Source organism: Zalophus californianus, chromosome 4 (genome assembly GCF_009762305.2).
Source record: "Zalophus californianus isolate mZalCal1 chromosome 4, mZalCal1.pri.v2, whole genome shotgun sequence".
Taxonomy (NCBI): domain Eukaryota; kingdom Metazoa; phylum Chordata; class Mammalia; order Carnivora; family Otariidae; genus Zalophus; species Zalophus californianus.
Genome location: NC_045598.1, coordinates 74,238,479 through 74,475,036, shown reverse-complemented (window position 1 = coordinate 74,475,036; position 236,558 = coordinate 74,238,479). Strand labels below are relative to the sequence as shown.

The 236,558-nt window shown below is 36.4% G+C and overlaps 3 protein-coding genes and 1 pseudogene across 3 annotated transcripts; 1 reads left to right on the top strand and 3 right to left on the bottom strand.

Moving 5' to 3' along the window:
• Positions 1 to 27,757: 27,757 nt before the first annotated feature.
• On the bottom strand, positions 27,758 to 165,542 carry PKN2 (protein kinase N2). The gene is made up of 22 exons (XM_027608178.2): positions 165,388 to 165,542; positions 118,507 to 118,807; positions 101,346 to 101,500; positions 93,258 to 93,375; positions 92,785 to 92,930; positions 92,483 to 92,696; positions 72,278 to 72,463; positions 71,036 to 71,145; positions 54,261 to 54,404; positions 53,864 to 53,939; positions 53,107 to 53,281; positions 52,748 to 52,874; positions 52,132 to 52,262; positions 51,972 to 52,047; positions 51,802 to 51,893; positions 45,405 to 45,581; positions 41,312 to 41,374; positions 40,048 to 40,124; positions 34,476 to 34,618; positions 30,667 to 30,774; positions 30,379 to 30,459; positions 27,758 to 30,293 (listed from the first exon to the last, which is right to left on the bottom strand). The coding sequence occupies exons 1-22, from the start codon at positions 165,433 to 165,435 to the stop codon at positions 30,090 to 30,092; spliced, it is 2,952 nt and encodes a 983-aa protein (XP_027463979.1). The 5' UTR covers positions 165,436 to 165,542; the 3' UTR covers positions 27,758 to 30,089.
• On the top strand, positions 147,596 to 147,784 carry LOC113930747 (small nuclear ribonucleoprotein G-like). The gene has a single exon (XM_035727144.1). It carries the CDS (start codon positions 147,596 to 147,598, stop codon positions 147,782 to 147,784), a length of 189 nt encoding a protein of 62 aa, XP_035583037.1.
• Positions 165,543 to 194,569: 29,027 nt separating the features above from the next.
• Positions 194,570 to 195,005, bottom strand: LOC113909811 (60S ribosomal protein L12-like). The gene is made up of 2 exons (XM_035726987.1): positions 194,896 to 195,005; positions 194,570 to 194,807 (listed from the first exon to the last, which is right to left on the bottom strand). The coding sequence occupies exons 1-2, from the start codon at positions 195,003 to 195,005 to the stop codon at positions 194,570 to 194,572; spliced, it is 348 nt and encodes a 115-aa protein (XP_035582880.1).
• A 14,153-nt stretch (positions 195,006 to 209,158) lies between these two features.
• On the bottom strand, positions 209,159 to 234,166 carry LOC113908620 (annotated as a pseudogene).
• Between the last annotated feature and the right edge of the window lie 2,392 nt (positions 234,167 to 236,558).

Here is a 236,558-nt window from a genome sequence, read left to right as displayed (position 1 = left end):
AACAGGTTGGCAGGGATTCGGAGAAAGGGGAACCCTCCTACACTGTTGGTGGGAATGCAAGCTGGTGCAACCACTCTGGAAAACAGTATGGAGGTTCCTCACAAAGTTGAAAATAGAGCTACCCGACAACCCAGCAATTGCACTACTGGGTATTTACCCCAAAGTTACAAATGTAGTGATCCGAAGGGGTACGTGCACCCCAATGTTTATAGCAGCAATGTCCACAATAGCCAAACTGTGGAAAGAGCCAAGATGTCCATCAACAGACGAATGGATAAAGAAGATGTGGTGTATATATATATATACAATGGAATACTACGCAACCATCAAAAAAACCTGAAATCTTGCCATTTGCAATGACGTGGATAGGACTGGAGGGTGTTATGCTGAGCGAAATAAGTCAATCAGAGAAAGACATGTATCATATGATCTCACTGATAGGAGGAATTCTTAATCTCAGGAAACAAACTGAGGGTTGCTGAGTGGTGGGGGGTGGGACGGATGGGGTGGCTGGGTGATGGACATTGGGTAGGGTATGTGCTATGGTGAGCGCTGTGAATTGTGTAAGACTGATGAATCACAGACCTGTAGCTCTGAAACAATACATTATATGTTAAAAAAAAAAATGGAAGGGAAAAATGAAGGGGGGAAATCGGAGGGGGAGACGAACTATGAGAGACTATGGACTCTGAGAAACAAACTGAGGGTGCTAGAGGGGAGGGGGTGGGGGGAGGAGTTAACCTGGTGGTGTGTATTAAAGAGGGCACGTACTGAATGGAGCACAGGGTGTTATATGCAAATAATCATGGAATACTACATCAAAAACTAATGATGTATGGTTATTAACAATAAAATAAAATTAAAATACAGTTGCAGTCCAGGTATAGTAGTAAGATTTGTTTAGTATTTTCATTTTCCTGCTTACACAAATGTATTCAATAACTAGAAAAATGGAGATAAGCATAAAGGGGGATAAAAACCCTAGCCCTTGCCACTTAGGTTGTCACCATTCTGGTTTATTTATTTTTTTCCTATCATTCTATACATTTTTTTTTAAGAATATAAACTTTTTTTCTATTAACATATAATATATTATTTGTTTCAGGGGTATAGGTCTGTGATTCATCAGTCTTACACAACAGCACTCACCACAACACTTACCCTCCCCAATGTCCATCACCCAGCCTCCCCATCCCCCCACCCCCCCTTCAGCAACACTCAGTTTGTTTCCTGAGATTATGAGTCTCTTACGGTTTGTCTCCCTCTTTGGTTTCATCTTGTTTCATTTTTTCCTCTCTTCCCCTATGATCCTCTGCCTTGTTTCTTAAATTCCACATATCAGTGAGATCATATAAAAAGCTTCCAGGAGAAACAGAAACTAAAAAAATTTGTGATCACCAAACCAGCCCTACAAGAAATATTGAAAAGGGTCCTCTAAAGCAAAGAGAGAGCCCAAAAATAACATAGACCAGAAAGGAACAGAGACAATATACAGTTAACAGTCACCTTACAGGCAATACAGTGGCACTAAATTCCTATCTTTCAATAGTTAAATCCTGAATGTAAATGGGCTAAATGCCCCAGTCAACAGACCCAGGGTATCAGATTGGATAAAAAAGCAAGACCCTTCGATATGCTGTCTGCAAGAGACTCAGTTTCGACCCAAAGACACCTGATTTAAAGTGAGGGGGTGGAAATCCATTTACCATGCTAATGGACATCCGAAGAAAGCTGGGGTGGCAATCCTGTATTAGACAAATTAGATTTTAAACCACAGACTAGTAAGAGTTGAGGAAGGACATATATCATACTTAAAGTTCTGTCCAACAAGAAGATCTAACAATTGTAAATATTTATGCCCCTAACATGGAAGCAGCCAATTATATAAGCCAATTAATAACAAAAGCAAAGAAACACATCAATAACAATACAGTAATAGTGGGGGACTTTAACACCCCTCTCACTGAGATGGACAGATCACCTAAGCAGAAGATCAGCAAGGAAATAAGGACTTTGAATGACACACTGGACCAGATAGACTTCACAGACATATTCAGAACATTCCATCCCAAAGCAACGGAATACACATTCCTCTCTAGTGCCCATGGAACATTCTCCAGAATTGATCACATCCTAGGTCACAAATCAGGTCTCCACCAGTAGCAAAAGACTGGGATCATTCCCTGCATATTTTCAGACCACAATGCTTTGAAACTAGAACTCAACCACAAGAGGAAAGTCGGAAAGAACTCAAATACATGGAGGCTAAAGAGCATCCTACTAAAGAATGAATGGGTCAACCAGGAAATTAAAGAAGAATTAAAAAATTCATGGAAACCAATGAAAATGAAAAGACAACTGTTCAAAATCTTTGGGATGCAGCAAAGGCAGTCCTGAGAGGGAATCACATAGCACTGTGGTCTATACATTTAAAAAACTTGGATCAGCAGAACTGATTTTAAAAGATTAATCTAGGGGCAGAAGGTATGTTTGGGGAATGGAGTCTACATTCTGGTAAGTATCTCTTAAATAAAATTCTAGTTTTTAAAAATTCTCCCTGTGTCACACATGCTTTAATTGGTTTAACTCCATTTCGGATATTGACGGAAAAATGCCAAGTCAAAAGGTAAAGTAGTAGCTCTCTTCCCCCCCGCCGCCGCCCCCAGCGCCGGCCTCTGAGTATGGATGTTCTCGATGCAGATAGGTGTGTTTGGAATCCATGTATTGTTAGTGACCCTTTGGGGGAGTCATTTAATCTGACGACTGGAACATTTTCACTTAGGGAAGGGGGACAATCCCCAGCAATTCCACATTTTGGCCTCTGCCCCGCCTAGTATTCTCCACCTCAACGGGACCTATTCCTTATTTGTCCATCTGCTTCAAGGCTGTTACAAATAGAGGTTTATCACTGGCTGATCCACTCATGTTGTGGATTGTTCGAGTGCAACGACTTGATCTTCGTATGGTAAAATTGCTAACACTTAGAAATTAAATCATGGCCAGGTCTTTCTAACCAGTGAAAGGGATCTGACATATTCTAAACCAGTGATTGTACATGGTTTTACTTATCTTTTGAGGTGTGGAAAATCTCCCCGTACACCGGGGGACACCCACCTTGTTGAGAGCTGATCACACTAAGAAATCGAAGCCAACTTCTGGGTGGGCCTACATTTTAGCAAATTAGGAATATTAGAAACACAAGGCAATTTCTGTGAAGATAAAATGGGTCCGACCTTTTCATGCTAGCACCTTGAAACAGTTGAAATCTTAGTTAATGTGGTCCCTTCCATCCCGGTATTTAAAACGAAGACTCTCTGGAAGCCACTTTAATCGTCAATCTCTGCTATCACTACAAGTTCAAGGATTTAATCCATGTAAGTTTCATGGAATCCGAGTTCAAACACTCTGGTCCAATTTCCCCATTTTATAGATTAGAGAAGCCTGGAGAAACCAGAAGACCTGTCCAAGTTTCCTTAGCAGGAGACATAGGACTAACTCCGGACTCTTGGTTACACAATTCAGTGCTGTTTGCTATTAAACTATGCTGCTGAGGCTTATTTTCCAGGAGTCTGCCTCAGGGCTGACTTTAGTTGTAGCTTTCAAATACAATTCTGTTCAGTTACTAAATCAACAAAATCATTCAATGCAATACCCGTATCTGGCTTTTGGGGGAAAGCTCTTCAGAGTGAGTTTCTGAATTATTTTTATATCAGCTCAGGTGACAAGGAGTTAATAGCTAGAAACTGCTCTGTAGCTCTTCCTCTGAACTAAATGCTTCCTAAACTAGATGCCTCTTGATAGTAAGCCCTTGTGTTCAAACCAACAAATGCACTTTACCCATGGTTGTCTTTGGTTTCTGAGCTAATTTTCTATCACAGGTGCAAGATTTACTTTAATTATCAAGATGAACAGCTGAGGGGGTCAGCCTATTACCCATCTGGTCCTAATCCAGCCAGGAGGCCTCTCTGTGCCCCATGCCAATATTTCCAATTGTCAATGGCCCTGACTTTTCCTGTTGCTGGAGTTTTAATCTCATCTGCCAATTGTGGGGCTACCAACAGATTCCCTGGCCCCCTAAACACCTCCTCACTCTCCCCCTCCCAGATATTTCCGCAGACACACTCCTTTCATCAGGATCTCAAAATTGCAAGGTGTCACCACACAAGAGCCATTCCAGGCCACAGAGGCGCAGCAGGCCTCGCAAACATAAACCTCCATTCCTCATGCCCACTGGCCTCTCTCTAGCTGGGGGGACTTCTAACTGCCATCTCGGGAGGCTGAAACTCACACAGAGTGAAAGAGGAAGAGGGAAAAGGTGACCACAGAGCTTTGCTTTTCCCCTGCACAGTATCTTCTGTGCCCTCTTCTGTGAACACTTCTCATGCCCTCTCTGTGAACTGCAACAGCCTGTGGCTGGCACAGCCGTTATTGGAAATGATAAATGCTTTCAGACATCTGAGAAAGAAGGAAGATCACTGGTATGCGAGATACTTAACAAGAGCAGGAGAAAAGGTAGCAGTGACGGTATGTTGAATTTAAGATTCTGCCAAGAAATATTTTGTTTTAAATCGATATAGGTGACAAAACCACAAAAGAACCGGGTCTGATGCTCCTAAAGGTGTTGGAAAGGCTAGTTTGTTCTACATTGTTCCAAAAGACAGGTCTAGGACGGGAGAGTTACATGAAACTCCCAGATGAAGACATGTCAGTCGTGTTGAATACTTCACTGAAGGTACTTAAGCAGAGACTTGGTTGCTCTGTCAGAGGTTTCTCTGGAATGTTCTTACTCCTTCTGTGGTTCCTTCTAGCTCTATGGCTATGAGACACGAGAAAGCCAAATGAAGGACCCAGAACTTTCAACCCCCTCCCACACTGCTGCGGCCAACAAATCTTACCTGCTATGCAATCAGCCCCTCTCACTGTTCTAATTTATTAACGTGAGGGTGATCTTCACATGCTGGAGCCACTTCTGAGGTGTCCCATAGAAGCCCCAGACCTCCATGGTTTGATGTCCATGCTATTAGAGGACCATTAAAATGCCTTTTAAAAATGTTACTAAAAAAAATAATAAAACCATTACTGAATACCCACTATCTCTAATATGCAGATAGAAGACAGTAATCATAGACTCAAAGTCGCAGCCAAAATGTGGTGGTGGGCCTAAAGCCCAGGTCCCTGTTGTGCCCAAACTGGGCCTCCACCCTGCTTCTGCTCTGCTTATCTTATGTGTTGAAGTAACACTGAAGATTACGCTTGAAAGGGAAGGTTAAAAATGAATGAGCAACTCTAACTCCTTCATTGAACAGATGAGAACATTGGGGTGAAATGTTCACCTATCACTAGTGAGGTAAAATCACACGTCCAAGGTCACACTACTAGGAGGTAGCAAAATGATGGCTCGTCCCAGGCCTCTTGCCACCTCCATGTGCTGATTTTCAAAATGCTTCTCAGTCTTAAATGACAGCATGTGTGTGGAAGTTCCCTAGATGAGGAAGGATGAAGCTTGAACAAGCGGTGATTCTTGGGGGCTTGTCAGAGGGACACCCTTGTTGGGCTGGAGCCCAGCTGCAGATCACATCAACTACGGTTCTTAGGTTGGATCTCAATCGCTCCTGACTGTGGGGTATTATTCTAAATGTCTTTGTAGAGAGCCAAGCAGACCATTTATTGTCTGGAGGTACAAGATTCAAGTGGTGGACAAAGCTGTTGTGCACGGATCCAATGAGACATGCAAGACAAAGATGAGGGTGGAGCCCATGGGCCTCAGAGAGGAGGAAACCCTCGTTCCACGTGTGTGGAAAGAGCAGGGCACAAAGGGGAAAAAAAAAAGCCTTTTTTACTTGGAAAAGGCTTTTGGAGGCTAAGTGGAAATCCCATTGGTGGGGAGATATGCCTGGGATGTGGCTGGTACACAGTCCTTATGGGCCACATGTAGTCGGTCCCAGTTCTTTGTCTCGGCCCCCAAATGGTGCTTGTTCATCCACTTTTCTCTCTCCTAACGACCACAGCCTATGTTAGGCCTTTATCACCTCCCACAATTGCTGAGGCGGCTCCCACCCGGCGCTCCTGCCTTCATTCTGGCCCCCTCTGATCCATTCTCTACGTGGCAAATCTAATCACACCTCTGCCAGCCGAAGACGCTTCAGTGGCTCTGAGGCAGAGACCGTTTATCAGGAAGCTAATGAAACTTGAGGTGCACGGGCACAGGCCTCTTTCAAGGTTCTGAACTTAACTTTTGTAGCCATAAATACAAATCAGGGATTTCTTAAAGAGGGCCCCAGAAGTGTATACACTCTGGCCCCACAAAACTTAGATCTGCTCTTGCAATAAATCATCCTTTCGGTGTGGTGTGTACAAGTCCTGGGCATAGGATCTTTTCATTCCTCATCTGTACTTGCCTATTCCACTGCAGTTTATTCATACACTCCAGCTACAGTCAAGTTTCATCTCCTCAGAAGTGCCATGCTCAGGCGCCTGGGCGGCTCAGTCAGTTAAGCATCTGCCCTCGGCTCAGGTCATGATCCCAGGGTCCTGGGATCGAGCCCCTCATTGGACTCCCTGCTCAGCAGGAGGTCTGCTTCTCCCTCTGCCCCTCCCCCCCTGCTTGTGATCTCTCTCTCTCTCTCTCAAATAAATAAATAAAATCTTAAAAAAAAAAAAAAGAAGTGCCATGTTCTTTCATCTGTGGGCAATCTCAAATATATCTCCCTCACTTAGAACACTTCCTGGCCCCCTCTTCCCTTAGCTCACTACTACCCAGGTATCAGGCTATGTCCCAAGACCTATGGGAAGTCCTCATTGACTCCCCAGTCTGGATTTCTGAGGTACTCCTAGAACATCTCGACCTCCCCCTAGAGGAGGCTTGATCACACTATACTGTCATTGCCGAGTGACTTATATGTACCCCTACTAGATTGTATGCTCTATGGAGGCAGTGACATTGTCTTTCTAGTTGGTACTAATACCTGGTGACCAGTAATAGGGGATCAATAAATATTTTTTGAATAAATAAACATCAGACCTTCACTTCTAATGCTGGTCATGCAACATATAATTAGGCTGAATACTCCCCATTTGGACAAAGGAGCAATTTTCTTTTTTTATACTTTTGATAGCATAAAACTTAGCTGTGAAGAAAGTTCTTTGAATCTTAAGTTTTCCTTTAAAATTGGCTGTTCACAGAAATAGAACAAACAATGCTAAAATTTGTTTGGAACCACAAAAGATTGAAACTGAAGCAATCTTGAGAAAGAACAAAGTTGAAGGCATCACACTCCCCGATTTCAAGCTGTATTACAAAGCTACAGTAATCAAAACAGTATGGTTTTGGCATAAAAACAGACACAAAGATCAATGGAACAGAATAGAGAGCCCAGAAATAAATGCATGGGTATATGTCAATTTATGACAAAGGAGCCAAGAATATACAATGGGGAAAGGATAGTTTCTTCAGTAAATGGTGTTGGGAAAACTGGACAGTCACAGGCAAAAATGAAACTAGACCACTGTCTTACATCATACACAAAAATTAACTCAACATGGATTATAAAAACTTGAATGTAAGACCTGAAACCATAAAGCCCCTAAAAAGAAAACATAGATGGTGAGCTCCTTGACATTGGTCTGGGCAATGATTTTTTTGGATTTGACACCAAAAGCAAAGGCAACGAAAGCAAAAATAAACAAGTGGAGATTACACCAAACTACAAGCTCTGAATAGCAAAGGAAACTCATCAACAAAAAGGCAACCTACTAAACAGGAGAAAATTTTTGCAAACTATATATCTGATAAGGCATTAATATCTAAAACATATAACAAACTCAAACAACTCAATTAAAAAACGGGCAGAGGACCCGAATAGACATTTTTTCTAAAGAAGACAAACAGATGGCCACCAGATACGTGAAAAAAATGCTCAACATCATTCATCATCAGGGAGATGCAAATCAAAACCACAATGACATATCACCTTACGTCAATTAGAATGGTAACTGTGGAAAAGACGAATAACAAGTGTTGGCAAAGATGTGGAGAAAAGGGAGGCTTCGTGCACTATTGGTGGGAATACAAACTGGTGCAGCCACTCTGGAAAACAGTATGGAGGTTCTTCAAAAAATTAAAAATGGGATTACCATATAATCCAGCAATTCCACTTCTGGATATTTATCTGAAGAAAACAAAAATATGAACTCGAAAAGATATCTGCACTCCATGGTTATTTCAGCACTATTTATAATAGCCAATATATGGAAACAACTTCGGTGTCCATCAATGGATGAATGGATAAAGAAAAAAATATGTACAATGGAATATACACACATACATAATGGAATATTATTCAGCCATATTATTTGCCATTTGTGATAACAGGGATGGGCATTGAGGGCATTGTGCTAAGTGAAATTTAAGTCCGAGAAAGACAAATGCTGTATGATCTCAATTATATGTGGAATCTGAACAAAACCAAACAAAACACCAAGATAGGACAGATTGGTGGTTGCAGAGGTGGAGGTGTATGGGTAGGTGAAATGGGTGAAAGGGGTCAAAAGGTACAACCTTCCAGTTGTAAAATAAGTAAGTCATGGGGATGTCATGCACAGCATGGTGACTACAGTAATACTACTGTATTGCATATTTTAAAGTTGCTAAGACAAGTATATCTTAAAAGTTCTTATCACAAGAAAAAAGTTTTTGTAGTTAAGTATGGTGACAGATGTTAATCAGACTTAGTGTGGTGATCATTTTGCAATATATACAATTGCTGAATCATCATATTGTACATGTGAAACAAATATAACAGAAGTCATATGTCAGTGATACCTCAATAAAAAAAGAAAGAAAATTCACTGAATATAATAAAAAGAGTTGGTTTGTTTGGGGGGGATTATAAATTTATGACTAAAACTTTATTCATTTATAGATCAAATAGTAAAGCACTAAACTGTTTAGGTTTCTTTTCCCACTCTATGCAAGTGTCTAGAAGAGAGTAAGTAGGCTTTAGTTAAAAAGAGAAAGTTTGGGGTGCCTGGCTGGCTCAGTCAGAAGAACATGTGACTCTTGAAACCCGGGTTGTGAGTTTGAGCCCCATGTTGGGCATAGAGATTACTTAAACTAACTAACCAGCTAACTAACTAACTAAAAAGAGAGAGAGAGAAAGTTCAAACTCTTACTATAAAGATGGCTTTTTCAGAAGAAAAAATGAGCTGGTTTGGAAAAAACCCACCTTGTATCATGTGAGTGATCTGAAATAAAGATGGAATGGATTCTTTTCTTTTGATTGCCTGTAGCTTAAAGCTGAAGAGAGTGGAATTCTGAAAGAAAAACAAGTTGGGTCAGGGGGATGGGGGAAATAAAGGCAACTTTTAGGATGATTTAAGTAAGTCTAAATCAATTTGTAGAATACAGTGTAATTATTAAAACATGTAAATTTAATCACTGAGAAAATATTTCAGATAACATTCCAAAAAGAAAATTTATAGCCCAAATGAAGGGTTTATAAGTTAATGAAGAACCAGCATGTTAGAAGAATAAACATCAGACTGAGGGAAGAACCTCTCACTAAATCTCCCAGAGCCAAATTTTCTCATTTCTAAGATGGAGTTGAACTAGATAATAGTAATCACTAATAGTTTATGTCAACTAGTATGGATTGGCTTGTCCAACATTCAACCTCCTTCTAGAATGCTTTCTTGAACAGGAGGCTAGAAGCAAAAAATACACCCCTCCAAAAAAGAAAAAAAATCCCCAAATACCAGATTTCTTTGAAGCTAAAATTTTAGATATAAGTTCTTACCAATCAGATGCACCCACATGATACTTGAGTTCAAAAAGGAGTCCAGTGGGGGAGAACACATGGCATCCATTCTGTTCATGTATATTGTGTAGCAAAAGCAGCTGCCAGATTCTTCAAGCAACTGCTGCCATGTTGTGGCATGAGCAGCAAGTCCTTGGCCCAGCCCTGGGGCAGTGGCTGTTCTTCCTAGTTCAGTCTGGAGTCAGCTTCCTCGGTCTTCCCAGTGATTCTCTCAGCAACTTAATAGCTGGAACTAAATCCTTCCTGGAGGGAGTTCTGTTTTCTGCAAGTCCTAGGAGGTAGGGGGGCCAAGGCCGTTCAAGAGCATTACTGTCATGGAAGTTCCAGCATAGCTCACTGAGCAAGAACTGTCACGACTTGCATCTTACAGATGAGAAAACTGAGGTGCATGATGACCTGCCCAGGACCTACACTCTGATTCATCACTCTCTATGCCTCCCCAGCTAGATGATTCCAATGAGTGGTTTCAAATCTGAAGTTCTGACTCGAATCGTCTGGATCCTGGGATGGAATGGTGATATAAAATTATGAATCAATGACTGGAGGAAATTTCAGGCCCTAACATTCCCAGAAACAATCCCAGATTACTTCAGACATGGGACAGCTTACACATGATACCAGCAGGCAGTGGCCTTGGGGACCATGAGTTTTTCTTTTCAGAGGCTGTGTGGCACATAGGCCAGCAGCGTAGTGCAGGTTCTTGGTGGCTCTTTATGTCTGGAGTAGGAGGTGGACAAATGAGTTTGTGTGGTCACTGTAGGCAATCATTTAAAAGCAAAAGGCAGACGTCTTCCTTTCCCATGAAGGATTCATCTTTTTAGTACCAATAAGCTCTTGGACCAGTGTGTTCACAAATGAACAAAGAGAGAGGATATAGATGTTAATCTTTTTTGTTTTTTAGAAAGGAAAAATAAGGGAGCTCTAGTAGTTGACAGCCTGGAAGTTTACACTTAATTGTAGTTTTATAATTGTTCCTTGTTTTTTTTTCCCAAACAAAAATATTTATTGAACAATCAGATCCTCTTGAGTACGTGTCATGTTTGCCAGGTGTGGGGGTTCACTTATGGAAAATTTTTCCTTCTGATTTCCTTTATTCCATTCATTCACTTACTCATTAAGTATGGCGAGCATAAGAGCATGGGTCTTGCTAGCAGACAGGGTTTGAGTCTTGGCTCTCCCAACTGAATGTGTGCTTCGCACAAGTTAACTCTCTCAAGACTCTGCTTCCTTATTTCAAATATGAGAATACTTACAGTGCTTCTTCATGGGATTGCTATGAAGATCCAGTATGATCACACAGAATACTTCATTTTAAAAATGAAGGTTCCTACTTAATGAAGGATATTACTGTTTATTAAACACCTACCGTGTCAGCCACAGTTCTGTGCACTTGGCATCTAAGATGAATAAATGTGTCTGGAGAAAAGAGGTATATAAATGAATAGATGCAATGGGGCGCTTGGGTGGCTCAGTTGGGTAAGTGTCTGACTCTTGATTTCGGCTCAGGTCATGGTCTCAGGGTCACGAGATGGAGCCCTGAGTTGGGCTCTGTGCTCAGCATGAAGTCTGCTTGAGATTCTCTCTTGCCCTCTGCCACTCCCCCCAACTCATGCATACTCTCTAAATAAATAAATAAATAAATAAAATCCTTAAAAAATAAAGAAACGTAAAAAAGTATGAAGAGTCTTTGCAGGTTATGGTGGGGGTGAACAAATGAGGATTTGATTAATTCTATTTGGGGCAAGACTGATCAGAAAAAGATCAATGTTTTCCTTTAGCGAAATCTGGAAGATGATTAGCACCTAAGGTCATTGGATGTAGTTCTATCTCTGGGATGAGAGAAGATGGACATTATGAACCCTGGAGGCCCAGACTGCATGGATCCTTTGGGAGTTACAGACATGTTGGCAACACTCTTCACTGGCTTCCTATCCACATGTGAACACATTGCAATCACTTCTGTGTCCTAATCTCCTTGCCCTTCATAGCCAAACTTCTTAAAAGATTCCCTCCCATCCTCACCATAAAACATTGCTGGCTTATTTCAACCCTGGACACATCAGTAGAACTACTCTCATCATGGTCTTGATAATATCCATATTACTAAAGCAGGTGGAAATGTCTTAGATCTCATCTTAACTGATTAATATTTGATATTATTGTCCATTTTCTCTTTGAGACATTCTTTCCCTTGGCTTCTATGAGAGCACTTTATACTTTTCATTGCCTTCCTACCTCTGGCTACTACTTTTAAGTCCCTATGGAATGTTCCTCTTCTACTCATCCCTTTTGTCCTGGGTTGGCCCTTTTATCTACACAACCTTGGATGATCTCATCTACTCTTGTGACTTTAGCTACTATCCAATGACCCTCACATCTCCAGCCCAATTCCCTTCCTGTACTCTAGACTTAGACATCTCAGCATGGATAATTATGAAACTCATTACAGAATACATATATATTCTGTTTTTAATTTATCTAAGGTGTTAGTAGTTAACTAGGCTAGAAGTAACTTCCAGTTTTAAGACAGTCATGCCCACTGTAATTCAAACTGCTCTTTTCTTCACAGGCATCATTTCAAAGGTCTCCAAGATGGAGTATCATCCTCAAACAACAACTTTTAAAAGGTCATGATCGAATATTCTTATTTTAGGGATAAGGATAACATATAACATTTTTCACCTTAAATAACCAAAGCAACATTAAATAATTCCAAAATATACACTTTACGATAACATCAAACAAACTCAAACACCTTCACTAAAATAAGAGATGCCTGATAAATATCCCTCAATCCGCCCTTAACTTACTTGGATTTTTCTCAGGTCAGGCTTTTTTCATTATCATAATTTAAGATAGCAAGCAGTATATGACAACTAAATGCTGTATAAAATGATTCTATTTTAGTTGATTTGAAATTACCTCCTTTTTCAGTTCCACATTTAACTCATTCGTTCAGCAAATACTATACACTAACCAATAGTATCTGGAAGTATTTTGCATGCTGGGGGTATAGTGTTGAACAAGGCAAGGCCTGTGTTCTCATTCTAGAAGGAGAAACAAATACATAAATAAATAAGAAAAAAAATTGATTATAAGTACAAAGAACTAAAATATGATAGTGACTGAATATATAGTTACTTTTAAATAGGTCATAGGAAAAGGACTCTTTGAGATGTTTTTAAAAACTTTTTATTGTGAAAATTTTCAAACATATTCAAAACAGAGAGAATATTGTAATATTCCTCCACTACCTATCACCTAGCTTAGTCAATTAGTAACATTATGCAATTCTTATTTTATCTACTCTCTTGCCTTTTTTTTTCCCAAAAGTATTTTAAAACAAATTCCAGAAATCTTACCATTTCATCCATAAAGAGTTCAGTATCTACTGATAGGAAATTTCAAAAAAACCATATAACCTTGAGGTGCCTGGCTGGTTCAGTCAGTGGGACATGTGATTCTTGATCTCTGGGTTCATGCTGGGGGTAGAGTTTACTTAAACAAACAACACCCCAAAACCCCACATAGCCACAGTTATCATACCCAACTAAACTATCATGTGATATGTAGTCTCATGGCTCCTCATTTGGTCTCAAAATTGTAATTTTTTTTTCCAAATTAGGTTCATACATTGTTGCTAAGATTCATATTTCAACAGGAGTTGCAAAAAGACAATTTCCTAAACCTGAATTTGTTTCTTCATTTATTAGCTATGACTCTTCTATACAAAAAAAAGAACTCTCCCTGTGTCAATTATTTGGTTACCCTGAAATATAGAACGGTACAGGAAAAACGGATGCTTGATTCTTTTGATACATTTTCAGAGTATCAATTTTGATACATTTTCAATTATCAATCTGAAGAGGTGACATTTAAGCTGAAATCTAAATATCAAAATATAGCTATGCAAGAATTAGGAGAAATAGCATTTCAGGAACAGAGAACAGTTAGGGAAAAGGCCCTAAGGTAGGAAAGATCTTAGCAGGTTTACAGCCTAAAAAGGAAGTCATTTTGGCAGGAGGGGAGTGAAAGGGCCAGAGTTAAATGAGGTAAGATTGAGACTTAGTTTGGATCACATCATGCCTTTACAGCCAGGGTAAAGGGTTGACATTTTATAATGAAAGAGGTGAGAAATCAGTGGAGGGTTTGCATTTTTTAAAAGAGAACTCTGCTTTATGGGGCAGTAGACTATAGGTAGACAAAGTGAAAGGTGAGAGGCCAGATGCTAAGAGGCCTAGGGGCAAGATGGTAACAGCTGGAACTAGAGTGATAATAGAGCAAAAGTGGGAAGGGGGCGTCAACACTCTGCATTAGCCATCTAATCTGTCTCCAGGCCATCCATGTGTAAATGTGGAAAAGTCACATAGGCAACTGGATATATGTCCCTAAATTTCCTGGAAGACTTGGGACTAGAAATATGATTTCTGAGTTAGTGACGTATGAATTGTATTTCATGATTGACAAAGAAAGGGAAGGGGCTGAGAACAGAGCCCTGGGGTACATGAGCATCTAAAAACAAGAAGAATGTACAGTGGTTATGCAGAGATTGCACAGATACTGCACCTAGTATGTCCTTCCTCCTTAGAAAGTAATAGAACACATGCATATACTATGTACCAGCTAAAAATCATGTGTCATTCTTGCAGCTAATTTTAGGCCAAAGGAACGGGAGTGCAAGTGATGTAAGCGACTTCTGAGTCATCCCAGTAAGGGAAAAGGGTGTGCTCTCCTTCCTTTTCCCTCCTTCTACTGACTGGAATGGAAATATGCTGTGAGCCATCTTGGACCATGCAGGCTAGGGCACCTAGAAAGGACAGAGCAATAAACTAAAAAGAGTCTTAGTCACAAGGATTACCTTGTGGTAAGTGCAGCCACACTAACCTCTCCTTTACTTGAGTCATTGCTCTTTTCTGTCTCTTGTTACACAAAGTAGCAGAACCTATATTCTAATTCAGAGTCCAATCATTTTGTGAGCCGATAAATATCTCTGAACCTACAAAACTGAGGACCACACTGTGAACCTCTGGTAACTTCATAATATGCCAATGCTCACGGTACTGAATGATTTAATTTTCTACTCATCCTAATTAGACTGTGACAAACTCAAGGGAGTAGTCAGGCAATAGAATCAGTGTGTAAAGAAAGAGCAGGTACCAAGGAGGCACAAGGGTCCCTTAGAAATCAGATTGTAATTTATTTACTTTATCTTAAAGAGCCCTGGATTTGAGGAGTCCAGGATTGTGGATGAGAAATAAAGCCACACCTCTCTTTTATAGTATTTGGACTGCTGGAAATCCAAAGCACAAGGAGGCAAATACTGCAACTCAGCATAATGCTATAAATGTAAAAAACACTGAACAGGATTCCACTGAGAATCTAAAATGTGAATCTGTACAGTAGGACAAGTAAATTTGTGTGTGTGATGATTTCTGCATAAACAGCTAAAAAGAAAACAGAGATTAGAAATTGTGACGACAATCATGTGAAGACTGGATTTTTTTTTTAGGACCACTGGTCTATTCACCTTATTCTCATTGGCATGAAGGCATTTAAACTTTCATATATTTTCAAATAAAATACAGTGATCTCTTTGGTAATCAAGTTTTTCTAGGCAAGCAAAAAATATTGCTTTCCAAGTATGAAATTGAATCACCAAGCCCACTCTTGAAAATGAGAGTCTTTAGTGGCAGGAAAGAGATGTAAATATGAAATGAGGGTAAGTTGGGGAAGAATCCTGTGATGCTCCATTTAAATCAGCATGAACTCATGATTTTTAAAAAGGTTTAATTTCCTAGTTCTAACCAACTGTAAAGGTCTAGAAGTCATGATTTCACAACAACAATCAGAGTTTAGCTTCTAAATATCCTTTCTCCACTAAAAAGAAAAAAAAAAAGGCTAATGTGAGGTTTGCAGGGACCATAGTGTGTCTAGAACATCTTACAGTGCAAGAAATTAAGGAGGTATTCAAAGACCAATGGGATCAGATTTTGAGACAATTTAAGAATCCATCAAAAAAATAATAGTAGTAATGGGTTATAATACAAAGAATTTTAAAAAAATCCATTCATCACAGTAATACTAAAAAAAAAAAAAAGTAGGGGGCAGAGAAGGAAGGAGGAAAAAAGAAAGTGCATCAAAACACAACAAAAAACAAAAGGAAGAAAGGCAGTTGATGAATGTAGAAGGAAAACTGGAGTTGGAAAATTCTTTTGCAACTTCCAATGTAATAATTTATTCAGATGAGGCTAATTAATTGAAAGTATAAAACCACTGGAAGTTTGTTGGGAAATAGAATATTTAAATGATCTCAAGTATTATCTCAGATTGCCTGTTAGTTACAAAGGCAAAACAAATCTTTACAAATAAAGATCCGGTGATCAACACCTTAACCAAGTGATCAAACTTAGATCAATGACAGTGTACAAAATTTGAGATTACAGATCTCCTAATGTGATGCAATAAGAAGTATGTAATATCACTCACAATATTCCTGGGGAGGGGGGAGGTTAACTTTATCTTCATCATATTTTGGGTGGGGGTGGGGAGAGTTGACTATTGACTGGTCTAAATTTAAAGTCAACTAAAACAAAAGGTTTGTAGTGTAATAGAGAAAGCACTTGGGCAAGTAAGGGGTTCTAGTTCTGGCTCTGCCACTTAGCAGCTGTGTGAGCTATGGCAGCTTATTTCATTCTACCAGTTTCATAGGGGTGGTTCTGAGGATTAAATGAGATCATATATGGGAGACTACTTAAATTATAAAATGTTACTATTATACTTCTAAAAGGAGAAAAATTTGGTCATGTCACAAGCAGACAATGGTGTCAGGTCAGAGAGACCTGATTAATACAGGATGATGAATGCATGAGTAAAGTAGACCTGAGCAGAAAGGGGAAAAACAGGCAAGATCTAAAAAGTAGGAACACTTAAACTGCCCTAGAAAGCCTGGTGCCAAGGAGGTGATCTTGATATTTTGGACTTCTGGTTTTCTGCTTGTGTATGTTCATGATTAGGAAATACAGAATGTTGACTGTCTGAAGGGAGAAGGGATATTTTACAAATTACTCCACAAAATTAGTATTACCTTAAAAATACCAAGCAGATATTTAATTTACACAAATGTGACTATACCTACTTGGTATGCATATGCACACAAGAGAGATAACTTAAATTTTATAACTAATTTTGCTTAAGTCTATTCTATCATCTATCTATCTATCTATCTATCTATCTATCTATCTATCTATCTATCTATCTATCTATCTATCAATCTATCATCTATATTATTCTGTTAATGAGTCTATCTTTCAGAGTGAGCATAAAAGACAAGTTTACGGTCCCTTGGCTGGTCTCAATTTTGCATGCCTTTCACAGTGTGTACCTCTCACCGTGCTAAGTGATTCTAGTACTTAAAGTTTTGAGATATATCTATATATCAATAAACATATGCACACACACATTTTTTGGGGAAGGGGAATGTACAACACAGTTCCTAAATACAAGCCCATCACTTAAACCTATGCTCAACTTAAAAAACAGCAATGTGTTCCAATGCTGGAGGACAGATTGACTCATTTGACACAGAGACAGTATTTGTCTCCCATGTATAAAGAAATAGGGCTACAATAACATCAGCAAGCAATCAAAATTAGAATGAGAAAAACATCAGGCAAGAAATAAAAAGGCATTCAAATTGGAAAGGAATAAGTAAAATTGTTATTTGCAGATAATAGGATCTTATATAAAGAAAATGCTGAAGACTCAACCAAAAAACTGTTGGAACTAATCGATGAATTCAGTAACGTTGCAGGACATAAAATCAACATACAGAAATCAGTTGCATTTCTTATACATTAATAATGAAAGATCTGAAATAAAGAAAAACATCCTATTCATAATAGCACCAAGAACAGTAAAATATTTAGGAACAAATTTAACAAAGGAAGTGAAAGATCTTTGCAATGAAAACTTCAAGACTTTGATGAAAGAAATTGAGGAAGACATATACAAATGGAAAGATATCCTGTGTTCATGGATTGAAAGAATTATTGATGTTAAAATATCTCTATTACCTAAAGTCATCTATAGATTCAATGCAGTCCCTATCAATTTCCAATGGCATATTTCACAGGAATAGAAATAACAATCTTGGGGCGTCTAGTTGGGTCAGTTGGTAGAGCATATGACTCTTGATCTCAGGGTCATGAATTCAAGCCCCACACTGGGTGTCGAGCCTATGTTAAAAAAAAAGAAAAGAAAAGAAAAGAAAAAGAAATAACAATCCTAAAATTTGTATGGAACCACACAAGACCCCAAAGAGCCAAAGTAATCTTGAGAGAGAACAAAACCAGAGGTGTCACACTTCCTGATCTCAAACTGTAGTTGACCCTTGAACCATGCAGGGTTAGGAGTGCTGACCCCTGTGCTGTCACATATCCACACATAATTTTTGACTTCCCCAAAACTTAACTACTAATAACTTACTGTTGCCTGGAAGCCTTGCTGATAACATAAATCATTGATTAACATATATTTTGTATGTTGTGTATATTCTTACAATAGAGAAAAGAAAATGTTAAGAAAATCATAAAATACATTCATAGTACTGTTCTGCTTATTGAAAAAAATCTGCATATTAAGTGGACCCACACAGTTCAAATCGGTGTCGTTCAAGGGTCAACTGTATACTACTACAAACCTGTAGTCATTAAAATAGTATGGTACTAGCATGAAAAGCAAACAAACACCACAAAGACTAATGGAACAGAATGGAGAGTTCAGAAATAAACCTCTCTCTGCACTTGTGGTCAACTAATATTTGACAAGGAAGCCAAGAACACTCAATAGGGAGAGCCTCTTCAATAAACGGTATTAAGAAAACCAGACAACCACATGCAGAAAAGTGAAATTGGACCCTTATCCTACACCACTCATAAAAATTGACTCAAAATGGATTAAAGACTAAAAACATAATATCTGATACTGCAAAACTTTTAGAAGAAAATGTAGGGAAGAAGCTCCTTGACATTGGTCTCTGGGCAATTATTTTTTAGATATGACACCAAAGCACAAGCAACAAAAGCAAAAATCAACAAGTGGGCCTATGTCAAACTAAAGTTTCTGTGCAGCAAAAGAAATAAAAAGGTAACCTACATAATGAGAGGAAATATTTGCAAACCATATATTAGATATATGGTATTAGATTTATATCTAATATATACATTAGATATATTTATATATAAACCATGTTTTAGATATTCAATTAAAAATGGGCAGAGTAACCAAATAGACATTTTCCTAAAGACAAACATGGCCAACAGACATGTGAAAAGATGCTCAACATCACTAACCAGGGAAATGCATATCAAAACCACAATGAGATATCCCTCACACCTAGAATGGCTATCATCAAGACAAGAGATAACAAATGTTGGCAAGGATGTGGAGAAAAGGGAGTCCTTGTGCACTGTTGGTGGGGATGGAAATTGGCTCAGCCATTATGGGAGTGTGGAAGTTTCTCAAAAAATTAAAAATAGAGGGCGCCTGGGTGGCTCAGATGGTTAAGCGTCTGCCTTCGGCTCAGCTCATGATGCCAGGGTCCTGGGATTGAGTCCCACATCGGGCTCCCTGCTCCTTGGGAGCCTGCTTCTCCCTCTGCTTCTCTCTCTCTCTCTCCCTCTGTCTCTCATGAATAAATAAATAAAATCTTTAAAAAAAAAAGTTAGCTGGAGAAAATAAAACTTTAAAAAAAAATTAAAAATAGAAATACCATATGATCTAACAATCCCATTCCTGGGTACTATTGAAAAGAAAAACATAGGCCCCAAATGGAGATGCTTAATGCTAGGCCATGTCATCGAACTGGAGCTTAATACTGACCCTAATTGCAGTTGCAAACTCCTTCAGAAATACAGTCTTAATCACACAGTAAGGAATTTTCTGGTCAGCACCAATAAGCTGATCTGTCACAGGGGCCCTCTCCATCTCCCAAAAGATGAGGTAATCCACTGAATAAGATCTGACTGTCCCCAAAGGAAGGGGACCTCACACAAAATAATCCTTTTTTTTCTGTTTAGGACTTTCTTGCCCTGTCTTTAAAAACCTCTCCTTTTCTGTAGCCCTTTGTTGCTCCCCTCTACTTGAGAGAATGCTGCCTGATTCATGAATTGATAAAGCCAATTAGATTGTCACTTAAGTTTATGTCCAATGGAAATGAAAACAGGATATCAAAGAGATATATGCACCCCTTCTTTATTGCAACATTACTCACAATGGTCAAGATACGAAAATAATCTTAAATGTCCATCAATGGATGAATGAAGTTGTAGCGTGTATGTATATCTACATATATACAGTGGAGTATTAGCCACAAGAAAGAAGGAAATCCTGCCATTTGGAACAACACAGATGGCCCTTAAAGGCATTTGTTAAGTGTGAGGTATTTGCTAGTGCTACAGTGGTAATCATATTGCAATATATAAATATCAAAATACTGTACATTTTAAACTTAACACGATGTTATGTCAATTATATCTCAGCAAAAATAAATTTTAAAAAGGAAAAATGTCAAGCCATGGCATCAAATGATCCAGTATCCCATAATGTGATGAGCTAATAAAAAATATATTAAATTTGTGGTTGGAAGACACAAACAGCAAATGTCTGCCTATATTGGTTACACATTGTGAGAAAATGAACTTTTCAAACTTCCTACATTCTGTTAAGAAGCCAGTCAAAATTGGCTGTAATTTTATGAGTAAATTAAATAATTTTCAAGGAAAATTATGATTAAATGCAATTCTTGCTTTAATTTTTAAGTTGATTGCATAAGATTAAACTTTAGCTATAAGCAGATTCATATATTGTGAACTACTTCAAATGCTGCTGAATGAAGTGTTACTGTATATTTCTTTTGGCACTGACTGCTTCACAAAACAAGAAACGTTTTTGGAGTTTACAATTACTAAAAACATTAGTATATTAGTTTGATTATTCCCTTTATGACTTTAACTCTCTTGCTGACTTTAGCAAGAATAATATGTGACCATTTATGTACTTTTCAATCAGATCACATATAGTGGCTAGATAATAAGGAAAGTTTTGTCTATTTCCTGGACTTTTCCTTACTATGTGAATAGCTTTGCCTCCTTATGACTTAATAATCAGCATGCTGAAATCCACATTCTTGTCATTTTTATTAGTTTAGCAAGCAAAAGCTGCTACAAGAAAACAATTTCCACATAAACATAATTGTGAAACTGTGCTTGGATTGTAGATACTGATATCAAAGTGATTTTTTAAAAAAATCTAATCTTTTTAAAATTCATTGAGACTTGTTTTATACCCAGATCAGAAGCATCAGAAGTACCTGGGAACTTATTAGAAATGCAAATTTGCAGCCCCAACTCCAGACCTACTGAATCAGAAACTAGGCGCTGAGGCCCATGTACAAGTCCTTCAAGTGGTTCCAGTATGTGCTGAAGTTTGAGAACCACCAGACTAAAGAACTTTAGTACTGGTTCACTTCACGGTAGTGAGACGAGTTAGCATGGCTGTTTGGATGCAGAGATGGATTGAACAGAGGCTGGATGGGGGGTTTAACAGGTTTGTACAAAGAAGCAAGGAGCAGCAGGGAGCTGAGGATATTTGTGAGTGATTATGATGGATATGGTAATTTAAGCTGGAAAAGGAGAAAAGTGAAGACTCAAGGGGGTTGAGGGGTATATTACTTGTTAACATATTGAAGACTGACCAAGATGAAGACCTAAAATACTAACAACTTCTACCTACCACTGTATTCCACCACTACCATATTCTGCTGCCTCCCCACCAGATAATCACTATCTTAATTTTTGACATTCCCTTGCTTAAAAACAAAACACGTTTTATCATCTTTATGTTTGATTTGGCTTAGTGTTTAACTTTTAAAAATATCATGATGCACATAGTCTCCTCTTCTTTTTAGCTTCTTTCATAGTTTGTTTCATATTATTCTCTATAGCTGCTTAATTTTCATTGCTCTATATTTTGTGGTTTAAACATATACCATGTATATTATAAAATATAAAACAGAGGCGCCTGGGTGGCTCAGTCATTGGGCGTCTGCCTTTGGCTCAGGTCATGATCCCAGAGTCCTGGGATCGAGCCCCACATCGGGCTCCCTGCTCAGTGGGAAGCCTGCTTCTCCCTCTCCCACTCCCCCTGCTTGTGTTCCCTCTCTTGCTGTGTCTCTGTCAAATAAATAAATCTTTAAAAAAAATATATAAAACATTTTATTAAACCATCCTCTTCCATTAATGAGCATTTGGGTTGTTTCCAGTTTTTGGTATTACAAACAGTGCTATTAACATTCTTGTTCATGACTCTTGCACATATGTATAAAGAATTCCTTTAGGATATAGTACTTAGGTGGAATGCTAGATACCAAAGTATGTAAATGCCCAACTTTACAAGATAATACCAAATTGTTTTTCCCAAGTGGCTGTATTTCTTTATACTGCTTACAGCAATATATATGGAATCTCATTGTTCCACTCCATCTCTACCGCTTGTCAGAATTTAAAATTTTTGCCAATTGAATGTGTGCAAATTATGTCTTGTAGTTTCTGATTACTGTTTAGTAATGTTTACTGTCCATGTGAAATGTCTGTTCATATCTTTTGAACGTTTCTATTATTTTCCTTCTTGAGCTTTAGGAATTTTTAATATATTAGCTATCATTTTTTTTCTCTGTTACGTGCGATGTTAATAATCTTTCACTTTGTGCCTTGTCTTTTCACTTTATGGTGTCTTTTGGTAAAAATAAGTTCCTAATTTTATGATAAATTCACCAATTTTTCTTACATTTTTGTGCTCTTCTCCTATGTATTCTTAATGTCGTTTTAATTTCAACATTTGTTTTAATTCATTTGAAATATTTACACTGTATATATTCTTAATGTTGTAAAGTTTTACTTTTGACATTTGTTTTAATTCATTTGAAATATTTACATTGTATGTATTCTAAATGTAAAGTTTTACTTTTGACATTCGTTTTAATTCATTTGAAATATTTACATATGGTATGACAAAGAAACTCAATTTCTTTTTCCCTTTCCACATGGATGGACAATTTTCCTACTTCTATTCAGGAAGCATTTTTTTTCCCTCCACTTACGTTGTTTCTTTTATATATCAAAATTTCAGATATGTGTGAGTCTGTTCTTGACTCTACTGTTCGATCTGTAATATGCTACCAATACTTCAGTAATTGCTACACCTTTATAACTCTTAATATCTGGTGGGGCACATCCCCTATCCTCTTTGTTCTTCAGAAATTTAACTATCCTTTACTTTTGGCTTTTCTATATAAATTTTAGAATAAGTTTATGAAGTTCCACAAAAATTTGTTGGGATTCTAACTGGAGTTGCACTGAACCTGCAGAGCATTTTGAGAACTGACATCACAAGATAGGATTTGTCTATATTTACTTGTCTTCTTTAATGTCTCCCAGTGAAGAATTTTTTACATGTCTTGCACATCTTTTGTTAGATTTATTTCTATGTAATTTAGTTTTGTTGCTGTTGTAAAAGTCATTGTCTTAAAAATATTATGTATTCCAATTGCTTGATGATGGTGTATACACATCACTGGCTTCTGTATTTTCATCTTATAACAAGTATCTTGGGTAAACTGATTGTCAGTAAATTGTAGTCTTCTTGAGTTTTCCAGGTAGACAATCATCATCTCCAAGTAACCATTTTGTTTTCTTCTTTTAATCCCTATATTTCTGAGAGTAGCATAGTTCAGTGTTGAAAAGTAATAGTAATGACAGGCATTTTAGTCCTATTCCCCAATTTTAAAGGGGATACTTTCAATGTTTCCTCATATGGGATGATAGTATTGATTTTAGTTTTGTTGTTTTAATATAGATACCATTTATCAGTTTAAGAATCCCCCAACCCCCTTTAAAAGCAGAAATGATTAAAAGATTAGCTTTTTCTAAATCTATTACTTTTTCTCCTTTAATCTGTTAATATGGCATATGACAATTGCAGATTTCCTAATATCAAGCCAACCTTGCATTATGAGCATAAGCCCATTTTATACTGTCATTTTTATACATCACTGAATCTGATTTGATAGTATTTTGTTTTACCAGTATTCTTAAGTGAAATTTGCCAGTAACATATACTCTCCTTGTATATTTTGTTTTTTAGCTTATAGAGACTTCACAGAATGAGTTAGGAACTATAACTTTTCCCCATTATCTCAAGAACTTTCTATATGCTTGAACTTCTTCCTTGAAAGTCTGGAAGAATTCACTTGTAAAACAATCTGGATCCAGTGTACTCTGTGCGGACTTTTAATTTCTGCTTTTATTTCTTTAAGTGATGAGATTATTCACTCTTTAACTTCTTCCTAGATTAGTATTTTTATATTTTTCAGATTATCTCTATTTTTTCATATTTATTTGCATAGATAGTATTTTTTACTTACAAAAATCTTTGCTTGTATATTTTAATTATAATAGCATTTATACCTCTCATTTTTCATATTTTCAAGCTATGTGTATTTTGTTAGAATTTTCAAGGAATAAGCTTTTGGCTTGTTTCTATTATACTGCTTTTTCTGTTTACTTTCAGTTTTTCTGTTCTTTTTCTGACTTCTTAAGCTGAGCAATCTGATAAATTTTTAACCTTCCTTTTACTAAAAAAGCATTTAGTTTACAAAGTTCCCTGCAAGAACCATTTTTGCTGCTTTTAATGATGACCATTGTTTCTTTCTCTGAGCCACTAAAGGGTATTTTAACATTTTTTCCCAATCTATTAAAATCTATTTGTTCTAATCAGTTAGAAAACATAATTGGTATTACTATACTTTGTAACTTTCTATGATTTGTCTTATGGCTCAGTTTTTACAAATGTTCCATGTATTCTTGAAAAGACTGTGGAATCTCTTAATTGCCAGATGCAGAATTCTATAAATATCCATTGGATCAAGCTGTTTTGTTCAAACATTATCTTTCCTCTTTAAAAAGTCTATTGTCCAATAACGCAAGTGAAACCTTCCAACCGGATGGGTATATTTTAAGTATTTTTTAGTAACTCTATCAATTTCTGCTTTAGTCTGCATTTAGGGACTATTTTATTAAATACATATACATGCTTAGAATTAGTATATCTTTTTGGTGAGTCGACTATTTTATCATTATGTAGAAACACTCTACTCTTGGTGATATTTTTTCATGATGGGTCTAAAATTGGTTTTGATATGAAGTAGAGCTATCATAGCTTTAACTTGGTATGTTTTCACTGTGTATTTTTCCTCATACTTTTACTTTCAGCTTCTCTATATACTTATATTTTAGATGTATCTTTTTGTCAATGTTATCAAGCTAGGTTTTCTTTTTAAAATTGATTACCTTACTTTTAACTAGTGAGTTTGTTCCATTTACATTTATTGTGATTATTGGTATATGTGAATTTATTTCTACTATTTTATCTCTTGGTTTGAAATTTATATGCACTATATTCTTTTCATGAATATCCCAGACATTTCATGATGTACATTTAACTAAAGTTAATACCTTGACAACCCAACAATACAACAGAATACTTCAGCTCTGATTTTCCCTATCTCAACTGTCTTACTACTGTTGTCTGGAATTTGTTGACTTAAAGCAAACAAGTCATCTGTTCAATTGAGTTGTTTATTTTAATTTACCTAAGTGTTTACCATTTTCTCACAGCCTTTTCGGGTCTTAGATCATCATTCTGGGATCACTTTCCTTCTTGAAGCACTTCCTTTACAGTAGGACCCTCAAGAGTAAACCCTCCTTTAAAAAATATTTTCATTTGCTCTTAAACTAATTTCACTTTCTACACAACTCCAAGCTGACATTTTGTTTTCCAATGCTCTGAAGAGAATATTCTACTACTTTCACTGTTAATATTGAGAAGTCAGCTTTTAGGTCTTTCTTTTATAGACAAGTTAGTCCTTTCTCTCTAGGTAGTTTCAAGAGGTTGTCTTGGTGGTCTACAGTTTCACTACAATGGTTCTATGCATACATTTATTTATATTTATCCTTTACAGAGAATATTCTGGTTCCTGGATATTTTTTAATCTCTGGTGAATTTGCAGCCCATTATCTCTGCAAATACTGTCTCTCTTCCATTCTGTCTTCTCAGGTCTCAACTCCATTTTCCTTATCTCTTAACCTTCTTTTCATATTTTCCATCTCCTTATCTTATCTATTTGGGATTAATTTTTCAGATATATTGTTCAGTTCTTCAGTTCTCTCTTCACTGTCTCATCTGCTGTTAACCAACACTGTTTCAAATTTGATCAATTACATTTTTCATTATTGGATTTAAAAATGTTAATTTCCTTAAAATTTCACTTTACTTGTTTATCCTGGTAGTTTTAGGTATATAAACATTTTATACATAGCTATTTTATATTTTGTATCTGAGAATTCATATATTTGCAATTTTTTGAAGGGGATGTCTAAATTTGCTACTTTGTTAGTGCTCATTCAAGTTAGTTTGCTGTCTCTCATGTGTTTGGTGATCTTCAGCAGTGTATTACTTGATCTTAATTTGTGGAAGTCCTATGTTCCCATTCTGGAGAAGCTTTCTTCAAAAAGCATTTGATTTTACTGGTAGAAAAACAGTGACTTGCAAACTGAAACTTGAGCTCCTCTCAAGGACTTTAACAGAAAACGTTAAATTCTACTGCTATTGCAAGGTTTGTTATTCTTATTAATGGTGTTGCTATAGTAAATCCATCCTTGGCAAACTCACTTCTTCTGAATGCCTTCATTTTCAAAGCTAGTTCCTTGCCATTCTGGCTCTTACCCTCTTCTCCAACTTCCTACTTCTCTGGCCTACTCTGTGGACTCAGCTTCCAAACCCAACTTCTGAGTGCTCATTTTTGTGATTGAGCATTTAATTCTTAGGTGCTAAAGCCCCAGCTTATCCAGATTCATGCTCAAGTGTGTCTGTTTTGGGGTGAGGGACTGCCACACACCACTCTTACCTTTAATGAGACCAGCAGTGCCTCAAATTATGTGTCTTATTGGAGGTCTTAGGAACTTAGTCATGATACTAGAAGTGGAAATAATGCAAGATTTCTGACACTTACAAGTTATTTAAAAACTTACCTCTATTTATACATGTATATATTTATAGATGTATGTTTATAAATACAGATATTTATATACATATAAGGCCAGTATCTCAGAGATACATTAGATTTCAAAAGATAACTGGAAGGTAAACAAGATTTCTAATTAAGATTATGATCCATGAATTGGTATTTGTTCCTTTGGGTTTCTCATACTCACCCTCAGTTGCTTTGGGAAGATCAACAATACCTGTAAAAATTCTGTTAAGATTTGAATCTATAATGCAGCTTTCACCTAGTCAACATATAATGACAATTTCCACTGTGACCTCAGTTTGTGTTATAGGGATAGCATGGATCATTTTATATTCCTAAAATATTCCATTTGCAATATTTGAATAAGATGACTATACAATGACTAGCATTCTGTTTTTGGAAAGGTCAGGTCCTAAAATAAAGTTAACCTCAAACAAGAGAATGCTACACATATTACTGGTGCTTGCATTTTAATGCACACTGTTTTTCATTTATTAAGACTTTGATTTTTTTTCATCTTTATATCCTCAGTATATAGCACACAGAAGGCATCCTATTAATATCCACTGAATAAAAGATGCCATTGATATTACTGAGGTAGAATGCAAACCTTTCCCATTACTTCCAGTGAAGTGGACAATTTGCTCTGAATCAGATTTTGCCCTACCAGGACAAAAAGCACTTGCAAGAAAGCTAAGCAAAGTTAGTCTTTGAGATCTTGAATATAGTAGAGCTAATACATATTTTGACCAACAGGAAGCTTCCAAAGGGAAATAATACTTAAAACCAAAGTTACAAATTATAATCTATTTAAACTTTAATTTGTGCATTTGTGGTAACTTATGACTGCAAAACACTTTTTTCTTAGAATGACATAAAGGCACATTTCATTTGAATGCATAGTGTACCATTCTAAAATATACTAATAATCTCCTTACAAAGTGCTTGAGCAGTCACTTACACATACAGTAATAGCAAAATATATTTACACTCTATAGAGTTTAAAATTTTAAAATCTAAAATATATATATATATTTAAAACTACAGAAAATATTAGTGCTTTCTTCAGCTTAATTGTGTGATATACCCTGCCCTCTAATTTTTTTTAGTGATTGACTTCAATTAAAAAAAAATTTCTGTACACTGTGTAGTTACAAAATGCTATGTCAGTTTTTAATGCTAAAAGCCTATTTTAGACATTGCTTTCTATGCATATTTGAGAACCAGAAATGGTGAGCAGACTGTACCTCAAAAGTATTTAGTGTTTTTTTCATGTTAATACTGTGTAAATTAAAGCCAGACAATTAAGCTAAGATCCTCTACTGTCCTTTAACAAGGAAGTTAACTGGCATTTTAAAATAACTTTAGAACATATTGCTCCCTGTTTCTATAAGATTTTTTCCCCAAAGAATCCTGGGTAATAATTAATTTGGAAGGAAATATGAATTATCTCTGAACAATTTTAATTGTCCTCAGAGTACACAAAAACATGTCAACACACCCTAGCATGGCTGAAATATTTATAAACTTTCTATAAATCAATGTGCTTTTATGTTTCTCATAGAATTTAAATTTGAACAATTTTTAAGACATGAGATCATTGTGATTAAATGGTTAATTCAGTACGGTTAACAACTTGCTATTCCTGAGATATGATGACCCTAACATGCTCATCACAGAATCAAGGATGTTATTATTGAATTAAGGAAAAACAGTGAAGTCATAGACTAGGAGGAAAAGAATGCAAAAACTAACAACAACAACAAAAAAACCAAAAAACTCCAGGCAAGTGGAAGAGTCATGGCTTGCCAAAAGACTTTCCTATAAGAGCATTAAAAAAGCCACAAATGGATCCTCTGGAAAGTTGTAAAAAGCATTTGATCAAATTATTTTTGAGACTTTTGAGGTACAGCTTTAGTGTTATCATAGTTTTTATAAAATATAGACTGTTTTATCAAAAATATTTATACATTCTGTTACAATATATTGCTTTTGCCCTCAGTAACTGCCAATATAAAATCTGGATCCAGTGGCCTAGAATGTACAAATGCACTTAACGTAAATGCTGGAGTTTGAGGTGTCTGCTTGGCCACTGTACAAAAGTGATGAAGTGGTGAAATTAAATAATAAACCTACAACACAGAATACATTACAACTTGCACATATACATGTTCACAGCATGTATACAATGATAATCCCTATGTTTTAACAGATATAGTTCCCTTCTACAGTAGACACAAGAACAAGATGAACTGGGTTGATAAATGTACAATGAATATCAAAAAAGGAGTAATTAGTTCACTGATTTTGGAAGAAGGTATGATTGAACGTATCAAGTGTCTAGACTTTGGGAATGCATACAGGTAATACAGTATCTTGGTTCAGGCTAATAAGAAGTCCTCATTCTTAAAATTTTAAGTAAATGCTGATGTTTAGTTGTTCTTGTTTGTTTCAGCATGGTTTAATAAACAAAAACCTGTTTGGCAAGTAGCTCTGCTGGAAAGCTATGAGGCTTGTTACATGGTTGGTAAAGATAAGGTGATAAAAATTTTCTCCTAATAAATATAGAAAATTTATAAAACAAGATATCAATTCGTTTTTTTTAAAAGCCAAGAAATGTGCACAAACCACATTTTTTTGATATTACAGTAATTTCAGTAAAAAAAAATAAGAGCATTTGCCTTATTCAAACAGAATTACTATGTGTAAATAGTAATAGCATCCCAAGCCCTTTTGTTCTTTTTGTAAAATAATAGCTAAAAATGAAGTGAAATGATTAATCTTCCTTCCACTTAAGGCATAGCTAGGGACTGTGGAAGAGTGGTTTTTTTTTTTCCTTTTTTTAAAAAATAGACTACTGATCCAAAAGTATTCATTTGTGATAGGTTTTCATGGCCGATGTTCACTCCACTTAAACTCCATGAAACTGTTTCCAGTGCTCAGATTTACATTGAAAATACATTAAGAAGCCACTTTCAAGAAGGTTTTAGAATAGTACTTTTAAAGAAATCTTCATGTGTTTAAACAAAAAACTCAGAAGCTACTGGTGGCACAGAGAGCAAATGAAGGGTTGCTATTGTTAAGAGGTCTTCTTGTGAGTCAGTTTGCTTGGTTTCACAGTGTCTAGGAACTTAACACCAATCAGCAATGTAGTCAAAATCTCTGAACATTTCTTGCTCCTCTTCTGAAAGTATCCTTGGTTCTCGAGGTGGAGTCAGAATAGGTGCTTCTGAGGTAAATTCATCATCAAAATTGCTAACATCTTCTCGTCCTCTAATGGTAGGTACAAATGGCGGCTTGACTTTTTTGTCCATGAGAGCACTCCAATCAATTAGCTGGATTACAAAATATAAAATGACCAGTTTAGTTTCCTACACCTAATTGCTAGTTTCACAAAAAATTTTAAACTTTCACACTTACCCGGAAAAATGGGTGCTTTTTTACATCCTCTGCATCTTTCTCACCAGCTCCAAGGCGCCGCTCAGGATTTCTTCTTAATAGCTAACACAACATAAAATATAAAAGTTAAAATAAAACCAGTGACTTCACTGATAAAGGTTCTCATAACCTGCAAAGATTTAGATGTTCTTTTGGTATGTGTTTGTCTAAACCATGCAACATCTATGAAGTGAAAAACAACTTCTAAAATCCTGAGAAATGTCCTTCAATGTAAGAAATTTAAGTAGTATATAAATCATTAATTCTTACCCTTCTCATAATTGATATGGCTTCTGTAGATAAGAACCTTGGATACCTTACTTCATCATTTACAATACTGTCAAAAACCTCCTCTTCATCATCACCAGGAAAGGGAGACTAGAAGAAATATCTTCGAGTAAGTCAAAATGAATTTCAGTACTGTAAAATCTTATCACCTATCCAAAGTACAACCAAGAACCAGGTAGTGAAGAAAACAAACCAAACTACCAAAAGACCAAAAAAACAAGGACTACAAGAAGCCACAAAAGATACACAATAAAACTATTACCCAGATGATACACCATATACTCTCATTGAAATCTTCTTCAACTTTATTTCCCAGACCTCAATAACAAATTTGGTTATATTATATAACATCATTTTTAATTTAATTTAATTCCATTCCATTTTATTTTATTCATTATTCATTTATCTGGCCGGAAAGTCAATATTTTGAGTGCCTACTAGATACTGAAAAATATTTAGATAATCGACATGTTCCTCAAGAAGCTCAATCTTGTGGAAAGACAGAAGGAAATGGGTAAATATGGTAATAAGTGTAGCCAGAGCAGCACAGAGTTTGTGGGAATACATCTGACATAGATGTGCTTTGAATTTCAGGCAAGAGAAAATTAATCAGCAAAATACAATGAGAGATCTGCAGGTATAATGACTAAGAAGCAGCTGCCAACAAAATTAAACTCAAAAGCAAACATTTCTAGGCATTTTTAATTTAAGCTCTATATACAACCAGTCTTAGGGCATTTCAGTAGCAGAGTATTAAAATTGTTGTTCATAATGATACTAATAAAAAAAGTAGTGAAATTACATCCAGTGTAACAATTTGATGCACAAAGGGATAAACTCAACCATGTTGAAATGTGGCTATGAAATAAGACTTATTATCTCACAATTTGAGATGACTTAGATTTGACTGCTTGCTTCCTGTAAAGTTATTAATGAATAACTGCCAGTGAGAAAGCAGTACTAATGGAAAAAGAAGGATCTTTGACCTGAGGAATATATGAAAATGAATTTAGAACCCAACTTCCTAAAGCTGAGCTGCCAATCTTATTGCTCATATCTAAGGAAATTTCAAACTTTTCAGTTATCAAAACCTTAGTTTGGAGGCGCCTGGGTGGCTCAGTCATTAAGCGTCTGCCTTCGGCTCAAGTCATGATCCCAGAGTTCCGGGATCAAGTTCCATGTCAGGCTCCCTGCTCAGCAGGAAGCCTGCTTCTCCCTCTCCCACTCCCCCTGCTTGTGTTCCTGCTCTCCTTATCTCTCTCTGTCAAATAAATAAATAAAATCTTAAAAAAAAAAAAAAACCTTAGTTTATTGGCTCACTCAAAATAGATAAATCAAATAGATAAATGAAATATATACTATGTGGGATAATATAATTTCTTTCTGGGATTGAGACAGCAGCAAATGAGAGGAAAATTCTATTTCACAAGGATTCTCAATCAGAATTTTAAGTGGTAATCCAAAGCACTTTTGTCTATTTGATGAGTCAATTTTGAATTTAAAAAATGTCACTCTACAAATCCCTGAATAGCGAAGATATACCCACATATTCATTAAGATGTTAAAGTTCTTTGTTTCTGCTAACAGAACTAAAAATAGAATGCTAACAAATGTGTCTAAAGTAGATATAAAAAGAATTCAATGGTCTTTTCAGATGTCAAGAGTCCAACTCCAGTATCTAAGTTTACTTTAAATTTCTCTGATACTTTCATTATCATTTGGCACTAGGAAAGGGGACCTAGTACCTAGTTAATTTATTCCTGGAGTCTTTCCAGTCCTCAAAACCCATACTAACACAAATACAAATCTCAAAAACAAATTTGAAAGTGCATGATATACCCAGTGAGTTTTCAATTATTTGCAATAATAGAGAAATTAAACATAAACTTTAGCCAAACCTCATTTTATCACAGTTAAAAGTTACTGCTAAAATTTTACCAATGCTATAAAATTATAAAGTATATTGATGTTTTAAGTTTAGTTCTTTTCCCAACTATCATGCATAAGGTGCTAAAGAGAAAGGATAATGCAATAAAAAATTGTGAAGGAAGAGCTGGATCTCTTGTCTTTTATATCCTAGTAATTAGGAGGTTAATCAATTAGAAGCTCTTTTAAAAAATACAGAACAAGAGCTTCCTCATTTGTTCAATGCCAAATTTTCCAGTCACTTTAGGATAAGAGGAGGTAGAACTGACTGGCTCTTAATTCTGTAGTATTCTGTAATAAATTCATACTTTTGCCCGTCAGCTCTAATATGGGGAATACATTTTAAGCAAGCATGTAATTTTTGGTAACGTAACTACATCTCATACAAAAATGAATGCAACATTTAAAGAATCAAAGCAACAAAAATGTTAAAAAGAAAAAAAAAGTGGGGGGGAGTTCAAGTATGCCAGAGCTTATGGAAACAATTATTATGGGTACTTCTGGCATTCTTAGAAAGCAAACACCACTGTGGATTAGGGATAAAATATACCTTTCCATCCTAAAACACTGTGTAACAGCTTTTCGAGATAGAGGTCAAAATTTTCAGATCTGGATCACTGGTCTTAAGAACAGAAATAAGTTTGGGTGGATGCCATACCCTAAGGTAGCAAAACATAATGGTTTAGAGAGGTTGTGAAGCCACAGAGCCAGAGTTAAAAATCCCAGCTCCACCACATGAGAGCTCTGTGACTTTAAGCATGTTAGCCTCTTTGTGTCTCCATTTATATACCTTAAAATAGGCATAAGACTAGTATTGAGCTCATTAAAGGTTGCTGAAAAACTAAATGAGCTAGTATCTATAAAGCCAATAAGACAGTACCTAGCACATGGTAAACATTTTAATTAGCGATTTCTTTTCCTCCTTTTCTAAGTGTCCACTCCAACTTGACATACCAAAGGGGCTGTCTTTTGGAAAGACTAAAATCCTTTGTTTGGAACAAGTGTCATTAAATGACAATACAGAGTAAAACTTTAGAAATTTCTGACATTCAATAATTTGGTCAATCATTTATTCAGCTACTAATTTATTCACACCTAGAATGTACAAGAAGATTGTTGGTGCTGGGAAAACTGCAAAGTAATGAACCAAGCTTTTTTTTTCTTTTTGCATCCCAAGATCACCAAGCCCCTCTAAGCGGTTTTCAATTACTTGTCTAAATATTTACCCTTTCCCAATTCCACTCTAATTTATCATTTCCAATAATTTATAACAAAATAGATTAACCAATTATTGTTGCTTTATTTATTAGATATAACTCACCATTTCCTAAGTGGTAACAATTTCTATGTAAAATGAAGCTATCCCCAGAAATTAATTTTTTTCAGCTAGAGAGAGCAAGGGAGTGCATGCACACACAAGTTGGGAGTGGGGGTGGGGAGGGGGAGAATCTTAAGCTGACTCCACACTGAGCGTGGAGCCGGATGCAGAACTCGATCTCATGACCCTAAGATCATGACCTAAGCTGAAACCAAGAGTCAAACACTTAACTGACTGAGCCACCCAGGCGCCCCCCAGAAATTTAAGTTAATCTGAAGAAAAGAGGAGGGGGAAAAATGTTAATCTTTTAATTCTACGATACCCTTTCTGAAGGTAATATTTATTTTGACCAATGTATAGCTGACTTTTTGTTATAGATATAGAGTACAAGACAGTAGAATCATAGGCAATTATTAATATATTATAAATATGTATAAAACTTAAGTCCCACTTATGCAGGAGACATATTAAGTCATTTATAAATGACATCTTTTGATCTTTCAATCATCTTTCCTCATTTCTCTTTCATCTATTTTATAGTGCTTACCTCACCAACGAGCATTTCATATATAAGAACTCCAAGTCCCCACCAATCTACAGCCCTTGTATAGGATGTTTCTGTTAATACTTCTGGGGCAAGAAATTCAGGAGTGCCACAAAATGTGCTTGTTCTATCTCCATATCCCATTCCTGAAAAGGTAAAATTTAAGTGTTTGTTAGCAAAGAAAAAATCTAGGTGATAGATAAAACATTAGACGATATCCTTAGGAAGCAAAATTAAAATTCCACATTTGTATATGGTGACCAAACCTAAGATATACCAGACTTCTAAAGAAAATGTTAAGGACTAGTATAGAGAAAACTGTGCAATAGTAACTCTATTTAATTAATGTGTAAAGATAAATAAAATTTTTATACTTCATTTTATTTACTTATTTTCTCTTTCTTGTCATTACAAGTGATGCTAAGAAGTTACAACAAAAAACTGATTCTGAGCTTCAATTTCTATCATCTTCCAAAATCAATCTTTCAAATATTTTATTTGGTTCATTACAAAAATAATATTAAGTATAGTATAGAAAATACCAAAAAGCAAACCCTTGGATAATCCAGAGTTAGCCACCAAAACAATCTTGAAAAAGAAAAACAAAACTGGAGGTATCACAAGTCTAGATTTTAAGTTATACTACAAGGCTATAGTAATCAAAACATTATGGTACTGGCACAAAAACAGACACATAGATCTATGGAACAGGACAGAAAGCCCCAGAAATAAACCCACAATTATATGGTCAATTAATCTTCAACAAAAGAGGCAAGAATATGCAATGGGAAAAAGAAAGTCTCTTCAACAAATAGTGCTGGGAAAACTAGACAGCTACATGCAAAAGAATGAAACTGGACTACTTTCTTATACCATACAAAAAATAAACTCAAAATGGATTAAAGACCTAAATATGAGACCTGAAACCATAAAAATCCTAGAAAAGAGCACAGGCAGTAACTTCTCTGATATTGGCCATAGCAATATCTTTCTAAATAGGTCTCCTGAGACAAGGGAAATAAAAGCAAAAGTAAACTATTGGGACTACATTAAAATAAAAACTTCTACACAGTGAAGAAACAATCAACTAAATGTAAGGACAATGGGAGAAGATAATCTGCAAATGGCATATGTGATAAAGGATTAGCATCCAAAATATATAAGTATCCCAAATATATATATAAATATATATATTTATATATATAAATATATATAAAGAACTGATACAACTCAACACCCCAAAAAACAAATAATCCACTGAAAAAATGGGCAGAAGACATGAATAGACAGTTCTCCAAAGAAGATATACAGATGACCAACAGACACATGAAAAGATGTTCAACATCACTCATCATCAGGAAAATGCAAATCGAAACCACAATGAGAAATCACACCAGTCTGAATGGTTAAAACCAAAAACACAAGAAACAAATGTTGGTGAGGATGTGAAGAGAAAGGAGCCCTTGTGTTACTGCTGGTGGGAATGCAAACTGGTGCAGCCACTGTGGAAAACAGTATGGAAGTTCCTCCATAATGGAGGTTCCTCAAAAATTTACCCACTACTGGGTATTTACCCAAAGAATACAAAAACACTTAGCACTTAACACTCACACAATTTGAAAGGATATATGCACCCCTATGTTTATTTAAAATAGCCAAAATATGGAAGTAGCCCAAGTGCCCATTGATAGATGAGTGGATAAAGAACATGTGGTGTGTATATATATACACAATGCAATATTTAGCCATAAAAAGGAATGAAATCCTCCCAAAGAAGATATGGTATATATATATATATATACACACACACACATACACACACACACACACACACACAGGAATATTATTCAGCTATAAAAAGGAATGAAATCTTGCCATTTGGAACAATACAGATGGAGCTAGAGAGTATAATGCTAAGTGAAATAAGTCAAAGAAAGACAAATACCATATCATTTCACTCATGTGGAATTTAAGAAACAAACAAAGGAAAAAAACAGACAAATCAAGAAACAGACTCTTCACTATAGAGAACAAACTGATGGTTACCAGAGGGGAGGTGGGTTGGGGGATGGGTGAAATAGGAGATTAAGGAGTACGCTTATCATGATGAACACTGAGTAATGTACAGAATGGTTGATTCTATTATACTGTACATCTGAAACGAATGTAACATCATATATTAACTATATTGGAATCGAAATAAAAAAACAGTAAAATACAAAAGTTAACTAAATGTGTCATAGAGATACGGTATTAATCTTTTAGTTAACTAGTTCTCAAATTTATGTTCCTCATAATTTTATTTTTCATAATTCAGTAATATATTTCAAATATACATTGTACATATTGAAGATAATGTCTCAATATATTCTAAAGTGTTAAAAAGCTCCTTACAAAGCATATTAAGAATGAATTTGAAAGAAAAATTCTCAATTCTAAATTTTAAAAGGTATAATGACTGAAACTCTCAAACGAATTTGTGAGTCTAGGAACCAAGACATGAAGAGCATAATTAAATACATTAGCACATAAAGGTGGAGAAATTTTGTTTTTGCAAAATTTCGTCAACGTTGTCACACCAGTTTCTTTTTCTTCAATAAACATTATTTTAAAGAAAGCTGATACAGTATCTATATATTCTACAAAAGCCTTTTATTTTTATTTTTTAAAAAGATTTTATTTATTTATTCGACAGAGAGAGAGAGAGAGACAACGAGAGAGGGAACACAAGCAGGGGGAGTGGGAGAGGGAGAAGCAGGCTTCCCGATGAGCAGGGAGCCCGATGCGGGGCTCGAGCCCATGACCTGAGCTGAAGGCAGATGCTTAATGACTGAGCCACCCAGGCGTCCCTACAAAAGCCTTTTAAATGACTTGGCCAAGATTAAGAAAACTTTAGTTAAGAAAGATAGAAATAGAACTAATGTTTCTTGACCTTTTATGATGCTTTGATCACAACTAGAGTATATTACAAATGCCATACTTTTAGGATAAAACTACTCTAATTTTTTGCTTTCTTTTGTTTATAGTAGTAGTATTATAAAATCTGTGACATTTTAATGTAATATATATGTCAATTACAGTAATTTAGTTATCATATCTAATTCATTCTGATAAATTTTCTTATCCTGGTATTTTTAAAGAAAGGTGAAAATACCCCCAATTAGCTGGGACTTCAATTGGTAAAACTCCAAGGAAGGAGTTAACATCAAGCTCTGGAGTCATAAAAATCTGGGTTTAAACTCCTGCTTTGCCACGTGTTAGCTGTGAGAAGCTTAGAAAAGTTGTCTAACCTCCAAGGCTAGTTTCCTCATCTATGGATTAATACTACTATCTACCTTCACAAGACTGTTACAATTTAAAGGAGATCATGCCTATGAAGCATTTAGTAAAGTGCTTGGCATATAGTAAATGCTCAAAAATTGTTAGCTATTATTATTATAATGTATTACACATTTTTATGATAATGAAGAAAAACATGTTTCCTAAGTCTGGTTATTCAATATATATTTGTACTTGTTAAGTTCTAGGCATCCACGCCAAATGGTACAAACATAAAAATGAAAGATACAGTTCTTGTCTTTAAGGTGCTTACAGGAAACTGGAAGAAAGCAGATATATATTGATACTTTTTTTTTGAGAGAGAGAGAGAGAGTGGGGGAGGGGCAGAGGGAGAAGGAGAAAGAATCTTAAGCAGGCTCCACGCTCAATGCAGAGCCCAACATGAGGCTCGATCTCACACACCTGAGATCATGATCTGAGCCTAAGTCAAGAGTTGGGGATGCTGAATCAACTGAGCCACCCCATATACTGATAATTTTATAATGATATAGTAAGAGCAAGATATTACGGAAACACTGAAGAGGGGCTCCTACAGTTGGCTTGGGAGGTGGGATAAGAGGAGAGGAGCCTCAGGTAACTTTTCTGGGGAGGCAACACCTGAGTTGAGTTTGAAGGATGAGCAAACATTAATTAGCAAATAGAGTTGGGATGGATGATACTGGTGGATGGACATAGACTGTCAACACTTCATTGCTGCTGAAGCAGAAAGTACGAGGCAGAGAGCAGCAAGACAGCTGACTGGAGAGGTAAGACAGGCAGACCAGGAAGGGCACTGTGTACCACATCTTAGCCACTGAAGGGTTTTTTAGCAGGGGTGTACCATGGTCAGATTTGTATTTACATGGGCCCTTTTAGCATTTTGGCAACTACATGGCAGGTAGATTTGAAAGAGAAAAACAATCTAGAGAGGAAAGGTGAAGAGGCTATTAGTTTTGTCAAAACAAGATGATAGTTGGCAGTAGTGGAGGGGAAACGAACAATTTAAGAAATATTAAGAAGGTAGATGTCAGCACAATTTGGTCATTAACTTGATGTGAAAAAGTGAAGAAAACAGAGTCCAGGATAGTAACACATTTTCAAGTTGGGAGATTGAGAAGATTGTGGCACCATCAACTACAAACTAGGTATTTGAAGAAAAGAAACTATTTTTGTTTGTATAGCATTGGAGGTATCTATTGGCCATTCAAAGCTGTTAAGTAGATAGTTGAATATTTATGTTAGGAAAGGAATAGTAGATCTGGGAATCATTAGCATATTGCTTGTAGTTAAAAATAAGCAGTGAAGAGCAATGGGCTAAGGACAAAAGTGTTTACATCAACAGTGTTCAATACAGGGAAGTCCAATAAGAGAAAAAAATATTATCGGATTCAGATTAAGAGGTTGGTGGGTATTGATGGAGATATATTTACAAAGTTCACTCATTCACTCGTCCAACTACTTATATTAATCGGACATTCACAGAATACTTACGATGTGCCAAGCACTGTATTATACATGTGCTATGGAAACAAAGCCGAATAAGAAACAAGAAGCTACCCAGTGTAGAAGGGGGACACAGACAATGTTCATTACAATGCAGTGTATTAAATGTCAAGATGAGAATAACCTATTTACTGTATGTTAGACACTAGGCCACATATCTCCAATTCTCAAAATACTCTTAAACAAGAGGAATTACAGACTCATTGAGGTTCGAAGTAACTCATCCAAAAACATAGCAAATAAGTGGCAAAGCCAGGATTCAAACCTAGGGCTGTCTGGTGCCTACGCCTTCAGTCTTTACACTTTTGCCACCTCGGATTCATATTCCCTTTTATTTATTTATTTTTGAACATATAGAAAGGATTCTGAGCTACATGCGTATTTTCTTCCTATTTAAAAATGTTTTAAGTTTTAAGAAGCTGAGGAGAAGTTATTAGGCCTATGTAATGTACTCTGCACAGTCCCAGCAAAGTAAAAAATTTGGTGCTTAACCAATGTTTTCTCAGAGTAGTGACAGAATTATTAATCATACAAAGAAGATCTTAGGTTTTATATTATGATTTCTGAAAACCTAACCTTATTCATATCCACAGAATTTTTAATAATGTGATAATCAGGTTATGTGAACAGTCTGTAACGTCTTAATAAAGATTAAAGTCAGAAATGCATTTTGCTCTCTATAGACAAACTTGAAACTACCAAGTACAAAGGAATAGTAATCCATTAGAAAAGGAACTTTAAAATATCCAATTACCTTCTTTGCAAAGACCAAAATCAGCAATTTTCACAAAGCCCTCTGTATCTAGCAATAAGTTATCCAATTTCAAATCTCTGTTCAGGATAAAAAAAAAATGCAAAATGAAAAAAAATCAATAAAATCAGATAATGTAGGATAAAAATCATTTCATTTCAATAGGAGCTGTACTTTTTCTTTACTAAAAGTGAGTTTTCCAAGTTATGATTTGAGATTTAAATATTCTATTACAAATGTTCACTCTTCTTTCTTTTGGCAGCTTTATTACTCTACATAATATAGTTTCTAAATAATTTTTGCCCTGTTCTATAGAAAAGAATATATTTTAAAAAGGAATGTTTTATCTACTCAAATATGTATTTTAAAGCATGGAAGGAGTTCAAGTATTTTTAACTCTGGTTCTATTAATTTGTTATTTGTGATAAATCTGACTTGGACTAAGTTTAAAGTTTGCCTACACACCACTCAATAAGAAAAAACTGTCAAGCTCACAGTATAAATAAAGTACTAAGAGTGTAGGTTTAACCTGCTAAGAGAATAATGTAAAATAAGGAGAAAGCTATCTATCCATGCTAACTGATTAAAAATTAAGTTAAAAATATTTTATCCTTTGAGTAAAATCAGACCATGAGAAAACACTTACCCTGGAAATACTGTTAGAAGTTTGAATAAACTGATGCTTTTAGTCTTCTAGTTCTCACTGGCCTTCCTGAATTTGTCTAGTCTAGAGCAATGCTATTCAAAGTGTAGTCCACTGCTTGGCTGCTGGGCTATTAACTATTTTGTTACCGGTCTGAAACTTGATAAGGAGCTTATACTAGTACATTCATCAGCTATGTTACCAGGTAGTGTTTAGTTGAGAGCAACACTTAAGGAAGTAGGGTGATGTTTTATACTCTGGCACAAGCTACTGATTTTATCATGAACAAATTCTGAGTAGTATTGGTCTATCAAAGTTTTCTGCAGTGGATCAGCTGAACATAAAATATGCACCAGAATGAATATTGTTGGTGAATTCTGTTATCATAGGCCAACTCATAATTTGACTATTTTAATTAGGTAACGGGCAGAAGAAGAACAAAGAGTTTCATCATATAATTACTGTGTTAACTATTTCTTTTAAAGAACTGGAGCTTAATATTTTTAGAGGTCACTTATCATTTGAACAAGAAAATTAAAAAGCTGGTTAGACACAAAATATCTTTCTTATTTTTAATTCAAATTCACACCAAAAGCCATTAGAAAGTATCAAAACTTTACTCACCTATAAACAATTTTGTGTTCATGTAAGTACTGCAACCCAAGAACTACACATGCAGCATAGAATCTGTTTGAAGAAATAAATCAGAAGTTTAATAAATTCCACTGCTCTTGAATCCCAGTTTATACTTTTATGCTTCAAAGTAGAATTCTGTAGTTAACTAATTTCACAAATATTTATTTAGTCCTTACTATGTGCCAGACACAGTAAGACATGTGCTAAATATCAGGGGTAAAATTAAAAAGTAAGAAAAATACAATTTCTACAATGGAAGCCATTAACTTTGCCTGCAGGTGGTGTCACTAAAGTCCTTAGAGTACACATCTGATCTGGAGAAATTACAATTTACCTTAAGGGCAGAAGGACCGTGTGAAAGGTATAGAACTCTCATGGGGGAAATACAGGGCATTCATTCCCTTAGAGGGAAAGCAATAGAGGTGAAAAAGGTGTAAATTTGACAACCAGTAACAAGTTTTTGTGGCTAAAGTAAGAATGGGGAAGAAGTGGGAGACAAGACTGAAAACACAGCCCGGGGTCAAGTTGTGAAGGACCCTGAATATCATATTATGGATACTGAAATTTCTTTTTTTAGCAGTAGAGAATCAGGCCATTTAAATCAGAGCAGAATGATCATATTTATGTGAGAAAGATTTTTCGGGAGAGTAGTGTGAAGGCTGGAGTAGAAGTAGGTAGATATCTAGAGGGAAACCAAATAGGTAAGGTTGTTATGGTATGGTAGTACAGATGGAAGACCATGAGAACCTCCCATGTAGGGGCAACACAGAGGAGGAGATGGATTCAAGAGAAACTTTAAAATTAGCACAAGATTTAGTGTCTCCCTAGCAGCAGAGGATGAAGGAGAGGGAAAAACTTAAGATAACTCTCGAGCTTTCCTTCTTAGTGTAGAATGATAGGTAAAGAGAGAAGTAGCCAAAGTTTTGTGGGGAAAATGAGGTTAGCTTTAGACATGTTGAATCTGAATTGCCTTGGGGCAGGTAAAGAAATTGCATAAATGGGTTTGGATCTTAGGAAAACTTGAGCCCAGCTAGAAATATTAACTCTTGAGGAATAGGACCATGTTGGTCTTTTGCAGTGTTTATCCTAAATGTTTAGCACAATGCCTGACACATGGCAGGCTTACTAAATGAGAAGGTAGGTAATAAATGAACTAATTTAAAAAAGCAGATCTGTCTTCAGTGTGGAATAGCTTACAAGGAAAAACTTAGGAGGGTCAGTTCTTAATTGTGCAAGTAATACATTATCTACTTTCTCTGTAACGTACACATAATATCCCTGGGTCCCAAAGCACAGTATTTCATTCATCCATCTATCCATCTCACCCCAATGACACTACCATCTATAGCGATAATTACTCTTGTTAGTTTGGTGAATGTTGTTCAAATTTTTAGAATACACTTCATGCACAGGTAGATAATTTAGCTATGTTTTATGTTTACTTATTTTTACAAAAAATGGGACCATAATTTGGGAGAATTTAAAAATGCAAATATTTAGAAATATTTGGTTACACATTAGATCTTGTATAATTATTTGCTGAAAGTTTAAAGAATTTAGCTGAAGTCCATTAAACAGACGCGATTCTAAAATTGCTTAAGGTAGTTATTTTTATATATTAAGTTTTTAGGAAACTTATTTTAGTGACAAAACATATCAACTATAAAAATATCTTGATTTCTTTTTTCATTTTTTGTAAACAAATTGCCCTAATGATACTCAACAAATAATGGGGATATTGTTTAAAATATATATTTCATTGAAGCTTACTATACTATGTATCAGGTACTATGTGGGATATTTTTACTTTTAACATTAAAAATTTAATATTAAACTTCAAATCAAGCCTTTAAATCTTTTACAGAAACAGAAAATGAAGCTCTCAAAGAGAGTAACTAATTTGTCTAATGGTGCAAAGCTAGGAGACAAATTATTTTTGATGCCACCGTCTTGGTCAGTAACAATTCACTGATCACCTAGTATGTGCCAGCTACACTTCTAGGTATTTCCACTAATACACAGAATAGACACCATCCTCCCTTTTAGTGATGGAAGCAGGTAATAAAAACATAAAAAATAAAGAGATGGTTTCAGGTAGAAATAAAGTGCTATGGAAATAATAAAATAGAAAAAGACTGATCTGATTTGGGCATTAGTAATGTAGTGGTATTTTAGATAGGGTACTCAGGAAAGGATTTCAAAGAAATACCATTTGAGGTGAGATCTATCTAATCTAATGGGGTCTTATCAAAGGGAGGTACTTCAGATTTGAAGTACTACAAGGTAGCATTTTATTCTTGTATTTCATTGGCTTAACAGTTTCATTTGTATATGCCTTGTATTCTCAGCAAAATAAAAGTTCCTTAAGGCAGAACTGGATTTTAAATTTCTTTAAAAAAGGCCAGAGCATAGCAAAACAAAATCAAATTCCTATGTGCAGTTAGCACAGGCTAGGCATAGTCTAGATGCTCTGCTTTTAACCCTTAAATATTCAGGGAAAGCCTTCTACTTTCTGGCTTTTTTCTCCGTTTTGAAAGCATCACTAACCACCAGAACTAACCCCTCTATTTCTTCATCTGAAACTTGAAGGTATGAGAGGACTTCTATTTACTCTATATACTTCTAATTGTCATGATCAGAACCAAATAAAGGAGGGAAAGTGAAAATGCTGCACAAATTTCAGTTGTCAGAATACAGACAGTAAAGGTTTACTACTGGTTTATGATTTTTATGATTTGGGATGTTTTGAAAGTAGGTTGATCAGACCTGATAATTTGGATGTTGCATGTGAGGGAAAAAAAAGGATCAAGAATGACTCCCTCAAAAAAACCCAAAAAACAAAAAACAAAACGATTCCCTCAAATCAAGAAACAGACTCTTAACTATAGAGAACACACTGATGGTTACCAGAGGGCAGGTGGTTGGAAGGATGGGTTAAATAGGTGATGGGGATTAAGGAGAGCACCTTTGATGAGCACCAGGTGATGAGGTGATGCATGGAATTACTGAATCACTATATTGTACACCTGAAGCTAATATAACACTGTATGTTATAATTGCAATTACTAATTGCAATTAAAATAAAGCCTTAAAAAAATGATTCCCTATGTTTTGCCTTGAACTACTCGTGCTGCCATTTATTAAGAAGGGGAAGATTAGAAGAGTAGCAGGCCTGGGAGTGGTGGGTAAGGTTGGGGGGAAATGGGAAAAATCAGGAATTCAGTTTGCAAAGAGAAATACTTATTAGTCATACAAAGGGAAGTCAAGTTGGTGCTCAATGTTATTGGAGTTGGAAGTTTAGGCAAGAAGTCAGGGCTGGAGATATAAAGTTGGTAAACATTGGCATACAGAGTGTGGCTACTCAGAGCACTTTCCGAGGTTCAAATCCTAGCTCCACTACTTGAAAAGCTATAAAACTGGGATAACAGTAGGGAGAAAATATATATACATGTATTTTTAATCTCATGTATTTCCTATTACTTTTATGCATTTGAAAAAGCAAAAACTTACAAAAAGAGAGTGAAAAGTTTGCTTTTTACACCTTTCGATGGAGGCAATATGCATACAAGTTTCTTTTATGTCCTTTCAGAGATATTGTAAGCACATGCAAACAAATATTTAATTTATATTCTTTTAACTTATTACCCTTTAAAATGCAAATATAAATATTTTATACAAATACACGATAGAGACTCCTTTATACTTTCTTTTTTCATTTAACAATATACTTTGAGCATAGTTAGTATTTAAAGCCATGGTTTTAAAAAAATAAAATAAAGCCATGATTCTAGATGGCATTCCCTAGGAAGAAAATAGAAAAAAAAGCAATTTTACTAAAATGAACCTAAACTGTGTATCTAAATTATCAAGTATGATTTAGGGTAATCTATAAATTTTTCAACATGTACAACAGAGTAAAATACATTTATATATGGCAAAAAGGTAAGTAAGGTGAGTTTTCATATTCTTTGCAGAAACTTTCCATTCATGGAAAGAAAAAAAAAGTTCAGAGAGCTTTCTTCCTTCCTAGCAAGAAACCTGTCATGAAGAAAACTCAGAGAAATGTCTAAAGCATACTCACACAGCTCTTGGTTCAGAAAAGACATCAGTATGAATGTGCATCATTAGGTCCCCACCGGCAGCATACTCCATTACAAAGCAAACATGCTCTTTGGTTTGGAAACATGCAAAAAGGTTCACCAAAAAGGGATGTCTTACACTATTCACAGTTTCAAAAATTCTTTTTTCACACATCAGGCTGTAAGAGAAAACATTTAAAAATAAAAAGAGTTCCAGTTGGAAGTAACATTCTCTAAAAAATTACTGAACTCTAAAATAAGCAAAGTTCTTACCTATTATAACTTTAAAACCATAAAATATGTCTTAGTTTTACTTTAAAAAATTTGGTCTATTTGATATATATAACTATAATTGAAATATATCAATGAAAACTAAAATATTAGCATGACATAAAGATCAAAGTTCACATTTATAGTATCAGAGTAGCAACTACAGGGCTAGTGGTCATAGTTAAAGAAATCTTACTTAAGGGTAAACTGTGAACATTTATCAGGAATTGGTGAGAATTTAACAACCTAAAGAATAATTTTTAAAAAAATTTTAAGATTTATTTTATAGAGAGGGAGAGAAAGAGAGCGTGCCTGCGTGGTCGGGGAGGAGCAGAGGGAGAGGGAGAGGAGCAGACTCCCCTCTGAGCAGGGAGCCCATGGGGTTCAATCCCAGGACCCTGAGATCATGACCTGAGCCGAAATCAAGAGTGGGACGCTCAACTGAGCCACCCAAGCACCCCAAGAATAATTTAAAAAATATAAAATTTGTGATGAAGGTAATTTCAAGGACAGTATTTATAATTCATAAGCTATAGTATTCAAATATTTTTTCATATAAAATACGAAGTTGAAAGGTAATGATATGCTGCATAAAACTTTAATTTCGAAGGCTGACTGGAAAATAGACTACACAGAGAATTCTATTAACATGCTTTAAGAAAGTTCCTTGAGAATGATCTAATTTGTAAAAATCTATAGTGATCACAGGTTTTGCCTTTGTAGCAGCTCGTGACTCTTACAAGCTGCTACAAAGAACAGTGGTCAACCTTACAGACTCTGGAACATTAATTTTACCTAAATAGCAAAAAATACCATTCTTTCTTTCCTTGAAAATATTTAGTAATCAACTTGACTTTAAAACTCAAAGTAGAAGAAAACCAGGTCACATATTATTTTTTTTTAAAAGATTTTATTTATTTATTTGAGAGAGAGAGTAGGTGAGCGAGCGAGTGAGCAGGGGGAGCAGAGGGAGAGGGAGAGCGAGAGAATCCCAAACAGACTTTGAGCTGAGTATGGAGACCAACTCGGGGCGGGATCTCATGACCCTCAGACCATGACCTGACCAGAAACCAAGAGTTGGATGTTTAACCAACTGAGCTACCCAGGCGCCCATCAAATATTATTCAACTACAAGTTGGAATTAACATATTGTAAACAACTGATCAAAATAAAGATATTAATATACATTTTATTAACAATTAGATTATGTCTCTAATATAAAATAGGCACTTTATTGACATTAATGTTTGTTTAAAAGCATTAACAATGCCTTTATTTTTAAAATTAAAAGATTGCTTAGATTTTTGTTATTGTTAATTTCAAAATGCCAAAAAATGCTAATGTTAGAGGGAGGTAGATCCATTCTTCTTTCTTTTGGGTCTTTTAAGGAGTTATTTTTTAAAAAGGTAATTTTAAAGATAAAGTATTTATTTGGGTATCCAGACTACATTGCTATGACTCAAAAAAAAATTTAAGTAGAATTTTAAAAACATTTAAGAGCAAGACAAAACCAGAGAGGGAGGGAAACAAACTGTAAGAGAGTCTCAATCATAGGAAACAAACTGAGGGTTGCTGGAGGCAAGGGAGGTCAGGGGATGGGGTAACTGGGTGATATACATTAAGGAGGGCACTTATATAATACTGGGTTTTATTTAAGACTGATCAATCACTGACCTCTACCTCTGAAACCAAGTATACATTATATGTTAATTAACTGCATTTAAATAAATAAAAAAAACCATACCTGTTGTGTAGAAGGAACATGGACTTTTTAATGCTATGTTAATATAGTTGTCTTCTGGATTAACTAAAACATCTGTTCAGTTTTAAATACTGACAGTAAATGCAGCTATTATGGAATAGTGTTTAAACTCCACTTAACAAGGTCATACTCTAGACAAACTCTTACCCTCTCTCTGATTTCACACAATCTGTTTATGATTTTATACGTACTCAGAAATAGAAAGTCCCAGTGTAATTGTTTTAAAACTAGGGTTATGTCTACATATATTTGGCAAGGTTTCTAAGTGTTATTACAAAGTAAGTGATTATCTGAAATAAATTCAAAAGAAGACTTTAAAAAAGCTAATAGCTTTGATTTTCATCACCTCTTAAGTATATGGGAAAATAATGTCCAATTGGGTAAGACTGATTAAGATGGCTTCTAGAACAATGGATTTATGAAATAAATCTAAATTTTGAGTACTGTAGATAAAATATTTAGACAAAAACAAAATGACAAGATGTTTAGGCTCAAGTAGATAACAAACACTGTCTCTTCATTGTCTATATAGTTTATATTTATGGGTGAATTACTAATTTATTATGGGTGAATCACTAATTCTCATGGATGGGTATTAGGTTAGACCTGTGTTGAACATGTAAATGATGTAAAAGATTGAGAATCACTGATCAGAATGCCTCCTAAATGGCTTTAATGCCATTCCCAGGAAGGCTTTGATGAGGACTAGTAATACTGATGAGGAATGGATAGATGTCTCAGACTCTTAGGTAAAGGTGGCAGGTTCTTTATAGACCAAAATTGTCATAATAATCTCAAGCATTTCACAGCACACCAAAAAGCTACTCTGTAAGAGTCTAACTTTTCCCAACCTTACCTAAATTGTATATTCCCCTTAAAAGTTCATGGAACAATCCAACCTTATTCAAAAACTTCAAATTTTATTCATTCTGTCCAGAACATATCCCTCTAATTGTCATTTAACTTCTCTCCATATTCCCAAGCATCTTCCATGTGCCAAAGAATAGCACAAATCCACTCTCTTACAAGGTCTTACCTAAATCCATCCGCATACCATGATGTTCCCCTTTCTTTGAGCTCCTACTGTCTGTACTATTTATTTTAAACTCAAACATATCTAGGCTTTTATTTACATAACTAATGTACTTATATCTTATTTCCCTAAGCGACTAATTCCATCCTAACATTTTTTGTGCACTTCCTTCAGAGTTCAGTACATCAATAGACAGTCTAGAAACTTAAAAACTTGTATAAATAGCTACTTTGGTCAGTGGAAAACAACACTGTAATAAGACTAAGGTCTTAGGGTTGAATCATATTCACACATATTTTATATGTACAGGTTTTTAAATATAAATAAATGTATATTTATTTATACATAAAATAAGCATTTATTTATTTATTTGAGAGAGAGAGAGAGAGAGAGAGAGAGAGAGAGAGAAAACATGACTGGGAGGAGAGGTAGGGGGAGAGGGAAAAGTAGACTCCCTGCTGAGTGTGGAGCCAGATTCTGGACTCAATTACATGACCCTGAGATCATGACCTGAGCCAAATTCAGACACTTAACTGACTGAGCCATCCAGGCGCCCCAGTGTATACTTACAATATCTGATTAGCTGTGCTTTTGTTCTATGACTGCAAAAGTATACTTCCAACCAATATAATTCCAGTAATATTCTGTTGTCTTGAAATATAAACTGGTAAGAAAAGGAAGCTGAATGAGGAGGGACTACAGGGACATAAATTTAACATTCTTACTCAGGACTGGGCATAGATAGGACAGAGAATTTTCTACTAATGGTAGGTGGAGAATGCAATCTTTGTAAATGAATCACATTTGGAGTTCATAATTTTCATTTCAAAAAGACATTGATTTGGAATTTTCTATGATCTGTTAAAAAAAAAAAAAAAAGCAGTTTTCTAAGTAAAATAATAAAATCCAGACTAGAGAAAGAAAACTTAGAAAGGAAAACTGTCACTAAGTATTTTGGAAACATCTATTCAAAAAACAAAAAAAACAAAAAAAACCCCAGTAATATGCAATAACATCAAATTCTATGGATCTATTAAAAGGATGAACTAGGGATATAAAGCAATCTGCTTATTAGTTTGTTTACTATTCAGAATTTCAAGTTATAAATATGTATTACTTTTCAAAATATGTTCATCTAATTTTCTATTCTTTTCTTGCTTTCCTCTAATTGCTCCTTTTTGCTGCCTTCCTCAAATTCCTTCTAACACTGAGTTTTACTTCTCCAGATTTTCTATTTCTGTTTTTGTACGAGTTCTACTGAAGATTATTTTACTTCGTTATTGAATATGTGGATTTATAACTGAAGTTAGTAAGGATCACTCATCAACTTTTCACCAAGACTGGATTAATTTTCAGTAGGGGTAATAGCCTTAGGCTCTGGCTAAAGCTCCATCCTCTAATCTGGACATTCTTCCTTAATAGTAGTATTGTTATTCTGTCTAGATTTAATTAGAAAGTGTTCTTCTATAAAGACTTGGCTCAAAGTAGTAGTAACCAGGTAGCAGGAAGCTATATAAACCACCAAGATTAAGAGAAGTAGTACCAGTTTACTATTATTTTTGGAAAACAATGAATTTACCATTCACAGATCTGGAATAAAGCAAATATTCTTCCATAAAATAAAAATATTTGGCCCTAGTTATTACTGCAGTTATAAAAAGACTGACAGTGTGATTAAAAGTTTGCTTTAACCAACTACTTCAGTAAAATAAAAATACAGTTCTAAACATATCCTATGGTGCACAGAATATTATATTAATATTCAGCAAAATCCTGAGTAGTTTTATATATCAAGAAAGAGTTTATTTTGATGTAATTGAGGGATATGGAAAACAGGTAAAAAATAAATAGGCAAATCCAAAAGGAGTTTTTTTTTTTTTTTTTTTTTACATAAAGGAAAACTTCATTTTCAAGATCTATCCTAATTCTAAGAACTTCCCAGGGTGGCTGGGTGGCACAGTTGGTTGAGTGACCGACTCTTGATTTTAGCCCAAGTCATGATCTCAGGGTTGTGAGACTGAACCCCAAGATGGGCTTCTTGTGGGGCTCAAGGCTCAGAGTGGAGTCTGCTTGAGTTTCTCTCCCTTTGCCCCTCCCCAGCCTGAGTGCACGCACTCTCAATCTCTCAAATAAATAAATAAATCATAAAAAGAAAGAACTTTCCATATCATGGGGAAAAATCATGAAAAGTAGCAATTTGGGGTGTGCGTGTGTGTGTATAGCACTTAATACAATTCGTTAAAGAAAGCATTATCAAAAAATATGTTTTAAAAATTTGTGAGTTAACTGAGGTTCAAAGATGTTCAGTGAATTACCCTGGGGTCAAATCATTAATTAAGAAGGAACAACCAGGAATAGAGAAGCCAGTCTTTTCACTCATAGTCCTGGCTCTTTTCAATATAGGCCTGTCTTCTATTAATATCAACTGATGCTTCCAAGTGGTTTAAAACAAATACTGCTTATACATATCAAATGAAAGTCTCTTTCTGTAATAAATATGCCACTTGTTATACAATAATTTTGTATTTAATCACCCTATTAAGACAGTCTTTTTAAAGCATATTCTCTAACCTAATTATAATATTGTCCCCCGAGTCCGTGCATTTTAAAAATTGGATATAAAGATGTATCCATATCAATTTACATTTATTAAACCCAGACAGGAAAGATGGTCTGGTTAGGGATGCCTGGGTGGCTCAGTTGGTCAAGTGTCTGCCTTTGGCTCAGGTCATGATCCCGAGGTCCTGGGATCGAGGGAGCCTGCTTCTTCCTCTCCCTCTGCCTCCCGCTCCCCCTGCTTGTGTTCTCTCTGTCTCTGTGTGTCAAATAAATAAATAAAAATCTTTAATTTAAAAAAGAAAAAAAAGATGTTCTGGTTATAAAATACCATTTTCAGAAAAATGAAAGAAAAAATAGATACAGGTGCATATTAAAAAGCAGAATATATTAACCACTCAGTTAAGTGCAGATTACCTGTAACTGACATTCTATTACTTCTGTAATATGAAATGGGAAATAGTCTCATCCAACTACAGATGAGTAACAGTTCCTGTTCCATATAAACACTTTACCATCTCCAAGTATAAAAAACTTAACAGACTTAATTTAAACATTTCATCATCTTTCCTTGGTACCCACTAACCAGTGTCATAAGGAGAAGCTGGCTAGAAAGAAAAACAATAATTAATGCCTACCTTATATCAAGTATAGATACATTAGTTTTTTCACATATTATGGAAATGGAAAGTCTTCCTGTTGCAATATATATATCAATTTTCATGATCTTAAGTTAAAACTTCAGAAAAATAAACAATTTCATTAAAAAAAAACTAACCTGTCTACTTCATCTCGGGCCACAATGTCTCCTTTCTTTAAGGCTTTTATAGCAAACATCTCATTTGTGTGTTTATATTCAGCCAAAAGCACCTGAAATGAGATTAAAATAAGTATTTTCTATTTGAGTCATTACTTTTGTACTCATTCCAAGAAAACTTAAAAGATTACCTTTCCAAAATGTCCTCTACCCAAGACAGCACAACATCTGAAGTCTTGTAGATTAAACTGAAACATCGGTTGAGATCTGAAAACAGTATGTCAATTAAAAATAAGGCAAAAGTATGGGTCCAAACATGTAGTAGCAAAGCTGTGTATATATATTCTTTACCTTCTATTCTCAAGTTCTCGAATACCACTGTATCCTAGGCCTGGTTGAGGAGTATCAGGCTCATATTCAGATGGAGATTTCGGAAGTATGCTATTTCTGTCATTCTCAATATCAAAGACAGTTTCTGAATCCTATAAAATATTAAATACTCATTAAATCATAGAAACATTGAGAAAACAACTTATTTGTTAAAGTTTAAAAATGTCAAGAGTCCATATAAATATTAGCAAGAAAAGTAAAATTCAGAAAATGGACATTCTTACAGTTATTAATTCTATTATTACACTTATTTTAAAAATTTGAAAAATGAACACATTATCATCTTCAATGCATATCCAGAAATCATGTTAACCAAGTTAAGATGAAGAGTGTTTGAAGCAATATATCATCTAATAGCAACCATGCTCCTATGCTCCTTTTACCTTCAGCAGCCTATTCCATCTGTACTGGCCCACGAGCTTCCAGAGGTTTTATGTTTACTCACAAGAAACATAACACAGTTCACATAAGCAATTTAAATTAATTGATATGTACATCTCATTCATTATGATGTATGATGCTTTTATCAGTAATTCATTTGGTGAAAAGGAATTATACAAGATTTAAAATGCCTTGCCTGTCCTGGTGTATCCGAATCTCTTAATTTAGCAGATTCATCTATTTCTCCAAGGGAAGAATCACGTGGTGGGGCCGGAGGAGGTTCATGTTCAAGATCAAAGTCCAATTTGGTTACTGTAGAATCACTTATAGAAGATAAAGTAATTCACCAAAAACAGTAATCAAAAGTATATATTTTAAATAGCTTTAAAATTAAAGCAATTTTACTTTTTTATTATTTTAAAGTAAGCAGAACACTAATTTCAAAATACTATTTGGAAAAAACCAGACTTTTACTAGACCCACTGTAAGCAGTATGTATGAATGTTAAAAATAACTATTTCCTAAAAGCGATGCTTAAAAATCGTAGCCACATACCTAACGGGAGGTGCTAGTTCAGGGATGCGTACATCAACCACAGGCACTGTAGCCGGCACAGGAGCTTGAGGGCTGAAGGTGCCAGAATGATTTACTGTAGGAATAGCTCTTCTCACTAGCCTTCCCCAAGTGGCAATATTAATATTCATCTGAGGAGCTCTGAGAAATGTTTTGCCTGTGGATATTGTGAATAAAGAAAACAGAATAAGGAATTTTTTATAGATTACCAAAAGCCATAATTTAAAAATTCATATTCATTGGTTTATAATTTATGAAGAACAAATAAAATCTGTCACTTAAAAAATAGTTCTTAACCATCTGCAAAATAGTGAAAATAGTTTTAAAAATAAATAGGTAGGCACTGTTTGTTTTTTTAAGTCTAGCAATGACATGTGGCTAAGGTTTAAAAAAGAATTCTCTTAAAAAAAAAGAATGAACTTTTAGAGATACTAACTATAATATTTATGGAAGAATCAATATGGTATCTATGTTTGCTTCATATAATCTGAGGTAGTATGTAGATGGGATATAGATGAAACAAAACTGGCCATGAGTTGACTGTTGTTGAGGCTGAGTGATGATACATAGTACTAGTCTCTCTACTTATGGATATGCTTGAAATGTTCCTTAGTTAAAAAGTTAGAAATGAATGAATAAAAGAAAAACAAAAAACAAAGATGGGCATCACTTTTAAATGCAGATCTTCTATGTATAACGATACACCAAAAGACATTATGTTTGATTCCTTAGTAACTACCTTGTTGTTTTGAAAAAATTTTCTTTTGTCTTTGAAGTTTAGGTCTTCTTTCAATAACTGGATTAAAAAAGGTAACCTGCAATGAAGAAAATTCAAGTTGACATGAGTACAGCTTTGGATTTATGGTTCATGAAATTCACTAAACTTCTATGTTTTGAAAACTTAAGAGAATCTTAGATATAATTTAAGCCCAACTCCTTATTTTCTAGGTGAGAAAACAGACCTAGACAGGATAAATGACTTGTCTTAAGGTAATATACCTATGCAGTAGTGGAGTTGAGCGAAGAATTCAAGTTGCCTGTAGTTCAGCCTAATACTCTTTCCACTTCTACATCATGCTGCCTACATACATAATTTCAATTATAGTAATGCACATTTAATAAAATACATTTATTACCTCTGCAAATAAAGTACCCTGTGGTTCCAAATAGAGACACATGCCATGCCGTTGGTTGTCTAAAAAATCTTCTAACCTCAGAAATTTTACAGCACACAGAGATCGCCAATCACGCCAATAAACTGAAATTTCCAGTTCACGTGACTAGGATAATTAAAAAAAAAAACAGAAGACATCATTGGACACACACTTGAATAAAAGATCACAAAAAATATAAAATACAAATACAATAAACAAAGATAACACACACAAAAGTCACACTATTTTAAAGAGTGCTTTGTAATGTTTCTCTATTACATATTATTTTAACAAACTTACATATTTTAACTCCAAGGAAGAAATTTATATGCCACCAGTCTCCAGCTAAGATATTCCTTTTTTACAAATACACAATTGGGAACAACCAATACAGAACAATGACCACAGAAACTCTTCCCCATGTCACAGCTTCAGTCTTGGTATCACTTACTGTGCTATTACTGAAAGACCTCAGTGCTCTTCTCAAAGAACCCATTTCAAACTGTCTTATTTCCTTATCCCAATGTTGAGTCAGGGAAAGGTCTGCAGATAGCATTTATTCTGCACTTACAGTGTGCTACACACTGTAGCACTTTAAAAGTATAGGGTCATTTAATCTTCAAAAGAATACCACCGGTAATAGGACTAGTGATAGCAGGGGCCTGTGCAGGTAGGAAGGGGAAATTCAGAGTAAATTTTATACAAAAAGATGTTCATTTATTATAACCCTTCTCCCCCACAGAAGGCAGCATATTAGCAACAGCCTGAATGTCCAGAAAATAGTATATTATACCATATCCACATGAGAGAATACTCTGTAATCATTAAAAATAATGCTTATGTGGAAAAACATACTTAAGGTTTTAACAATCAATTAGAACACAGTTTATAAAAACGGGGTCAAGCCATAAACTAACCTACATATAGGTTATAATCTACATACATTTTAATTAGAAAGCACCAGACCTCTCCATTACTTTGTTTTTCAGGATTTTCCAGACCATCCACAAAAAGAGCTAAACATTTTCCCCCCTTAGGCTCAACTAAGTAATAAGTTGTTTCTTTCATATAAGAACTTTCGATTTATGAACTTATGCCTATTACATAAGCTTCTAGTATACACAATAACAAATCTTTTCACCTTAAATAATGAGTTGATGAAAACAAAGAGAAAGAACACTTATAAAAAAACAGAACATTAAAAAAAAATGAGTAAAAACACAATGCACCAGAAGGTCTCGTAACTAATCAGAAAAAGATATAAATGGCAGTATGTGAACCCAGGGCCACCTCCTCCTTCTGTCTGAAACACAATTACTATGAGACAGTATCTGTCATGAAAGAGGAAATATGAGTAGAGCATAATTCTTTTAAGATCAGCAAATGGCATTTAAAGTTTAAGTATTCTGGGAAGTTATTTTGGGAAATAAACTAGATGAATTAACTGAACCAGGGATTGGTAATTTACACTACACTATTTCAGACTAGAGGAGAGGTGCACTTTCTCCTGTCTTATTCCACAGTGTCAGGGAGGAAGACCTGTGATGGAACAGGCAGAGAGATGAAAGGGTACAGATGCTGGGGATGGAATTAGTATTTGCTAAAAGTTCTTATACTTTACTTAACACATGGTTAAGATTGTATCTTTCTCTGGACGAGAAGAGGTCCAATCATTTCATCTGTATTTATTCTAGCCACTCTGATAAAATGTACTGACTCATTTCTCTTTCTGCTTTCATTTCATTCCGTGTTTAAACTGAAGTGTGTTAGAAAGATCTTAAGATATGAGATGGACGACTAGCTTTCCTGGAGTTCTACATTGAGATTTTAGGTATAAAGCTCTTCGCATTTTGTGACTTTGCATTGTTCCTTGTGAATATGACTCTCTACAATTTAAGGGGGGAGGGTGACTGTGATCTAGAGCAGATTAAGCTCTTTTATGTCAATACTTAACACTGTTTCATGGAACCCTAAATCTACTTCAATCCCTAACATCCAGTGTGATTTGGACAGGTAAAGCAGGAAAAGAGCACCTAAAAAGGAAAATACCTTTTATATAAAGTGATGTCACTAATGTTAACTGAATTTACACTCTAAGTGTGACTGCTTACTTGCTGGCAATTTTCCAGATGAAGCAGGCCAGTTCTAGAAAGCAAGGACATCTTTCTAGGTAATGTCAAACTCTAAGAGCAATAAATTTCTACATGGAGTAAAATCACTATCAAAATAGCTGAGCAGTATGATCTGAGCTACTCATGGGACAGTATTCTGTCCCAACTTGTGCTTCATTTGGTATTATGAATTTGAACCTAGGATCAAAGAAAAAACTGTGGTAGATCTAAGGCACCTGTATGATTTGTATGAAGTCTCTTTAAGGCCTGAAAGTAAACAGAAAAAGATAAGAGACATTGAATCAGCCATACAAGTAGGATAGGAAGGAGAACAGCCTAAAAAATGTGCTGCAATTAAAAAAACCCAGCATACATCTAGCATAAAAAGAAGCGAAGCATCAGGAAGGCTGAAGTTTCCAAACTGTGAGGAACTCTTAGGGCAATGGACGATATTTTAACTTTACAAAGGAAACACAGTGACACCTGTGGGACACCATAAGAAATACTAGCTCACGGTAAGTTCAGTTTCAACATCAGAATGTACCACACTCCTTTTGATGACATCTTATCTTTGCTAAACTGGATTTTCAACAATTGATTTTTCCACACGAAAAATCAATGTGTAAGAGGAGGTAAGGGTGCTGTGTTCCATCTGATTCCATGCTTTGAGAAATTATATAGTATACAACAGGCAGACTTCATTAGTAAATAACTGGTTACATAAAAATGAAATAAAATTATCTTTTCTCTCAATTTTTCCACTCAAAAAGTACTAGTTTGTTAAGACATAAATACTAAATATTTTTAAGTAACTTTTTAAATGAAATTGTGTATATTTAAAGTGTATATCATGATATTTTGATATATGTATACACTATGAAGATTCCTCCCATCTAGCTAATTAACACATCCATCATTTCACGTATTTCCTATTCTCTCAGTAAATTTCATTTACACTGTTGGCTAACTGAATTTAAATGAAAAAAAATTCAATTACACAGTGTTATTACAGTTACCATATTATACACTGGGTGCTCAGACCTTATTCATTTTATAACTAAAAGTTTTTTTTTTTTTTTAACCAATCTCTCCATATTTTCCCCACCCCCTAGTTCCTGGCAACCACTCCTCTACCTCATTTCTGGGTGTTCGACTTTTTTAATTTTTATTTTTTTAAGATTCCACATATAAATGATACCATGCAGCATTTGTCTTTGTCTGGCTTATTTCAGTTAGCATAATGTCCTCAAGGTCATCCATGTTGTTGCAAATAGCAGGATTTCCTCTTTCTCATGGTTGACTAATGTTCCATATGTATCTCACATCTCCTTTATCCATTCATTTGTTGACAGGTTGTTTCCATAACTTGGCCATTGTGAATAATGCTGCAATGAACATGGAAGTGCAGACAGCTCTTCGATATTATTTTCATTTCTTTTAAATATACACCCAGGGGTGGGACTGACGAATCATATGGTAGTACTATTTTTAATTTTCTGAGAAACTTTCATACTATTTTTTCATAGTGGCTGCACCAATTTACATTCCCATCAACAGTGTACAAAGGTTTCTTTTTCTCCACATCCTTGTCTACACTTGTTACCTCTTGTCTTCTTGATGACAGCCATCTAACAGGTGTGAGGTTATCTCATTATGGTTTTGACTTGCCATTTCCTTGATTAGTGATGCTGAGCTCCTTTTCATGTACCTGTTGACTATGTGAATGTCTTCTTTAGAAAAATGTCTATTCAGTTTCTGTCCATTTTTTAAACAGACTTTTTTGCTATTAGGTTATAAGACCTTTTTATATATTTTGAATGTTAACCCTTTAACAGATCTATGACTTGCAAATACTTTCTCCCATTCTGTAGGATGCTTTTGCATTTTGTTCATGTTTCCTTCGTTGCACAGAAGCTTTTTAGTTAGTATTTCTCAATAAATGAAATTGTTGGATATTTCTTCTGGCCTGGACACACATTGTTTAAAAAAAACAAAACAAAACAAAACCTAGAACACTGAGGATGCTGTGAATCAAGAAAGTTGGCGAGCCTCTAATAGAAGAAATTGAAAGCTAGGCTCCACTGCTGAAAAGGAAAAAAAGGGACAAAAAGCAAAGCATGGAAAATTCAAGAGCCAAGAAAGGCAAGACTTTGTAAACGTACAATATGGCAGATATCGCATTAATTGGTCTTCTATTAATTGGCCTTCCATGGGCTTCTGAAGGCAACACAGACTTGGGAAATACCAGTTAGAGTCCCAGCAGCAAAGAAACTGCACACTCAAAGAGTTTGAATTTATTTTTAAAAAGATTTTATTTATTTATTTTAGAGAGAGAGAGAGAGAGAGAGAGCACGCGCATGAGCAGGGGGAGGGGCAGAGAGGGAGAAGCAGACTCCCCACTGAGCAGGAAGTCCGACGTGGGGCTTGATTCCAGGACCCTGGGATCATGACCTGAGCCAAAGGCAGACGCTTAACCGACTGAGCCACCCAGGTGCCCCAAAGAGTTTGAATTTTAAAAACTGGCTATTTATAGGAGCGCCTGGGTGGTTCAGTCATTAAGTGTCTGCCTTCGGCTCAGGTTATGATCCCGGGGTCCTGGGATCAAGTCCCGCATCGGGCCCCCTGCTCAGCGGGAAGCCTGCTTCTCCCTCTCCCACTCCCCCTGCTTGTGTTCCTGCTCTCGCTATCTCTAAATAAAACCTTTAAAAAAATAAAATAAAAATTGGCTATTTATAGAGGTGTGATTAAGGTTAAAGAACCAACAAGAATGGGAAGCAACTGATTCCAGCAACAGTAGAAATCCATTACCACCCCTAGCCTCAATGGGCAAGAGGCACTAATTACCAGAATCCAATGAGAACGGAACCTTGGAAAAGGGACTGTCCAACAGGAGCTATAGCCACAGTGGAACCAATGCTGTGAAAATAGGCAAGGAGAGAGGGAAACAAACACCTTGACTTCCCTCTTCTCCTGCGCTCATACTTCCTAATGTTTCCCATTTTAAGTCAGAGCCTAGTGGTTCAAGTTCACAGCTATCAGCCTCCAGGGCAAAGCACAGGATAGGGAAGGGGGCCACTGAAATCCACTAGGGCAAATAGAAAACAACTACATCAGGAAACAGTAATATCTCTTTTGAGTTCAGGAGCCCAATAATGGTGATTTTCCAGCTGAACTGAATGTGACTAAAAGAGGGAAACCTTAGATCTTTGGGGAGGATGGGAAATAGAGAAGAGTTAAGACTGAGACAATGGAGAATATGAGGTTGTGATATTTGCTTGAAAAGTCTGCCTCCTATAGATATGGGTGACTCTGCTCTCTTCATAAGAAAGAAGTAAACAATTATGATACAAACTAGTGTTTTAACAGTTTTATATATAAACTGCTTCCCATCTATATCAATTCATATTGTATAAAAAGTTCCAAAGACTCCCTATTTCTCCAAACCCATTATAAACTTTCCTGCCTCTATGTCTTTACATACATAGTTTCTACGTCTAGTCCTGTATCTTATTCCCCAGCCAAAACCTATATTGTCATATGAGATTTCAAACTGCTCTTTCCCTTGTACCAGTCCAAATTTGCTTTTTATCAAGACCAAATTAAATATCCATCTCCCTCACAAGGGCGTTCTTGACTAAATCCAGTCCATATGTCTTTCCCTTGAGTTTTTAGATGTGTATAACTTTTATTGATCTTTCCAGGGACTTGTGTTCTCAAACCTGATGATTCATGTTTGTCATCATTTCTGGAAAATCCTAGGTCATTATTGCTTCAAATATGACCACTGGCCCATTTTCTCCACTCCCTCATTCTGGAACTCCACTTAGTGTGTTAGTCATTTTCATCCTATTCTTTATGTCTCTTAGCTTCTCTTTCATGCTTTTCATCTCTTTGTCCCTTTGTGTTGCACTAGGGCAACTTTTTTAGCTTGATCTTCCATACCACTAAATCCTCTGTTATTTAACCCATCCACTTAAGTTTTCAATCGCAAATGTTGTATTTCTCATTTTTGTTAAGTTTTATTTCATTCTGCTTCCCAGGCAGCTTCAACAATTTACCAAGGTTAATCATGTTTCACTGCCACCAATTATTTTTGAAGTACATCTCAGATGTCTACTATTTCATTTTGCCTAGTCTTTTCATCATTCACTCTTTGCTTATGTTTTCAAATTCCTCTATTACTTATTTAAATAATTTAAACATTTATATTATATTCTACAACGAATAATCCCATTATCTATTGCTGCTTACTGATGGTGGTTGTACCTTATTTTTTTTTAAATTTTTGATGCATGCTCATGTTGGGCAGAACTCTTCCCTAAGCTTCTGAAACACAATTTAATAGTTATTTTGTCTCAAACTGTTTTTTTTTTTTTAAACCTACCAGACTATAGGGTACTTTATGGAAAGAGCATTTCTTGCTGTTTTGTATTTCTCACAGTACTAAATGTAGGCCTTTGCACATTACTTTAAAGATCACAGAGGTAGAAAAAAGCTAAAATGCCGATACTGTGCTATAGGACAATAACAGGTAAGACATAAGGAAATAAGTCAGACTCAGCTGTGTGTGGGGGGGATGGGAATAGTTAAGAAAGAAGATATTTTCAAATTGTATATGACCACACCCCCCACCCCCCGCCCTCAGATTTTAATGTGTGTCATTTTGGGAATCTATTTGGGAATCACTGTACCAGCCAGAGTGTGTCACCTGGGTATGCTGAAGTAGGGGGGAAAAAGAGGAAATTGAAAAAACATGCTTTTTAGTTTTAAAGATATTTTGCATTAAGTTTTTTTCATTCATTCTGTTAATACTCAATGAATACCTATCCTAAGTACTGTGATGGAGATATAGAGAAGCAATATGTATGGTCCTGTTCTCAAATAGTTGAGTTTTCTTGGGGAGAAGAAACGTAAATAAAGGCAATAGAGAGGCATATACAACTGGCACAATGACACAAAAGGGAGAAATGACCAATTTTTCCTAAGGGAATAGTAGTAGGATGATCAGAAAAGGTAAGAATTACTCAAGTTGGGTTTTCAGATATAAATTACAAGATTAAAGGAGGACAAAACACAGTAGTCACAGGGGAAAGAATGTACAAAGTTAAACATGCATAAAGTATATTGTAGGGATAGGAAATAGTTCCATCTTGTCAAAGCCTAGAATGTAAGTAGGAATACTTTGGGAAACACAGGTAAGATCGGCAGAGACAGGTCATGAAGGGCTGTGTATGACTTGCAAAAGTATTTGGGCTTTAACTTGTAAATTATATGCTGCCACTAAAGGATTTAAAATATAGAGGAGTAGAGGTCAGATCAGATTAGGCAATATGGTAATTAAAAACAAGGCCTCTAGAATCAAGATTGCCTGGTACTACATACTTAATTAATTTCTGCAGAACAACAAACAGGTTGAAATCTTAGCTCAACACCACTTACTAGTTTTGTGATCTTGGGCAAGTTACTTACTTACCCTTTTTAAGCCTCAGTTTGCTTATCTGTAAAATATGTATAATAATGGTATCAACCACCTAGAGTTGTATGAAAATTAAGAGTTAAGACAAGCTCAGCACATAGTCAGTATTCAGTAAATGTCAGCTTTTATCATTATTATTGTGATATGGGATTAAGAAAATCTATACTGGAAACAAAGAGACAAATTAGCCCACTATTAAAAAGAACATACTGGTTTCAGGTAAGACTTGGCTTTACTGTCAGATTCCCAGAATCACTGCTTTCTAAGCTGTGTGGGCAAGAAAAGTTATTTAACTTTTGGTACCTCAGTAATCCCCCAAACAGTGATAATAATTATACATGTAAGATTATTGTGATAATTAAATGACACTATATGTAATGTGTGTTGTTCAGGACCTATTACAGCAGAAGTTTCAGTATAATGTATAATGAATGACAGGGAGAGGAAGGAATAGATTTTAAAAACAAATTACTACTTCAAAAATCTTAATTATGAAGAAGCAAAATATTTTTTTTTTAATGGGAGGAATGTGAACATATGCAGAAAGAATCAGAGGTGAGAATAAAGGAGGAGTTAAAAAAATATAGGTGATAGCTGAGGTAACTGGTGGAACAGGGTTTAGGAGATGAGAAAGAATGGAAACTGGGGGACAAGTTGAATTCTTATAGGCTCGTACAGGATAGAGAGAGACCTCTTTCTCTAAAACCAATGAGGAAGATACAGAAATATTTGCAGGTGATGGAGGAATTTGAGGAAGCTGCATCCTAATGATTTTGTTTTTAATTTTATTTTATTATTTTATGTTAATCACTGTACATTATGTCATTAGTTTTTGATATAGTGTTCCATGATTCATTGTTTGCGCATAACACTCAGCATTCCACTTAATACGTGCCCTCTTTAATACCCATCACCGGGCCAACCCATTCCCCCACCCCCCTCCCCTCTAGAACCCTCAGTTTGTTTCTCACAGTCCATAGTCTCTCATGGTTCATCTCCCCCTCCGCTATCCCCCCTTCATTTTTCCCTTCCTACTATCTTCTTCTTCTTCTTCTTTTTTAACATATAATGTATTATTTGTTTCAGAGGTACATCTTAATCTTATCTATAAAACAGAAGCAAAGGGGTGGGGGGGGCGCCTGGGTGGCTCAGTAATTAAGCGTCTGCCTTCGGCTCAGGTCATGATCTCAGGGTCCTGGGATCGGGCCCCGCATCGGGCTCCCTGCTCAGCGGGAGGCCTGCTTCTCCCTCTCCCACCCACTCCCCGCTTGTGTTCCTGCTCTCGCTGTCTCTCTCTCTAATAAATAAATCTTAAAAAAAAAAAAAGATTATTAAAAAAAAGGGGGGTCTGAGGGGGGATAGAAGACTTGAAGAGATAGGTGGAAGAAAAGCTTCTGGCAATGGGATTAAGATCTGAAATACAGGACAACTTTTACAAGCCCAGCTGAGGTTAGAAACTAAAATTTATAGTAATAGGTATGATTAATATTTCAGCAGCATTCAGTAGATTAGAGCAGAAAAGACAGATGGTAGGAATGATTTGCTGTTGGGGGTTTCCATAACAGGTGTTGATATAAAGACAATATTGAAGAATGCTTTATGTGGAGGCATCAGTAAGGACATGGATTGGGGTAACACTAGTTTTAGGGTACACAGAAAAGAAAATGTCATTTGTAAGGGGCTCATAGCCCCTTCCTCAGTCCTTTCCTGAAGAATCAAGGAAATGGAAATAGTTGATCAAATATCAAGATCTGTGGTAATAGAGAAGAGAGCCAGACTGCTAACAATAACAATATGAGCTGTCACTTACTACATAACCATTAATCTTGGTGCTTTATGTAACTATCTCATTTAGAGAAGTAAAAGATATGGTGAAAGTCTGGCATATCAAATTTAAGATTTCAGAACAAGTCATTGCTAAAATGACAAGGAATAAAGGTATACTGTGGCTGAGGTGCTCAAAGAACTCTGAAATAATACTATGTTAAGTAGATTGTTTACATATATAGTTTTGTTCTTTTTTTCCCTTTAATGCCCCATAATGATGCTGAAGTGAAGAACCAGAGTTCTTAAAGAATACTGGAGACTGGTGATCAAGAGATGACAAGGATGGGGGAAAAAAAAGTAGATGATTATATACATAGTTCATTGTCTCAGAGGACTCACAGCCTCAGAGAACATAATGTGTCATTTCAGCAGAAAAGTAAGAAGGTACATATTTTCGTAGTTTCTTTTTCTTTCTTTCTTTCTTTCTTTTTTAAATTAAGTAGGCTCTACACCAAACATGGGGCTTGAATTCATGACCCTGAGATCAAGAGATGCATGCACTACTGACTGAGCCATTCAGGGCCCCTGCAGTTCCATTTTAAGTTAAAAAATAGCATCTCAGATTAAACAATATGGTCAATGTCAGACAGCTCATACATAGAAGAAATTAAAATGTCTTTGTATTCCTATTCTATGGCTTCTTCCCCTAGGAGGACTGAGGGAATTCAAGGAAAATGAGATATTACATAGCTACTATTGTATTTACAATAAACATTAAAAAGGACCAAATTTTACAAGAAAATATAAAAAGGGTAACCTGGTAAGAACAGAAAGAACACAGCACTGATAGGAGACTTCATTAAGAATCCTGGATTACTGGGGTGCCTCGCTGGCTCAGTCGCTGGAGTGACTCTTGATCTTGGGCTTGTGAGTTTGAGCCTCACGTTGGGCATAGATACTACTTAATAAAAAGATTAAAAAAATAAAGAATCCTGGATTATTATGAAAAGTGGAAACACACCCATAAATACAGAGAACAAATGGATGGTTGCCAGAAGGATGGGGCGGACTGAGGGAATGGGCAAAATGGGTGACGGGGAGTGGCAGATACAGGCTTACAGTTATGGAATAAGTCATAGGAAAAAAGGATAAAAGCATAGGGAATATAATCAGTGGTATTATGATAGCTTTGCATAGTGGCGAAGCAGCTATACTTGTGGTGAGTAGAGCAATAACGTACAGATTTGTTGAGTCACTACATTGTACACCTAAAAATAATGTAACACTTTGTCAACTACACTTCAGTAAAAATAAAAATAATAACAAATCCTGGATTATACCTTAGGCTAGTTATTTATAATCCTTAGACCATAATTTCCTTATTAATTTGTAAAATGAGGGGGCTGAATTACATCAGCAATTTTCAAAGCTTGTTTTTCTTAAGTGGCAAATTCCAAATGATATCTTACCCAGAATACCAAACAAAAAGTCTCTGTGTTGCCTCCTAAGACAATTCTACAGAGCCCTGACCTACCAGGAACATAATTTGCGCCTTCTTAGATTATTCTAGGTCTAGATTATTTCCAGAGTATCTCCTAACTCCAAAAAGACCTATGACCTTTGTATCTTGAAAGGATATAAATAGTATAAATAATTAAGTTCCAGAATCCCGTAGGAAAGAAACTTGACATTTGAGGCAAAATGCTAGGCATGAACACGTCAGACAGTTTGAAATAACATTTTCTATAAATATTTCAATAAACATTTTCCATAAATAAATATTCTATAAATATAAGGGATAAAGTAAAAGGGTAAAAGGCACATGAAAAAAGTGAAATGTACTATGTAAACACAAGGAGTTATCATGATAAGGAATGTAGTTTCTGCCAAAGATAAGTTTCTAATCAAATTAGGGACAAGTAACATGCCTACCAGGAACCTAGAAGATCTAGTTGGCCTCAGGGGTGAATAGCTTTACTTGGTCAAGCACTGTTTTCAAACTCTGAAAGGGAGGACTACTCCAAAGCGGGAAGACTATGTGAAGCCATGGAAAAAAAAACAATTTTAGGTGAAGATCACCACCATAAGTAAAGAACAACCAATCAACAGTTATCAGTCTTTGTAGTTTTCTAAGCTTGTAGTATAGGTAATTTTAAATTACTTTCTCTCTTTTAGGTTTCATTGTATTGTTATTTCCTCCTCTGTGTGACTGTTATCTATCTCATTCAAACTACCACAGAGGAAAGAACATCCATTTTTTTTTTTAAAGATTTATCTATCTATTCGAGAGAGCGAGAATGAGAGAGAGAGAGCACATGAGGGCGGGGAGGGTCAGAGGGAGAAGCAAGCTCCTCGCCGAGCAGGGAGCCCGATGCAGGACTCGATCCCGGGACTCCAGGACCACGACCCGAGCCGAAGGCAGTCGCCCAGCCAACTGAGCCACCCAGGCGCCCCAGAACATCCATTTTGAAGAACACTGAGGTCTAGTACCAGCTCTGACATTTATTAATATGTAACTACTCTGGTGCTCAGCTTCCTTAACTATAAAATGATGGTAACTTACTTTTGAGTTCTTTTTTATTTTATTTTATATGTATGTATGTTACTTTACATACATATAATTTAAATATATTTTTTACATACATCTATTTTTTTTACATACATCTATTTTAAATATAAAACTCTATAAATACAATAACCTGGCTGCAAGAGAAAGCTTTTAACCAGCTGTTTTCCCTCTAACAATAATTCTCTGAGTTTCATTTTTTTCTTTTTTTAAGATTTAAGATTAAGATTTTTAAGATCTATTTATTTATTTCAGAGAGAGAGAAAGAGCGCATGTGCACCCATAAGTGAGGGGAGGGGCAGGGAGAGAGGGACTCTCGAGCAGACGCCCCACTGAGCCTGAAGCCTGATGAGATGTGGGGCTCGATCCCACAACCCTGAGATCATGACCTGAGCTGAAATCAGGAGTTGGATGCTTAACCAACTGAACCACCTAGGTGCCCCTCTCTGAGGTTCATTTTGATCATATCACTCATCAAAAATCCTATAATTACTTTAAATAGGCTCTGAAGTGAAAGAAAATGATATTCAACCAATTAATTCCCCATAACCTACTATATACATACTCTTCTATTATACTTAAATTCATAGCCACCCACACATCAAAGCCTAGGGCTAAAGAAAGAATTAATGCCATCGAGTGGCTAAAATGTGCCACACAATGAAAGGGATTTTACATACACTACCTCAGTTTTTCTAACAGTCCTACAAAGATTACAGCTGACCCTTGAACAACGCAAGGGTTAAAGGCACCAACCCTTGTACAGTCAAAAATCTGAGTATAATTTCTGACTCCCCAGTACTTTACTACTACTCTACTGTTGAGTGGAAACCTCGTAACATAAATAGTAAACTTATATGTATTTTGTATGTTATATGTATTATGTACTATATTCTTACAATAAAGTAAGCTACAGAAAACATATTAAGAAAATCTTAAGAGAAAATACATCTATAGTACTTTACTGTACAATATCCACATATTAAGTGGACCCACACAATTCAAACCTATGTTGTTCAAGGGCTAACTGCATATTTTAACCCCATTTTAGAGATGGTGAAACAAATGCCCAGTAGTAAGGTTATATAACTTGTCTACTATCAAAAGCTAGTCAGTACTAGATGGACAATGAACCCAATTTGCCTGGCTTCAAAACCAATGTTACAGCAAATCTAATACATTAAAAATGAATGGAAACTGAAAGAAACATCTTATGGTCATAAATATTTATATGTATTCACACAGTTTAGAAAGAAGCCACAAACGTAACAAGATATGAAAACTGTATCTATCCTATACTAACAACCCCAACTGTTAATTTCTCTCTCTAGCGGGCTTGACTGAATTATACTGGTCTAACTATTTAAACAGCTAATTTATAGCACATAACAATGCTGGTTCTTCTACCCTGAAAGAGAAAGTATCAGAATTGAAAAAAAATCTTAGAAGTGTGACTTTTTTCTCATACAAGAATTCCTTTAAAATCTCTTTTATAAGTTGCTCATTCAACTTTATTGAGAGAGAACTTACTATTTTCTATAGCAGCTCATTTCATTTTTTAACAATTATCTTTTGTACTGAAATAAAATCTGCCATCCATGACTTTTGCTTTGTCCTCAACAGCCACAAAGTATACAGTCAATCCAAGGATGGAACATGCACAACAGCTTGCCACTTGCCACTTCCCCAGGAATTTGGCAAACATTGCTACTTGATCGGTGTAATCTCTGAAAACCAAGACCCATCCAGTAAACCTTAACAATGAGCTCCAGGAAGTTACTACCAATCAATTAGAATAAACACACACAAATTAAAATCTCATTGCTATCCCTACCCTACTTTTTCCCTACATGTTCCTCTTTTTAACTTTAAAGACAGCTATCAAATCTTCGTTAAATTTCTTCTTTAATAGGCTTTTAAAAAATCCCATTTTTCTTCAATTGTCTGATATGTAACAGGATTTTCATCATCTCACCATTCCTGCAATTATTCACTGGATAAGCTCTTATAATGTTTATCTAAGGTATGATCTGATTCAACTCAAAGTTTTTGACTTCTCTTTGGCAAACCTTTCTCCTCCTACCCTTGGGATACTGCTTAAGATTTGGTTGTTAGATCTTTGTTTTCTTTCTTTACAAACTCTTTTCCACTATGTGTTAGTTAAGTCTTTTTATCAGCTTCTAAAGTACATGGTACTTACTTCTATCAGATCATTTACCATAGATAAATCAAAAGACGTCAACTTCCCTATTAAAAGCCCTTCAACTGTCTCCCAATTCTTAACTTACAAAGATCCTAGTGATTCGGCACTACCTACATCTACTTTACCTTGATCTTCTGTCTTACAATTTTTATTCTTCAAACATATCAGGTTCTCTCCTACCTCAGGGGTTGTATATTTTGTCTCCTCTTGCTGGGAATACTCTCTCTGGGTCTTTACAAGTCTGACAACTTTTCTCCCATCAGGTCTCAGGTCAAACGTAGTTTCCTCAAGATACTCCCTAAATTACTTTATCTAAAGTGGCCCCCACCCCCTTATACCACCCTATTTACTTCCTTCACTGTACTTGTAGTTTTTTTTTTTAACTTGGTTACTATTTATTTTCCCTCATTAGAATATAAGGTCCCTAAGTATATGGACTTTGGAGTTTTGATCAATTGTTACTAGGGTCTAGAATGGTGCTTGGCACAGAACAGAAAATCAGTGCCTAAGAGTTCTGTTACAGCAATGAGCATATATTATCTTTGTAAATCGAGAACCTAGTAAAAAGCCTGGTACATATATAAGACATTCAACAAATATTTGTGAAATGAATGGATTGATCTTACCCACTTGGATGGCATTCACTGTGACCTCTTGTCAGATGATCTCCAAATCTGCTTATCCAGCCCTGACTTCTAGTTCCACATCTTTATTTAATTGCTAAGTAACTAGGTATAGAACCCATCCCCTTCCAATAGTTTTTTTCTAATCACTGTGGCACTGTTTTCTTTGCAAATTATAGACAAATTCCTTCTCTTGTACTCAAATCCAACTAGTTACGTATTAATACTGTTTTTTCCTTTATTTCCTGCATATATCTTTTTCTAATCCTACTGCCAAATTTTACTTCAAGCTCTCCTGATATTACAGTTGTAGCACTGGAGTGGCTGCCTGCCAATATGCACACCTCTAGTTCCTCCTCTCTCAAATTCGTTCTTCATACAAATTCCAAGATTAACTTTTCCATTATGTCTCTTCTATCCCATCTCCCATACCAACAAGTATAAACACCTTAGCCCAGCATTCTAAGACCTCAACATCATTTTAAACTGAAATTATCAAAATAAAGGTATATTTGGGAAACGAGGTGGCAGACTCTTAGTTTCAGATGTAATGGTAAAAAATTCTGTAACTAATCAGGTATGGACTGAAGACCATTGAAGTATAAGTTCCCTGAGGAATCCTGAAAGACCTTATTTTTTGTTCATTGTTAATCTACTACCTGGAAGTGCCGGGAATATAGTAGATACCAATGAATATTTGTTGATTAAATGAATGAATAATTTCGTAAAGTTTTTTTTTAAATTTTATTTATTTATTTGACAGAGAAAGACACGAGAGAGGAAACACAAGCAGGGGGAATGGGAGAGGGAGAAGCAGGCTTCCCACTGGGCAGGGAGCCCGATGCGGGGTTCGATCCTGGGATCATGACCTGAGCCAAAGACAGAGGCTTAACAACTGAGCCACCCAAGCACCCCCTAATTTCATAATAATTTTTAATGAATAAATGAATGATCCTAAATGAGAGAATGAATGCCAAGATGAAGGTAGTGTTCTTTGAAAATCAGTCTGGTATTAAGACATGTGGGGATTAGTTAGTAAATTATCTTATTAAAAAAAAAGCCAACATTAATCAAGTTCTTACCACTTGTCTGATTTTTTTTTTATACACCTCACTGAAGTTGGTGGTATTAAAGCTAAGAAAATAGATATACATAAAGGTGAAGAATTTTGCTCAAGTATATACAACAGTTTTTGAACCAAGAAAAGCAGTGATGAGGGCCTGATTAGGATGCTGGCTATGAGGAAAGAAAAAAATAAATTGGAAAAGTATTTTTAAAGTAGAGGTTACTAAAGCAGTAATCACTACCTCACATCATCATTAAACACTATAAATCTGCTTCCACTAATATATGTAATTTAAAAATGACAAATGTATCATCAACCTAAATACTAAATGATAAAAAGCTTGATATCTTTCTTATATTTTAGGCAAAATTGGGGTTAAGTTCTAATATTTTCTTCCCACACTCCAGTAGGTGGATTAGAATCTAAATAATAAAGTTAGCACCATGGACTTGAATCTACTATGGACCAAGTTTACTTCTACTGGATTCTAAGGCTACATATTGCATTCTAGCCATTCACATCATTCATAAAAGCCACTGAAACACGTGGAAGGCTGGGTAAGTGAGCACCTTAGTGCATTTCAAATCCAGCTTTGATACTATAACCTATAAATGGTGGTGAGTCAGAAGACTCACCTTAGTTGTTAGGGAGTGCATTACTAAAATAAATATATTTCAGTATTAGCTCTCACTTGGTTGTCTTTTAGGTTAATACAAATTAGACATTTTCAAATCACTGCACTAGCAAAAGCTACTGCAGCGCTCTGATGTTCACCTCTGTCTTAAGGAAGACTTATATAACTCACCAGATGAGGAATGTCAAAAATACCTAGGTTCTTTTATTGTGTTAAAAATAAAACTTCTCAAGGTCTTCTAAAACAGAAAGTTTACATTCAAAATGAATGATAAATATAATGAAAATTCAAGTAAACTGTTTTCATCTTACCCTGTCCAGTTCCAGTGTAAACTTCTGGTCCCATGACTGATTAGAAATGGGTTTCCAGCTCGTTTGACCAACCACAGTATTATCTAGCTTCAAAACTGCACAGACATCATCTGTAATTACAATTTATAAACTTGCTTAAATATTTTAAAACCTTTAAAACAGAAGTACCACCATTTAATAGCAACAAAAGTCTTATGATCCTCTGAAAGTAAGGTTTCTTTTTCCCTTTTCTTTTCTTTGGCGGGGAGGGTGGGGAGGGGTAGAGGGAGGGGGAGAGAGAATCTTAAGCAGGCTCCACGCCTAGTGCAGAGCCTGAGGTGGGGCTCCATCTCACAACCCTCTCATATCATGACCTGAGGGGAAACCAAGTGTGGGAGGCTTAAGCGACTAAGCCACCCAGGTGCCCCGAATGTAAGGTCTTTCTTAATCCTGAAGCTTTTGAATCTTAAATGGCTACTTTTATACGTACATACATTCCCACTAGATGCTCCCAGCTTATCCTTTGTGTTTGAGAAAAACACAAAGATTAAATGCTATTTTGTATGTGTGTTTGTTTGTATATAAATAGCAATCATCCAGTTTTTCAGCCTCTACACTATTTATAGAGCTTGTTACCTCAGGCAATTTTTATTTTCACACTTTTCCTAAAATCTCTCTATATAGGAAAGCATTGACATATTCACCTCTGTACTCTACAGTAGGTTGAATTATCACAGGCCTTCCCCCACCCCACTCCCACTTACACCTTTATATCATAGTTTATAATTACATTTTATAATGTCTCCAAAGTGCTTCATAAACTTGTTGCATAATACTCTTACCACCTCCACCCACTCCTCCATTTGTTTGCTCACTGAACCACTACTCTTAATAAACATGTTTGGTCCAGTAGTTATCAAAATTTCAAAGTTAGTATAGAAGTGTCACTATACCATTAAAAGAATCAAGATGTAACAAATCTAACAGCCTCTGAACACTTTCAGTTTGGCATAAAGAGTGATACTCAATATTTCATTCTTCCAAAAGAATTAATGCTATATGTCATTCAGTTTTCTATGATAATTTCAATAAATTTGGTTGCATTTGTTTTCCTGACATTACAGCTTTTAATGTTTTAAAATTAAATTATAGAAATCATAACTGTAAAGCTTTTTGTTCAACTTTGGCTCTTCCCATTGCTGTCCCCATTGCTAAGTCCTTTGTACAGACCCTATATGATTTTAAAAAAACTGGTTACTGAACTGGATAAGTCGTCGGTTTTTAGGAGATTTCGACTACTTCCACCTTTACTTTTACTTGTTCTGCTCATGAAAGACGATCTGGTTTCACTTGGACTCCAACCAGGTAGTGCAACCGATGTTGCTTTTGACCGTCCAGGGACTGTCTCTAGAATATCTTGACAGCCCATAAGACGAACTTCCAAAGTACCTGTTAGCATAAACAAATATCAAATAAGAACATAAATTTTTTTAAAGATTTTATTTATTCATTTGAAAGAGAGAGAGAGAGCACAAACAGGGGGAGGGGCAGAGGGAGAAGCAGACATCCCGCTGAGCAGGTAGCCCAATGTGGGCTGGATCCCAGGACCTTGAGATCATGACTGATGCTGAAGGCAGACACTTAACCGACTGAGCCACCCAGGCACCCTAGAACATCAATTCCCAATATAGAACTTTATCTTTGTTATCCATTCAGAAACAGTGGGAAGAAAAAAAAAAGACATGCTAAAATAACAAAATCTCTTCTCCCAGAGGATCTGTGAGGTAACTAATCATCTTTCCTATTTCAATTAGAGAAACCTATTGAAAATTCTTAATTAATACAATTATAAGAAATTTTATGGAAAGAACAGCACCTCCCAAAAACTGTCTGCAGGGCATAAAACAAGTTACATAAACTTCTTGTATGTCTGAATACTCATTTATATCATTTATATAATTAAAGGGAAGAATTACAGAATTATGTCACTAGACCATGTGGAAGGGGAAACATAAAGCCAAATAATATGCCTATTAAAAATAAACATACAGAAATTAGAAACTAGGAAATCTGACTGTGAAAAACAGCTGTGTTTGGTAGTTATACAGTTAATATGGAAAAGGACTTTATAGGGTTTTTTGCATAAATAAACGGGGTTCTGTTCTATTTAAGATGTAAAATAGTATTAACTTTCCATTCTAATAGTTTAGTGAGTCAAATAATTATAGACTGTAATTATCTAAGCATAAAATAATGGCAGTTTCCTTAGGCAAATAAATACCAAAGGTGCTCAAATGACTGTGAAGCCAACTAGAGGTATGGCGTTGTCATCATTTGGGCTAGACTTAGTATATTAGAATTTAAATATGGTGCTACAGTATTAAAATTTTAGATACTGCACAGAGAATAACATTTTAGGAAGAGTATTTCCTGGTCCCATTAAACTTAAATAATTAAAGCTTCACTTTATTTAAAAATTTTAATTATTTAAAGCAACCAAAGGACTTTTAACAAAGTATAAAAGCATGGATTTATCCTCAAATTAAAAAGAAAATTAAACAAAATATATGAAAAAAAAGTGCTAAAGACACTGGATGTCAGGCAATGAAGAACACTGATACTCAAGAGATGGGAAACGAATGAAATGAAACTTAAGACCGCTCGAGTTTACTGCCTTGAATCTATCTAGTATATATATATATATATATACAGTATATATAGTGCAGGGAGGGGGAACTCAGGTGCAGCCAAGAGGACTACCTGAGTTAAGGAGCTAGAACTGAGAGTACTGACACAGAACTGACCAAGGTGGCTAGAATTTAGAGGCAGAATAAAAGAAAACAGCACTCCAGCGGTAGAACTAAGATGTGGGGAGGGCTCCCCTGATCAAGTATTCCGTCTTGCCCCAGGAGTAGAGAATAATTACCCTTAGACTAAATGATGCTCTGGTCTGCATAACAAATCTTAAAAGCAATACTCAGATCAAACTATTTACAGGTAACATAACGGTGAGCTAGAACAAAGCTCAAGACTATTTACAGGAATACAAAAATATCCAGCACCTAAGAAGCTAAAACTCAATGTCTGGCATCTAATCACAGACTACCAGGCACATCTGTTTTCTACTGCTGGATTACCAATTACCACAAATATAGTGGCTTAAAACAACACCTATTTATTATATCACAATTCTGTAGGTCAGAGTCTACGTAGGTTGCCTGCACTGTCTGCTAGAAATCGCACAAGGCTGAAATCATCATGTCTGCCAGGCTGGGCTCTTGTCTGGAAGCTCTCAAGAATCTGCTTCCAAGCTTATTCAAGGTTGTTGGCAGAAGCCAGTTTCTAGTAGACATAGGATTGGGGTCCCTATTTCCTTGCTAGCTGATGGCCAGGGGTTGTTTTCATGTTCTAAAGGCCACCTGAATTCCTCACTACATGGCTGGCCCTCTCTATCTTCAAGCCAGCAATGGCACACAGTATCTTTTTCATGATTCAGCTATTTCTTCCCCATCTGCCACTGGCCAGAGAAAATTCTCTACTTTTAGAGGACTCATGCGATCATATTGGGCCTACCTAGATCATTCCCCTTTACATTAATTCAAAGCCAACTGATTAGTAACCTTAATCACATAGGCAAAGTCCCCTGTGCCATATAACATAATATTATCACTGGAGTGATATCTTATTGTATTCACGGGAGAGGGGTTCCAAGGATCATTCTTTTTTTTTTTTAAAGATTTTATTTTATTTATTTGACAGAAAGAGACAGCAAAAGAGGGAACACAAGCAGGGGGAGTGGAAGAGGGAGAAGCAGGCCTCCCACCGAGCAGGGAGCATGATGCGGGGCTCGATCCCAGGACCCCGGGACCACGAACCAAGCTGAAGGCAGACGCCTAACAACTAAGCCACCCAGGCGCCCCTCCAAGGATCATTCTTAAAATTCTGCCTGTCCTACCAGGCAAGCAGATAAACAGAAAAATAAGACCCATAGTAAGAACAAATAAATACAATAAAAATCAATCCAAAACTAACATAAACGTTAGGATTAGCAGATAAACACATTCACACAATTATAATTACATTCCATCTGTTCAAAAAGTTGAATAGAGACATGGAATAAAAAAGATGCAAAACAAAATTTTAGAGATAAAAACTGCCATGAGATTTAAGGAAAAATACACTCAGATGGGATTGGTGGCAGATTATATATTGCAAAGAAAAGGCCAGTGAACTTGAAGCTATAGCAATGATATAGAAATGATCAAAATTAAGAGACAGAAAGACTTGAGGGGGAAAAAAAGTGCATATATAAACTGTGAGTTTAACTTTAAGTGGCCCCAATATATGTGCAATTAAGTCCCTGATGAAGAGCAGAGAGAATGGGAACAGAAATATATTTGAAAAAATAATGGCTGAAAATTTTCCACATTTGATGAAAACTATAAACCTAGGAAGTATCCAAGAATTTCAAAGAACACCAAGCAAAAGAAAAATAAGTAAATCACATGAAGCATACATAATCTAATTTCTCAAAACAAATAATAAAAAGAAAATATTAAAAGCAGCCAGAGAAAAAGACACATTACAAAGATTAGGATGGCAGTGGATTTCTCACTAGAAACAATGAAAGCAAGACAGAGAAGCAACAACTTTAAAGTACTGAGGAAATGAACAAGCAAATAAACTGTGAACTTAGAATTCCAGACTCACTGAAAATATCTTTCAAAAATGAAGACTTTTCAGATATATAAATGAGTCAAGAATCCATTATCAGTAACTACCATATGATCCAGCCATATCACTCCTACGTATTTACCCAACTGAAATCTACATTTATACAAAAATTGCACAAGGATGTTATTAATAGCTATATTTGAAAAAATACAAATTGGAAACAACTCAAATATCACGGGTGAATGGATAAACAAATTATGGACTATCCACACAACTAAATACTACCAATAGTAGAGAGGAATTATTGATACATGCAACATAGATGAATAAATATCAAAGTAATTATTCAGAGTGAAAAAGGCCAGAAATCCCTCTCCCAAAATAAAACAGTATATACTGTATGATTCCATTTATATAAAATTCTACAAAATACAAACTAATAGCAAGTGACAGAAACAGGTCAGTGATTGCCTGGAGACAGAGGTGGGTAGGAAGAACACGAGAAGAGCAGAAAAGAGGGATTACACAGAGGCACACAAGGACACTTTTAGGAATGACGAATATATTCATTATCTTGATTGTTGTGATGGTTACACAACTGTAAATTTATGACAAAAACCTTGAAGTTATACTCTTCAAGTAAAACTGGAGGTTGATGATGGCGGCACAACTATATACATTTCCTAAAAATCCCAAAACTGTATACTTAAAGTGGGTGAATCCTATGGTATATAAATAATGTCTCAATAAAGTTACTAAAGATGGAGGGGGAAGCTTCAATTTCATGTTTGGTTAGGCTTTGGAAATCTCTAATTGTAAATGTTAAGACAGATTAAATATAAATGACAGCATTTTAATTTTAGTTCAAAAGAAACAACTTATTTTGTTTGTGTGTTTTATTTGCATTTTTGTTGTTAAACTGGCAAATTTAGCTCATTTTCATTGTAAATGCTTAGCTGTAAAAGTCATCCTGGGGAAACTGAAAACATCTGGTCACTACTTCAAACCCTGGTTGCTTATTAAATATTTTAGTAATTTCAATATATTAGGAGATGACAATGCTCAGCACCTGCTTTCACTTAGGAAAAAGAAATCTGAAGGGATTTAAGCTCTTTATTAAGCATCTAGAAGTTTCTTTTATGAAGTGACACAGTTGCTACTGCAAATAACCATATTAGAAATAGCTTAAAATTAATTTTTTACTTTTATAACCCACAATATGAAATTTTTAAAACAAGCAATCCAAGAAGTAAATGTTTGTATTCATAAGCAGCAGCTATGAATTTCATTAGAACAAGTAAATGCTTTTTAATTTTTTTTAACGTTCTGGAAAAACTATTTTATATCCATTTTACTAATTCAGTATTTCATCTTGGTACAACTGAGTAACATTTTTTTTTTAAATTCTGAGGAAATCTTTTTTCCTAAAAACTAGCAAATGTCTCAAAATATGGACCAAAAAATTCAATACCTTAGATCAAAATAGCACTAAATTTGCAAATTTCAATTTATAACCATACAACCACAAAAGAATCAGAGTGTAAATGAGACAAACGACAATTAATAGCATGCAGTGAGAAACTCAGGAGGATAAATGTTCCTACTACGTGTCCATGATAATTCTTCATTGTGTCTAATCCTTTATTAAGGTCAATACTGTTTCTCTTCCTAGTTACTCCATATTTAGTTTAAGGTTCAGCAGGAATTAATTAATTAATTATAAGTTTCAGTAGGAATTTAAAGTAATTTTTGAAAAACCAAAATGTCTTAAGAATTGTAAGATACTTCTTTTTACACTGGCGATTTACATCACTTTGAGTAAGGTTCAGTAAGGCAGTAAGAATAGGAAAAGAGAATAGAAGAGGTTAAAGAATTGGGGAGAGGAGCCAACAAGAATAGAAAAGGAAAAACAAATTCCAGCCATATCAGATGGTTTTTCTAAAATGTGGTTTTATTACTCTTCTAGAAATATTGTTGATTTTTAAATATTTGACAACCATATTTTATCAATGAATCATTCAGAAACTCTCAAATATTATTAATGTGTTCAGCACTGAGCCATACAATGGCAAAACTTAAGTAGTAAGTACAGTTCCTTCCTTATCATCAAATAAACTTTACCAAGTATCTCCTGAATCTATAAAGTGTCCTGTGCTAGGCGCTAGGATTACATGTAGGTAGATGACAAGCTCTTTGTTTTTCACAGGTCTATATTGCAGTTCTGATTTTAAAAAATAGAATAGAATAAGAAGATGGATAATAAGGCAAGGATATTAAACGGAATGTGCATAAACCAGTTTAATTGTGATGGAAGATTCATGGCAGGAGTTATAGAAGATGTGACTGGAAAGATAAACACTTCAATAAATATATAAAACATATTAAATAAAATGGAAGATTTTGACCAACGGTTCCCAAGCTTTCTTGTTTCACGGTACCCTAGTGTCTCAATTTTTTCACTGTGCCCCTAGTCTAAAAGATATACCTAATAGTTCTGTTTCAAAGGACATTGCAACAAATTAGTAACTATTTACAAAAATAATACACATAACTTGAAAGAAAAAGTAATCTTATTTCATATGTAAATAACCATGGAAACTTCCTAATGGGATGTTTGTACCTACTGAGCATACATAGTACAGCTTCTCAAACTCTGGAACTGGATTGGAAACTGCCACCTTCTTTTCTATTCCACACTGATTTTTCACATGGTATTTTATTATCACAGCAATGCAGGCAAACCCAGCTTCGTTAACGTATGACATTACTGAAAGGAATATACCTCTATCTCATGCTGAAACTCTAACTACCTTGAGCTAGTAGTTTGAACGGTGACCCTAAGAAGTGAAATAACACTGTGTTTCCCTCAAAAAGTTAAAATATCTTGTTGTATCCCATGAATTCATTCTGGCATCCCAGGATGCCTCAGATTTAGAAACTCAATTTGGTAACTGCAGGTTTAGACTGATCCTAATAGTGGCAACAACATAGTTTAATCATAAATTTGTCCTTCAAGTTTTAATATATTAGTCTGCCATAATATAAAACTGATCAGGGCGCCTGGGTGGCTCAGTCATTAAGCGTCTGCCTTTGGCTCAGGTCATGATCCCAGGGTCCTGGGATCAAGCCCTGCATCGGACTTCCTGCTCCATGGAGAGCCTGCTTCTCCCTCTCCCACACCCCTTGCTTGTGTTCCCTCTCTCACTGTGTTTCTCTCTGTCAAATAAATAAAATCTTTAAAAAATAAAAAAATAAAACTGATCAAAGATACCTAAAGCTACTAGAATGTGACAGTACGCTATGCAATTCTGAAAAACAGTTTCACATCTTCAAAATATTGAATGATATTATTAAGGAAAAGCCCTTGTTGACATTCACACTGATAACTTAAGGATTTCTAAGGCTGAGAGAAGTCAGTGTAACAAAAATATGTCGCATTCACATAGACATAAAGACCTCTGTAGCTGATGGTCGGAGAAAATAGTGGAGTCTAAAGGTAAAGGCAGTTTCTCCACAGAAACATGGGAAACAAACAAAACAAGCGAAAATTAGCAAAAACTGTGAGAATCAAGTGTATGAGAAATCTACAAAACAGTTAAAGGTTTACTGCAACCAAGCAAATGCTTAATAAAAACAAAGCAATGAGTACTCAATGGGAGAGCTCTGTGACATTATAACTTACCTTAGCCTCATCCTCCCCCTACCCAAATGGCTTGGTGATGGTCTTCAATATAGCAGTCTACAGAGAAAAACTCATCCTCAAGGAAGTATGGTTGCCTGCTTTGACCTAACTGAGGGCTCCCTGAAGGACTAACACAAAGGCATTTTTTGTTGGTTGGTTGGTTGGTTGGTTGGTTGGTTTTTTGCCTAACTAGGAAATCTCTCAGGGCAGAGAAATAGCTAAGTGGAGGGCATTTAACAGCAAATGAACCAGTCACTGCAGCCTGGTGCAAAAGATACCAACTGGGACAAACAATAAGAAATCCCTAAGAGTCCTGGAAGAGAACATAGGGAGTGAGATGTTTTGAGGAATAAGGGCTCTGTAATGCTTCCACTGGGAAATTAGAAGGCAAGGGAGAAACAGAAGACATCCTCAGAAAAGACCCAAGAAAGCCCTATGCTCTCATATCTGGCTGATCTACAAGTTCTGTGTGAGCAAAGGCAGAGTTGTAAAATGCCTGGGTAACCATTGAGGATTTGCCCCAGCACGCCAACACAGAGCCCAGCTGCAAAAGCAGGGCAGTTTTTTTTTTCCTCTTTTTACCTGCATGCATTGTAAGACATGTCTGTCAAAACACTAGCTGACCACTAATTTAATGGAGACTTCTGTGACCATACATGACAATGAATACAATCTTCACAAAATAGCTTATAAAAGCCCCTAAAGAACAAGAAATTCTAGAGAAGGGGAATATCTTTCAGAGTTATACATTATTAATACTCACAATATCCAGTTTTTAATAGAAGATGATGGTGCAAGCCAGAAAATAAAAAGTATGGCTGACTGACAAGAAAGGCAGAAATTAATAGAAACTGAGGAAGCCAAGATACGGGATTTACTAGACAAGGACTTTATATTAACTGTCTTACTTTTGCACTGGATTTATAAGACAAGAACTTTATATCAACTGTCAAAGACCTACCAAAAAAAAAAAAAAAACCAAACACACACAAAAAAAACCACAACCCAAAACAAACAAAAGAAAGGAGTATGGTGTTTTGGCAAATAGAGAGTATTAAGGAAGATAGAGTTAAAAAAGAATCAAATGAAATTCTAGAGCAGAAAAGTACAATACTGAAATTTAAAAAACTTACTAGAGAAGTTTAACAGATTTCAGCAGGCAGAAGAATTGGCAAATATGAAGAAATGTCAATTAAAAGCACCCAGTCATAGGAACAGAGAAGGAGAAAAAAAAAAAGCAAAGAAAAGTGAATAAAATTCTATGTTATTGAAGTGGCTGGGTAATGAGGGACATTGCATGAAGAGATATACTGATAAAAATTATACCTGACTTTTTATGACAGAAAAATAGAAGCCAGAAAAAATCACATTTTTAAAGAGCTGAAAGAAAAATAGATTTCTATATCCACTAATATTCTTAAAACATGAAGCTGAAAAATACAGGAAAAAGGTGAATGAATGGCACTCTAGCACATCTTCATTACAATAAATGCTAAAAGAAATTTTATAGGCCAAAGGGAAATAATAATAGAGAAAATCTCAAGTACAAGAAGAAATGAAGAACAGAAAGAATAAATGGGTCATTAAATACATAGGACAATGTTTGTTTTCTGAAAAAATAAACTCTAAAAAAATGAACGATATCCTTAAAGTTCTTAGCTCTCTAGGCTAAAACAATAATCAAGGATGATGATTTTTAAGGCATATGTAGAAGTAAAATATATTACAACAAGAATACAAAAGGGTAGAGTGGAAGGATTTGAAAATACTTCTTCATAACATTCTTAAACTGATTTGGACATAAGAGAGTACACTGTGATCACAGATTGTAGTAAGTTCAATATGCATACCTGATTCTCTAAAGAAAGCAACACACACACACACAGGCATAACTAAAAAGGCTGTTATGGGAGATGAAATGGAAAAATAGAAGGTTTGTTTCAGGAACAACTACAAAGGCAGGAAAAATGCTATTCAAACAAGACTGCAAAGACGTATCAAAAATAATATTATATTAAAAGGAAAGTTTATAAAGAGCACACGAAAACTTCTGGGGGTTATATCAAAAGTTACCAAACTGTACTCATCAAATGTGTGCAATTTCTGTATATAAAGCTATTTTAAAAAAGGGAGAATATGACAAACAACTTCAATCAGATTTTCAGGGTAGATAAAAAGAATCACCTATATAATGTACATAAAATATGTCACTTTAAATTAAAAACAAATAGGTTGAACACGAAAGGATGGAAAAAATTCTTGCTAGATTACATTGGGCATGAGAAGGATAATGTGGCTCTACTAATATTAGACAAAATAAACTGTATGTCAAAGAGTATTTTCAGAGATAAAATGGAATATTTATAATGATAAAAGAGTAATTGATCAATAAGATATGACAACACTAAAAGGGTATGCTCCTAATTAAAAACAAAACAAAATAGGAGGAGCAGCAAGATGGCAGAGGAGTAGGAGACCTAAATGTCCTCTGGTCCCAGGAATTCAGCTAGATAGGGATCAAACCATTCTGAACATTTAGGAACTCAACAGAACAAAGAAAAGAATAGCACCAACTCTCTGAACAGAAAAGTGACCACTTTCTGGAAGGTAGGATGTTCAGAGAAGTGAATCTGAGGCGATATTCGGGAAGATAGACGGTGGGGGAGGGGGCCTCCATCGCTGCTACCAGCAAGTGATAGAGCTGCGGAGAACAAAATCCTAACTTTTAAGAAGTCGGCTCCGCTGAGGGACATCGCTCCAGTGACTAGGCAGGGGGTGGAACCCTCGCTGGGACAGTGTGTTGTCAGGACCCTCGGGGTCACAGAAAGACCAGGGGTGCCTGAGTACAACAGAGCTCCCCAGTATCGGAGTGGGGAAGCTGGATGCAGAGACGAAGCCAAGGAGCGGACTCTCAGCTTGACGTTGCCATAAACCGTGATCCTTGGCACAGTCGGGCCACTGCTCCTCCAGCAGGGACCCAACAAGCGGCAGATCCGGGGACACTCCCCTCCCTCCCCGGGGAGGAGCGGCGCAGGAGCACACCGCAGGGATCTGCTGGGTTTGGAGATTACACATGGGGTTGGGTGCCAGAGATAGAAACGCTCGGTCACAGGCCAGGTGAGCACGGAGTGCGGCTGGAGACTGGGGAGACGGGAGTGACGGACTGCTTTCCTCTGGGGGCGCACCGAGGAGTGGGGACCCGAGTTCTCGGCTCCTCCAGGACGGAGACTGGGAGACGGCCATTTTCACTCTCGTCCTCCAAAGCTGTATGGAAAGCTTGCAAGGAACAAAAGCTCCCAAGTGCAAACCCAAGCAGATTACTTAGGCCGGACTGGCAAGGGCAGGGCAATCGGCAAAGACATTTGGGAAACACGGCAACAGGCCCCTCCCCCAGAAGATCAGCACGAACAGCCAGCCAAGACCAAGTTTACCGATCAATGAGAATGGCAGAACTCCAGCGCCAGGGGAATACAGCACATAGAATTCATGGCTTTTTTACCATGATTCATTAGTCTTTCAAAGTTAATTTTTTTTAACTTTTTTTTTTGAAAATTTTTTCCCTTTTTCAACCATCTTATCAATCCTTTTTTTAAAAAATCTTTTTTATTTTTCATTTTTAGAGTCATAGTCTATCCCTTCATAGTAGTTACCCTTATTTTTGGTATAAATTTGTATTTCTTTAAAATTGTGGGATACAGTTTCTTCTAATAGACCAAAATATACCCTAAATCTCTAGTATATGGCTTTGTTCTAGTCTCCTGCCTGATCACATTCTCTCCCTTTTTTTAAAATCCTCTTTTTTCTTTTTTCAACCAACTTATCAATTCCTTTTATAAAATCTTTTATAATTTTCATCTTTACAGTCATATTCCATCCCTTCATCGTATTTACCCTTATTTTTGTACATACATAAGTTTTTCTTTCATGAAAATTTTGGGAGGCACTTTTTTCTAACAGACCAAAATACACCCAAAATCTAGTGTGTGGCACTGATCTGTGCACCAGCCTGATCATATTTGATCATATTCTGTTTTTTGTCTGTTTTTAACTTTTCTGTTTCTTTTTTCTTTCTTTCCCTTTCTTTTCCCCTGGTTTCAGGTCTCTTCTGATTTGTTTAGTATAAATTTTTCTGGGGTCGTTGTTACCCTGTTAGCATTTTGTTCTCTCACTCATCTATTCTCCACTGCACAAAATGACAAGATGGAAAAAATCACCTCAAAAAAAAAAAGAACAAGAGGCAATACCAACTGCCAGGGACCTAATCAATATGGACATTAGTAAGATGTTGGAACTAGAGTTCAGAATGATGATTTTAAAGATACTAGCTCGGCTTGAGAAAAGCATGGAAGATATTAGAGAAACCTTTCTGGAGAAAAAAAAAACTAAAATCTAACCAAGTCGAAATCAAAAAAGGCTATTAATGAGGTGCAATCAAAAACGGAGGCTCTAACTGCTAGAATAAATGAGGCAGAAGAGAGAATTAGTGATATAGAAGACCAAATGATGGAAAATAAAGAAGCTGAGAAAAAGAGCTAAACAACTACTGGATCACGAGGGCAGAATACTAGAGATAGGTGATAGCATAAGATGAAACAATATTAAAATAACTGGGATCCCAAAAGAAGAAAGAGACAGAGGGGCAGAAGGTATATTGGAGCAAATTATAGCAGAGAACTTCCCTAATTTGGGGAAGTAAACAGGCATCAAAATCCAGGAGCCACAGAGAACCCCTCTCAAAATCAATAAAAATAGGTCAACACCCTGACATCTAATAGTAAAACTGATGAGTCTCAGAGACACAGAGAAAATCCTGAAAGCAGCTCGGGAGAAGAGATCTGTAACCTACAATGGTAGAAACATTAGATTGGCAACAGACCTATCCACAAAGACCTGGCAGGCCAGAAAAGACTGGCATGATATATTCAGAGCACTAAATGAGAAAAATATGCAGTCAAGAATACTATATCCAGCTAGGCTGTCACTGAAAATGGAAGGAGAGATAAAAAGCTTCCAGGACAAACAAAAACTAAAGGAATTTCCAAACACGAAACCAGCCCTACAAGAAATATTGAAATGGGTCTTCTAAGCAAAGAGAGCCTAAAAGTAACAGAAACCAGAAAGGAACAGAGACAATATAGGGTAACAGTCACCTTACAGGCAATACAGTGGCACTAAATTCATATCTTTCAATAGTTACCCTGAATGTAAATGGGCTAAATGCCCCAATCAAAAGACACAGGGAATCAGATTGGATTAAAAAGCAAGACCCATCGATATGCTGTCTGCAAGAGACTCATTTTAGACCCAAAGACACCTCCAGATTGAAAGTGAGGGGGTGGAAAACCATTTACCATGCTAATGGACACCAAAAGAAAGCTGGGGTGGCAATCCTTATATCAGACAAATTAGATTTTAAACCAAAGACTATAATAAGAGATGAGGAAGGACACTATATCCTACTTAAAGGGTCTATCCAACAAGAAGATCTAACAACTGTAAATATCTATGCCCCCAACACGGGAGCAGGCAATTATATAAGCCAATTAATAACAAAAGCAAAGAAACACATCAATAACAATACAGTAATAGTGGGGGACTTTAACACTGCTCTCACTGAAATGGACAGATCATCTAAGGAAAAGATCAACAAGGAAATAGACTTTAAATGACACACTGGACCAAATGGACTTCACAGATATATTCAGAACATTCCATCCCAAAACAACAGAATACACATTCTTCTCTAGTGACCATGGAACATTCTACAAAATAGATCACATCCTAGGTCACAAATCAGGTCTCCACCGGTACCAAAAGACGGATTGTTCCCTGCATATTTTCGGACCACAATGCTTTGAAACTAGAACTCAACCACAAGAGGAAAGTCGGAAGGAACTCAAATACATGGAGGCTAAAGAGCATCCTACTAAAGAATGAATGGGTTAACCAGGAAATTAAAGAAGAATTAAAAAATTCATGGAAACCAATGAAAATGAAAACACAACTGTTCAAAATGTTTGGGATGCAGCAATGGCAGTCCTAAGAGGAAAGTATATAGCAATACAAGCCTTTCTCAAGAAACAAGAAAGGTCTCAAATATACAACCTAACCCTATACCTAAAGGAGCTGGAGAAAGAACGGCAAATAAAGCCTAAACCCAGCAGAAGAGAAATAATAAAGATCAGAGCAGAGATCAATGAAATAGAAACCAAAAGAACAGTAGAACAAATGAATGAAACCAGGAGCTGGTTCTTTGAAAGAATCAACAAGACTGATAAATCCCTGGCCAGATTATTAAAAAGAAAAGAGAAATGACCCAAATCAACAAAATCATGAATGAAAGAGGAGAGATCACAACCAACACCAAAGAAATACAAACAATTATAAGAACATAGTATGAGAAACTGTATGCCAGCAAATTAGATAATCTGGAAGAAATGGATGCATTCCTAGAGATGTATAAACTACCAAAACTGAACCAGGAAGAAACAGAAAACTTGAACAGACCTATAACCACTAAGGAAATTGAAGCAGTCATCAAAAATCTCCCAATAAATAAAAGCCCAGGGCCAGATGGCTTCCCAGGGGAATTCTACCAAACATTTAAAGAAGAATTAATACCTATTCTTCTGAAACTGTTCCAAAAAACAGAAATGGAAGGAAGACTTCGAAACTCATTATATGAGGCCAGCATTACCTTGATCCTAAAACCAAAGACCCCATCAAAAAGAATTACAGACCGATATCCCTGATGAACATGGATGCAAAAATTCTCACCAAAATACTAGTCAATTGGATCCAACAGTACATTAAAAGGATTATTCACCACGACCAAGTGGGATTTATCCCTGTGCTGCAAGGTTGGTTCAACATCTGCAAATCAATCAATGTGATACAATACATTAATAAAAGAAAGAACAAGAACCATATGATCCTCTCAATAGATGCAGAAAAATCATTTGACAAAGTACAGCATCCTTTCTTGATCAAAACTCTTTAGAGTATAGGGACAGAGGGTACATACCTCAATATCACAAAAGCCATCTATTGAAAAACCCACAGTGAATATCATTCTCAATGGGGAAAAACTGAGAGCTTTCCTCCTAAGGTCAAGAACACAGCTGGGATGTCCACTATCACCACGGCTATTCAATATAGTACTAGAAGTTCTAGCGTCAGCAATCAGACGGCAAAAAGAAGTAAAAGGCATCCGAATCAGCTAAGAAGAAGTCAAACTCTCACTCTTTGCAGATGATATGATACTTTATGTAGAAAACCCAAAAGACTCCACCCCAAAACTGCTAGAACTCATACAGGAATTCAGTAAAGTGGCAGGATATAAAATCAATGCACAGAAATCAGTGGCATTCCTATACACCAACAAGACAGAAGAAAGAGAAATTAAGGAGTCAATCCCATTTATAATTGCACCCAAAACCATAAGATACCTAGGAATAAATCTAACCAAAGAGGCAAAGAATCTGTACTCAGAAAACTATAAAATACGAAAGAAATTGAGGAAGACACAAAGAAATGGAAAAACGTTCCATGCTCATGGATTGGAAGAACAAATATTGTGACGATGTTAATGCTACCTAGAGCAATCTACACATTTAATGCAATCCCTATCAAAATACCATGAAGTTTTTTCAAAGAAATGGAATAATCCTAAAATTTGTAAGGAATCAGAAAAGACCCCAAATAGCCAGAGGAATGTTGAAAAAGAAAAGCAGAGCTGGTGGCATCACAATTCTGGACTTCAAGCTGTATTACAAAGGTGTAATCTTCAAGACAGTATGGTACTGGCACAAAAACAGGCACATAGATCAATGGAACAGAATAGAGAGCCCAGAAATGGACCCTCAACTCTATGGTCAACTACGACAAAGCAGGAAAGAATGTCCAATGGACAAAAGTCTCTTCAACAAATGGTGTTGGGAAAACTGGACAGCCACATGCAGAAGAATGAAACTGGACCATTTCCTTACACCACACACAAAAATAGAATCAAAATGGTTGAAAGACCTAAATGTGAGACAGGAGTCCATCAAAATCCTTGAGCAGAACACAGGCAGCAACCTCTTCGACCTCAGCCTCTGCAACTTCTTCCTAGAAACATCGCCAAAGGCAAGGGAAACAAGGGCAAAGATGAACTACTGGGACTTCATCAAGATAAAAAGCTTTTGCACAGCAAAGGAAAGTCAAGAAAACCAAAAGACAACTGACAGAATGGGAGAAGAAATTTGCAAATGACATATCAGATAAAGGGCTAGTATCCAAAATCTATAAAGAACTTACCAAACTCAACACCCAAAGAACAAATGATCCAATCAAGAAATGGGCAGAAGACATGAACAGATATTTTTCCAAAGGCATCCAAATGGCCAACAGACACATGAAAAAGTGCTCAACATCGCTCAGCATCAGGGAAATCCACATCAAAACCTCAATGAGATACCACCTCACACCAGTCAGAATGGCTAAAATTAACAATCAGGAAACGACAGATGTTGGTGGGGATGTGGATAAAGGGGAACCCTCCTACACTGTTGGTGGGAATGCAAGCTGGTGCAGCCACTCTGGAAAACAGTATGGAGGTTCCTCAAAAAAGCTGAAGATAGAGCTACCATACAACCCAGCAATTGCACTACTGGGTATTTACCACAAAGATACAAATGTAGGGACACGAAGGGGTACGTGCACCCCAATATTTATAGCAGCAATGTCCACAATAGCTAAACTATGGAAAGAGCCAAGATGTCCATCGACAGATGAATGGATAAAGAAGACGTGGTGTATATATACAATAGAATATTATGCAGCCATCAAAAGGAATGAAATCTTGCCATTTGGAATGGCGTGGATAAAACTGGAGGATATCATGATTACGGAAATAAGTCAATCAGAGAAAGACATGTATCATATGACCTCACTGATATGAGGAATTCTTAATCTCAGGAAACAAACTGAGGGTTGCTGGAGTGGTGGGGGGTGGGAGGGACGGGGTGGCTGGGTGATAAGACATTGGGGAGGGTATGTGCTACGGTGAGCACTGTGAATTGTGTAAGAATGTTGCGTCACAGACCTGTACCTCTGAAACAAGTAATACATTATGTTAAAAAAAAATAGAAGAAGAGAGCAGGAAGGGAAAAATGAAGGGGGGGGAAATCGGAGGGGGAGATGAACCATGAGAGACTACGGACTCTGAGAAACAAACTGAGGGTGCTAGAGGGGAGGGGGGTGGGGGGGTGGGTTAGCCTGGTGATGGGTATTAAAGAGGGCACGTACTGCATGGAGCACTGGGTGTTATATGCAAACAATGAATCATGGAACACTACATCAAAAACTAATGATATAATGTATGCTGATTAACATAACAATAATAAAACAAAATAACAAAATAAAAAGCAGGAAGTAAAACAATGAAACTAAAGACTTAATAACCAGTTTGATGCCTGGCTCCATAGCTTTAATTTTTTTTTTTTTAATTTTATTTATTTATTTGAGAGAATGAGAGAGAGAGAAAGAGAGAGAGAGAGAGTTGGGTCAGAGGGAGAAGCAGACTCTCTGCTAAGCAGGGAGCCTGATGTGGGACTCGATCCCGGGACTCCAGGATCATGACCGGAGCCGAAGGCAGTCGCTTAACCAACTGAGCCACCCAGGCGCCCTGGCTTGGTAACTTTAAAGACCCTTATGAGCGGGCACTTGGGTGGCTCAGTTGTTAAGCATCTGCCTTCGGCTCCGGTCATGATCCCAGAGTCCTGGGATCGAGCAAAGCATCGGGCTCCCTGCTCCATGGGAAGCCTGCTTCTCCCTCTGCCCCTCCCCCTGCTTGTGTTCCCTCTCTCGCGGTGTCTCTCTCTGTCAAATAAATAAAAAAAAAAATCTTAAAAAAAAAAAAAAGACCCTTATGAGAAGCTTCTTTTTGAGCTTTAGTAAAGCCAGGCTTTTGGGAGAAATCTTGACAGTTCAAACCAGAGAGATAGGATTCATGTTTGTAGACAGGGCTCATAGGAGTTTGCTGGTGGGAAGACTCTGACTTCTGATGCTTTCCTCACCTCTCCAATTTTTGAAACCCATGGAAGCTGATGCTTGCTTTTGTGTTTACCTCTGTCTCTTGGCCCCCAAAATGTCTGTACACCAATAAACATTTTGTTCTTTTTAAAAAGAAATACTGAACAGAGAAAAAGTGACCTCTGGAATACCATGAGGAATACATACACACACACTATGGAGTTTCAGCAGAGAGGAGAGATAAAGTGGTAGAAAACATATGTGAAGAAATTATGTTTGAAAATGTCCCAAATTTGATGAAATACATGAATCGACACGTTAAGAAGCTCAAAGATTCCAAGTAGAGTAAACTCAAGAAATTATTATTTAAGACATACTATAATCAAACTGAAAAAAACCGAGGACAGAGAAATCTTACAAAACAGCAAGGGAGAAGCAGGTCACCACTTAAAAGGAATCCTCAGGAAGAATAAGAGCTGATTTTTCATCAGAAAGCACAAAGGCCAGGAGGGACTGAAATGACATTTGTAAAGTAATGAAAGAAAAATATGTCAATCAAGAATTCCACATATTGCAAAACTAACCTTCAAAAATAATGAAGAAAATAAAGAGATTCCCAGATAAACAAAAATTAAGGGAGTTTGTCACCAGTAGATCTCCCCAGAAGTGCTAAGTCATTCAGATTGAAAGAACCCTAGACAGTAACTTGAAATTGGAGAAAAAATAACACCAGTAAAACTAACTATACAGGTAAATATAAGAGCCAGTATTACTGTGTTTTTGATTTATAACTTTGTTTTCTTTATGACTTAAAAGGCAGATGCAAAAAACAGTAATTATAATGTAATCTAATGGGCACACACTATATAAAAATGTAATCTGTGACACAACAACAACATAAAGACAGGGAGACGCAGCTATATAGGAGTGGAGTTTTTGTAGGCTATTGATGGTAAAGTGGTAAATACTTTTATAAATTCAAGATATTAATCACCAGGGTAACCACTAAGAACAAAACTAAAAAATATACAGAAAAGGAAACAAGGGAATAAAAAAGGTAAACTAGAAAAATTCAAAGAAAAGAAAGCAGTATCAGAAGAATTCAGGGGGAAAAAAAAGATTAAGACCTGTAGAAAACAAATAGCAAAATGGCAGAAGTAAGCCTTTTTGTTGTATAATAAAGAATTTGGCTGGTTTTGTTCATGGCTCCTAGGAGTGAGCCTTTAAACCGTTGTTATTTCCCCAGTGATAGCAGTGTCTTTGTTATTCATGGTGGGCCCCTCAGACCTCAGATGGGTTTGTACTAACAAAGTGATTCATGGTGGGCCCCTGCACAGTTTCTGGATGGGGGCTAGTTATGCCAGAAAGGCAACCATATGATTAGAGGGCTGGTGCCATATAATATTAGCTTGACCCCCTGACCTTCAGAGAGGGGTGGGGACTAGAGACTGTTTTCAATCAAGTGGATGATTTAACCAGTCACCCCCACATAATAAAGCCACAATAAAAACTGTGGATACTCACAGCTAAAGTGAGATTCCTGGTTGATGACAGAAACTGATATGCTAAGAGGGTGATACATGCAGAGGACTAGGAAGCTTCACATTTGGGACCCCCAGACCTCTCCTTATGTGTCTTTTCTAATTTATGTTTATAATAAATAATAAAACTGTAATTGTAAACATAGAGCTTTCCTGACTTCGAGTTGTTCTATAAAATTACTGAGCCTGAGGTGGTAGTGGGAATCCCTGAATTTGTAGCCAGTTTGTCAAAAGTGTGGATAGTTGGGGAAACTCCAAGTTTACAACTTGTGTTGGAAAGGAGGGCAGTCTTGTGGGGGACTGGGCTATTAACTTATGAAATCTGACCCAACTCTAAGTAATTAGCATCAGAATTGCATCGCCACATAGGTAATTACCTTAAATATACATGGATTACACTGTTAAAGTACAAGGTAGAGACTGGCAGAACTGATTAAAAAAACATGATTATAGGCTATCTAAAAGGACCCATTTTAGATCCAAAGACACAAAGAGATTAAATATGGAAAGGACAGAAAAAGATATTCAGTGCAAATAGTAATAAGGAAAAGAAAGCTGGGATGGCTATACTAATACCAGACAATACAGACTCTTAATCCAAAATTGTTATAGGAGACAAAAGGACCTTACATTTTGATGAGTCAATCCACCAAGAAGACATAAAAAAATTACAAACATATGTGTACTTAACAACAGAGCCTAGAAATACATGAAGCAAACAATTACATAATTAAAAGGAGAAATAGGCACAAAAAAATAATTGGAGATTTCACTACCCACTTCCAATAATGGACCTACTAGAATGGCAATAATAAAAAACAAAACAAGTGCTGGTATGGATGTGTGCTCTTGGGAACATAAAATGAAAAGTCTGACCATTCCTCAAAAATATAAACACAAAATTACCACATGACCTGCTAATTATACTCCTGGATATATACCCAAAATAAGTGAAAACAGATGTTAAAAAAAACAAAACCTGAACACAGATGTTCATAACAACACTATTCACAATAGTCAAAAGGTGGAAATAACCCAAACAACCCAAATATCCATCCATTGATGAATGGATTAAAAAAACAGTATATATCCATACAATGGAATATTATTTACCATAAAAAGGAATGGAATACTGATACATGCTACAAGAACAAAACTCAAGAACGCTAAGTGAAAGAAGCCAGACACAGAGGGCCACAAATTATATAATTCTACTTATAGGAAATATCTAGAACAGACAAATCTACACAGAAAATCAACAGTGGTTGCCAAAGGCTGGGGGAATGGGGAGTGACTACTTAATGAAAATGGGTTTTCCTTTTAGGATGATGAAAATGTTCTGGAACTACATAGTGGTGATGGTTACACAACACTGTAAATAAATACTTCTGAATTGTATATTTTAAAATAGTTAAAATAATAAATTTTATGTTATGTATAACTTTATCACAATGTTTTAAAAATCTGTGCATACTTTCTTATTCGTTTATTAACCCAGGACCAGATATACACACAAAAAAATACACGAAAAATAATTAGGAGATGTATGCAACCTACCTGTTAGTGCTGCTGGTTTGGATAGTGTACTATACTGGTTTTGTGTAGATATCATACTTTGACGTGGACTTAGTGTTGGCGATGCAACAAGTGAAAGCTCCTCAATAATAATACTGCTTTTGGGATGATTCTTGGGAAGTTCATTTAATCTTTGTTCTAATGAATACTTTAAAAGGTCCAACTTCTGACTTGATTCATTAAATCTTGCTTGGGCCTTGAACAGGGAAAAGACAACTGTCATCTAAATAATTACATTCTTTGAATAATGTATTTATTAAGTTAAAATATTTATTTAAAATTACTTCTGAAAGTGCTTTTCTGTCTGTTACTTTTCCTGAGCCAAGTAATTTCATTACATTCTTTGCACCTTCTGCTACTGCAAACTCTATCCTAAAATGATGCCTTAATTCTTCCATCCGAAGTTCAAGAGGACTTATGACAGGTTTTGCTAGAGGGGGGAAAAAAAATGCAATTGAACCATTCATTTATTTGATATTCTCATATGTAGTAATTAAAACTCATGAAAAGAAATGATTTCTTACAACTTAAAAGTTAGTTATTAAGTCAATAAACATTCAAGTAATACTTAATAGATACAATGTTGAAATAAAAAGCCTTCCATTTTAGCAATCAAAACTAAAAGATAAAAACTAAAGATCAAAAAACATAATGCTTCCTCCACCTTAACTTTGAACCATTGCTTCTCTCCTACGTAACATTTATTAAGCACGATGCCCATAATAATAAGAATGACAATTTATCTCTATTCCATCACCATTATCAAAAGCCAATTCATTGGTCTGGACTGCCTGAAGAATCTGCATGCGTATCACTTCTATTTTTGTCTTGCTGTCCTGGAGCAACTGCTGAGCTGTGCCATGGAGTTTCCGATCCTATTAAAATAAGTTTGAAAAGGTAAGCAGATGAAAAGACAAATAAAACATTTTTATAGCTTCTAAGTAACATCAAATGATTATCAGCAAGTGAAAAACAGTTAAAAGAACACTGTAAGTAGATATGCTTATTTTAAATATAAATAGATATACTTGTAGATACATTTATTTTAAAAAGCCACCAAACTGATAGTGCTATAAATGAGAAAAACTCCATAATTTGAGAGAAAGCAAGTGAATTTTATTGTTTTAAAAAACTCCATATTCACATTTGTAATTTTCTCTTTTTCTTTTTCTGCTTTACACAAAATATAAAGAATTTTCCCATACCATGGTCAATAATTCTCATACTCAGAGGCATTGTGACAAGATAGATGCCTCACTTCCTCTCCCAAACTCTTACGGAGTTTCACATATGTAGGCAAATTTTTAAAATAACTAATCCTAGATGGTATCTGTGTTCCTTTAAATCTGATAAAGGAAACAAGAAACAGCATTTGTCAACATTGGTGAGATAATGAGAAAGGTTTCTTGAAATTCTTGAATGTCAAAAAATAAGACCTTTTCAATAAAGCAAGGAAGGAAACTATAGTGAGTAAACTTCTGCTATTTCTTTTAACTTCAAGAAAGGTGAATTAAATGAAATAATGTCACTATCATAGCTTAGTTTAGTTTCAATAACAATGAACGTTACTGACAGAGAGTCACGAAAAACTTACCATTTTTGGAACTGTGGTCGGCTAAATTATGATCCACCCAAAGATGTCCATGTCCTAATCCCAGAACCTTGCAAATGTTACCTTACATGGCAAAGGGGAACTAAGACAGCAGATGGAATTAAGGTTGTTAATCGTCCAACCTTAAAATACAGAGATCATTTCCTGGATTATTCAGGTGGACCCAAAGTAATCACAAGGCTCCTTAAATGTGGAAGGAAGGCAGAAAAGGAGGGCAGAGTAACGTGAGAAGAAATGGACCCATTGCTGTAGACTTCAAAGACTGAGAAGAAGAGGGCCATAAGCCAAGAAATGTGGGCAGCCTCTAGATGCTAGAAAGGGCAAGGAAACAAATTCTCCTCTACATCCTTCAGAAGGGAATGCAGCCCTGCCAATGCCTGATTTCAGCTCACTGAGATCCATGAGACTTCTCAATTACAAAATTGTAAAATAATAAAGTTACATTGTTTTAAGCCACTAAATTTATGTTGATTTATTGCAGCAGCCATAGAAAACTAAAACAGCAATTTCTTCCAAAAATTTCATAGTCAACAAGGAACAGAAGTTAATTACCATCTCCTGCTTAGTTATATCAGTTGTCAAAGTCTAGTAGTCTTCAATCCACAAAAAAAGAAATGATAAAACTATGCATCAAGTTAGGAAACATTTATTCACAAGAAAGGCCAATTTTTGCTTATTATTTAAGCATCTCTACTTTTATCACCAAGGCAGTCAGTACTGATTTGGAAATAAAATAGGATACAATCAACCTATATTTTCTGGAAGAGTTCAAGCCTAGAAACTAAGAAATAAGCATCAGGTGTGCAGCATCATTTCAATAAAAACACACAGTATATTATAACACTGAATAAAGGGGAGGCTGAAGATGTGGGGTGAGAGACAATACTGATATAAGGAAAAAAGAAAGTGAGCTGACATATTTTATGATAAATACCAAACTAGGTTGGTTAATATACAGCAGGAGAAAAAGCAGTTTGCAAATTTATTTTCGTATTTTTCTTCCATTTCTTTCCTGTTCCTAAGATCAGTCAATTTAAGAAAGATCTAGTCAGATTTCATTCTTTATTAAATATTTAGGTTTTACACCAAAGGAGCTGGGCAATAGAGTTACTGTAATTCTCTTAAATATCAATTTACACCATGATGTGTACACACACACACACACACACACACACACACACACACACACACACACACACAGTATTTGTTAATTCTGCTTTACCGTTAAAAATACTTGAGTTTGGTGTTCGGCTATGACTAATTATATATGCTTTTAAGAATATACCTATTCACCTTCCAAATTTAAAATGAAAATACTTTATTTTTACTTTAATTCTTCCTTTCCAGTATTAGGTACATTAGACAAACTGAAGATTTGAAATAGCTTTTCTATTTCTTTGAGACCTCCTCGGAGGAGGAAAAACTTAGTATTCCAAAGCTCCTAATTTAATGGGGCAAATATGTTTTGCAATCAGATAGACTGGGAGCCAAATCTTAACTGTATTTTTAACCTTGGGTTAGTTACCTATCTTCCACAAGCTTTAGGTTTCTTGCAGAAATTATGTAAATGAAGATATCACTCTCTAAAACATGGAGATTTGTAAGCATTAGATAAAACTAAAATCATATTGCCTAGAACTTGATTGGCATTAAAATGTTCTCTTTTAAAAAGTAATAAAAATGATTTTATCTTATTTCAATGAAGTCCTAGTATAAATGTATAAATATTAAGCAAACTATATAATACTATGCTTTTCAATTAAGCTACTCCTTTTATTATTTTATCATCATGTGAGAAGATAGCAGTTCTGTCATTTACTTTTTTGGAAATTCTTAACTATTTCAATTCAACATGCAAAGAAGAGCATTAGTTCATTTTAAAATATCTGCACAGATGTTGAAGTATGATGAAGGCTTTTAAAACTGACAATGGATATTACCTGTCACAGGCAATTTACAGTTACTACATGTCAGTCTTATGCTTTCCAGCATTCAATAAATTTTTATGGTCAGCTTTATACTTCTAGGAAATGCAATGGATTTTTTACTGAACACCTAATATATTCAAAGCAAGAGACAGGTAGGTCTAAAGTATATGAATTGGTTTTGAATTACAGAAATACTGGTTTTTATGTTAAGGCTTTGGAAAGATTTTTATGTATGTTAGGTTGAATCATATGAAAATGCCAATATCTGACTAATTTGGAACTAAAAAGATAGCAATTTCATATGGTTCTATTGGTAATCAGCACTCTACAATGCCTGTACAATGCCTGTTATATTTTGAATGTACAATATTTTTAAATTATAAGTTAAAAAATTTACAATTTTTTCCAATTATATAATATTTTGTTTTATAAAAAGTAATCATTATTGTTTGCAAGTCTAGTGGGACCATTATAACAAACTACATCACACATGGATTTCAGAAATAAATAAACCAATCATTATCTTTATTTTTCCATCACATATTTATGGCTTACTTTACATGTATTAAATGTGGTCACATCCAATGAAAATACAAAGATTAATCAGTTAGGATGCTACCTTTAAAAACCTATAATTTTATTGAAGAGATACAAATAATTATTTTATGTATCAGAATGTTTAAAGTAGCCAAAGAAAATCAAAGCAAGATGGGATCAATTTTAGCTGAGGGAATCCAGAAAGGTTTTATGGGCTGTTAATACAGATGAGATTGGACTATATCAAGACTAGAATATTGAGGACAGTGAGGCTGGGATAGATGGTTAGATATTTTCAAATGAGAAAAAGGTCTGAAAAGACCTGGGTGCATTTAAAGAGGTTAACAAGAACCCCATATTTTAATAAATAGCTTAGTTTTTCATCTGCAAACATCAATGGAAAACATCTCTTCGACATGGCTTATGAAGCCCTCAGATTATTCTGAAAACCAATGGTGCTACTTAGAGCCATGAAATTTACATTCTAATGTTGATAAAGATGATAAAGAAATTGTGTATATTATAATTTCTGGTAGTAGTAATGCAATGAAAGAGATAAGGAGAGATGGGGGGCTGATATTTTACACAGGATAGTAGTAAAGAGCTTGCTGAAGTGACTATAAAGAAGTGAGAGAAAAAGCCGCATGAAAAGTACTTGAGAGAAGAGACATCTAGGCAGAGACACAGTAAATGCAAAGTCTCTGAGGTAAGATTGTGCTTGGTATGTTCAAAAGATAGCAAAAAAGCTGATATAGCTAGAGTGTGATGAGAGAGAATAAAAGTGTTTTAAAGGATGAAATCAGAAGGTAGCCAGGGTAAGTCATGTATGAACTTGCAAAGCCACAATAAGGACTCTGGATTTTGTTCTAAGCATGCCAGAAAGCCAACGGGAGGTTTTGAAACAAGAGTGTGAAAATATCTGACTTGGCTTTTAAAAGGACAACTCTGGCTATGATGTGTTTGGGGTAGTAATTTTGTCATACAGAATCCAATAACCAGAGTCCTGAAGATGATTTTTACCACCAAACTGAACTCATTACCCCTGTCCCTAAATTGCTCTCCATCGTGAATTACCTATCCTTGTGAAGAGCACCACCATTCACCAATATGCCTACACAACAAACCTAAGAATCATCTTTGACTCAGCCTTCTTCCTCTTATCAAGACACCATATATTTATGCTACCTAAATAGCTTGACTCTGCCTTCTTTGCTTTCACTGTGTTACAAGAGGAATGAAGCATGTTTAACCTGGACTCCTACAAAAGCCTACTTAAACTTGCTGCCTATATATCTGACCCTTCTCTAATTAATTCTTCAAGTCTGAGAAAGATGAATGTGAACTTTCTAAACTTTAAATTTGATCACGTATTTACTCTGCTAAAAGTCTTTCAGTAGCTCCACGTATCTCATAAGATAGGATCTTAACTGCTTAATTTTGTCCAAAGTACTTTATAATCTGGTTTGTCTTTCAATTATGCTATACCTCTCACTACAAATCACTCAAAGCTCTACTGGTGGGGAACAGAAAAAAAAAAAAAGTCTTGTTGGAATCACCTGGAAGACTTTTCCCAAAAATAAACGTGCTTTTCTGGAGATTGAGATTTGCTCACCCATGAGGGCATGGCCTTCCACTGAAGATGACTGCAACTGTTAAAAGTGTATTCTACCTACCTCAGATATATTGGATAAGAAATAAATTGAGAGTTTCTGCTACAGTCACACAGAAGCACTTCCATTCCCTATTCAACAGTTCCTTATTCTGTATCTGCTGTGTTTACCCACATCGTCTTCCCTAGAAAGTAATTCCCTTTTAAATGCCAAATCATCCTTCAAATTTCATATTAAGTAATGATTTCTTCTGGCAGTTAAATGATTCTTATCCACTGTTTCTTTTTTTTTTTTTTTTTAAAGATTTTATTTATTTGACAGAGAGATAGAGAGGACAAGCAGGCAGAGTGGCAGGCAGAGGAGAAGCAGGCTTTCCACAGAGCAGGGAGCCTGATGCGGGGTTTGATCCCAGGACCTTGGGATCATGACCTAAGCCAAAGGCAGACGCCCAACTGATTGAGCCACTCAGGCACCCCTCTTATCCACGGTTTCTAAAGTAACTTGAACATATCTCTATTATATATTGTAATTATTTACATATACCTCTTTTTGGATAGTGGAGCTTTTGAAAGTGGGATATTATTTGTTAAGTACCTATTATGTTATAAGGCATTAACTTTATTACATTTATACTTCAGAGCCCATCAAAATTTACTGTTAAGTCCTTAACAAATTAATTAATATTCCACATAACTTCAATTTACAATTTTCCCTAATCTCATAGAGGTACACTTTGACCCAATGAGAGGTTTAAAGATGAGAAATGAAAACAAGACCAAATCTAGACAGAAATAACTAGCAGGTCTACCTCAGAGACTATAGCAGCTGGATCTCTACCTGACCCCTTCTCAAATTAATAAATCCCCTTATTAAAAGTAAAAAGCTACTGGGGTGCCTGGGTGGCACAGTCGGTTGAGCATACGACTCTTGGCTTCGGCTCAGATTGTGATTTCAGAGTTGTGGGACTGAGCCCCGCATTGGGCTCCACGCTAAGCGGAGTCTGTTAAAGTTTCTCTCTCCCTCTGCCCTACCCCCACTCACTCTCTCACTCAAATAAATAAATAAATCTTAAAAAAATAAAAGGCTATTGGAAAATCATCTCTTGTTTTAGTAGGATGCTCACAGTTCTGTTCATTTTGGACCTGTGGTTATCATAAGTTATCTGTTTTACTTTTAATATTTCCATAAACCTATTCAAATTGGGGGTGGAGTAGGGGCAATTATAGACCATTTTGAGAATACAGTGAAACCTATGGCCTTCTCATTCATCCGTCTATCAACATACACATTCACTTTTTCTTTAACTTCAAGGGGTTCATAAACCTCTCAATCTAATCCATTTACTGTATTTAAAAAAATTACTCCAGAGGGTGGTAGCTGGATAAATTTAATTTTTTAAAAGATTTATTTATTTAAGAGAGTGAGCAAGTGAGAGAACGTGCAGAGAGAGAGAGGGAGAGGGAGAGTCCCAAGCAGACCCTGCTCTTAGGACCTGAGCCAAAACCAAGAGTCAGTGGCGCAACCAACTACACCACCCACGTGCTCCCAAATAAATTTAATTTTAAAACACCCAGCATAATATGATGCATTCACAGTTCCAAAACATAGTATTTGCCCTGAAACAAAAAAAGTCCAAAATAACATTTGATAAAAATGAAATATGTTCAAAACTAAGTCAACACTAAAAATAGTAACACAGAAAAAAAGTCTACCACCCCATGAGTGTTCAAAGTTAATAAAATATGCTATTAAATATCATATAAACAATATATCAAGTAAAAACAACTACAGGTCTCTAAAAATAATTTAAAAATTCATTTGAAATATGGCATATAATCTAATTTTCATTATTAAGCTTAAAAAATCTTATTAACATATACACATGTCTCTCTTTTCAGTATCTTCCCAAATTTCTTTGGGTGGGTAGGCAGGGTGCATAGCTCCAAGTTAAAATTCTACCCCTGCCCCCTATTTCAAATTCTTAAATAAAACAAAACAAAATCAAAACACAACCCAATAACTTTTATTCTGATATTAGGGAAAATCTATCAAAATATGAAAGAAACATTAATTTGCAAAGGCAAGATCTTTAAATTAGTTGAGAATACCAAGGTAAATTTTGTATAAGTCCACCTTTCTAAGACTTTTGGGAAATTATAGAACCTTAGATTGGAAAGAACCTTTAAAACAATCTGGTTCAGTGGTTCCCAACATTTTCTCTTCTACATTATACCACAGAACAAGGACACATTCCTATTAGTAACAACTGCTTCCCATAAAATGATTTTCAATTAGGAATTATATGCCCATTCCAGATTCCCCAAGAACCCAAAGCTCTACTCCAAACAATCACTACCACTAGAATGTCCTGTCTTTCCATTTGCTATAGTGATGGAAAACTTACTAGAGTCTAAATTTTTTAAAAATAACCTTTTTGTTTTAGAACAATTTTAGATTCACAGGAAAGTTGCAAATATGGAAAGTTCCTGTCTACCCTTTACTCATATAGCTAAATTTTTTCTTGATTGGTTTTGGTAGGAGTAAGCAATTTAAAAAAAAATGATTTTATTTATATATTTGTCAGCGAGAGAGAGAGAGAGCTCACAAGCAGTGGGAGCAGCAGGCAGAGGGAGAAGCAGGCTTCCTGCTGAGCAAGGAGCCTGATGTGGGACTTGATTCCAGGACCCTGAGATCATGACCTGAGCTGAAGGCAGATGCTTAACCAACTGAACTACCCAGGTGCCCCTAAAAATATTACCTTAAAAACTATTTGTTTCTAACTTGTTTTATTGTCAATACTTTCAGATTTGGAGGCTAAAATGGTCTTAGAAATCCTAGTAATACAGTGTTTAAACAGCAAAATCACAGTAAGCATAAAAATGCAAAAACTGTGGTATACACAGACCATGAAAAGGATACTTGTTTACAGTATAAGAGCTTAAAGAAGGTAGAGCACCTTGTTTGATCTCAGCTGTGAGCATGCACAACAGATGACTCACATTTTTTAGCCCTCTGTGCATATCCACGAATGACCATGAAAGTGCCAAAAGTATTGATGTTGGGTTTACAAATAAATTTTATCAGATAGGTGAATACACACATACGGAATCTGCAAATAATGAGGATTGACTGTATACACATATATTTATAGTACTTACCTTTGAAGATCCATTTGAATACATCTGTATCATGTTCTCTGCACCTTGTTTTACTTTAAGTTCTATATCCAATTGTTTTTGTAAGGCCATCAATCTATTATTGCTAGTGGAACAACGAGGGTCACTGCTGGGAGTATCTGGAGTCCTTGGGCAATCTGTAAATTAAATAGTATGTTAAAATTACTTACTAGGACCAATTGCTGCTTAAAATTAAAAGTTAATATTCTCAAAGAATAAAGAATTATAAGGTTTGAAATGAGCTTAAAGTCACCTAAATGGAATCTCCTTATGCTTACAGATAATACAAGAATTCAAGCCAAGAAAATGTTCAAGTAGAGTTGCAGGATCATCTGCCAGGGATACACCGAGTCTGAAACTGAATTAGATCATTGCCCCAAGTTTTCCCAACACTATTATATTTAAATTAAATTAAATAATTTGACTTGTCTATTCAACAACTGAACTAAAACCTCTACTTACTACATGATTGGTTAAAGAAGAAAGCATATTTAAACATTATACAGATTCTTCTAAAGTAAATCTTTGTAAATAGAACTAATATAATGTCAGCATTCTTTATAGTAATAACCTAAACATACACATAAAGGATTTCACATTTGTTTTCTACTAGGAGGATGTTCAGTCACAGTGGAAAGTGTTTCAAGGATACTGATTGATACCACATTGCTGATGGGGGATATCTAAAACTTCAAGTCTATTTTAAAATAAAAACAAAAACTTTGAACAGAATCTTCTAATTATTTTGGGTAATCCATTATTGTTAAAATACTTCTACTAATTTTACCGTATAACTAAAATTATTCATATCGAAGTTCATCATTTTGTGTTTTCTGCCCTAGGTCCCTTGCTTATAAAAAAGAACAACTTAGAAGACTAGGGTACTAGACCTGGTTTAGTTATAAGTAACTTGGCAATCACTGGAAAACTGTCTAAACTGAAAGTTACTTAACCTTTGTGCTTAAGGGTTAAGTGCAATAAAAGATGGTATGACCAACTGATTTTAATGACTGTTTTACATTTGGCTTTATATTCCTTTAAAAAAATTCATGAGTTTAAAAACAATTCAACATAATTTGTTAATTAACTTGCAAAAATACAGGTGCTATGCTAGTTACAGATATAAAATACCATTTTATCATTTACATACTATGTTGCAAAGTGTAAGTCTTGATGTAAGTGCTCTATAAACTCATCAATCCTCATAAACAGTCCTATAATGAGCACTGCACCCATATTATAGAAAAAGAAAACTAGGGCACAGAGTGGTTAAGAAACTGGCCCAAGGTCATATATCTAGCAAGTCAGTTCCAAACCAAAGTCTACCTTGTTAATTGCTGTGCTATGCTGCCTTTTTACCATTTAAAAACCGTGTAAACAACTATACTAGACTCTGCATGTATGCATACTTACATATGTAACAGTATAATTACACACACACAAATATGTATATGTATGCATATTAATCCTTAAAATAACATCTTGAGACAGATATTATCCACATTTTACACATCAGGAAACAGGCAAAGTCACAGTTACTAGCTGAGATTCAAATTCAAAAAAGGTTTCTATCGTAACTGAATTCCCCACATTATAATAAGCTGCTCCAAAAGCTGATTTTATAGGTGACATATTCTTATTTTAAAAACCCTAATATTAAGTATAGACACTTTCCAGATCAGGCTCACAAATGAACTACTTAACATATTGTTATGGACAGAATGTTTATGTCCCCCCAAATGCATACGTTGAAACCATAATGTGATGGTACTGGAGGTGAGACCTCTGGGAGGTATTTAGATCATGAGGATGGTCTCTCTCTGTCATGTAAGGATACACAGAAAAGATGCTGTCTGCAAACCAGGAAGAAGCCCATTACCAGAACTCTGACCCTGCTGGCACCTTGATCTCAGAGTTTCCAGCCTCCAGAACTGTGAGAAATAAATGTCTGTTATTTAAACCACCCAATATATGGTACTTTGTTGAAGCAGCCTGAACTAAGACGTATGTACCATAGTGGTTAAGAGTACCTACGTCTGAATCTCAGTTTTGGAACTGAGATTTAGTACAAACCATATAATAGGGGGTAAGCTACTTAACAGCTCTGTGCCTCGTTGTTATTGTTAAACAGTAAAAATAGCATCAAGCTCACAGGGTTATTGCGATTTAATAAATTACGTGTAAAGAGCTTAGAAAAGGGCGTGGTGCATAGTAAATATTTAATAAACATTAACTAGGAGTAGTCATTGTATGAAGTGTAAGCATATATCTCCTGTTGAGTCCATAAATGAACTGCAGATCATAGTAATGACTAAAAAGTTAGGTCGATTCAGATCTGTGAACAGTTAAGATTTCCTTCCTTCCTTCCTTCCTTTTAACATAAATGATACAAGACTCTTGTAAGAAATTGAAGTCACATAAAATTTGGCATATAAAGTTAATTTATAGTAAGCACATTTAAAAAAAAAAACTGGGATGCATTCACAGAAGGCTCTCAGTTGAGAAAAGTATGGAAATGTGTTTTCTGTAAAACAGCTGATCATGTTTAGCCTAGGGTGAGAAAGAGAAAGGATTCTTGCCTAAATATTTAAATATTTGTCTATTTACTTACTATTTCCCCACAGGGCAAAGAATTAGAACAAACAGATAAAGGTAGTGAGGATAAAAATTTTTATCACAGAATAAAGAGAAATTCCTTACATTTTAAGTTATCTAACAATGAAATAGATTCCTTAAAATGTAAGAAAATCCCTTGTCTCTGGAAGCATTTACACAAGAGCTAGATTATAAACTGTTAAAGAAGCTATGTAAGAAATTCTTGCACATTAAAACAGGTTGTACTAAGACATTGAAAGATACACTGATTCTAATAGTCTGTGAATTTGTAATAATATTATAAAATCTAACACTATTTTTAGGAAAAGTATGTCCTCAGTTTTAATAAGGATTATAAGAACATAAGAAATAACATAATGATTAAGAGTCTGGGCTCTGGAGGTCAGAATGCCTGGGTTAAAATCCTGTGGCTACTGCTTATTGGTGTGGTTTTGATCGTATACTTACTTCACATCTCTGTGTTGCAGTTTCCTCAGCCACAAATTAGGGGTTCTTGTGAAGATAAAGCCTGTATAGTGCTTAGGCCAATGTTTAAGATTCAATAAAATTACATGTCAGGGCACAGTTAAATAGCTGGTATTTCTGCTCATTTAATCTTCAAAGGAACTCACAAAGGTTTGTAATATAACTTCACTTTACAAATAAAAACAAGTAAAACTTACAGAGATCAAGTAATTTGCAAGTCACAAAAGTGTACACCAAAGCAGAAATTTAACCTTAGATATGTCTGGTTTTATAAAGCCCACTTTTTTACTCATTTAGAAATCAGAGAAACACCCTGATGTCCCCTCAGATTTCACCTATTTTTCCTTTTAACAAACTACTTTTCTTCTCTCCAGTTTCCTTTCTTATATGTTATGGTAAATTACAGCATTATAAAATAAATGGTTGCCAGTATATTTGTTAAACCCTTTTCTTCATGGTAAAACATATTTTAAAACAGGGGTATAGCCGGAACTCCCTATTAATGTTCTCGTCTTTCAAAAAGGAAATTTTAAAAAATTCTGTAAGTTTAAATTATTTTTCCACTCTAAGAAGATCAAATGTTGAATCTATTAGGTATATACTTTGCCACTTTAAAAAACTATACCCCATGATGAAGACTCATGTCAAATCTCCATTTGCTGTATCTATTTGCTATTACTACCAAACCAGTTTGGGATTACAGGAATTATTTGTACTTCTAACCATCTAAACATTATCATACAATTTGAAATATAATCTGTTATACAAAATTCAATAACAAGGTTTTAATATGTTTATATATTAGATCAAAAAGGTCCCAAATAAAGTCCCACTTTCATAGCTAGGCATTAAAAGCTTTATGCTGAAGTTAGCTAACTTTCCATTACTGCTTTTTATCAAATTCAATGTTTGTTTTAAAAAAATCTTTTTCTATCCCCCAAAATGCAATGTACTTGTCTTCCTCCATACCATTGTTAACTCAGCTTAGGCATTACCTTTTTCTTCCCTAACCAACCCCCAAGCTGATTAGATGCCCTTTCTAACAATGCCTTCAAAGTATATTTTCTTCCCTCCATTGAAATATACATTACACAGTATTACAATGATCTATTTTCATGTCTGTTTTCCCTCTGAGACTACAAGTATCTTGATTTAACAATTTTAAGGGACTAGTTTAACAGCAAACTGACCCAGAAAAATAGCAGACTAGTACTGAAAAATAAGTAAGTTTAAAAATGAGGGAGGGAATAGAAAATGAAAGATTAAAAGGCACAGAGGGCAAAAAAAAAAAAAAAAAAAAGTGTAAATGTATCTTACTGTATTTCAGAAGAAAAAAAGAAAAATGATTCAAAGACATTATGTGAAGAGAAAATGACAAATTTTTCAGAACCTATAAAAGATACCAATCCATGAATTCAAGCTATCCAATCAACTCCAAGCAGATATATATATAGATATATATATATATATGGGGAAAAGTCCATACCTGGACACATCACAGTAAAACTTCAAAAAATCAAAGACAAAAAGAAAATCTTTTTTTTTTTTTTAAAGATTTATTTATTTGATAGAAAGCACAAGTAGGCAGAGCGGCAGTCAGAGGGAGAGGGAGAAGCAGACTCCCCACTGAGCAGGGAGCCCAATGCGGGGCTCGATCCCAGGACTCTGGGATCACGACCTGAGCTGAAGGCAGATGCTTAACCGACTGAGCCACCCAGGTGCCCCTAGACAAAGAGAAAATCTTAAAAGCAGCCAATGAAAGGGTACCTTTAAATAAGCTACTGTAGATTGACAGCAGACTTTTCAAAAATAGCAATGAAAGCTAGAAGAACACAGAATGATAGTTTTTTTTTTTTAAGATTTTATTTATTTGACAGAAAGAGACACAGCAAGAGAGGGAACACAAGCAGGGGGAGCGAGGGGGAGAAGCAGGCTTCCCGTGGAGCAGGTAGCCCGATGTGGGGCTCGATCCCAGGACCCTGGGATCATGACCTGAGCCAAAGGCAGACGCTTAACAACTGAGCCACCCAGGTGCCCCCAGAATGATAGTTTCTTTATAAGATATAGTTATCAAGCTTATATTGTAAATTCAGTGAAAATACCTTGCAAGAATGAAGAAAAAAACTAAAACACTACCAAGATGGAAAGAATGTCACAAACATAAACTCTTAAAAAGAAAACTCTAGAAGTGATACAAATTGATATATCAGAAGAGAAATAAGGAATGAAGAGCACAAAAATTGTTTTATATGTGAGAAACTTTAAATGACTATATAAAATCAATAAAAAAGTCATGTAAGGGTTTTAAGAAAGCTAGAATAAAAAATAAGGCAACAACAATAGATAAGTCAAGATATGGGTAAGTGGAGGCATCCTAAGGCCTCTGAATTGTATGGAGATGAGTAAGAACAGTGATTAACAGTAGTCTTTGATAAGCATGCATTTTATAGTCCAAATTAACCCAAATTTCCAAAATAATTGACTGATGTTTAAAAATCATATCAAAATGCCAAGAAAGAAGAGAGAAGAAACACTGAAAGCACAAAATATAAACCCAAATATATCAGTAATTATTTAAATATAATGGACTAATGATCTAGGTAAAAGACAAAAGATCTTACACTGATTAAAAGATTAGCCTGGGTAAAAATGAATACAACTAAATGTAATTATATGTTATTTACAAAAGACATATCTAAAACATAGTAATATAGAAAACCTGAAAGTAAAAGAGTAGAAAAAAGATATTCCATGCAATCAATAATCCCAAACCCCAAACTATATTTATAACAGGCAAAAGACACTTTCAGCACAAAAATTACTGGAGATAAGGAATTCATTTCATAGCAAAAGAAGGTTCAAGTCACCTTCTATTGAAAAGATAATTCTAAATTTGTAGGTCCTCAAAAATATGGCCAAAAAAGAAAGCAAAAGTTGACAGAATTAAAAAGAAAACAGCAACTCTACATTCCACTAAGTATTAACAATGTTTTTAGTAATTAATAGAATAAGTAGACACAAATCCAGGTAAGGATGCAGATTTTAACACCACAGTTAAATGCCTAAACTATAAACATACTAAGAATAACACCCAGCAACTGGAGAATATGCATTATTTTCTTGGCACACACAGAACATAAAGCAAGTCTCAGCAAATTTCAAGGGACCACAGTGTAACTAATAAAAAAAAATCAATAAATAAAGGATAACTGGAAAGTCCTCATGTTTAATAAATAAAAAATACACTTTTAACCTAGTTCCTGAGACAATACAGACATAATGAAAATGAGAAAATATCTCAAACTGATCAAAACTTTAGGTGATATCAGCATCATGGTGTCATAGGTGTTTCTCCTTTTTGTACCCCCCACTTTTAGCAATAAATTAGACACCCATCTATAAACAAAAGTGCCTTTGTGGAATCTGTGGTATCCAGCACCAGGCCAAAGGACCTGGGAGCAGTCTTGTCCACATTAGCATTCAGTAATAGGCAGACAAATCTTGGTATCTCAACGTAAATAAAAGACTTAAACGGAAGACCTGATACCATAAAACTCTTAGAAGAAAATGTAGAAAAGAGCCCTTGACAATGGTCGTGGCAATAGTTTTTTGGATATAACACCAAAAGCACAAACAACAAAAGCAAAAATAAACTCAATCTGTTCTGTACAGCAAAAAACAATCAAGAAAATGAAAAGCAATATATAGAATGGGAGAAAATATTTGCAAGTCATCTATCTAATAAGGGGTTAATATCCAAAGTATATGAAGAACCCACACAACTTAAGCAAAAAAAGAAAAAAATCTGATTAAAAATGGGTAGAGGAACTAAATAAACATTTTTTCAAAAGACATTCAATCATCAAGAAGACAAGAATAACAAATCTCCTTGAAGGCTGTGGAGATACAGGAATCCATGTATGGGAATGTAAACTGGTTTAGCTATTATGGAAAATAGTATGAAGGTTCCTCAAAAAATTAAAAATAGAACTACCACATGATTCAGCAATGCCACTCCTGGGTATATATTTAAAGGAAATAAAACCATATCCAAGAGATATATGCACTCCCTCCCACGTTTACTGAAGCATTTACTTACAATAGTCAAGATCTGAAAATAACCTAAAGATCCATCAATAGTAGTTTGGATAAAGTGTGGGGTGTGTATGTATGTATGTATGTATATATGTATACACACATACACAAAATGGAATATGTATTATTCAGCCATTTGTGACATGGACCTTGAGGGCAAAATGCTAAGTGAGGTAAGTGAGACCCAGGAAGACAAATACTATATGATTTCACTTATATGTGGAATCTAAAAAAGCTGAGATATCATAAAACAGAATGTAGAATGATGGTTACCAGATGCTGGGGGTGGGAAAATTGAGGATGTGTTGTTTAAGAGTACAAACTTGGAACTGATAAATAGGTCCTGGAGATCTATAGCACAGCAGAGTGATTATAAACAACAATGCTGTATTATAAACATCAGAGGTACTAAGAGACTAGATCCTAATTGTTCCCACCACAAAAAAGATGACAATGATGTGGTGTCAGCTAATGCTATGGTGGTAATCTTATTGCAATATATAAATGTATCAAACCAACATGTTGTAACCTTAAACTTACACAATGTTACATGTCAATTATATACCAAGAAAAAATTTAAAAAATTTTACATATGGAAAATGCAGTTAAGCAATAATGAGAGGATATTTGTAACCCTGAAAACATGTATTATGAAAGAGAATAAATTTAAAGTTCTAAGCATCTGTCTCAAGTTAGTTAAAAAAAAAAATAGCCAAATCATTCCAAAGAGAACAAGAGAAAGGAACTACTAAAGATTAGGGTAGAGATTAACAAAATAAAATCAAATACACAAACAAAAGGATCAGTAAAGTCATTTCTTTTTTTTATTTTTTGTGAAGGGGCAGAATAGTAACAAGAGAAGTCTTAGAAAAGTGGTCAAGGAAGAAAAATGGAGAACATACCAATATAAGGAATGAAAGAGGGACTGTTACTACAGATATATGCTGACTTTAAATGGATAACATCATAAGTTATATCAATAAATTTGAAAATTATATTAAATGGAGAACATCTTAAGGAATTAATTTCACCAAAAGTAATTTTTTAAAAAGATAATTACCTGTAAAATTTAAAGTGCTGGGGCATCTGTGTGGCTCAGTAGGTTAAACATCTTACTCTTGATTTCCGCTCAGGTCATAATCTCATGGTTGTGAAATCAAGCCCAGCATTGCACTCCATGCTGGGCATGGAGCCTACTTAAGTCTACTCTCTCCCTCTGCCTCTCCCTCCCACCCCCACTCTAAAAAAACAAAAACAAAAACAAAAAAAGTGCTATGAGATACCTAAGAGAGTTAGAAAATATTTGCAATCTGTTAAGTACTAACTTCATACTCCATGCTCAATCTCTTCTCTTGCGTAAAATAAGAGGCAAGTTAAGGGGGAAAACAAATAAAATTTCTCAGTCTCACTTGGAGAAGGCAGTACATGGCGCATGTGACCCAATTCCAGAGCAAATATGAGTAGACATCTGTAGCTTTGCTTTTCGGAGAATGCTTTCGCTTTTTTGATAAAAAGAGACTTGCTAAGCTCTCATCAATAATAAGAATCCAAGAAAACGCTGTGGGGGGAAACCTACAAAGTGGGCAATGAAATCAGAAAAAAACCTAATTAAAGACAGACAGCTCATAAGGTGCCATCCATAATGGCTGAATTATTTATTGACTGGCCTTTGGCTTGGGATGACTGTGGGAAAGGAGAATGGATAACCTGTAAAAATTCCTACCGCCCTCATCTAGGTTTGACACAGGAAATCATACTATCTATATGGTGCCCAAAATTTATTTTAATGGGCTCCAGGTTGATAATGCTTTCAGGCATCTTACCAAAAGAAATACAAATCCTCTTTGAAAAAATTCAGACCTAGAGGCACCTGGGTGGCACAGTCAGTTGGATGACCTCTTGGTTTTGCCTCAGGTCGTGATCTTAGGGTCTTGGGATTGGGCCCACATCAGGCTCCGTGCTCAGCGCAGAGTCTGCTTGAGATTCTCTCTCCTTCCCTCTGCCCCTCCCGCTTGTGCAGTCTAAAATAAATCTATAAATAAATAAATAAATTCAGACCTAAAAGAATTCCCACAGATGAAGTTCCAGTGAAAATGTGCACACAATTAGAAATCACAAAGCTCAGGTAGAAAAAAAATTCACCCTGAGTGAAGAAAAAAGCTACAGGAGTAGCATTGCAAAAATTTCACTTATTGTCATTATCTTATACAGAATGTGGAAAAGCTAATTTAATTTTTTAATTTAATTTTTAATTTAATACATAAAACTAATAAAAAGGGTATCAAAAGAATGACCAGGACAAGAGACTATCAAAAATTACCAAGATTAACAAAACAGAACTTCTAGTAGTAAAAAATATGTAACAGAAATTAGAAATACAATATATGTGCTCTAGAGCAAATTGGACACAGGTAGAAAGAGTATTAGAGAAATGGAGATAGATCTAAAGAAATTATCATGCATATAATTGGAGTTCCAAAATGAAAGAGTAGAGGGAATATAGGACGTGCAATATACAAAAAAACCCAAAAACCAAACAACAACAACAAAAAACACACAAAAAAAACCCAGGGGCTAAGAACTTCCCATAGTTGATAAAATATGCAAATCTCAGATTCAGAAAAGTAGAATGAGAAAAAAAAGGAAAATGATAAACATGGATAATTAAAAACCAACAATAACTATATAAAATAATTAGATCTAATTTGTGGAACTGAAGATAAAATGATAGAACTAGAATATCAACAACAATGGCATATAAATTAAGTGGAGTTAAGCAGATTGAAGTTCTAATATTCTAAGTTTGTTATATGGTATGGGAAGAGGGAAAACCATTCAGAGTCTAGTTGATAAAAACCAAGTTAGATATTTTCAACAAAGGGAATTTAACACAGAGAACTGATTACATCATATATATCCAGGTATTATGCAAAGGATGAGGGACAAAATAGTAACAAAATTAAAGAGCTTAGTCAGGTGTACTGCTTTGGAAGTCATCAGAAAGTATGATGTGGTTAAAATGTCCCTAGGGTTAAGATTTTTCAGAGACAGAACAATGAATAAAAACTGAATTTGTTAGTAGTATTTCCAACAACGTATAGAGCAACAGATAAGCTGTTTTTGGTGTTTTCAGTATTTTTTCTAAAACCACAACTGAGTAGTTGGCTTCCAAGATGAATGAGAGTTCTAGAACATAGGAGCAATCCATATGCTTAAAAGGTTCCTGATTACTTAAGGTCTAGCCTTAAACTGGTTCCTTGATTCTCTTGGAGGTATACAGAAATGTAGCTGACCTCGAGTCTTCCCAGGCCCAAGAAAGTTTCCTCAGACTTTACTTACCTCCAACAAGGGGTTTCATGTTCAGAATTACAAGAGCTTAGGTGCTCATAACTGACCTTTCATCAAGCTTTTAAAACACTTTATTCACAAAACACCCTAGAAAGGGCGTATACAGTCCATCCTCCAGGTTATATAAATGAGAAAAACAAGTCCTGGAGGGGATGCAAGTGGTATGTAACCATACAACTAAATAATGGTCCAACCTGGATTAGATCTCAGATCATATAATCTTTGATCTTTATTTTATACCCAGCTGACTCCCAGTACACAATATTCGTGAAATGGTACTTGTTATAGCCAGCATGTCTGCTTATGAAACAAGGACTATTTATTTACCGCATTAAAAAAAAATACAAGAGGAAATATAGTTGAAGTGAACCTAGCCACATTTAAATTAATCAAAGTAATATGCTGAAGCACTAGCTTACTATTTATCTCCTTCGCAAACTTCCATCTAAAGTCTCAGCTACTGTTCACCTGCCAGTATTCTGGTTTTCACCTGGTACTTATAAATTGATATTTTAAGAATAAACTGCTCCCAGGACGTCTCAGTGGCTCAGTAGGTTAAGCATCTACCTTCAGCTCAGGTCATGATCCCAGAGTCCTGGGATTGAGTTACGGCATCGGGCTCCTTGCTCAGCTGGGAGTCTGCTTCTCCCTCCGCCTGCTCTGCCTGCTGCTTCCCCTGCTTGTACACTCTCTCTCTCTCTGACAAATAAATAAATAAAATCTTAAAAAAAAAAAAAAAAAGAACTGCTCCAGAATCTTGCCATGTGTTAATTAATGGTGTATATACCCCCCCCAACTGAGTATTTGTGTTTAAACAGATATGCTTACCATATATAGCCATCTGAACCTGCTCAGACTATAATGAATGCTCACTTATTATTAATGGATGCTTAATCAATTATTTTGTGTACTCAGGATGACTTTGGCATAGGCCATCAACTAAAGTAATGTTGCTGAAATCTTCTATGACTAGTACAACCTCAGGTTTAGCTTTCTTAATATTTTACAAAAATTGCATAGATGAGATTGTGGGCTGTAACATTATTTAAGGTTAAATAAGCAACTTAGGCATTAAAAATTTCAGAACTGCTTGTATCTATTACATCTTAGTGTTTGAAAACTGCACATTGTATCTCCTGGTAAAGAAGACTTCTTTATTTTGTACCTAGGGCATGCACAGTTCTTTCATAAATTCTCCTAAAGATGGTGCTACTTTTTCTTCTTTCCTACCTCTGATTACAGTAATGTGTATTACCAACTACTATACACCTGTTAGACTGGTTAAAAAATATATTAACAATACCAAGTGCTGGAGAGGATGTGGAACAACTAGAGCTCTCATATATTCCTGATGAGAATGAAAAATGATACAGCCACTCTCGAAAACATTTTGGGAGTTTTTTCTAAATTTCTTTTTTATTTCAAATTTTTATTTAAATTCTAGTTAGTTGCCATATATAGTAAAATTGGTTTCAGGTGTAGAATTTAGTAATTCATCCCTTACCTATAATACCCAGTGCTCATAACAAGTGCTCTCCTTAATACCCATCACCCATTTAGCCCATCCCCAGCCCACCTCCCTCCATCAACTCTGTTTGTTCTCTATAGTTAAGAGTCACTTACGGTTTTCTTCCCTCTCTCTTTCCCCTCCATGTTCATCTGTTTTGTTTCTCATAATGTTAAACATACTCTAACATATGACTTAGCAATCACACTCCTAAGTATTTACTAAAGTGAACTAAAAACATGTTCACACAAAAACCTGTTAATAGGTAGTTACACAGCAGCTTTACTGATAATTGATAACAACTGGAAAAACCACCTTAAAGCTCTTGGTTAATGGATAAACAAGTTGTGGTACAGCTATATAACAGACTTACTACTCAGTAGTAAAAAAGAATGAACTATTGATAAATGCAAAAACCTGGATGAACCTCAAAATGCAATTCTCTGAAAGTCAATCTCAAAAGATTACATACTTTATGATTTCATTTATATGACATTCTTGAAAAGCAAACAATTGTGACAGAGAATAGACCAACAGTTGCCAGGGGATATGGAATGGGGAGAGGGTGTGACTACAAAGAAAGAAACAGCCCTGTTCCTTTTTCTGATTGTGGTGGTTAGATAAACCTGGCATATATTAAAATTTATGAAATGGTTTACCAAAAAAGAATCAATTTTACTGTGTATTAGCTTTTTAAAAAAAGTATATCATCAAAGAAAGTGTTAGGTATCTATGAATTATGTAATTTCATGATTTTAAAGATGAGGAAACAAATCCAGGGTTATTAAAAGTGACTTGCTAATTAATGATCACAATTACTCAATGGCAATCCTCTCATTAAGAATTCAAAACTTAATACAAAGTATGGTTTACCTCAAAATGAGAAATTCAGTCAGAAATAAAAAATATGTAGAATTACATAACAAACCAGGCCATAGATTTCACTTACATTTTAATATAAAATTCAACTATAATTTCTATGCCATATTTAGGTGAATAGGCCAAGAATAAAAAAAATTAAATTCTTACTTCTATTCAAGAAAGACTTCATAAACTGCACCTTAGTCATTAAGAAAGAAAACTCCTTCAATTTAGTTATTATATCCAGAATTTAGCAGAATTTCTAAGGTTACCTCTGAAAAACTCCAGTATTATTAGTTGTATACTAAATCAATATTTCCCTTCTGGATATTCTAGATATTAAAGAAAATATCCACTACTTCAATAGGCAAAAATCAGTCTAAGTTTGGTGGAACGTGAGAAAATGGAAATAGGAAGAAGTATAAGAAAAGGAAATAAGATGAAAACAGAGGGGCTTGTACTATACAAATTACTAGCTATACTTAATAAATATGAGATATTTTCTTACCCTCTTTTTTTTAAATTTTATTATGTTATGTTAATCACCATACATTACATCATTAGTTTCTGATGTAGTGTTCCATGATTCACTGTTTGTGTATAACACCCAGTGCTCCATTCAATACGTGCCCTCTTTAATACACATCACCAGGCTAACCCTTCTCCCCACCTCCCTCCCCTCTAGAATCCTCAGTTTGTTTCTCAGAGTCCATAGTCTCTCATGGTTCATCTTCTTACCCTCTTCTTTAGGGATGATACACAAAAGTTTAATATTCAGGACCCTGGTTCTTTCCCAAATATTTCCTTCTGAGTCTCAGGTGTCAACTAAGACTCTGATTACCACTCCACTTTACAGAGAGATCCAATAATCTTTTTTATAAGGTGCATTCAGCCTCATCTAACCATATCTTCATAATTTCCATGTGGAGTGATAATACCAACAAGACTAAGTATATAGAAAGTAAACAGGGCATAGGCATGAAGAAAATATCAAAAATATTAATTTCTTGCTAATAAATGAACAATCATACATTCCACCAATAACGGTCCCAAATGATCAGATCTTGGTATTATAATATGCAACAGAGAGTTTTAAAAGTCTTGACGTTTATCTGATAAAAATCCTTACTTTTACAAATAAGAAACTAAAGGTTAATAGAGTTAATTATTACAAAGGTGAATTAAGAGCAGACCTCCTATTTACATAGTAATTATTCATACAATGCAGACTTGAATTTTGTCCCTTTCCTTAAGTCATTCTGCTTGCATATCCCCAAGATGAGAAGAAGGAATTAGCTAAACACTTGTTATTAACCCACATACTTTAGAGAACTGAAAGCAAAGAACCATGTCCTTGAATCTTCTTGTCAAATCTAATCTAAATGATTTTGTTTACCTTAATATACAATATAAAACACATACAATTTTATGGCAATTGAACCTAAAATTAATGTTGAACTACCTTTAATCCTGTGTTGTTGTTGCTTTTACTGCTGTTAAATAAGTAATGAGGAAAAAAGAAAAAAAAAAAGCTTATTACCAAGTTGTGTACTATGCCATTTGCAAAGAGAACTATTTTTTTTAATAAACTCAAATTTTAACAAAATTGTCAATTTTATTCCACACAAACTTAAGTATTAAGAAGTCGCAGTAAGAAAGTTACACTTCATATAACATTTGTCCTGCAATTATCTGAAAATTCAATATTAAAAATGATAGTAGAGTGGCGCCTGGGTGGCTCACTCAGCAAAGCATCTGACTCTTGATTTTGGCTAATGTCATAATCTCAGGGTTGTGAGACTGAGTCCCGCACTGGGCTCCGCGCTGGGCTTGTAGCCTACTTAAGATTCTCTCTCCTCCTCTCCATCTGCCCCTATCTGCCTCCTCACAACTGGCTCACATGCTCTAAAAAAAAAAAAGAAAAATTTAAATAAATAAATAAGAAAGAAACAAAGATCAGTAAAGAAAATTTCTGATTTAATTTAAAACTTTTATTCAAGGCTTTGTTCCCCATGTTGTTAAATTTTTAAAGTACTATGATAAAGTCTATTTTGGTATTAATTATAAGAATACAAGATTTTTATTTGCTGGTTTCTTTTTATTTTTTTGAGATCTACAACTAAACAGCCTCTATGTTTCAGGCTCTATGATAAGCCTTGAGAACAGGTGAATAAAAACATGTCCTTACCTTCAAGGAGCATGAGGTTTAGTGTTTAAACGTGTACAGTAGTAAATTACGATGCAACATGATACAATAATGAATGTACAAAGTAGAACAAAGAAAGATAATCAGAGAAAGTCAGGAAAGATTTCACAGTGATATCCAAATTGGCTTTGAGAAAGAAAAAGAATTTGTTAGTAGGACCCCAGGTCATTTCTTTATATGAAACTCTAGGAAAGACAAACTTATAAAAGGTAGACCAGTGGTTGCCTAAAGCCAGGGATGCAGACTAGAGACTGAGAATTAATGTATACAAGAGGACCACTGAAGTGATGGAAATGTTCAGGATCCACTGATTGTAGTGACAGTTACCTGGGTATATCCATTTGTTAAAACTCATCAAATCATATACTTAAATGTACATTTATCATATGTAATTTATACTTCAGTAAAGTTGATTTTTTAAAAGGGACTAGCAAACCAAATGGGCTACTCTTTGTGTGGCAAAAACTCTCAATATTCCAATTACAAGGCAGTTATCAGTATTCTGTGAGGAAAAAAATGTTTTCTCTAAATAAACTGAGTTTAAAGCTCCAGCGCTGTTTCTTATTTTAGACTTCTCCTAAGGAAGTAATGGGCAAAAAATGCAGAGCTCGGCAGAGTTCCAATAAGAACAAGCTATTTGTAAGTTTACATGATATTGCTAAGAAAAGCATTTTCATAACATGAATTTCCGCTTATATGTAATTATTGAATGTGTAGGTAAGAGAATACTAGATGAGTTGAAGAGTTCCTAGCTAACTTTGTTATTCTGGGAAAATTAATTCCCATCTTTGGGATTATTTCAGTTCTAAAACAAGAAGACTGGTTTCTCTATGATTTCTGTCATTTTTAAGATTCAACTCTTCTTACAAAGTTGAAATCTCTATACAGAGTGTCTCCAAATGAAATCCCTAAGGTAAGTCCCAGATGTGGAAATTGATGCAGTAAAATAAGTTTTATTAAGTACACTAAATATCTGAAGTATCTTATCCAATATTTTAGATTGGTAATTTGAGGTTCTTAGTCACATTTACGTATTTTCTTAATCAAATTTAATTTTGCTTATATCTGTTATTTCTTATTAGCTAATCTCACAGGTACTTCTAAAATTTCTACGGTGTTGGATACATTACTGTACAAATACCACTCCTTTTCTCTGTGAATGAAGACTTTGAAGGTTATAGAGATTACAAACCTTGCTCAAAATATCATCTTTGCAAAGACAAAACTATTAGATAAATGTGTCTTGTAGGATTTTTTTAAGTAAAAAGTTTTAGAAAGAAGGCATATATAAATGGATAAATATTGGTACAAACATGGAAATTTTTCTTCTGGAAGGATATACAACAAAAAGTTAGTAATGCTACCTTTAAGGAGAGAGCCTAGGTGGAGAGAGGTAGTTTTTCTATTTTTGCTTTCTGTATCATTGAAAAATTTCCAACATGAACATTTGGTAATTCCACTGTTTAAAAATCTTAGGTTAGACTTATGGGTTTTATTTTTCTTTTCTATATTTAAGGAAAAAAGTAATGTTTGGTTTTTAAAATTTTTCTTCTTCCTTTTCAAACAATATGCTTGGTGGCTTAGTTGTTAATTCAGTTGCTTAGAGCACACAGAACAAAGGTCATAGGTTTGATTAATTACATTTGCAAAGAATAAAAATATCCCTCGGTCACAGAATACATTTTTAAAAAGTCATCTGGCAAACTCGTGTTGCTGATCACAAGGATGAATCAGGTAAGAGCATGTGGTTGACTCAATACAAAACATTAATCTTGGAAAATAACTCTAAGTGATGTCTTACTGACAGAGGGTAAGAGAGTAGACAGCAGTGTTACTCATCTCTAAGTAAATGTTTCAATTTTCATATCCATCAACTCACTGCACTTCGGAATAGAACAGAAATAAGACCTTAACAATCAGAGAAAATATAGTCCCTGTACTTTCAGAAAAGCTAAAAACGGTTATGTCACAAAGCTTATTAATTTCAAAGATGATACAATTCTTATTAATACACTATATAAATATCAAATAAAATACATATATACCTGTAACATCTTCTGGATCTGAAACAACAATATGTGCATTTAGTTCCTGTAGCTTATGATGCAGTTCTTCTAATTTTTTATTTGATTTTTTCAAAATGTTGTCCACGTAAGCCAAACTTTTTTTATCTGTTGTGACTTTCCTCAGATTTTCAGCTCCTTCTTTGATTTTCAGTTCTTTCCTTATTTCTCTCTTGATTCGATCCTTGATATCATCCAATTTCTGTTGCACCATCGTATCTGAAAAGTCTAATTTTTGAACAGCACTCACATTCTCAGAAAATGGAAGACTTCGAGAATCTCCCTACAGAGAAAAAATAAACATACAAATGTGGTAGTTTAGGAAAGTTAGTTGCTCAGTAACATGTGCAGCACAAGAGCAAAACTATGTATTCAGTGATTCCTTATTAAGTATATTACATTTAATTATTTCCTTAATAAGCAACAGACTAGTTACCTTTATTATTACCATACAAAATCCTAAGTTCAAAAACCGCCCACCGACTAAATAGCATTATCTGAAAAATTTAAAGTAAACACACCTACACACAAAAGCATCTTAGGGTTCTATACAGAGAGTGGATTTCTGATATCCTATGAACCCAAGTTAGATTCCCAACGCCTATAATGTGAATCGTGAGCAAGTTATTTAACCCTTCAAATATTCAGTTTAATCGTCTGTAAAATCAACATAATATTGCCACCTTTCAGAGGTATTGTGATAATCCAAAATATTTTATGTGAAGCTCCAAGTACCATTCTTGGCCCACTGTAGAGTCACTCAAATAAGTGAAAATTATTATTAAATTCCATAGTTAAGATACAATTCTATTTGATCTTCTATAAAAAACCTCTTAAAAAACTAATATTGGCAAAAATAAAATAAAGTTATATCCTTACGACCACTTCTGGTTAATGAATTAAATGCATCAGGATTTGGAAAGACTATATTCAGAACTCTATATATTTCATGGCTAACTATCCTATTGATAACTTGGTTGACTCACTACAAAAACATCATTACTAGAAAATATGTCTCAATTATGTCCTACTGATAGAAGTAAGATAATACACAGTATCAGTTATTCATCTTAAAATAAAAATCAGATTAGGTAAGCACATCAAATCTACATTTAAAACAAACCAAAGTTATGTCCTAGCTATATGTATATCATTTGCTATTTTAAACTCCATTACTATAATACCACTGGTTTTAAAATTTTTAATTTCTGAAACCCAAAAATTAGAGATAATGTTTACCTGTAGGAAACTCAAAGGCAAAACTGATATTCATTCATATTCAATGTTTACCTGAGTGCTGTTCAAAAATTGAGTTTGTGAAGGTTCTAGAAAAGAGACATTTCACTGTGCACCCTTATGTACCTTTTGAACCACAGATCCAATTAATTAAAAGATTTTCCTTAATTTCTTCAGGAATCCATCATAACCATACAAATAAGTTCTGCTTAAATTCTTGGGTGCAAATACTTTTTATTTACATCTAGTTCTTAACCACTAAAAACCAGGTTATCTTGCAGAATAGTGAGTTAATAGATGTGAAGATGTGGGACCTAGTCTTGGCTTTGGACCAATTTACCCTGTGCCAAAGGGCATACTATACAAAAAATGAAGTAACTGATAAATCTATTCTTAACGTTTCTAGAGCCAAGAACCCCTTTGGAACTCTGACAAAAAAAAAAACAGTAGAACAAAGAAAATTTCATGTTTGTATATACAATTTCCAGGTTCCATGGATTGGAGATGAAGAATTCCTGGGAAAACTGATCTATACCTAATTGGCCTTAAATTTCTGATCCTTATTTATGTGGATATATAATGATCTTCTACCTGACTAAAACAGTACCTAGATTTTTCACTACTTATAGTGGAATGTAAATCCTATCATCCATTTATTCAGTTTCCAAAGTTTATGAATCTACCTTTGGCTGGTTATCAAAAATAATAGCACATGACTACTGTCAAAAAATAAAATGCCAAATTTCTGCTGTCTGGCTTCAGGTAAAGTGGATTGAGGCAAACAATACTTAGATGAAAAAGTTTAAGCTAATTGCATTCCTTTAGAAATAAATTCCTTTATTTCTAACCTTACAGACTCAGAAAACATGAACTGCTTTCATAAATTTGTGCTTTAATATTATGTACTATGCTAGAGGTTCCCTAAATTTCTTGGTTCATGGTGACCTTAGTGTGTCAGTAATTTTTTCCATTTGCCCTATAGGCCAAGAGAAATATCTAACAATTCTGTATTAAATAGTAAGTTCCTAATTACTTAATACTTAAATTATAACTCAGCAGCTGTTTGAAATAATACAAATATGAAAGAAAACATTACATTTTAAAAAAATTCTTTAATAACTACAGTTACTTATTAATGTTGGGTACTTTCACCATTTCTCAAACTCTGAAATCAGATTGGACACTCCCACCTTCATCTTCTGTTCCTCCATACAAAGGAAATGTAGAATAATCTAATAATGAAACTTAACCAACTCCAGTTAGTTGATACCAACAAATGGTGTCACTGTGTTTCCCTGGAAATTTTCAAATACACTGCAACATCCTGAGAGTTTGCTGAGGCACCCCAGAGAGCCTTGTTGTACAGTTTGAGAATTGTGGTACTAAAATATAAAGGCTGTTACAAAAAACCCTGTTCTATGAAAATGGCATCAGTATTTGATGTGAATCCTTGAAGGTCTTTTGCCTACTTCAAATCTCATTTCTTTCCAATTTGCTACCTAAATCCCAATCCTATCAAACTACAGAATTTACTGCTGGAGACAATCTCTTGGCTCAGCTACTAATGCATGCTGCACCTCTGGGATATACTACCTTTCCTTCTTTTCAACTATCTCTTCCTAGTCCCTTCTCTGCCTAACTTCTATCTTGTTTCAAAGTTGACCATAAATCTTCCTGGGAAAGAAATTTCCTGACTATGCCCTCTTAGAATTTAGATTAAATGCCTCTCTTCACTACCCCAAAGACTATTAGCAATTTGAGGGCAAGGCTTATACCTGGCATAGCAGTTGTTTTGCTTTCTTAATGATTAGTCCATTATATTATTTAATATTCTTCTTCTTTCTTTTTTAAGATTTTATTTATTTGACAGAGAGAGAGAGAGAGATTGTGAGGGCAGGAACACAAGCAGGGGGAGTGGGAGAGGGAGAAGCAGGCTTCCCTCCAAGCAGGGATCCCAATGTGGGGCTGGATCCCAGGACCCTGGGATCATGACCTGAGCCGAAGGCAGATGCTTAACAACTGAGCCACCCAGGCGCCCCTAATATTCTTCTTTTGGAATTCAGGAAAGTCTGTCACTGCTGAGGAACTCATGCTTTCCTCTTTCTGATAAAGAGAACTTACACTCTAGGAAACTCAAAGGCAAAACTGATATTCAACCATAGCAACTATACTAGCTAGAATTAGATATAAACTATAGGTGGCTAAGCATGTTTGCTTTCTCTTCCTTTTCAAAGGCCTAAATTTTTAGTAACCATATTTTACTCCCATCTTTTGTTGTGACATGGTTTAAATATTTTTTGAAAAGGAGCAACAGATACCTACAGTATAATCAGTAACTTAAGATAAATGTCCCCTGACAGTAGGCAGGAAAGATTACAGTACTTTCTATTACTCCTTTCCTAAAAATTTTAGTGCAGTAAACTGTGAAATTTACTGGAAAATATAATTTTCTTGCATTTGAAACAAGTGAAATGAAATATTTTATCTATTAACTTATGTCTCTACCCTAAAAAAATAATAAAACAATTATATCATAAATGCCAGAATCAGTACTGGGCAATGAAATAGTATTTCTGACATAGGTAAAATAAATTAGCCTCAGAAAATAAATAGCTATTTAACCAGTGAAAACCTTCAGTGATAATCTTTGTCTCAGTAGCTTCTATTACAGGCAGTAATAACTGTCTACACCATCTATATTACATTATGTTTAAAGCTTAACACTTTCATCTGCATTCACAACTGTTTTCTACTCTGTAAAATTTCATGCCTACTCCCAAACAGTAGATACCTTTTTTCATCTTTTCAAAATAAAGTTAGATCTAACCTCTAATCACAAACTCCTTTTAAAATTCACTAATATGCTCAGAAAGTATGCAGATAAAAGATTAAAAAAAATGAACTAATCCTAAGCATAAAACTAAACTCTTAACAATATTCATAATGCTGCATCAATTATCTATACATAAAAGAAACCTCTTAATTCTCATCTCTTTTATCACTGAAATCATAAGCTAGCCACTCCATTCTAGTCAAATTAATCTAACATTTTGCTGTTTACATTATTTTACCTTGTCTTTCTTATGCCCTATTTATCTAAATTCAGCATCACAAAATACTTGCTTAAAAAATATTTTAAGTCTTTCATGGTTCCATTTTAAATTTTATATCATCCATATGTTTAATGCAGTCATTCAATCAAATGGATCAAATCCAAACAAAAGGAAATCATCAGTAAAATTAATACCCCCAGGATTTACAGAACTGAAATGATTTTTAGTTAAATAGGTTTCAAGTGGCTAAATAAAAGGAATAGAGACCCCAATGAGTAAGAAAGTAAGAATTAGATGGATTTCAAAGGAACAAAAATAAATTAAAAACTGAGCGGTTAGGTTAAATAGCAGATTAGACCAAGATAATGAATTAGTATACTGGCAGGTAGAAAACTGGGGAAATTACTCTGAATTCATCACACAGAGATATGAAAAATTAAAAGGCATGGAAGATAAAATGAGAAGATCCAAGATCCATCTAGGAAGAGCTCCAGAATAAGAGAATAAAGAAAATGAGGGAGAAGTACTGCATGAAGATAAATGAATGGGAATTTTCCAGAATTGAAGAATGATTTAAATCCTTGGGCCAGAAAGCCACACCAAACTGTAATAAGATAAATGAAAATAACAACAGAAATAAACAGAGGAAAGGCATTTTATCAACAAATGAATGACAATTAGAGCAACAGAAGACTTCCCTTAATGACAACAGAGGCCCAAAACTATCAAACTTCTATGAGACTTTGAGATTTTATCTTAAAGTCTTCAGATATTGCTAAGGCTTTCTCAAAAAAAAAATTTTTTTTTTTTTAATCTGCCTCAAAATATTAACATTCTGGGGAAAATTACAGGTGAACTAACCTAGAGTCCATGTTATATTTACATCATTCTCCTGTTCACTAATCATGTATCTGTTAATATACATTAAAGAAAAACTGTGCTGTGGAAGTAGAGAATGCACTACTGTTACCTCTGAAACTGACAAAGATTTTTCTAATCATAATGTTAGCAATAATCCAATGTAAACTGTAAGTCTTTACAAAAGCTGGAAATCTGTAACAATAAACTTAAAAATAGTCATTTCTTTCACCTAGTCATCCTAATTCTAGGAATATAACCTAAGAAATAATTACAAACTATTACTTCATAGAACAGTCAATTCAATAATTTTAAAAATCATCAATAACATACACAAGGCAGTGTTATAGGCATGGACTTCCTCACAAAACTTACAAATAGCAGAGCTTTAAACCAATTTATAGGGAGAGAGAAAAACTGAGGATGCTACTAAGTGTCACAACAAAAGAATTTCAAACAGACTAGGGAATAAGAAAAGATTTCTCTTATTTTCACCCTTTATTATTCCACAGTAGTATGTACAGCCTCATATATTGCTATGTACACACAACTGTATTTCAAATTATGTTTAAAATAAAAATGGGGGGAAAAGGCTAGCAAAAAAATAAAATATTAATTATTTCTGGGTCAGGACGCCTGGGTGTCTCAGCCGGTTAAGCTCTGCCTTCAGCTCGTGTCATGATCCCAGAGCCCTGCGATAGGGTCCCGCATCCGGCTCCTTGCTCAGCAGGGAGCCTGCTTCTTCCTCTGCCTGCCACTCCCCCCTGCTTGTGCTCTTTCTCTCTCTGACATACAAATAAATAAAATCTTTAAAAAAAACAATTATTATTTCTGGGTAAGAAAATGAAGAGGAATTTTCATTTTATTCTTCAAAGTATCCCAAATTTGCTCGATTTTTTTAAGTAATGAACATATGCTGCCTATCTAATAAGGAGGGAAAGACATTATTTAAAAGAAACCAAAAATAACTTCCACTGTGTTTCAGTTTTGGCAAATGTAAAGCTTATACTGGTATCTTATAGTCTATAGTATATTTGCTATTTAACTAGGTTATTTTGAGTCTATACAATTTCAAGGCAAAGGGTAAGACTACACATTCCGCTAATTAGACAATATCATGTGTGAGCCAAGTATTTCAAATACACAGATGTGAAATTATGTATTTAATAAATACAACTATTTTTACTTTATAAAATAATGAAATTCTGATCTGTAGACTAAAACATAAATTGATATTTTCAAATTATTACATTTTAACAGACAGTGAAGTAAAGAAAAACAGTAAAGAACAGGATCAGATTCAAAGAACAAAATGAAGAAAAAGGTCTGCTACTTATGATCAAATACTTCATTTAGAGAGAGCTAGGAAAGGATGTTTACTCCTCACTGGACAAGTTCCCAAGAAGTAAAAAAGCTGTTATTTTCTCTACACTACAGACATATAATACAGTCTGATCTGTTAGATGCCAAGAAATGCTAGAGCGCCCATAAAAACTCACTGGGAACAACGGCTCATATAATGTTTTAGCTAGAAATAACTTCAAAGATCAAGTAGCCTAACTCCCTTGTTTTAGTTTTGAGGAAAGCAGGTTCAAAGCAGCTAAGCAATTTGCCTAAGGTAACAAGGAAAAGTCAGTGACCTGGCTGGGTTTACCATACCAGTCTCCTGACTCGTGGTTTGGTGCTATTTTACACTACTGCCTTCTTAGAGGAGATCCTAGAAGTATCCATTTCCTTGTATTTGAACTACACCTTGACCTGATTTGCATTAATTAATAGGTATTATGTACCTTAAATCATGAATACTGGCAGGACATAAATCTTCTAATTTCACCATCTAATCCAATCCAGGAGAGAATGCTCTCAACCAGAAAACGAGAAACCAGTTCTAACAGCAGCTCTCCGTCACTAGCTATGCAATTCAAGCATGTTACCCCCATCTTCCTGTACCTGTTTGCTCATCTGCAAAATGATGTTTGGCTTTCCTATCTTCTAGTTTTTAACTTCATTTATTCAAAATGTTCACTGAATGTTAGGCAATGGAAAAGAGCACAATCCCGTTTTCTTTCAGGCATTCAATTTATCAAGGTAGATGTGAAAACCAAACATAATCTGAAGAAGCAACAAAGCTTTATACAAATGTAGGCCATATTGTGTGTACATGTGTGTGTGTTTAACAGAAAGCTCAGTTAGAATATAGTATGATGGCAAGAACTAAGCATTTGGAGTCAAACTGGCTATGTATAAATTCTGATACTGCAACCATGCTAAAGCTTCAATTTCCTCATATGGAAAATGGAATTATTACAACTACACTGGCTGTATTATTTCTAAGTCACATAATAGCTATGCCTAGGACTAAGAAGTATGTTTTCATAGTAACAGTGCAGTTCCTGGCACGTAGCACTGAAGCAGAGAGTACTGGATGCCTGTATAATATCCATCCTCCCTTTATCCTTACTGAGAAAACTCCTACTCTGCTAGATGCAACAAAGTACACAGATAAAATTCTCGCTTCACCAGACTCTCTGGCTGCTAGAAGTAGCCATATGACAATTTTTGTTAAAGAGAAGCCAGCCCAGCATTTTGGGGAAAGTGTCTACTTCTCTCTTTTTGCTTAGAATGCAGACCCAAGGCCTGAAGATGTAGGAGCCACCGTGTGGCAGTAAGGGACAAACAGGACAAACCCCAACATACTAAAGATGGCAAAGCACAAAGCCCCGTAGAGCCTGAGACCCTGACGGCTTTACTGAACTCTGCACACATCTTACACTGCCTACCTTCGATTTCTTGTTTTAGATATAATATAAATTCGTATCTGACCAAGGATCATGTAAGGCCTTGTAGGCAATATAAAGACTTTGGTTTTTACTCTGAGTGAAACAGGGTCGGGCTTAAGCAAATACGTGATATGCTATGACCTTCTGAATTAAGAGATGGGGTGGGGGGGAGCAGAAAAAAGCAAGGAAACCCATTCTATGAAGCTATATAGATGGTTATAAAGTAGTCTTAAATGAATCCTGCCTCCCTGGATTCACATTTTCATGTAGCCCCCACTTTCACACTGATTGAACACTAGCCTTTTGACTTACTCTGACAGTGTGATGGAAGTGATATTCTGATGACAGGCAGAGAGACACAAGCACAGGCTTCAAGAGGAGTCACAGCTTCTGTTTTCACTCTTGAAAACCCAAATATATTTAGAGAAGTCCAGACTATTCTGTTAGAGAGAGAGACTCTGGAAGATGAGAGTGACCATGTGGAGAGAGGCCATGTGGAAGAAAACCAAAGCACTCCAGCTGTTCCAGCCATTCCAGCTGAGGCACCAGACATGTGAGTGAGGCTACAGGGGACATTCCAGTCCAGCTTAGGCACCAGCTGAATGCAGCTGTATAAGTGAGCACAGGCAAAACCAACAGGAAAAAAACAAAACAAAACAAAAAAACCCACCTAGTATGCCCACAGAATCTTGAAAGGAGTTTGTTACACTGTAACAGATACGTGATTGAGGCCACTGCAATAATCCAGGCAAGAAATAATGATCACTTTAAGCAGTCTCTTCAATTATAAGTATCAATATTATTATTAATTTAATCCCAGTAGATAAAAAGTATAACAATCTAACATTGTTTTTATGTTAAATTTTTTTTCCTTTTTTTTCCCCACCTTATGCCCCCTGCCACAATTCAAGAAGGATGTAGGTAGAGACAACAATTCTCTTCTTTAAAAAATAAAACATAAAGTCATTACTTTTTAAAATAGACTTGCTTAGAAAAATTGTCTTACTTCCTTACCATTCCTGTGACAAAATTAAGCATAAGCTGCATGTAGGAGAGAGCAGTATCCAATTCTTATATTCAGTGACTGATTTAGGATTAGTCATGTGATTGAAGTAGGCCCATTCAGATGCCCTTTTCAAGGAAACTGATAAGGAAGTCCTTCTCCGGAGAACACTAGTTGCAAAAACAATAAAAATTTAAAGCTACTAATGAAGATAAATGCTTTTCTTTTCTTTTTCATAGATAGCCAGAAAACAAAGCTAACCCTTTGAGAGAAAAAGATCACTGAGGACAAAAGCGGAGCATCGAAATCCAATCATGTTTAAACATATTCCCATAGCCCTAAACTTTTTAGTCATAGTGCTAACCAATTCCCCTTTTGCTTAAGTTAGTTTGACTTAAGATTTCTCTCATTAAGGAGGGCACGTGTTGTGACGAGCACTGGGTGTTATACGCAACTAATGAATTGTTGAACACTACATCAAAAAACTAATGATGTACTATATGTTGGCTAACTCAACATAATAAAAAGATTTCTCTTATCAGAAATCAGAGTCCCAAATAATAAAATACACCTAGATTCCTGCTTTGAAACATGAAATTTTATCTAATTTAGTAATGATAACTCCAATTCCAGATCTATAGAGATGATTTTTTCCAATATCAAGATCAATATTCCTTGTAAGTATTTGTATACACTTCTACTTTAACCTCATTTTATACAACGAAACTGAACCTAATGGGTCAGATTTCTACTTTTCTTCCAAAGGAAGCTACTGGTCATTTTTGGTCTTATTTTGCATACTCTTCTCCCTTGAGTTTCTGGGAAATGTTTCTTATCTCACTCAAACCATGTGATTCTAGTGAGGTTGTCAATGTTTTTACATGATCCCATAATCCCTGGCAACAGTTGAATGATTTAATTATGGACATCTGACTAAAACCATAGTGTCCCACATCCTGGCCAAACATAACTGATTCATTCATCCCACAAATATTTACTGAATACCTATTATGCGTGCTAGACGCTGTAATGGATATTGGATCCACAGCGGTGAGGAAATAAAGGACACCTATATTGTATTATGACTATATAATGACAACTCCAACTCTAATCCATAATCTATATGTATCATTCTAACCTCCTTCACTTGCTTATCTATAAATTTCCTCCCAGTGAGAAACCTGGCTCCTACTCCTTGCCATCCACTTACTTAGGCAATGCCAGTATACACGCAGAGCAGGATCAGAACTGTTAACCCATATCCCCATCGGAAATAACTTTCTCAACTACAGTACAGTGCTTACGTGCACTTCCTTTTGCTTTTGCAGGTTCTCTTCATTTTCAAGTTACCTACATTAGCACCTTTTCCCACCACTCTCTTCAGTGAGGTTGTTTCATATATATGCGTAATACACTTTGATTCTCCTGTAACAGTTTGTATCCCTTTCTCAGCTCTCTGATAATGGCAGAGTGTACGTGTGTATTCTGCCATCAAGGAAGAGGAGCATAACCCCCCCAACTCCTTATATGTCAGTTGTGCATAATGACTTCTTTCCAAAGAGCAGAGTATGAAAAGAAGGAGGAAAAAAAAAATTGTAACTTTATAGTCAGGAGAAACCTGACAAACACTACCTCATCTGGGTAATCAAGGTCAATATCAACAGTGATAAGTCATGTTGATATTACGTACCCTTGATACAATATGATGAAAATAGTACTTTAACACTGTAGTTTACCTTCCAAAAACCTAGAACTCTGGTCTAATAAGGAAAAACACCAAATTCCAATAGAAGGGCATCTATAAAATATCTGACTGGTATTCCTCAAAATGTTAAGATCACTTAAAAAAAAAAAAGAATGAAAAGAAAAAGGAAAGTCTGAGAAACTGAAACACAGCCAAGAAGAGTCTATGGAGACGTGGCAACTAAATGTAATGTGGCATCCACGATGGGATGCTGGAGCAGGAAAATGAGAACTATAGAAATCTGAGTAAAGTGTGGACTTTAGTTTCTAATAAAACTCATTAACTGTAACAAATGTACCATATTTATGCATGATGTTAAAAAGGGGGGAAAATGAGTCTGGGGTATGTGGGAACTCTCTATTGTCTTCTCAGTTTTTTCTATAAATTTAAAACTATCCTAAATATGTTAAGTACTTTTTCTTAAAAAAAAAAAAAGGATCCTTACAATCAAGGAGCTTGTATCTAGAGAAAAGACACACATTCAACAAGTAAATCAGAATTAAAAATTGGGACAACTGCAATGAAAGAACATGACATAACAATGAAAAACCCACCTATAATTTGATTAAAACATTGAGGAAAGCCTCCCTAAGACTCTCTGAGGAAGCAAATTTTATTCTGAGACCTAAGAGATGATTAAGAGTTAGCCAAATAAAGTGAAAGAAAGAAATGTCCCTGCTTGAGAAACTAAAACAAAAATCAGACTTGTCAAATTTCTGGTTCTGGACAAGATGGAACAAGTTCATTTCTTTCTAGTCCTGCCTGATAACTATAACTAAACACTCTGGAAATAAAACAGCAGACAATCATAAGACTCTGAGAGGCAAAAAAAGGGCAAACCAGTTAGAAACTTTGGGTCTTGCGGAACAGAAGGTGGTAAATTCTCTGGACTTTCTTTTTATCACAACTTATCCACACTGGGTAGCAGACAAAACAAACCTTCAAAGCCAAAGTTAAAAAAAAAAAAAAAAGTAATTCAAAGTCTGCTCTCTCTCTAGTAGTGAAAAGAGAACAGCCCAGCAGGACAGAAACCTTTTTGACAATACCCACCCTATCCCAGCCAAACACTATGGATGGCCCCCCGATCTGGAGAGTCTGGACTTCTGCACTGGTAGCAGCAGATAGAATGGCAAGAGCTAAGTACCCTGAGGTGGTGCTCTCCTTCCCTGTTAGTATGGTGCCCATCGAGCTGAAGTGAGTATACTGAAGGGTATAGCAAGGTCCAGAATGGGGGTCCTCTCACCCATCCAGGAAAAGACATCAACAGAGACCAGACCAAGTAGGGTGTGTGGTCTGCTTCCCCCGAAGGGCAGCCTAAGTAGAGACTAAGAACAAGCGTACTCTTACTCAACAAAAGTAGGTAAATCAGGATGATGCTCCCTTCCTTCACCAATGTGATATCAGCAGAGACCTGCCCCAATGTCCAGTAACAGAAGATGAAACAAGGTGAAACTCCCATCTCCCACTTGCATCAGACAATGAAAAGGATTCTGGGCTTTTGCCCCTCATCTAACAGTAGCAGGTTGTCTGAGACAACAATCGCCTCCTCCAGTGGTGTGCTGCCAATGAAGACCAAGTGGGGACCAAGTCAAGAATTCCACTCCTATCTAGCAGGAACAGGAAGTCCTGCTCACTACCCCCAAGAGAGTGGAGTAAAAGGAAAAAGACCTTGAAGGAGAGAGCTGGAGAAAAGAATTAATTAAACCTGCATAAGAAGTCCTACATAGAACCATGACATGGCAGAACCAATCCACAGATCAAGCTGACCAGAATTCATATGCAAAAAGGTTTGAGAAAATGAACTACACCATAAAATCTAACCTTTTGGAATAGCTTTCAAGTAGTACACAAAGCAAACAGAATAGTACTGTGAGGGCTCTGGAAAGGAAATGATCATTGGAACTATATCCCACAAAACCAGGCCAGAATCTATGTGCTAAATCTTAACAGAGTACTTGCTAAAATAGAAGATTTAAATAGGATACAAGGTCTCATAACGTAACAGTCAAAATGTCCAGGGTAACAATAAAAAGAAAAAAAAACCCCACTCACCCAAGAACCAGGAAAATGACAACCTGAATGGGAAAAGATAGTCAATATATGCCAAAAAGAAGATAAATCACACGTTGAAATGACAGGATTTTAAAGCGTCATCGTTAAAAATGCTTCAACAAGTGAAAAAATGAAAAAAATGAATAGAAAAGCTCAGCAAATAAGAGAAGACAGAAAAACAGAATCAAATTAATTATAAACTGAAAAACATAATTAAAATAAAAGGCTCACTGGATGGGCTCAATAGTAGATTGAAGATAACAGAGGACAAACTCATTAAACTTGAAGACAATCTGAACAACAGAAAGGAAATAGATTGAAAAAAACAAAGCACAAAAATATGTCGGACAAAAGAGCTAACATTTGTGTTATTGGAGTCCCAAAAGGAGAAGAGGAGTGTGTATCTGAAAAAATATTGCGGGGGGGGGGAGGGGGAAGGCTAACTTCTAAAATTTGCCAAAAGGCATAAATCTATAGATTCAAGAAACTGAGCAAACTCCAGAAAGGATAACCCTAAGAACATTCAAATAAAGCCAAGATATATCAAATCAAATTTATGAAAACTATACACAAAGAACCATTTTTGAAAGCATCTAGAGAGAAATGATGCATTTCTCAACGGAAACCATAACAATTTAAACGCTCAAAGAACAGAACTGTCAACCTCAAATTTTATACCCAGTGAAAATATTAATCAGGAATTAAAGGGAAACAAAGACATTCTCAAAGAAAACTAAGAGAAATTGTCAGCAGCAGTCTCATTCTTAAAGAATGGCTAAAAGAAGTTCCCCAAACTTAAATGATAACTGAGGGAGGTTTATAACTTCAGAAAGAAAGAAGTCAAAATGAATAAAAATACAGCTAAATGTAACAGACTATCATTCTCCTTATGAGTTTTTATATGCTCAGTGTAGAAGAAAACAAGAAAGATTTTAAAATAGGTAAAGGGACCTAAGTAGAAGAGTCTATATTCACTCAAAGTGGTAAAATGTCAATACCAATAGTATCTAAAATAATTTGCACATGCATAAATGTAATAATCAAAGGAACCACTCTAAAAAAAACTGGTGATATGCTCAAAAACACTATAAAATAAAAATGGTATTCTAAAATATGTTCAGGTAGACTACAGGTAGGCAACAAAAGGGAAAGAGGAAGAAACAGAAGGAACAAACAGAAAACTAATAGTGATCTAGTAGACCTAAGCTCTTACATATCAATAATTACTGTAAGTGTAAATGGTCTAAATACAAAAATTCAGAACAGAGATTGGCATAATGGATTAAAAAGTACAACCTAGCTAGAGGCTATTTATAAGACCCTATCTTTGATTATCATGGCATAAGCAGATTGGATGAAAAGGATATGCTATATAAACAATCAAAATAAGAGCAGCAGTGGCTACATTATCAGGAGAAGCAGACTTCAAAGCAATGAAAATTATCAGGGCACGATATGTTCATTACAAAATGATTAAATGATCTATCCACCAAAAAGACACAGTAATCCTAAATGTGGAAACAACAAAAATTCAAAATATAAGAAACAAAAGCTGATAGAACCCAGAGGAAAAATAGAAAAATATAAAACTGTAATTGAGGACTTCAACACTCTTGTCTCAGCAAAACAGAACTACAAGATTGAAAACCAGCAAGAAGAACTGAAGAACTAAACACCATCAAAAAGAAATTTTAAATTTTTATTTATAAACTACTCCACCTAACAAGAACAAAATACATATTCTTTTCAAGTGCTCATGGAACATTCATCACGACAGACCAGAAACTGAGTCATAAAACATACCTAAATCAATTTAAAAGAATTTAAACAGGGGCGCCTGGGTGGCTCAGTTGTTAAGAGTTTGCCTTCGGCTCAGGTCATGATCCCCGGGATAGAGCCCTGCATCGGGCTCCCTGCTCAGCGGGGAACCTGCTTCTCCCTCTCCCTCTGCCTGCTGCTCCCCCTGCTTGTGCTCTCTCTCTCGGTCAAATAAATAAATAAAATCTTAAAAAAAAAAAGAATTTAAACATAAACAGCATGTCACCAACCATAAAAGAATCAAGCTAGTCAACAACAGAAAGTAAAAAAATTTCCAAACACTCAGAAACTAAAAACACACTTCTAAATAACCTATAATTCAAAGGAGAAGTCTCCAAAGAAATTTTTAAAAATACAAAGAAAACTGAATAAAAATTAAAATACAATGTAACAAATGTGTGGGATGTAGCTAAACTCCCACCTCAAGAAATAGAAAAAGGGCAAAATAAACGAAAAGCAGATAAAAGAAGGAAACAGAATAAAGAGCAGAAACCACAATGAAATTTAAAATAAAAAAATCAATAAAACAAAAATTGAAAAAGATCAATTGATAAACCTCAAGTAAGACTGACAAAGATCTAAAAGACACAAAATACAGTATCAGAAATAAAACACTGGATGTGACTATAAATATTACAGTCATTAAAAGAATAAGAAAACACTAAAAACAAATCTACACATACAAATCAACAACTTAGATGAAATGAACCAACTCTTTGAAAAAGACAAACCACCAAAACTCACCCAATATGAAATACGTAATATGAACAGTCCTATAACTGTTAGACAATCTTCTACAGAAAATATGAGGGAATACTTCTCAACTCCTTTTATAAGGTCAATGTTACTCTGATAAAATAAATGAACACAAAAACCAAATTTTCCCATGAATTTAGATGTAAAAATCCTCAAAAAAAAAAAGCAAACTGAATCCAGTAATGAAAAAAATTATACATTATGAACCCAGTAAGAATTTATTTCATTTATGCAAGACTGGTTCATATTAAAAAATCCATCAATCTAATCCACCACGTCAAAAGAAAAAAGATGAAAAAATCACATAATCATACCTACTGATGAAGAAAAGCATTTGACAAAATGTAACAGGCATTCATAATTAAAAACTTTCAGTAAACTAACTAGGAATAAAGGAGAACTTTCTAAACTTGAGAGATTCTACAAATACAGCTAGCATATGTAATAGTGAAAGACTAATAAGTGCTTTTCCCTAAGATCAGGACCAGGATAAGGACATACGCTCTCAGCGATGCTATTCAATACAGTAATGGGAAGTCTAACCATTTCAATAAGACCAAAGGGCATACAGACTGGAAAGGAAGAAGCAAAACTCTCCCTATTAGCAGATTAAATGGTCATCTACATAAAAAAAAAATTCCAAGAAATTTACCAGAAACTACTAGAATAAAGTAGTTCAGCAATATTACAGGTTACAAGAACACTCCAAACATCAGTCATACTTCAAAAAAAAAAAAAAAATCATTCATACTTCTGTGGACTCACAATGACCATGTGGACACCAAAGTTAAAAACACAGTACCATTTATGATCACTGCCCCAATGCTCCTGTGAGGTGATCCTCAGTATCCATGCCCGTTTCCTATCACATCCTTACTTTGTCTTCCCTGCTTGACAGCAAGAGAAACTCTCTAAGAGCAGGTGTTGTATCTGTCTTGTTTACAACTGTGTCCCCAGCACTGTGTCTGACACATCATAGCTGATCAGTAAATATTTTTGAGGACATTAAAAAAAAAATGTGCTTCAAGTTCCATAGCTAGAATAACAATTCCCCCACATCCAAACCCAAAACTCCACCCCTCTCCAATAAAAAAAGTGCTTTCTTTCAGGCAAAAAGAAAAAGAAGTATTGGGAATACAAACAACTAGAGTTAGAAATCAAGATAATCCTTACATTTTATAATATGGAAAGGGCTTTCAGTCACAAGTTTTCTTTTCAATTAAGTCACAAGCATGTTCAAGCACAAAAAAATTATACAGTAAGCAAAATATGAGTTGTTAGTAATGGTCCTTTTAATGACTACTTAATTTTCCTGTTGTTTTATCTTCACATTCCACATTCTTAGACCCTTATATGCTTAAAACAGAAAACACTTTATCTTGTCAGTATTCTAAACCAAAGGGCTCGTTATCAAGTGACAGGTACTAGAACTACCAATAACTCTAGGAGCATCTAATCACCATTCCACTGATCAAGTTTATCAATTTTCCCCTAGTAGTGGTTCTTAAACTTTTCTGTGTATGTGGAGTTGGGGTAAGGGGTGGGGGCACAGATTACAAATCTACTCTGAGATCCTGATGAAAGCAATGGACTCTTAGAATATTCTATGTGTGCAACAAATAGGCACAAAAACAGAGTGGGAGGAGGTTTCAGAGGGTTCACAGATTCCCTAAGTCCATCCAAGCACCCAAAGTTCAGAACCCATGTAGGTCAAGCCTGTTGTCAACTAGTTACCTTCTAGCTATCAGCTATTTCTTAGGAGCCTAATATGCAAAAAAGACTTTTTAGGAAATATACTGTATTCACAAAAAAGCATACAATAAGACCTTGATTAATTAATTTGCTGGAATACAAATTTAACTTCCTTTATACAAAATTAACCATGTTAAAAATTTAAGCAGAGCTCGATGATCAGAGAAATAAATCCTCCTCAGTATGCCTAGTTACTATTTGTTTGCACACTTCTGAAGGTAAAGCAGGGGATCTTCTTCATTCTGAACCTCCTCCATTCCTGAACTTCCCAGGAGATAAAACATACAAGCTCTGTTTTGCGTCCATGGTCCTAACAATGTAAGAAATAAGAATAATAATCTCACACTCATTAGTGATCATTATATTTTAACTGAGACTCTTAAAATCAACAAGTAAAAAAAAAATTAAGCGCTACTTCTACATTTTATTTTTCTTTCATCTCTAAATATGAACTAAAAGTCATTTCCTCTAGCCGGAACTTCTCAATAGGGGCTTTATCACTACCCAGGGCATTTTGGAAAAATGTGGAAATTCTGGTTGTGAGATGGAGGTAGACAGGTGGCGAAGTTACTCAGGCAGAGGCAGAAAACTGTGACAGAAAGCAAAGGTTCTAATAAAATAATGAAACCTACAAGTATATCAGAACAATTAAGAACAAAGGTTTAGGGGCGCCTGGGTGGCTCAGTTGGTTAAGTGACTGCCTTCGGCTCAGGTCATGATCCTGGAGTCCTGGGATCGAGTCCCACATCGGGCTCCCTGCTCAGTGGGGAGTCTGCTTCTCCCTCTGACCCTCTTCCCTCTCGTGCTCTCTCTCATTCTCTCTCTCTCAAATAAATAAAATCTTTAAAAAAAAAAAAGAACAAAGGTTTATGTCTCAAAGGACTAAAGTGATTAAATTAGTAAAATACCAAAATCTTTGTCACAGTTATCTGTCATTTATCAGTTATTCAATCACCAGGAGAGCCAACATTATTACCATTATCACTAAATACAGCCAGAAAATGGGGAAGGGATAGTAGGACATCAAAATGGAGAAAAGATGGGACCAAAATTAATTTTTTGTGTGTCACATTTAATTTAGAACAGATGTGGGGGCGCCTGGGTGGGTCAGTCGTTAAGCGTCTGCCTTGGGCTCAGGTCATGATCCCAGGGTCCTGGGATTGAGCCCTACATCGGGCTCCCTGCTCGGCGGAGAGCCTGCTTCTCCCTCTCCCGCTCCCCCTGCTTGTGTTCCCTCTCTCACTGTCACTCTGTCAAATAAAAAAAAAAATAATAATTTAGAACAGATGTGATACATCCCAAACATCCAATGTCCTAAAGTGTTACATATTTTTAAAATAATAAAGACAAAATAGATAACATAGTAGCATATCTATTTCAAGCATAAGAGTAAGAATTGGGGGGCTTCAATAAAGAGATATTAAAGAAACAGTTAAAAAGGAAAAGCCCAGAGATGCTTTTGTTGTTGTCTGTAAGCATACAAAGAAGGCAACCAAACTAAGATTATAAACAGATAGACAGATGAATGGATGGACAGACAGAGAGGAGGGAAGGAAGGGAGAGAAGAGGAAGGAAGGAGGAAATCAAACTTGAGACTCTCATTAAATGTTTTATTTTACTGATCAGGTTGAAGAAATAGAAAGCAAGTTGTCATTTACTCAGAGTTGAACTATACAGACAATAGAACAGGATATCCCTGTGTAAGTAAAACTAATTAGTTAAGTGCAAGATAAGTAACAGCTAGTTACAAATAGAAACAATGAAAGAGCCAAGTGACTTGGCTAAAACAAATTAAAAATTAGTGAGCGATAAAGTATTATACTGGTAATTAGATAGGAATGTGGTGTATGAAACTTGAGTGCAACCTTCCAATTGTCCTTCATATTTGTTTTCATGTCCACTGATGACACGAGGTACAGTATTTATAATTACCATGAGGGTGAATCTCAGAGCTAGAGATTTCATCGAAAAATAATTTCTGGTGTAGAAATGATAAATACTAGATTTATTATAGTAGTTGGGGGCGGAGGGAAAGAAGTGCTAGATAGGTACCCTCATTCAATTGCAATGGTAATGTTTATTTCTTTAGCTGAGTGAAGATAAGTGTTTTGTTTTATTATTCTCTATGCATCTTTTAGTATGTCTATAATATTTTTAACAAAACAAGGAATAATAGAAACAATAAAGAAAAAGAGATATATCTAATAAAGATAACTGGATTCCATTACTGTGGAAGTAGTTACAGAATCTGTAGAATTCCCAGCAGAAGGACATCTAAAGTAGGATAATCCTCTGTCTGGATTTCAACACTACAGGTACAGGTAATGGCCTCTCAACCTCTTAAAGTTGTTCTACTCTGAGAATACACTTTCTTGAAAACATGTTAAGAATGTTCAGTAAATTGGTGCAACCACTGTGGAAAAAAAGTATGGAGGTTCCTTAAAAAATTAAAAGAGAAATACTACATGACCCAGTAATTCCACTATTGGGCATTTACCTGAAGAAAACAAAAACCCTAAATCAAAAAGATGCATGCATCCTTGTGTTTATTATAGCATTATTTATAAATAGCCAAGATATGGTAACAACCCAAATGTTCAGCAACAGACAAATGAATAAAGATGTTTTACACACACACACACAAACACACACACGCACACACAGAGGAATATTACTCAGCCCTCAGCCATAGAAAAGAATGAAATCTTGCCATTTGTGACAACATGGATGGACCTAAATGGTATTATGATGAGTGAAATAAGTCAGGCAGAGAAAGACAAATGCCGTATGATTTCAACTTTATGTGGAATCTAAAAAACAAATGAACAAGCAAACAAACAAAAGAACACTCTTAAATACAAAGAACAAACTGGTGCTTGCCAGAGGGGAGGCCAGTGGGAGGATAAACAAAATAAAGGGAATTAAGAGAAAAACTTCCACTTATAAAATAAATGTCACAGAGATGAAGACTACAGCATAGGAAATATAGTCAGTAACACTGTAATAAAGTTGTAGGGTGACAGATGGTAATTACACATCATGTGAACACTGAGTAATGTACAGAATTGTTGAATCAATAAGTTATACACCTGAAACATAACACTATGTCAATTTTAATTCAATAATAATTAAAAAAAGAATTTTCAAATTGAAATGCCATGTTACCAGGTATACTTCGATATGTAAGAAATATTAAGTGTATTTAAATTTATGCCCAATATAATATATAAGCTTCTTTTATAATTCCTAAAAATGAAGTCTCCTATTACTTAAATTCTTGGCAATATCTCATTCATTTTTTCTCTTATTGTAAAGCTGGCGTCCACAAATATTAATATATCAGAATAAAACAAAATGGCACAAATATATTAAGGGTCAAGTGAAATTCGCTCAAGGGTCAAGTGAAAACTGCCCAATCCTTAAGCGGATTCTGACTTAACCTTATTTTAAAATACTTTATATTTCATGGTATATCATGTTAACATAATGTTTTTAATAATTTATAACAAACTCTGAAGGAATTACACATCTGAAGGAATCCCACACACTACATTCTTAACAATTCAGAATATGGTGTGCCTAGTTCTCTTGACAAATTTTATAGTAGTATAATAATAATTATATCACCATAAAATAATTATATCACCAATATAATAATCATAATTGCAAGCACATTTCTCCTACAAGTCATATTCTATGAGGTGCTACAAAAACATAAATGGGAAGGGATGGGAGTAGCCTATAACAGCCTGATCAGATACAAAGGATAATTCAGCTTTGGGCTGAATTGGTATAGATACTCTGGTACAGATACTCAAAACTGGTAACTATACTCTGGCATAAATACTCAGCTTTTGGCAGAACTGGTATAGATACTCTGATCTATCGTCTGTCCTATACCTTAGCACACAGTTTGCTTTTAAAAATTATTTCATTCAGGGGCACCTGAGTGGCTCAGTCAGTTAAGCATCTGCCTTCAGCTCAGGTCCTGATCTTGGGGTCCTGGGATCGAGCCACGCATTTTGCCGACTCCTTGCTCAGTGAGGAGTCTGCTTCTCCCTTTCCCTCTGTCCCTCCCCACCTCTCCCCCTATCTCAAATAAATAAAATCTTTAAAAAAATAATTTCATTCAGCAACAATTTATTAAATATCTACTATGTCTGAAGTCCTACTCTAGACACTGATGATACAAAGATACCAAGCCATGCTTCATATAAGTTGGATCTAAGTTCACAGAAATATATCTACTTTAATTTATTTAAAAACTATAATTATCTTGAAAATGTGATTTTTAAGCTCATAAAATCACTAAAATATATATGTAAAACAGAAATAATTTTTAAGCCAATAATGTGTCACAAAAGTTTATTTATCTTAATGAAATTAGGAAGCTAAGTCTTCATAAGGGAAAAAAGTAGATTAAAAATGATTTTTCCACATTGTTTCCATTTCTCTTACCAAGCCTACACATATATAAATATACCAAGTATAATAATTTTATTTTATTTATTTTTTAAAAGATTTTATTTGACAGAGAGAGAGACAGCCAGAGAGGGAACACAAGCAGGGGGAGTGGGAGAGGGAGAAGCAGGCTTCCCACAAAGAAGGGAGCCCAACGCAGGCTCGATCCCAGGACCCTGGGATCATGACCTGAGCCCAAGGCAGATGCTTAACGACTAAGCCACCCAGGTACCCCAAGTATAATAATTTTAAAAACCAACAAACTCATACATATGTTTATATTAGAACTGTAGAGGGCAATGAAAGAAAATTACATAAAATACAGTTCTTTCCTCCTCAAATTCTGACTAACAAAATTTAAACCTCAAACCTCATATTACTCCCAGTTTTGAAACTTGCGGAGATTCATCTCTCTACTTACCCAGCAAATATAAATGATCACATTTCTATCTGCAATTGTAAAGTATCTTTCAAGCACTCTAAAAGCACTCCAAATATATATTCCTTTTATTAAAATGCATTGTGTATCTAAAGCAGTAACTTAAATACCTATGGTTTAATTACTTCATTAATATGGAAATCACTTTTTCAGCCCAATCATATCTCACATTTCCTATTACTATTGGTAAAAATGATATCTCTATCAAAAATAGAATTGAAAAATCTCTATTTTAAAAGACATGATGTACAAATCTCAGGCTCTCACATGCTTCCAATACATAAAAATGTTTCACAACCAAAAATACCTAGAATGATCAAAAAAAGGTGGGATATTAAAGGCAACAGAGAAAGAAAGAATGATTATGACGAAGAAGTCCTAAATTCTAATCATGGTTCTGTCACTAGTTTGCTATAAGACCCATAGCAAATTCTTAAACTGTTTCAATTGTTTCTTTTCCAAAACAGTAACTGGTTCTAATTTTAATCAAAATTTATATGACGTCCATTCTGAATCCTATAAACAACTTTTGTTTTAATGATGATCTGGGATTATAGGCTTCCTTTTTCCCTTCATTATCCTGGTTCAGCAGAGTTCTTAATATCCATGGGCCCTTAGGAGACCCAACATCCTTGTATAATTATTTAACGTCTATCTTCCTCTCCATATTTTAAGTTCCATAAGAGAGGGAAGTATAGTTGGTCACTTTTAAATATTTTGATCATTATTATATTACCAAGGCTTGGAATAATGCTTTGAATATAGAAGGTAGTCAGTAAATATTTGTTGAATGAATGGGGAAAAAATGGCTGCTCAAAGCTGACATACTGAGTGAGAAGTAATATCTGACTGAAAAAGAAGAAAAAAAAATACTAACCACTAAGGCCATTTGGTACAGAAATAAGAGGTACTGCATACCTCAAGAAAAAGTCCAATTTTCTATGTACATTATATAAGTCAGGGAGCAAAACATGACATATACTATATAAATATAATTTCCGAAAACAGTGTTAAAAAAATCAAAGTTTTAGATTTAAAGGATTGAGACTAATTTATTTGGAAAATATACTACATTCCTCATTAATGAGGCATTATAATATGAACCAATATTTAATAAAACTACATGTTAATCACGTTAGAATTGGTAATTTTGAAGTATGACTTATTACTGTATCATAATACATCAGCTCACATATTCCAAAATGAAGAACCAACTTTTTCACTGGTATAAGCAGTACTGCAAAGGAAGATAAATAGCCACATAAGACTTTGAACTATCTTATTCTTTATTACCAAGTGGAACAAAGTTTCTAAAATGACTTATTCCATTATGGGTGAGGTTAGGTAACAAAAACCTACAGAGAAGCAGTAATACCCATAACTAGTTTCCTTATTTCTATTCACATTAACAAAAGAACTACAGGTTAGACAGGTTGTACCACAAAAACCATAGTTAGAGGATAACAGGTAGGCTACCACTGCAGATATATGGGATGTCACTAAGGCATTATGTATTAAGGAAACACTTAATAATGAACCATTTGAGTCCCCCCACCCCCAGGATGGCAATCAGCATTAGTGTTAAGTCATGTTACTGAATATAACCAAATGACAATCAGTTTTGTTCCTATACACTACTTAATACTGTTTAATAAATTGGCCTTCCTTCAAATACACAAAATAAGTAAAAAATGCATCAAAAGGAAAATTTAATGGGGTGCCTCGGTGGCTCAGTCAGTTAAGCATCCTACTCTTGATCTCAGCTCAGGTCTTGATCTCAGGGTCATGAGTTCAAGCCCCATTGGGCTCCATGCTGGGTGTGGAGCCTACTTTAAAAAAAAAAAAAGGGAAAATATATGAAAAATTATAGACCCAGGTACCCTACTAATTCAAATATGAATTATACAGGGATTATTTCTGCCATTATCTAGAGCACTCTGGTTTAAGGAAATGTGAAATATTAGAGTTGCTTTCCCTCAATATTTTGATTAGAACAGGACCAGGTAATTAACACAAAAGAATTCAGAACGGGCAATAGGGATTATCTTAGCAACTGAATTTAGTTTCTAGAGCTCCACTGTCAGTTCAGTAGTCACTAACCACTTGTGGCTATGTATATTTAATTAAACTAAAAAGTCAATTCCTCAGCTGTACTAGCCACAATTTTATGTGGCTAGCGCCTACCATATTAAACAGTTACCAAAAGGATATATAACATTTTTCTTTTTTTTTAAATTGAAGTGTTGTTGACATATAAGATTAGTTTCAGGTGTACAACACAGTGCTTCAATGTTTACACACATTAAGAAATGACTGCCACCGTAAGTCTACAAGCATATATGTATACTTACATATTTACACATACACATATATGATTTCTATCATGCTAGGAAGTTTTAATGAACAATGTGTTCTAAAGGGTAGAGGCCAGGTTCAATGTTGTTCTGTATAAACTATAGTTCTTAATATAGTACCCGAATACGGTAGGCACTTCAGAATTTGATTTAAGACAAATCACTATAGTGGCAGAAATGATCCTACAAACATGTCTTGTTTGGTTAATAGTCTTTTAAGAACTGGAACAAATATTTTAAAATTCAGAACTTGTCTCTAAAAAAGGCAGTAAGAGCCCAAACCAAAACAAATCACCACAGCAGAGAAGTGGTTGACACCAGCTGCTTCTATAATGGCTTACCTGTGCAGAGAGTCATTGCCAATCCCACTATGTATGTATGTCCCTTACACTCACCTGCTTAATTTTTTTAATTTTTTTTAAAGATTTTATTTATCTTACAGAGAAAGAGAGAGCGAGAGAGGGAACACAAGCAGGGAGAGTGGGAGAGGGAGAAGCAGCCCTCCCGCCGAACAGGAAGCCCAATGCGGGGCTCGATCCCAGGACCCTGGGATCATGACCTGAGCCGAAGGCAGACGCTTAAGGACTGAGCCACCCAGCGCCCCATGCTTCACTAATTTATTACTTGCCTAGACCCTGAAGGCATATTAGCTGTGACCTCTGCTCTATATAGTCTATGGACATTCAAAAATTATTTTTTCTAAGTAGTAAGAAAGATTAATTTTGGTAAGTTTTCTAAAGCTGTAGATGGTGTTACTTAAAATTGTCTGGCTCCATTTTGATATACAATCCTTTCAACAATGCAAGCCCTTAACTACTCTTTTTATACAAATGAAAAATTCTGAACAAGAAATTTTCATTTGATATCTAGTTGGCAATCATAAGACTACCTAGATCATAAGAACTGATCACATTCAGGAAGACTTTCTCAAAGACACATCTTTTTTTTTTAAGATTTTATTTATTATAAATATAAATTTATTTGAGAGAGAGAGAGCAAGAGAGAGAGAGCCCGAGTGGGGTGAGGGGTAGAGGCAGAAGCAGGCTCTCCGCTGAGCAGGGAGCTCAATGCAGGGCTCGATCCTGGGACTCCAGGATCATGACCTGAGCCAAAGGCAGACGCTTAAATGACTGAGCCACTCAGGCGTCCTCAAAGACACATCTTAATAATACAACTTTTGAAATTAATAAAAAAAGTTTCTCTGGGAACTACGGAAATGAAAAAAAATGTTTGTTTTAACTTCACAATACTACCACAATTCATTTACTCATATTTGATTCCAATAGCAGGTATACAATAGGCATTCCAATTGACCGAATTAATACATTATATCCTTGCCTACATACTAAAAAAAACTTGCTGCAAGTGTCATCAGATAAAAACAAAATGTTAGTATTCAAATAGTGAACTGTGAAATTCTGGTTTGGTAACTTTTCCTAAACTCATTGTTTGTTATTTGTTTCTGCTATTTGTATAAAAGAATATCTACAGTCAGATAACAATTTCCCTTTCATTTAAATCTATCTTACTCTCTTGGTTATTGAAGGGTTTTTTTATGGTATCTACTGACACTAGATTTAAGAAATTACCTACTTCCTCAGCTTCAGCCACTTATTATACCAACTCTTTAATTGTAACTGTTGTAAGCCAAATTACTAACAGAAAAACAAAAGTTTCTGTTTTCAAAAGAGCTGAAGTATGAATTGGTATCCTCCCTTAGCTCAACTCCAGTAATTAAGCCTAAAAAGATACCTATTTCAGAGTTATCAGTACCACTCCTTTCTTTCCACAAGATCAGAACAAACAGCCTAATTTTTTATTCCTTAGTATTAGTTCTAATTGAAAATGTTTTTAGGGTGCCTGGGTGGCTCAGTTGGTTAAGCAACTGCCTTTGGCTCAGGTCATGATCCTGGAGTCCTGGGATCAAGTCCCACATCGGGCTTCCTGCTCAGCAGGGAGTCGGCTTCTCCCTCTGACCCTCTTCCCTCTCGTGCTTTCTATCTCTCATTCTCTCTCTCTCTCAAATAAACAAATAAAATCTTAAAAAAAAAGAAAATGTTTTTAAATTAATGTAGTAACAGTCGTAAGTTTTGATACAGAAAAATTCATCAGATTTTCAAAAATGATTAGATTAATTTCCTATTTACTTTTGATAAGAAATACATAAATGATCACTCTCAGAAATAAAGATTTTATTCTTTTATCTTAACCTCTTCCAAATATATACTCAAGGATTTATTAGTTTTTAATTACCTAAAAAATGCTAGATTTAAATGCATTCTCAAGCTCAAGCAATTTTTACCAAGTTAAAATAATTCTAAACATAGCCAGCAGGTTCAAAAACTGTTTCAAACATCTAAAAATATCTTCTGATATCTTTTAAAAATTTTAAAAGATAGGTCAACAAACTGGTATTAATAAAAACATACAGGGCGCCTGGGTGGCTCAGTTGGTTAAGCGACTGCGTTTGGCTCAGGTCATGATCCTGGAGTCCCGGGATCGAGTCCCACATCGGGCTCCCTGCTCAGCAGGGAGTCTGCTTCTCCCTCCGACCCTCTTCCCTCTTGTGCTCTCTCTCATTCTCTCTCTCAAATAAATAAAATCTTAAAAAAAAAAAATAAAAACATACAATCCAGAGTGATAAAGGGAATGCTACACACACATGCACAACATGCTCCTCCAGTTCCCTAAAGATGTCATTTGAGATTGTTGGCAAAAAATAACAAAAAAAAAAAAAAAAAAAACTTCATCTAATCTCAGTGACAGTAAAAATGCTTAAGAATACAGAATTTCCAGTTAATAGTACTATATATATTTGAAATATTTGAAAGTAGCTAAGAGAATAGATCTTAAAAGTTCTCATCACAGGAAAAACAGATTTGTTACTATGTGTTGATGAGGTTAACTAAACTTACTGTGGTAATCATTTCTCAATATATGCACATCATTATGTTGTACACCTAAAACTAACACAATGTTCTATGTCAATTATAGCTCAACAAAAAAAAAAATTAAATTTAAAGAGAAAACAGAATTTCTAGGATAAGCTGTTTTAAGATATCAATAGGCAGAAACTAGACAAATCATTACTAATCATTTGCTGTCTTCTACACCTGAGATCAATTAAACTTCAAGTCCTAGAAAAAGAATGTAATTTAACACACATCCCCCTAAGAGAATGATGGATACAAAACAGGACTTTAAATTCAAACTATTTTTCTGTAAATCTTTAGTATGTACACATACATGACAGTTTACATATTTTTAATATAAACTTCTAATACATGGATTACCAATTAACTTCACTTGAAAAACCAGTTTATTTAAAATTCATCCAGTGCAAAGTATTTTTAACACATTCCAGAGTGTGAACAAAAACCTCTGAGCTCACTGCAAAAAATGTCTTTAAACAGACATAATTATTTGCTAAACAGAATAAATTTCCTTATTCAAATGTGAATAAAAATATTTCTATAATCCACAAGGGACTTCTCTGTCTTCTCTAAATTCAAGGTATTAAAATAGACCTTTGCATCCATTACCATGGCTGTTTAAGAGAACTTCTGCAATGGTCGAAATATTCTATGTATCATTGCTGTACAATATGGCAACCGCTAGCCACATGCAGCTATTAAGCACTTAAGATGTGGCCAGTGTGACTGAAGAATTAAATTTTAAATTCTATTTATATTTAATTAATTTAAATTTTAATAGCTACATGTGGCTAGTGGCTACAGTACTCAACGACACAGTTACAGACTACCAAATGATCATGACTAGGTATAATAACCTCCAACAATGCTATACTTATTAAAAGGAAAGCATCACAAGGAAGCAACCCAGGGCGCCTGGGTGGCTCAGTTGGTTAAGCGACTGCCTTCGGCTCAGGTCATGATCCCAGAGTCCTGGGATCAAGTCCCGCATCGGGCTCCCCCTTCTCTGTGGGGATCCTGCTTCTCCCTCTGCCTCTGCCTGCCACTCCCCCTGCTTGTGCTCACTCTGTCTCTATGTCAAATAAATAAATAAAATATTAAAAAAAAAAAAAGGAAGCAACCCAAGTATCCACTGATGGATGGGTTGATGTGGTATAAAAGAAATGTGGTATATACATACAGTGGAATATTATTCAGGCTTAAAGAAGGAAGGAAATTCTGACAAGTTACAACATGGCTGAACTTTGAAGACATTATGCTAAGTGAAATGGGCAAGTCATAAAAGGACATTTACTGATTGACTCCACTTACATGTCAAATGCATGGAAACAAAAAGTAAAATAGTATTTGCCAGGACCTGGGGAATGGGATAATGGAATGTTAATGTTTAATGGGACCAGAGTTTCAGCTAAGATAAAAAGAATTCTGGAGATAGATGGTGGTGACAGTTGCACAATATGATGAATGTACTTAATGCCATAAAACTGCACACTTCAAATGGTTAAGATGGTAAATGTTACGTGTATTTTATCACAACCAAAAAAAAAAAATTAAGCATCACAATTTGACCAAATAAATACTTCTGACAGAACAGCTAAATGGAACTATAAAGTCACCAATAAAGGAAAGAAAGTGTTTCTCAAAGGAAACGTTAGATTTGCTGAGAAAAATGTACAGGAACCCCCCAGTGAATCAAGTTGTACTACATTACCACACCATTAACTGAGAGCTGAGCATTTCAATTCTACAGGCTCAAGCTGGACAGAGTATATTGGAGCTCTTTTAAGAAGTCACAAGGCGGGAGGCATCTTTGAGCTCGCCGAGTAGACACCATGAGCAAAGCTCACCCTCCCGAGTTGAAAAAATTTATGGACAAGAAATTGTCACTGAAATTAAATGGTGGCAGACATGTCCAAGGAATATTGCAGGGGTTCGATCCATTTATGAATCTTGTGATAGATGAATGTGTGGAGATGGCAACTAGTGGGCAACAGAACAATATTGGAATGGTGGTAATATGAGGAAATAGGATCATCATGTTAGAAGCCTTGGAGAGAGTATAAACAATGGGTGTGTTCATCAGAAGAAATCAACTGCTTCCACATGTCCCCTCCATAGTACCTGTTTTACTACAATATAAAAATCAGGTCGTGTGCATTTTCATATTGAACTTTTTTGTTAAATAAACTTTTATAATAGTCAAAAAAAAAAAAAAAAAAAAAGAAGTCACAAGGCTAGACAAAGTAAAGCCAAAGCAGAATTGTAGAGTGCTTGGTGTTTGTTGTTTGGTTTAATTTGGTTTTAGGGACTGTCAACAGAGCTGGCCTTGAGTAAGTCACACATTGAGCAATAAGAAAAACAAAACCCAGATATGTATTATTTGTTGATTGTGTCCAACAATCAACTTCTTTAGAAGACTATTTTAGTGAAAAGGCATGATAAAGTACAACTCTCAGGTCACAAAGAGCATAGCAAGGAAAAACTAGGGTAGGGATGACAATATCACCATTAATAAGAAATAACTCATACACAAGAAAGAAAGATAAAATTAAAGTACAACACAAAAATAAAAGAGACCACCCTTTTCCATATAAATTTATCTGATATATTTACACCCAAATGTTATGATCACTAAGTGTTAATGTATTACAGCAAAATATTTTAGGAAGCTGCTAGATGCTCAAGTGGAAAGGACTTGTAAAACAAAGTTTATTCTTAAGCTTTTCAAGAAACTTTTTTATTTTTAAGATCTTTACTCGCACAGACATAAATGAGAAATAAGTGCAGACTAAATTTTAACATCAGAAATACAGTATTCCTGTAAAAGATATAAAACATGAGTATTTTTCCAGTTCACTAAAATATCTCATGCATATCAAACACTCACTTCACAAGCCTATTTTGTGGGTAACATGATTGGCCTCTCAGTTTATATATAATTTATAAATATAGAAAACATCATTCAACTACATCAGTAACAGCTTCTTTAAGTGATTTTTTAAATCTTATACACACTTTTAAACCATGATAAACTCTCCAGAAGTTACACTACTTCTGCTGGAATCACACCTCTACACAATATTTTTATTGCTATAAAAATACTACAAAGAACTTTGATACTCCCATGAATACTCACAACTAGGTGGCAAATTACATATTCCCTTTTATATTTATTTTCTGTTATCTCAGGAAAAAAAGATATTTTTCACACTCACTTTTAACATAGCTTTGAAAATATTAACCATTTTTTAGGTATACTAAAGGAAAAAACTACAACTTTAAAGTTAATAAAACTAGAATTGTATAGAGTACTAAAATGAGGAATAGGAGTCAGAAGGGTTCAGGTTAAAGCAGACATTGGCTGAGTGAACATGAACACCTGAAAACTGTACATACAATCCCTCCCCATTCCTAACTCAGAGGGTCATTTTAAGAACCAAAGAAATAATGCAGGTGAAAGTGCTTAATAACTCAAAAATGCTTCACATCGGGTGATATTACTACTAGTAATATTCTCAAATTTTTTCAACATGGTTCTATTTTTTATGAGGTATCTTATAACCAACCCTAGTTCCTTTTCTATAATTACCATTAAACTCTACTAAAATAAAGGATTATCCACTATCTTGCCAACTGCAGAGAGCAAAAGGAAAGGTACCCCCCCCATTTTTATTAGAAATTTAGTTTAGTGCTTTTAGGGACTTGATAAAGTAAGAATTTTGCTTTAGATCTGATATTTAAGGTTCCTGTTGGTTATTCAACCATTCTTAAAAGGACACATCAAAACTAACTGTAGGATTCTGTGTAGTTTTGTGAGGTTTAACACAATGAAAACATGCACCAGAACAAAAATTTCTAAGAAAATGAACACCTTGATGCTTGAGTTCAAAGATAAGGTTTCCATAGCAAAGAAGTCAGTTATGCTAACCAATAAGCAACGAACAATTGGACATTTACTACAATTTATACAAAATTCAAGCATATTCAACTACAGAACTGATATTATTAATATTCATAAGTATATTACCATAAACCTATCTCTCTGTGCTGAAATGTGCAGGACCACCGTGGACTTTGCAGGTATATAATCTTAGCTCAAATTTTATTAAAAAGTCCAAAAGCCTCTGGGAAAGAACAAAATACAGATCTGAATTTAAACAGTTTCATGAAATCACTTAATTCTTCTATAGCTCCATATTTGCAATAAATAATTTCTACATGACAAATAACACACCACAGATTTTTTTTTTTTTTTAATTTTAAGTAAGCTCCATGCCCAACATGCGCTTGAACTCACAACCCTGAGATTAAGAGTCACAGGCTCTACTGATTGAGCCAGCCAGGCGCCCCCCACACCACAGATTCTTAAATGAAAGCTCAGTCCTAGAAATTCATCATATATAAACCTATGATTTCTTTATTCTTACACACATAATCTCACAATGCTGTTATTTTAAGTTTTTTTTTTTTTTTATTTATTTGACATAGGGAGAGAGAGCACAAGTAGGCAGAGAGGCAGGAGGGGGAGAGGGAGAAGCAGGCTTCTTGCTGAGTGGGGAGCCCAATGAAGGGCTCGATCCCAGGACCCTGGGACCATGACCTGAGCCGAAGGCAGCCGCTTAACGACTGAGCCACCCAGGCGCCCACAGTGCTGTTATTTTAAATGAAGACACCATGGAAATACACACACTTTCTGAGAGCTATCCTCATTATTCCTTCTATGGTGCCAAAGAAAGAAAAGAGAGGAAAATAATTAGCCTAGAGAGCATAATCAGCTCTCTAGGTCTTACACCTAACTTTAATCAGTCTGTCAGCCACACAACTTAAGTATTAAAAAAATAAAATAAAAATGAAGTAATCCTAAAATGTAAACCGAGAGAGGGAAGGGTTACTATCCACTATATGCCAGGCACTTCATGGACATCATTAAAAAAAAAAAAAAAAAAAAACCTAAATAACCTTCTGAGCCAAAAATTATCCCCATTTTTATAAGAAAACTTGCCTCATGTTGCTAAATAACACATACCAAAGCCAGGCAGCTAATATGTGCTAAATATGAGATTTAAACCTAAGTCTATAGGACTCCAAAAGTTGAATTACCTACTAGACTAGTCAGTGAATTAACTAGGCCTTGAAGTTATTGATTAGTAAATTCCAAAAAGAAATTGAGCAGGTACATATAAGGCTACTGATTTATTATATTGCCAGTTAAGATATTACTATCAATTATCTTCATCATTTCCTAAGAGACAGTACATTTTGACATCAAGAAGGGAAGTAAAGAGAAGTAGAAATGGCAAAATCTCAGAATGGAGGAAAGTCCACCCCTTTACTTACAAATTCACAATTTTATATCAGTATATTCAGAATACATACGCATATATTGTCCTTAATGTGAAAATATCATCATGAACAGCACTGGTCCATGACCCAGTGGTGGTTAACACGCTTGAGTATCTTCAAAAAATGCATTTTTTTTAAGCTCAAAGAGATTTCCTTTTCTTCAGGAACCAAATGGATAATGCATCAAGGATAGGCTCAAGTACCTTTATTGTAACAGGTACTTCTAACTGATATAGACTCATTAGCAGATAAAAGAATCCTTCCCCCTCCTCAAAGCTCCCAAGAGAATAGGAGATTAGATAACTTCTACTGATATAGTAAGAAGTAAGTTTGGCCATTTAAAGGTATATCTACTTTTTAAGAAGAATTTATCCGATGACATACACGAGTTCCTTTTGTTTGAGGAACATCTGAGAAATTTGGCTATGTTATCTGAGAGGAGGAATCTGAGGAGACTGGACTGTTCTTCCTAGGGAGAGAAAGAATTTGTAATTTCTATGGCAAATAAGGAAGAAAGGACTGAAGAACAGACATGAAGCTGAGGAGAAAGGAGCCACCTATAGGATATGAAACAGTATACTGGGGGGGGGAGGACTAAGAGAAATATGGGTATCTTTGTGGAAACCAGTTAAATATTTGCATGTCAATGAACATATAGAAACAAAAACCAGGGGAGCAGAGAGTGCCATAAGAACTTAAGTGCCCACCACCAGGAAAACAGAAATTTTTTTTTTTAATTTATTTGATAGAGAGAGAGAGATAGCAAGAGCAGGAACACAAGCAGGGGGAGTGGGGGAGGGAGAAGCAGGCTTCCCACTGAGCAGGGAGCCAGATGCGGGGCTTTGATTCCAGGACCCCGGGATCATGACCTGAGCCAAAGGCAGATGTTCAACCATCTGAGCCACCCAGGTGCCCCAGGAAAACAGAAATCTTAAAGAGACTTGGGATTTCCAAGAATATAAGATGGTGGATTCAAACTTATCTTACCTAAGCTTGAAGATAAAATTTCAACATGAATTTGCGTTCACATCAACTAGCTAGCTATCAAGAACAAACTGAATGAAAAACCAAATACTGGCAAGGAAAGCTATGAGAGATGCTGCACAAAGTAGAGGGCCAGGGTAAGGACCTGAGCAGACAGGAGATACACTGTGGTTACTGGAGTAGAGACACAACTGGGATAAAAAGCAGACAGAAAAAAACCACCAAAAGAAAGAGGAACTAGAGTATATGGGTTAAGAGGACTTCGTGCTCTCAAGGCAGAGACCTGGATTTTTATCTTGGTTTAGGCTAAGATGCGACTATGGAGGTGTTATTTAACTTCTCTAAACTTTAGCTCTCTTGCCTATAAAATGGAGATATCAGCACTACTTCAGTAGAATTGTCTTAAGTGATATAAGCCAATATGAATTAGTTATAATGTTTTTAATAATGAAAGCTTGTTACTTTTATTACTTTTGCTTCAGTTGTATTGAGACACAGCCCCTTCTGCCAATGGAAAATTCTCAGGCTGAGATGGGGAACTCAATTATTATGATTGAAGGTGATAAACTTAAAATTATGTTACCTGTCAAGTGGCTCTACCTAAAGAAAATGATGCAATGCAGTTATGCTCCCAAAACAAATGCAGAAAAAAGTTTAAAGTAATACATGTAAAACCTGAGGATTTTCCGACATGAGACTTATTTATTCAACAAACACTGGTAAGTAACTGCTATGAACAAGTTGCTCTGCTCAGGACTAAGGGGTAAAAGACAACGATAAGATATTCCCAATAATTTTAAGCACTCAACTAAGGAGAGAAAAGGAGGTGGGATACAAACTACAGTGCAATGCAATATATGATAAATATCATGAGATAGAAAACATCCTACTTAAGTTTTGAGGACAGAATATACATGACAAGGGGTAAGTAAGGAAAAAAAGAATCTGAATTGGACCTTAAAAAAGCATCCAGTAGATAGACTACAGCAAGAATATATATGTAAGGAAACAGTAATCATGGAGTGCCTGAAAAATAAGCTGCTTACATGAAAAAAGTCAAGAATTAAAAGGTATTCTGGGACTACAACGACAGCCATCAGTGCTAAACTAAGGAATCAGGGCTAGCTCACAGGCAGTAAGGAGTCCCTGAGTGCTGGAGACAACTTCAGAATCTGGCAGTTGTACATAATCTAAATAAAACAAAGTGAGACTGAAGAGGTGGGGTATCAAGATATTGTATTGTCGAGATGATAATGCAGGCCCCAGCGTGGATAGTAGCAAAATAATGAATGAATTCAAGTTACAAAATTAAAAAAAAAAAAAATCAACTCAAGAAGCTTAGACAGTAGTCAAAAATGACCAGCAGAGGCGCCTGGGTGGCTCGGTTGGTTAAGCTACTGCCTCCGGCTCAGGTCATGATCCTGGAGGCCCAGGATTGTGTCCCACATCCGGCTCCCTGCTCAGCAGGGAGTCTGCTTCTCCCTCTGGCCCTCCCCCCCTCTCGTGCTCGCTCTCTCTCTCATTTTCTCTCTCTCAAATAAATAAAATCTTTAAAAAAAAAATGGCCAGCAGATTTCTAGCATGGGCAAGAAAGGGAAGAATGATAACCTTTTAAAAATATAGAGAAGTCAGATGTAGCAAAAGAGTAATAGAATCAGTCACGAACTCAGTCACTTATTTATTCAAGCATTTATCAAGCATAAGCCACAGGCGAGGTGCTAGGTACATAAAGATGAGTAAGACCTAGTTCCTGCACTAAAAGCGAGACACACATATAACTTAACAATTCCTATATTGGATGATATATTCTGTAACATGAGCCACAAAATGGGAAGTAAGCTAATTTGCCAATGGGTCAAATGCTACATGACCTATCACTAAAATTACTTATCAAAAATGTATCTTAAGTAAAATTTTTGATTATAGGCTATGAATATATTCATATAGTCTATCAATATATATGCTTTTCTTAGAATTTTAAAGAGTGTCCAATATGTCAAAAGCTTTTCAGGCAGATGATCAATACCACTATTCTTAAAGTTAGAGCAAAAGCAAAGATACATAAGTATATAAAAGCAGTGTAGTTCCAAGAACTGCAAATACTTTAATATGACAGAATAATATGCAAGGAGAAAAATCTGAAAGGATTGAGAAGGACTGGATAATGGAAGGTGTGACACATTTTATTGTAAAATTCATGGAAAATTATTAAAAAGGTCTTAAACAGAGAAGCTCTTTCTAACCTATACTCCCTTCTTAGAGAACAGTCCCTATCCCAAACTCATAGGAGAGTCCTTGCAGCCATATTGGTACTTATCGGTACTGAGAACTTCATCCCTCCATTGCTGTAACTGACCAGATCAGGAGTACATGTTCTATACAGGGCCAATCAAATTTTCTCATTAAGAATTTATAATTGTGGCACATCCACACTGACCGTGGAGCCTACTTAAAAGAATTTATAATTGTGACACAGAATAAGTGAGTCAGTTAACTGCGGATATTAGACTTGAAGAGTTCATGGAAATTCAGAAGTTGGGAGTGCCATTTGCAGGCCATATGAAAAAGAACCAGTATACAGAATATATAAATCAGTATACAGACTTAAAGAAAAGACAGGAGAACACGTAGCCCTAGAAAGAAAGCAAGCCTAGAGTTTCCTGTCCAGTAGTCATGGACATGGCTAATTATCCCACCTTGGATAAAGTGAGATGTCCATGTAGCCTTCCAATAAATGCAATTTTTGTTTAAGCAAATTTAAATGGGTTTCTATTCCATGCAATCCTGACAAAACAAACTGATTAATGCTGGTGGTTAATCTAAAGAATAAATTAGAGGACAAATAGGCTAGAAACAGAACATTTAAACTAGGGAAGAAGTTATCAAAAGAAAGCAATAGTAGCAAATATAGGCAGATTGTTATAAAAGAAAAGTAGCCAATATTGTGCAGGGGCCAGGAAGCTTAATTTAAACAAGAGTTTCAGGAAGTTGAAACAGTATCAACTGCCTCAAGGGACTAGAAGGAGCAGGTCATTGATGCTTTTATGAGGATAATTTCAACAGAATAATTGCGAGAGAATATTTTTAAAAAGCTAAGAAATAAGTGGAAGAAAATAAACACAACTAAGAAATTTCTTTTAAACGGATGCCAGAGTGGCTCAGCCGGTTAAGCGTCTGCCTTAGGCTCAGGTCATGATCCCAGGGTCCTGGGATGGAGCCCCACTTCAGGCTCCTTATTCAGCCGACAGCCTGCTTCCCCTTCTGCCTGTTACTTCCGCTGCCTGTGCACTCTCGCGTGGCTCTCTCTCTCTGACAAATAAATAAAATCTTTAAAAAAAATAAAAAAAGAAATTTCTTTTAAGGAATGTGATGATTAAAAGAAGTTTGAGGGGACAACAGTATTAAAGAAAAAGTATTTAAAAAGAAAAAGGAGAGATATAAATTTTTTTTAAGGCAAAGAATCAGGGGAAAATGAAAGCCCCATACTGCAAAAGAATGGAAAGGAAGCAGAAATCTAGGAAATTAGAGCCACAATGAGATCAAACAATTTTTCCTTAAAATTGATTAACAGCAACAAAAACTAATGGTTAAAATTCCAAGAAATTTTATTTTTTTTTAAAGATTTTATTTGACAGAGAGAGAGACAGCGAGAGAAGGAACACAAGCAGGGGGAGCGGGAGAGGGAGAAGCAGGCTTCCCGCTGAGCAGGGAGCCTGATGCGGGGCTCGATCCCAGGACCCTGGGATCATGACCTGAGCTGAAGGCAGACGCTAACGACTGAGCCACCCAGGCGCCCCTAAAATTCCAAGAAATTTTAAAGTCGAGAGAAAAAAAGTTGAGGAAATTCACATTATTAAATATATATATATAATATATATATATATATATATATATATATATAAATGTATCACTCAGTAGAGGCAGTGACTACATGAGCAATTTGTTGAGAACAAAGGAGTAGGAATAGATTGGACTTAGGAAAATATAGGTTTGAGCCTCAACTGGGGAATATGATGGGGAGTTAACAAAAAGTAAATCAAGGATCTTATTGACCACAGGCTTCAGGGGATATAACAAAAAAGAAAAATCACAAACTGGTACTATAAGGAATAAGTGACTTACTAACGATTTAGGTAAGGATAACTTCAAGTATAATTCATTACATAACCTAGTACGATATACCCTTAACTTCTAACTCGCAAAAATTAAATAAGGCTATTCAGAAATGTTTCTGCCTTAAAAATGGAAAAACGTTCTATTTTAAATTTACATTATAAGAGATATTGATATATACGTCATAATATTTTAAAAATTAAATAACTTAAAACCTTTGTTTTACTCTGTATTCAAAAATCAACTCCAGACGTATTGACTTACATATAAAAAATAAAACTCCAAAACTCTTAGTAGAAAATGTACTTAACTATTAGACCCAAAGTAAGGAACAATTTCTTACACAAAAAGCAATTACAATACAAGAAAAGATTGATAAATTTGACTAAAATTAAGGGTTTTTTTTTTCACCAAAAGATACCACAGCAGTGACAAGATTCCAGGTTTATAAATACCAGTAAATTCTGCAATAATATTTTGTTTTCTATCCAGCATTAAATCTAATCAACTCCAGCATTTATTAACAAGCTGTGCAAATAACTAAGTAACTGATCCAGTTTGTTCTTTAAAGCAATAATAATAATAATAATTAGTTTGCCCTGAAAAGATACAGAATGGAAAATAATCAGCAGTTCATAAACTATTTGCACACAAAATTTTCACTACTTTTTTGCTTGTAAATTCATTCTTTAATTGAATCAACTAACTTTTGAGTGCCTGGTACATGTTAAGTGATACAATATTTTATGACTTTCTATGGTTGTTCATTTGGACAGTTTGTGAATCCACAGGTCAAATCTGTGTAACTTTACCCTTTCTGTAACAAATCTAGAATAGATATTAAGTGCAGGCTTGCTGATCACAATGATATAAATGTTTCTAAGTATTTGCCAAAAGGTAAAACATTTAAAACATTAAAAATTGTCCCTCCCACAAACTCCCTAAAATAAAGTGAAAAGACAAATTACAAACTGAGAGAAGACATACAAAGGATTAAGATGAAGAGTATAAAGAACTCCCATAAGTCAGTAGGAAAAACAGAAAAACAGGCAAGAGACTTGAACAGGAATTTCACTGATAAGGAACTATAAAAGGCCAGTAAACATAAAAAGAAATGTCTACATCAATGATGATCTGGAAGATGCAAATCAGTACCACAATGTGATAACACTCTACACTCTTCTGATCTGTAAAAATTAAAGATAGTATCAACTGTCAGAGAAGATGGATAATCAAAGGATCTTTCATCTCATCTATTGCTGATATGAATATAAATTGGTGCAATCATATTGGAAGTTGGGCATCATCTTCTAGAGTTGGGAATTCACCTCCCCTGTGAGACAGCAATTATACCTTTAGGTATATAATTAATAAAAACTCTTACATGTATACAACAGGAAAAATGCATAGAATGTCCACAATAGCATTGTTCACCATTACAAAAACCAAAAAGTAACTAAATGCTCAACAAGGGAGAGTGAGTGAATCAATAACCAAACATCCAACAGGGGAAGAGTTGATGATAGTTTACTCAATGAAATATTATACAGAAATTAAAATGACCATAGCAACATGCGCTGATATGAATAAAAAAATCAAGTTCAGAAAGATTATATTTAACATAATTATATAAAAACAACTAAAATAAAAGATATATCCTTTTAAATTACATATCCAGCAAAGCTATATACAAATAAAGCAAGAGAATGAACACAGGACTCAAGATGATCATGACCTTAGTTGACAAGAAGGTGGAGATAGGGGTAGGTTAAGTTCCTAGTTTTTTTGGGAGGTGGGGAGTGAGTGGTGGTCCATGGGTGCTTATTATAGTGATAGATGGATGGATAATTAATCCAATGCAGTGTACTTAAGGTTTAGTAAAAGTAAAAAAACAAAAAAACAAATTTAATGAAATTAGTTCACGAAAATTCTGAAACAGGCAAAACAAGCACCTTCTTAGAGAATCACCAAGGTAGCAACTACAGGAAAGGGAAAACAATATGATTAATGTGTAAAATATATGATATTTAACACATGTATGTATGATACTTAGATATGTAAGTATGTCTTCTATAATCTAAAACAAATTCCAAATTCTGTCGTAACAACTTTGCAATAAATCAAGGTGTTTGTGAGCGAGGGAAGCAAAGCTTTAACTAATTAGAAAAAGCAAATCACTGCTGAGTTTCTAAAATAGATAGATCTTAATAACAGTATATGTTATGTAATTCTTATATATCAGTTCATCTTCATAACGTGACACCAACATTTACTTTCAAATCTAAAGTATTTATTATCATCAAATACATTCCTCCCATGCTTTCCTGTTCATTTTAAATAGACAATATTTATACACATTACACAATTTTTGTGAGATTGTGAAACATGAAACATGACAATAGAGCTAATTTCAAATAAAATTTTATTAGATAAAATTAATAGAAACTAGACATGTATCAAAATAAAAGTTTTCTGGGGCGACTGGGTGGCTGAGTCGTTAAGCGTCTGCCTTCAGCTCAGGTCATGATCCCAGGGTCCTGGGATCAAGCCCTGCATTGGGCTCCCTGCTCCACCCTGCTCCGCAGGAAGCCTGTTTCTCCCTCTCCCACTCCCCCTGCTTGTGTTCCCTCTCTCGCTGTGTATCTTTCCGTCAAATAAATAAATAAAATCTTTAAAAAAAATAAATAAAAGTTTTCTATTTCTGCTTTTCTAAGATATTAGGGGCTTTTTGACTAGTAGGTTTTGCCATTCAAAATATTAAATATCTTTTTAAAGCTTTAAATTACTTTTCAATTTTCCAACTTTGCTGCCAAGTTTGAACACTGCTATATATCAAAAGTTAATCACATTAAATGTTATATGATCTTCTCAGAGAGTAAAACTGGTTTTTGAGATACAACAGACATTTGATAATTGTTCAACGGGGTATATCTTACAAGGAAATGATACCGAAGTAACTATCCTTTTATTTATTTGAGAGAGAGAGCACTTGCGAGAAAGGAGCAGAAAGAGAAGCAGAAGGAGAGGGACAAGCAGACTGCATCGAGCACACAGACTGATGCAGGGTTCGATCCCATGACCCCGAGACAGTGACATGAGCTGAAATCAAGAGTTAGACGGTTAACCCACTGAGCCACCGAGGCGCCCTGAGAAGTAACTATCCTATTTAAATATCTTATACACATCTGGAAGTTTTAAGTGATATTTATCTCTACAACCACTCTACTCTTTTTTGTTTAAAAGGGGGCACATAGGAATAACCTGATAAAAGGCATAAGAATCTGTGGCTAAATTTGAAAAGCAAAAAGAGAAGAGCCCAAGAAACCAAACACAAAGCCCTGGGTTAAACAGACAATGCCTAGAAGGTGCCCCCCTACCCATCATTTGTGAATAGAAGTTGTACAAGACTAAAAAAATCTGTATTATACTAATTAGAGATGATAGAAAACAATCTATTTAGAGCCATCATTTTGTAACACTAGTTTCAGCAGACTTTTACCTAGGTAAAAGGTGTTTGGCAAGGTATTTAAAGACATGCCTTATTCAATAAAGTATGCAGCATTCTGTAAGAGTAGCAATAATCAAATCTAAGCTGAAAAACCACATTGTATCAATTTAGTATTCAAAGAGTTGATGCTATGTATCATTGCCCATTACTAAGTCTATCCTGTACTCTTTACTTTTCTTCTCAACTGTATCTCAAAGTACTGACGTAAAATCAAAATGTTTTTATATAAAAAGTCAATAAAGCCAGTCAGATCCATGTATCTGTAACTAGTGGCAAGAAATTTTCTTAACCTACAGCTACTTCTATCTTAAAAGGCTATGAACCTCATTTTTCTTTAAAATTCTAGTAAATTGGATAAAGGGAGGAAAAACAGTAAATCAAATCATTGTATACCTTCAAGTTACACAATATTGTATGTCAAATATATCTCAATTAAAAGGGGGGACAGGGAGGAAATGGACTGAAACGCCTTGGGACTTATAAGTTGGAAACTTTTGTCAGTTATCTCTGAGTAACAGAACTATGAGCACTTTTTATTTTCTTTGGGCTTTCCTGTATTTATAGATTTTCTACAATGAACATGTATTATGTTTAAAATTTAAAAGAACTGTAGGGGCAGCCTGGATGGCTCAGCCAGCACTTAGTTAAGTGCCAGTTAAGCAACCAACTCTTGATTTCAGCTCAGGTCATGATCTCAGGGTTGTAGGTTCAAGCCCCATGTCAGGATCCGTGCTGAGTGGCGGAGTGTGGAGGCTGCTTAAGATTGTCTCTTCTCCCTCTGCCCTTCCCACTCATGCTCTCTCTCTTTTGAAAAAGAAAAGAAGGGCGCTTGGGTGGCTCAGTTGGTTAAGCAACTGCCTTTGGCTCAGGTCATAAGTCCCACATCAGGCTCCGGGCTCAGCAGGGAGTCTGCTTCTCCCTCTGACCCTTTCATGCTTTCTCTCTTTCTCTCTCTCTCTCAAACAAATAAAATCTTTTAAAAAATTAAAAAAAAAGAAAGAAAAGAACTGTAAAATCCACCCTTACGTTCTCATACTACATTCCTTCAACCCACCATAAAATCTTAATCATCCCGACAGAGACGTTCTACTTTCCAGCATCACTGCAAAATTAGATGTCACCTAATTTCGCACCAAATGGGTAAAATAACTGTGTTGTATGTAGGTGTAACATAACTAGGGCAGAAATCCCTTTTGAACTTTTCAAGGGAATATTTTTGGGACAAGGGATTCAAAATGTTAAAGTAATTTCTTAGGGCAATGATTATAATCAATTTTTTTTAAGATTTATTTATTTGAGAGCGTGCGCGAGAGAGACAAAGATAGCAAGAGAGCACAAGGGAGGAGAGGGAGAAGGAGACTCCCTCTAAGCAGGGAGCGCGACACTGGGCTTGATCTCAGGACCCTGAGATCATGACCTGAGCCGAAGGCAGACGCTTAACCAACTGAGCCAGCCAGGCGCCCCTATAATCAACTTCTGTTAGAACAGTCAAGACATTTCTCATTGTAGGTGACAAATGGTGGGCACCATCTCATCAATGTATTGAGTGCCTATTAAGTGCCAAACACATAGCTTGGTTACACATGGGCTTAAAGTTTTAAAGCTAAGTTTATCTTATGGGATACACTACAGAGAAATGCAAAATCATCTGGAAAGATTTCAGCAAACATTAGACAACTTTCACTAGAAACAGTAATTGTTTTAAATGATGAAAACCTGCAAAAGGTTATTTTGCACTGTTATTCTTTATAGAATACTACACCTTATTCCCAACAACAAAGCACTGCTAAAGTACAGACTACCAATAGAACACAGAAATTATTTTTCTTTGTTATAGAGGAGACTAACAAATAGTACAACATTTATATTAAAGTTAACTCTGGTTAATTACATTTTTGGCCAATTTTTTGGAAAGTTTACACATCAATAACACTGCAATGCAAAATATTTACAGGTCCACAGAACTGAGGCAGCTCAAAAAACGGTATAGTGGAAAACGCCCAGATCTGATTTCAAACTCAGATTTACAGTGTAACCATGAACAATCTACCTAACAGTCCTAAACATAGTTTCCTGATCTGTCAAATGGAAATAACAACACCCACCTTATTGGACTATAAAATAAGGTAGACAGAGTACCAAATACAATAACTGACATATAGCAAATGTTCAATAACTGTTATTTGTACTCTCTTCTAGAAGTGAAGTCATATCTTCTCAACTTTATATCCTCCGATATAGGATAGATTTTGTAGATACCCAATAAATGTTTCTTGAAATGAATTCCTATAATTTAAGGCTAACTACCTCAACCTTCCACTTGAGCAAGTCACCTGTACTTAAATAAATTCTGCTGAGAATGGAATTTAAGATTCCTGGCCTAATACTTTATCAGGCATTTTGATGAATATAAATCACTGATACTCAACAAGGTAACTTTATTAGTATGGTATTCAATATCTGAATCTGCAGTCTACCAAATTACTGTTGTAGCCAATATTTTCATTTTGAGATTCTTTAGTTTTCATTAATCCAGTTTCCTTAAAAATAAACTTTAATTTCTTTGGCCCTTGGGGCGCCTGGGTGGCTCAGTGGTTAATTTCTTTGGCCCCACGAAAGAAATATCTCACTAGGTTTCCACTTCAAATAAAAAATAAAGAGAACAGGATAAAACTAGTTATAAAAGATAAAAATTAGAAACTGCCAATTAAGTTTATATTTTTAACAGCCTATTTTTATTTTTACTACAGCAAACATTCCTTATACATTGAGGCCTCTAGCCATCAAAGTTTGTGTGTACTTTATTAGTGATTCCTTGTTGAATAAGCCTCCTAAATTTCTAGCAAGAGTTAGAAACATTACTCCATAGAAATATTACAGTAAATAACAAGGCAAAACATTATGGTTTCAGATTTTGTTTTGTCTTTCCACAACTGAAGGTTATTAATAAGCCAATTCCAACTCAAGTAGTAAAGTATTTCAAATTTTGCAATATAATTTGAAAAACAGTTTTAAAATGTTGGATATGCAGGAGCGCCTGAGTGGCTCAGTCAAGTGTCTGCTTTTGGCTCAGGTCATGATTCCAGCGTCCTGGGACCAAGCATGGTGTGGGGCTCCCTGCTTAGCGGGGAGTCTGCTTTTCCCTCCCCCTGCTCTTGTGCTCTTGCTTTCTCTTTCTCCCTCTCAAATAAATAAATAAATAAAATCTTTTTAAAAAAATGCCGGATATACAATGTTTCTAAAAATAAGTATCAATTTCATTAAAAGTAGGTTGTAACATGTAACTTTCAGTTCAAGTATTCCTGAGACAAGATAGGGCAAAGTAACAGTTTTTAACTACTAAACACCAGTTTTAAAGTTTGCTACATAATTATTTAAATACTTAAAATCAGTTATGTCAGAGAAGCATTAAGAACTACATATTAATTTCTCAATTTAAACAAATTCAAACAACACAGGTGCTTTTTAAAAAACTGGTTCTCTGAACAAGTTTGAGAAATATTTGGTTACTATATACTAGTTCCATGACCCAATATAACAGTAAAAGATTTGAATAGATGGATAAACTTGGTGAGCAAATTTTATCACCATTTCTCTTAAGTGCTGATATAATGTTCTCAATTAATTTAATATACATGATAAAGTCCAAATGCAATAGCTTTTATTAAAACTGGGAGTCAAACACACCAAGAAAAATGTCCTGGGTATACTTGTCAACTTACAAGGTAACACTTAATAAAAATCATTCTTTTTCTGGAAGGGGTTATACTTTTTTTTAAAGAAATCTAACTTTAGATTAGTGTTCCCCTACTTTGATCCCATTTTTTAAATAGTCATGTTTAAAATTTGTTATCTCTCTGACTTGCTTACTTCTTATTGTCAAAATTGATCTTATTAAAAGTCCCTAAGTGTTTTAATACATATGAAAATATATTTTCAGGTCCAGTGCCAAAATGAGTGTCTTTTATGACAATTTTCTATAAAATACAAATAAGGATGCCAAGTACTTTAAATTCTGAAGCCACTCCATTCACAGAAAAATGCTCCTGCCCATTTTTACGGATTTTTCTCAGAACCAAAGTATGCTTTTCATATTTCAAGACTAGGCAGTGGAAAGCATTTCCAATGTGCCTCAAACAAACCTCATTTTAAAAGCTCATGTAAATTAATGAAACAATAAATTCCATTCATTTAGCAAATGTGGTATGCTGTAAGACCTTATAAAAGGCTAAGAGTAATTAGACTACTACTATATGGCAACATGTTCAATGACATAAATTCAAAGCTGATTCAAAGGATTCCAAGTTAGCAACCCTGCATTGTTATACCTTGTTGAAATCTCTACTTTTGTTCACTAAATATCAAATATTATAATAGTGCCTTCAAGCTTACATCTAACTGCACAATAAACCGAACTTATAAAGAAATCTATCGAAAAATATATTTAAACAGCAAAATAATTAGAAGCAGTTGCAGTACTTAATTCTGGCATCATCAAGAATCAACCCTTCAGTGTCCAGATTCACTCTCTTAAAAAAAATTAACTGTAATGCAAAAAATATTTTTTTTCTTGTCTTAATTCCTATCTCCAATATCCGAGTAGCTAGAAGACGTCTACAGTAAAACACATCAAAATAAATATAAGTCAAAAAACAAGCATAAAATTTTAATCCAGATGTGAACATCTCTGCACACCCCAAAGTAATAAAAAATAAACACAACGTAGGTACCCTTGCAGAGCATAGACTTAAGGGCAAAAATCGTGCCTACATCATTAACTATTTAGCCGTAAATGGAAAACAATACTATTACTACTCGACATAGACTCAACTAATCAAGGGACCTATTTTGTTCTCATCTTCTGCAGGCATGTGGTGCCCAACATTCTCCCTCAGTCTACTGCTTGCTCATTTGTAAACAACTTCTGCAGCTCTTTATCTGGTGTTCAAACGGGAGGCAAAAAGAAAGTCTGAAAAGCATCAGCATCTGAGTTTCCGGATCTGAGCAGGGAGTAGTAAAGAAGAGGATCATATAGGTATCATCTGGTTAAAGAGAGAGAGAGAGAGAGAGACAGCAGAAAAGGTAGCCCTCATATTAGAGGAAAGAAATTCAGTCACCTGAAAAGGGCTAGTGAAATGAAGCAAGCATTTGGTATGACACGCTTCAAGAAAGAAAAAAAAAGAAAAAACTTGTCTGGGGGCTGGAAGTTATGGGGGCGCTCTTTGTGCGGAGTCGGAGGAGAAGGGGAGGGACGAGAAAACAGCTTGGGAGTCATTCAAAGGAGTTTAAGGAGCGGTGTACAAGGGAAAGGCGAGGCGGGGCCTGGCCTGGAGGAGGGAGGGGGCTACAGGGGCGTCCGCGGGCCGCTCTGACACTAGGGAGGGGGCGGTGAGCTGGCCGCTCCAGGGACCGGGTGGGAGCGGACTGCAGGCAGACGACAGAGATGGGGTCCCTCTGGTAGGTAGAGTCAAATTAAAGTGGTGGCAGGCCAGAGCTCTGGCGGGGAAAGAGAGTCCGGCTCCCGAAGGAAGCGGCTCCCGAGTGACATCCCGGAGTTTCCGCACTTAGCGGGCTAGGGGCGCGGCGGCCCTACGGCTTCCCTGGGCCCCCGACCCCGCGCCAGACCTTCTCCCTCTCTCTTTCGCCAGCGCCTCCCGCCCGGGCCGCGGCCCTTACCTGCAACTCCGTGAGCAGAATCTCCCCCCGTTCGGGGTTGGACGCCATTGCGCTCCGCTTTGGACTCCGCACCTGGCCGCGGCCGCCGCTGGCGAAGGGAGAAGGCGGGACCGGACCCGGGGTGGGGGGTGAGGAGCGGGGAAAGAAAGAAAAAAAAAAAAAAAAAAAACCTAGGGATTCATGGAGGCGCAGCCCCTGCTGGAGGCGCGGCTTATTTCGCCCGGTTCATGGAGAGCGGCGGGGAGCGAGGGCACTCGTAGCGGGCTCCCCCTCGCCGCCCGCCCGCCGCTGCCGCCGCCGCCGCCCGCACCAGATTCTGTTTGCTCAGTCGCTCCCTCTGGGCGACGCCGGGAGCCGCCTCAAGCTTCTCGGTGCGGGGCGCTGCGGCCGCAGCTGCAGCTCCTCCTGTCGCACCATTTGGCTGTCACTGCGTCGCAAAAGCGGCCTCACTTGGCGGCTGCCAGAACACGTGACGGCCGTGGCCGCTACCTCCAGTAGCGAGGGGGAGGTGGGGCGGAGAGGACCCCGAGGGCGGGAGCAGCGCAGGGGGTGGGGCGGCTTCCTACCCGGCTCCGCGACGGGGGCCGCCGTTGGACCCCGCCGGGGTGAAAATGAGGGAAAGGACTGGACTGGCGTCTCTTGGGAGGCGGGAAGAGGAAGAAAAAACACACGCCCGCTTTTCTGCTGCGTTTAACGGCCCCACCGTGAACACTAATACTCGGGAGCTTACTCTTGTGTTTTTTTCCCCTAGCGCCACTTATCTTGTCGAAGTTTAGGCCTAACGTAAACGAGCCCCATTTTAACCTCCACAACCTGAAGAGTTTCGGGGCTCAAATTTTATAGATTATTCCCCTACCCCCCACGGACCCAAGCTGTTAAGCTTGCCTTTTGCTCCCTCCCACTCCCATCGCGCCATTCCGACCAGTAAGGTGCACAGCTGGCTAGACTGGGGTGTGGTCTGTACTTTTCAAGAAATGAAAGCGCTTGGGATCTCTGGCAGTCAGCTTTTAGGATGTCTTTTCCCAAGCACTGAGCTGCTATGGTTGGGGCTGTAGAACTCCACTGAGTTTAGAATCTGATTAACTAGGTCTTGGATTGTTTTAACTGAAAGTAAACTGGAGGTCGGGCGGATTAGCCCCGCGAATGGGAAAAAAAAAAAAAGCCAACTTTCCTTGATGTAAACATCCAAGCTAAGCTGTTAGTGACATATAGCTAAGTAGTGTAAGTTTTGGTTTAAGAAAATGACACTGTAGTATTCGGGAATGTCAATAAAGTCACCAACAGGTAGCTTTTGTTTTGTCTCAGCAGTGAATGGGTATTTCAGGCAGCTGCTTAACTTTAGATTGAGGCTGGAATACAATGTCTTTGTTAAAAGGTACTTGGAGAAAGTGTTAGGGGGTTATTTAGATAGCTACTTGAAAAGCTTAATTGGCGTATTTCTTAAGAAATAACAATATGTACTTCTCTTACACTCCATGTGAAATAGGTCTGTTGGGTGATGCTAGGACTTATATTTCTCTTTTTGTCTTCTCAAGTCTCCTGCATTAACTTGACAAACATTTATTAAAAATCTAGAGTTTTATGACCACTATGAGTTTCTGAATTCAACTCATAATATGTGATAAGGAAATTTTCTGCCCTGTGTTTTAAATGTTTGCAACATATATGTTTAATGCATTGCTTTGATTGAAATGATAATTAAAATATATGCAATAGCAACACTTGGAAAAGCCAGCACATAATTGCCCATCCTGGTAACTAAGAGCCAGACAGTGTCAGAGGCCCTGGAGTTACAGCTGCGATTAAGAGAGTCCTTGTCCCTGGAGTGACCGAGTCTTTTGGAGAAAGAGTTGTGTCCAAATAAATATGATGCAATTTTTATTTTTTTAAAGATTTTATTTATTTGAGAGAGAGAGAGAGGAAAAAAAAAAAAAACAGCATGAGAGGGGAGAGGGTCAGAGGGATAAGCAGGGTCCCTGCTGAGCCGGGAGCCTGATGTGGGACTCAATCCCAGGACTCCGGGATCATAACCTGAGCCGAAGGCAGTTGCTTAACCAACTGAGCCACCCAGGCGCCCATGATGCAATTTTTAAAGAGTAGGCACAAAATGTTAGGGAAGCACTGCATTCAGATTTGTATAGACATATATAATGTGTGTGTGTGATAAAATATACATAAAATTTACCATTTGAACAATTTTAAAGGTACAATTCTATGGCATTAAATGCATGCAGATATATTTTGCTAATTTTTGCCTTGCCTTATTCTTGAATGGATTTGACATGGCTGACATGCACATAGTTGGTGCTTAATGACAGAATTAAAAATTACCTATGTAAAGGGGCTCCTGACTGGCTTAGTTTGTAGAGCATGTGACTCTTGATTCTAGGGTTGTAGGTTTGAGGCCCATGTTGGGTATAGAGATTACTTATAAAATCTTTTTAGGGTGCCTGGGTGGCTCAGTTGGTTAAGCGACTGCCTTCAGCTCAGGTCATGATCCTGGAGTCCCAGGATCGAGTCCCACATCAGGTTCCCTGTGCAGCAAGGAGTCTGCTTCTCCCTCTGACCCTCTTCTCTCTTGTGCTCTCTCTCAAATAAATAAATAAAATGTTTAATAAATAAATAAAATAAAATATTTTTAAAAATTTACCAATGTAAGGACTTAGAAACATAGTCAAAGAGCATTCTTTTAAAAATTAAATTCAGATATAAGAAAATGTTGATATTTTAGCACCAGGGAATTTTTTTAACTAGAAGAAACTTAAAATGTCTAGCATAACTCTTAATACAGGTAAAAGAAAATAGGCCATAATTTACTTAATTAATAAGGAGCATGACAACAGTATTACTTAGTGGCAGAGATGGAGAATGAACCTAAATCTAATTGCTTGGCCCAGCCTTGTTTTAACCCACACCATGCTACTATAAATACTTTAAAATAGAATCCTCATGGGATGCCTGTGTAGCTCAACCGGTTAAGGGTCTGCCTTTTGCTCAGGTCATGATCCCAGGGTCGTGGGCTCCCTGCTCAGCTTCTCCCTCTGCCTGCTGCTCCCCCTGCTTGACTCTCTCTCTCTGACAAATAAATAAAATCAAAAATATAAAAATTAAAAACAAAACTTATTAAAAAATAAAATAGAATCCTCATTTAAACTGAACTCAAAGCATTATAGTCCCTCATTTTTTTAACCACAGAAAAAAACCTCAAACTTTACATATTTCTAGAGCTCAAACAGTTTTAATTTGATATATCATGTGTGAATGTAAGTAACTAATATAAAAAGTTTTTAAAGCTATGGGAATTATTTCTGATTAGGTATAGTGGGGAAAATAGTGCATACAAAAGGGAGGCCAAGACAATATAAAAACTGCATGACAATCTGGAAAACGTAACAGTTTAAACAATTAGTTTAATTTAAGCTAAAAACTACAAACCAGCTCACAGTCTCTGTTTAGGAAAAAAAAAAATGTGGGGCGCCTGGGTGGCTCAGTCGTTAATCATCTGCCTTTGGCTCAGGTCATGATCCCAGGGTCCTGGGATCGAGCCCCGTGTTGGGCTCCCTGCTCTGCAGGGAAGCCTGCTTCTCCCTCTCCCGCTCCCCCTGCTTGTGTTCCCCCTCTCACTGTCAAATAAATAAATATTTGTCAAATAAATAAATAAATAAATCTCTGTCAAATAAATAAAAGCTTTAAAAAATTTTTAAAAAGAAAAAAATGTGATAGGACATGGGACATACTTATCAGAATGAAACACACTTGAAAAAGTTTTAATGGAAACTCATGTTGATTTAGATGAATTGTATTCAGTCCCCATCTACAAATGTTTTTAGGGAATCCTACCTATATGTTACCTCAAGTTATGTTCTAATTTATATTAACAATAAAAAAGAGGAAAGCTTTATTGTTGCTGCTGTTCTTGTTTTAAACGACTGTCCATGTAAGAAACTAAAGACCAAAAAATAACTGGATTGTATCACTAGTTAGGCAGGTGCCTTTAAAAATATTTCCTAAATGTTTAAAGGTCTTTAAGAAATAGAAATGACCAGGATGCCTGGCTGGCTCAGTCGGTAGAGCATGTGACTCTTGATCTCGGGGTTATGGGTTCGAGCCTGATGTTGGATGTAGAGCTTACTTAAAATCTTTTTTTAAAAAAGGTAGAAAGGACCAAACATATAGAAATAGTTTCAGTTAACAATAATTAGATAGAAAATGTTATTTTCTGTTTTCCTTTTTTTTTAAGATTTTTATTTATGTATGTGAGAGAGAGCAAAGGCAGGGGTGGGGGAGGGGCAGGGCAGAGAGAGAAGGAGAAGCAGACTCGTCGCGGAGCAGGGAGCCTGACTTGAGGCTTCATCCCCAGGACCCTGAGATCAGGGTCTGAGCCTAAGGCAGACCCTGAGATCAGGGTCTGAGCCTAAGGCAGACACTTAACTGGCACCCCTGTTTTCCTTTTTAAGTTGGAAGACATGTTACAGGAAAAATCCTAGTAGAGCTGAACTTTATTTTTTTGTCATTGTTATTTTCTGTGCTGTTGGGGTGAAACATTCAGATATTCTGATAAGGCACCTCTTTTTCCCTTTGATCCTAAATGAAATGAGATAAGAACTATATATCCAGGGAAGGAGTTAGAAACCTTTTCTTTGTGAGCCACAGTTTTTTATGGTCTTGTATTTTTCATTTCTCTTTTGCTCTTCCTTAATATTTATTAAAATGTTTTTGAAAATTCTGGCTTATCTATCCCAACAGCATTATGGAGAATCAAGGAAAGGGTTTTTTTGTTTGTTTGGTTGGTTGGTTTTGGTTTTGTTATTGTTTTTCCAATGTTAACGTTGATAGAAAAGGAGAAGAGTAACCCCCTGCTCCCAAGGGATCAAAGTGAAGTAGCAGTGGTAATCAAAGTGACAGAATCCCAAAGGAGAGACAAAACTCAGAGAGAAAGAGTCAGAACTACTTTGTCACCATCCTGTTCCTTAAGGAACCCCCTGTAGAGATTGTTCCCTTGTATGGATGAGAATAATTTTGAGAACAAGATTGTTAAAGTCAAGGTCACAGTAGAGTCAGCTATAGTGACTGTAGCAGATAGTTTTGAGGTTGTCTGCTCAAATCCTTTTCCCTTCTTTGGGAATTTCCCCTATTCCCTGAGAAGTCTCTGTAGCCATGTTGATTCTGCTTGACCTAGATCTTCTAGTAAACTATGGGCAGATCATGATAGAACATGTCTAAGTTTAGTCAACAAGATTCTCATTCTAAGAATTTGGAAGTAAAATACTGGAATACTGATCAATTGGTGGCCCTGGAGTTCAAGGATTAGAATGGCCATTTTCCGTCATATGTAAAAGATGCAGAAAAATCTGCTCGTTGGAAAGAAAAGAAGTCCTTCCTTCCTGTTACTGGAAATATAATGCTTACTAAGGCATACCTGGTCTTTGTCTTCATGGAACTTATAGTTTAGTTAAAGAAACATAATGACAAGGTGAATTCAGGGTACTTTGTGGGGATGTTTTTGTTTTGTTTTGTTTTGTTTTGTTCTTTAGTTTCATTTATTTAAGTAATCTCTACACCCAACATAGGGCTCAAACTCACGACCCGGAGATCAGGAGTTGCATGCTCCTCTGACTAAACCATCCAGGTGCCTGGAATTCAGGGTACTTTGAACATAGGTCAGGCAGTCCTTTCCTGAGTACTTCACACTTAAGCTGAGATCTCACTGGTGAGTAAATTATTAACTGGGCAAAAAAGGGTGTAAAGAACTTTCCAAAGAAATAGAATAACAGAGATAAAGTTCTAAGGCAGGAGGGAGAAACTTGTGTAAGCTTTGAACGGCTAGTGGGGCTACAGCAAAAAGATTGAGCAATAAGAGCTCATAGAGCATGTGTATCAATTAGGATAGGCTAGGTTATGCTGAATAACAAATGATTCCAAAAATCTCGATGGCCCGCAATAAGGCTTATTTATCTCTCATGCTACATACTACCACAACTCTGGTCCATGTCATCTTCACTCTGAACTCGGGCTGACAGAGTGGTCTCTATCTGCAACATAGCCATTGTCATGGCAGAAGGAAAACAAAAGTGGTAAATTCCTACTGGTTCTTAAAGTGTGTGCTCACATTTCACTTTCACTTTTTAAAAAAAAAAGATTTTATTTATTTGTTTGTCAGAGAGAGAGAGAGCGAGAAAGCGCACACAAAGCAGGGAGAGTGGCAGGCAAAGAGGGCAGAGGGAATAGCAGACTCCCTGCTGAGCAGGGAGCCCAAGTAGGACTCTACCCCAGGACCCTGGGATCATGACCTGAGCCAAAGGCAGACGTTTAACCGACTGAGCCACCCAGGTGCCCCTGGGCACTTATATTTCTCTGTATACAATTTTGTTCTCCTGCTAGCCTTAAAGTCACTAGAAAGGGTCCATGTATCTCATATGGCCTATGACAGTATCTCTTGTGAGTGGGATAGTGTGTGTGTGTGTGTGTGTGTGTGTGTGTGTTTCTGTATGTATTACAGAAATATTTTAGGATAACCATCAGCTAGGGACTCCCCTGTCTCTCAGAAAATTAGATAAACTTGTTTCATAGCCTCTAAAGTTGGGCCTCTATTTCCCCAGTCCAATTTTTGGGACTCTGATGGGTTATTTACACATGGTTGCCTGCTTCTCTCACCCTCTAAAATACTCCCACAGCACTGCCCCCACTGCCTGTGTCCCTTGGTTCTGCCTATATTGATATGGACCTGAAGCTCAACCCATGACCATTTACCCAGTGCCAAGTGTCATTGAGCATTTGTGAATTCATTATCTTGGTACCAAAGATTTAAGAGGGGTCATACTATAGGATGTGATGCCTTTCACCTTGACCCTGGGTCTACCTCTTTTTTTTCCACCCTCAACAGATTAACAGGAAAATCCTGCTCCTTTCCTAGGCTGTTACAGTTTCAGGTTCTTCTGATTCTTAACTGTTATTACAAATAAGATTGTTTGAAAATTTCTCCCCAAAATATACATGTTCTCCTGAAAAAGATACCAGAAAATACCATTTTCCTAGCTTGGTAAACCTAATCACCAAATGAATGGTAACATTTTATGTTTTATGTATTTGAAGTAATGAAAAAGAAAATAAGTTTTAACAACCACTGGGAAGTTAAACTTTTTATGTTAACCCTCAGGATCCATTTATACTCTTAAAAATTATCAGACTCTGGGGCACCTGGGTGCTCAGTCAGTTAAAGGTCTGCCTTCAGCTCTGATCATGATCTCAGGGTGCTGGGTTCAAGCCCTGCCTTGGGCTCCCTGCTCAGCGGGGAGCCTGCTTCTGCCTCTCCCTCTGCCCCTCCTCACCCCCCAACTTGTGTTCTCTTTCTCTCTCTCTCAAATAAATAAAATCCTTAAAAAAATTATCAGACTCCGAAGAGATTTTATTTTTATGGGTTGTGTCTTCTGATGTTTACTGTATTAAAAGTTAAAAGTGAAGAATGTTTGTTTTTATTTTTTATTGTTATGTTAATCACCATACATTACATCATTAGTTTGTGTAAAAGTGAAGAATTTTTAAAATACATAATATACAAGCTCATATTTCATTGTGAGAACCTCATCCCATGTCATACAACCTCTACCTTATACATGTGGGAGAGTAAGAGTGAAAAGGCAAGTAACATTTTAATACGATGAAAACGGATTTGATTTTGCAGATCCCCTGATCCTCTGATGATTCTGGATTAGTAAAGTTTCTCTACATGTGAATATACAAATGTGATCTCTGTGCTTCCAGAGTTTAAGATCTATGACCTTGCCAAAATAATTACAAGATTTTGGGCTTTATTTGAAACATTGGTGTGGTACATGAGAAATTTCAACTGTCCTTGTCAAAATGAAAAAAGAATATAATATGAAAAAGTTTATGTAAAAACTGACTGTTTTACTATTAGTGCTTCCTTTAGAGGAAAACTCTTTTGCAAGTGTAAAATGGTAATACAAATTCATAGGTACAAAGAAGTTAACATTGGTCATATCCTACATTTTGAAGGGTTTGTCCCTGGTGGACAACAGGGAGGTAGCTTTTCCTACCGTCATTTCTTAAGCACCCAGCTATTATTCAATAATGTGTATCTACTATTTGAATTAGTGTAAAGCTAAACTTTTGTGAAGAGGCTCCAAACACATCATGTAGAGAACACTGAAATTTGTTATTCTGTCAAACATGAGGATTGCACAAGGTAAGTAATCCAAGTTATCAGCCTGGCTCTGTCTTGTGGAGCCATCCAAGGATCCAGGTTCCTTCTATCCTACTGTGCTACTGTCTGCTATGGCATTATGCTCCACTGTGTGGTTCCAGCTGGGTCAAGGAACTCCATGATCTACCTTTATGAAAGAAAAAGAGAGCATAGGGGATCTAGTGTCCTATGTCTTAAGGTCCAGGCGCAAAATTACTACACATGATTTCTGCTCCCATTCCATTATGAAAATGTCCTCATTTGACCACATCTAGCTTCAAGTGAGACTGAGAAATGTGCTTTCTAACTAGTCATGGCCCCAACCACAATTCATTTACTGAACCAGAAGGGCAGGGTGGACACTGATGCACAATTCCCAGGTTCCATCACATAGAATTTTTAGCCAATGAGTTTTGCAATCAGCAAAATGTTCCACTTCTCAAACTTCAAAATGCAAGCTCCAAATCTCTAACTATCAGATTCTCTAGGTCCTAGGTAAATACATTCATTGTGTCCATTTAAAAAAAAAAAAAAAAAGACCATAAGTGTTTACCACTCATAGCAAGTGTTCCTATGTTTAAATAATTGCTGTCTTAGAATATTCCCTGTAAGCTTTCTTAGAACTCAACCACCATTCTCTGAGAAGCCAAAGCCTCATAGTGAGCCATATGTAGGTGTTCTGGTCAACAGTCCCACCTTGGTGCCCAGGCACCAAGACAGGTGAGTGAAGAAGCAAGCCATCTTGGTAACAGACCTTCCATTCTCAGCCATTCTAGCCCCCATCTGTTCAAGTCACCAGCTGTTGGAATCATCCTTTTTGAGGCCATAGACATCATGAAGGAAACAAACAATCCCTGCTTTGCCCTTTCCAAATTCCTGAACCAAATCTGTGAGCATAATAAAATGGTTTGTTTGTTTTAGGGAAAGGGGAAGCAATAGATATACATGCCAATAGAAAATTGGAACATGCATTCCAAACTGGATATATAGATAAGCCCTTTTCCCAAACTTGCTATTAATAGATTTTTCTGAAATATTTAATTGAAATTCTCGAAACTGATCAATTAAAAGCAAAGTTTAGCTTTTCTAATTCATACACTCATTTGACAATATTTATGGAGTACCTATAGATTGCTGGGATTATATCTGGGAACCACACACCTTAGGACCCAGTTATATTCACCCTTTTGTTTCCCAAGTATATTTGAAGCATCTTGAGTGAAAAAAAAAATATCAGACTTCTGTAATCTCCACAGCATTTAGTATATGTAAAACCCATTACAGGTAGAAAGTACTTGATGAGAACTTATTTGATTGATAATTTTAAATTTATAGTAGAAGTGTATATATGTACCCATTCTTCATATTCATATTTTATTCAGGTATTCAGTTTATTCAGGTATGGCTGAAAACATGTGTATTTTCTAATTAAGAATAAGAACTGCTAGTTATAAGTACTTATAAAATATAAAGATGGCTTTAAAATATGTCACTTTATAATGATTCTTATGAAGGGTTTCCTATTAAAGATGCTATTTTGGAAAAGAGTATTACGGTCATTTGCATATTTATTTTTATATGCTGGTAATTCACATGATCTGTGTATTGCTTTTACAGTTTAACTGTAAGCCTCTCACCAAATGAAATTTTATTTTTAAAGTATCTTATCACCACACACACATACACAAGCAGTTTGAATGGTGTAAAATATAAGATTCACATTTCAATTGCTTTAGTGTGTTGCCTATCACAACGAGAGCTTCCTAAAGTTCTTCGTTATTAGAGCAAAACGTGGATGATTCAAATACCATGCTTCAGCTGCCTTCATCATTTGAATGAGATAAATTCTCAGCAAGATGCATTCAAGAAACTAGGGTTCAAACTGTGTTATCCTGCTATAAAGCAATCTGCTAAACATTTCTGAAGCAATTTAGACAGCTGTGACTTAGTGGCAAACAATGTGGACACTTAATCTATTGACTTGAAATTGGGGCTGCAGAGAATTTATTCAAGAGCTTTCTCATGAGTTCATTTTCTACGTAGAAAAATGCTTCCTGTTTTTTACATGCTAAGAATGGGAAGCTAAAAACTATATTAAAACAAGGAATGAAAATCACTGACCTTACAAATTAATTTTTATTAAAGGCTATAGTATTGTAGGTATAATGATATTATTTCACCTATTGTAGGTATAAAGAAATTTTAAGGGCTTTTACTCAAAAGACTATGACATGCTTTTAAGTTTGTCCTGTGTTTTATTTATCTTAATATAAATTCTTCATGGATATTGGTAAATGGCTTGCCTATATTATCAACATCTTTTTATTTCACTGTTATGCTGACAAAATCTGTATTTGGAGTAAATAATTATTTGCCTAAGAAATGCATGCCTTCCTGATTTGAAACACATTTCAAAAAAAATTATTTGTACTGAGACAGTTAATAAAATACGTTACATTTATCAACTATACAATAAACTTTGATACTGAGCAAACCATATTAAAATTTGAAATTCACTATGAATAATATAGTCATCAATATGTGAATAAAGACAAAGAAATATAGAACATAGACAATTATCAAAATAAGGGAAAATTAAACTCTCATTTAAAATTTTTTTAGTCAGGGGCACCTGGCTGGCTCAGTTGGTTAAGTGTCTGCCTTCAGCTCAGGTCATGATCCCAGGGTCCTGGGATCGAGCCCCACATGGGGCTCCCTGCTCCACAGGGAACCTGCTTCTCCCTCTCCCTCTGTCTGCTACTCCCCTTGCTTGTATGCTGTCTCAAATAAATAAAATCTTTTTAAAAAAATAAAATTTTTTAGTAAAAAAAATTTTTTAGTAAAAAAAATTTTTTAGTAAAAAAAATTAAATTTTTTTAGTCAAAAAAATTCTTTTTGTCTGTTATTTTTAAAGATATCATTTACACTGTGACTAAAATATGTCAAAATTCACTGTCTAGACATCATTCGGGTATAACTGTACAATGTCAAAATTCAGTTATATTTGCTTCTAATAAAAAGTAGATAAGCTAGATTTTCTCGTTTTCAACTTCTTGGTTTGGCATTATGTGGATATAGTTAACAGAATAATAAAGCAAATAATTTCTTATGGTCTATTGATTATTTAACAGATTTTTATTATCTCACATTTTTCCTTTTAAACTTTTTTTTTAAAGATTTATTTATTTATTCATGAGAGACAGAGGCAGAGGGAGAAGCAGGCTCCTCAAGGAGCAGGGAGCCCAATGTGGGACTCAATCCCAGGACCCTGGGATCATGATCTGAGCAGAAGGCAGATGCTTAACTGACCGAGCCACCCAGGCACTCTGCTTTTAAACTTTCTAAAACCATTACCCTTCTAACACGTTTTTCCCCCTCTCACTGGTTCCTGATATAGACTAGCAGTTCTAGTAATGGCAACTCTGAATGAATCATTTTTCACTGGCACCTGTTTACTTGCCCTAGCTACCAAGTGAAAGGTGATTTCAGTTTGGACCTTCTATCACTTAAATGCTCTAAGAATTTAAATTCCTTAGCTATAATGGTACACTCAACTCATTTGTTTTTCTTTGAAAGGTAAATGAGGCCAGAAGCTATAAAGACTTGTATGAAAAGCAGAGCTAACTCAGGGCGTTAAAGATTTGATTTGTTATCTGTATGCAGTTCATACAGGACATCCTTTTGACTAAGGCAGCGTTAATGGATGAAAGGTAGGACATTCCTGGGAAAGATTTTAAGTGTGACAGTCAGGATTTTCTACATATTCATTACCTCTACACTTGCTGTGATATTGATGTGGTCTCTTTGATGGAGATAGCTTGTTGACAAATAGTAGTTAAGTTTTTAAGTGGCAAAATATGTTTTTCAATATACTATCATTTTTTCCCCTGACATAGGCCCCCTAGCCTCCCCTACTTACCTCTTTCTTTACCCCATATGGTTAGAAATTACTTGAAATGGGTTGGTGAAGTAAGACATGTAGAATATGGGTAATATCCCACAGCTATAGCTTCTATTCATTTCAGGGTTTGGATTTATTTTCTTGATATATATACTTGTAAAAAAAAATCTATAATTCTAAGGTGATTTGTACCTAACCCAACCAAGAAAACAACCTTAAAATTTTCAAAAGAAAAAATATCCCTATTTTCCCTCTAAATTAGTCTTAAAAATCTTCCTTGTCTCAAATCTATATATTTTTTTCAGTCAAATGTGTTAGTTCTCCACTCTCAACTTTAAAAATAGAATAGCTATCTGATTTTTACATTGAACAATTGAAAAAAGAGAATTTTCAAATACATGTATATATTAGAATTAGATTAATTGGATGACTTATTCAACTCTGTCCAGCAATTGTCCATCTGTTTACATGTAATCCAAATTCAGTTTTCTTAAATATCAAGGGAGTACGTTAGGGCCCCATTTGCTTCTTCATTTGAGTTATCTTGTGGATCTGATCAACATGATGAGCCAAGGTTCAGAAAAGAAAGTTCATTTCCACTTCCAACAGGCAGAGTTTAAGGTTTGAGCTCTAGCTTTAGTTCAAATTGCCCCTGCAATTCTACTATTGTTGCATTTACCTGACTGTGTCGCGCTATCTTGTACTTCTTTGTCTGACCTTATTGGCGCCTGTTTAACTGATCCACAAAGAGTAAAACAGTCAAGAACAAAGAAGCAAAGAGGATGAAGCTACAGTAGAATTTAGGATTTAAAATAAACACACATTCAATTTTACCTCCCTCCAGGGGACCTATAGCAGCTCTAAGTTAGGCTCCCTGAGACTGAAGTGAAGATTTTCTTTCTGCCTACCTGTTTGCTTTGGCCACTATACTTATTGGACCCACATCACATTTGACAACACATGATTTGTATGTGTGTATATTTGCATGGGTCAAATACATTTTTATGTCAACAGTAATGATAATATTTTTATTATAACAGTAAGCATTTATGCAAGTACTATTCTAAATGTTTTATATTTATCCTCCCAACAACCCAATAAAATACTCCTAGTACTTACGTTTTAGAGGTGAGGAAACAAACTCAGAGGGGTTAAATGAACTGCCCAAGCCTTCAAATCTGTAAGAGACAGAATGGATCCAAAGCTGTCTGGCTCCAGAGCCTAATGCTCTCTTAACACAAACATTGACTGATATAGCTAAGAATATTAAAATCCATTTATTAATGGGTTGAGGCAGAACACATGTACAGGAGCCAAACAAGAAGAAGGAGGCAGTTCCTAGGAAAATATGATTTGGGACACCATTATATTAATTCTAGGTTTTCTGTCATGCCCTCAGCTAGAGTGGACACTACATTGAATACCTTCCTCTAGGTTATTTTCTTTTCCCTGTTACACCCACTCATAGTAGTCATTCAAAATTTTTTGGTTGACTCATTGTCTAGTAAGGCCTGGGACCTTTGGGAGCTATAAGACAACAAATAAGGAATAAGTCAAGTACCTTACTTTTTGACCTCTGACCCAGTGGTCCAGTCTCAGGGCTCAGTTTCAGACAGACGAGGCCATACTTTCAAGACTTACCTAATATTTATTGACTACATATTCCTTTATAGTCATAAAATTTTCCTCTTTGATAAAATGCAGCAAAACTCTTTTGTATAAATGACTTTTTTGGGATAAGATTACAGCCTGTTTTACAGAGGATAAGACTTCCTCTAGGGATATATTTTATTCAATCCCTAGTCTATTCAAATCTATGTAATAGATAGAATGTAGTATTTTATAGTAAAATTGCTCAAAAGAGCTAGGAGACCATTGTGACCCTTTTATCCCTACCTTTTCATTTCAAACCATTTTCATAGGCAGGAATACCATGTGTATATTCTACTGGTATGTAAAGGACATATGAAGAGCTTATTTTCAATGTACTACTTTTGAAATAGACTCTTTATTACTATGGTATTTTTCCTAATCACTTATTTCTAATTATATTCACAAGTCATTAATAATGACATCTTATTTCCTTATTCAGTTAAGCATTTGCATAATGTTTTTTATACAATTAAACATTAGCATAGGTATTTTGGATTATACAGTGTAGTAAATTCTTTAAACATTGTACTTGAAAGGGAATATTTCATTTGTCTAACTTAAAACTATAAAATTAAGAAAATTCAGCAATGATCTTGAAATTCCTTTAAAAACATATTACAAAATAGATTTAAGGAAAAATGTTATGTGAAGGTCACCTATTCATTCAGTATTGGCTGGAAATTTTTTTTAAAGATTATTTATTTATTTGCCAGGGAGAGAGAGAGAGAGAAGCAGGCTCCCCGCTGAGCAAGGAGCCCAATGCGGGGCTCCATCCCAGGACCCTGGGATCATGACCTAAGCCAAAGGCAGATGCTCAACCAACTGAGCCACCTACGCGTCCCTGGCTGGAAATCTTAAATTTTATTGTACCTGACACTAGATTTAGCTTACGACACTAGTTAGGAGCAAGTTTCTGGTATTCAAATATTCTTACTCTGTATATTTCATTTCTTTACTAAATTAACCTAATTTTGAAATTCAAATTCAAACCAAGGACCCCTGGTATCTAGGCAAAATGATCACAATTCTAAGTTCTAAGCAATAATTTAATATCTTCATCCTACCTACTTATGGTTAGCACAATATCTTTGGCCCTTAGCATCTCCCTCAGCGATCTTACCTACTTTTCCAGCTTCTAATAACATCGCTGAGAGATAACTCCCAATCTAGAATTCTAGACTGACCTCTCTCATTAATGTCAGCCCCATACCTCCTATTTCCTACTGAATATTTTGAATATTTCAGGTTCACCTCAAACTCAAATTATCTAGAACTGACAACATCACTTTTCCCCTTAAACTAGTCTCCCTTTCAGGTTTTCTTACTTCTACGAAGATCATCTTCATTCTTTTGGTTATCCAGGCCTAAAATAATTAAGTGATTTTTTTATTCCTACCTCTCTTCTCCCTTCCCACTTCACCCATTGTCCATTGCCAAGGTTTGTCTGTTTCTTGCTTCATTAGTGTTTCTTACATCCATCCCTTATTTTTTCTACTGTCGCTTCCCTTGTCAAGGTCCCCAATATATCTCAAAGGCTCATATCTCATATTTACTATTCTTCTAAATCATACGATATTTGGATCAGCTATTCCTACAAAATCCACTGCATACTTTTCTTCTGCTTACTGTTGATAACACTAGCATCAGATTCTCTGGATTCTCTCCAGTGCACTTTTTTTCTTAGTTGGTTTTCCTTTTTTCCATCATTAGGGCTAGCAGCTATACCTGAATGCCCAGATTCCTTCTGTTTTTTCTATCCATTAAATCTTGTAGCAGAGCCCCCATCTCTGGCACTACCATCTCTCATTTGGAATTCTCACCTAGCCCTAGATCCCCTGTGTTTACAGCTTGCTCCTTTTGAATTACTGGAGGAGTGAGCTGTGGTCTCAAAGGTAGATTATTCTCTCCCTCTCTCTCTCTCTCCTCACCCACAACTCCCTTTCCAAACCCAACTTCAATCTTCTCTTCCTAATCATAAAGTGGGACTTTCTTTCCCAAGAGCCTACTGACATATACTAAAGTTCACAAGGGGCCCCACTTGGCCAACACACTAACCTCATTTGGCACTTAATGTGAATTGTGAAACAATTTGCATGTTTAGTGATGACAATTGGTTTCTACTCCCTATCCCACTGAGAGCTTTACCATAACATCTATCTGCTTCGGGGTTACACTTTCAATACTCTGCTGCCGCTACATGTAAAGGATGAAGTTCAAATATGTGGCACATTCATAAATATATGAATACATATTCATAAATAGGCTTCAAATTATGTGAATTAACCAGTAATTCTGACCCTTTTCCTCCCCATTCAATAAAGCATACAAGAATGCAAGAGAGAATGATGTTGTCATAGCAATGACCTTAAATCTTCTCTAAAAAAAGAAAGAGTACTATTAGCAAACTTTAAGAGCACATCTATACCCGAGAAATTACTTGCAATATACCACATATCCTTCACAAAAGGTAGATACACCATTGTCCCATGATCCTGAAGTAGAGAACATTGCCTTTAGTGGGTCAAGTTATTATTATTTTTTTTTTCCTCTAAAAGCTTTACAAGAAAGGAGCGGTTAGACTTCTTGCCTAAGCTCAGTAGGGATATATTTAAGTAGAGGTCCCTCTCTCTTTTGATCAGAGACCATAGTCTCAAAGCCTACAGGGGCTAAGTGGTTTATGTATAGGAGTGAAGTGGGCAGGACTTAAGGAAAACAACACTGTGAACTTGAGGATTAATGACACCTGGCACAGGACACGTGTCTGGGAGATACTAAGGAACGATGGGGACTACAGAAAATGGTACTTTTGCCCATCTAAAAAATGCAGTTGCTACAAGAGGATGGAAGTCCTTGTTAAGGATTGCAGAGCAGAAAGACAGAAGGAACCTGGATCCCTGAGGACCATGGAGCCACCACACCAATGCAGGACAGCCTACCTCTGCACATAGCATAGCGCTAAGTCCAGGGAAGTAATAGCTGTGGGCGGACGAGACCCAGGGAGCAGCAAGCCTCTCTCATCTCTCAGGTCTTGCTTTCCTCTGCTTCTCTGTGTTAGCTTTGGTATCTCCTAGATTGGTTCTTTCCACATGATGGGAAAAATGGCATCAGCAACTTCTCATTTGGCATTTAACATGAATAGTGAAATCATGTACAGGCTTCAGGCCCCACCCTTAGATCCTGCGATCCAAAAGTAACATAGTGATACTCCTCCCCTTCTAACTCCTGCAGAAAACTTCTGAGGAGGCTTTTGATTGGTCTAGGGTAGTTACATGTCCATTCCTGACGCACTCTGATTGGCCCTTTCAGACCAAGGGAGTGGGGGAGGAATTGCCTGAAGGAACTAGGAGAAGGCAGATACAAACTATAGTTCCCGTCGTCCGTTGCATCTCCTGTATTGTAATCATCTTTTTAGTTCTGTCTCTTTTACTTTGTAAGGGCCTTGAAGGCAAAAACCGCGCCTTATTAATTTTGTACCCACCTAGCCAAAAACAGCACTTGGCATATAGTAAACCTTAAGTAGATATTTGCTAATGAAAGAAATGAATAAACAAAGCCAGTCAAAGAATTTCAAGAACTCATGACAATACTCAGAGCAATAGGTATAACCTACCAGCAATAAGTGGCATTCTGACCACTAAGCCAGCCTTCGTTTTGGGAATTTTAGACAGTTGTGGTGGGGCAGGAACTTACTGCAATGTGGCCAGTTCGTGCTGAATAAACCTACGATTGGCATATAAGCTTGTGTGCATAACAAGCAATTTTTTTTTAGCAGGAAGTTCCTGAAAAGTCTCTCATAATTTGTCGTTTAATCTTGTTAAGATTTTCAAAAAGTCATATCTCAAAATGTATTGCAGGGTGATGGGAATGTAAACCACTGTGAGAAATCAGTTTGCCCCCAATGATAACAGGTAATTTAAATTCAGAATGGCTGGAGAACTGTGAGATCATTTCACAGACAAGTCTCAGTTTTATCAACCCTTTTCCAAGCACAAGCTTGGGTGGGACAACACAATTTAATAGGAAAATTGTGCCAAGAAAAGATAAAAAGAAAAACGAACATGAATCAAGTTCAAAACTGAGTTGTTTGGAAATAGTTTAAAGATAGCATGTGAGGGAGACTATGGGGTAAGAATTGCTGTATTCAGGTTTAAGGGTGTATAGGGATAGGAAACATTCAGTAGAGTACTGGTCACAGGATCAGTTTTGATAAAAGCTAGTATTAAGGCAATCAATGTTAAACTTGGGGAAGAAATCATTTGTTCAAAAGGTAAGCAGAACCTGCTTTACCTTGCTGTGGAAAGTATAGAGGTAAAACACGTGAAAGGTCTGCTTTAAAGAAATTCATTTTAGGTGGCGCCTGGCTGGCTCAATTGGAAGAGCATGCAACTCTTGATCTTGGGGCTGTGAGTTTGAGCCCCACTTTGAGGGAAGAGATTACTAAAAATATAAATAAACCTTAAAGAAATTCATATTACACTCAAATTTTGAGTCATATCACTATTCTGTGGTATATAAGCTATCCCTGCATTTGTTAAACTACTGTACTCTCTGACTCAATTGTCAAGTATTTGGTCTACTTCAAATATTTAAAAAGTTAAGATGCACTGAGCTTATTCACATACTGGATGTTATCCAGATCTTATGTGGTGTTATAAAGGGCAACAGTCTCATATTGTATTTGTCTTAATATTCTCAGCCCCTCCCACAGTAGACATTCAATACATGCTTATTGAATGAAAGATTTCTTAACTTCTACAGTGCTTTACAATTTTCAAAGAAGTTTCACACACATGATTTTATATAATCATATAGTAACTCTTTGAGGTGTTTATAATACATTTTTTTTGGATGAGAAAATGGATTCAAAAGAAGAAAATAGCTTCCTGAGTCACAAAGATGTTGAATCCAAATCTTCCTTCTGGTTTAGTTTAGTCATAATATCTCCTTCCAATGAATAAAGTATATTTTAAATCACGACATAGCCAGAGACATCCAGACGTGTAGGGGATATCTAGTGTTCGTCTGTTCAGCACCACTCTTCCTTAGGGAACTGACGGCTGTCATTCACACTATTCTACCCTTCTGGGCAGTCGGGTAGGAAAATGATCCATTTTCAGTCAATAATAGTACTCTGATGGAATCGTTTGGCTGAAGTGAGGCTATGATCCAAGCTATGTCAACCTGAGTCCTGCTCCAGGATTTTTCAATTCAGAGGTGAAAAGGGTTATTGTCCATGGAAATCACAGAGTCTGAATGACATGAAGGTGGGTCTGCTTTGGCCTTGGGGAAAGGCAAGTTGGAGTTGGACAAAATGAAGAAAGCTGACTATGTAATGGAGTGGGATAAAGCCCCTGGACTGGTCATGCCTAAAGGGTCAGCTCTGTCCTAGATATGTTGAACCACATGAAATTGCCATCTTTGGTTTAATATCATTTTCATTTGGCTCAACCTAATATACAAGTGAAAAGACAACACATCAATCTTATCCAGAATCTTATGTTTCCAGCCCAACTCTGTTCTCGTGATAAATGGGAAGGCCTAGAAATTTCAAAGAACTTGCTCAAAGTTCATAGTAATGCCTAATAATGCAAATTTTCTGAATTTTAGTCCAGGATCCTTTCCATTAAGTATAATAATCCACAATTTTAAATTAGTCATTTTCAAAATTTGTAAACCAGTTGCTTCTCACTTTTTTGTTTTGTTTTAAACTTTTTATTTTTCCCTTGTTCAGCCTAGGGAAATAGGCTCTTATGACTCAAAGCAGGCAAATCTATTTGTTATAAACTTTTCCAGGAAAACGAATCTCTAGGTTTTGACTAAAACCATGAATTTTAAAACCAAAAGAAATAATCTGATTCAAGTTAAACACATGGTTGTTTTTAAGGGAAACTTCACATATTTAAAGTTCTGACTACTCTCGTCTTCCTTTTTATTAGATCTTCTGAAAGAACCTCTTAAACTTCAGTGTGTATAAGAAACACCAGGTGTTGCCTTTTTTTTTAAAGACTTTATTTATTTATTTGAGAGAGAAAGAGAGAGAGAGAGAGCGAGAGAGAGCACAAGTGGGAGGAGAGGGAGAAGCAGAATCCCTGCTCAGCAGGGAGCCCCATGTGGGGCTGGATCCCAGGACCCTGAGATCATGACCTGAGCCCAAGGCAGCTGCTTAACCGACTGAGCCACCCAGGCACCCCACCAAGTGTTGCTTTTGCAACATGCAGATTCCTGAGCCCCACATCACACACTGGATCCAGGTCACTGGGGGTGGGTCCCAGGCATCTTCATTCTAGTGAGCTTGCTGGATGTTCTTACACACGCTGAAGTGTAAGCAGTAGTACCTTAAATATTGCTATCCTCAGAGATTCTGTCACTAAGTCTGTTTCTCAACACTCAAAGGGGAGAGTGCTGAGAGCACATCTCTCAAAAATCACCATATTGTCACAGTTACCAGTGAGGCTGTGATGTATCACATAGGTGACCTGGGCTGGGAAGTGGTCAGGACCTGGCTTTCCACATGTCAGCCAACTAACTCACTAACTCCCATTAGTCAGGTGATCACCTAGGCGTATATCCTGCTCAAATCTTCCGCCTAATCAACACCATATTTCTAACAAACAACAAAGTACTTCTACCTAACACCCTACATATCTTAAAGCTCATTTTTATTGTTTTCCCCAAATCTGCTTTTCCCTTTGTATTATCCACTTCAGTTAGTGGCACCACAAGCCACCCACCTGATCAAGCCAGGACACTCGGAATTGTCCTCACTTCTGTGTTTTCCTAGTCATCTAACTCATCATTTAGTGTGTATTGAACCTACTTTTCAAACATCTCTCAGATTAGTTTTCTTCTCATAATCCTCACAGCCATTGCGTTAGGGTCCTCCTTTAGAGGTTTGTCATCTTTTCGGGGCTTTTGAAAAAGACTCCCTAAAAGGTTTTTGTCTCTAGTCTCATTTTTCCCGTAATCCATCTTTCACACTGCCATTGGAGGTACATTTCTTTTTTTTTCTTGAATAAAGATTTTATTTATTTATTTATTTATTTGAGAGAGAGAGAGAGAGAGAGAGAGAGCACATGAGAAGGGGGAGGGTCAGAGGGGGAAGCAGACTCCCTGCCAAGCAGGGAGCCCGATGCGGGACTCGATCCAGGGACTTCAGGATCATGACCTGAGCCGAAGGCAGTCGCTTAACCAACTGAGCCACCCAGGCGCCCTGGAGGTACATTTCTAAAATGCAAATCAGATTTTGGCACTCCTAAGTCTGCTCCCTATTACCTCCCAGATAAAGTCCAATCCGTTTGTATAACATACAAGGCCCTTTGCAATCTGGTTTAACTTTTCAGAGTAATAATCTCTTGCTCTTCCTGCCAAATCCCATGATTCAAATCTAATAGTTTTAGATTTCATTGAACTATTAAATATTGCATTATTTTCATCTTTTGAAAATGGCCCTAAAAATAATATCTTGTTAGTGTTTATTAACTGTAAAATTTGGGGCTTTCATAAAACATCTCAAAAACTATTAAAGTCTAACCAAACCAAGGACTCCCCATGAACATGAGCAAGAGTGTGTCACCATTATCTATGCAGAAAAGATAGGTTGATTTATCCTGTAATTTATCTATGTGCAAGGATCTGTTCTCAGCAGGATGCAAAAAGTGGCAGCATTTCTCTCTCTCTCTTTTTTTTTAAAGATTTTATGTATTTGTTAGAGAGAGAGGGAGAAGCAGACTCCCTGCTGATCAGAGAGCCCAATGTGGGACTTGATCCCAGGACCCTGGGATCATGACCCAAGCCAAAGGCAGATGCTTAACCGACTGAGCCACCCAGGCACCTGTGGCAGTGCTTCTCTACTGTCCCAGGTCAGGATTAACCTGATACTCTAAGCACATCTCCTGAAAAATTTGAAAAAGAAAATTGAAGGAAGAAAATATTACTTCCCTGTATTCAAGAGGGGAGCAGGAGTTTTGCTCAAACCCATACTGACTCAAGCCCCCGTACTATAGGTATTCTAGGTATTCTTTCTGTAATTACTCAACTGACCCTCCCACATGTATTTCCAATTTTGCAACCAGCCTTCCTTACTGTTATTGCTCTATACCACTAATATAGTGATCTTACAGGTCAAGAAATGATATAAGTAAAGTGGGAAAAGAATAAGACAGCCAATTTAGGAACAGTCAGTTTGCATTACAGATCTGTCTGCACATTTCCATGAGATTAAGTTCACTTTAAAACGATAGGAAGTAGTCATTAACATAAATGTAATAAATTGAAAAAAGTCTCAAGTAAGAAAAAAGCATATTACAAAAGAAAGAACATAGGATTATAGGAAAGGAAAAATATACTGGTGATACAAAAAACTGGGTAATCATCATCCTGGGAGTCTAGAAGGGGAAAAATAAAAATGTTGTACTGACCGAGGGCAGTTCAAGAGGCCATAGCTCAAATAATCCTGAGTACACCATCAAAGAAAAGCTATACTCTCTTTTTATTTTTAAATGGAGCATGGAATAATTCTTTAGGCTCTACTATACTCTTTAGCACTGCTATTGTCTTTCCCTACCGGTTCTTGGTGTTTTCTCTAAGAGGTTATATTAACCTTAAACTCATGTACCAGATCTCAAGCCTCTTTAAGTCAATTTGTCCCTCTCTACCAGCATCAGTTTGAAAATTGTAAAGGCTTGTTTTTCAGATGCTGGGTATCTCTTCTGTGCCTGTTCTCAGAGCTGGTTAAGAGGTAGGTTTGCATTTGATCCAACAAGGTCCTACCTTACTTCCAAGTTGCTTCTCCCTGTCTTCCCTTATGAAACACAGCAGACACCACAGACTAGTCCTGGATGGTTGCTGGGTATAATAAACACCCTGTGTCCCTCTTCCACTAAGCACTGTAAGATAAACATTCTAATTGTTCCCAGGCACTCACTATCTGAACTACAACGTCCTTTTGTTTGTATTCAGGAGTGAGGTGAATTATTTACTTCTCAGCTGTGGCTAGCTTAGCCACTAGTGTCTTCAAAAATACTCTGAGATCACTGAACTTGGCAGTATTCTTAGAATCAAGCAGCACAACAGAAAAACCTAATAAATTATACTTTCAGAACAGGAAATTTGACAACCTCATGTGGTAATCCATTTTAATGATTAATAAATCTGCTGTCTAAAAACATTGCCATTTATGGCATGACTTTTAAGTGACAATTTGAGCCTGTTTTATCTTGTCTTGTCATCAGTGTACATGGCCACTCTTGGCCACTGTCCTGTTATCATAGAGCCTTTCCTTTATCTTATCTGTAATTCCGTTTTCTATTTTTTTTTTAACTTTAGATGCTTCTTTATAGGTCTCATGTTACCTTAGGTTCTAAGATCTCTACTTTGCTCTTAAAGTTTTTGCTGTCCAAAAACTCACAAAAAAACAGGCTCTTGACCACAGAGAACAAACTGGTGGTTGCAGAGGGGAGGTGGGTAGGGGGATGGGTGAATAGATGAAGGAGATCAAGAATACACTAACCATGCTGAGCACTGAGTAATGTACAGAATTGTTGAATCACCATATTGTACATTTGAAACTGTATGTTAATTATACTGGAATTTAAAAAATATATTAAAAAACCTCTTCAGCAAAATGTCTTTGGGTGGAAAAAGAAGTAATGTATATTTTACATAGCTGATGTATCAACCAGTAAATATAGTGCCTGCCAGTGTGTAGACTAATGTCTACTAAACCTCAGAAAATTTTTGTATAAGAAGTTTTTGGTGGCAGGGAGAACACCATCAAGGGATTAACATGAATGGGAGCCAGGAATGGAACTGCAGTACCTAACACAGGATACCAAGAGTGGATGAGGAGTTTTTTTCAACAATAGAGGTCACGGTGAGAAAGGAAGGTCATTCACCAATAAGGTCCAGTTGTGAAGAGCAGGCACAAGTGTTCCACCCGGGGATATTTGTTGTTGTTGTTGTTTGTTTGTTTGTTATCTCCCTTGAGTATCTAATATAGTAAACAAACTTACAGATTTAGGTGTAGCTCCTTCATCTACTGAGTAGGAGACAGGACCAGGATAAAATGTGCCTTGCCCTTTATAGTTAAAACATTTGGAGGGTTGCTAAATTACTATTCTGTGGCATCAATCACTGTTTATTTGGGAATAGAGTGGATTAAAAAAAGTAGTGGCTGTCAGAATTGGCGGATGTCCTGGTAGAGGATCCACCAGCATTGAACACACAAGGAAACTGGCCTGATGGTTCTTCCATACCAGAAAGAAGTGCAGTGCTTTCTTGCTCATTTGTGGTCAGCTAACGATTCACTTTGACCCCACACAATTTGCTGGCCTCTATCTGTATAGCCACAGTTCCTTTCTGCCTTTTCTTTTTGATTGCCTAGTTTGTCCTTGCTGTTTGTATTGTACCTGCCCCCACTCAATACTGTGTTCTTTTTTTCCGACTCTTCTCCAGTTGTCCGAGGTCATTTTGAATTCTGATGCAGCCTTATGGATAATGGTTATTGATATTGCCTGAGAGGGTTGAGAACATAGCTTCTGTTCTCTCATCCAGGTCTACACTAGGCTCACAACAATTTACTTATGTATCAGCAAATATCAGTGAGAAAATCTAAAGGGGGGAATTTCACCCTCAATAGCAACAGATGACATGAAATACCTAGAAGCCAGCTTAAGAAAAACATGTAAGGCTCATGTAAACAAACATACACAGCTACTGAGCTATAAAATGATTTTTTGCACAGGTTTTGTAGCTGAGAAGGACTTAGCATTTGCCTGGAAGGAGTTATGGTGAGTGAGTGAAGTGAATGAATGCTTGGGTTCCTAATGCAGGGGTGGGAAGCCACAACACCGTGACTTTTTACTTCTAAATCCACAAAATCAAGGATATTCGGAGGGTATTGTGTCACCTGCAACCCAAATTACAATAGAAACACTAATTACAATGAGCCTTTGGTCAGGTTGCCCTGTTTCTTGTAGGCAATTGTTTCTAGTTTTATGAGAAAATATAGGCATTTTTGTTTAGAAATTAAAAAACAGGGGCGCCTGGGTGGCTCAGTTGGTTAAGTGTCGACTCTTGGCTTCAGCTCAGGTCATGATCTCAGGGTTGTGAGATCGAGCCCCACCTGGAGCCCAGGGCTCAGCTTGGAACCCTCCCTCTCCCTCCCCCTCTGCCCCCCTCCCTCCATTCATGCTCTCTCTCTCACTCTTAAATAAATAAATAAATAAATAAATAAATAAAATCTTAAAGAAATTAAAAAACATTATGAACTTAGTGAACAGAATATTCGGAATAAACCTTAGCTTCCATTTGATGTCACAGGTTCAAAAGAACAAAGGGAAGTCAGGAGCTTTCTCTAATCAAATCCTGGTCCTGCCATTTAACAGCTGTGTACTTGGGGTAAGTCTATCTATCTCTCTGAGCCTTAAATTACATACAACCTCAGCTATTTACTTTTCCAGGTTGTTGTGAATACATGAGAGAGGAAATCAAAGCATGGACTATACACTATTAAATGGAGCAGTGCTGTTTTAAGTTGAATTTGGGATTCAAAAGAGAAAGAGAAGTAATATAATTTTTTTGGAGTGGTGGTCTTAGGTCAAGTACTTCATCTGTTTTGTCTTCTTCAATATTCAAAACTATCTTATGAGGTGGTTATTATTATTCCCATTTTATACATGAGATATTAAAGCTCAGAGAAGTTAAGTAACTTGCTCTTCATAACCGTGATGAGAAAATGAGAGTTAAGTGGGCCGGGCATTTTCTTCATTTTAGGAGAGGTGAATCAAAGTCCAGAATTTGTCATGATCATCAACTGGGCAAAACTAAGATTTAAACATAATCTTTTTCACTGTCGGCTTATTGTTTTTTTTTAACTTTTTTAGATTTCTGGGTTTTTTTTGTTTTTTGTTTTTTTTGCATCAATAGAGGAAGCGTATGACTAGATATTTCTTGATGTTACAGAATTACTATTAGTTCAAAAATATGAGAGAGATATTATGGTTATTATTATTTTTTAAAGAGTTGTTATGGACTGAATGTTGGTGTCTCCCAAGATTCATATGTTGAAACCCCCTACCCATGTGATGCTATTAGGAGATGGGGGCTGTAGGAGATAATCAGGGTCAGATGAGGACATGAGGGTGGAGCCCTCCTGGATGGGATTGATGTCCTCAGAGCAGAAGAGAGCTTATTTCCTCTCTCTGCTCTCCGCCATGTGAGGACTCAATTGGAAGTCAGCAGTCTACAGCCTGGAGGTGGGCTCCCACCAGAACCTGACTGCTGGCACCCTCATCTCAGACTTCCAGCCTCCAGAATGGTGAGAAAGAAATTTCTGTTGCTTATAAGCTCCTCATTTTGTGGTATTTTGTTATAGCAGCCAAACTGATTTTAAAAAGCCCCCCCTTTTTTTTTTTGCATTTTTAAAAATTTTATTGTTATGTTAATCACCATACATTACATCATTAGTTTTTGATGTAGTGTTCCATGTTTCATTGTTTGCGTATAACACCCAGTGCTTTCTTTTAGATTTTATTTATTAGAGAGAGAGAGAGAGGACAAGCAGGGGGAGCTGCAGAGGGAGAGGGAGAAGCAGGTTCCCCACTGAGCAGGGAGCCCGATGCGAGACTCGATTCCAGGACCCTGGGATCATGACCTGAGCCGAAGGCAGACGCTTAGCCAACTGAACCACCCAGGTGCCCCAAGTTCTTTCTTTTAGTCCTTTCCTCCACCTTCTAGAACATTTACCAATGAATAGTTACAATTTCTGGAATTTGTTTTAAAAATTGCTTGGAGGTGAAGGGGATTGGTATGGGTTGGGGGTATAAATGAAACAAAGCTAGCATGAGTTAATAAATTATGAAGCTGGGTGATGAGATCTGATTCTAAGTCCCCTTGATTCCAAAGTCCATACACTATTTTATCAGGTGTGATCTCCAAACACCATCTATTACAATACCATATTTCTTGGGTCTCCTCTAAATGAAGTGAAGCAGTGATTTTGAAAACCACCTATTATGATGCACTCTTCTTGTCTTCTGCATTTTTGTTAACCCACTCTAAAGGAGTCAGGTCTTGGGAAATGAAATAGAAAGTGTATGTTTTCCCTTTGGGCAATATTTTATGATAGCTCAGGCCACTCTTTCTACTGACAGACATGGTCCAGATTCATGCAATGCTTCCTTTAGTTTGTTTGCAGAGATTTATCACCCCAGAGGAAGCATCTGAGTTGTTGCTGATGCTGTGTGGTTTAGTTGTCGGGACTGCAAGTGATTCCCAAAGTCTTCAAATAACACTATGGGGAACTACCTACTGTTGCCACCACACACATATTTTCTACTGAGCTTTCTATGGCTCCTCAAATCCACATTGGAAATTATCTGCTCACCCAGAAGTGGGGTTATCAGGAAGTTATTAAGGTTTAAGCTCCAGGGCTTACCACCTGTTGGGGCTGCTTCCAAGGCCCCAGCAATAGGTTAGTGTCATGAATTCAAAGAGTACTTTATTATGTTCCTACCAAGAAAACTTGAATTGCTCTGTCATCTTACTAGTTGGTTTATGATAAAAACTTGATGTTTTCCAAGTTTGACAACAGTCCTAGAAATGACATTGGGAATCGTGAGCAGTGAACATGAAAGAAAATTTCTAATCTATCAGTAATGAGAAAAACTTTGATCAAGTTTGTTGATCAAAGTAAGTCTGGAGCCCAGCTCTTTGCGGGGACACCTCCGATCTGTCACGTGTAACCCTAGCCAAGTTACTTAGCTTTTCTGCTCTTCAGTTTTTTTTTTTTTCCATGTGTGACCTGGTGGATAATAATAGCACCTAGCTCATGAGGTTGTCATGAGGATTAAGTGAAATAAAACTGCTTAGAACAATGCCTGGAAAATAACGGGTGCTCGTAAGTATTTGTTATTGTCATTCTCTTTCTCATTTGTTATCTCAGATCTGCTAAGGACTAAGAAACCAGATAATCAGGCTTATTCAAACTCTAAATAAGATAAAATTAAATGGTCTTTGGGTGAATGGCTCCCCAACTAGCCCACAAGGAAAGTGTTTGAGCATTAGCGCAGCTGTTCCGTTCAGGCAGGAAAAGCTGTAACGAGGCATCATTCTGGCAAGAGGGCTGCGCACCTGACTTGCTTCTTCTAATCAACAGAATCTTGACTCCTGTTATTGGTCTAGACAGAGAATTTTAATGTTATACGAAAGTATTCTTTATTTTTTAAACTAAAAGAAATTTAAGTTTTTATTTAAATTCCAGTTAGTTAACATACAGTGTTATATCAGTTTCAGGTGTACAATATAGTGATTGAACACTTCCATACAACACCAGGCGCTCATCTCAGCAAGTGCTCTCCTTAATCCCCATCACCTGTTTCACCCATCCCCCAATCCACCTCCCCTCTGGTAACCATCAGTTCGTTCTCTATAGTGAAGAGTCTGTTTCTTGGTTTGTCTCTCTCTCTCTTTTTCCCCCTTTCTCATTTGTTTTGTTTTTAGATTCCATATATGAGTGAGATCATACAGTATTTGTTTTTCGCTGACTCACTTATTTCACTTAGCATTATACTCTCTAGCTCCATCCATGTCATTGCAAATGGCAAGATTTCATTCTTTTTATGGCTGAGTAGTATTCCATTATTTATACATACAAACACAATATATATAAATATATATACACCACATCTTCTTTATTCATTCATCAATCCATGGACATTTGGGCTCTGTCACTAGTTTGGCTATTGTAAATAATGCTGCTAATAACCATAGGGGTTCATATATCCCTTTGAATTAGTGTTTTTGTGTTCTTTGGGTAAATATCCAGTAGCGCAATTGCTGGATCATAGGGTAGTTCTATTTTTAACATTTTTTTTTTGAGAGAGAGAGAGACAGAGCGAGAGAGCACATGAGCAGGGGTGGAAGGGGGGCAGAGGCAGAGGGAGAGAGAGAATCTTAAGCAGGCTCCATGCCCCCTGAGATCATGACCTGAGCTGAAATCAAGAGTTGGATGCTTAACTGATTGAACCACCCAGGTGCCCCAATTTTTAACTTTTTGAGGAACCTCCACACTGTTTTTTGCAGTGGCAAAAGTATTCTTTAATTCAAGTCTTTATAATGACAAAAAAATTAGACTAAAATCACTCAGCCTGAAACATGAACATGTAACTAACAAGTAGCTGTATTAAACACAATGAGGTTCAGAACAAACCTTAGTGTTCTGTGTGGTTCTGACGTGGATCTCTAGTATTCTATGTCTAGCATTGTTGACACCCATAGACAGTAGTGGATAAAGGGAAAGTGTCTGTCCCCATTTGGTTTTTTTTTTGGTTGTCAAATGATCCTTTATTGAAACATTTTCCTTTGTAGTTAACTAGCTGGGCATTCCACTGCACCACTGTTGATGTCATCTATGATGTCATGAGGGGTCAGCCATCAACATTGCAGCCCACAGACTGGGCAGTCCCGAGGATTTCTTTAATGGTTCCAGAGAGTTCTCTGGCTAAAGATCGGTGTCGCATCTGTTGGGCAATATTGACAATCTCGTCAAAAGTGATATTTCCACTGTGCTTAATGTTTTTCTGCTTCTTTCTGTCTCTTGGTGGTTCCTTGAGGGCTTTGATAATCAGGGCAGAGGCAGAAGGTACCACTTCAATCTGGGCCTGTCTGTTCTGAATGGTCAGTTTCACTAATCCTTAGACCCTTCTAATCACTGGTTGCCTTGGTGATGTCATCACCAACCTTTTTTGGAGACAGACTCAGCGGGCGGATCTTCGGAGCCAGGGCAGACGTGGCACCGACTTCGCCACCCGTGCACCTCAGATACACAACTTTGATCTCGTTGGGGTTGAACTTAGGCGGCATTGCAGAGGTGGCTGGTGTTGGATGAACCCGGATTCGGGATGACCGAAGAAAGTTGCACCTTTGCCTCCCAGAGCCGAAAGCCAAAATCCTCATTTGGTTTTGATTTCCTTCCTCCAACACCCTGGTTATCACAGTCCTCAACACTTGTTTCACTCATTCTAGCTATCGCTCTTTCTTGTTTTTCCAGAACAGACCCATGTAATGCTGAAATTTCCAGTGCACAGTCAGCCTCAGCCTAATTCTGAGACAAAGTTCTGTCCCTGAGATGAAAGTGAGTGTAGATTATGATGCCCATAATATGGGCATTATGATAACCTTAATAATCTCTTAATAAATATTTATTAAATGAATGGATGATCACTGTGGCTTTCACTGGAAGAGAATAATACACATGGTCTGGAAAAACTCCCCCCAGTTGTGCAAAAATTATTGACCCTAAACTGGTGTTTCCTATGCCACGCTATCAAACATCATCCTGGCTCTTCCAGCCAGGCCTGCATTGTTTAATGCATACACAAAGCCATCTATACATGAGGACATCTATACACAAACAGTGTGACACTTGTTTGGGTGGGTCAGAGGTAATTTTTGCTTCGTTCAACAGGATGGGTCACATTGTTCACTAGCAGATTGCAGATAGGAGAGCAGCTAATGTAGTTGTGAAGCATATTAAAATCTGTGTAAGTTGAATTTCTAATTTATTTTACTTGAAACTCTGAATTTTTATTTGCCTATGGTCCATCTTTTCACACAGAGCTTTAAGTTTACGAACATGAAATGCACTAAAAGCAGCGATGTTTTCTATTAAACGTTCTCTGTCAGAGATTATAATAAACGTCCAAATATCTGATGAAGAAAAACAAAGGGGGCAGATAAGAGATAAGTGACCTAACATCAGGACTAAATTCAAAACAAGCTTAAAGTTTTGCCATGAGTGAAAAATTTAAAATTTAGTTGCTCCATCTAGTGGTGAACCATTATATGACTTTAATGAAGACCTTTTAGTTTTTCATGCTGGTTTTATTCAAAGTTTGTTCTGGTTAAGTAGAAAAAAATACTTAATAGACTCCCTGTCTTACTGTCCCACTTAAGTTAACAGAAAATTATTCCACATAAAAAGAAAACATCACTACTTAATGAATCTCATAGACTTAAAGACATATTTGCTAACCAACTCAAATTTCAAATCATTGTTTCTTCCTCAATCGGTCTAGGAACTAGCATCAATGCTGATATATGTATCTATAACTATATTTTTAACCCGTATATCATCCTGAAAATATGAGAAAATTTAGGCTTAACCTGGATTAATACGCGAGAAAGGCTAATGAAGAGGTTAGCTCTTCGGCAGTTAAGAGCAAGAGTTTTTGACTCAGGCCTTGATAAGGCATGAAAAGTGCTCCGAATTGTGTGAAAAATATCAGTCCAGTCAATAGGTGAAGGGGATTAAGAGGTACAAACTTCCAGGTATAAAAGAAATGAGAAAAAATATAGATTACATGTGTACCTGAATGTAATAAATTATTCCGCTTAGCAGGGGCTCTCCGTCAGGCTACCTGGGTTCGAATTCTGACAGTAGCCCTCATTAGCTGTGTGGTCTTTGTATCTCAGTCTCGCCGTCTGTAAAATGAAAACCATACTACCCCTCACATAGAAATGGGAGGTTACATTAGATACTGCATGGAAAATGCTTGGAACTATATCTGATGCAGAATAAGCACTCAGTAACATTTTCCTGGTATTTCTGACTTTGTTTTGTGTATTCAGGGATAGAAATCAAGAATGATGTGGGTTTGGTGTGTCATTGAATTGTGTCAAGTAGTCAGGTATCCATTTGGCATGTCATTGGGAACCTCTCGCTTCCCTGACTCAGTGAAGTTGTTCTCACTCTGGAAGGTTCTCTTCATTGCAATATCTTAAGTGTAAGAGCAACCCATATCCCATTCTGCAACATTATTTGTATGGTCAGTCTTTCACTTCCCAAACTCAGCTTTGTCTTCCAGAATTCCAGCACTCACTTGGAAAGCAGAGATGGCGTGTCTTGCTCCTAGGTGTGCCCAAGGTTTGTTAATTTTCTCCTCAGAACTTCAAAACCATGGTTTTGCTTTAGTCTTTCCTGATAGCAAAGTTTGATGAGAAAAAGAGGAAGGACTGATTCCATGAAGCTACTTGGTTACCTAGTCTAGGAAAATAGCACACTGAGCTGACTATATTAGAGTTGTATTTTCTTTTACTCTTAGAAATCTGTCTGCCATGAAATACCTCCCTTCTTCCAGGATCTAATTGCAGATGCCCCTAAGAGCCTGGACTATGGAGCCGGAAGTGCCTAGTTTTAATTTGTACCTCCACCATTTAGTGGTTGAATAACTTTAGACAAATTATTGACCTCTGTCGGCCTTTGTTTATTCGTTTGTACAAGGGAAAGCATAGAAGCTATGTCAAAAGTTCTGCAAATTAAGTGAACTAATATGTATAAAGCTCTTAGACTAGTGTCTGGTATGTAGTAAGTGATACATGAGTTAGTTGTTACAGAGTTGTTATTTGTGGATACTCATTATTCTGTGGAGCAGGAACTGTTGTATCTTTCCAGAAATTTCAAATTCAGCATAATCTAAGACTTATTCTTTCACTTTCACCTTTTGTGACATTTTCCCATACACGCTCTTCTTGATTCCAGTCTTGAATTTTGTCTCTTCCTAGTCTTTGATTTATAATTTTTCTTTTTAGATGGTATTGTCCACTTCTCCTGTTAATACATTTTACTCTAACCCTTCTACTTCTTTTTTTTTTAAAGATTTTATTTATTTATTTGAGAGAGAGAATGAGAGATAGAGAGCACGAGAGGGAAGAGGGTCAGAGGGAGAAGCAGACTCCCTGCTGAGCAGGGAGCCCGATGTGGGACTCGATCCCAGGACTCCAGGGTCATGACCCGAGCCGAAGGCAGTCGCTTAACCCAGGCGCCCTAACCCTTCTACTTCTTACCAAGGAATTTCTCAAGGACATAAACTATGTTTATGCTTTATATGTTTCTGATGCTTCCCAACAGAGCTAGTAGGTGCCCAACAAACATGTGTGAATAAAAAATACAGAAACACTAGCTTGCATTTGCACCTCAGGTCTGTGACTGCTTCAGAAAAGAATACCTTCAACTATAATTATTGTCATTTACTTAGTGGCTATTCAATGCTAGGCACTATCCTAAGGGTTTCATTTAGCATGCCTCATTAAACGGCATGAACAATTTTGGGAGGTAAATCCTATTAGTTTCATTTTACAAACCAGGAAGCTGAGTTTCAGAAAATATAAATTGTTTGTCCAAGGTGTCACTGTTAATGGCTAAAGCCCCTTTCTCCTAAGAAAATCCTCTCTCGGTTATTGGACATGTCCTTCATTTTTCTATTACTTGTAGCATGTTGGTTCAGGGTGGGGCCACAGTTCTTTGGTCTTCCATCTCCTGCAGGCAAATGCCTTTGCTGAACTCCCCCAGAACTACACATTTGAGAGGTTGCAAATTCTAATACTACAGGAGCCATACAGAGAACAGTATTTGTTGTGTGAGGGTATGGGTCATGTCTTGGAAATCCAGTGTTTTCCCTATCCTGTCACCAGGACCTGTTAATTTTCTGTGAATGACGTCAGCTATGGCCTCTTCATCCTCCCCTTGCCCTCCACATCACTCTGGTTCAAGTCCTTGTTACCTCATGTTACCAGGGAAGACTGCAAGAGTTGCTTAACGTCTTCCTGCAGATCTTGTGTCTTCCCCTCCCTAATCTAGTCCGTTTATCACAGCAAAACAAATTTCTGGACTTTAGCTCCTTCCAAAAAGACTTTGTGGTTTCCCATTGTTTATTATTGAGTCTAAACCTAGCTTTTCATTGTAGACCAGCCACAACATATTCATACCTAACACTCCATTGTTATGCCTTTACCCAAATCCTCTGCTTTGGTCAGAATGGCTCTAATGGCAGTTCCTGAAAATGCCAAGCACAGACTTTCTTTTTCTTTTCTGCCATGATCTTTTCTTAGCTTCTTCCAGTCAAATAAATCTTATCCCACTTTCCTGTTCTATACTAGTTTTTAGTTGTTGTTTTTGGTGAGATGAATGCTTGCCCTTGTTTCTTTCTTTCTTCTATCTTTCCCTCAATATGAATTTCCCTGACCCTCTACCACACTTATTAAATCATGAATATGGAATGCATTCTGTATACTGTTTCATAGAAAGGCAGTAGAATATAGTAACCCAACACATAGACTCTGGAGCTAGGCAACTGACTTCAAACCCTGGGGATACCATTCACCTTCCTGGTGACCTCAGTCAAGTCACTAAACCTTTCTGTTCTGAAGTTACTTCTACCCTACATTGAAGATAGAATAATGCCTGTCTGATGAGACTGCAGAGAGGATTAAATGAATCATTGTGTGTAAAACAATGTCTGGCACAAGATAAGCACTAAATAATAGCAGTGATGATGATGATGCTATGATTTGCTCTTTTGTGTGTATGACATTTTTCCATAACTGATTTGTAAACTCTTTCAAGTCAGAGATTTCTATAAATCCTTGCCTTCTAGGAAAAGAGTGTGATACAAAAGTTCATAGTGGTCAGGAGACCAGAAGTATGAGATTAGTCAGGTCTTCAACTTTCAGACTCCCTTTTGCTTAGGTGTAAATGGAAATAATTTTTTCTTATATATGTATAGTGTATTAAAAGTCTTTTTTTCATGGACAAAGTTCATTTATTATCTACCTTCTCTCTTCACATACGGGATAATTTATGCAAAGCGTGTTAGAAACCGAAGCATGTGGATGTCAACTGTATTAGCAAAGTGCTCAGTTGTGCTGTTTGAAGAATGGGATCAAATGCTTGTCTTTCCTTCTCTCCCCTCCCCTCTCATCTAATAACCTCCATATAAAAAGAATTAGAAGAACTTCTTTTTTATGTTTTTAGTCAATAGTGTCTCAATCCTCCCATGGAGCACTCTCCCAACCCCTCTTCCAGAAAAGCATTATTTTTTAGAAGGGCAGGTTGTGAATGTGAATAGGGGCACCTAGTTCTGTGGTATACCAGTGGATGGAGGAATAGTAGGATTTGAAGAAATCTCCTAAAATAATGTTCTAACTCTTGTTTCATAGAGTTTAGTTTTTTTTTTTTTTTTTTCTTTTTGTCTATGGTTTATCAGGGTGATTACTACCTCTTTTCTGTGGTAAAAAGAGCTACCAGACTTAGAGGAAGGGAAGTAGAGGGAGTGAGGAATAGAAAGAAAATAATCATCATGGGAGAAAAAATCAGAAACTGGAAACTGACATAGGGCAATAAAGGTATCAGATTAAAAATGAATAAAAGATGGAACCATAGAAAGTGAATATGATTTTTTTAAGGCAAGAAGTGGTGACTTGTTTAGTCTTTGAGAAGCAGAATATTATCAAAAACATAGTAAAATAATGAGTACAGAAGGGCATGTGATATGGCCAGCTGTGGGAATTTCTAGGCTGGCTTCTGTGTTACTCATTAAGTATCCCAGCTCTCATTCCATATTCAAACTAAGCATCCATAAACTTCTCTATCTAGCAGGATGAGACCTAGGAAGATATTCAAAAACCAAAGTAACTATGGAAATAGGAAGAACAAAGAAGAATTCTTGAAAGTCTCTGGGTAAAGATAAAAGGAAAACAGAATAAAGAAGATATCACAGCAGGGGCGTGTGACAGATCTCCAAATCAAGAAGTCAGGGAAGATGAAGTGGAACAAAGCCAAATCTCCACAACCAGGGAGATGGTCCATAGATTTCAACTACCCAGTTAACTTTCAGATAACTCACTCAGGAGAACAGAACTGGAAACATATAAAACATAAATTTAATTCTCTCAGTAAATGATGCAAAAAGAGTAGCAAGAATTTTGAAAACGGTCTTACATCGGAAGAAGATTTTATAGACTGCCTGAATGTCTTAAAAAACCTGGAGAAGAATGATCCTGGATTAGCCAAATTCTAAGTATGAACATTATTTCAAAATGTTAGGAAATCAAGATTAATATGCTTATAAATTTGATGGGTTATAAAAATATGTATATAGGTGTGTATGTGTATAAAAATTTTTTTTGAAGGAAGATTATAGATTTATGCATACCAAATAAAAGGCAAGAGATACTTTGAAATATATATTTTTGTAAATGCCTTATTGGATCCCTGTTCTTTTACTATAGTCTGAAATTAGCTGTGTGTTTTGGTGATGTATAGATTATGTATTTCTATGCAGCGAACACCCCCAAAATTAGAAGTTCTCACATGGTTTCTTGTCGTCTTATGTGATCTCTTGAGGCCTATGCTTGGAATTCACACAATGTCACTTCTTCCTCATTCAGTCAAACCAAATCTCAAGGCCAGCCGCTATTCAAGGGCTGGGAAAATGGACTCCTCTTTGTGGGAGGAGCTAGAAAGAATTTGTTGTTATTTTTCACGTACTGTAGGTGTTTAATTCAATTATAAAGTGAGATAAGAGACTTAAATTGAAAACTGCTAAATTATTGCCAAGTGTTACTAGTATATAGCTGACCCACTGTTTCTTCCCTCCTTCTCCAGGGTCTTTTTTTGGGACAAATATCCTTATGAGGAAGCTCAAGATAGGCTGCTGAAACCTTGCTGAGCCAACTGGAAGGGTGTTTGGGGTCTTGGCCACTACCCTTTTATTCCTGGTCATTCAGTATCTCACGTATGAGTCTGCTACCAGTTCAGTGACATACAAAGTGCACTGAATTTCAGAAAGAAAGATTTTTCTTTGTGCTGTAAATCTTGTGATAATATTTGTCATTAGCTCAAGCACTGATCCATAGTTGAAAGGAAATTTACACTTCAACTGAGTAAGACAGGTTTTTATCTTCTTAAATCATGGTACCAGAGGCTGGAAGAAAAATAGGCAAAAAAAAGTAAGGTTGAATTACCTTGTTTATTCAGCTCTCTGACATCCTCATAAGAACTCAACAGAGACAGCGGGCCTGAAGGATCCGTGAGTATTTGTAGGAGGCACCTCGTGTGGTAGCTCCATATTGCAGGGTTCCCTTTCTCTAAGGAGCTGCAACATGCACAGGTATGTGCTCTCCTTCCACCCACCCTGAAGGCCATCTCAATGTTAGGAACGAGTCTCCTGGACCATGACTTACTGGCTTAGGCCTGTCATCTGCTCTAAGGTAAGCCAATCAGTTTGTCGCTCTCGTGAACTGGCAATCTTGCCAGAGGAGCAACAGTGTTATTGGAAGTTGCTCTGGAAGGGAGACCCACCACCTCCTGCCAAAGAAATACATGGAACTGCACTAGTTCCTACCTTTTCTGAGCCTTGGTTTAATTCTTCCTTAGATTCGGTAAGGTATTACACTAGTCTTGCACTAAATTCCCTGTTTTTGCTCAAACTACTAGAGTTGGTTTCTGTTCCTTGTTGTCAAAAGAAACTTAACTAACAGAAGACAGCCACAGCTGTGACTGAATGGTTAGAAGAAAATGGTTTATCTGGATGCCATTTCAGCAATTCATTGAGTCATTCAGTAGTCATTTATTGAGGACCTATTATATGCCAATCACGGAGATAGGTACGCAAATAAGACAGAAGGAGGTGTGGGGAGACAGTCAGACAAACATATGATCACACTAAATTGTGATAATGTTCTGGTAGAGATACTTACAAAGTGATGTGGGAGTACCGATAAGAGTATGAATGAACTCTCAGGGTAGGTTGGGGAGCTGGGGTTAATCAGCTTGGAGAAGGATATAAGCTAAGGGCTAACTCAAAGCTATACAGCAAATTCAATCTCATTACATTACAGTGGCAGCAAATGAAGAATTGCTGCATGGAGGCCGAAGCCCAGCTCTTCTCAATATGGACTCAGCTCTGCCGAGTGGGAACTGATTTGAACAGCAGCATGAGAGACTGAGATGATATATGGAAGAATTTCCTGACAGTGGGAGTAGTTAACGTTGGGAGATTGTAGCATCTTCTCCTCTGGAGGTTTAAAAAATAACATAGCTCATCATCTGCCTGGGATAGCATTATTGTGATGCTGTCTGAAAGTAGGGAAATGGAAGATAATTGCTCAAGGTCTTTTCTAGCTTAGAGTTTTCAAAATTCTGTCATTTTTTAGAAAAACTTTATCAAACCAATGAAAAATAAAATTACAGGCAGAAAGGTAATGCAAAAGGATAGAAAAATAATTGAATTATTAGTTCCCTTTTGGTTCAGGAATGAGGAAGAAACAGAGGGACTAAAAAGATAGAATATGTGTTATTTTAGAAATTATTTTGAAATTACGTAGTCTGTTGGTTGTTTAAGAACTCCCAGGTTGGGGCTCAACTGGTTGCTAACTAATGGTTCTGTCTTTTCCTTCCCAACCCAGAGTAATTTAGTTTCCCTTAATTCACTTTATAACTAACTTCTTCAGCTTGTAGAACATTTTGTATATGTTGATACATTTCTTTTTATTGTGAACTTAAGCAAATTTATAGAATAAGACAGTCAAATGGACATTAGTTCTCTACATCACTCAAAATTTACATCTGTCCTTTTGAAGGTTAGCTACCTACATTCTGCTTATAGAATTTTTGAATTCTGCTTTCTTCCACATGATGGATGTCATTCATGTATGTTGATGTGTTCCCCATACTTGCCACATTTGACAGCACTTGAGCACATCACCATGAATCCATGTACTAAGTGGGGTAGCTAGAACTGAGTGGGAGGTCAGATGCCCTGGGACCATCTGTGATGGGATGAAATCATCACTGCCTCACACCTGTCACTGGAGCCTCCTCATCGGGAAGCTAAGTCTTCCTCCCTCCCTCCCTGCCTTTCTGCCTTCCTCCTTTCTTCCCTCCCTCTTTCCCTTCCTCTCTTTCTTCCAATTAAAGAAACTAGCATGAGCTTAAAATTAGAACATGGATCCAGAGAATTGTGAGTCCGGTTGGGCTACAGATAAAGTATATGACTAGAAAATAAAATTAGAAAATTAAGTTAGGCAAAATTATGTAGAATTTGCTAAGACTGCAGAGTTTGGTTTGTTGGGCAGGCATTGGGAAACGCTGTATTCACAGCATTTGGAAGATAAGCGTGGAAGTGTTGCACAGTGGAAAGCTCTAGAGAATGGTAATCAGTTTAAAGCCTCAAAGTGGGGACTCATTCAAAATGAGACACACATTGACATTCTATTTTATATTAAACTCCAAGATGTACATACATACACCAATATTCTGATATTGGGCTAATGCCTTGTTTTATTTTTTAAATTTGAATCCACTCAGTGTTCTAAGTTGTTTTTATTTTTGCTTTAATCTTAATCATAATTCATTGTCTATGATTTTCAGTTTCAGTTTCTTGAAAGCTGCACAAAACTTTAAAGACATTTGCAAAGCAATCTTAGTGCAGTATCCCTTGAGATTTTAAGTTTTTCACCAATCTTTTTATATCACTCACACTTAATTTGACAGCCTTTTTTTTTAGCAACTGCCTTTATCTAGTTTATACCAAAGCATTCAGTTTGTTTTGTAAAAAAAACTACCTCTCTTCTCTTGCACATATTTCATCAGTTAATTTTAACTCAATAAAGCGATTAGAATAATGAAAACACAGCACAAACTGATTTTTGATGAGCATACAACTTGACTGGCGCAAAGAGAAGGTACAGGTGTGATAGAATATAGTCTTAACTGGGAATGTTCAGTGTACTCGGACATAAGGCTTATATTTGGGAATGGGGAAAGAACATGGATTAATCTGCTGTGCCAGTTAAGAGAGCTTAAGGAAAGGGAGAAAAAAAAAAACCACTAGAATTTAGTTTTGAGTCTTTCACCAGAAAATCAAATTTCAGTTTTTGGTGTCCCTACAAACATTTATTATACTATCTTTAACATACTAAACTTCTACCCATATCTTTGTGTCTTCCTCATATTGATTTTTTCCTTCAATCTCCCTGAGATTCTAGAGCATGAGGGCAGGAACTGGACAGAAATATTTCAGTAGCCTAGACAGTACCCTCTTCTGGGATGAAGATATCCTTGAGGAAGGGAGAAAGAAGGTCTTCTTGTTACTGAGATTGTAGAGGATTAAAAGAGGGATTGTTTTGTGTCTTGGTTTGGAATCTCCTCAGTGGATTTTGACCTATAACCCTTTTTTTCCAGGATACACTTTCCATTGGGAGTATGATGGGGTGCAATTCAGAGTTTTTGCCTTTTTTTGTGTGAAGCTTCTGGGATTACCAGATCACCAACATCTCCATCTGGTAGAACTGAGAGAAGGTAGGGCGGGGGAGGAGGAGAGAAAGAGGAAGAGGAAGAAACCTTCCTTCTGGTTCTCCCTAAGGTACACAAAGAGTAAACATATCCCTTTTCCTACCTCCTCCTTGAGGTGACTTGCAAAGTTAGGACCCTGGAAACCTTCAGAAAGTGACTTTCCTAGCTCAATTCTGTACGTGGTGCTGATTCACATGGGACTGATTCACACGGGACTGGATATCAGAGCTACCTTGATAGTTGATCTTGTGAAAACAGTATAAACTTGTTTCTTGATAAAGAAAATATAAAATTACAAATGATTTTTCCTTTAAGAATAAAATCAAGTTTAACTAAAAACCTGGAAGGACTATATTGCATCCTGTAGTGTAGCATAAAATCATTCAACCAATTACAATGTCAAATGACAATGGGGGCATCTTTTTTTCTGATAAGGATCAGGAATCTAGTATTGTCCAAACACTCAAGAGGTGCTATTTGTTTCAAGTGGAAATGAAGTATTTATAGCAATTATTGTGATGAATGGAATGAAATGAAGATGACTTAGGATAGTTAAATGTTTAAATCACATGATCAGGTGGGTACGGCAGCCCCAGGCTCTGTGGTGGGAGAAGATTCCTGGTACGTTCTAGCCCATGTATTTTGAAAATACTAGACAAAACCTAAATTTTAGAACAAAAGCTGCTGTCTGGTGGTATTGGCGGTGCTTTCTTTTGACACTATGTATTGAGGGTATATATTTATATAGGCTCACTATCTAGGTCACTCAACATTACTTGAAACTAATGAAGCTTAGCCTCAGGGCCCCTCACTTGCATTGGCCTTTCAAAATGCTCATATGGTCATATGCTTTTGTGAAGTTTGGAAAAATAGGATACTTTACTGCAATTTGTTAAAATCACTAGACCCTTCTACTTTGACTTGCTGTGATGGTTAATTTTATGTGTTAACTTGACTGGGCTGTGGCGTGCTTAGATATTTGGTCAAATGTCATTCTGGATGTCTGTGGGAGTGTTTTTGGGTGAGATTAACATTTGAGTTGGTAGACTGAGTAAAGCAGATTGCCCTCTCTAATGTAGGTGGTCCTCATCCAATTGGTTGAAGGCCGATTGCCTACCCTTCCACGAGTAAGAGGGAACTCCTTTTGCTTGAGTGTTGAGCTGAGACTTCACTCAAGTCTGCTACCTTCACACTTGAACTGAAACATGGGCTCCTCTTGGATCTTCAACCTTGGTTTTTGGACTGGAACTACACCATTACTTCTCCTGGATCTCCAGTTTGCAGACTGCGGGTCTTGAGATCACCTTCACAGTGGTATGAACCAATTCCTTAAAATAAATCTCTTTCTATATAGATATCTCCTTCTGGTCCTGTTTCTCTGAAGAACCCAGACTAATATCCTCTTTCATATTTACCCTTGAGCTGGGTGATATTGGAAATGTTTTGGGGATCTAATTTAATTGGGGAATCATTTAGTTGAGCATATTTTTATGGTTTGCAGTCACTTCTGTGTACAGTAAGCTAGCCTGGTGTGGAAATGGCTTCCAGCTTTATCCCTGTACCCACTGTACCTGCTCACTTGGTAATGTGACTGAAGACCTCTGCCTGGAGTTCTATCCCTGTGAGTGTTGTTTAGCACCTGGCACTGAAAGTTTGTGGATGGTGGAGGTAAAATGATGTCAAAGAGTCACCCCATAGAAGGTTAACTCCCTTTCACTTATGGGGTTTTCATATTTGGTACCATAGCATCTGTGCCTTGATATCAATCCAGAAACCCCAGGGCAACAAGTGAGAAGTGAGCAGGACAGACATGAGATAAGGTATAATAAGGTTGTGCCTGCCTGAAATTAATCAGTGCAGCACTAGCTCAAACAAGAGATAGGACAGGTAGTGAAGACTGAGATGCACACCAACATCATATAATACCATGCTTCATACATGGATTTTTCTTCAATTCTAGAACATTTTCTGCCATTATGTCTTCAAATATTATGTCTTTCTGATTCTTGATGTTTTGAAATCCCTATTAACTGTTGGAACTTCTTATTCTACCCATGATTTCTTTTAATTCTGCTTTCATGTATTCCATTTCTTTTTTCTCTAAGCTGTATTTTGACTGATTTTCTGGCACCATTGCCATCACTGCACCTTTGCTGCCGTCTGAGTTGGAGCCTTGAGCCTGCATGGCTCCTGTGGCCCACACACTGAGCTCTCTGTTCCAGGGGGCCTTGAATGTTTTATTCATATTGGATTAATAACTACACTCAGGGCATGGAATTTGGCTTCCTGAAGACTGCTAGAGAATTGAATGACATAGCCTGGAAGTGTGGAGGAGTAAGTTTCTTATAGGATGAATATTGACTGAAGAGATTTAAGAGTAGCAAAGGATAAAGTAAATTCCCAATGCTCCTGCCTACCCCATGGGGACTACTCTGGGGTGTGCTTCCTTTGTACAGCCCTCCACAAAGGCCTGCAGATACACTTGCTGAGCACCCTATTGTGTGTCTTCACAGATCATTATGAAGTGGCAATCAGTGCTTTGGTGCAGCTCATCCCATTGGTTTGTGTCCCTCCTTGCTTTGTTCCTCCTTTCCTTACCCTCATTTCGCTGGGCTTGCATCTCACAAAAGAAGAATAGTGTTTGTTTGTTTTAGGATTTCTTTATTTATTTTAGAGAGAGAGCACAAGCAGGAAGGGCAGAGGGAGAGGGCGAGAAAATCTCAAGCAGACTCTGGGCTGAGTGCGGAGCTCAAAGTGGGACTCGATCCCACGACCCTGAGATCATGACCTGAGCTGAAACCAAGAATTGGCTGTTTGTGCCACTCAGGTGCCCTATGAAGAACAGTGTTTCAATCTTCACTTCAGGCATGTTTCCTAGAAGACTTGGGCTAAGGTACCCGTTATAAAAAACATTTTCCTTAACCCCACATCTCCCTTCATCTATTCCATTTATATTTTTCTTCCTTGGAAACTTTTTGAAAGAGTTTCCTTTCCTTTCTTTCTTTCTTCTCTTTATCTCTGTTTTCTTATCTGACATTCATTCTTCAGTCTAACTCCTCTCTCCCATTTCTCTTAAAACTGCTTTCACCGAGATCAATAATGACCATGTTGTTAAATCCAAAGGATAATTTTCAGGCTTTATCTTACCTGATCTGTGTGCAGCACTTGACATTGACCTCACATCCTTCCAGCATTGTCTTGCCCTGAATTCTAGACAATGTACTCTTAATGTTTATCTTGCCATTATAGCTGCTACATCTCAGTCACCTTTATATATCTTGTAACTATTGCTGTTTCCCAGGGTTCTATCCTCACTTCCCTTCCCGCTCCTCTCCTCTTCTCTGGTATAAACCATCCCTGGGCAGTCTTACTTATTTACATAGCTTCAGGTGCCATCTATATACCAATAACTTCCAAGCCATATTTTAAATCTAATTTTCTCTCAGGGTGCCCGGGTGGCTCAGTCGTTAAGCGTCTGCCTTCAGCTCAGGTCATGATCCCAGGGTCCTGGGATCAAGCCCCACATTGGGCTCCCTGCTCCGCGGGAAGCCTGCTTCTCCCTCTCCCACTCCCCCTGCTTGTGTTCCCTCTCTTGCTGTGTCTCTCTCTGTCAAATAAATAAAATCTTAAAAAAAAATAAATCTAATTTTCTCTTTTTCTTTTTTCCTTTTATTCATTTAAGACAAGGGGAATACTTTATTCATGCCCATCAGAGAAATGGACAGCTTGGGTCTGTAACAAAGCATTGTGTTTTAAAGCATAGGTCAGTAATTGTATATGAGAGTGTACACAGCTATCCACAAATTAACAGAGTGCAACTTTTCAATATTCAAAACAGAACAAGCTTCCCTGTAAAAGCAGCACATCTGTGACACTTTTAACTTTAGTGTTCTTCTCCTTCTTCTTCACCCTCTCCTTCAACAGAATCCATACCAGCTTCCTCATAATCCTTTTCAAGGGCAGCCATGTCCTCGTGGGCTTCAAAAAATTCTCCTTCCTCCATGCCCTCACCCACATAACAGTGAACCAAGGCACGTTTGGCATACATCAGGTGAAACTTGTGGTCCAGGTGAGCCCAGGCCTCAGCGATGGCTGTGGTGTTGCTCAGCATGCGCCCAGCTCGCTGTACTTTGGCCAGGTCTCCATCAGGTACCACAGTGGGAGGCTGGTAATTAATGCCAACTCTGAAGCCAGTGGGGCACTGGTCCACAAACTGGATGGTACACTTGGTCTTGCTGGTGGCAATGGCAGCATTGATATCTTTGGGAACCACATTGCCATGGTACAACAGGCAGAAGACATGTATTTACCGTGGCAAGGGTCACATTTCACCATCTGGTTGGCTGGCTCAACAGCGTGTATTGGCGATCTCTGCTACAGAAAGCTGTTCACGGTAGGCTTTCTCAGCAGAGACGACGCACAGGTGGCCAGAGGGAAGTGGATACAAGGATAGGGCACCAGGTTGGTCTGGAATTCTGTCAGATCAACATTTAGGGCTCTCTCAAATCTGAGAGCAGCAGTGATGGAGGATACAATTTGACCTATCAGCCTATTTAGGTTAGTGTAGGTTGGCGTTCAATACCAATGTTTCTACGATAGACGTCATAGATGGCCTCAGTGTCTACTGTGAAGGCACAATCAGAGTGCCCCAAGGTGGTATGGGTAGTGAGGGTGGAATTTTAGGGCTCGATTACAACTGTGGAAACTTGGAGGCCTGGGTAAATGGAGAATTCCAGCTTAGACTTCTTGCCATAATTGACAGAGAGATGTTCCATCAGCAGGGAGGTGAGCCTGGAACCAGTTCCCGCTCCAAAGCTGTGGAAAACCAAGAAGCCCTGCAGACCTATGCACTTGTCAGCCAGTTTCCAAATTCAGTTCAAGACAAGGTCAATGATCTCCTTGCCAATGGTGTAGTGCTCTCTGGCATAGTTGTTGGCGGTATCTTCCTTCCCTGTGATGAGTTGCTCAGGGTGGAAGAGCTGGGGGTAGGGGCCAGTGTGAACTTCATCAATGACCGTGGGTTCCAGGTCTACAAATGTGGCTTTGGGCACATGCTTCCCAGCACCTGTCTCACTGAAGAAGAGGTTGAAGGAGTCATCTCCTTCCCTAATGGTCTTGTCACTTGGCATCTGGCCTTTGGGCTGAATGCCATGTTCCAGGTGATAGAGCTTCCAGCAGGCATTGCCAATCTAGACACCAGCCTGGTCAACATGGATGGAAATGCATTCACACATGGTTGCTGCTTTGTGGCAGCCAAGCAGATGGTGGAGAGGAAGAGGAGAGTTCATTGCTTCTTACAGCACGACTCTTAGGGGATCATTGTAAGAGAACCTGTCAAGTACCAGATTCTTAAAAGGAGCTAATTGTCTACTAGACATTTCTTCTTTGGTATTCTATAAACCCCTGAAGCTGGACATGTCCAAAAATAAAACTCAACATTTTCTTCCCACCTGAATCTGTTTCTTTTCCTGCCTTGCCAGTCTCAGTGACTGGAGATACCAGTGGCACCAGAAATTAGGTGCCACCCTCACTCACCTACAACTTCAACCCCATTAGGGTGACAAATTCATTCCCATTTTCCCAGGGCTTTCTTGGTGTTAGTGGGAAAAATTCCATATCCATGGTACCCCCATAGGTCTGTAAAAACTGGAATGGCTTGCCTGGAACATTCTTAATTTTGAAACTAAAAGTCTTATGTCTTGGGAACCTCTTTAGTCCTGGGCAAACCGTAAGGTTGATAATCCTTTTGCCTACATCCAATCAATCATCAAGACCTACTGATTCTAACTTTTTAATGTGTCTAGATTGTCCAGTTCTCCTCATCTTCACTGTTACTCGAACCCTCATAGGTCATTAACGTATCTTGCCTCGATTGCTGCAAAGCTTTTCAACTCTCCTTTGCCTCTACCATTGCTTCCTCCAACCCATTCTCTGAATTGCTGCTAGAGTCATCTTTTTAAACTATAACCCTGATTGTATCATTTTTCTTCTTAAATCTTTGTAACTGTTCTTTATTTGTCCTAAGATAAGGGGTATATATATATATATATATATATATATATATATATATTTTTTTTTTTTTTTTTAAGTAGGCTCCATGCCCAGCATGGAGCCCAGCGCAGGGCCTGAACTCACAACCCTGAGATCAAGACCTGAGCTGAGATCAAGAGTTGGATGCTTAACCACCTGAGCCACACTGGCACCCCAAGTTGCATACGTTTTAAAATGGTGCACATGACCTGTCATGAAATCATCCTGCTTCTTCTTTCAGGCTCATCCCTTCTCACATTCCCCTTACACTGCATATAAGCCCAGATGCCAGCTGTCTCCTCTACGAAAGCAACCCTTGTTTTTATTTTACACCCAAATGGACATAGAGCTTTTGCATATCTTCACATTCTCCATCTTGAGCCCACTTCTACAAAAGTCTTGCTAAGAAACACAGAATTCACAGAGAAGATGAAAGGGCTCTTCTAGCATGTGTGGTATAGCAACAACCCCCCAACTCACTATTTGACATTTCTTCCCCTAAGTTCCTTCTCCGCTCTAACACTCCTAGGATTTTTTTTCCCTTTGTCTCTATTTTTCCTCCAAGGTATACAGCCTTCCTGGATCTATACGCCCTCTTCTTGTGTCCCTGCACCAAGCTCTTTACACTTATCTCTTTATTATCCTGAATGATTTGGCTTTGCCCCAGTTCCTGTTTATAAATGTGCATTCCCAACTCCATCCAAGGGTTCAACAAAACAAAGTGTCCTTCTATTTTGAGATTTCATTCTTGCTTAGTGCCATCATTTTTAGCTTGAATATGTCCCTTGGGGTCTTACCTCTCATCCAAGTAGTTTGTTAAAATTTTTCTTGAAAATAATGGTGTTATCCTCCTGGAGAAATTGTTCTACCAGCTGCTAAGACAGTAAAAGTTTCTTCCTTTTGTCACCTGTGTTTCAGCTATACTGGCTTCCCTACAGTTCTCATAATTTTTTTTGTTCTCTCCTACTATGTTTTGTATAAGCTGCCAAATCACCTGGGATACTTTACCTCCATTTACCTTAAAAAAACCAACCCCCCCCCAAAAAACAAGAAAAATTTGACTGACTAATAAATATACCTAAAGTTATAATATTTTTAATGTCCCCTTACCAAAATTCATCTTCAGCATCAAGAAGGATGGACTGCTTTTATAAATGGAACCAGTGTTAGATGTAGTTCATAGGGCTTGATTTGAACAAAGAAATTCCTAATTATATCATGACTCATTTTAGCATTTTTAATCATCCTGGCATGATGAAATTCACTGCATTGGTCTCTAGGGGATTAGGAAGAAAACTAATTTCAGTTTTTGAAAGTCATTTTCGAAACCTCCAAAGAAGGCATATAGAAGACATGAAAGGGGCCTAAGAATTACATAGTTCTCAGTCTGAGTCTGAGAATTAGTACAATTAATCAAAGCTGCAATCCACATTCCCATAGAAAACAACAATATGCAAAACACACGGCCATTGTGTGCCGTCCAAGCAATCATGTACGTTTACAGGTAGGTTATATTCAATTAACCTAGTTTATTTTCTTGATAACATCATTGAATATATCTTCATTTTTACTAATGCAAATGATTGAAGATTTTAAGATGGCAGTAGAATAACTTTATGTTGTATGTGGAGAGTCACACTACTTGGGTTTCTCAGTGGCTTTCCTTAGTGCTAGAGTCCCTGAGCTTCAAAGACTTGAGGGATGTGGATTAACAAAACAAATACAGAGTTGGAGTTCACAAACCCAGACTTCCATATATACAGCTATATTTTCTTAAGTCATTTTAAACTCTCTGCATTCTCTTTTTAAACAATCTTTATACCCACATTTTATTTTTTTTTTATTATTTTATTTATTTTTTAGAAGATTTTTATTTTTAATAATTTCCACACCCAACAAGAGCCACATGCTCTTCTGAAGGAGCCAGCCAGGTGTCCCTACACTCACATTTTATTATTATTATTATTTTTATTTTTGGTGCAAAAAGATGGTTTTATTAAAGCCCGGGAACAGGACCTGTGGGCAGAAAGAGCTATTGCACTGGGGTTGTGAGGAATGGCTGATTTAAACTATGGGGTTGAGGGAGATAAAGAAAAAGGGAGGTGTCCAAAAGGACTTTCATAAACTAAAGAAGACCCTCAGGATACTGGAGGCCTTGCGATTATCAAGCTAAGGTTGTTTTTCCCTCTAGAAAAGCATTCACATTAAGATAGTTGGAAGTTTCCTGGAGGAATGTCACACATATCCCACCCAGGAGTGGGGAGGGGGTTTGCCAGGTGTCAGCTTGTGCTTTGTCCTCAGTTTGCCTTCTGCTCCCTCATCATTTCTCCCCTGAACAATTTTGACCTTAATTCTTTAAGGTCGGGGAAGGAGGAAGGTCTTATCTTCTGTAACCTCCTCCTGCTGAATAGGGGCGTGGAGATGTCCCTACCTATGTGTCAATATTGGTCAGTTGGGGAATATATATAGGCCTTACAAAAGGCAGAGGCAGCTGAATCCAACGTGGTCAACATATATGAGCTTCCTTGAGTAGATAGGATCATCTGTCATAGTGAAGTGATTGTATTGACGGTCTCGGCACCAAGCAGAGAGACACTTCATCATTGTTTGAAGAGGAGTTTGAGATCTAGAGGTTCACAGGAGTAAGAAGACACGTTAGTTTGCTCATTGGTTTCCTGAGACACTGGTGGGGAAATTTGAAGTGGGCAGTATTAAGTCCAGGGGGTGCTTTTCTTCCTCCTTGAGAGTGAGGGAAGAAGCCATGGTGCCTGAGGCACCAAGGATGGTATACTACACTTATATTTTACAAGAGAGATCTTCCCTTGTTTTCTTTCTCACTGCTAGAGGAGAGGTGGGTGGGGGGATGGGGTAATTGGGGGATGGGCGTTGAGGGCACGAGATGTGATGAGCACTGGATATTAATATGCAACTGATGAATTACTGAACTCTACATCTGAAACTAAGGATGTACATGTTGGCTAATTGAATTTAAATAAAAAAAAGAAAGGTAAGATAAAGTAATAGGTGTGAAAATACTTTGAACATGAAAAAAGCTTTCCAATAGTAGGTGGGCCTGTCATCTTTTAAATTTGCAAAGAGCAAGAATGAGGAGATTCACTGTACTAATCTATTCATCCTTCCCACTATTCAACCAACCATCTTACCCTCCTTCTTTCAACAAGTATTTATCAAGTACTTAATGTTTGCATATAACGGTTATGATCCCTGTGCCTCAAGGAACTTATACTCTTGTGTAAATAGTAGGTAGACAAATTAATTTCAGATTGATAAAGGCTATACTTGAGAAGGGAACTGTGGGATGGTTGGATCAAGGAGGGTTGTGGTTGGGGAAGGTTTTCCACAAAAATGATGTCTAGATTGAGAGCTGATCTTTTAGCTCTCATGAGAAAATAATATGGGAAATGTTGTTAAGCATCATGGGAGGTATGCGTAATAGCAGGACAAAGAGAGGTGATAGAATGTTCCAAGTAGAAAGAACACAATGTGCAAAGGCCCTGAGGTAAGAGTGAGTGTAGTTCAACAAAAATTTCAAGGTAGCTGCTCTGCCAGGTGAGAAATCTTCATTTGAATTATTTATGAACAGTGTAGTAGCTAGTTCCGTAGAATATCTGATGTGTGAAAGGTGTGCGGTTTATCCATTTGCAGCTGTTCTTTGGCCTCAAGTCTTAGATTGAATTGTACTACTCCTGGCAGCTCTCTGTCTGTTTTTTTTTTTCTTTCCCCTACCTCTGGAATGTAGATTGCTAAGACTCTAAAGCTTCCGGTTTTTAAGGCATGACACTTGGAATTGAAATCCTGCAATTGTCAGAGGACTCAATAAAAAAAAAAATCTTCCCATCTCTTCTCATTCTGAAGAGGAGGAAACTGGGTTGCAGAGAGGCTAGTAACCTTTCCTTAGGTTCCCCAGCTATTACGTCACAGCTGCTAAAGCAAATACAGGCTAGGCCTGGGGTAACAGTGGTCTCCACATACTAGTATCAGGAGCAACATGACCACTGCTACACATGAAGATCAAGAACAACCTCACGGGCTGACTACTACCTTTAACAATACAGGATAGCAAGGCTACTCAAACTCTTATCATGGACAAAAAGCATATTCTTTGTCTCATTTGATGGATCAAGTCTTCTAGTCTGAAAACATTGCCAAGATTAACTGCCATGGCTCCTTCCTAAAATCCTATCATTAGAGTAGTTGAGTCTTGAAAGCATGAATTGTTTCCTAGCGTTCCCTTGAAGTTGACAGCTAGTGGAGCACAAAACAGGGTCCTAGGCAATGGCTGGAAACCTGGAACTGCGAAATAAGAAAAAGGCAAATGAAGTGGAAGTTTAAGAAACCCGAATACAAACTTCCGTTTACCTGGGGCTGACAGTTCATGATTCCTAGGGAAATTGAGTAAACATAGTCAGAATACTTGCTAAACATCTCCAGTCTTGACCAACGATTAATCACAAGGATGACAAAGCACAGGAAAACAGTCCCTCTGATTATTTGAATATGTGTGTGGTTAGGTATGGTGAAGAGAAGCCAGTCTGTTCCGTGTGAAGGTAGCAGTGCTATTTCTTAAGTCTAAGAGATGTATATCACACCAAGAAAATTAATGATTCCAATCTCTTCACACACACTTCCGCTGGTAAATATACACCAGGCAGCAGCAAAACATCTGTTGTAATTGTTTTCCTGCCACAGGAAACTTTGCAGATGATGTCCTAACCCTTGAGTGAAATCAAAAGGGAAACTTCTCTCTCTCTCTCTCTCTCTTTTTTTAAGATTTTATTTATTTATTTGACAGAGAGAGACACAGCGAGAGCAGGAACACAAGCACGGGGAGTGGGAGAGGGAGAAGCAGGCTTCCTGGCCAAGCAGGGAACCCGATGTGGTGCTCCATCCCAAGAGCCCAAGATCATGACCTGAGCCGAAGGCAGACGCTTAATGACTGAGCCACCCAGGCGCCCCAGGGAACCCTCTCTTATCAGAATTTTTTCTTTTTTTTTTAATAAAGATTATTTATTTATTTATTTATTCATGAGAGAGAGAGAGGCAGAGGGAGAAGCAGGCTCCCAAGGAGCAGGGAGCCCGATGTGGAACTCGATCCCAGTACTCTGGGAACATAACCTGAGCTGAAGGCAGACGCCTAACCATCTGAGCCACCCAGGCACCCTATCAGAATTTTTTCTACCATAAACCTTTCTATATCTTTTAGGAAACTTTCAGTTGCAAGGGAACAGAATACCTAACCCAAATTTGTGTAAACTTCACTTGATTGGTTTATATATTTAAAGGGCCAGAGGTAGGACTTGTCATAGACACAGTTTGATCTGGGGGATCAAATGATGGTTTTCTTATCACCTCTCAATTTTTTATTCCTTTGTGTGCCAGCTTCATCTTTGAGCTGCTTCTTTACCAAGACGAGATGGTGGCAGCATTCCTGAGCTGCATATTTTCAGCTACAAAATCCAGTGAACAGTGAAAGCTTATCTTTCTCAGAGATAATCACCATGGCCAGGGAGCTGGGGTTGTGAGATTTCACTTACGTTAATCAAAGTCCTCCATGCAGGTGATGAGCGGGATCATTCCCACCCGATGGAGCTGGCAGAGAATTGGGAATGGGACGATTTCCCCAAAGAGAGTTCTGCTACTAGACGCTAAATAACAAAGAAAAGATTTTTGCTCCCGTGAGTTTCTTCTTCTTTTTTGGCATTCCACCTGAAAGGACTCTCAGTAAAATTTATCTTCTGTATTTGTTAGAATATAGCCTCAGGTATGTGAAATAGGGTCTCAAAATAACAGTATATTAAAGAAGAATGAAGGTTACTTCCACTCTCATTTAAAGTCTGAGATGCTGTGGTGCCTCTGCACTGCAGAACTCTAAAGGAGCAGGCTCCTGACTTGCTTTGTCATCTCCAGCATGTGGCTTCCATCCCTATGGTCCAACATGGATCGCTATTATGTCCCAATGCCAACCTGACAGTGGTAAAGAAGGGAAGGATATGTCTCTCCCCTTTAATTCAGAGTTTCTCAACATTGGCATTATTGACATTTTGGGCAAGATTATTCTTTGTTGGAAGGGAGGATGTCCTGTGCGTTGTAGGATGTTTAGCAACATCCCTGGCCTCTACCCACTAGATGCCAGTAGCACCTTCCCCCACCCCCCTGCCCCCAGATGTGACAACCAAAATAACTCTAGGTTTGCCAAATATTCCCTGGGGGTGCATATTTTACTTCTGCTCACATTCTTTGGGTAGAACTGAGTTATATGGTCATTCATAACTGCAAGGGAAACAGGGAAGTGTGGTCCTTTTCTTTTTTCCTTGATGGCTATGTGCCATCAAAATTGGATCACTGACATTCCCTGTCAGTGTTCAAGTGGAAATATGCCATTTTCTGTTAACATCAATCGAGGGGCACGATATGATAATGGAGAATAATTATTGAACTTTTGCCTTTATCCACTTCTAAGAATCCACAAAAATTCCTTGAAATATTTCTGAAACTCTTTCTTAATTGTGAACATTCTTTCAGACTGTGACAATGGGAACTTGAAATGCATGAAATTATATGCCTGTGTCTTACAAATAATATTTTCACTGATGTCTATTTTGAGGGCACTGAAGTCTGTGTCATATGCAAATTCTAGTAACTCTCAAAGCTTTCTCTCCAAAGCTATTTGTGCACCCTTATGCCTGCCATTACTGTTGAAGCCATTGGCATCAACTAAAGAAAGGTACCAGCCATCCTACTGCATTGTAAATCTCTTCCCACCCCCAGTCTTTGGACTTGATGATGTTATAGACATTTCAGTAAATCTGACTTTTCGACTTGGCTTCTTCTCTTCTTAGGACTCACAGAAAGATTGTGACTGTTGGAATGGAAGACAATTCTGAGTAACACAAATCTTGATGTTCTCAAAATCATTCTTCCATTCTGATGACTGAAACATTGTTATTAAATCAAGCTTATATGTTTAACACTTAGCAGAATTATTTCCCAGAACTATTTCTCAGTTTCATATGTAAAGGGATTTCATGTATAATATCACCTAAGTTTTCCTGACCAGCCCAAACATGTGAAGATCCAGTTTAGGCTCAAACTGGAACACTTTGCTATTCGTTGATTCAGTCATACATTTCAAACATTCATTATTTTCACTTATTTATTCAATCAATACATTTCTTGAATGTCTGCCACATAAAGGTATGTTCTGGGTCTTAGGGTTACACTGTGAGCACCTCTGACATGACCCTTACTTACATGATCTAACAGGTGCTATGGTGACAACTCTCTCCTCCTCCACATTAACAATTTGTGAATTGTATACTTTGTGCGTTCTTTCATGGGAAGTTCTTAAGTTAGATCAGAATCTTTCTGCTACCAGGTGCTGCCAGTGGTGTGTACTCAGGCAACTCAATATTTGTGTAGGTCAGTCTTAAGTGGTGAAGATTTTTCTGAGACAAAATGTAGAAGTTCTTCAGTCACACACTCTCAAGTTCAGCGGGATGCTTGAGTTGTCAGGAATCTTGGATTGTCTAGTATTTGCTGAATCTAGTTCTTTTTCTTCACAAGCTTTAGTCAGACTGAGGGGTAATCACACATTGTAATGTGTGATTCTCTCTGCAAGAGTTCATCATCTGAAATGCTTTTTATATTTTAGAATTATTTAAAAAGTTTTATTGTGATAAAATATGCATAAGATTTATCATTTTAACCATTTTTAAGTGTACATTAATTACATTCACACTGTTGCTCAGTCATCACCACCATCCATCGCCAGAGTTTTGCATCTCCCCAATGGAAACTCTGTAGCCATTGAACAATAACTACCCATCACTCTTTCAATCCAGTCCTTGGCAACCACCATTTTACTTTCTGTCTTTATGAATCTAGGGACCTCCTATATGTGGAATCATATGGCCCTTTTATGACTGGCTTATTTCCCTCAGCATAATGTCTTCAAGGTTCATCCACACTGTAGCATGTGTCAGGATGTCCTTCCTTTTTAAGGGTGAATAATATTCTATTGTATGTATAGTCTACATTTTGTTTAGCCATTCATTCATTGATGGACTGAAATGCTTTTCTTCTGCTTTTTAGGTGGAGTCTCATCTTGAATACTAAATTCTGTGCGCCCCCTAAATCTTGCACTGGTAAATGTAAACACTTTAAAGTAGGGCATTTAATTCTGTGGCATTAATGAACAAGCTATAAAATCTGCAATTGTCATTCAAGAAGAAAATGTAATTTTACAAGAAATCAAATTACTGCCACCTTTTTATTAGTAGTAGAAGCCCCAAGACGAGATTATGAAATTACTGTTTTATGAAAAAAAAATAGTTTAGAAATTTAGCAGTCTTAATGCCATTAAGTATATTTAAAAATAATGAAGTCTTTCTCTGATGTGTCTGCACTGACCAGTATGAGAGCCACCAGCCAAGTGCGGGCTTTAAAATTTAAATTAATTAAAATTAAATGGGATAAAAATTCAGTTCCTCAGTCACACTAGCCACATTTCAAACACTCTACTGCCATTGTTAGTGGCTACTGTATTGAACAGTACGGACACAGAATGTTTCTGTCATCCCAGAAAATTCTGTCCTACAATGCTAATTGTGGTAGCTGGGATTTTCTCCCCCAAAGTCATTAGAGATCACTTAAACTTCATAAAATTCATTGCTCCTTTACAGAGTACAATATTCTGAATGCTTCTCGGTTTTGCCAGCCTGCAGTCTGTAGTCGAAGGACAGGACTTAATCCTCTATGAAGTGTAAGATTGCATCAATAGAGTCTTGGTGGTTGCTAGCCACTCACTCACATGGGCACATAGAACCCAGTATGCACAGAGGAAAGGGGAAAGGTAAAGCTCCAATAAGGGTGAAGGAGGCAGGAAATGAAGGAGTAATTTCTCTGTAAGACAGTAGCATTTTAAGTTTTTATGGTTTTGGAAATTTAGTTTGTAGCCTCTCAACCTCCAAGTAGTAAAAATGCACATAGACAGAAACCTTTAATAAATAACACATTTGGACCTAATGCCTCTTAATTCTTAGGATAGGATACCTGGAAATCTATTGTAGAGAGAATTCTCATGGGGATGGTAAATAGGCCCTGATTATGACAAAGGCAGACTGCTTTAGACTTTGCCTCTTCTTCAGAGAGGGGATTTTTAACCTCTCTTTGCAACTGAGATATCCTGGTAGTAATGGTTTATTTATAATTATTTTGTTATTCTATTTGTGTGACATCATGTGCTCTTAAAACAAAGCAAATAAATTTCATTTTCAGGGTCTTGATATCCCTTTAACTTATTAGACAGAGGTTTTTTTTTTTTTTTTTTAGTCCTAGCTGTATACCCAGAATGTAGCATAATCCTTGCATATAATTGGTGCTCAACAATTGTTGAATGAATGAATGAATATGAACATCTAGAAGTTCTGGAAGGTTGGCGTTGGGAATCATCCCTTTAGGAAAATTGATTTTCCCTGAAAGAGATTATTGAACCTATTCATCAATAGGCTTGTGGGGTCCTTCTTTAATTAACAAGGGAGGGACAGAGGATAGTGAGGAATCTGTTAGCCATAATATAAGATTGCTTGGGTTCCAGGTCTATCCCAGCCTCTCATTAGCCATTCGAGCTTGACCATATTAACCTCTCAAAGCTGTTTCCACATTTGGAGCACGATAATAATTATATGGTAGGATTTCCGTGAGAATCAAATCAGATACACAAACTATTTAGCAAAGTGCTTGACACATATTTAGCTCTCAGGACATGTTAACTTAAAAAGAGGACACTTCAAGCATGGGAGAATCTAGCTTTGGGCTAAAAGTAGAAGGAAAGAGAGAGAGTGTGTTATGGGAATCTAGAAGAAAGAGGGAGCTTGTGACATGCTCCACAGAATCTAGAATAAAGGAGATGAGAGGTGGCACAGCTTTGGTGGCTGGAAATATCACTGCTGCAGAGGAACTCACGTTCTGGTTACCTACTGGGTACTTGACGGGCCGGAACACATTCCAGCCTCTAGGCCTTTGTATTTCTTGGTCTCTTGGTTTGAAACTGCCTTCCTCCAGGGGCGCCTGGGTGGCTCAGTTGTTAAGCGTCTGCCTTCGGCTCAGGTCAAGATCCCAGGACCCTGGAATCATGTCCCCCTGCTCCACGGGAAGCCTGCCTCTCCCTCTCCCACTCCCCCTGCTTGTGTTCCCTCTCTCTCTGTCAAGTAAATAAAATCTTAAAAAAAAAAAAAAAAAAGAAACTGCCTTCCTCCAGATATCTGCAATTTTACTCCCTCAGTTCATTCAGGACTTTGCTTAGATGATGCTCCTCTCTGCTGAGCCATTGAAGAGGTACCGCCTAACCTCCTAATGGCCTATCTTCAATTATAATGATAATTACACACCCTACTTTTTCTTATGAACACTTTCACTATTGACACTATTTTCTGTATCTTTTTCAGCCACTATATTCTAATTAAATGTGTGTAGGGACTGTCTTTTTGTTGTTTCTGCTCTCTGTATTTTGAGTAGTGCTTGTTCATAATAGACTCACAATGAATTGTTTTTTGTTGAATTCACATTTTTGTCATTTGACCCTCACAAGAACACTTCATGGTAAGTGGCTTTAACCTCAGGCTGTGGGGGAAAACATGGAGTTCAGAGAGGTTAAATGACTTGCTAAAGATCACACAGCTAATGAGTCATGAAACCAATATTTGTGATTAAAAAACAAATGGTCTTTCTACTATATCACATAAATTAGTTTATGCTCTTTTTTCAAAAGGACTGACAGGTTGAATTGGGGGGAGGGAGTACTCATGCAAAATAAGGCAAATAGGGATAAAAGAGAACAGAGATCTTGTATATAAAGTCAAGGAAATAGGTACTCTCTGACATCTGAGATGAGCAAAATGTTGCCACAGTTCTTTTTTTTACCAGCACAATGGTAGAAACAAACAGGTTCCCATTGACCTTGGCACTCAATCTCTTATCCCAAGTATTTGAGTCCTAGCCCCAGAAGGCTAAAGCTTCAAGTAAGTCTGTTTTCTTTATTACATTTATTACAAAGTTTTTCCGAATAGGAACTATATCTTAATATCTGACTCCCTTACATCCTTTAGCATGATGCCTTGCCAGATGGTCAGTGTCTGTAGAATGACAGGCATCTGTGCTCCCATGCTTTGTAAGGGAAGTTAGACTAAATGCTTTCTACCATTCTGCCTACCTCTAAGGTCTACAGATTTTTTGAAAAGTATTGGAACTGTTGATATGTGCTTACTAAAATAGTCATATATGTCGAACCGCAGCACATGAGAAATTGAAAGGGAATAGCAGTGGCAGTTTACGTGGGGCATATATTCTCACTTCAGTAGGTGGCTAACCCATCTGAGCATGAACGCTGCGTAGTAGGAGTGCCTGTAGGTGGAGCCTTCTTTGTGTTCTGGAAAAGAGCTTTGATACAATGGGCTGATGAATCCTTAAAGCTCTCTACTATATACTATGGAAGAGATAAGAGTAAGCAGATATAATTTTGAGTAAATGTACAACTTGATTACTCTTTCATCAAGTAGGGATTACCTTTGGCTATGTATAATAAAAAGAACCCAAGCGTTAGTGGCTTAAGTCAGACAGGGGTTTATTTTTCTTTCATAGAACAAAAGATCTGGAGGAAGGTAGGGGTGGTACAGAGGCTCAAGGACATCAGGTCTCTAAGATTCTTGCTTCCTCTTAGCCTTTCCTTTGTGGTCAAATGCAGGTGGCTGCTGTGGTACTTGCCATCAGGCCTGCACTTCAGCGTGCGTGAAGGAGAAACTAAACAGAGCACAAAGGGCAGAGAGGGCATGCCAGCTGAGTCTGTCCCCTCTTCTTTAATGGTCTTTTCTTTTTCCTGCCTTCAAACACCTGCTTACATCTCCTTGGCCAGAAACCCTGACATACGGATACCTCTGTCCATGTATACGACTATCTGCAATGGAGGCCAGGGAATTGAGTTTTCATTAGCTGGGCATGTTGCCCTCATTGTCCAACAAAATAAATGATCTGTCAGTAAGGAACAATGGGAGAATTCATGGATGTTGAATAAACATCTAGCAGTCTTGCCATACTAGCCATTAAAGAACCTCAGAATGGGCCATGGAACCTCTTACTCTAAAGAATACTGCATTTTGATGGGTCTCCTGATGAGTTAGTTGCATGATAACATTCTGAAGTAGCTTTATGAGCTTATTTTTTGGTAGGAATATTTAAGAGTAGTTCTCTGAATGCTGAGTATTACATAGAAAGAGCCCTGGAATTGGTTCAAATTTTGGCATCACCACAATTCACTGTGAGCTACTTAGAGGTTCAACTCAATTACATGTAAAAGGAGATATGGCAAACTGAGTTTAAAATTTATATGCAAGAGCAGATGATTACGAATAAACAAGGCATTCCTAATGAAGAAGAACAGGATGGAAAAACTTCCTTATCAGAAATTAGAAACTTATTATAAAGCTCTATTTCTTCAGATGGCCTGGGATTAGGTGCAGAGCTATGCAGGCTGGCCAATGAAAGAGCAAAGAGAGCCCCAAAACAGACCAATACAAAAATGGAAATTTTATTTATGACTGAGATGACACTGCAAATTGCTTAGAAAAACATAAACCTTTCAATATATGATACTGGAACAATTGGTTATCTGAATGCGAAAAGATGAAATTGGAACCCTATCTTGCACCACATATAAAAAAATCAGATCTACGTGGGTTAAGACTTACATGTACAAGGCAAAATGTATAACGCTGAGCGGAAATAGTAAGTTTCCAGTATGTTTCCACTTGAACAAAGTACAAAACCATGCAAAACTACATAATATACTTCTTAATAAAACAAACATGGTTAAGTATAAATAAAAATAAGGCAAAGATAAAGAGAAAATTCAGGATTGCATTTCCTCTTAGGGGAAGTGAAAGGGGACAGAGAAGACCTAAATATTCTTGTTCTTAAATTGGGTGGTGTCTACAAAGAAACTTTTATGTCGTTATGCCTTTTGCCTTACATATTTTTATAAGGTTTCTTTTGTACCTACATATGACTTTTAAAAGATTTAAAATGCAGTTATGGAAGATAATAGCCTCATTGGATTATTATGAATATCAAAAATAAAAGTATTTGAAGAAGCATTTGATAAATGCAAGTTATTTCTATTCACTACACTGTGTACTTCTTGAAGGCGGAATTAATTCTTATTCATCTTTGTATCCTTAGCCCAGTGTCTGAAATACAATATGAACATAATAAGCATTTTTTGAATGAATGGATGAACGAATGAATGAATGAGAAAGCCATTTTAATGTTAGCATATATTTATACAGATTTTTAATTTTGGTATTATTAGAACTAAGCTGCTCCTTAAAAATTTATTAACAAACATCACTCTATGCACTCATTTACTCATTTGTTACTTTATTCATTCTTCAAATATCTAATAAGGCCTGCAATGTTCTAGATGCCATGCTAGTTATTGGGGGAACTGAGATGAGCCACTCATATTTCCTGTTCCCAACAAGCTCACAGTCCAGTGAAAGAGACACACGAGTACCTAGGCAATAATAATTGCTTCTGCAAACCATTACTTAGTAGTGATAAGACTAGCACTCACTATGTAGAAGATAGGATGCTATCTTCCTGGTTGACTTTTTCTTTTCTTCAGATAATGAGAACATTTTCAATGTGTGCCTTGATGAGTGGTACCTCAACTTACTTAGCTCTACTTCATAGGCATTCCAGAGAAATGAGATTTTATTATCTCACATGAACTAGACGCTGGGGAGTAGGCATGTTTTTGCTTTTAAACAGAGTTTAGTTTAGATTGGAAAGCAGGTATCAATAGGAAAGGGATCTACTTAATCAGCACCTGCAAGGAGCCAAGTGACAGTCGGAGAGAAGTGTTTTAGGTACAGAGAGTTTGTATTTGACAGACTTCAGCACCTGGCTGGCAACATAATGGTCAATGCCAGTACGGGACGTGATAGCTGTGGGGAATACGAATGCAGCCAAGATGAAGTCCACAACAAGGAGTGAGGAAGATTGAAACTTCAGCTGGGTTGACGCTAGGGTGACTACATTAAACAAGACAGACAAGTGTTGAGGACAGGATTTCCCAAACTGTATTCCTTGGAATGTCATTGCTTCAAAGATGCTTTATAAAAAAGAGGAATTGAAATACATTTAGGAAATGCTGATCCTCTCCTTGGATTCACAAGGCAGAGTACCATTTTAAAGGCCTCCATGAAACCAGTTCAACTTTGTTTAGAAAGATGACAAAATGATGTGAAGAAACTCTTCAATTTTTGACGTATCTGTCGTTTCCATTTTAAATTATGTATTATTATCCCAACAATAAATTCTCGAGTGCCTACTGTAAGGCAATGGAGTACTTACTGTAAGTGAATTTAATTGACTGTTAAGTTAATAGTGATTTGGAAGAAGGTAAAAGAAATTTTAAATGAAAGAAAAAATACGGAACTGGGTTATTTTCTCCGGGGTTGTATCACAGCACTATGTACGTAGAACAACCTTAAATTAAAATGTCCTGGGGACACCTGGCTGGCTCATTTGGTAGACCATGCAACTCTTGATCTTGGGGTTGTAGGTTTGAGCCCCACATTGGGTGTAGAGATTACTTAAAAAAATAAATAAATAAAATCTTAAAAAGTCTTGAATAGCTGCTAGAGAAACAGTGTACCACCTAGTGCTGGTTCCTGCAAGTGCAGGCACATCCCCTAGATGGCTTTCCATCCCTTCCCTGAATGGAGATAGTGAGCCTCCTCACACAAACGGGGATCCTTAAAAAGTAATTGGGTGGGCCATGAATTAAAAAAATTGTATTGCAAGATGAACACATGTTGATTATAGAAAATATAAAAGATACAATGACGAAAGAAAAAACGAAAAGAAACCAGGTATATATACGTACATATATATATGTGTGTGTGTGTGTATATGCATACACACACACACACATATACATGCTCGCATTTTCTTTGTATTCATACATACTATAAATGTTTTATACTGTAAATTGTACTATAATTGATGATTATAATAAATGTTCTTTTATAACCATATTTCACATAATAATACTTCATGGATATCTCTTTATGTCAATGAATATAAATCTAGATATTTAAAATTTAGTTAAAATATTTTAAAATAGTCTATTATATGGTACATTGTAATAATTTAATCTTTTTCCTATTGATGAGCATTTAGGTTGTTTAAAAATTCTCATGATTATAAATAACACTGCAATGAACATCTTTTGTATTCTTGACATTTATTTCTTCAAAATAAAATCTTAGGAAATGGAAATGCTGGGCCACAGGATATGCACAATTAAATTTTAAAATCTTCTCTCAGAAAAGTTTTTACCAATTTGCATGCTCACCTGTAGTTGTTGTGACTGCCTTTCTCACCATATCTTCACATACTGAACAGTACACATGAAACATTGAATTTTATACGTAAAGCTAATGTGCCAATATGAAGACAAAAATGTCTCGTTGTTTTAAGTTTCATTTCTTTGATTAACTACTGAGTCAGAACCTCTTTTCTCTGTCTTTAATGCTGGCTGTTTGTTTCCTATTCTTTGCCCACAGTGCTTCTTTCCTCTCCTGGAGTTTTGGCTGCCTTCTTATTGGTATGCCATCAGATGGCTTTGCACATGTTTTTGTGTGTTGGTTTTGGACTTACAAGTTTATAATAATAGTACATAGAATTCCCGTATACCCTTTACCAGCTCCTTCTAAAGTGTTACTTTCATATAACCATAGTACAATCTACAAAGTTAGGACGTTAACGTTGGCACAACGCTACTAACTAAACTACAGACTTTATTTAAATTTTACCAGGTTTTCCACTAATTTCCTTTTTTCTGTTCCAGCATGCAATCCAGGATCCCACATTGCATTTAGCTGTTATTTCTTCTTGATCTTCTCCAATCTATAACTGTTCTATAATCTGTCCTTTAAGAAGAACCGATCAGTTATTTCATAGAATGCCCTTCAATTTGGGTTTGTCTCATGTTTTCTAAGAATGGAATGAGTTATGCATTTTGGGCAAAAATACCACAGAAGTGATATTCTGCCATTCTCAGCACATCATATCAAAGGGTTCATGATGTTGATATATTATTGCTGGTGATGTTATCACTTGGTTAAGGTGGTGTCTGCTGGATTTCAGTAAAGTTTCTATACTTCCCTTTCTAATTAATATCTTTCTCAGGCGAAATACTTTGAGGCCAGGCAAATCAGGTTTCTCCTTAACTAATTAAGTTCTTGCTTCAAATTGAATAAATTGAAACTGAAAATTGTATGAAATAAATTATAGATGGGGTTGTTATAAGACAGGTATGTAGGATGACAATCGCTGGGCCCATTCGCAAACAAAAGTCTTTAGTTCTACATTTTAATATATTGGTGAATAAAAATTTTATATCATGTTTTATATAAAACATGTAAAACATTTATATGTTTTAACAAAATAAAATATTTAAGGTATTTATTATCTTTTAATGATTTCGTACTTTCACTGGTTTCTTCGATTAACAACTTAATACTGGCCCTGATTATGTTTGATAAGAAGGCTCCTACTCTATAAGAAATTCTATGCAATATTGCTTGGTTGAAACCTTAAATCTATAGAAGATAATTTGAGGAAATATTAAATGCTGAAAGAATTGTGGTCTTCTGTGTCTTTATAATAGATCACATAAAACCTTATGAGTGTTGGCATTGCAAAATTCTCTTTTTGCATATCTCCTATCCAATAGGAGATGCAATAACTTCAGAGAAATAGTTCAGTTGTCCTGGAAAAAACTGACTCTGTTTGAATTCTAAGATTGCCTCTTACTAGCCATATGACCTTGGACAAATCAAGTCACCTCTCTAAGTCTTAGACGCCTTACCTGTCTCACAGGGCCATTGTAAAGATCAACTCACAGAACACTGGCCAAAGAGGTTTGTAAACTCTAAAGCAATAAACACATGCAAGGGATTATTAATACTGTTATTTTTTATTAGTTCTTAAGACCATTTTCAGAGGTTTAAGTGTTGGTTACTATGATGTCAATTTTGTTTCTAGGAAATAAGGGATTATTACAAAGTATATGGCATGTGCTATAACATATTTTGTTTTTATAATATACAATATTGTACTTGATTCATTTCTATATTATTTTCTTGGTACAACTTCCTACCACACTTTGACAAACAAGGAATGAGCTGCTTATCTATAAAGATTTATAGAGTAAGGATTCTATAGTCTTGGGAAGATGTCATTGGCAGTGTAAATAGCAAGGTTAACATGGTTGTTTACGAAATAAATACAAACTTCTGTTAGTATTTCATCTTGGGAAAACCAGTTTAAGCACTTTTTAGATAACCTCTTATAATTGAAGTCCTTTTATAAGCTTGGCCTTTATATTGAGTTTTGTCAAATTCAAGGTCAGGCAGAAATTCTAACATTAATCAGTTCAAAATTGTGGCCATTGTCTTCTCATGAAATATACTAGCTGCTGCTTGCCTTTCTATCATCTACCCTTTTCTTCTTATATCTCATATGTGTAGTTTTTTTTTTTTAATAATTTCATTAAGTTGAATTAGTCACAGTGGAACAGAAGTTCTTGCCTTTTGGTTTAGTGAATACCTTCTGACTTATTACACCCACAGTCAAAAGCAGTTCATTCTGATTTGATAAATGCATTGAAAGCATCTGAAATTGTTTCATCCCGTTTTCTGTCTTGCCTTTTCATCTTTTGGTGCAATCAAATGAAATATCCTCTAGGTTTCCTAATCGAAGCTGTCTGCTCTGCCTTGGTGTTAAAAATGTGTGTTTCAGTAAGTATTCCTGTGTGACAGTAAGTGCCCCAGTCTTAAAAGTATGTTATGCTAAAGTTTTGAAACAGAAAGCCCTAAATCAATTTTCAATATGTTTTCAAGTTGTGCATTTATTATTAAATCAGTATGTATATACTACACATGTATGTAAATACATTATACATATTATTATGTATAATTCTATAGTTGAGTGAGTGAGAGAAATATTATTTATTAGTTGTTTTGTTAAATAGGGCACAGACCACCCATGGTAACGTCTATGCTTGCATTTTTCCCATCCATGATTTTAGTGCTAGTACACATTCGTGGAACTATGGTCTAAAACATCATTTAACTTTTAAGATGTTTCACAGTCTATCCGAAGAGCCATGAGAGCAAGAAATTGACCTTGCTTGCTTACTAGATCACTTGTTAATAATTGATTTGAAGGACACACACATTTAGGGTTAATTTTAATATAGGATTTTTTTTCCTCTGTGGAATTGTCCTGCCCGAAGTCATCTTCAATACACCATGCTTTCATTGTCATGATTACTTTTCGTTTTGTTCTCAAGAAAGTTTGTATTCACTTTTGTGGTGATTTTTCTCTTGTCTCTTAAAATAAAAACTCCTTTAATCATAATGTCATACCGATACCTTCTGTGGTACTTTTTTATATTATGCAGTCACTAAAAAGGAGAATTGCACTGGGCTGAAATATGTATAGCAGTACAAAATGCCACTTGGGCCCCCAAGTAACCTGCTGAGAATGTGATGACAGGACAAGGATTGAAATCATGCAGCTGTTGTTTCCATACTTTAACAAAAATGAGAAAGTGCTGGTTTAAAGGTGTTGTGGCACTTTCAGGAGACACGCACCTGTCATCTGACAGTGGAGTGATGGACAGGCTGGTGAGGAGCTGAAATATCATCCAGGTATTCTAGGCCTCCACTAGCATAACTTGATGCTGAACGTTTGCCAGGAGTTCTTTACTGAAATCTCTGCTAAGGAATCAACGGGCTAGATTATCTTAGCTTAGATTCATTTCAAGAGATTGATTTCAGGAGAAAGCATTATCTATTTCTTGTATCTGTTACTACTCATACACAAAAGCAAGAGTTAACCACAAATTATTGCATGGAGGTTTTTTTTTAAATTGTAAATTTAGCTTAAGTTTAAAAAGTATTTTATAGATTCTTTAAATTTTGGAGTTGATAAAAGATTCCTGCCATGTTCAATCACTGTTATTATTTCAGTGTATGAATTAATACAGATGACTATTATTAAAGCTTTGATTTAATTGATTCATTAAATGTAGCATCTATGTGTCAGGTACTGTGCTAAGTGCTGGTGATACAGGGATGGGTAAGACCTGGTTTTTGTGTGATTCTTGTCCGTAAGAAACAGCGTATAGAGGGGGTGGGATGGAATTCTGCTTTTATGCAAATGTGATGGAACATCTCCACATCTGTATAATGTACATTCTTTGTTCCTTGGCATTTAAACTACTAGAGTATAGACAATGGGCTCTGCTATTAAGCAATTAAAGCCTGTGGTTGCAAAACTATAACATGGTCAAAGTGGTCTGTGGCGGCAATATTGTAAAACCCAAGAAGATGGGGACATTTCCTGTGTTTTCAAAGGAAATGGTGACTCATATCATTTTGCACATGGGGCCAAAGACTGAAGAATACTCTGTCACTAGTTTTATGAGACCCCTTAAGCCTAAGTGTTCAGTAATTTGAAATATACTATGAAGGGCTAAGAAAGAAGCACCAAGGAAGACATTCAGCTCCTCCACTCATCTTGAAATTCTATTATATCTAATTCTCTTGTCTCTGCTGTACATGCTTCCATCTTGCTGATCTTATCCATTCTTTGGATCAGTTTAGATACCATAGCCTCAAGGAAACAAACCCAGGTATCTCAGGCTATGTTAGGGCCTTCTGTTGCATGTCCATACAATAACTTGACTTTTTTTTTAGATCACTTATCACAATTGTTATTCAAATGATTATTTATGTCATTATTTGTTTAATGTCTGCTTTTACCATTAGCTCTAGTGGATTGGTATTTTGACAAATAGAGTTTTAGGCATTTGTAGTTGTTGCCCAGTAGAAAGATTTAGAGGCTGAATGAAATAAAAGGCTTTGGTTTTATATTTTTATGAAAGAAGAAAGCTATGGAAATGTAGCAATGATGTTGATTTCATAGAATGGGAAAATATGTTTATAAAGTAATGAAAAATGTGTTTAAATAAAGAGCTACAAAAACATAAAGTGTTTGTATGTTCTAGATGACTTTTTAATTTTAACTTTAGTTTTGTAAAGATAACTAGAAAGGTTAAATTCTTGAATTGTGGCTTGACTCATTAGGGGTAGCTAGGTGAGTTTTGATTTTCAAGACTCTCCTTAAGTGCCATAATATAAAAAAAAAGGTTTTCTTGTTAAAGGGAGTATATCAAGGAAAGATTGCCACTCTAAGTACAGCTGTTCCAAGTCAGATTCCCTGGGAAGAAAATTCTGAGATTAGCATGCAGAACGTTTACTGGGGAGCATTCTTGGGTTAACACCTGTAGGGGAGTGAAGAATGCAGGATGGGGAAGAAGGAAAATGAAAGCTCTGATGTCAAAACCAGACCTCAGCTGACCCTACAGGGAATTCTGGATCTAAAATGGCTGTGAGCCAAGGGGCTTGAGCTTTTATACCTTCTTTGACCAGTCATTGAATGCAAGTTGAAGTCCATTCCTTGTGCCACTCAGGTCCATTTGCCTTGTAGAAGTTCTAGAGATAGCTCTTTCAGGGTTTTGGTGGGCCTCTTTTCATGGGTGGAAACTTTCAAGAGGAAGGTTAGTAGAGTGAACCACAGCTCCCACTGTTGCAGCTGGACAGAGTCCAGCTCATGGTGGACCTTCCTGACAGTGTGGTTACTATTGTCCTACTGTCAGGCATTCCATTTCACCAAGGCCCTGTAGCACACTAAGAGCTGTGTTTTTTGTTTTTTTGAAAGGTGTCTAATTGTCCACGGCTAGTGGTGTGGCTTTGCTTCAGAATCCTAGGATTCTTCATTGTGATCCTCATATTGGAGTCTGTTGTAAACTCCATATAGCGTCTCTTCCTGCCCCTCTACCGGATACCTGTAAACCCACAAGATCTGTTGCATCCTCTGGCCCAAGTGGTAAGACTCCTTGTACCATGATCTGGACCTGCTGCACACACTTTGGCAGCTCTGGGACGCACTCAAAGCTGGCAACCTTTCCTGTTTCCTGGTATATGGGTCAGAACAATAGTGCAAGTGTGGAATATGCTTTTTCCAGGCCTTCAAAAATGCCTTTCAGACATTTTGCTCTCTTCTTTGTGGTGGGAGGTATGAGATGCAATTATTTCTTCTTTATTTTGAGAGGATGTCCTGGCATTCTTCCAGACTACTGGGCCTCCAACATTTTACTGACCATTGCAGATCTCTTAGTCTCTGTAGGGTTCATCTTTACCAACCTGAGGGTTATGTTTATTACTAAAGCTTCCAACATACTGCTGCTTCTCAATATTCCAGCCCAATTTACTCATCATTGATATGGCAGGCCAAATGTGATGTTCTGCAGCATGCCCAGATGATCCAGGTCCCTTCGGATCACTTTCTGATATAGGGCAAGAGAGTTAGCATAGCCCCCAGGGCAAGACTGTGAATGTTCACTGTTGTGAGAATGGCCTCTCATAGAGATGGGAAAGAATGCATAAGCCAGGTCAGTGGCTGCATATGCCTGAGGCTGTGCTAATCTGTTCTAGCAAAGATACATGCTTGGTACGGTAACTACAATTGAGACTGCTTGGTTGAGTTTGTGGTGGTCTACTGTTAAGCCTCCAGGATCCATCTGATTTTGCAGGAAGCAGACTTGCCAATTAAATAGAGATATGGTGGGGACCACCCTCCTTAAGTCCTGTAGGTCTTTAAACATGGTACCAACTTCTGCCAGTTCCCTCAGGATGTAATGTTTTTTTGGTTTACGATTTTGGCTGGCCAAGAAACCAGTTTGGGGTTGCACCAACCGCCACGAAAGTTTCTTTCAATTAGAGGACCTACTGATGGGTCTATGAACCCAGTAGACCTTCTGTGAATTGAACTTCCTTTTCCTTTTTTAAATTACCTGGTCTTCAGACACCCCAACTCTAATAGGTCGTTGTGAATGATGCCTTGGGTCCTTGGTATAAATGTCAACCTGGAGCCTGGATCCAAGAATCTTCAAAATATTTGATAATACCCTGTACCTGGCTCAGGTTCAGAAATTGGGCAAGGGATTGGGACTTTTTAAAAAAATTTTTATTGTTATGTTAATCACCATACATTACATCATTAGTTTTTGATGTAGTGTTCCATGATTCATTGTTTGTGTATAACACCCAGTGCTCTATGCAGAGCGTGCCCTCTTTAATACCCACCACCAGGCTAACTCATCCCCCCACCCCCTCCCCTCTAGAACCCTCAGTTTGTTTTTCAGAGTCCGTCGTCTCTCATGGTTGGGATTGGGACTTTTTACATGCCATCAGCCTCCCAATCACCTGTCTCTGATTTTTTGTTTGTTTTTTTGATTGTACAGATTGAGTAGTACCTTTCTTGGTGGCTCATCTATCTTGCCCCTAGCAATATTATGTTCTAATAATCATGTCTATTGTGGGTCTGTGGGTCATCAAACCCTCCAGGCTGCCATTCCAATCTTGCTTCTGTGTCCACCTTACTTTTTGGTGATTATCTTCCACCGCCTTTATTATTTTGGTGTCTTATCATCCCATCTGCTATCAAGGGGTCTGGTTTTATAATGGAATCTCTTACTGTCGGCCCTGGTCAACAAAGGGCAGCGCCTATTGAAGCACTCAACATCAAGTTGTCTGTTGCCATTATTCTTAGCAATGGGGTCAATGAGTGCATCAGTCTTGGGAGTGGTGTGGGGAGGACTGTGGCATCTCCGTTGCGCACCACGGTCTTTACTACAACAGCCTTTCATTCTCCATGTGGTGTCCTTCCCCACCCTCCACCTCTTACGGTCTGAGTGCAAACTTGAACCAGATTATTAAAAAGTTGTTATCCTGCTGATTTCCTTCTGAAAATTATCCTAAAAGGTTAAAAATATACCAATCTAAGTTGTATCCTTATAACGTAAATACCCTAAGTGCTTAAGGACAATTGAACCTGCCAAGTGATTTTTTTAAAGATTTTATTTATTTATTTTAGAGAGAGAGAGCAAGCAAGATAGAGAGAGAGCACAAGCAGGGGAGAGGGGTGAGGGAGGGGGAGAAGCAGGCTTCCCCCTGAGCAGGAAGCCTGACACAGGGCTCAATCCCAGAACCCTGGGATCATGACCTGAACTAAGGGCAGATGCTTAACCGACTGTGTTAACCAGGTGCCCCACTGCCAAGTGATTTTATATGCTTGGCAAATATGAGACACTAAAGAATTGTTTGTTGTGTAAGTAGATGAACAAACGATTAAGTGCCTGCTGTTTACCTGTGGTCTATCACACCTTTAACCACAATGATTGATGAAGAGCTGAAATTCAGTTCAGAAATCATCCAAATAGAGTTATTTGATTTTCAGCTCTTCCCCAACTTAGAATGGAAACATGGAAAGAGAACTGAATTTGGACTCAGTAGGCTTGGATACATGCTTTGACTATGTTACTCACAAGCTGTGGGAACTGGGGCAAATGACTTCCATGAGTTTTGGTCCCTTTATCCCTATATTCAGTATAATGATCCTTTCTTCCTCACAGTTTTCTTATTAGAGTTAAGCTGAAATATAAGTAGCTAAAACATTGACAGCTATAAAACATTATGCAGACATGGGGTATTTATTATTATTATTATTTATTATTATTATTATTATTATTACCACCAGTATTAGTAGTTCCTTTGCCAGTCATCAGAGGAAGCAAGAGTGTGTCAGGGAGCACTAAAATAGGTAAGACTGGAAGAAGAAAATGAGCAGGGAGTTTGCACAAGTAACGACAAACTGTGAATCATAAGATATCAGCATGCAAATGTATATTCCTGGCAAATGGTTTTGGGGCCATTTGTTATGTCTTAGGCTCTGTACTAGTAATGAAATAAAAGAATGACCAAATTCCTGATTAGTTGTTTAAACACATAGTTGTAATATTTATTTCTGTGTTAAATTGAAATCTTTCACAGCATTTTTTATATCTTTTTATTATTTGCAACTCGGTTTCTCTCAAGCATCACATGATGAGGCCTATTGTCAAAAGGGTGTTTATCTGGTGTTGATTTTTATCAATCTCATTTAATTGTTCAGAGCTGAGTGTCTCAAGCCTGTGTTATGGTACATTATTTCTTTAAACCACACGATTAAGGTTATGGATTTGGGTATCACTGAATGTAAAATACCTTCATTGGGGAGGAACTCTTTTATATCCTCACACAAAGACCTTATGCCATGCAATAGCAAGTAACAATAAAAATCATTGTTCCAAAAATACTTTTTTGACCCTACAGCATAGATGGCCACTGAATGGTCAGTATTCCAAATGTTTTCTTATTATCTTGTGAGTGTTCAAATCCAACTCATTTAAATTGTTAGTTATGTGATGGAACTGTAAAGAAAACCTTCTAGTGTGTGTGTGTGTGTGTGTGTGTGTGTGTGTGTGTGTGTGTATAAATCATTCATTGCCATGTGTCTGGATTACTAAAAGAGAATTTCTAGAGTCACCTTTTCTGTCCTCGCCCATGTTCCCCCGTTTTGCTCTGAGACGCAGAAATCAGGTAGGGGGACAGACATATTTGGATCGAGTTACATGATAGCAAGCTCACATCAGCCACAGAAATACATCAGCAACATATCTATTTTCTCAGTTTAAATTCCTTTAACCTAAAATGCTCACTGAAAAAGGAATGTGTTCAGCGGAATTCAGGTTCGTCACCTACCATGAACACACACACCAGGAGAGACTCTCAAAAACCGGCAATAAATGTTCCTATCCTCAGGACCTTAAAAACCTAGTAAATGACTAATAAATAACTGCAAAGGATGGCAGGGTGATGAGTGCCTCAGAGGGAGTTTCAGCTAGCTGTTGGGTTTAAGCAGGAAGGAGATATTAATTTAAAATGTGTGTGGTGGGGGTGGGGTGATAAAATTTCTTAGAGGAGGTAGAGTTTGGAAGAAACCCAGAGAGGCATCCTTAACCTTTTCTTGTGCTTATGGACCCATTCTCAGAATAATGTTGTGCAATCTATTAAATAAGACGCAAAAGATTATAATGGAAACCAATTTTATTGAAAACACATTTGTTGAAATATCAAAAAAAATTGTGAAATCGTAATAAGTACACTTCTTTCTTAGGTATTAAATAAAAAATTCCAGCTGCAGATCTAATAACTATTGTA

Excerpts from the sequence above, each read along its gene's own strand:
- LOC113909811 (XM_035726987.1), bottom strand. The coding sequence starts at position 195,005 with ATGCCGCCTAAGTTCAACCCCAACGAGATCAAAGTTGTGTATCTGAGG. Across the intron at positions 194,808-194,895 it reads AAGATCCGCCCGCTGAGTCT|ACAGGCCCAGATTGAAGTGG; the intron begins GTCTCCAAAAAA and ends CATTCAGAACAG.
- PKN2 (XM_027608178.2), bottom strand. The coding sequence starts at position 165,435 with ATGGCGTCCAACCCCGAACGGGGGGAGATTCTGCTCACGGAGTTGCAG. Across the intron at positions 52,048-52,131 it reads CGAGAACTTGAGAATAGAAG|ATCTCAACCGATGTTTCAGT; the intron begins GTAAAGAATATA and ends TACTGTTTTCAG. Across the intron at positions 30,460-30,666 it reads CCATATCAATTATGAGAAGG|CTATTAAGAAGAAATCCTGA; the intron begins GTAAGAATTAAT and ends ATGTTGTGTTAG.
- LOC113930747 (XM_035727144.1), top strand. The coding sequence starts at position 147,596 with ATGAGCAAAGCTCACCCTCCCGAGTTGAAAAAATTTATGGACAAGAAA.